The following is a 285,585-nucleotide window of genomic DNA, read 5'->3' as shown; positions in this document are numbered from 1 at the left end:
AACAGCTTTTAACATCTGGATCATTGCTTTTACCTGAGGAAACACTTGAGAGTTTTGCCCTGGTTGATGCGAGGACACTTGGTCGAGTTTTCTCCCAGGTAAAGCCCACAACCTGCCTTTTAGATCCCATTCCCACACCGTTTTTTAAAACACTCTATGGATTCTTTGAGGAACATCTGCTGTATTTGGTGAATTGCTCTCTTCAGACGGGTGTCTTCCCCACCTCCTTTAAAACGGCGGTGGTGAAGCCCCTTCTGAAGAACAGTGACTTAGACCCCAATGTTTTAAACAACTACCGGCCTGTATCCAACTTACCATTTTTAAGTAAAATTTTAGAAAAACTTGTTTCTAATCAAGTAAATGAATTTTTAAACTCAAAACATATTTTAGAGTCTCATCAGTCTGGTTTTAGGATGAACCACAGTACAGAGACAGCACTTTTAAAGATTTTAAATGACATCAGGTGTAATTTAGATAACAACAAACTCACAGTCTTGGTACTACTGGATCTAACAGCCGCCTTCGATACAGTAGACCATCACATTTTATTAAATAGACTGAGGAACCTGGTTGGCCTCTCTGGTACTGTTTTTAACTGGTTCACATCCTACCTCACTGATCGAAGTTTCTTTGTTAGTATGGATACATGTTCCTCAAGAACCCATAAGATAAAGTGTGGGGTTCCCCAAGGGTCAATTTTAGGTCCAACTCTTTTTAATCTTTACATGCTTCCCCTTGGGGACGTCATCAGGAGGCATGGCATCAATTTCCATAGTTATGCTGATGATACACAACTGTACATTGCCGCGTCTCCTGATGACACAGGGCCAATTGATGCCCTTTTTAACTGTATTTTAGACATTAGGTCATGGATGGCAGCAAACTTCCTACAGCTCAACCAGGACAAAACAGAGGTTTTAGTCATTGGTCCTGAAGGCCAGAGAGAGAAACTTTTACCAAAGCTACAGGATTTTAAACCCTCAAAATCAGTAAAAAATCTGGGCGTGATTTTTGACTCTGACCTCACTTTTATTCCACACATCAAAAACATAACAAAGATAGGTTTTTACCATCTTAAAAATATAGCCAGAGTCCGCCCGTTTCTCTCCCAGGCCAGCACGGAGGTGCTGATGCATGCTTTTATCTCTTGTCGTTTAGATTATTGTAATGCCCTGCTCTCTGGTCTTCCCAAAAAGAGTTTGCATAACTTACAATTATTACAAAACTCAGCTGCACGAGTGCTGACGAAGACCAGAGGGCGGGAGCATATTACGCCTGTTTTAAAATCGCTGCATTGGCTCCCTGTGCGCTTCAGGATTAATTTTAAGGTTCTTTTACTTGTTTTTAAGTGTCTTAACGGTCTTGGGTCTTCTTATCTATCTGCATTACTTTTACCCTATCAACCCTCGCGGACCCTGAGGTCCTCCGGTGCTGGCCTTTTAACGATACCACAAGTTAGAACTAGAACACACGGGGAGGCGGCATTCAGTTATTATGGCCCCCGATTGTGGAACAGCCTCCCGGAGAACCTCAGGGCCGCAGAGAATGTTGATGTTTTTAAAAAGAGGCTCAAGACCCATCTTTTTAATCAGGCATTTAATTGAGCTCATTTAACTCTTTCTAATTACCGGCATTTTTTATTATTTATTTATTTATTTATTTATTTATTTATTTATTATTATTATTCTATTTTATATTAATTCTTAGTTAAGCCAATCCTGTTTTATTACTTACTTGTTTTATCTCAATGTTTTATTTCAATGTTTTAGTCGTTATTTATGGTCTATTTTATACATTATATTGTTCTATTCCCTCAGTTTTAGCTTCTATACCTTTTATCTTATTTTACTGTTTTAGCCCCTCGATTCTCCAGTGTTTCCTCCTGGGGGCCTACCACACCGGGAGTTGCTTCTGGTCCACCGTTGGGGGTGCTGTCCCGAGGACGGCCCTGGCCGGAGTGGCGGGAGAGCTTTACGCCTTGGTGTGGAGCCTCCTGTCTACCTGGGCTGGGGCGGTCCTTTTGGTGGCGCCCCTGCAGTCATGGACCTTGATTCCTCTCGGTGTGCACGGCCCCCAAAGGTAGCTGTTCCTCACCTCTGATCTTTGTGCCGAGCCATGTCTCCTTAGCAATAACTAGTGTATGTCTGTGGGTGTGTGTATGTTTGTGTGTGTGGGGGTGTATGTATGTCAGTATGTCTATGTATGTACGTGAGTGTGTATGTAACTGTGTATTTGTGTGTATGTTTATGGGTGTGGGAGGCTTGGGGTTTTTATGATGTTGTCTTGCTCTGTTTGTTTGTTTTTATCCTCTGTGAGGCACTTTGTGCTGCAAAACTGCATGAAAAGTGCCATATAAATAAAGATTGATTTGATAATGATACACAGTAATTAAAGTAAAAAAGAGCACATACCTCCACCAAGGCCCATTCGTGCCTAATCTAATATCCTTTTTGTTATCATATAGCAGCTGACTACCCTCTATGGAAAAATTTCACAGTCTGCTAGTATCACATCAAATTGTAGTCATTAATAGATACCAGCCACGTAAATATACCTGTTTTTTTTTTTATTTGGGCTATGCATTATACATCGGGGGTAACTAGCTGGAGATCTTCAGTGGAGCCAAAACAATTAAATCTAAAAAGCAATCAAACACACTGCAGTATACTTTTGTTCAGCCAGGGAAGCAAAAAACCTCTTGACCTCTCCACTCTGGACTCAGACTAAATAGGTTTTTGAGTGCAATTGCTCATTAACTACCCTCGAGTGAAACTGTTGTAATGAAATAAAAGGAGTCAACATCTGCTCTGATTTCTCTACATCACTTCCTGCCCCTCCTCCTGATCCACAAAGCACAGCAGAGACTCTGACTGGTCCTCCACATTCAACATGAAGCCATCTCATCTCATCGTTTCCATCCTTACTTTGTTCTGGATTAAAGGTATTGAACATTAATGAAGACATTCGTTTTAGATTTAATTTGGAATCAACCCTAAAAAATCTTAAATGGAATATTTACATCCACTAATTAAAACACACAATAAGGTTTTATCATTACAGCCCTGCTTAACATTGTGTCTTCATCTCTTTACAGGAGTTTACCTCGATAAAGAAAAGCAAGTATCACAGACTCCATCTGACCTGTTCATCAATCCAGATGGTGAATCCAAGCTGAGCTGTTCACATAAAATCTCCAGCTATAACATGATTCTCTGGTACCAGCGCTCACCAGGAGACACTGCCCTAAAGCTGATTGGATATATGTATGTTACAAATCCTACTGTTGAGACAGCATTTCAGAGTCACTTTAATGTGAGTGGAAATGGACAGAACACAGCTTATCTTCACATCCTGAAAGCGAGACACCCTGAAGACAGCGGAGAATATTTTGCAGCTGCAAGTATGCACAGTGATAAAGTCAGTGACTGTCTCGTACAAAAACCTCCATAATAACCCAGCAGATAACAGCACACCTACAGGAAACCACTGAAACCATGTGACACAGCAGCACAACCAGTTATAACTGGTTCATTAGAGCAGCACTGCACTGCAATGAGGTAAAGTAGATAATAATAAAGAAAGATCGCTTTAGATCCCTTTAACTCAAGCCTAATCTAATATCCTATTTGTTATCATATAATGGCTGACTACCCTCTATGGAAACATATCACAGTCTGCTAGTATCACATCAAATTGTACTCACTCATTAGATACCAGCCATATAAATATACCCAGTTTTCTTTTTTATCTGAGTCTGAGCATTTTACACTGGAGGTAATTAGCTGGAGATCTTGACTGGAGCCAAAATAATTAAATCTAAAAGAAATCAAACACACTGCAGTATACTTTTGTTCAGCCAGGGAAGCAAAAAAACCTTTTGACCTCTCCACTCTGAACTCAGACTAAATTGGTTTATAGGTGCAATTGCTCATTAACTACCCTCGAGTGAAACTGTTGTAATGAAATAAAAGCAGTCAACATAGGCTCTGATTTCTCTACATCACTTCCTGCCCCTCCTCCTGATCCACAAAGCACAGCAGAGACTCTGACTGGTTCTCCACATTCAACATGAAGCCATCTCATCTCATCGTTTCCATCCTTACTTTGTTCTGGATTAAAGGTATTGTACATTCATGAAGCCACTTTTTTGGAACTGAGTTGACACTTTCTACTTTAGCACTTCTTAAAATTGTGTCTTCATCTCTTTACAGGAGTTTACCTCGATAAAGAAAAGCAAGTATCACAGATTCCATCTGAACTGTTCATGAATCAAGATGGTGAATCCAAGCTGAGCTGTTCACATAAAATCTCGAACTATGACACTATTCTCTGGTATCAGCGCTCACCAGGAGACACTGCCCTAAAGCTGATTGGATATATGAGTTATACAAATCCTACTGTTGAGACAGCATTTCAGAGTCACTTTAATGTGAGTGGAGATGGACGGAACACAGCTTATCTTCACATCCTGAAAGCGAGACACCCTGAAGACAGCGGAGAATATTTTGCAGCAGCAAGTATGCACAGTGATAAAGTCAGTGACTGTCTCATACAAAAACCTCCATAATAACCCAGCAGATAACAGCACACCTACAGGAAACCACTGAAACCATGTGACACAGCAGCACAACCAGTTATAACTGGTTAATTAGAGCAGCACTGCACTGCAATGAGGTAAAGTAGATAATAATAAAGAAAGAAAGTAGATTTAATTAATGTATAATTATGTAATGATACACAGTAATAAAGTAAAACAATAAGGATCATATTTCATCCATCACAGTCAAACACAAAGGTCGTCTTTACCTGCTCAGCTCTCCACCGTGTCTGTCAGTGACCTCCATTACTGATCAATCAGGTAATCATTTTCCCCATTAGTCTGATAAAACTGGCAAATATGAACCAAAACCCAAAGATATTCTATCTGCTATCACATATGATAAAGGAAAGCAGCATATCTACACAAATGAAAAGTTGGCAAAGGATTCATCAATTCTTAAAACTGTTGTTCACTAAACTTTAAGTTCTTCCAACTCATTTTGACTGACTGCAAATACTGATATATGCACATATTTTTCATAATTACATACAGACATACAATATTATACACTAGTCATAAATTTGCTGGATAAAATAAGAAAACTGCTCAACGGTTTGGGTTACATGTGCATAGTTAAATCGTCGTCTTTTCGGCCTGTCATATTGGCAGAAACGCTCATTTTTCGACATCTTCCTTAACCGACACCGACGACGTGATTATAATTTTGCATTTCTAGAAAATAATGACAGCTGTCAGAAGTAAAGTTGGAATAAACTTGATATTCCAACTAGGTCTTGGGCAATTTGGGACGATGACATGAGCATATAAAGTCTGCTGAATACAATACAGCATGTTTCCTGAAGAATAGATTCAACCAACAGATGGAGGCACAGCACATGCTTTGTTATCATGAGGATGTGGTGATGAGTTAACCCACACACACCACCCTCCCTCTTCCCCGTGAGCCTTATTCTTCTCAGCACATTACTTTACTCACATCATTCAGTGCCTGACGATGTTTTCATTGATGCGAGTCTTTGGTTTACTCTTAATCTACTTTTATAGTAAGATCTCAAATGTCATCCTGAATTACATTATTATCATTATCTATGTAACAATCATGCTGGAAATAAATACTTTCTCCTCATTTCTGTTCTGCATCAGTAACATTGTCTGCTTCTTCCACAGGTCAGGTGGGTGCTGTTACATTTAAAGAATTTCCTCCTCAGATAGTGAAGGAGAGCATTGAGGTCCAGATTCCCTGCAGCCATGATGATAATGCCAAACTACAAATGCTCTGGTACCAGCAAAAAAAAGACAGCCAGTCTATGACCCTCATTGGGTTTGTGTATGGACAAGGTTCCCCAACCTACGAGGGTCAGTTTGAACAACAATTCAAGCTGACAAAAGAAGAAACAACGAAGGGAAAGCTGATCATTCGCAGTGCAAACCCGTCAGACTCGGCTGTTTATTTCTGCGCTGCCAGTACACAGTGATGTGGTTGAACGACACTCCCTCACTAAAAACCCTCAGCGTCTTCCTGTAAACGAGATGTTTGCACTTTGCAGATGAGGAGTGTCTCTCCTTGTACATCACTGGAGGAGGCACAAATTTGAAAATGTCTCCGGCTGTGATCGGATTTCTTCTCATCTTACTTCCATGTAATACAATGAAATAAGCTGCAAAAATAACAATTTATTATGCTTTAATTTAATTTTAAAAATACATTTTCTGAATGTTTTTTCACCACGGCTTCTGCATCTACTAAAAATCTGTCTTTTTCCAACAGATCGAGCTACGAGTGTGACGTTTCAGCCGTCTTTTCCAAGAATAGTCAGCGACACTTCCAGGGTAGAAATTAAATGCAATCATGATGACGACAACCTCTATAACATGCTCTGGTACCAGCAAAAGCAGAGCGGTTTGATGGCTTTGATTGGATACAGCTACATGAGCAATGACCCCGAATATGAGACGCAGTTTGAACATCGGTTTGAGATTACAAAAGAAAACACCAAAGCAGGAGCTCTGATTATTCAGAGCGTGAATCTGTCAGACTCGGCTGTGTATTACTGTGCTGCCAGTACACAGTGATGTGGTTTAATGTCGCCTCATTACCAAAAACCCTCTTCTCTCTTTTCTCTCTGTTGTTTTCATGTTCAAGATCCAGAGTGTCAGGCTGGTGGAATTAACATCAAGACAGCTCAATTACTTTTCTGGCATTAAAAACACAGACTGTGGTTTTAAATAGATTGGAAAGGATGTGATTCCTCACAGTCACACAGTCTCAAAAAATCATTTAAATATTAAAGTGTTCAACTATTTTGACTGATAGATATTTTTTAAAGCGTAAAATGGAATGTGGTGGAATTGCAATACACAATATTATCCCAATAATCATCACAAATATGCTTAAAATTCTACTAAAACATACTGAAGTAACTTTACCTGATATTTTGTGAAGGAGGAAAGAAAATGTAATGCATGAAATATAGTGAAAAGGTCATGTTTCAATGTTTTTTCAGTCATTTCTTTCCATTTCCTGTTTTATTGTGGCGTCTAACTCCCCTCTCGTTTCAGATCCGCTTCCTGTCCTTGTGTGATTGTCTGCCCCGCCCTGATGTGTTTCACCTGCGTCCAATTATCCCCTCCTGCCTTGTGTATATAGTGTGTGTCCCGCTGCCTCTTTGCCAGTTCATCTTTGTCTCTCGTAGCAAGCTTTCCAGCATTTTTCACCCTGTTTTGGATCTCAGCCCTTGTGACTTGCTTGCCTGATCTTTCTGTGGATGTCACATTTTGGCAAGTAAACTTGATTTTTAAGAAGATGTCTGATGTCTCTGAATTCAGCTATGGTGACGGACTTAAGATTTTACATGACTGTACATTATCGAGCTAGATATTCAGATAATGGAAATATATTCTCCCATACAGTTTGTATGTAATACAGCTGCACAATATGGTAAAAAAAAAATTGACTATTTGGACACTTACAGCAAATAAATACCATCAGCTGCAGTGAGCAAGTGCTGTGATTTAAAGAAACCTCTGACCACTCTCCACAAGCAAACATCATGCTTGGCACAGACAGGTAAGTCATGACGAGAGTATGGCAAAGCAAAGCCTCAGGGCAAATGGTGCATAACCAATTCAGCCCAAAAACACTCAAAAGATACTCAACTCTACCATTTATATTCATCTGTCACCAAATCAGCTGCATGAAAACATCCTACCAGTACCAAACAGCCACCAACAGAAAAAGCTCAACCTCTCAAACAAATAATTCACAATGAACATTTGACAAAAGCATCAAAAAACGTCGTCCAAAAGCAGAAACATTAACTTATCATACGCATGTCAGCACTAATTCTTACCTTGGTGAGGTGAAGCTGTGATTCACTTCCAGGAAGAAAAAGACTGTTGGTGTGAGGAACAACTTTATATTTAACAAACAGCTGAAAAATGCAGCTTTAGCACAGCTACAACGTTTTAAATCCTCCGCACCAGCCTCCAGAAGTAACATTATTAAACTTTTAGCAAATTAGCTTTAGCTTTTAGTTTATTTGCCGCAGGTGCAGTGATTGTCAAAAGTCAGTGTAATGAGTGGGCGGAGCTTTGTCAGATTAGAGAGCAGTGACCAATCATGGTCCAACAGTGAGCTGGTTTTCAGCCAATCACCACAGCAGGTGATTAATGGCGCATATTTAGATGCAGCCAACAAAACACAAGATGTATTGGAGGCAGAACATGAAGATATTATGTTATACTAAGCGGAGACATGGAGGAGCGTATTATAAGATAATCTTTGGTTTCATATTTTATATTTTTCAGTGAGGAAATATGCATTTTAAAGACGGCTTTTGTTGCATATTTTCAAACGTGGCAACCAGGAGGGGACGATCATGAATCCCCCACACACCTTATTTTCTGCAATAATCCAGAATTCAATTGAAAATCCTATAGGAATCCTTCCAACACTATACAGGGCCAACGTTTCTCCATTTTTATACCTGGACTCATGATTACATTCATTATTTTATTCGTTCATTGGCATTAAACAGGATACATTGAATAAATTAAAGAAAGATATCTTTTCACAACATTGCTTCCATTTTAAGTCTCTAATGGACAAGTTTTGCTCGTCTTTGGTGGAAAGAAAAAAACCTGCAGATATCCTTGGTTTAATTGCAAAAGGGCACAGCATTGGAGTTGTCTGCTTGAACCTTTTTGAAAGAACTTTATTGACAAAACTCTTACAGGTAACAAGCAACAAAAAAAACAGTGAGGAGAGAATATAAAAGAGGCTTTATGCTGGAGAGAGTACACAAGAGAAATTGAATAAAACAATCTCAAATTCTGGTTAAATTCATCAGATACAGTTTTAGTTTTCACAGCTTTGGTTGTTGTTTCTCACGTTAAGTGCAAAGGAGCAGAATCAGTCAGATCAGCTGTGTGCAGAGGAAGAAGGTGGGGAAGAGGTTTGAGAGAGTTTGTCAGAGCAGAGGACCATGTGAATGCTCCACCTCTGATACCAGATTTCAGTATATGCTGGAACTGTAATTTCAGTGTATTTTGGTTATTTGTCGCTGTTGCACAGGTTTAACTTCAGTTTCCAGGATGTCTCCAGCTTTATACACATGTGGATTTTTACTGCTCGTGCTCACAAGTAAGCCTCACTCAATATTATGACATTTCTTTTAATATCAAGTACTGTAGTTTCTGTAACATCTGTACCACTTTGACTTTGTTCACAGGAAAAGTGGCTAGTGTTGAATTTAAACAGCCCTCTTCTAAAGTTGTGGAGGACGGGACGAAGGTGCTCACCATTACCTGCAGTCATGATGACAGCAACCTCCAAGTGATGCTGTGGTACCAGCACCAACAGAGCAGTCGGTCTATGAGCCTCATTGGGTACACATACGGCAAGAATGACCCGACCTACGAGGACCAGTTTAAAGACTCCAGATTCCAGATTAAAGGAGAAGACACACTGAAAGGATCTCTGCTCATTCATGAAGTGAACACATCAGACTCAGCTGTGTATTTCTGCGCTGCCAGCACACAGTGATGTGGTTTAATAGCACCGCTTGACTAAAACCTCCTACAACACAGAAACTAATGACAGCTGTTGCTCAGGGTTTCAAATACAGTTTTAGTTTTCACAGCTTTGGTTGTTTTTTCTCTTGTTAAGTGTAAAGGAGCAGAATCAGTCAGATCAGCTGTGTGCAGAGGAAGAAGGTGGGGAAGAGGAGGTGTGACGTAGAAGGGAAGGTAGTCATCGCCCATTTGTAATAAGTTTGTCAGAGCAGAGGACCATGTGAATGCTCCACCTCTATCAGATTTCAGTATATGCTGGAACTGTAAATTTGATATGAAAATAATCAGTGTATTTTGGTTATTTGTCACTGTTGCACAGGTTTAACTTCAGTTTCCAGGATGTCTCCAGCTTTATACACATGTGGATTTTTACTGCTCGTGCTTACAAGTAAGCCTCACTCAAGTCTCTGCTCAATATTATGACTTTTCTTTTAATATCAAGTACTGTTGTTTCTGTAACATCTGTACCACTTCGACTTTGTTTACAGGAAAAGTGGCGAGTGTTGAATTTAAACAGCCCTCTTCTAAAGTTGTGGAGGACGGGACGAAGGAGCTCACCATTACCTGCAGTCATGATGACAGCAACCTCCAAGTGATGCTGTGGTACCAACACCAACAGAGCAGTCAGTCTATGAGCCTCATTGGGTTCACAGTCCTCATGAGCGAGCCGACCTACGAGGTCCAGTTTAAAGACTCCAGATTCCAGATTAAAAGAGAAGACACACTGAAAGGATCTCTGCTCATTCACACAGTGAACACATCAGACTCAGCTGTGTATTTCTGCGCTGCCAGCACACAGTGATGTGGTTTAATAGCACCGCTTGACTAAAAACCTCCTACAACACAGAAACTAATGACAGCTGTTGCTCAGGGTTTTAGTTATTTGAGAAGTGAAATAATTATGCTGATTACTGGGGTCTGACTCTGCTAATTGATGAAGAAGTAAGTGAACATGCAGCTTGTGCTCATGTAAACTTATTTACTACATAATATGCAAATACTTTTATATTCAGCATTCTCCTGAACAACTGAAGTAGATGGGGACTTTTTTTAAAGAGAAGAAAACAACAGAAAGAAAACATAAATTGGCTCCATACAGCTTTTCCGGCGTAATCCAAGTCTCTGAAAGCCCCGAGATCCCAAATTGATTTGCTGATTACTGGTGAGTCTGATATATGCAGTACCTCCCCCTCCAGTCATGTGATCATGGGAGCATGTGACCTTGTGTTTCCTTTGTGTTGAACAGTTTGACTCCATCCTTCATCTGGACAGAGGCTCATCATGCTGATCTCAGTCATTTATCTGTCACTTCTTTTACACTCAGGTAGGTTTTGTGAATTAACTCATAGTGGATGTAATAACTGACCCGTACTTGAAAGGTCAAGTTCCTATTAAATGTACATATCTAAGTGCATTCACTCTTCTGTTTATTGAGATGAAAAACAAAGAAACATTATCCTTCATGTGCTGCAGGTCTCACAGTTGTAGTTCTTCAACCTGGAGATCAAATATCTGACAGTGGACGCACAGTGAAGTTGGAGTGCAGCATGGGTCCAGGGCTCAATATGAATAGCTACTCCATGCTCTGGTACCGACAAACCCACTACGGAGCTCCAGTGGAGTTTCTCATCGGAGAGTACGAGTTACCTGCTTACCAGCACATGCAGTCCTCTGTTGACAAATCCAAAAACAGCTTCACTCTTCAAATAACTGAGCTGCTTCTCAATGACAGCAGCACCTACTACTGTGCTGCCAGTCACAGTGATGCACACAGAGCAGACAGTCATACAAATAACAAGTGTGACTGTCACAGATGGCACACAGGCAGGAAGGAGCTGTGGCTCCACTGGTTTGGCTGTTAAAAAACAGTGAGGAGAGAATATAAAAGAGGCTTTATGCTGGAGAGAGTACACACAAGAAATGAAATAAAACAATCTCAAATTCTGGTTAAATTAATCAGATACAGTTTTAGTTTTCACAGCTTTGGTTGTTGTTTCTCACGTTAAGTGCAAAGAAGCAGAAACAGTCAGATCAGCTGTGTGCAGAGGAAGAAGGTGGGGAAGAGGAGGTGTGACGTAGAAGGGAAGGTAGTCATCGCTCATTTGTAATAAGTTTGTCAGAACAGAGGACCATGTGAATGCTCCACCTCTGATACCAGATTTCAGTATATGCTGGAACTGTTAATTTGATATGAAAATAATCAGTGTATTTTGGTTATTTGTCACTGTTGCACAGCTTTAACTTCACTTTCCAGGATGTCTCCAGCTTTATACACGTGGATTTTTACTGCTCGTGCTCACAAGTAAGCCTCACTCAATATTATGACATTTCTTTTATTATCAAATACTGTTGTTTCTGTAACATCTGTACCACTTTGACTTTGTTCACAGGAAAAGTGGTGAGTGTTGAATTTAAACAGCCCTCTTCTAAAGTTGTGGAGGAAGGGACGAAGGTGCTCACCATTACCTGCAGTCATGATGACAGCAGCCTCGAAGTGATGCTGTGGTACCAACACCAACAGAGCAGTCAGTCTATGAGTGTCATTGGGTTCACATACCTCTTGAATAAGCCGAGCTATAACCTTAAGTTTAAAGACTCCAGATTCCAGATTGAAAGAGAGGACAGACTGAAAGGATCTCTGCTCATTCATGAAGTGAACACATCAGACTCAGCTGTGTATTTCTGCGCTGCCAGCACACAGTGATGTGGTTTAATAGCAACGCTTGACTAAAAACCTCCTACAACACAGAAACTAATGACAGCTGTTGCTCAGGGTTTTAGTTATCTGAGAACTGAAGTGAAACAATTATGCTGATTACTGAGGTCTGATTCTGCTAATTGATGAAGAAGTAAGTGAACATACAGCTTGTGCTCATGTAAACTTATTTACCACATAATATGCAAATACTTTTATATTCAGCATTCTCCTGAACAACTGAAGTATATGGGGACTTGTTTTAAAGAGAAGAAAACAACAGAAAGAAAACATAAATTGGCAACATACAGCTTTTCCGGCGTAATCCAAGTCTCTGAAAGCCCTGAGATCCCAAACTGGTTTGAAAAGACTGTTTTTACACTCTTTTCAAGCTGAAATCTTCACTGTAGCTACGTGGTAAAAGCATCTTTTTAAATGATTTTGGGGTCTCTGCGCTCTGGAGACTTGGATTATGCCAGACAAGCTGATTTTTTGTTGTTGTTTTTTTTTTACATGTTAAAACAAGTCCTCATCTACTTCAGCCTTCTTTGAGCCTTCATGCACCTCAAATTATCAGCTGATTACGGGTGAGTATGATATATGCAGTACCTCCCCCTCCAGTCATGTGATCATGGGAGCATGTGACCTTGTGTTTCCTTTGTGTTGAACAGTTTGACTCCATCCTTCATCTGGACAGAGGCTCATCATGCTGATCTCAGTCATTTATCTGTCACTTCTTTTACACTCAGGTAGGTTTTGTGAATTAACTCATAATGGATGTAATAGCTGACCCGTACTTGAAAGGTCAAGTTCCTATCAAATGTACATATCTAAGTGCATTCACTCTTCTGTTTATTGAGATGAAACACAAAGAAACATTATCCTTCATGTGCTGCAGGTCTCACAGTTGTAGTTCTTCAACCTGGAGATCAAATATCTGACAGTGGACGCACAGTGAAGTTGGAGTGCAGCATGGGTCCAGGGTTCAACATGATGAGCTACACCATGCTGTGGTACCGACAAAACCACTACGGAGCTCCAGTGGAGTTTCTCATTGGAGAGTACGAGTTACCTGCTGACCAGCACATCCAGTCTTCTGTTGACAAATCCAGAAACAGCTTCACTCTTGAGATAACTAAGCTGCTTCTCAATGACAGCAGCACCTACTACTGTGCTGCCAGTCACAGTGATGCACACAGAGCAGACAGTCATACAAATAACAAGTGTGACTGTCACAGATGGCACACAGGCAGGAAGGAGCTGTGGCTCCACTGGTTTGGCTGTTAAAAAACAGTGAGGAGAGAAAAAAAAGAGCCTTAATGCTGGAGAGAGTACACACAAGAAATGAAATAAAACAATCTCAAGTTATGGTTGAACTCACCAGATACAGTTTTAGTTTTCACAGCTTTGGTTGTCGTTTCTCACGTTTGTTAAGTGCAAAGCAGCAGAATCAGTCAGATCAGCTGTGTGCAGAGGAAGAAGGTGGGGAAGAGGAGGTGTGACGTAGAAGGGAAGGTAGTCATCGCTCATTTGTAATAAGTTTGTCAGAGCAGAGGACCATGTGAATGCTCCACCTCTGATACCAGATTTCAGTATATGCTGTAACTGTTAATTGGATATGAAAATAATCAGTGTATTTTGGTTATTTGTCACTGTTGCACAGGTTTAACTTCAGTTTCCAGGATGTCTCCAGCTTTATACACATGTGGATTTTTACTGCTTGTGCTCACAAGTAAGCCAGACTCAAGTCTCTGCTCAATATAATATGACTTTTCTATGATATTATGTCACATCTGTTCCACTTTGCACTAAGAGAAGAAACATTTTTTTAATTGAACTGCTTGAATTCAACTTGACCATAACAATTACTTGAACTGTTTACAGGAAAAGTGGCGAGTGTTGAATTTAAACAGCCCTCTTCTAAAGTTGTGGAGGACGGGACGAAGGTGCTCACCATTACCTGCAGTCATGATGGCAGCAGCCTCACAGTGATGCTGTGGTACCAACACCAACAGAGCAGTCGGTCTATGAGCCTCATTGGGTTCACAGTCCTCATGAGCAACCCGACTTACGAGGACCAATTTAAAGACTCCAGATTCCAGATTAAAAGAGAGGACAGACTGAAAGGATCTCTGCTCATTCATGAAGTGAACACATCAGACTCAGCTGTGTATTTCTGCGCTGCCAGCACACAGTGATGTGGTTTAATAGCACCGCTTGACTAAAAACCTCCTACAACACAGAGACTAATGACAGCTGTTGCTCAGGGTTTCAGATACAGTTTTAATTTTCACATCTTGTCGTTTCTCATTTTCATTAAGTGCAAAGCAGCAGAATCAGTCAGATCAGCTGTGTGCAGAGGAAGAAGGTGGGGAAGAGGAGGTGTGACGTAGAAGGGAAGGTAGTCATCGCTCATTTATAATATGTTTGTCAGAGCAGAGGACCATGTGAATGCTCCACCTCTGATACCAGATTTCAGTATATGCTGTAACTGTGAATTTGATATGAAAATAATCAGTGTATTTTGGTTATTTGTCACTGTTGCACAGGTTTAACTTCAGTTTCCAGGATGTCTCCAGCTTTATACACAAGTGGATTTTTACTGCTCGTGCTCACAAGTAAGCCAGACTCAAGTCTCTGCTCAATATGACTTTTCTGTGATATTATGTCACATCTGTTCCACTTTGCACTAAGAGAAGAAACATTTTTTTAATTGAACTGCTTGAATTCAACTTGACCATAACAATTACTTGAACTGTTCACAGGAAAAGTTTCGAGTGTTGAATTTAAACAGCCCTCTTCTAAAGTTGTGGAGGAAGGGTCGAAGGAGCTCACCATTACCTGCAGTCATGATGACAGCAGCCTCCAAGTGATGCTGTGGTACCAACAGAGCAGTCGGTCTATGAGCCTCATTGGGTTCACACAGCTCATGAGCGACCCGACCTACGAGGACCAATTTAAAGACTCCAGATTCCAGATTGAAAGAGAGGACAGACTGAAAGGATCTCTGCTCATTCATGAAGTGAACACATCAGACTCAGCTGTGTATTTCTGCGCTGCCAGCACACAGTGATGTGGTTTAATAGCACCGCTTGACTAAAAACCTCCTACAACACAGAAACTAATGACAGCTGTTGCTCAGGGTTTCAGATACAGTTTTAATTTTCACATCTTGTCGTTTCTCATTTTCATTAAGTGCAAAGCAGCAGAATCAGTCAGATCAGCTGTGTGCAGAGGAAGAAGGTGGGGAAGAGGAGGTGTGACGTAGAAGGGAAGGTAGTCATCGCTCATTTATAATATGTTTGTCAGAGCAGAGGACCATGTGAATGCTCCACGTCTGATACCAGATTTCAGTATATGCTGTAACTGTGAATTTGATATGAAAATAATCAGTGTATTTTGGTTATTTGTCACTGTTGCACAGGTTTAACTTCAGTTTCCAGGATGTCTCCAGCTTTATACACAAGTGGATTTTTACTGCTCGTGCTCACAAGTAAGCCAGACTCAAGTCTCTGCTCAATATGACTTTTCTGTGATATTATGTCACATCTGTTCCACTTTGCACTAAGAGAAGAAACATTTTTTTAATTGAACTGCTTGAATTCAACTTGACCATAACAATTACTTGAACTGTTCACAGGAAAAGTTTCGAGTGTTGAATTTAAACAGCCCTCTTCTAAAGTTGTGGAGGAAGGGACGAAGGAGCTCACCATTACCTGCAGTCATGATGACAGCAGCCTCACAGTGATGCTGTGGTACCAACAGAGCAGTCGGTCTATGAGCCTCATTGGGTTCACACAGCTCATGAGCGACCCGACCTACGAGGACCAATTTAAAGACTCCAGATTCCAGATTGAAAGAGAGGACAGACTGAAAGGATCTCTGCTCATTCATGAAGTGAACACATCAGACTCAGCTGTGTATTTCTGCGCTGCCAGCACACAGTGATGTGGTTTAATAGCACCGCTTGACTAAAAACCTCCTACAACACAGAAACTAATGACAGCTGTTGCTCAGGGTTTCAGATACAGTTTTAATTTTCACATCTTGTCGTTTCTCATTTTCATTAAGTGCAAAGCAGCAGAATCAGTCAGATCAGCTGTGTGCAGAGGAAGAAGGTGGGGAAGAGGAGGTGTGACGTAGAAGGGAAGGTAGTCATCGCTCATTTATAATATGTTTGTCAGAGCAGAGGACCATGTGAATGCTCCACCTCTGATACCAGATTTCAGTATATGCTGTAACTGTGAATTTGATATGAAAATAATCAGTGTATTTTGGTTATTTGTCACCAAGGGCGTAGGTTTGGTCTCAGCTTTGGTAGTGACATTACCAGGGGTGGACTGGGACAAAAATTCAGCTCTGGCATTTTCTGTCCAGACCAGCCCACTATATTATCAGCGGACACCACGAAGAAGTCCACAAATCTCGTGGCGTCCTTTCTCACACATACTACAAAGGAGAGTCATATTCCTTGATAGCAGGTAACAAATAAAGCACGTAGCTATGAACTCAAGGACTAAAACTGACAGCTATAGCAATCAACCAATCAATCTTTGTTCATTATAGTGTCAAATCACAACAGAAGTTATGTTATGACCAGGGGTGGGACGAGACTAACGGGAAGAACCCAAAACCAGAGACGGGGAGTTTTTCTCACATCATTACTTACATTTGCACAACAGTTGGTGCATTTCTCAAAACAATTAGTACAAACTGCAAAACCTTGTTGATAACCTGCAAAAGCATGTCACATGCTCAAAATAGAGGTCATTCCTCAAAACCAAGTATTCCTATCAATGAAAGTGTGTGTGTCATAAAAAAAAGTCCTGACACCATCATTTATGAACAAGGTAGTCAAATGGCTTTGTCGTGTTTTCATTAGGACACTTTACTAGTGTTTCCCAATGCAAAAAAGCCAGATCTTTGTGACCTGAAAATGCTCAAGACTATACACTAACACTATACACAGCCATTTGAAAACTACAGTAAAAGTAACACATTTACACACAAATTATACCTATTAGATAGTTATCACCTCAGTAAACAATAAATGAATTGAAAGATTACAATAAATTCAATGGTAAATATTGCAAATTAAATTTATTATTTGCTATAGGTTTACTTGTGTTTTGTATCTCTGTTTACAGCTCATCAGGCCACGTGAATGTTTACTGTTGCTATGGCAACAAGAGACCGCTGACGTTAGCATCTGTTAGCTAGCTTAGCTAAATCATCTGAACAATAATAACCCATAATATCACAATTCGGCGTATTTGAACAAAATCAACCACAACTACCAACAGTCACAGCCCTTTAACTCTGGGCTGATGTGCTGCCACATGTTAGATTGTCAAAGTTAGAAAATAACGACTTCAGTCCCTGAGGAGCTACGTTAGCATTAGCAGCAGCTGCGTTAGCATTAGCGGCAGCTACGTTAGCATTAGCGGCAGCTGCGTTCATCAGTATGCAGTTAGTGAGGTCGCATCACATTCAATGTAAAAACGTTTTTTTACTTTGTTTTGGACATGTCTCAAACATTTAGCCGAGCCAGCCCCAGGCTGACGTTACTGACCCTGTCTGCCTCCACTCGCTCATCATCATCAGGTCCTCCTCCCTCGTCTCCCGGCGCAGCAGCACCTGTGGCTGCTGGCGGGTCGGTGTCACTGGTCCCGGCACCAAAAAGCTCCGTCAACTTCGCACATTTAGCAGCCTCCACCTCCAGAGACTTCAACTTTTTAATCGCTGTTTCTCAGCTGTTTCTTCCTCTTATCCATTTCAAGTAGCGGACACAGTTTGGAAGATGCTCACTACTACCACTCACTAACGTTACTACTGGCTCAGCAGCAGACAAATATTGGTAGTGACTATTTTGCAATCCTCGAACATTGGTTGTGACATGTCACGACCATCTATATAGAAACCTACGCCCATGTTTGTCACTGTTGCACAGGTTTAACTTCAGTTTCCAGGATGTCTCCAGCTTTATACACAAGTGGATTTTTACTGCTCGTGCTCACAAGTAAGCCTCACTCAAGTCTCTGCTCAATATGACTTTTCTGTGATATTATGTCACATCTGTTCCACTTTGCACTAAGAGAAGAAACATTTTTTTAATTGAACTGCTTGAATTCAACTTGACCGTAACAATTACTTGAACTGTTCACAGGAAAAGTTTCGAGTGTTGAATTTAAACAGCCCTCTTCTAAAGTTGTGGAGGACGGGACGAAGGAGCTCACCATTACCTGCAGTCATGATGACAGCAGCCTCACAGTGATGCTGTGGTACCAACAGAGCAGTTGGTCTATGAGCCTCATTGGGTTCACAGTCCTCATGAGCAACCCGACCTACAAGGACCAATTTAAAGACTCCAGATTCCAGATTAAAAGAGAGGACAGACTGAAAGGATCTCTGCTCATTCATGAAGTGAACACATCAGACTCAGCTGTGTATTTCTGCGCTGCCAGCACACAGTGATGTGGTTTAATAGCACCGCTTGACTAAAAACCTCCTGCAACACAGAAACTAATGACAGCTGTTGCTCAGGGTTTCAAATACAGTTTTAGTTTTCACAGCTTTGGTTGTTTTTCCTCTCGTTAAGTGCAAAGCAGCAGAATCAGTAAGATCAGCTGTGTGCAGAGGAAGAAGGTGGGGAAGAGGAGGTGTGACGTAGAAGGGAAGGTAGTCATCGCCCATTTGTAAAAAGTTTGTGCTTTGTCAGTATATGCTGTAACTGTAAATTTGATATGAAAATAATCAGTGTATTTTGGTTATTTGTCACTGTTGCACAGGTTTAACTTCAGTTTCCAGGATGTCTCCAGCTTTATACACATGTGGATTTTTACTGCTCGTGCTCACAAGTAAGCCAGACTCAAGTCTCTGCTCAATATTATGACTTTTCTTTGAATATTATGTAACATCTGTTCCGCTTTGCACTAAGAGAAGAAAAATTTAAGTTACACTGCTTGAATTCAACTTGAATGTGACAATAACTTGAACTGTTCACAGGAAAAGTTTCGAGTGTTGAATTTAAACAGCCCTCTTCTAAAGTTGTGGAGGACGGGACGAAGGAGCTCACCATTACCTGCAGTCATGATGACAGCAACCTCCAAGTGATGCTGTGGTACCAGCACCAACAGAGCAGTCGGTCTATGAGCCTCATTGGGTACACATACGGCAAGAATGACCCGACCTACGAGGACCAGTTTAAAGACTCCAGATTCCAGATTAAAGGAGAAGACACACTGAAAGGATCTCTGCTCATTCATGAAGTGAACACATCAGACTCAGCTGTGTATTTCTGCGCTGCCAGCACACAGTGATGTGGTTTAATAGCACCGCTTGACTAAAAACCTCCTACAACACAGAAACTAATGACAGCTGTTGCTCAGGGTTTTAGTTATTTGAGAAGTGAAATAATTATGCTGATTACTGGGGTCTGACTCTGCTAATTGATGAAGAAGTAAGTGAACATGCAGCTTGTGCTCATGTAAACTTATTTACTACATTATATGCAAATACTTTTATATTCAGCATTCTCCTGAACAGCTGAAGTAAATGGGGACTTGTTTAAGTGTAAGAAAACAACAGACATAATCAGATACAGTTTTAGTTTTCACAGCTTTGGTTGTCGTTTCTCACGTTCATTAAGTGCAAAGCAGCAGAATCAGTCAGATCAGCTGTGTGCAGAGGAAGAAGGTGGGGAAGAGGAGGTGTGACGTAGAAGGGAAGGTAGTCATCGCTCATTTATAATAAGTTTGTCAGAGCAGAGGACCATGTGAATGCTCCACCTCTGATACCAGATTTCAGTATATGCTGTAACTGTAAGTTTGATATGAAAATAATCAGTGTATTTGGGTTATTTGTCACTGTTGCACAGGTTTAACTTCAGTTTCCAGGATGTCTCCAGCTTTACACACATGTGGATTTTTACTGCTCGTGCTCACAAGTAAGCCAGACTCAATATTATATGATATTTCTTTTAATATCAAGTACTGTTGTTTCTGTAACATCTGTACCACTTTGACTTTGTTCACAGGAAAAGTGGCGAGTGTTGAATTTAAACAGCCCTCTTCTAAAGTTGTGGAGGACGGGACGAAGGAGCTCACCATTACCTGCAGTCATGATGACAGCAGCCTCGAAGTGATGCTGTGGTACCAACACCAACAGAGCAGTCGGTCTATGAGCCTCATTGGGTTCACAGTCCTCATGAGCGAGCCGACCTACGAGGGCCAGTTTAAAGACTCCAGATTCCAGATTGAAAGAGAGGACAGACTGAAAGGATCTCTGCTCATTCACACAGTGAACACATCAGACTCAGCTGTGTATTTCTGCGCTGCCAGCACACAGTGATGTGGTTTAATAGCACCGCTTGACTAAAAACCTCCTACAACACAGAGACTAATGACAGCTGTTGCTCAGGGTTTTAGTTATTTGAGAAGTGAAATCATTATGCTGATTACTGGGGTCTGACTCTGCTAATTGATGAAGTAAGTGAACTTACAGCTTGTGCTCATGTCAACTTATTTACTACATAATATGCAAATACTTTTATATTCAGCATTCTCCTGAACAACTGAAGTAGATGGGGACTTGTTTTAAAGAGAAGAAAACAACAGAAAGAAAACATAAATTGGCTCCATACAGCTTTTCCGGCGTAATCCAAGTCTCTGAAAGCCCCGAGATCCCAAATTGACTTGCTGATAACTGGTGAGTATGATATATGCAGTACCTCCCCCTCCAGTCATGTGATCATGGGAGCATGTGACCTTGTGTTTCCTTTGTGTTGAACAGTTTGACTCCATCCTTCATCTGGACGGAGGCTCATCATGCTGATCTCAGTCATTTATCTGTCACTTCTTTTACACTCAGGTAGGTTTTGTGAATTAACTCATAGTTGATGTAATAGCTGACCAGTACTTGAAAGGTCAAGTTCCCATCAAATGTACATATCTAAGTGCATTCACTCTTCTGTTTATTGAGATGAAACACAAAGAAACATTATCCTTCATGTGCTGCAGGTCTCACAGTTGTAGTTCTTCAATCTGGAGATCAAATATCTGACAGTGGACGCACAGTGAAGTTGGAGTGCAGCATGGGTCCAGGGTTCAACATGGTGAGCTACACCATGTTCTGGTACCGACAAAACCACTACGGAGCTCCAGTGGAGTATCTCATCAGAGAGTACGACTTACCTGCTGACCAGCACTTCCAGACCTCTGTCGACAAATCCAAAAACAGCTTCACTCTTGAGATAAGTGAGTTGCTTCTCAATGACAGCAGCACCTACTACTGCGCTGCCAGCACACAGTGATGTGGTTTAATAGCACCGCTTGACTAAAAACCTACAACACAGAAACCAATGACAGCTGTTGCTCAGGGTTTCAGATACAGTTTTAATTTTCACATCTTTGGTTGTTGTTTCTCATTTTCATTAAGTGCAAAGGAGCAGAATCAGTCAGATCAGCTGTGTGCAGAGGAAGAAGGTGGGGAAGAGGAGGTGTGACGTAGAAGGGAAGGTAGTCATCGCTCATTTGTGAAGACTTTGTCAGAGCAGAGGACCATGTGAATGCTCCACCTCTGATACCAGATTTCAGTATAAGCTGTAACTGTAAATTTGATATGAAAATAATCAATGTATTTTGGTTATTTGTCACTGTTGCACAGCTTTAACTTCAGTTTCCAGGATGTCTCCAGCTTTATACACATGTGGATTTTTACTGCTCATGCTCACAAGTAAGCCAGACTCAAGTCTCTGCTCAATATTATGACTTTTCTATGATATTATGACACATCTGTTCCACTTTGCACTAAGAGAAGGAACATTTTTTAATTGAACTGCTTGAATTCAACTGGACCGTAACAATAACTTGAACTGTTCACAGGAAAAGTGGCGAGTGTTGAATTTAAACAGCCCTCTTCTAAAGTTGTGGAGGACGGGACGAAGGTGCTCACCATTACCTGCAGTCATGATGACAGCAGCCTCACAGTGATGCTGTGGTACCAACACCAACAGAGCAGTCGGTCTATGAGCCTCATTGGGTTCACATACCTCAAGAATGCCCCGACCTACGAGGTCCAGTTTAAAGACTCCAGATTCCAGATTAAAAGAGAAGACACACTGAAAGGATCTCTGCTCATTCATGAAGTGAACACATCAGACTCAGCTGTGTATTTCTGCGCTGCCAGCACACAGTGATGTGGTTTAATAGCACCGCTTGACAAAAAACCTCCTGCAACACAGAAACTAATGACAGCTGTTGCTCAGGGTTTTAGTTATTTGAGAACTGAAATAATTATGCTGATTACTGGGGTCTGATTCTGCTAATTGTTGAAGAAGTAAGTGAACATGCAGTTTGTGCTCATGTAAACTTATTTACTACATAATATGCAAATACTTTTATATTCAGCATTCTCCTGAACAACTGAAGTAAATGGGGACTTGTTTAAGCGTAAAAAACAACAGAAAGAAAACATAAAATGGCTTCATACAGCTTGTCCTGCATAATCCAAGTCTCTGAAAGCCCCGAGATCCCAAATTATCAGCTGATTACTGGTGAGTATGATATATGCAGTACCTCCCCCTCCAGTCATGTGATCATGGGAGCATGTGACCTTGTGTTTCCTTTGTGTTGAACAGTTTGACTCCATCCTTCATCTGGACGGAGGCTCATCATGCTGATCTCAGTCATTTATCTGTCACTTCTTTTACACTCAGGTAGGTTTTGTGAATTAACTCATAATGGATGTAATAGCTGACCGGTACTTGAAAGGTCAAGTTCCCATCAAATGTACATATCTAAGTGCATTCACTCTTCTGTTTATTGAGATGAAACAAAAAGAAACATTATCCTTCATGTGCTGCAGGTCTCACAGTTGTAGTTCTTCAACCTGGAGATCAAATATCTGACCCTGGACTCCCATTAAAGTTGGAGTGCAGCATGGGTCCAGGGTTCGACATGATGAGCTTCACCATGCTCTGGTACCGACAAAACCACTACGGAGCTCCAGTGGAGTTTCTCATCAAAGAACATGAGAAGACTTCGGGGCACTTCCAGTCCTCTATCGAAGCATCCAAAAACAGCTTCACTCTTCAAATAACTGAGCTGCTTCTCAATGACAGCAGCACCTACTACTGTGCTGCCAGTCACAGTGATGCACACAGAGCAGACAGTCATACAAATAACAAGTGTGACTGTCACAGATGGCACACAGGCAGGAAGGAGCTGTGGCTCCACTGGTTTGATACTAAACTTACTATTAATCTAGGATAATAATGACTTCCAATGGCATTTACTCATTTACTTAAGTAGGCTACAACTTTGAGGTTCTTGGGCTTTAACTGAATATTTCCATTTCTGCTACTTTATACTTCCACTCCAAAGTTAAAGTATAAGTTGTACAATCATCTGATGTCACATGGTGAATATAGGTTATGTTTTTGATCAGGCCTCCTTCAGCTATGACTCAACATGATTTGGTCAGCCCAAAATCGTGTGATGACTTGATGTTTCAGATTTTACCATGTCATTTTGTAGGCGAGAAGCATCAGCTCCCCATGACTCTGTCAAAGGATACAGTGTGCAACAAGCACCACAGGAGGGAAACCTTCAAGTTTCTGCATGCGTAAGTTAACTTTTAAAAATATCCTCTACATTAAGCAGTTTAAAAAAAAACTGTAAATTGTATGCATATGACAGATACTTAATCTTATTGACATAATGGTTATTTACTGTGAGACACACTGTGCATACAAACAACTAGATCCTGACCGATATATTGGTTGGCCGATAATATCATCTGATATATCATTAATAAGCCGGTATCGTTGTTACCAAATATGCGTCAATATTAATAATCTTTTTTTAGGGAATGTTATGTAGAAAAAGATGCTCAGGAAAATGTATGACTATCAAATTCCCAGTGAAGTTTACTGTTTCAGTGCACGTTGTCATCTTAGACAATACTATTTATCATTAAACTGTAAAATATCCTGCCACATATATCCTATTTTAGCTGGAGACATCATCTCCTGGATTTTGCACTTTGTCACCAATTAATACTGGCAGCAACCTCAGGAAATTCCAGTTCTGGATGGCTTGATGCAGAAGACTGAGAAATAGTTTCTCTGTCGGCAGTAAATAATGATTTTTAACCAGTTACTGGACATGCTACAGGCCGCCCCTCCACTAAATGTTCTTTTAAGTAGGTTAAAGGTTATTTCACGGTCTGAAATTGGCACTCACACAGCGAAAGGGCGCATTTAAATTTGTTACAACGGCTGTCGCAGTAACAGACGGTGTGTGCACATCGTGAACGAGATAGAAATGAGCTTCACTGATAAACTGGGATGATAAAGAGGTGTGACCAGCAGTGATGTCACTTCCTCTGAGGAGTGACAAACAAACCCAAACAAAGACCAGTTTATCTTTACCTCCCCTCTGTTCTTGCTTCTTTTCTTAGCCGTCACAGAAATAGCAGCAGTCAGGTTGGAGCTCGTTCAGCCGTCACCCAGCCCGACCTGCACAGCTGCTCCCACAGACACACAGAGATGGAGGCTGAGATACGGAGGAGCTGGGTGGGGGAAGGAGAGGGGGGGAGAAATGAAGCGACATTAGGTTTTTGTTAGACGGTTTTTCATCGTGGGGACAGGGGGCCACGGTGATACATTCCCATAGAGCCGTCGTACAAAAACCTCCTCCCATTAACACCCATTGTTTAGACGGCTACATGCTGCCTGATAGCAGAAAAAACAATAATCTGAGGGTTTATAAGATGCAGGAACACTTTGACATTGAAAAGTCAATTAATATGAAGGTAACTGGATAGAAAAAAAAGTTTTTTAATAACTTTCAGGTCACATTTGGGGCATTTGGATTCCTCTTTTAGTCATCGTCACAACAAACAGAACAACTTTGGACATAATGAAGCTCATCCTGCATATTTGAAGCTTCTTCATCCTCTGGATTATTAGACTGTCTCAACATGCTGATTATGGAAAGTTTTGTGACTTTTTGTTGGAGGAGACATTCAGTGTGACACTGGAGCTGAAGCTTACTTTGGAAAGGGAACAAAACTCACTGTTCTGGGTAAGTTGAAGTTTTTGCAACTTCAGTTCACTGAAACAAACTTAGAATATTTGAAACATTGGTCTGAAAGTGAAGGAAAAAAACTGTTAGTATATAAAAGCTAAAGTATTGAGCTGAAGTGAGATCACTGTGACCTACAATGAGCCTGCTTACTTCGGCCAAGGAACCAAACTCACTGTTTTAGGTAAATATTTCGCTTCATTACATTTTAATAGCTGTCACATCACTTTAGAGTCTTTGTAAAAACAGAATTATTAGTAAAAGTGTTTCTAAAGATAAATCTAGTAGAGAAAGACACAAGAGTTTCATGCTCAGTATTTCTGCACTGTGACAATGCAAACGAAGCTTACTTTGGAAAAGGAACAAAACTCACTGTTTTAGGTAAGTCAGAGCTTTTGTATCTTCAGTTCACTGAAACAAAAATAGTCAAAGTGTTTGTATAAAAGTGAAGGAGAAACCAGTTTCTATAAAAAAGTTGAAGTATTGAGCTGAAGTGAAAACACTGTGAACCAAGGTCAGCCTGCTTACTTCGGCCAAGGAACCAAACTCACAGTTTTAGGTAAATATTTCACTTCATTACTGTATTTTAATAGATGTAACATCACTTTAGAGTCTTTGTAAAAACAGAATTATACGTAAAAGTGTTTCCAAAGATAAATCTAGTAGAGAAAGACACAAGAGTTTCATGCTCAGTATTTCTGCACTGTGACAACGTAAACGAAGCTTACTTTGGAAAAGGAACAAAACTCACTGTTTTGGGTAAGTTGGAGCTTTACCGACTTTAAATAAGTGCAAGAAACTTAAACTAGTTTAATTGTTTAGAAGTATGAAAGCGAAGGAAAAAAAACTGTTGTTATGAAAAAGCTGCAATATTGAGCTGGAGTGAAAACACTGTGACCTACACTGATCCTGCTTATTTCGGCCAAGGAACCAAACTCACTGTTTTAGGTAAATATTTCACTTCATTACTGTATTTTAATAGCCGTCACGTCACTTTAGAGTCTTTGTAAAAACAGAATTATTAGTAAAAGTGTTTCTAAAGATAAATCTAGTAGAGAAAGACACAAGAGTTTCATGCTCAGTATTTCTGCACTGTGACGATCGAAACGAAGCTTACTTTGGAAAAGGAACAAAACTCACTGTTTTGGGTAAGTCAAAGCTTTTGTAGCTTCAGTTCACAACAACAAAAATAGTCGAAGTGTTCGTGTAAAAGTGAAGGAGAAAACTTTCTGTAACAAAGTTGAAGTATTGAGCTGGAGTGAAAACACTGTGAACCAAGCTGATCCTGCTTACTTTGGCCAAGGAACCAAACTCACAGTTTTAGGTAAATATTTCACTTCATTACTGTATTTTAATAGCTGTCACGTCACTTTAGAGTCTTTGTAAAAACAGAATTATTAGTCAAAGTGTTTCCAAAGATGATTCTGGTAGAGAAAGACACAAGAGTTTCATGCTCAGTATTTCTGCACTGTGACAATCAAGGCGAAGCTTACTTTGGAAAAGGAACAAAACTCACTGTTTTGGGTAAGTTGGAGCTTTATCGACTTAAAATAAGTGCAAGAAACTCAAACTAGTTTAACTGTCTAAAAGTAAAATGTATGTAAGCAAAAAATGTATGTTGCGAAAAAGCTGCAATATTGAGCTGGAGTGAAAACACTGTGACCAATGCTCAGCCTGCTTACTTCGGCCAAGGAACCAAACTCACAGTTTTAGGTAAATATTTCAGTTCATTACTGTATTTAAATAGATGTCACATAACTTAAGAGTCTAGTTAACAAAAATAAAGACTTCCCAAAGTTAATTGTGCTCGAGAAAGACACCAGAGTTTCATGTTAAGCATGTCTGCACTGTGACAATGCTGAAGCATACTTCGGAAAAGGAACAAAACTGACTGTTTTGGGTAAGTCGATGAATAAATTGGACAAATTTAACTGGATTTATAATCAGGGTAGTGTATTAAGAATCATGATGTGTTTGGGTCTTCATAGTTTAAGCTCAGCTCAGTACTTTTTGTTGTTAAGCTCAAGCGCTGTGCCAATTACGAAGCCTATTTCGGCCAGGGAACAAAACTGACTGTTCTCGGTGAGTAAGACATTAAATATTCTTCTGATTAATTCACCTGTAAGAGACGTAAAACATATACAAGTTAAAGGAAAAGTTTTGTGTTACATTAAACTTGTGAAAAACAAACAAACTGCGGTGCAGCTGAATGTTGGTGTTGAATGCTGGATTCAAAAAGTAGCGCCATTTAATACAATAAATACTTAAAGCAACTAAATGTAAAGAAACAAAGTAAAAGCTGCATCTCAAGCTGTTTTGAGCACTGAACAAGTGCACTGTGACTCCAGTGGTTATGAAGCTCACTTCGGTGGAGGAACAAAACTAACTGTTTTAGGTAAGAAATCAAACAAATGACAACAAATATTTTAATCGTAGTGCTTCTGTCAGAAACTTACTGCACTCGAGTCCAGTTTAAGTTTGGCTCAGAGGTTTTTGCTCTTGAGATTAAACGCTGTGTCAGTACGAAGCTTATTTCGGCCCTGGCACAAAACTGACTGTTCTTGGTGAGTAAATAATGTCTAACAGGGTTGTGATTGTTGGTTTGTGTTGCTTAAAACTTGCAAAAACAGGCTGAAGTTGTTGGTTTTAAAGTGAAGTTACCTTTATTAGAAAACTAGAAACTAAAGAAACAAAGTAAAAGCAGCATCTGAGGCTGTTTTTAGCACTGATCGAGTGCACTGTGACAATGATAGAGAGGCTTACTTCGGTGGAGGAACAAAGTTAACTGTTTTAGGTAAGAAATCCAACTAAGTATTTTATTAATTTGTAATTTGAGTGTATCTGTAACTGCATTGAAGTCCATTTAAAGTTTAGCTCAGAGCTTTTAGTTCTTCGTAAGTTAATAAAGCCTGACAGGGTGATGACTGACAGGTTTGCATTGCTTACAACTTTCAAAAACTGCAGCTGCAGTTGTCGGTTTTAAAGGGAAGTTACATTTATTAGAAAACTACAAGATAAAGCAGCAAAGTCAAAGCAGCATCTGGGGCTGTTCTGAGCACTGATCAAGTGCACTGTGGCCTCTGGTGGCAATGAAGCTTACTTCGGTGGAGGAACAAAGTTAACAGTTTTAGGTAAGAAATCAAACACAGTGTTTTATTAATTTGTAGATTTGAGTCGACTCAACTCCAGTTTAAGTTTAGCTCAGAGGTTTTTGCTCTTCAGATTAAACTTGGTGTCAGTAAGAAGCTTTTTTCCGGCCAGGCACAAAACTGACTGTTCTTGGTAAGTAAATAAAATCTAACAGGATTGTAAGTGTTGGTTTGTGTTGCTTGCAACTTGAAAAAAAAAATAGGCTGTAGTTGTTGTTCTTAAAGGAAAATTACATTTATTAGAAAACTATAAGATAAAGCAGCAAAGTGGGGCATCTGGGGCTGTTTTGAGCACTGATCAAGTGCACTGTGACTCTGGTAGCTATGAAGCTTACTTCGGTGGAGGAACAAAGTTAACTGTTCTAGGTAAGAAATCAAACTAAGTATTTTTTTTTTTAAATCTGTAGTGTTAGTGTTTCTGCACTGCACTGAAGTCCATTTTAAGTTTGGCTCAGAGGTTTTTGTTCTTATTTTGGCCCAGGCACAAAACTGACTGTTCTTGGTAAGTTTGTAAAGTATAACAGGGTTGTAATTGTTGGTCTGCATTGCTTACAGCTTGCAAAAACAGGCTGCAGGTGTTGGTTTTAAAGGAAAGTTATTAGAAAACTAGAAAACTAAAGAAACAAAGTAAAGAGGCTGGGGCTGTTTTGAGCACTGATCAAGTGCACTGTGACTCCAATACTGGAGAAGCTTACTTCGGTGGAGGAACAAAGTTAACTGTTTTAGGTAAGAAATCAAATAAAGTGTTTTGTAAAATGTAATGTGAGAGTTCCTGTTAGTCCAGTTTAAGTTTAGCCCAGAGGTTTTTGATCTTCAGATTAAACTCGAAGCTTATTTTGGTCCAGGCACAAAACTGACTGATCTTGGTAAGTTTATAAAGTCTAACAGGGTGGTAATTGTTGTTCTGCGTTGCTTACAACTTTCAAAAACAGGCTGTAGTTATTGGTTTTAAAGGAGATTTTTATCTATTGGAAAACTAGAAACTAAAAAAGCAATGTTAAAGCAGCATCTGGGGCTGTTTTGAGCATTGATCAAGTGCACTGTGACTCTGGTACTGGAGAAGCTCATTTCGGTGGAGGAACAAAATTAACTGTTTTAGGTAAGAAATCAAACACATTATTATTATTTGCGTGTTTCTGTGAGAAACATACTGCACTCAAGTCCAGTCTAAGTTTAGCTCAGAGGTTTTTGCTCTTCAGATTAAACACTGTGTCAGAACGAAGTTTATTTCGGCCCAGGCACAAAACTGACTGTTCTTGGTAAGTTTGTAAAGTCTAACAGGGTTGTAATTGTTGGTCTGCATTGCTTACAACTTGCAAAAACAGGCTGTAGTCATTGGTTATTAAGTAAAGTTACATTTATTCGAAAATTAGAAAATAAAGAAGCAATGTTAAAGCAGCATCTGGGGCTGTTTTGAGCACTGATCAAGTGCACTGTGACACTAATGGTGGAGAGGCTCACTTCGGTGGAGGAACAAAATTAACTGTTTTAGGTAAGAAATCAAATAAAGTGTTTTGTAAAATATAATGTGTGTGTTCCTGTTAGTCCAGTTTAAGTTTAGCTGAGAGGTTTTTGCTCTTCAGAGTAAACTCTGTGTCAGAACGAAGCTTATTTTGGCCCAGGCACAAAACTGACTGTTCTTGGTGAGTTCATAAAGTCTAACAGGGTGGTAATTTTAGGTATGCGTTGCTTAGAACTTTCCAAAACAGACTGCAGGTGTTGGTTTTAAAGGGAAGTTTTATCTATTAGAAAACTAGAAACTAAAGAAGCAAAGTCAAAGCAGCATCTGGGGCTGTTTTGAGCACTGATCAAGTGCACTGTGACTCTGGTAACAGAGAGGCTTACTTCGGTGGAGGAACAAAATTAACTGTTTTAGGTAAGAAATCAAACAAAGTGTAATGTAAAATGTAATATGAGTGTTCCTGTTAGTCCAGTTTAGGTTTAGCTCAGAGGTTTTTGCTCTTTAGATTAAACTCTGTGTCAGTTCGAAGCTTTTTTCAACCCAGGCACAAAACTGACTGTTCTTGGTAAATTTATAAAATCTAACAGGGTGGTAATTGTTGGTTTGCATTGCTTACAACTTGCAAAAACAGGCTGCGGGTGTTGGTTTTAAAGGAGAGTTTTATTTATTAAAAAACTAGAAGGAAAAGAAGCAATGTTAAAGCAGCATCTGGGGCTGTTTTGAGCACTGATCAAGTGCACTGTGACACTGGTGGTGGAGAGGCTTACTTCGGTGGAGGAACAAAGTTAACTGTTTTAGGTAAGAAATCAAACAAATTATTATTATTTGAGTGTTTCTGTGAGAAACATACTGCACTCAAGTCCAGTCTAAGTTTAGCTGAGAGGTTTTTGCTCTACAGATTAAACACTGTCAGAACGAAGTTTATTTTGGCCCAGGCACAAAACTGACTGTTCTTGGTGAGTAAATAAAAACTAACAGGGTGGTAATTGTTGGTCTGCGTTGCTTACAAGTTGCAAAAACAGGCTGCAGGTGTTGGTTTTAAAGAAGAGTTTTATCTATTAGAAAACTAGAAACTAAAGAAACAAAGTCAAAGCAGCATCTGGGGCTGTTTTGAGCACTGATCAAGTGCACTGTGACTCTGGTGGTGTCTCAGAGGCTTACTTCGGTGGAGGAACAAAATTAACTGTTTTAGGTAAGAAATCAAACAAAGTGTTTTGTAAAATATAATGTGAGTGTACCTGTTAGTCCAGTTTAAGTTTAACTCAGAGGTTTTTGCTCTTCAGATTAAACTCTGTGTCAGAACGAAGCTTTTTTTGGCCCAGGCACAAAACTGACTGTTCTTGGTGAGTTTATTTAAAGTCTAACAGGATCTTAACTGATTGTTTGTATTGCTGAAAAATGGTGTGTAGTTGTTGGTTTTAAAGGGAAGTTACATTTATTAGAAAACTAGACTTTGAAGTAGCAATGTTAAAGCAGCATCTGGGGCTGTTTTGAGCGCTGATCAAGTGCACTGTGACTCTGGTAGTGGCTCAGAGGCTTACTTCGGTGGAGGAACAAAATTAACTGTTTTAGGTAAGAAATCAAACAAAGTGTTTTGTAAAACTCAATTTGAGTGTTTCTGTTCGTCCAGTTTAAGTTTAGCTCAGAGGTTTTTGCTCTTCAGAAAACTAAAAACTAAAGAAGCTAAGTCAAAGCAGCATCTGGGGCTGTTTTGAGCACTAATCGAGTGCACTGTGACTCTGAGAGAGAGGCTTACTTCGGTGGAGGAACAAAATTAACTGTTTTAGGTAAGAAATCAAATTTAATTGTAGTGTTTCTGAAAGAAACTTTCTGCAATCAAGTCTAGTTTAAATTTAGCTCAGAGGTTTTTGCTCTTCAGATTAAACAGTCACAAAACTGACTGTTCTTGGTGAGTTCATAAAATCTAAAAGGAATGTAATCATTGCGTTGCTTACAACTTGCAAAAACAGGCTGTAGTCATTGGTTTTAAAGGGAAATTTGATTTATTAGAAAACCATAAGATAAAGCAGCAATGTTAAAGCAGCATCTGGGGCTGTTTTGAGCACTGATCAAGTGCACTGTGACTCTGGTACTGGCTCAGAGGCTTACTTCGGTGGAGGAACAAAATTAACTGTTTTAGGTAAGAAATCAAACAAAGTGTTTTGTAAAACTTAATATGAGTGTTCCTGTTAGTCCAGTTTAAGTTTAGCTCAGAGGTCTTTGCTCTTCAGATTAAGCTCTGTGTCAGAACGAAGCTCATTTTGGCCCAGGCACAAAACTGACTGTTCTTGGTGAGTTTATTAAGTCTAACAGGATCTTAACTGATTGTTTGTATTGCTGAAAAATGGTGTGTAGTTGTTGGTTTTAAAGGGAAGTTACATTTATTAGAAAACTAGAATTTGATGTAGCAATGTTAAAGCAGCATCTGGGGCTGTTTTGAGCACTGATCAAGTGCACTGTGACTCTGGTGGTGGCGCAGAAGCTTTCTTCGGTGGAGGAACAAAATTGACTGTTTTAGGTAAGAAATCAAATTTAATTGTAGTGTTTCTGAAAGAAACTGTCTGCAATCAAGTCAAGTTTAAGTTTAGCTCAAAGATTTTTGTTCTTCAGATTAAACTCTGTGTCAGAATGAAGGTTATTTTGGCCCAGGCACAAAACTGACTGTTCTTGGTAAGTTTATAAAAATCTAACAGGGTGGTAATTGTTGGTTTGCATTGCTTACAACTTGCAAAATCAGGCTGTAGTCGTTCGTTTAAAATGGAAGTTACATTTATTAGAAAAGTATAAGATAAAGCAGCAAAGTCAAAGCAGCATCTGGGGCTGTTTTGAGCACTGATCAAGTGCACTGTGACACTGGTAGCAATGAAGCTCACTTCGGTGGAGGAACAAAGTTAACTGTTCTAGGTAAGAAATAAAACAAATTATTTCATTAATCTGTAGTCTTACTGCACTGAAGTCCATTTTAAGTTTAGCTCAGAGGTTTTTGTTCTTATTTTGGCCCAGGCACAAAACTGACTGCTCTTGGTAAGTTAATAAAAATCTAACAGGGTTGTAATTGTTGGTTTGCGTTGCTTACAACCTGCAAAAACAGTCTGAAGTTGTTGGTTTTAAAGGGAAGTTACAGTTATAAGAAAACTAGACACCAGAGAAGAAAAGTCAAAGCAGCATCTGGGGCTGTTTTGAGCACTGATCGAGTGCACTGTGAACCAGAATGCAGAAGCTTACTTTGGTGGAGGAACAAAGTTAACTGTTTTAGGTAAGAAATCGAACTTTAATTTGAGTGTTTCTGTGAGAAACTTACTGCACTCAAGGGCAGTTTAACTTTAGCTCAGAGGTTTTTGTTCTTAAGATTATACTCTGTGTCAGTATGAAGCTAATTGCGGCCGGGGCACAAAACTGACAGTTCTTGGTGAGTTAATTAAGTCTAACAGGGTGATGATTGTTAGTCTGTACTGCTTGCAACTTGCTGTTCATGCAGTTGTTACTTTTAAAGGAAAGTTCACATGTATTAAAAAAAGATGAGCAGCATCTGGGGCTGTTTTGAGCACTGATCGAGTGCACTGTGACAATGATGGTAGAGAGGCTTTCTTCGGTGGAGGAACAAAGTTAACTGTTTTAGGTAAGAAATCGTTTTAAATTGCGTTAAATATTGTTCAGGTATGATTTTGTTAAGATGTTTTTAGTACTATAAAGATACTCGCAGGCTCAAACAACTCCTGAACACCAACGTTTTTGCACATAACTAAATTAAACAAGCATAATATGAACACAAAAATGTTGAATAGATGTTAAAATGGTCCAAAAAAAAAAGTTAGAATAATTTCAGAGTGTCAGAGACAAAGAGAGGCTGTAGGAAGAGGTTTTGTCACAGTTGAAAGTCTCTGTGCTCCAACACCGAGGCTTACTTTGGAGCTGGAACTAAACTCACAGTTTTAGGTAAGAAAACCTGCAACAAAAACATCTCACAGAGCTTCAGTCACAACTTGTTTGCATAATGCACAGGTAGGAAATAATGTCCAGTGTTAAGATATATGTTCAGACCTTTAATTTAATGAAAGTAAACAAAGTGCAAAAAGGATTGTCTTTTTAAAAAGTGGAAGTTTGTGCTCAGAAAAACAATCTTTGTCTATGTTCTCTAGCAAAAGTGCTGCAGCGATTTAAAAAAACAACAACCTGGCTCTATGCCCAGATTATTACTCTCACATGGAGTTCTTATCATCTCTGTTAAATACTGTGAGTTCACAGTCAGAAGCTTATTTCGGAGCTGGAACTAAACTCACTGTTTTAGGTAAGATGCATGTTAACATAAACTAATCTAATATTCCTTAGGTTGTACTGGCAAGCTAGTTGGTAACTGAAATGTTAGATGTAAGGACTGTTTTTAATCTCATGCAGTTAAATGCATTTTTGAATCAGAAGCAACTAAACCAATTCAGTATGCAGGTGTATTGTTTCTACGTTTTAATGTGCACAAAGGTTTTTACTTTATCTGAAGCAAAAAAAAAAAAAAAAAGGCACAAACCCAGTTTTGCACCTGTGTCAGTGCTGAGAGGCTGCACAGTTTTTCTGTAGCCTTGTATCAGTGTGAACAACTACGACCCTGCTTACTTTGGCAGTGGAACCAAACTGACTGTGTTGGGTAAGAAAACTTTATATAAAAAAAATATCCTGACATTAATGTTTGTCTTGTGACTTTCTTTAAACTCAAATCTGAGAAAGATTAAGTTTGGTGCTGTAAAAAGCTGCTGTTTCGATGTCTTTGTTTAGTGATTTAGTGTGTGCAGGTTTACTGTCAAATATGCCAAACAAAGTGTAAAAGTTATGAATTAAGTTTTTTTCAAGCCATAAACGTCATTAAAGTATTTATAATGGCCAACATTTGATCAGCTGGTGGTAAGATTTCCTTCTTTAAATCAAGAAGTGAAGGAACAGGGTCTTTAAAATTTGATTAACGAGTCTTTAAGTGGGATCCTTGTTTGTGAAAAACTCCCAAATGCAGTAAAAGAATAAATAAGGTCGTGGCAGATCTTTGTCAGTTTTTTCCATGCGAGTCAGCGGTGTGCTCAAACACTTATCCTGCTGAATTTGGAGGGGGAACCAGGCTTACAGTTCTTGGTAAGATCACTGCATTAAAAACCACATTTTTAACTGAGGAAACTCAATTTAAATGACTCTCTGTGAGTGTTCAATGTTCAGTGTGAAAAAGTTCTCCTGTCTTTTTTGCACCCTGATGTGTACATCTAAATTCAGGTATTAAGATGTCACATTTACATTAGAGTTATTGCACACTGGTTTGATGTATGAATGCAGCATTGGTTAATTGACTTATGTCCTTCTCCTCGCAGAAAAAGACCATGCTACTAAGAAACCAACAGTGAAAGTGCTCCCACCTTCAACGAAGGAGTGCCGAAACAAAATAAACCCAGACAAAAGGAAGAAGACCTTGCTTTGTGTGGCCAGTGAATTCTACCCAGACCATGTCAAAGTATCCTGGGAGGTTAATGGGGCGAAACGAGTTGTTGGTGTGGCGACGGACAACCAAGCCAGTCGGCCAGGAAGTGGAGCGAATTACAAAATCACCAGCAGGCTGAGGGTCCCCGCTGAAGAATGGTTCAATCCCAACAATAAATTTGAGTGCATTGTCAACTTCTACGATGGGACTGCTACAGAGGACATTAAAAAAATCAAATATGGCGTAGAAGGTATGTTCATTCATAAAGGATAAGTTCACCGAAAAATTAATATTCTGTCATTATCTGCTCAACTCCGATGGAAGGTCAGGTGAAGTTTCTCAGTCCACAAAACATTTCTGGAGCTTCACAGCAGAACAGCATTGCAGCATTCTCCTAAACAGCTGAAGTAGATGGGGACTTGTTTTAAATGTTAAAAACAACCAAATAAATAATAAAGTCCCCATCTACTGCGACACTGTTTTGCTGTGAAGCTCCGAAAATAGTAGATAATGACTGAATTTTAATTTTTCTGTGAACTGTTCCTTTAAACAACATCTTCTTGCTGTTGGAAATACATGTAATTAATCTCTCCTTGTCTTGTCCATGTCATAGCTCCAGATACAGGAAATACCATGAACAAAGGTAAATACATTATTTTGTGCTTCTGTTTACCTCAATGCCTAAAATTATAATAATACAGTCTATAAAATACACTCATGGTGGTTTTTATAAGCATATATTAACTGCATATATAAACCGCTGCCACAAAGTACACTGGATGTTTCCTGTTTAAATCATGTTAATTTGTTGCACAATTAAAATTATGAACAAATAAGGAAGGAAATTAACTTAGAAATTGTGTGAGTAACAATATTAGTTCACAGAATAAAAAAGATAATGAAATAGAAAAATGAAACAAAATAACAGACACACATATATATATAACATATATCATGTATATAAATATACATAAAATGCAGTGTTGTGTTGTAAAAAGTACCCAGAAAGTCATATTTGACTAAAAGCAAAGATATGTTAAAATATTACTTTCGTAAGAGTGAAAGTCCCCCATGCGGATAGTACTTGAGTAAAAGTCTTAAGTGTACTTGATATATATATTTACATGTCTGTATATACAGTTATATATGATACTATTTAAAAAAATAAGCTTCTTTGGCTCTAATGTAACGTGTAATCTGCAAAGTAACTATTAACTAAAGAAAATGGAAATACTCAAGTTATGATTTTGCAGCCAACTCACCAAAATAAAATGTTGTCATTGTACGTTTCTGCAATTCACAGATATGTTAAATGTTCACTTTTCATACATATCACCTCAACACTTCTACAATATGTATCATATATAGCCTATTTCAGTATGTATGTATGAGTATGTATGTTTATGTCACTCATTGTAATGTTTGAACTTTCTGCAGAGACATATTTGAGGAAAAGCCAGATTGGCAAACTCGCCTACGGTGTTTTAATCACCAAGAGCTTTGTCTACGGGGCCTTCGTGATGTTGGTGGTGTGGAAGCTTCAGGTTCGTTCTGCACCGTCTCCACGTTGTCTGTCCCTTATGTAAAAACTACTTCTGCAAATGTTATATGTCAAGGAACAAGTGATAAAAAGAGCTCATGACGGTGTCTCCGTTCTGTCTGTTGCAGGGTTCGTCTGGAAAGCGGAACAACTGAGAGCTGAGCCTGAACGAACGAGTTCCCGGGGATGTTGTTGGTTTCTGTAAATACTGGCTGAAAACATTGAAGGCACATTTTTGCCAACTTTGTGTGTTCTTGTTACTCAATTCTGCTAAAATACAGCTCTCTATATATTGTTGTTACAATCTTAAAGGTGCAATATGAAGGAATTTAAGTTGTAAACATTCACAACTAAAATTGAATGTGGAGGAACGACAGTTTTGACCTCGTGACATCGATGTATTGTGCTGCAATTTTTAGCACGCTAACCCGTCCAGACTGCTAGCTGTACAGCTAACTGAGCTAACAGCAGTTAGCAGTTGCTCTGGCCAATTCTTACATCTTGCACCTTTAAGGCTGCTTTAGTGTGGCCTTTTTATGAATACATATAACAATGATAATAATATGTCCTCTTTGCATGTGTGTTCGTGGTTGTGAATCAATTGTTTGCTTCATTTTCTTCTCAATAAAAGTATTTTAGAGCATCTCATCGATCATGTGCCTTCTTTACCCTGTAAAAGTTTGTCCTCAGTGAGTTTGATGTCTCCAGACAGTCAAACTTTATTTAAATTCAGTGTATATAAACACCAGAAAAGGGCATGTGTTGATCTCCATATCAGGCACAGTTTATGACATAATGGTCGATTAAATTTAGAAAGAATTCGACAGATAGCTGTCACTCGTCAGTTGCTATAAATTGGTGCCAACAGAGCTGATAACATGCTGCAGTTACCCCACGTCTTATCTCAGGAGGTATTTTTAGCAGCTCACCTATCTGCCTGTTTTCTGAGAAAGGAACTATTTTTCACCCACATGCAGTTTGTTGATCAGATAAACTGGTTCATTTGAGTCTTAAGAATTTTTTCCACTGATCAAACTGAGCGATGACTAAAGTGACATTTCATTTAAATTAAATTCCGTCGACTAATCTGTATTTTAAAATTCCTTTTAATAACTCATTTGACCTTTCATGCGTTGTTTTTCATATCAAGTCATATCTAGTCTTTCCATTTTGCACAAATGAAAGAAGCTTATGACAGTTTATATTCCCTTCATGAATAAAGAAGTTATCTTTTGTGAGTAGGAAAGTAAATGTGAGAGTGTGAGTGAGTCTGCCGCACAACAACAGGAAATCAACCGTCTCATCTGTGCACAGAAGAAGGTCGAAGCTGTTGTTGGCGAGGGTTTGAAACCCTGCAGAGGAGCAGAGAGCGGCGGCGGAGGAGAGGATGTGGTCACACAGCAGCCTGCAGATCGCTCTCTGTGCTGAGAAATGATGAAGGTGCAACCTTCCTCTTCACCGCAGCCTCCGGCTCACACCTGCATCTCTGCACCCAACAACCCCGCACTGCACATCTCTGAGCAAACAGCTGCTAACACTTCAGTTTCTGTGTCAACTGAAGAACTCATTTGACCTTTTTGAAATGGGTCTATTGAAGTCACATCTAGTTTTTACATTTTGCACAGATGAATAAAAGCTTTTTACATTTCACAATGAACATGAATGTGTGTAATAGCTCACACAACGGCTGGTAAATTTGTAGTTATTAAACGTTAGTTAACAAACAATGAAATGCTTTATAAACCATTTATTAATCAATAGTTTTTGCAAAGTTGCAACTGATGTTTATAATTCTTTGTAAAGGGTTAATAAATACTAAATACTTGAATAAATGTACTTAGTTACTTTCCACCACTGCTACATCAAACTCATTTTTGAATTTTTAAATGTATTTTTGACTCCAGAGGGACTCAAACTGAAGAAAAACATGTTCTACTTTCTACATTTGTTTCCCTCAAAAAACATGTTTGTGCTCGCTGCAGCCACATAAACAGGAAACACAGTCGGTGAGACCGCAACAGAAACATGTAGTGTCAAGCATCTGCGAACATGGTAATAATATCTCCTCCTGCAAACCCTGATGGTAAATTTGTAAGCTGTTGTTTTCATCTCTGGTTGTTACGTAACACAAAACAGCATTTATCACTCTCTGCAGTTTCATGTGCCAAACTGCAAACTGGTTCTGAACTGAAATTAAAAACACCTCCACCACCTACAAAAATGATCTATAACATTATCAATCTACGTTTATTAACAGGACTGTGTGGAGTACGAAATAGTGCACATTATTTTTCTTAAACCATGTCACCTAACATAGAAACAAAGCATAATATGCAACCTGCAATACGTTAAACGCTGTCTTATAAATCTGAGATTTTCATATGGGAGTTTTGTATTGGAGCAGGATAAGAACATACAGACTCCAGGATGAATCAGAAATCCTCGACAGCTTTCATTGAATCTTTCTAAACATTTTAATGTGCTTTTGCTGGCTTTTGAATGTTATTTATTTATTTTTGTTTTATTACTTAAGTCGAATGTATTTCTTTATCATGAAAAAAGGTCTTATTTCACTGATATTAAACACTGGGACAAAAAGAGAAACATTTCTAAAGCATGCACAAGTGTCACTTATAGCATCAACGACGGCTCTGCTCTTTTTAGGTGTCCCCGTGATTCATGACAGTGTGACAGTGAGCAAAAGTTGATGTCCTTGATGAAAAAAACCTAATTACAGAAGTAACAGTCAGACTACAATGACCTGATGTCAGATCAGGGCTGTCAAATCATCAAAACTCAAACTTCCTCTGATATTTAACAACTAAGAATAAAGTTCATCTTCAAACCTTCATGATCACAGTTACTTTTACAAAAAAAACTAAATCAGTATATTCGACAACTATGTGTGGCCGACACATACAAGGAATCTGACTGGTTTTAAGTTGGAAAAGAGAAATAAACGCACAGCTACAGCAACCATGACTGTGGTTGTGGTTGTTCATTCAAACAGTAAAATGCCAGCCTGGTGTTGCTATAATAAAGTAGGAAACATGTAAGTCATGAAATCTAAGAGATATCATTGATTAATCTTCATCAGTCAACACATTTCAGGAACGATTTACAGAGAAGTTCAGTATGAAGCGGCTAAGCTGAGTCTTCATTCGTCATGTTGAGCGACCTCCTGTGGTTCAAACTGATAAAACAAGTCCTGCAGGAGCAACTTATTCAAAAACTAGAAGCTTTTTTTTAATCAAAATATGATTTTATTATCAAATAATTACATAAAAATAAACAATGCAAAGAGAAAAATACAAACTTTTATCCGTGAAATGCCAAAATATAGATTAAAAAAAAGAGCAGTGGTCACAACAAGTACAGCAGTGATGGAATCATTTCACGTGGAGGGGTTTACTGGATTTAATGGGCGGAAAGTAAAATCATCATAATCCTCTAGAAAACAGAGAACATGTGCAGGAGGTCCAGTGAGTAAATAACTTATTTCAAAGATGTGATTATTTAGCTTCGTAACATTCAACAGACTTTAACTTTAAGGCCTCTATTCAATGTTTCAGTGTTTTAATGCAGCAGTGTACAAACAGACTCCCTGAACAAAAAGTGTTCACAACCTGCAAACTCCTGGTTCACAGCATCTACATCTACAGTATCAGTCCCTTTTTATCGATGTGTTCTTGAACTGGTCAGATTTGTGCTTTTTTAACTCATTTTGGCAAAATGCAGTTCAGTGTTGGAAGGTTTTTTTCAAAATTCAGTCCTCCAAAACGGCTTCTCCCCCTCCCGTCCCCTCTCCCCCACCCATCCCAGAGTTTGTAACACCCCTCCTCGGCTTCAGCCTAGCCGACCGAACCTGTCGTTCTTCTGCGAATGCCTGGTACAGCTGGCACAGCAGAAACTGGAGTAGTACGAGTTGGAGCAGAGCCGGGCGTAAACTATCAGCTCGCAGTTGGCGAGCTCAGGCTGGTCGACGCATTCTGGCGGCACATCGACACCTGCAACAGCAGAAAGACACAGTGTTTTGCAGGAAATCAGTACAACACACAGAACTTTGTAAAGTCCTTCAGACAAAAGATGATAATGGTGAAACAAAGTAAACTTGTTATTTTCTCCTGGATTCCACCTGGTTAATCTGGGACAGACAGTTTGTCATGTCTTGTTCTCACCTTGTTGTGTGTCTTTAGTGACTCTGACTTCAGCTGTGGCGCTCACAGAGTAGATGCCGGTGTAAGCGTTACAGGTGTAAGTGCCCTCATCTGAAGGCTTCACGTTGTTCAGGATCAGGCTGCCGTCAGAAGACAGCAGGATTTTACGACCGTCTGGACGCACCGGGACACCGTTTCTGTCGTAAGAGAGGAGAAGAAAGTGGACATCCAGTTCAAGGCTGATGATCTCGGTGCACCTTGTTTTACTCCTGCTAGTTGATAGAGGCTTTAATTTCTTACAGATTTAACATTTAAGGGCCCCATTTACAAAAATCTGTCACCTCAACTGAAGAAAAAAAATTCTTCTACTGTATAAAAATCACATTTGTGTATGTAAAACCCCAGAGTGGTGTTTGATTTTATTTTATAATCTTCTTATAAGGCATTTTCTTTTTTTTAATTAGCTCACAGAAGACAAGATAGATTACTTCCTATCTACTTTGTTTTATTGTGGGTGACAAAAGGCCTGTTGATTATTGTAGGGCCCAAAATGAGGCATCACTTCATCATCAGGTCCAACAGGATACAGACACTTGAGCCTAATAACGAGAGCTCCTACCTGGACCAGCCTATATTGACGTTGTCTCCTGACACCACACAGGGGAGCTGAGCTGTGCTGCCCTCAGACACCTGGATGTTATTGGGAGCTGTGGTGATCTTCAGGTCCGCTGGACGATAAAAACAGAATGAGACGGTGATTCTTTTTAAACCTAGAGAAACAGCAGCTCTAACACAGTGTATTGTAATCACACTCAGATATGCTGACCTCTGCTGGTGCTTGAGTGAAATTACAACAACGATAGAAGTCTGTTGCATTCATATTGAATGGTGTTAAAGACATGAATAAAACTCACTCTGGACTCTGAGCTGCAGCTGTTTCTGCTCCAGCTGCTGCTGGTTGGAGGCCGTGCAGGTGTAAACGCCAGAGTCCTCAGACTTCAGAGGGCCGACGATCAGCGTGCCGTCTGTGTGCTGCGTGTACCTGCAACACAGCAGAGACTTGAGTCACATGTCTGATATAATTTCATGAATGAAAGAAACATTATTATATCATTGTTCAGTGTATTTTATATGTCTTAAACGTGTTTGTAGGGGATCTTCAAGGATTATAATTGTATTGAAAATCTGATTTGCAATTGTTGGAATTACTATATTATGTCATTTAATTGAAGCCCCACAAGAGTAAATTGCAGTTAGTGGGCATTTATTACAGCTTAATTGGTTTTTCAAGACTTTGACACTTCCTCCAAAATCAGATATACTGTGAGTGAATCAGTAGAGCAGTATGGTGATTACCTGGAGTCACTGACGGGCTGTCCATCTTTAGTCCACTGAATGTTGACAGACTGAAGAGCTGAGGGAGGGACGATCCTGCAGGGAAGTCTGGCTGTTTGTCCCGATCGCATTTCCACCGAAGATGAGCCTGACCGCTCGATACTGAACCTGAGAGAAGTTACAGGAATTTGATTTTGTCCATGGCTTTGGGTGTTTTGTATCCACAATCCTCAATTTCTGATCTTCATGGCAGAAAGCTTTATGTTTATGGAGAGTAAGGACTTGTTCTTACCGAGGGAAAGGTCCATCTCTGGGCAGTGAGGTAGGAGGCAGCGGAGACGATCCCTCTGTGAGACACACACACGATTGTACGAACGCTCCTGTCATTCACTCACATAACGTCACATTAACCTATCATGCGTAAAGACCAGCTGACTTCTCGAGGTCAGCGTGTTGTGACACAACCTCTGACATCATCTATGACATCAGGGCTTCAACTCGACCGAGACAGGCTAATTGGGGTTAAAGTCGGTCAAATTAAGGTTTTGACCGAATCTGGCCCCAATTAGCCGGATGCACAAGGGGTGAAAGGTTTTCTCAGAAGTGCTGATCTTGAAACATATATACAATGTGGAGTTAACCGGCAGATCTACACTCTGTTTATTGTACGTCGATGCATGATTTGGATTTGTAGATACAGTAGATGTCGAAAAAGTCTGTTTCTTTCAATAATGACAAAATATTCTTTGCTCATTAAAAAAACAAGCACGAATTTGGAAATAACAAGTAAAAGACACTACCGCACAGTGGTGCTTTGAGCTAAACGCTAACATCAGCATGCTAACATCCTGATGTTTAACAGGTATGTGATCACCATAGCGTGTTAGCATGCAAACATTTTCTAATCAGCACTAAACAAGTGCAGCTGAGGCTGATGGGGATGTTATTATGGTAGCAGACCGTTTCATGATCATGCAGATGCTGCTGCCTTACCTGTGACAGACAGGTAAATGTAGCGGTGGTCTCTCTCCCGTTCACGAGTAGCCACACACAAGAACCAACCGGAGTCCAGCTTAGTGAGAGGACCGACCAACAGGGAACCATTGGGCTGCTGGTGATGCCTGAAGAAAATAAAGAGGTAGAGAGTGATCACAAACACTGACAGAGATCAAAATTAAATGTATATGAAATCATCGAGTGTGTGTTTCTGCTGACCTGCGAGTAGACAGAGGGACGCCATCTCTTCTCCAATCGACGATGACGGTGGAGGACGGCGGCGGGCTGACTCTGCAGGGCAGCACGACCGTCTGTCCAACTAAAGCCTCCACTTGAGAGGGGTCACTCTTATCGATGGTCACTCCTCCCAGGGTCAAACTGAGGACACAGGAGGGGGAGACAAGGACAGAAGGAAGGAAAGGCAGAAAAGAGGGAAGGATGATCAGGAGAAAGTTGGAAAATCAAAAGAAAGAGAAGGGAGGAAGAGAGTGAAAGAGTCACTTTATGCTCTACTGTTGGTACTCTGATTAGTAGTCACCAAAGCAAGCATAAAGATTGCCCACAACCTGGCTTCAGAGAGAGCTCAGACAGAAGAGACAGAGGAGAAACCCAGCTTTGGCACACAAATGGCCCATGCAACATGAAGAGAGTGACGAGACGATGAACCCTTCACCCACAAAACAACAAATGATGTGCGTTAAAAATCAACAGTGATGTTAACACACAAACAGACAAAGGACGATTTTTAAAAACCCAAATTTCCCAGCATGAAGCAGTGTCCCCCTAAAACCTGTGACGTAGCTAACACACACAACTACACAAATATAAGGTGAGGAAGGAGGTTTAGTGACTAAACACACACACACAAAAGACAGATGAAGCATCACAGCAGAACCTTTATTAGTTTGATCTAGTGACATCACGGTGACAACACAAAGCCCCGAAGGTGGTGGCGACTAACACGGTGAGACAGCAGGCACAAAACAAAAGCACGAGACGACTAACGTTTAACTCTGACACAGACAGTGAAAAGTCCCAGAAGCATTAAACAGAAGAGCTGTCCATTTAGGGTCGCTGTGAGGTTGTAAACTTCTCCAGAGCCTCTTTTATTGAGGTTAAAGACAGAAAATGAGGTGCCGCTACTTGCTGCAAGCGTGAGAGTCTGTGGAGTTAGAAGTACAGTAGCGTAGCTGTGGTGTGTTTTACAAAGCAAGGGTTTGGATTATATTAGCACCACAACAATGAAAACAGCAGGTTTGCATAAAATAAAGCAAAACACGTGAAATACTTTGTTGTAAATAAAGACAATTAAAAGCAGAAATGTTTATTAATACGATGCCTTTAAAAGTAACTCAACACCAGCCTGTTTAACTGCCCTCTCTGGTTCTACACCACAGCTGCTACACCCAAAGCACTCTTCTACATCACTGCAGCAATGTGAGGAGATGAACCACCAGAGGTCAGCGAAAACAAGATTTTCAGGAGGTGTTGAGTTCCTTGTTAAGTAAGCTAATTTTGTCTGAAAAGCTTAGAAAAGAAGGCAAGGTTGACTCCAAGATAGCACACATACGTCTTGGAGACTTGGAGAATAAAAGCGACATTGGAAAGACGTAGCATGTGGAGCGTTTGCTAATAGGGAAGGCGTCGGTGAGGCGTCGGCATTTGGTCGACGTCTCGCCAACGTCTTCCCGATTAGCAAACGTTTATCCAGCGTCACTCGCGCGGATGTCTGCAAGACGTATGTGTGCTACTTTATTCAGTCTTCACTTCTGTTTCTCTTCCATTTTACATTTACAGATGCTTCATTAGTAACTGATACATTTCACTGAGGATATTAAAAATCAGAACTGGTATCCTTCATTTTTAAAATGTTTGGTGTGTTATTGAAAATTACTGTTCTTAACTCTGGATGTGGTTTATATAAACTCGTGACACCATGATAAAGAACTTTAACAACATCATCATCATATTTTTGGGTAAATGACTGATGCGCATGATTTGTCTGTGGACGGTGTTTCAATCTCCTTCAGCTCACTCTTTGCCCCTCCTCATTGGGGCTCCTTCAGCAGGGGTAGGAAGGCTGTTAACGGGGCAGGGACTGAGCTTTTCGTCGTGCTCCCTGGGTCTTCAGGGTCTTACCTCGCTGCTGGACCGGTGTGCTGGGCAGCAGTACCATGGGAAGGCCGTCGAGGGCGCTGCTGGATTCTAGCTCTGTGGGCATGTGTGGCGGCGCTTGAGGCCTGTCTGCCGGTGCTGCCGGTCGAGCCTCCCTGCACGGTGAAAATCCTCCCCATGTTGCGTGAGCCTCCACCTGTTGACCCTCCAGACGTGGATCCACCTGCTCCAGCTCCTCCTCCAGATGCGGTGCCTGCTCCAGATGGGGTCCTTGCAGGGGTAGGCTCTCTTCTAGGAGCGGGACCTCCAGCAGGAGCGACTGGCCCCGGGACCGGCTGGCTCGCCACAGGAGACGGACACGCCCTCTGGCACTCGGCGCGGGTCATGAAGTTGTTGCTGTTACCGTGGCAACCTCCGTACCAGAAGTGCATGCACTTGGAGGTGACGACGTCGAAGTGGTAGCGGGTTATCCAGTCGCTGCAGGAGCCGGCAGCGCGAGGCAGGGAGCAAATGGAGCGCTCAACTGCAGCAGAGAAACAGAAGGGGCGAGGTTACCAACATGAAGTCTACAAGCTAGGAAAATGTAGCTTTTCCTGTGCTTTTCAACTGTATTCTGTATGCAGAAATGTTACATATTGTATCTTTAAGGTCATTAATGAACTTGAATTCTTCTCTATCTCTATTGTATCTGAGCATCGAAACCTTTTCAGAGGAAAATTTTATTTATTTTGACTCATTGACAGTTCTCTCTAAGTGCCACATCTTTGACCAAGACTACAACCCCCGAAGACTTAAAGCGAAAAAACAGAAAACCGGATTCATACTGATCGCATCATTAAGTTCGAAGATTGGAGCAGGGCTGGATAAACTGGAGATATTTGGACAGGAAAAGTCAAAGCTGCATATTTTCCCATGCTTACAATAAATCCTGTGAGCAAACCCTTCAATCACTGGCAATGGAGCGTCTCAGATTGTGTTTGCACTGGACGGATCCACATGTGAATTTCGGAAAAAGCGGGAACACAAAACCAGACATCAACTTGTAATAATGTGTTGGTTGTTTACTGTGGTTGGGTGGGTTGGGGCAGCCTTCGCCGTTGGGTCCTCCTGCAACTGATGTGCGGTCGTAGCAGCACCCGTATGTGGTTCTACGGCACTGCACGGCATTCTCAGTGGGAAGAGAAGGAGCAGCCTGTGGAAACATGAGGTGAACAATGAGAAGAAACAGGCAAGAAGACTGAGAAGGCATCGATATCAAGAGATGCTACTGTTTTCTAACGTTTCATTCTTGACAGACGATACCTCACACTATCAAACATCTTTATTATGGTCGATCTCTTCTTCACTATGTATAGAATTTCATTATGTTTGCTTACGGTGGGTGCAGGGGCCACAAACTCCACGCAGCCCTCCTTGTTGGGGCCCTGAGCAGCCGTCAATCCGTCCCTGCAGCAGCCATAACTGACAGACAAGAACAAAAAGTGAGTAGATACAAACAATAAAACACTTTGTACAGAAAGTTTGAGCCAAAAATAACAAAAATGTGCAACTCTGTCATTTCTAAGAAACCCTTAACTACGCTGTGGTCACTTAATGGTAGTTATGGCGGTCATGCGTAATCCCAAACAATCTCTGGTTAGGGTGCAGTTATAAAAGTGACACCCAGACAAAAGCTCTTAAACAGACTCCATATGTAACCTCAACCACAGGGTAATGACAGGATGGAGCTGGATACCTGGTCTGAATGCAGGATGGCTGGACAGCAGTGGGAGCTGCGGCATACGGGCAGCCCAGACCCTGAGGGCCCCCAGCTGAAGTGCGTCCATCGGGGCAGCAGCCATAATAGGACTGGCTGCAGTGGAGGGCCGGGGCGGAGCCGTGAGGGTCGTGGACTGTGTTGGTCTGGGTCAGATCGGTCTCAGGCCTGCGGACTGAGATGAAGCCAAGTGGGGGGACAGTTCACACATGTAGGCTAGACCCCCACAGTTCATGGTGTTTAAATAGACAACACAAAGCAATAAAGGAGTTCACACGTTGCTTTAGAAATTTATAATAGAGCCTAAACTAGTGTGCTCGAGGCCACGCAGCCCTCACTGGAGGCTGAAGCAGGGAACAACGGAGAATGAATTGGGACAAGTGGTTCCTGTGATCAGACCTCAAACTTGACATTCCTGAACACTGTGTCGGTGCTGCAGAATGCCAGAACATGCCAAAAAAACACCACAGCCAGCACTTGCACACTTCAGTGCTTCGGAAATATTTTAATCAGGCTGACAGTGTCCATGGACCCCTGAAAACATGTCAATCAGGCCTGGATAATTAGTGCTGGGACAGGGGCTGGATGGGGAAAAAGGAGGGGCTGATGGGCACAAAGTGACAGGAGTTATATCAGCAGAGAGGAGGAGGTGCAGGGGAGCTGGAGGGGGCAATTATTAGGGTGCCATCACACCTACAGTCTGTTTTGTTAAGAAAAATATCAAGTTACTTATTTATTATTTACCAGTTAAGTTTAAGATGTTGGTCTAAACTGCTCAGTAGCTCTTTCCAGAGAGTGAGTTATATAAATTTTCAATGAAGGGCTTTTGTAATGACTTAAAGAATGAGCAAGGCGCTAACAAAAAAAGAGGTAGCAGAAAAAGACAGCAAGCCAAAGAGTAAGTGCCAGTCAAAAACACAATGAGCTAGCAAAAACAGCTGTTAAAAGTTGAGGTCAGGACAACGTTTAGAGCATCACACCCACCACACGGTGACAACTGTCAGTTGTGACTTGTGGTTTCATATTGCTGGCTTTTATTGAAAATGACTTGTGGCCCGTTGCTTTTTCTGACTGGTGCTCCGAACACATCAAAAGAGCTGGAAAAAAAAAATGAGCTAGCAGAAATGAGTCAGCAAAAAAGACAAAGAGCAAGAAAATACAAAGAAAAGGCAAGCTAGCAAAAAAAAGAGCTCACGGAAAGATAAGGTCAAGAAGAGTTAGCAAAAGTAAAAACAGCAAGGCAAAGACTATGTGCTAGCAAAGACACATAGAGGTACGAAAAAAGTCCCACTGACAAAGGACAGCTTCTTGTGGGTCGAAATGTGTGTTGTGTTATTGCTCTGTGATTCATTTCAGTATTCTTGACATTCTACTGGCTTAAACTGTGTGTCTATCACCTTACACACGCAACATCCTCAGTACCGTCTGTGTAATAAACTTCGAGATGGAGTCAAACCTGTTGCGTGGTCGGGCACGTAGGGCTGGAAACCAGTCTGTGTGTTGTCGTGTCCTCGTGGGTCCTGAATGCTGGGCACCACTGCACGAGACCAGCAACAACAAACCAATGAGCACAACTTGTTAATCCCAAGGCAATCGTCAATTTTAATCTAAATGGGACCATTAATTTACTAAATGAACATCATGCTGTGTTAAAGAAGACTTGAAACTAAAGATTGACACCATGAACTCATTAGGAAGCTGTTTAATGAGGCAGTTAATCAAAAGGGATGCAGGTTTAATTTACAAGGTGGTTTAGTTTATTCTCACCCTGTGGGCTGTAGCAGGGCTGGGTGTTGCAGCGCTCCACTGTGGAGGGTTTGGGGTTGGCGTTACAGTGCTCCACAGGGTACAGGTTCCTGTCCTGGTCCGAGCAGATCACCTGTCGGTCTCTTGAGCCGGATCCACAGCTCCTAGAGCACTGGAGGAAAACGCAGAGAGAGATTATAACCGTCAGGATGGCATGATTTCACATTCAGCCACACTAAGTGTCCCTGCATTGTTTGTGTCTTCGCTGTTCTCACCAGGCCCCACTCTCCAACGTGCCAGCTGATCGTCCTCGGGCAGGCCGCCATCTCACAGGGTCGAGCTGCGAGCGGGCGGAGCAGAGTGCTGCAGGATGTTTCCTCCAGCCTCATTCCTCCTGAACCAATGCAGGTGATTTCCCTGGTCTGTTGACCTGAACCGCAGGTCACTGAGCACTGCACACAGCACAGATTTTAAAACACAGATCGTGTACATGTATGTCTGTATAGAGAGTTCGATATTCAGCCTTTTTCTGATAATCACAAATTAGTGATTGTATACAATAAATTAGTTTAAAAACACACTACTTTGGCCACAGGATGCAATCTGCACAGTAACTAGTAAATAACAGTCCACTCACCGCGCTCCATCTGCTCGCACGATACTCGGCACACTTTTGCATGTTGCAGGTCTGCAGAGAAGGTGGTGCCTCGGCGTAGGCGGCACAAGTGGCATCCTCCACCACGCGGGGGCCTGCAGCATCATTGGAGATGCACTCCACTTTGCGTACCTGAGAGCCGCCACCGCAGGTAACTGAGCAGGCGTTCCACTCACCGGTTCTCCAGCTGGGAAACCCACCGGGAGGAAACACAAGTCAGGAGATGTTGTAACGTGGTAGAGAAAACATGAAGAGTTTCATTCCAAAAAAGTGCAGCTTTTATTCAGATTTTGTTTCTGAGAAGCAAATATGATATTTTTAAAATCTGGGACATTTAGAGCAAAGACAAGTCAGCATTTACCCGGGTAAATCTTATCTGGGCTGACTTCTGACCACAACCAGTCACACCCAGGAGTAAGAAATATTAATAAACAACATCCATCTCTAATTCCCAGATTGACAGATTGGTTGCTTTTGTCCAAAACTGAATGTTAAATTAATAAACAATAACTCCAAAACATAAAAAAGCAGCAAATCCTAACATATGAGAAGCTGTAACCAGATAATTTTTGAAAATTGAGTCGATTTATTTTACATCCATCAACAAATCGATAACTTGACTGATGGTTTCTGCAGAATTTAAACATCAATCTTCTATATTTCTCGAATAAACTTTAGTTCTGATCAGAATTGTGGAATGAAACCCCTCAAATAAAATGCACATGTAGAAAAGGATGCATTGCTTTAACAACACAGCTACTAAGACAAAAACTACTAAACTACTAGACGCATGATTCTTTTAAAAACAGCACTTCCTCTTTGGAGACTGCACTCTACAAACCAAAAAGTGACTTCCAGCTACAAGACAGTGAGTATATCTCACCTCCTGGTTATTGTGAACAGACACTGATTACTAGAAGAAAACAAACACTATAACTGGCAATCTTTATCCCCCAAATCTCTGAACTTTAGCACACATGTCTCCGGTCGTTCATGCAGTGTATCTTTCAATTGAGGGATAATGAGGGTGCACTAAGCGTCACCCGAGCTTCATAAACATCTCAGGTTTCTGAGCAGCAGCAGCATCAAAGAAAAGAAGCAGGAAATACCAGAGAGTCACTGACTGAAGCCCCGGCTCTTTACTACCACGCCGCTGCTGCTGTGTCCCATTCAGATGTACACAATCCCCAACACCCCCCCTGCATGACGACCTTTGACCTGCGAACACCTCACAACACTACGGCTACACTAACACACAGGGACAGAGAGTGTTTACAGTTTTGCTAAAGCTATCAGGCAGCAGCCCAGCTCAGGGATCGGGCACAGAGGCCACAGGTTGGGAGGTTAAAGATCTGGCACCAAATCACCACCTGGTCTCCCTGGAGAGAGACGTTAAGTGTGTCCAAGATGAATGGGGATCATTAAATGGTTGAAAGGGAGATCTCTGAGCTGGACAGTTGCCCCACGCCTTCGTTCTCACCTCACATGAGGGAACAGACTTTGGCGCTAAACACAGATGCTACAGTCAAACACATCTGAAGGGGGAGAGTTTGTGACGGACATCTATTACATGTCTTTGGCATTTTTAAGAGGCTAGTAGCTAAGAAAAGGAAAACAGCAAATAGAGAAAATCATGACTTGATGATTCAGATCTCCCCCTGTGTTTGCAGCTACCTAAGACTTCACTACGACCACAGATCCTGGGTTACCTGAACACATAGGCTCTGGGTCTTTCTGAGGATCTCCACAACTTGGGTGGATACAGGTACGCCATCCTTTCAGACAGTCATGATACACCAACAACAGTCAGAAAAAAGCCCCATTCACTTTCAGTGGAACAAAAATGAACTCTGGCTGCTTTTGTCCTCAGAAAGTTCTGAGAAAGTTTACTTCAATGTCACATTTTATCAGAATAACATGACTATGGCTTACCTGCGGGTCTGTGGGCATGGATGTGGGTTGCATGTACGGTTGGTCTGTGGCCTCGGCAGAGATGCACAGAGATAGTCGGGGTACGACTCGTTATCGATGGTGCAGAAGACCAAACGGGACTGGTAGCCTGAAGAGGGAACAGATTGACTTAATTTTGAAAAAAATCCTTAAACACCTACAGTTGTTTGAATGTTTAAGTGCAAGACTCCTGACCTGATCCACACTCCCTGCTGCAGGCAGACCACGATCCATAACTCCAGTAGTAGCCCTCTCTGGAGCGTCCATTAGGGAGATAATATTCATACTGCACTCCTTGGTTTGGCTCCTGGCTGATCAGCTGAGAGGAGAGGGGTGTACAGAAATGTTAAACTTCATTCACAAAGATTGAGATCAGTCGTTCCAGTGGTCCAAACCAACTGAAGGCCAGATTCCTGGTTTTCCTGACTCCTCAACCTTTCATCTAAAGCCATGAAAAATTCTCCTTGATCACAACTTTTGTCCATGATAACTTAACGTCATGTGCCCGAAACGATGAATCCTTTTGATTTTAATGACCCAATAACCTTTCAGTTGCCTGTTATGGGTGAAAACGATGGTATTTGAGTAGTGGGAGTGAACAAAACAGTGAGCGACAGACAGTATGTACAATTTTACCTCAACAACGAGGGGTTCAGTGGTGGGGCCGCGGCCGATGATGGTTTCAGGGACGTTGTCGCCCTCAGCGCCTCGCTGGTAGTACAGCATGGTTCCAGCAACGGGTGTCGCCCTGGAGAAATCAATTACCCAGTGGCCATTGAGGTAGTACTCACCACGCAGGTTCTTGATAGCTGGAAGAGAGGTTATAGTCATTGTATGCACAGAATACATGTGAACATACAAGAGAATTATAACTATTTCTGTGTTTTCTAAAAAGTCAAACACTCACCAATGTAGTTACGTGTGGCCACAGTCTCTCTGATGCTGATGGTGGTGGCTCCAACTGGGATGATGAACATCTGGTTGTAGCCTGAGATAAATAAAATGAGACATAACTACAGAATGCTGCAAACATCTTTCAAACGTTTCTTTATCTGTCTGGTCCCTCTGTGAAGGGAACTCTGCTGGTGTGACAAACGTGATGATTGGAAACACGCAGCGTACCAGTTGGCAGGTCGCGGACAGAGAAGCTGTTCTGGACTCGGTGGCAGGTCTGTCCATTACCCCCACACTGCAGGCAGGGGTCTTCCTGCTGTGGAGACTCCAACATGTTGTCACAGCCCAGACGCTGAAAAAGGAACAAGTGGGGAGGTAGATTTGAGCGGTATTGCTACTTTTACTGGCAACAGACAGCTTTTTTTGCTTTAACTTATCATTCTGAAATAAATACTGATTGCACATTGTAGATTGGTTCCACCAGGACTTGAGACGATTCAAAACCAGCATTTTTTCTGCTCGATCAGGAACTAAACCTGCCTACTTATCAATACAACCAAGTGTTTTACTTTCATAGCATTGAGATCAGGGTTTCTGGGATTCTTTCAGTAATAGATATGAGTAGGCTACTTCTTCCATCACTGCTTTCACGTCCCAATGTTATCCCATTGACAGAAATATAAACATTACAGCACAAAACCCTCAAAAAAGTCCAATCACAGAATAGCCGGTTCAGGGGCCAAACCAAAACGCCACTTCAGGGGGCCAAACCGATACAAGACCTGATTTAACATTTAACAAGGTGTAACGGACGGCTACATCTGCGGGGACACGACGTGTCTGTGAAAGTAGCAATCATAACACCAACAAAACTCTGCTGAAGCTGAAAATTAAATACATAAACAAACAATGAGGTTCAAAAATAAGACCCGAGAGCGGAGTGGACTCTGGACAGCTGCTCCCCACAGAGGAGGTGATAAAGACACAATGGCAGAGGTTAAATAGAGGGAGGTGTTTCATGAGGAGAAGGTTGCTGCGATAATTAGATGAGAAAAGAATGAAAGCAGAAGTGTTTGACATTACTACATAGTGAAACTAATCCTCTGACTGTGTCCACTCTGATTAATGAAGCGAAGCTCACAACCAGCATCTGCACCTCTGAGACGATCTACTTTATGGACACTAATGATGCTATTTCATCAAATCTGCAGCACGGACGAGGCGATTGGTTTTATTCTTTTTAAACAAAGTAATCAACTTCTTTGCTTCTCCTCAGTGTTTGGTAAAGTACACAGCACTCCTACTTGAGCAGCCACCTACAGGGCAGAGTTCAGGGTCAGACAGAGAGCAGAACAGTGCACATGCAATTACTAATTCCTAACAATTAATAATAGGAAATAGGGGTCATGATTCTCCCTCTTAAGTGATGATATGAGAAATGATTGCTTTGTGACAAATATTCCCCAGATTATCATTCTAATAGAGTAGATTTAGCTTCAGAAAGAACAGACGTAGTTCAGTTTTTCCCCTCTTATCGTATCTTATCTCATGTCTGTGTTCATTTTCTGCGCAGCGTACCTTACAGACTCCATCCACACATACATCCCTGCGCCCAGGATGGCAGGGTGTACCATCGACCACAGCCCTGCGGTGGCGGTAGTAAAAGTTTTCTCCTCTTGGCATGCAGTTCAGCTCACAGGGGTTCTCAGCTGTCAGAGGGAGAGCAGTTTCATTTTAGAAGAAAAGTACATTTTGGCAATTCATTATCCACATTTCATGTCCATTATGTGGCCTTGCAAATCCAGAAATACGACTACTGTTACTTCACTTCTGACCTCCGTAATAAGGGAGCCACTTGTAGAGTTTCCCCTGGAAGACGGTGCCGTCAAACTGGGAGCACTGCTCCTCACGGAAATCCTTGGATCCCTCCGGACAGTCCTGATGGAACGAAGGGAGGCAGCGGAGAGGTCAGACGACAACTCACAGTATTAACAGAATTTAATTTAATGTTAGATTAATGTCATGTGAAAGCGGTTATGGATTTATCAAAAGTGTAAGCACGTTCATAGGCCGTACACTGAAAATAAAAAATACGGAGCAGATGAGAAAAGATCTGAAGAAGTTTATTCAGCTGTGTTTGTTCACCTGGATGTTGCAGGAGCGGTAAGACTTCTCTGGTCCCACACAGTTGTGTCCTCCATCAGTCCTGTATGTAGAGAATAAAGCATCAATATGAGACACTATTGGCTCATTTTCTTATAGATAAACCCTGATGTTTGACATGATATGGAGATAGAATAATCTAGGTAGGAACCCAGGGATGAAGTAGTTTCTCAAAGCTGAACCAAGAAGAAAAGTCATCTGTAGCGTGTTATCAGCTACATCTTTCTGAGTCAAATAAGCCTCATACACAAACAGTCAGCTATGAACCTGGGCGTTGTTTTTTGTTCAGTAATTTAATCTAAACCCTCAGGACATTAGAGGGTTTTCAGACTTTGGAAAGCTATTGAAGAGCCACAGAGTTGTCATGTCTGTCTCTTCGGGCTTCCTTTCATGAGCTTATTTTAAAAGAAATATGGTTGATAGTTAGGGAAAACCTGACAAATGGCGTCATTTTTTCACATAATGTTCACTTTTTTTCCCTAGTGCATTGATTAACACTGTCTGCTAACAGCCTTTTTAGTTTCTGCCTTGCTACACACACTAGATATAGACATTGACATATTCTGTCATTGTACATTTTAATTACTGGATGATGTTTTCCAGGTCGTAAGCGTCATTACAGCATCATTACAGAAGTCCCGATCGCTTATTTGTCTCACAAGATTTGGCAACTCTGGCCACAGAAGACATTATTAACTGTATTCACATGTTTACTTGGCAAGCAAACTGACATTCATGTGTAAAATCATGGGTGTGCCCCTTTAAAACCACAAAAATGTGTTTTCATTAGCTTAATCTGTGCAGTAAAAATCCCCTTTTGAATCTTTTCTGACTTGGGTTTCGTTAAAAGTTTATGGGTCATTATTTTAATGCAGAAACAGTTAATGACTAGGTGAGGCTGCAGAGCACGTATGCAAATATACAGCTCAGACTGTCTGCAAGTGCAGAAATAACAAGTTTCGGCTCAGACGTTGAGTAACATTCCTCTTTAATCTGCGCCTTTTAAAAAAAAAAAGAAAAATCGAGCTCTCAGCAAGAGGAGAAGCCTCAACATCATCACTGTTGAGCCTTAAGCTCTCACAAACATCGACGTGCACCGTGAGACAGCAGATTGTTTTGCCTCCCTCCCTTCCAGCCATGCTGATAACTCATGATTAAGTCACCTCCAAAAGTACCTGCCCTTAAGCCTAAAAACAAGACGTACTCCTGTCAGAGCGCCAGAACTGAGGCTAAAACATGTCCGAACAGTCAGTGACAATATCCTGCCTTCAACTTTTCACCTGGGGGTGGAAAATAAACATCGCACAGTGCTTTCTGTTTAAAAATGATACATGACGGAAAGGAGACGGGTTTTCACGCAAAATTATTGATCACACAAAATGAAAACGGACCATTTAAACTGCGAGTTCTTTGGATGAAGGTCAGGAAATTTTTATAAATGGATGTCGGGTAACGTTGGGAGTTCCTGTAAAGCACACAATGAGTCAACAGCTGTCTAATCATAGTATTTAAAGGTGTGATCCTGGCAAACCTGGCAGGCAAGATATGACTAGAGTTCATCCTACTATGTAGTGGAGGGCAGGACTCTGTTATTCATCATTCAGGTAAAGAGGGGGAAACAGACTCACTGACAAACTGTCTGACTCACTGACTGCACGGACATGTTGGAAACCTGCATCAGTATGGAGCAACATCTAACATGAAATCTGCTAATGTTTAATGTGCAAAACTGCATTTTCCAACGGTTTGCCGTCACGTAAACGCAACAAAGATACCACACAAGGTAAAAACTGTTTGGACATGTTAAAGAAACAGCTCATTACAGACATGTTCTGCCTGGAAGGCATCTTTCTTGTGCTTTTTTATCAAAATTCCCCAGAATTGTTAGTCAATAACTGAGGCACACCTCCGTTCTTGCAAACACTTTATGGCCAGTAAACAAAGCAAACAGAGCTGATGAATGATGGATGACTTTTGAAATTTAATCATTATTGACTATTGACACTTCTACCTCACTACATTTCAAGGATAATGCAGGAGTCTTATATTACAGCTTTAAAAGTTGATTTTGAGTTGAGTCCCGCCAGCGCTGTCTTTGGCTGGTGGCTGCACACCCACTGCCCAAAGGTTGACGACCAGAAACTTCCCAAACTCAGCAAAATAAAAAAAAAATACAAGCAGAAGGAAGGGTCTCTGTCACACACTTCTAGCAGGTCATTAATTATTATTTTTGAGTCTATATTGACTCATTCTGCCTTTAAGTAAGGTTGTAATGGAGTATTTTGAAGTAAAGGATCTGAACATTTTGCAGTAAACCGAATTAAGACACACGTCACTTCCCACTTCACGAGTACAGATGACTTTATGTGTTACATGAGGCAACACGCCGGCTGGATTCCAGCAACACGAGCTATGAACAGAATATTTACAGTGAACGCTGGCAACAACAGCAAGCACGACTTCATGACTCCTCACTCTGCCATGTTAAGTCAAGATGTAAAGTGAAGCATAAAAAAATGGGAAGAAAACCATATCTTGATTAATTATACTTTAAAAACCAGAACACGTGAGCAGCTCAGGAGGATTTTTTTTTTTTAAAACCACTTCTGAAGTCCTCTCAGCCTAAAAAAAGGGCAGATAGAAATATTCGCTCCTCATCTGATCCTCTTCAGCAGCCAAAGGGCAACACCCAGCTAAGAGAGGTCCTTTTAACGTTAAAGGGCCCCTCCCTGCAAGTCTGCTTTGGATGTAAGACAAGCCCACGTCCTCGTGACTTCAAGGCATTCTTTTAAAATCAAGATACAGTCTGTGCCCATGAACCTCACAATTAGTTTTATTCACGGAGGGGGAAAAAAAAACAGTGTGTGTATTCAGGAGCTCACAATGAGCTGAGTCTATCAAAGAGAGGCTGACTGTGAGTCCATGTGCACAGGCATGTTTATGAGCATGTAGGTGCATTAAAAAATAGATGGATATCGGCAGGAAGAGACGTACCTGTGGGTGATGCAGCGCCTGGTTCTCATGGTCACGCCGCTGCCACAGCTGCGGCTGCATTCTCCATACGGACCCCACGTGTCCCAGTGATCCACACCGGGCACCTGGACACAAGACAGCAGTTTATATAAGACATCACAGTGTAAAAAACACAATATTAACTCGTGTTTTCTTTGCCAAATCTCACTGAGTTTCAAATTCATTCTTGGCCTCGGAAACAGCAGCTGTTCTAAAGGTCAAGAACGAACTTTGAGACTCATTTTTAAACTAAAATGGACGAGAAACCATGAAAGTAGTCCACATAATTAAAAAGCACACTCCATTCAAAGCTCCAGTGCAATTTTTTGGCATTTTTCCACGATTTTATCAGTTATCAAACAGTTAATCAGTTGTTCGGTCGTTTGAGTGGGAGTTTACCGTGAGCGCTGGTGCCAAGAGCAGCTGTAGGATTACCAGAGGCAGCAGCATCTTCATTGTTCCCTGGAAGAGAGAAAAAAAAACAAAAAACCAGACATCCATGGTTAGTCACTGTGACTAATAGAGGCTATTACACATTGAGCAAGTTTTCCGGAAATAAGCCAGAATAACAAGAGCGGAAACTGTAATTGATGAGAGACACGGGCCAAAATATACAGCAGGACTGAAGAGATTTCAGAGTAAAGACCTCTTCATATCTGATCCAACAACAGTAAACACCATAAAAAAAAAACAAAGCCTCGGTTCTGGCTGACAGTCTGTACACAACGGTTTCATTGCCCTGCAGCGTTTCTTACAAATGTTGCCAAGAATATAAATCAGTGATAAATCATGTGTATGTAGCAATGGTTTTCTTTTTAAATCTTTAAACAGCTCGTCAGACAAATGCAACAGCATGTTCTGTGGTTTGGTTTGTGGCCACAAACAGACGATCAACAGCTGGATCCGCATCTGTAATGTTTCTGGCTGATTAAACCTTGTATGTTGGAGATGTTCAGTCTGAGCTCTGGTTAGACTGAACAGCCACACACTGATGAGTTTACTAAAGCTACAACGGTTAGTCAATTAATCAGTTAGTCAATCAAAAGTGAGTTAATTGCCAATTTATTTGATAATTAATTAATCCTCTCAGAAAAAGTGAAACATTTGCTGGTTACAGCTTCTTAAATTTGTCGACTTGCTGCTTTTCTTCGTCATTTATGACAGTAAATGAAGAGTCTTTGGGTTTTGGGCTGCTGATTGGGCAAAAGGTGCAGCTTGAAGACGTCACTTTGGGCCACCTGTGGTTAATTATTCAATTAATCCTGAAAATAGTCAGCAGATTAATTGCCCTCAGGAGAGTAAATACCTCCACCGAGGCCCAACAGTTCCCTTTAATTCAATCAAAACTAACCCAGTATCAAAATTGATAGCCCTGTATCGCTCCAAATCTTCTAGGTTCTAGGATCTGCTTCAAATTGTAATCATTCATCGATACCAGACACCTAAATATGCCTGATTTTTACACCAAGATCCATGCATTATTGACAAAAATGTCAAATAACAACAAAAAGTGCCCTATCTCGCATTGTTAAAGACATTTTTCTTATTCTTATTCTACCAACCAACCAGGAATAACACAGAGTTGCAACCCTACAGTTAACAGAAGAGTAAATCATCTTTTTTTACTTCTCTCAGCTATTTTTTTCCAAATCCAAAACATTCCCTGGACATTTTAAAGGTCCAGTGTGTAGGATTTAGTGGCATCTAGCAGTGAGGCTGCGGACTGCAACCAACTGAATACCCCTCGCCTACCTCCCGCAAAAAAAAACATACAAAATGTCCTTTCTAGGCTACTGTAGAAACATGGCAGTGCAACATGGCGGAGAGGAGCTGTTCCCTCTGTAGATATTAAAGGCTCATTCTAAGGAAAGTATGTAAGTAATTGATTAATAGAGAAAACAACTGCCAGATTAAATGAAAAATATGATAACTGTTGCGTTACTACAAGTCTTTTAGCTGTTTACAGATCAAATTCTCAGGTCTGGTGTGTCTAAATCATACAATGACGCCATGCTACCCGTCCTTATTTAAAAAAATGAAAGAAAAAAGGAAAAAGAGAAGAATTGGTTAATTAGTTGCAGCCCTCAAACAGACAACGTGAAATTATGTGGATTTTACACTCCAAAAAAAGCAAACACAATCACATATATTACAGCCTGTAACATGCTAAAACAGTATCTTAAACAGTACTTTTTAAAAACCACACCTCTTGAGGGACCAACACTTATCATCTCCCTCTTCTACCCCATCGCTTAATTGCTTAACTGAGCTAAAAATGTAGCCTTTGTTGCACGAGGAGAGAGTGTTTGTTTGTTTTTTCCAGGGCAAATGGAGGGTTTCTTGCCCCCCTGAGAGAGAGAGAAGGGGGTCGTCTGGAGCTGCCAAACCACCTCTGACCCCCGTCTGCCATGACGACCAAACACCCCGGCAGTGAGGGAAGTTACCCTGCAGCCGCGAACACCCGACAGCGAAGAAGTCAGAGGGACGATTGTGTCACAGAGGAGAGGAGACAGGCCGTCAGCATGTCTGATCTGTGTCTTTAACACAAACACAAACACAAACACGCCAAAAGCCCCGAATTCAGCAGCTTCCCTGGGTGGTGACAATCTGGGACGGTTCGCTTCTGTCTGGGCCAGCGGCGCTCATTTACATCTCAATAACTCTGGACAGATAGACGAAGGAATCCCCCATGTAAGCCTCGGGCTGCCCCAATGATTATTTTCATTACCAATTAATCTGTTGGCTGTTTTTTCCATTAATCAATTAAAGAAATACCATCACAAGTTTCCAGAACCCAAAGTGACATCTTCAAACTCCTTGTTTTGACCAACCAATGGTCCAAAACCCCAAAGATATTCAACTTATAATGAGATGAAACAGAGAAAGGTAGCAAATCCTTACATTTGAGGAACTGGTCCTTGTGAATGTTTGACATTTCTGCTTGATAAATACTTTAAATGATAGATTGAGTGTCATTGTTGTCGTAAATCAATCTTATATCCATCAACAAATCCATAAATTGGCTGATTATTTCTGTTGAATTGTAGCCAGATTGTTTATTGACCTTAAATGTATGCTTAATAAACAAAAAGTAAGATTCAAATCAGTGTCTTTTACCAAGAAACAGTTCCTCAGCAACACAGCAGCCTGAAAACTTCTTGTTTAAGTCAACGCATACTTCGAGACTATGTGAAAGAAAGTCATGCTGAGCAATAAAACCCGATCAGCTGTAACCAGAAAACGTGGCTAGAAAATGACTTAAATATATAATCTGCTATGACATGCTGCTCATCCTGATGGAAAGTAGGAAGTTGTGAAGTTTCGTTTCTGGAGCTTCACAGCGTTGCAGCATTTTAGCTTTAGCGCACACGCCGTCTCCACCGTGCATCGAGGGTGTAAATAATGTCTTTTCAAATAAACGCGGCCTCTCTTGTCTTCCAGAGACTTGGATTACACTGAGCGAGCTGTATGGAGCCTTTTTTTTAAAACATTTTGAAACAAGTCCCCATCTAATTCAGTTGTTTAGGAGAATACTGCAACACTGTTTCGCTGTGAAGCTCCAGAAATGTTTTGTCGACTACAAAACTTCACCTGACTTTCTGTGGGCATGACGGTGAGTAGACAACGACAGAGTTTTCCTGTCAGGGTGAACTTTTCCTTTAAGATTAATCAGCTAATCTGATTGATTATCCTCTCAGTAAACATAATATTCCTTTAAACTCTGAGTACAATCTGAGTTATTGAAACTAACCTTTATAAGATTCCTGCGTCACTCACTTGTTATACCAGCTAATGAAGCCTTTAGCCTCAGGCTACACACTCTTTAATCCCAACAATTAACTATTATTCAACAGCCAGGAGGGCAAGCGGTGTCTTGTGCTCTGTGCACACTGTGTGTGTGAATCATGACATGTTGGCACCGGGCACCTGGTCAGTCTAGGAAAGCATCAATGGATCTTGAGGAACAAACTACAAATATTTCTATAAATATTAAGTCATAGTTGAATGTTTTATTTGTTTTTCTCCCCTTTAAGTGATTCTTTAGGCCTCACATGTGTTTTTTTATGACTTTATTAAACTTACAGGTCTATCTGAACTCCTTTACCTCCAGAATATTTCTAGAATATTCTATTACGCACAAATCAGGTTAGTCTAGCTCCTCTCTTTACAACATTGTTTTTCTTATTTCTCCTAAAAGAAACATGAATGTGAACTATGATTTATTCAATCTATAAAACAAACTAAAACTAAATATCACTTCTCCCAGACTTAAACCTTTTTTTTCCGTCTCTTCTTCTTAGCCAAAATGATTTCCTTTCTCTCTGAGCAGCCAATTCTTCCACACAAGTGCGACAACATATAATTTTCCTTATTGTCACAATCTTTCAAGAAACCTCCACTGTCCTTAAGGTGAGAAGATGAGGCTACTCACCCTGCTCAGTGGTTTGAAATGCGTTTTCTTGGAGTCCTTTCACCGCCGGTGGATCCTTGCGGAAGGACCGTTCAGGGCGCAGCGGGACTGACTGACTGACTGACGGACAGCTGGTGTCTCTCCGGAGCTTTGACTTGAAGATGCGTCTGAAAAGAGCTGCGGTGTCCTGGATATATGAGGAGGGCTATCAGGCTGGGAACCTTTGTCTCTCTCTCCCTCTCTTTCCCTCCCTCTCTGACAGGAAACCGAGCAGCAGCAGAGGAGAAAGTCCTGTTGGTTAAACCTCCTCCGCGGCGTCATCAGCGCGCTTTTTAACCAGCAGCTCATCCAGTCCAATTACAGCCCCTCCTGACGGACATGGAGGAGCTTTACGCGCACTCTGTAATTTCAGACTGTAAAAATAACAGTTAATCAACGTGCTCGTTTGTTGTAAGGCCCCCATAAGCACATCCTATATGTCGTTTTATTCCCACAACGCGCTCCCACTGTGCATACTGTACATGTAATGCCAGGGTAATCATCCAGAGTCATCCCCTGTGAGAGTTTTGGGTCTAATGGAAAGGCAGGGTTGTAATCTTTAGCTGGAAATGGCTCCCAAATGTTGCCTCACATTGTCCTAAGAGAAGAACATGGGATTGTATGTTTGGTTGGACTCTGTGAGATCATGTTACCCTTTTAATTGTTGACAGTGGCTGTACGTCCTCATTATAAGGATGTATAGATTCAAAATAGATTCTGCAGAAACATCATTTTTATTCCTGGCGTTCTTCGTCCTTGTCAATATCTGGTGCCTATGTTACCCACAATGCAACTAACATTCAGTCAGAGATTTGTGCTAATCCTCTAGTTAGGTTTCGGCACAAACCCCACCTGGTAAGGGTTAGGAAAACATCATGGTTTGGCTTAAAATACCTGTTTTGTCGACACAAACGCGGCTTGAAATTGTCCCAACGGCCCCCTAAAAAATATCCAGCTGTGTCACGCTTACAAATGTTGAAACCCTGTGGTAGAGCTTCTATTCAAACTGCCTGATAACAATCTTGAGGTCGCTGATAAGGTTTAATATCTTGGATATTTTATTAACAGATGATGACGATATTTATAGGCAATGCCAGAAGATGTATGCACAAGCAAACATGCTCTCATATGGAGAGAAAATGTCGCTGCACACTTGTGGTCAAACAACAGAAAATCAAGCGTACAGAGACTTCAAGTAGCTTATACTGATGTCATGTTTCAGTTTGGGTTTCTGTGTTTTCCTGTTTTATTTTGAAGCTTTGCCCTCATGTGTCGTGTGTTGCTTTTCATTTCCTCCCTTTGTGTGAATCTGCCGCCTTTCTTCTGTGTCCACCTGTGTCTTGTTAGTAATCAGCCCTTGTGTGTATATAGTTTGTGTGCTCCTGATGTCTTTGTCAGTTCACCCTGTGTTTCACCTGTTACTCACCTGTGTTACACACCTGTGTTATTTCCTGAGCTATTTCCTGAGCCTCCCAGTGTCTCCCTGTGGTGTGTTTAATGTTTTTTTGTTCCTGGCTTTGCATTTCTGTTTGCTCTCGTCTTTAATGATTTGTACTTTGCTCTTTGCTGGTACTTAGTTTTAGCTTGTGTGCTATTACTTTGTATTTTTGGCATTTTGCATTTGGTTTTTGATGATTTTTTTGGATTTCGGCTGCTTATTAAAGCTCCCTTTTTGTTCTTAGTCCTGCCTGCCTCCAGAGTGTCTTGCACTTGGGTCCTCACAAATGTCTGTTGCTGCAGGAGTCAGTACTTTCCGAGCTGTTTTAAGAAATCTTACGTATAAATTTATATGCCGCCTTAAAGTGTCTGAAAATAAAATCATCCTGGTTTTATCTAACATAAGTTTTAGCACTTCAAGAGTTTGTTTGTAATTTATCTGATGTAATGTCTTGTATTTTATCTGGACTCTGAGTCTGCAATGACGTTTTGAATTTGAATTTTGCTGCTATTTGCAGACTTGAACTACAGTCACCGGTTTCCACCACCTTCCCCTTCACCTGCCAGTATGAAGATCAGGTAATAAACATGTAATGTGAACATGTTATGACACATTTTGCACAAATATCCTAGATAAGCAATGCACATCAAGGGCTTTAATGAGGTGCTGATCACTAGAAAGTGACACTCTGGCTCCATATGCAGTTTTCTTTAATTCGATCCTGTGCAGCTCCCTCTGGTGCCACAACAGGATTCATACACCTTTTTCCACATGTGCAGTAGTACTACCCCTCTGAGCAGACTTTGATGTAGGTCACAGCAAAAGCTGACATCAGCATGCTAACATGCTCACAATGGCAATGCTAAAAAGCCACTAGTTTTGCTGAAAGGTCAGAGAATCATCAGGATACATCATCTGGGAACCATGACCAACCTGGTGTCTGTTTAATTTGGTGCCGTTCCATCATGTAGGCTAGATGTGTAGATATTTCACAGAATAAGTCAAAGCTTTGACCTGATGGTGGCGCCAGAAGACAAGTCAAAGAATCACTGGAGTCGGCAGGATTCAACCTCTGAGGACCATGAATGTTTGTACAAAGTGTCGTGACAATCCATCAGATAGTTGTTGAGATATGTCAGTCTAAAGCAAAGTTGTGGACCAACCTATAGACATCGCCATCCCTAGAGCCATGCTGCTAACGTGGCTGAAAATAACATCAGCAACATAAAATCAGTTGTTGTCAACAGTAAAATCAGGCATGTTTTCCCTTTTTAGATATTTGATTTGATTTAAACTAAAAGTAGACCGTTCCCTTTTACACAAAGTTGGCAGAGAGATTTTGCTTTTTCTTTATGTTGACCAAAAAGTTTAACACATGTAATTCTGCAAAGTGATGTTACTTATTTTTGGGAGGTCTGTTAAACCGCACATAAACAAATATAAAACTCCAGTACCATAAATTCAAAGACACTCATTTGGGTTTTTGTGAGCACAAAAAGTACTGTCGACACGTATAATTGTATTTCACAAGATGATGATGACAGCTAGAGTCTCCGAGGCAGTTTTAAAAACATGTCATCAATTCAAAATTGTGCTTCAGAGCAATTTTCATAAAATTAGAAAAAGTCATGAGGTATGAAGATAAAAAACAATGTCTTTATTTTGAGCTGCTGAAGAGGGGCGGTCTCCAGAACCCCAAATTACAGATTAGGTTTAAAGAAACAAACTTAATCAGCTGTGTTCTCAATAATTCAGGAGACTGATCTCAAATAAACAAAAACACAAAGGCTCTTTGACTCAAAAATGTGAATATTTTGGGTTTTAAGGAGGAAAACCACCTCAGCCACTACTATAGCTGTGTTTGAACAACTGCCAATATATGTTTCCCAAAAAAGATCGTACCCCTCCCCTCTCCTCTTGTCTCTTCAGGGGGTGAGGTTTTCTAAAACATCCCAACAACCCAAACTTCTGAAGTTATGCAGTTGTGGATTGTAAAAAATACTTCTTGGGTGTTATGTTTACCAGTCTTGTGCCGACTTCCTACTGTTTTCATCTTTGATGGGGTTTTTTTATTCTTCATTTTTTCATGAAAGAGTGTGAAACTGCTGCTGGAGAGCCATTTTTCTTTTTCACATGTGAGTAAAAACCAAAGAAAAACAATTTCAACGCCACCAGAACCCACTCAAGCCACATGTTTATTTATCTGGTTTCACTGAGGGATCATTTTTCCACGTTTAGGCCAGACTGGATGACTTTAGTCTAAATGTTTAAAATCAAAGCGTTTCACAGGTAACCATGAGCTTTCGAAAGGGGAAGGAAAACTCTAAACAAAATGCAAGCTGCGTGTCTGCCCTGCTTGATGTAAGTCGAAACACCACTTAAGTTCAATGGACCATCAACAGACGTCAGGTTACAGCAGCTCCTGTTGTCACATCTTAGTCTTCCTGTGGGAAAAATCAAGCTCTCCACCAACTTATAGCTCCCGAAAAAGCAGATCATGTCCATCCAGTTTCTCCAATTATGCTGCTTGTGCACCGTAGTCCAACACATGTATTATCATTCACCACAATATACTGTATTTTCTGTACAGTGCACATGGTTGATTTCATTACCGGTATAAAGCAGCAGTGGAGGAAGATATTATACAATAGTATTGTTAGTGAAATGTATTTAAAGTAACAAAAGTAAGTACTCAATGCAGTAAAATGGCCCTTTAGACTGTTTTACTGTCATACATTATTATAATATTACTGTTGATGCATGTCATGTGTATTTTTATATAGTGTTGGGTAGTTTAATCGATAACAACGCATCATATTTTATCAGCTGGATTACATGTCATAGTTGATAAATGTAGTGGAGTAACTGCAGTAGAGTGGCATTAAATGGAAATGCTTGAGCAAAGTTTAAGTACTTCAAATGTTACAGTACTTGTACAAAAGGAAAGTACTTGAGTAAATGCAGTTAGTTTCTTTCCACCACTGTTATTTGAAAAAGTCAGGAGATAGTTGGGTTGATATGGTGTGAGTCTGTTTGATGGACCTACAAACTCAACTTTCACTTCAGTTTCTGACTCTGGCCGGTGAGTGAGCAACTGCTGAACATGAGTTTTCTGAGGTCTCTAAAATAAACTCTCTCTTCAAATAAACGTTGAAGCCTGAAGCCAAAATTGGAGAAGAAGCTTTTCGAGAAAACAGGAATTTTAACATCTGCGGTTCCTCTCACACACTTCAACTCTCACTGTTAGAGACCAAATCTGCCCGAATATGGATCGACTTAACATTCGACACTTCCACCTGGAAGACACCTCTTGATTTTGCTTACCTAATTACCTTTCCTGTATCGCCATCATCAGACTTGGCCGACTTTCTGACGCGTCACTCTGATTTATAACACTCTTACACGATCCAAATCTTTGGTTGAGTTGCGTCTCCGTGTGTTTGTGCCCACTGGTGTAGGCAATAAGACATTTAACAGCAGTTTCAATAAAAACACATCAAACCTTCTTTAGGTGTTTTTTAGTTTTGACTTTGCCCACAAAAATCACAAAGTTGTACATGATGCAAAAAGTCTGAAACTCAAGTGATCGTCAGCTTCAGAAATCTGCGGAGGATTTAAACAAACTGAACATTTTCAACACTTTATTTGGGTACATGAATGAATGAAGGAATGAATGAATGAGTAACACATTTGCTTCTTTCTTGTCTGTGTCTCTACATCCTGTAACCCAGTGTGGCAGGAGGCACCTTCAAGTCTCACATCTCACAAGGTCGAGGGCGGGAAGAAAGAAAATCAGGTATTTTTAACACTTTCACTCAAACATACAGCCGGTGACCACCCACTTCTCCTGGTCACTGAACAAACCCAAAAATAACATCCAAATAAAACCTTTACAGGGGCGGTGCAGCCTCGCTTCCGGGCATGTTCTTGTTTTAATTATAGAAGCCTAATGAGCACAATGCCTTATGAACAAACTTTTGAAAACCCCCTTTTCAACCAGCCTCCACATTTTCCACATGAGACCTCCAGTTTTGATTCCTGGTCGTTAAGTCTAGCCGTGGCTTTAAAAGGAGCCCTAAGCCACAGGATTTAAGCTAACATTCAAATTACTAAGCCATGCATCCAATCCCCTCCATGCCTAAAATGTATATGCAGACAGAAAAAAACTTTCAATACGTTAAAGAAAACAGCTGTGCCCAGTTTAGCCTTCGTGCCCACCCAGTATTTAGAAATCTTCTGCAACAAGCTGTTCTTTCCATCTGCCTTTTCCTCCAGGACTCTGTTTTCACTGCACCCAGGTCACATCCAGCCATGTTTCCATCCTCCTCGTGGGCCTTCAGAGCTGCCGGCTGAGCTTCTGCGCCTGCCTCTCCTTTGCATTAAAGGCATATTTCGTGTCCTGTAGCTGTTCTATTATCTCCTTGGCCTCCTTCATCTCACCGGCTAGCTGGGTGTACTTCTCCACCAGCTCCTGGTTCTCTCTCCGGAGCTCCACCACCAGCTGGCTCAGCTCCTCGCTCTGCTTCCCGCAGTGCAGCTTCAGCTGCTCCATCTCCGAGAGGGTCTCCTCCATGTGCTTCACCAGGCTCTCCAGCTTGTCCTTAGACATCTCTTATATGCTTTTATTCACCTTCTCCGTGTAAAGGCTTTGTCTTCTTTCTCCTGTCTGGTCGAGTGTCTGTGCTTGCTGCTTGTCTAGAGTGATTATTCAAGTCTTACGTACCTCACATGGATCAGATATCCCTCCCTGTACAGTAATCCCCTTAGCAGAGCTATCCTGGGAAACCTCTAATGCACAATAGTGTGACACACAGCCACAGCGTCTGCTGCGGATAGAAGTGATTGACGGATTAGTTCAGTTCAGTGTAGTCTCATTTGTCAGTGAAACGAGCTCGAAGGCCTACAAAGAAATGTGACGCCTAATTTAACATCTGTGGGAAGAGAAACAAAACAGAAAGTATTTCTTTAAATGGGGACTCTTCATCATCATCAGGAGAAAATAGTCTTAATCTTTCCTGGGAAAGCAGCCCAACAGCTTCAAGTGCAGGCTGTAACCTAATCTGACCAGAACAGGTGTCTGGAATAGATGCACGAGAAGCCTTTTGGAATTAACTCTGTAGTCGTTCACCAGCCGAGGATTCACAAGCCAGAATGAGGCCTCGCTGAGGGCTTGTTAGGTAAGTCACAGTATGAGGCTAAACATTCTGGGTAAACTGCCATACTGTGCCACTGTCCCGGCCAGCCAGGCCAAACGGTCCCCATGGTGACAGTTAATGCGTCCAGCGCTCCAGGCAACGGGCCAATTGCGCCCGACGGCCAGTTGGCATCGGGGGACGCCGAGCGCGGGATGCCAGTGTATCAGCACGCCGAGGAATTTCCACAATGTTCCCACCGTCTGCAGAAAATGCTTTGCGTCAGTCGCACTGGAAATCAGTGCAGATGATGCAGGAGAGACAAAGGTGTTTTTGTAGCGGTGTTGAAGCAAAAGGCAGCTCCAGGGGTGTTGCTCCCCTGACCTTTGACCTCTGTGTGGAGGGTAACATCACACAGCTTGATCTGTTTTTGATGGCCAGACTCAACAAATTGGAAGTTTCTCTTAGCTGCTTTAAATATAGGATCTAAATGCTCCTGCCACCACAGGAGGATGTGCCTGACCAAGAACTTTCTTAAAGAGTACTGCCTCTGTATCATTGACGACTGGTGTGTGATGCCATGCAGGGAGCCTGATAATGAATGACAAGTAATCTGACTTTTACATGTAAATTCGGAGGAGAACCCGTTTAAATTCCCTACTGCAAAAACTGTCCTGTAGCTATTTATTATTATTATATTGATTTGTCTGTAAATAATGATAGAAACTGGAACTCCCTCTCTTCATTGGTGCAGATTTCCTGCAGCCTTGTACCTACACGTGATATTTGTACATGTGAACGAGGGTTAACTGTGCTCCTCTCTTACTGGACACACCCATATTTTGACACAAGTGCTATTCTGCGGTCCACACTGGCTCACACACCGACAACAAGTTTAAATCGGAGACTTGAGAATCTGCATGTCAAGACTCAATAGACAAAAGAACATTTTAATTTTCGTTATTTATTAAAAAACAAAATCTGAATTGAATAACCTTGCATAACACACATATGCATGTGAAGGACAGAAAAAAAGCCAGTCACCCAACATACTCCCTATAAACAAAAAGGGAAGAAGAAAAAAAAAAAAAAAGATTCAGAACACATATTACTACGTTGTTCCCTCTTGGTTTCGTCTCTGCAAGCATGAAACTCGAGTGCAACTACGACAGAGCAATCAGTGCAGCTCGTCCTCTACTATCAGCCAGCATCAGCTCAGAAGCTTGGGTTCATACACATCTCGATTGTTTATACATAATCGCCTTGATTTAAACTTTTTGGTTTGAGTTTAACCTGACTAAAAATAGCCAGTTTAGCAAATAATGCTTTATAACTTTTCCAAAAATCTCCACAAATTCAAGTATCAAATCAAACTAAATCTACAACTCCCTCATTCATCAGGATTTAGTGGTTTCCACAATACACACACAGAATTTCTGTCAAAAGTTTTGCTTGTTTTCAGTCTTCCCCAGATTTTTCTGATATGTGTAGGAACCCTGTTGACATGTACCCCCATGTTTCAAAAAGTACAAAGTTTCTCATCTGCATATCTTGAAAAAAAACACACACAACAGTTATCTGTGTATCATCGAAATCATTTGTTTTTTTTGATGTAGCATAGTTCCAGACAGCACCAGGCGAGCGTCATGAGGGCAGCTATAGCCTAAAGGTTCAGAGTTTGTGACCAGATGATCACAGGTTACAATCCCTGGACAGGTTGGAAAATAAACAAAAAAAAAAAAATCATATCTCAGTCAGGAAGGAGAATGAAAAGCACATTTCTGTCCCACAATAACAACAACATCAACTACTACTACTGAAATGCCCTTGAGCAAGGCACTGAACCTCCGACTGCTCCAGCAGAACTGCTCAGTGGCTGACAGTACGTGACTGACATGGCAGGCAAGTCTCAGGTGTGAGTGTGTCAGTGTATGTGTGTGTGTGTGTTTGTATGTGTGTATGTGAACTTTCCTCCCTCTGCATGCTCTGAATTCAAATGTGATTTAAGGGCAAATAATCACGGTGAAATATCTGATGAGTCAGTGTCACAATAATACTCATATTTCAAATCTAGAGACAATAAATCTTCCACTTTTTCCCCCCCGTGAGAATCAAGTGTGAATCTTTCGGGGTGTGACTCGCTGCAGCGTCAGAGATTTGGTTTCGTGTGTCTAAAGTGGGGAAAAAAAACACATTTTAACCATTCTTAACAGCGGTGAGGAAAGCACATCTGGTGACTGACAGCTCAAACACAATCAAACTACACATTTACCAATCTATTATCAATATCATCATAGAGTGTCCAGTTTGATGAAGGCTTTTTTAAATCTTGGGTCGAGTTTGGGTGGGCGGTGGCAGCTCACAAGTCGGAAAATGACGATCAAAGTCTTTGAAGGGAGATTTAATAAAAAACCGCCTCCCTTTGCTCGACAGCTACCGCCAAGGTGTCCCTGAGCAAGGCACCTACTGTAGAGCCCCGGTTGTAGAAGAGCGGTGGTTGCACTGGTGTGAATGTGTGTGGCTGTGAAGCAGGGCGCTGCTGAAAAGGAGCAGACGAGCTTTTAAAAAGCCTCCCTGGATAAATAACGGTAAAATATCCCCACTAATTTCTCTTTATGGAGCCTGAGACCAATGAAGATGAGGTCCCAAGTCGAGCGAGAAATGTCACTTCTTGGTTATAAACAGAATTAAAATATTTAAGAACAGCTGTCGTGGGGGATGCCCTCCCGTGGCGTCGGAAAAGAAAGGCAGAACAAAAACAACTTGTGTCCCGTCGTCATGAGTTCTTAGAAGGGGATGTTGGGGCAGGAGGGGCCCCTGCATCGCCCTTTGTTCCCCCGGCTGTAAAGGGACCGCTCTGGTGTTGTTGGCCGGAGGGCTATGTGGGTGAGGGTTATCAGGGCAGCGTCCTGCTAAATGTAGAACTGGTGTAGCGCCAGCTTGTCCATGAAGGGCTGTACCAAGTTATCTGTGGCGAAGTAGAAGACCAGGCCGAAGAAAATGGAGATGGGCAGAGCGGGGAGCGCTTTCTTGAAGATGGCGAGGAGGAGCAGGGTCAGACACAGGCCCTGCGGGGGTAGAGACAAACACAGAGGAAACAGCACATTAAAAAAATGTGTACCAAACATTTCAGCTCTGGAGGGGAAAAAACACAGGCTGTTATACAATCAAGTGGTTCACATAAAGTGGGGTTTGATGCTGTGCTGAGAGACAGGGATGAGGCTTGCGGTGACTCAAGTTTGACACCAAAATAAGCAGCTGTGGTCACTCACGATGAGGATGGCTACGAAGCAGGCGAGCGTGGTGTTCCAGTCGCCGCTGGCTGTGGCCGAGGCCTTTCCCACCAGCATGCTGTAGAAGATGAAGTCTCCGAGGCCGAGCTTGACGCCCCCTGAAAACACAGGAGGACACCACATTCAGGGTGGAGTCAATTCAAACACGAGATCGGCTTCAGCCCCACGCCCTCCAACCCCCATAGAAATCTTTTCTCAACTGTAATTACTGTACAAACAAGAACGCCGACCCCATATTTACTGAAGCCTTATGTTAAAAAGAGCGCAGGCCCCCAGAATGGTACGGACATGAAACCTAGCAATTGCCATGAATAATCGCTTCCTAATCTGCTCTGACTAAAAACAGTCTGGAGCCAAACATGTAGGTCGTGTTCACATACGCACTAATTTCACAGAAAAGGGAACACATAAAAACATTCCCAAAATGTTTTTATGTGTTCGGAGAAGAGGGAACTGAAAGATGATGATTACACACTGAGAGGAGGCAGTCAGACAATCTGGGGATTCACAAGGTTGAATTACAGAGCTCGGCTTCGTATTAGGCCTGGGAGGTAAATCTAAACCGATTATAATGAGGTCTATAAAGCAGTTTTCCCCCTCCCATTCAGAGAATAAAAACATTAAAGCTGCTGTAACACATACTTAGATATTAACAATGGATCAAATGATGAGCAGTGACAAACCCAGATAATTATCTCCCGTTTCCCTCAGCTCAGAGAGAATTTTAGCATCGTTTAGCTCATTGTTTTGGTTGTATGACTTGCACCAGAGCTGCAACTAGCGATTATTTTCATTATTGTGTAAAATACTCATCACAATTTCCCGGAGCTCAAAGTCACGTCTTCAGAAAGACTTAATTAGTCCGACCAACAGTCTAAAACCCAAAGACTATTATTGTACTATCATATATGAGGATGAAAGGCTGCAGAACTTACATTTAAGAAGCTGGCCCCAGCAAATGTTTCACATATTTGCTTTAAAAAATGACTGAAGCGATTGTCTATTTACTGTTTTGGTTCATCGTGACTGTGTTTATCAGCAGGCAGTTTTCTCCAGTGAAAAGGCTCCAAAAACCTCCATAAAAAAAGGAACCAAATAAAGACATTGCTAACAGTCAATAATTTCCCTTTTATTTGTTACAAATTTTTAAGCATGTTTTTATTAATCTGCTGTGGATAAAACTGTATTAAAATAACACCCATGTGGAACAAAATGGCTTCCATTGCCAAATAATAATCCAAACCCTTCTGACAGAAGGAGGCATGTGCCTTGTTCCTCGCCAAGCTTTTTAATAAGTCATGCGATGGATTAATTTTTCATTATTCATGTTCTTGTTGTCAAGAAGGATAGGATGTACTTTAAAGAGCTGCTGCTGTTGACTGTAATCTAGCTGAAAAGAAGGCCTGATCAACTGAGATGAGATCAACAGAGAGGATTCAATCAATCGATCAATCTTCATCTGCCATAATGTGAAACCTGACGCATATTTAAGCTGTAAACTGTATATTCTTCTGTCAGCACTTACTCTCCTCATCGTCGTCTTCAACGGGAGGCCGAGCGGACGGCATCTCCTGGATCTCCCTTCTGCTCTGCTCGGTGGACTGAATCGGCCCCAGCTGGTGCTGCTGCTGGTTGACCCAGTTGGGGGTGAAACCCCCGTCGTCATGCGGCAGACCGGAGGAAGCCGGGGACGACAAGGCTGCAGACGAGTGATAACAGTCAGACTAAACAACAAGCGCACTGTTTGAAAGGTAACTACCAGGATAAACCTCACTGAATCACTCTGCCCAGACATTTAAAACACCCCGCTCACCTTCTTGAGCCTGTTGTTGAGGTGGTGTTGCTTCTGTCGAGTTCCTTTTTGGCCTGTCGGTGTCGGCCATGTTGACGAGCCACACCATTGTAGCTGGGGAGAAAGTGAGGGAGTCAAGATTTGTTACAATTGAAACAAAAAACAGCTTAAATGTCTAAAATGTTGAATGTTTAAGGCCTATTTGTTTGACGGTATCAGCTGATGTTCATGCTTGCTGCTTGGTGGACCACAGAGCTACTGATGTCTAATAACTTTAAAGTGTAAGCACATTTTAACACTAAAAGAATTTGCAGGTTAATGGGAGAGAAATGTTAGCGTCTGTTTACAGATAAAATAATGCTAAGAGAGAATTCTTACAAGAGTAGATGAGAGCTGGGAAGATGGGTTCGTTCCTCTCCTGAGCCGTCTCCACCAGGATCCTCAGCGGCCCTTTGGGACAGAGCACCGCTAACAGATCTGAGAAGAGGAAAGAGTCCAGACAAGTGATGTTAGCCACCAAACAGAGGGCTCTGTGAGAGACCAAAAAACAGCAGCCTGGTGTGACATCTGTGATAACAAGAGGCAGCAACTGAAGTGAAAATACAGTTTCTGGCTCTGGCAGAGTGGAGTCAGTGGAAAGGTTTGATCACCCCTCAAAGAATACTGGGCCCAGCAACAAACCCAGATTTCTCTTTCTTCTTCTTCTCCATGTTCAATGAAATGAGTGCACTGATTCTGAGTACGCCAGAATAACTTTAGACTGTGATCTAATATCCATTTCCACTAAAAGGAAAAGGAACTTAATAAAAAACAAGAAATGTCACAGCCGCATGAACTCGAGACTCTGTCTCTTTGTCCTTGATGCCCAGTGTGCAGTCAAAACAGCTCAGAAGCTTTGGATAATACAAGCCCTCGATTGTGCTGGATTTACACAGCGTGGCAAGATCTGAATCTCTGGAAACTTAACGGTCATCATACTGACCAATAAATGTATTTTTTGGCAAATACAGCAATTATTTACTACTCCTTGACAGGAAAAATCCTGAATGCTTCTGTTACTAATACCTGATTTATCTAAACCCACAAAAACTATTAACTATAAATTGTAAATGATCTGTTTATGTATTTTGAATATCTAAGTATTTACCTCTACCATCTTACAATCACCAAGGAAGCAGCTAATAGGAACCAACCACTATTTTCACTGCTGTGGCTCAACTTTGTTTTTGACTTCCTTTTCTCACAGAAAACACACATTTCCTTTAACCGGACATTTGAGCATCTGTGCACAAAAAAACATCAGCTGTTGGGTAAAGCAAAAGAGAGAGTGGGAGGATTTACCGTAGACAGATATGACGGCTAATATGAGCCAGGCGGTCCACTCTGGCAGGTACTTGATGAAAACCAGGGCCATGAGGGCGCTGATCATGATGAGGTAGGCCTGCTGGAGCCGCAGCGGTCCTTTCCAGTGAATACACATCATGCCCACCACTCCGAAGTTCCAAATTATTATCGCCAGGGTGAAATAGTCCATGGCCACGTTGTAGGTCTTGAAAACCTCCCTGTTGGACGGAGCAGAGACATGACTGAATACATTCGCCACTGTAAAGAAAGTGCCAACTTGACATCCATGAGAATGTTTGGAAACGTCGTAAAATGAGATATGATGTTGGGGTGGGGCTCACTTGAGGTAGATGTAGGAGAAGAAGAAGAGCAGGAGGAGGGAGGAGAGGAAGAGCCATCCTTGGATCACCTGCGGAAGCACAGACCAGAGTCATGAGCTGTAACGTGCAACACTTTTCAACAAGTCAGTGATTGTTTCAAACCACTTAGACAACTAGCTTGGGTGGGGTTAAGACAGAGAGAGTTTGGACAAAGTAAAAAATCCATTGTACTGATGTGCTCAGCTCTAACTGTCTGCTTTAAATCACCAAATACACAGAGCCAACTTCCATTATTTAAAGCTCCTACAGTGTGTTTTCTCTTATTTATCCTGATTAACCTCCTCTCAGGTCAGTGTAGTTGTTGTTGAGCTGTTAACCTCCGTTTGTTACAGAACGACTTAGACGCCTAATACCACTACCAATGGCTCATGACAGTGTGCCAGCATGCTGAAAGAACAGGAGAGAACAGGGGGTTGGACCTGGCACACCTAAATGGAATGAAGCCATTCTAATAGCTGGTACACCTGTGCTCAGCAAGTCAAAACGTCCCCTGTGAAAATGGTTTATTAGTCATCCATAAGCCCATCCAAGAGCTCTAATGATTTGGCTATGTCTACAGCCACTCCCTATTTACTAGATAATACATTATTTAGCATGTGAGTGCACTTGAATAAAATGGATTCATCATCATTTTTAGTGACACCTGTGCTTTGCTTACTTTGATAAGTCAAATATCTGCTATTTAAACTCAGTTTAAACAAACACTATCGTGTTATTCAGATCTAGTCTGCAGTGAATGGGACTCCAGCATGTCTGATGTAAGAGTCGTAGCATGTACCTTGTAGCAGCGGTACTTGTATAACAGCACCAGCACCAGAGTCATGACGATGATCACAGTGATCATGATGGTGGCATTCAGGATGGAGTTGAGGGCTCTCTGTCCTACGGTCTCCGTGTCTTCAGGGAACGGTGTGTAGATCCTGGGGGGGTGACATTACAAAGACACATCTCAGTCAAACGGCAAAGATGAGAATATATACTACATACAATAAAGAAAATAGGAATCTTTTTTTTATATGCAATAGTATTTTTCATATATTTTGCATTTTCAAACCTTTCCAGCAACTTACATCTGTGGTTAATTAAATATGTATATACTATACTTAATCTCTGTGATTGTTTTTTTCCCGTTATGGTTAGACTCTCTCTCCACTTCATATTTCCACATTCATATTTTGAAGGTAATTTAATTGCCATAAAAAGACAAAATAAACAGAAAATAAAAGTTAAAGATAGATTTGATTGATAGCTCTTTTTAAACCAAATGTCTACAGACATCACAGTGATATCCTGATCGTTCTTTGGATACAACTGATGCAGTTACTGCAAAGCGCTTTAGAGTTGCATGCACTGCCACTTAACATAATAACATTTCGTCTAGTATCTAAATCAAATGTCATTGTGCTTTAAACAACGAAATATTTGTTTCCTGACAGCATTCTATAGAAGGATGACGAATTAAAGATAATCACAAAGAAAGTTTCCTGTTTCAAAATGTGTCCCCTGTCTCTAAGTGCACTTGGTGTCAAATATAACCTAGCTGGGTTAATATAAAACAATTTATCAGGAAAGTAATGCAGTTAGAATTTCAAGCAGTTTCAAGCACCGTATCTAAAGTCAAACCACTTTTCGAACCTTGAAACACTACATTAAAAATTAAGGCATTTTCAAGGATTTCCTGCATTCGTACAAACCCTGCATTACAGCTGGCTGCCCTCAGTGTGAGTGAGCTAATCTTACTGCTATTTCAGAAGGATTAAATTGCTCTGAATGAGAGCTTAAGGAGTAAATGTTAGGTTTATGTGCCCGGAGCCAGATTCAGACTCTGCCTTAATGATCTTATGCAATTACACTAATGTCTTGGTACTCAAAGTATGTAGGTGTGATATACAGTAAACAGTATATACTGCATTAACTCCACCTAGTGGCACTTTGGCCTTGTTGCATTTCATTCAAACACCTAACGAGCTTTGGATCTGGTCCCATCTTATTACCGCAATCTGTCCGATTTACAACACTCACAATCTCTGCCCGTCATTCTGGGTGTAGAAGCTGACGGACTTTATGGTCGCCACGACAACCACCATGCACAGTGTCACGGGAACAAACAGCATGATGACGTGCTTGGCCCCGTATTTCAAGGTCAGCTCTTCATCCTCGTCCTCCTCGGCCTCCACCACGCGTACGGGTCGATTGGCGGGGGGCTGCCCATTCTGCTCTGGTCCACTACCATTGCCACTTCCTCCACCATCTCCCCCACCTCCACCGTCACCTCCTCCTCCTCTGGACCGTGCTCTGGTCACTGCAGCCTCCTGGGGCTGCGGGGTGGGTTCAGGGGCGACATTGGTCTCCTGTTGGTCCTTTGGGTACGGAAAAATAATCACTTTACTTTTCAATTGTGCTCACTGTACAGGGACATGTACTTTACTTGTTTAGGGAAAGCTTAAATAGAATATTTCAAACACTGACAAACACATTATTTGTACGTACAGACATTAAAGATCAAAACTGTGCAAAACATGGAGAAAGTAGATCAAGCACAAAGGCAACAGCTCGGGGATTTCTCAGAATAAATAACGTCATGCCTGTTGATCAAATTTTCCATGTAGGCGTGGTCCAATACAGATTCATGAACGGATAAACTATGAAACGTTTTGGAATATCCTCTTGTACCGATGAACATAGACTTGCCGTAAGATAAGGTGAACAAAGTAACAGTGACAATACTAGTTCAATCTGTGTCATTTGTCTCCACCTTTGTCTCCCCTCCGTTTACGTCACTCCCTGCTGTAAACTATGTAATGAAAAGGAAAAATGCCAAAAAAATGACTATACAATTTTTTTTGCAAGCAACAGTCATTTTCCAAACATATGGCTACAACTACCCATTACATCAATTGCTGATTCTTTTCTCAATTAATGGATCAGTTGTTTGATCTATGAAGTGTCAGAAATGGTGAAAAATGTCCATGGGTGTTTCGCAAAGTCTATGATCATGTCCTCAAATGTCTCTTTTGTCCACATCCCAAAGATATTCCATGAATGAAAAAGTTAGGCGCACCAGTGCAACCAGTGTAAAAAGTTAGTCTGGAGCCCTGTGATTAAGTTAATAGCTACCATCTAATCAATCAATTCTTGCAGCTCAAGTGAAACATGATTTGTTATCTGTAATGTAAGCAGTATTTCCACTTCTTGCTTTTGTGAAACTGGCCCCTGACTCAAAAACAGACTTCTCCCCTATTTCAATCTTGTCTGAAAAGTCTATTTTTAAAAGTCATGTCAGCTTGAGAAACCAGAGATTTCTTGGAAAATCTGATCTCATATTTTTCCACATAAATATTGGCAAATCTATCTTTCTTCCCTCTCTCTGTAGCAGTACTGGATCAACAAGTATCTCAACCAGACCATAATATTATCAGAAAAACCCAGGGATTTACTTTGTTTTTATTGGCAAAAAATTCCTACAGATTGGACAAACACTGTAGCAAACTGTTATCAAGCCATCCGTGTTTGCATTACAGAGCATATCCGGCACATTTACACTCACTCAACCAGTTCCTCTAAGGATAATAACGCCGCGCTCCTTCCCACTCTGCCTGAGGATCTGTCCCATCAGGACAAAATAAAAAGGCATCTCAAGAAGACTGTGTGAACTTCAACTTCAGGGCTGCTAGGCGAGTCAAGACATGAAGCAATCCCAACAGGTACACAGAAATGAAGACAGGAGACGTCTCCAGAGACTGTTCCTAGGAGTGAAAGCAGCCACGGCTCTTAAACAGGCCGCTGTACAAAATGACCTCCCTGTGTGGCTGTACAGTACACCTCATTGTTTCTCAGGCGTGGGAATAAGGTCAATGTTGGTGCCAAGGACACAAGAGATACAGCAATAAAATATACTGAATTTGTGTTAAAATAACCAGTTACTTAGAGCTGTAACACTGTAGGATTATTTCAGAACCTCTTCCAGGCATCCTGGCCTGACTCAGCTGTCTGACCTCATTGGTGATCTGGCTGACTGACCATAATATGCCGTTTAAGACAGAAATTGCACGTTTTGTAGTTCCCAAGACTGAGAAAATATAGTTGTAATGTACATACACAGTTGTTATGGGGTAAACAAAATATTTGACATGGCTTAGCATTGTTAACTGGACTGTGACAGACGGTAAAGGGGGACTTTGACCGCTTGACTATGCCAGGAAAGCCACACCTTTATTTACAGTATAAGCCAAATTCAGACAGCAGAGTAGCACAGTGGCATTCACGTCCCTTTAAAGTCTAACATCTGTCCTTATCAGACCATCACCAACCATAATCATAACTTATTTCACGAAAAGCCAAGTACTCAGAGTCAAACTCCTCCACAGTGTGAGTGGCGCCTCAAACTGACTAAGAAATAGTTGTCTCTTTCATCACTGACTTGACACGGAAACAGTGGGTTGCACACAGCAAAAGACTGTTTGGTAATCATTACCCAATACATCAACACGGACGGACAGAGATAAAGTGTTAGAGCAACTGGGATGCATTCTTTCATACTGACCATATTGTTTTCAATATCCTCTGCATTGTTCGCCATGGTTGGCTCGGCAGACACTTGTCCTCACATGCAAACCAAATTCTTTTGCCCTGATGAAAGAGAATAGGAGACAATATTGTGTTAGTGACTCATTTGTATGACTTTTTTTATGACAACTGTTGAAATGCACTTTAATGTTAATGTTTCATGTCTGGTTTGACTGTGATGATACTGATGATAGCTGCAACAGATGAACTCATGCTGTTGTTATTTCTGTCTGTCTGATGTGTTTTTAATGTATCTGTATATAAGGATATTTAAGTTATTCTAAGTCCAAGTCTAGCAGCAGAAAATGGGTATATCCGCTACAACACTGACTCAAATCAAGGTTGTGAAGATAGAACGTGTGCATTTTATATTTGTAAAGACAAGTGAGACAAATTTGTGATCTGAAATCAGCTTCACATTGATTTTAAAAACCCAGAAAACGCAGAAAAAGAGCATCTCATTCTGGAGCTTTTCTATGGTAAAATGTGTGTTGCTGTTACAAGACATTACATTTATATTGAATGCAGAAAATGAGGAGAAGTCTGATAAGTAATAATCCATGTTAACCCGTCTATCACACTGTCCTCAATCATGATGAAGGATAGGTCCGTCTTAATTCCCAGAGATCCAGATATATTTAACCATATACGCTTTGAGTTACGTCCTAAATACAAACCTGCATACCTATATATACATTTAAAGGGTTACTAGTCAGCTCTTACATTGGAGTTGCACTAGGAGAAACTCACTGACATGTTAATATATATATTAATGAAGGTTTGAAAATATCTGAACCTATATTGTCCTTCTTAAAATATGCAGGCAACTGTGCCAATAACGACAAATATGAAGGAATCTGATGTGTAATCAATATCTCCTGTGTAACGTTCACGGTACTGATTAAACGCCGGTAAATAATAAATTATTGGCATTTGCTGAACAGCTGCTGGTTAAAAATGACTATCGCTATTGTTACTTGGTAATTAGGTTAAAGCTAACGTGTGGTAACGGTGATTATCTAATTATCTTCATTACACACGGAGGCGTTTTATCACAAGCGAGAGGCTAAAATGGCTAGTTAGCCAATAATGTCATAGCGGCAGAGCAGGCAGCGGCCGCGCTGGGCGGCTACCGCTGCTTAACTTACACGGCTCAGACAAAATATAGTTTCTGAAGAGCCGGCTAAAAAGACAGAAACTTACCTACTGGGAACGATAGTTAATTTCCTAGGGTTTTTGATTTGGTGTGCTCTCAAGTAGGTTTAAAACCCGGGCACTTTCTCTTCTTTGTTGTTCCTGTCTTTTCCCAGAACTTCCGGTCGCTGCCGTAAACTACTTCCGCTCTCACGCCTTCAGGGAGCGTTCACGATCAAAACATCGTTTGGGATTTGTTTAAGGTTTTTTTATATTAATTATGTCAACGCTAGAATAATATTAGTGTTTAAATAAACCATACTCGTTTGCGTATGATGTTATCCGCCAAATCCGAGCGTTTAAATCGACAGCAGGCGAAAAATAACAACGAAATTCAGAATCGTTAAAATCTAAACGAGCGCAGGCTTCGGTGAGTTCTTCTTCCGGTTCAAAGGTCATATCGTTCGAGAGGAGGCACGGATCCAAGAAAATCGACCGAAACCAGCAAAAAAAACAACTAAAACATGGTTAGTACGTCATGATACAATGTTTGCTCCATATATTTTTGTGTATCCATGAAGACACTGTCCAGACAAAGCAGTGTGTCGGGTATAACATCTTTTTTCAGCAGGAAAATTATCTAAATAGGGCTGCAAGCTCTTTGCTAACGTTAGCATGAATGTGGGGGACGATTGGCACTTGAGCAGCTGCAGTGAACCACACTGACAAGCACAGACAAAAAAGCACAGATATTCTGCTTATCAAACCTGTAGCAATTAGTTAAACTGTTAGTTAAGACTACTTTTTTCGTACCTAAAGTCAATGTTGGCTAACGCAGCTTTACATAAAGATACCGCACTAGACTGTGCGTCTGTTGTCTTACTCTTTAATGAATAAAAGCTTGTTTTTATCTTTAAGATATGACGAAGAAATACTATTTTTTTAAAACTTTTTTAATCAAATAGCTAGACTATTATCTTGCAAATGCAAATACATGTTATCAGAACGACATATCATAAAGAAATTAGGTTTATTATAATGTCTGTTACCTCTCAGCATTAACTGCTAATATTCCTTTATTAGACCTTAAACATAATAATAGTGAGCCAACACTGGTTAACTAACAACCAGAGCTCCATGCAGTGTCTTAGTCTGAGTGAGTTAGTCTGTACAAACAGCAAAAAACCCTGCAACATATTCACTTTCTATTGACTTAACTACAAGAACAAAAAGAAGAAAACAAACAAGTATGCACACTTTGCGAATATCTATCCGCCTGGAATAGACCTTTTTTAAGCTTTTTCATTGGTTCAGAAATAATGCACCTCAGTCTGACAGCATATTTCTTGTTTTTTCAGTCCCACACCATCCTGCTGGTGCAGCCCACCAAGAGGCCAGAGGGAAGGACATACGCTGATTATGAATCTGTCAACGAGTGTATGGAAGGTACGCTGATGGTCCTTTTTGTGCCCTTCTCTTACAGTGACATCTTTCCTCCTCTTCATGTTCACATGTAGATGCTTTCTCTGTCCTTTAGGACTTTTGATGCGAGGCCTTTCATTGCAGACATGCTTCCAATCTAGTTTGAGTCTTTATCTGTAAATAGTTGAGTTTTATCTGTTTATATTCACAGCTGACCTGTATGTAGCTTGTGTTTACGCACATGAGGGAATTATGGGTATTCTGGGTGAGACAGTATTAAAAAAATTCTGCCTATCAGCCATGTTTATTTACAGAATTGAAGTACGCAGAATGCATATATTGCAAATCAAGCAGTAATTGCAAGGTGTTAATGTGCAGCTGTAAAGCCAATGAAAGTGATCTAAAATGCAGTGTCTGGACAAAATTTAGCAAAAAATGATATGAAACACCAGGAGACATAATTATTATTTGTTATGCACATTATCACGCCATTGTCATCAGGCCTGATCATAGATCTTTAGGATGAGAATCCAAATATTGTTTATTTTAATATTATTTGACCGCAGTTTACAGTGTCACATCAATAGGGAGATAGTCATTCTTTGTTTTTCTTTTTTTCTTTAATTCATGTACATGATTGGTTTTACAGTGTAAAAATGTAATATATCATATTTTCTGTCTCCTGCACAGGTGTGTGTAAGATGTACGAGGAGCATTTAAAGAGGATGAACCCCAACAGCCCGTCGATAACATACGACATCAGCCAGCTGTTTGACTTCATCGACGACCTGGCTGACCTCAGCTGTTTGGTGTAAGTTTGGAGATTTCAAAATATCTGGATAAATACTTTGCTCACCATATAGCCTCAAAATATTGCAGTGTCATTTTAAAGACATACTGCCCAGCCCTATTTTGGGATTTGAACACAAAATATTCCCTTTAAGCAGTATAAGTTCACAAATAATACTCAAAAACCTATCCACCAGAATTTAAAGAATTTTGTGTAGAAGCACTTTTCTGTGAAATTTCCTCTTGTGATTTAATTTCTTCATTTAAAGACAACAAGGCAATGAGAAAATATTATTACTTGTCTAAAGTCTCTCTTCCTGTTTGCACCTCCATGTGGAGGGTTCACTGTTTTGTGTGCCGTCCCAAACCAGTTAGTGAGGATTGGAAATGCACTTTAAAATCCTCTGACAGCATTATGGTCCTGTAGTGCTTCTAAACAGAAGCACACGTACTGTAAAATGGCAGGAATATCATTGAAATTAAAGTCAGGTCTCGATATTTATTTATGACTGTATGTATTTTTGATAGCCTGAGATGAAATCATGATACGCAGAGTGAAATATAAGAACTACATGAAAATATTCTGTATGCATGGATCTGTTTTTAGAATGATCCAATCCGGCAAAATATTCATACATTTTTAGATGTTTGCAGGGAAATGGCACATAACACAACAGCGGAGTGAGCTCTATGTTTATCAGTATCCATGCTGTTTTCCTGCTCATGTCGAGGTTGGCACGTGTGTCCCACAGTTTACCTGTTGATTCACACCCTCCCTCTAGAAAGCTGTGAGTGTGACTTCATGTAGAGTTACTCCACAGTGAGCTGTGTGGACCAGTTTAGGAAACAGCTTAAATCCCTTCAAACTATAAACCCCAGGCAGAGAAACAGGGCGACTTGATTATTTAAACAACAGATGTTATTATTTAATACGTTTACAATATCAGTGCACACTTCTATTGTTCTGTCTTCTCGTGGTGAAACAGATTAACCACTCCTGGTCCAAAAGCTTTTATATAATTAATTAGAGCCTGATATCTTTTTATGATAAAACCGTCCAGAAGATGTACAACAAGTCAGGATTCTCACCCATATGACTGCAAATATCCAGTTAGAGCAGATGAAACTTGCTCTGCCTGAAGCCCTGTCAATTCAATGTAGCATGTTTGTTAGTTGGAGCGATTTTGAGTATGAGTTTCAGGTATCTGTGTTTACAGACAACCTCTCCTGAGCACTGCCGTGGTGCTTTTTCTCTCTCCCTGTAGCTGAACTTGACCTCAAGCAGAGGGCAAGCAAACAGAGAAGTTGAGAAAAACAGAAAAATTAAAACCGAGTATATTTTTCCGTGCTGCCTCAGGTATCGCGCAGACACACAGACGTACCAGCCGTACAACAAGGACTGGATCAAAGAGAAGATCTACGTGCTGCTCCGCCGTCAGGCCCAGCAGGCAGCGAAGTGAGGCCTCTGAGGAGGTGGAGGGTCGGGTGGGGATGGTGGTGGTGTGGGGGGATCAATATCATTTTTCTTATTAGTAACTTGTGTTCAGACCGCTTTAAGTTGTTTTGAGAAGTTTTTGACAAAGTTTTTAAAGTTTGTTTTTTTTTTTCTCACAAGGGTGGAGGAGTGTTTTGTATTGTAATGTTTGACTTATTAATAAAGATTTCCTTTCAAAACAAAAGCTTCTGGTTTGAGTTTGTTTTCTCTTGTTGTTGTGTCTCTTTTGTCTACTTGTGCGTTGGTTTTCCTTCCTTCCATCCGACATTTTATATTGTCCTTTTCTTTTCCCTGTCATCTTCCTCATTTCTCTCTGTTTCTCTGTGTTTCTATCTTTTCTGTTCTTCCTTTCTCTCTCTTGTTTGGTCTTGACGGTAAAAAGTGCTATTCAAATATAAAAATGTATCACTGATGGTAACTTCCCCTTTTCGAGAATGATGTTCAGTCTAATTTATTCAGTGGTTCCACTGGTTTCCTGTCTTTCTTTTCTGTATTTTCTCCTTTTGCTCTTTCTTTTTGTCCCTTTTATTTTGGCCTTTTTCTTTTCTGTTTATATCTTATTTCTCATTTTCTCTGTATGTTTTCTGTATCTTTTAATTTTCTCACACCGTCTGCTGTCCGCACAAAGTAATTTCCACAGTTTGGCAGATAAACGTGCCTGGATTATTTTTAAGTATTTTTAAGTATGTTTCCTTTCTGCCCTGTCTTTTCTTTTGTCTCAAGTTTTTTTTTCTGTCTTATTCCTTATTTCTCTGTCCTTTTTTCAAAGCCTTTTCCTTCTGTTACCCTTCCTCCATCTTGTACTGTGTACTGTTGCCTGTAAGTGATACTGAGGATGTCAATTTGCTCTGCTGTAATGCACATAGTAATTTCCTCCTTTTTCACTCAATACAGGGGCAAACACAGCGTCTCAAAGTATTGATTTTTTTTCTTACCCTGTTATCTCTGCTTTGGAAGATTATTAACAATTTCCTGGTCTTCAGAAATAGATACTTCAGGGGGAGTTTTATTAAAAAAAAGATTTTTTTTCTCCTCCTTTCTATTTTCGATGTTACTATGGATATCAATTTGCTCTCCAGTTTTTCCTCAATACAGCAACAAATAAATGTTTTATAACTTCCTGGGGGAAATATTTATTTTCCTGGGCTTTTTGGTGGACCAAATAATGAAATTTCATTCTTCTGCACTGACCCGACATTTCTCTTTTTCTTTCATTTTTCAATCCTTTGTATGTTTCACTTTTTCTCCCTCTTGGACGCAATCCATGTTGACAGTTTCCTCCATTTTCACTCAATACAGTGACGAATAAACAACGTTTTTATAGCTGCTCGGAAAAGATATTTATTTTTCTGGGGGTTTTTTTAAAGGTAAACTTAAAACTGACATTCTCTTTGACTTTTCTCTTTTTCCTTTCTTTTTGCATCCTTCAGTTTTCTCTCCCTTGGACAGGATAATGTTAATAAAATCCCTCCAATGGTGACAGTTTGCTTTACAGGAGTGCACAAGACAAATTCCCCTTTTTTGTGCAATACAGTGGCAAATCAACTATATAACTCATCAGATAACTACAGTAACTTCCTGGAATAAAAAATGTTCCCTGGGACTAAGATTTAAAATGTTTTTTCTTCTTCATTTGTTTCTTCTTTTTCCTTTTTGTTTGTCTTAATTGTTTTATCCCTAATTTCTTAGTGTCTCCTCTTGAACAGTTTGTTGCAGGTCGTAGTTGCAGCATTGATTTGCTTCTGTCTTGTTTTCCTTATTACCTTTAATTTTTTCCTGATTGCATTGTCTTGAACTCCTTCTTAAACCTTTTCTTTCTTATTAACAGTATGAAAGTGCCTCCAGAGATGTCAGTCTGCTTTTCATAAGTGTATATTGAACAAAATGTTGAATTTTCATCCGTTGTTTCTCCTCTCTCCTGTTTTCTTTTTGCACCTTTTCCATGATTTTATTTTGAAATTATTTTATTAATTTTTATTTCTTCTCCTTCTTTCACCCTCTCTCTCTTCTTAACAGTATAGAAAAGTACAACTAAGGATAATAAATTAGATTTTTTGCATATAGGATAAAATAAAAATTGTCCTTGTTTATTCTGTTTTTCTTTCTCCCTTTTCTTTTCTATGACTGTTTTCTTCTCTTACACATCCTCCTCTCTTTCCCTTCCCTTCCCTTCCTCTCCTCTTCACCAGTATATAAAAGTGCTTCTCCTGGTGTCAGTTTCCTTTACAGTCATGATAATTTCCTCCCTTTGGCACAAGTGTTGTGGCAAATTAGCGCATCTCTAAATATTGATTTTTAAAATCTCTCCCTGGGAAAGTATTTACAGTTGCGTGGACTGAAGGGGATGTCTAAAGAGGAAAATCAATAAAATGTAGGGAGGACATTAGTAGCGGGGATGTGTGCAGTGTCTGCCTCCTCTCCTCTCCTGGATCTGGATCCTCTCCTCCTCCTCCTCTTCCTCCACCTCCTCCTCCTCCTCCTGCTCGGTTGTATTTTTCTCCACCTTTGTGTTGTGATCGGCTCTCCCCAGTCTGTTTCTCACACCCACCCCGGTACCCCCTCCTCTCCTCTCCACACCCCACCACCACCACCACCACCTCCTCCTCCTCCTCCTCCTCCTCCATCCCACCCTACCCTACCCCATCCACTACCCCCCTCCACCACCACCACCACCACCACCCCCTCTCCTCCTTTTAGCATCTGAAAAGACCACTGAGTGAGAATCGATGGCGCAGAGGCCCGCTTGACAGGACAATAAACCACAAAGAAGGGGTGAGTTTTTTTTTTTCTCCTTCCCTCTCGGTTGTGTTTTTCTGAATTGCGGAATTACTCTAATGGCACAACGATAAGGGGAATCGCTCGGGGCTGGCAGCGTGGAAATGATATTTTAACACAAGGCATCTTTTGTTACCGCGATATGATTTACAGCAGCTGCCGTGGTGCCACTCTGGAGAGGGAAGGAGGGAGAGGAGGATGATAATAATCATTTTAAAATAAATAAATCCCCCCCCACCCCCCACTCCCCCTTTCGTCGTTTCGGGACATTCATTTAAAACATGAACACATTCACCTTACGTAACCTATAAATGCATCAGTGCAGCCTGGGTCCTGTTGTTGCCGGAGAATAGCGTGCACTTGCCGCTGCAGGTTTAGATGAAGGGGTCGTTCGCCTGGATTTCATTGGGCGCTGCGGTACCTTGAGGGGTGTTAATGCGGTTGTCGTGTTGTAAACAAAAATATGTCAGCGGGACCGGAGAGGAGAGGAGAGGTTTGTCTGGGTGCTGTTTTTTTTTTTTTTTCTTTTCTTTTCTATATAAACGCACCTCCCCTGGAAGCTGAGCACAAGGCGAGTGAGTAATGTTATAATTGGCGTGCGCTGCGCTGCGCTGCGCCGAGCTTTGCGTCTTCTTTGCAGCCATGAGGAGAAGAGAGGACAAGTCTCATCCGAGCCGTCTATTTACAGCTGAGGGCGTCCAGATCTGCCTCTCATGTCTGTGATAGCCACAACAATAGCTTCCATTTTTCCTTTAGCAAGCCCACCCCCCCCACAGGCATGATCAATACAGTCCAGAAGATATGATGATATTATTGGTGAGAGATCCAGTCTCTCCCCCCCTTTTCTGATGAATCAGATATTGATCTTGTGTCTCACAGCTGAGATGGGAATGTGTTTTGGCTGCTGGTAACCTCAAGTGACCTGACAGCACCCCCCCCCTCCTTCTCCTCCTCTTCACCTCCAGCCTCTCCACCGTGAGGACGCAGCGATGCCCCAGCAGAGGGAGGACCCGGCTCCGTCTCCGTCCCGCCGCCTCGGCCTGGCATCCCCCCGCCTCCAGACACTGAAGCCCGGCCACGACTTCCCATGAGGCCACCACCAGAACTCAGCTCGAACGCTCTGTATGGGGCCTCTCACATATGAAGTAGGTTCATGATGTGCTCTGTGTCCTTCTGGAGAGTGGACGCATGAGTGAGACTTCACGAGGAGGTCAGGTTGTGTAGTGGGCTTGGATGACAGCCAGGCAGGTGGAGTGATGACACATTGAGGGATTTAACAAAATAATACTGTGCATCATCTGGTCTGGTTTCTAAAAATCATTCAAATTCAATAATCTGAGGGGTTAACAACTTCACAATGAGACCAATAAGGAGTCGCACCGGTCTGGACGGTAATATTGAAGCAATTGGCTGATAAAAACACATATTTTGATAAATAATCGACTATCTAGGTCGATGGTCGCTGCTTCCAGCCTCTCAAATGTTTTAAACATTTTCTCAACTGTTGACCGGACACAAAAAGCAATTTTCCACCCATCCTGTGGTTCGGGACCCCCAAATCTGATGGTTTATACACCAAATAATACTGTTCCTATAATAATCCTTTTAAATGAAACAATTTTAGGGAGCAATAGCTGTAATACGACGTCACAACGGGTCCCAAAATTTTGGGAACCACTGGTCTGGACAACAGTTAATACATATCCACTTCTTTCAATCATCAGTCAATCGTCTTAGTTAGCAGTCGCTGCTTCCAGCTGCTCAAATTGTAATTGCAACCCAATCAACCGAGAAAATGTTGGCAATGTTTCTGCAAACTACGCATATGGTGACACTTCAATTTTCTATGTTATGTTGTGGCAAAGTTTAAGACACTGGTAAACACTGTTTATGGTCTGGTTAGGTTTAGGCACAAAAACCACTTGGTTAGGGTTAGAAAAAGATCATGTTTTGGCTTAAAATACCTGTTTTGCTCATCACAAAGACAGCTGGAGATGACCCAAGGTCTCATTAACAACACCCGGCTTTGTCGGGACAATCACAGCTGGAGATGTCAAATATATCTGGTTTTAGTCACCTCAAACATGACTGGAAATTCTCCTGAGGTCTCCTTAAAAATATCTCCTGGTTTCACACTTAGAAATGTTGAAAGACAGTCACAGACTGTCATCACTGGCTTCACAGCCTTCTCACTTCTAACTCCACCATCACCTCCATCTCCCGATATGACAGTCAGGTCATAAACATGTAATGTGAACGTGATAAGACACATGAACAAATGTGAGCATATCAGTGATTTGCAGAAATGTTAACAGCTAACATTATATCTTGACGGCTGGGCTGGTACTGTATTAAATTGAATTTGTTTTTAAAGTCCATTTAACAGATGTCAGCTTGGGCTTTGGACCTTTTGATGGACATTTTTCACAATTTTCTGACTTTTTATAGCCCAAAAAATGATTAATTGAAGAAATTCATGCACAATTTAAAAACAGAAAAGGAAAGTAATTACATATACTGTACATGTCCCTACTCCTACATTAATATATACAGATGGGTGACAAATTCAAGGAAAAACCATTCCTTCATAGCACGTTGGCACTGATTCTCCAAGTCTCTTGAGCTCTACTGGAGGATTGAACCATTCCTCCAACAGATATTCCCTCACTTGGTGTTTTGATGATGGTGGTGCAGAGCGCTGACTAACATGTCAGTCAGCATCTGATTCACGTCATTTTCATACTCATCAAACCGTTCAGTGAGCCCTGGTGTCCTGTGCATGGGAGCGTTTGTCATCCTGGAAGAGATCACCGCTATCATGTGTCAGCACAGGGATAAAGGTGATCACTCAGAACAACTTTGTATTGATTTGCAGTGCTTTTTTACCTCTAAGGGGACACGTGGACCCAGTCCATGCCATGAAAATGCCCAGAACCACTGTTTATTATGTTTCTCACCCTCATTGATTCAGTTTGCCACCAGTGACTTGGTTTAGGAGAATGCTAAACTAATAAAAAGGTCTTAAAGTTGCTTTTGAATGAAGTCAGTGTCAGTGTCGGTGCAAGTCTAAGTCCAAAAATCCTGTTAGATAATTAAGATTTGTTCCTTGTGATCTGAGAGATCTGCTGGGTTGGTAAACTGAGAGCACTGTGGAGGCCATTAGCAGCTTTGTACCCCGAGAGGAGGATCTTAAAAACACTGAAAGCAAGTTGTCAGAGGATATTTCTGAGAACAAGAGTGTTCATTTTTCTTGTCCTTGTTACAGCTGTGCAGCAGCTTTTCTGAATGAGCTACAGAGGAGAGCAATGCATATGTTTCTCTGAGTCAGACTGGGATAGAAGGCCTCTTATTCTTTGAGATATATCTCAGATAATGAATAGCGACCTTAGAGATACCGCTGGTATGACTTAAATCACCATCTGTATTAAATCCTATCATTTAAAGATGAATCCATAGTAAAAAATACCAGTAGCTGCAGCTGTATTAACAGTGAAATGTGTGCTGATTGATCCTTCATCTCAATAATTTCCCTCTTCCTCTTAGTTGACATGGAGGATGAAGATGGGACTTGTCTACTTGATGTTTTGTGGTGAGTCTGTCAGATTCTTGCTTCCATCCAACAGTCAGACAGGTTTTAGATGTGGTCCAATGTCTTCTTAAACTCGTACTTTGTCTTTATGTGCAAAAATCTTCTGAGATTGAAGTGATTTTGATTGTGTTTTTATTCTCTGCCTTCTCCTCGTCTTCGCAGTGACCCCCAAGCCCTGAACGACTTCCTTCATGGGACCAATGAGGTAACAAAAGAGTCTTAAATAGAGAGCGACTCAAATAAGAAAATCAATAGTGCAAATGATAAATGTGAGAAGTGAATATTTCTTGGCTCACGGTCGGGTGAGATGTGTGGAGGAGGGCTGAAAGTGTGATAGAGAGTCAGAATGTAACACTAAAGAGCATTTCTCGCCGTGACTTTGTGAGCCCAACCTAAAAATCGTCTGATTTTATCCCACCAGCTGCAGACTGAAGACCTGCTCATTAACTCCTCCTCTGGGGAGCCCTCCCTCTTCACAGATGCCCCGGTGAGTGTCTGGATCCACAGCCAGCAGCGTCACAACAACCAGCATTTTCCCCAGGAGGACGATTTTTTTCTCTCCTTCTGTGCCAGAAACTGCTTCCTGTTAAGTCTTGCTAATCACACAATTCTCCCGTCCTTTTCACTCTCTGTCCCTCTCTGTCTGGCTCCCACTGTTTCTTCCTCCAGAGCCCCGTCTCTCTGCTGGGAGATGGCAGGGATTCCCCAGACACGCCTCCACCCGGGTGTGTGGATCTGTCCTTCCTGGAGGAGGCCCTCCTGTCATCGCCGGAGGGTGGGGAAGACCCACAGGTGGTGCAAGGTGGGACGCCTGTGGAGGCTGGATTTGAGGCAAAGAAGGGAGAGGTGGAGGAAGCGGAGGAGGCAGAGGTGGCATGTGATATCCTCCAGCAGAGCCTGCAGGAGGCTGAGATCACAGAGCAGACCATGGCTCTGGAGGCAGGTCTGGCCCAGACTGGGGACAGCCTGTCCCTGTACTCACCTGCCCCCCTCCTCTCTCCACCCACCATACCATTCATACCCAAGTCTGTGACCTTGCCCGTCACGCCCGTTTTGCCCAGAGACACCCAGGCAGCAGTGGAGCCTCCCCAGCCGTCCCTCCTGGCTGTCGGCCCAGGCTGCCCCTCTCTAAAACCTGCTGCCCCGCCTCAGCTGATGGGGCTCCTCCCTGGAAATGTGTTCCCTGCTGCTTCTCCAGAGACCTCCTTCTCCCTGAGTCCTGCCCAGGGATCCAGTATGATCATCCACAAGGCTGTTCCCAGTATGACCAGTCGTCCTCTTATCACACCGACCCTGAGAGCGACAGCAGCAGCAGCTCCGGGCATCGTCCTGCAGCGTGCCCCTCTCCCCATCCAACCCAAGCTGCCCATCAGCATCCAGCCCAGGCTGGTTCAAATTAGCCCCAAGCCTTCTGGGCAAAAACACACACCAGGTCTCACGTTTGTCCCTGGGACCGGCTCACCAAATATTTTACTCTCCCAACCTCCAGGCCAGAAGCCTGCCGCTCCACCGCAGCAGCCCACCCAGCAGCTCCCCAAACCAGTCAGCCTGCAGCTGGTCAACCAGGGCGGCTCCTTCGTCCTCCAGCCTCAGGGACTCTTCCAAGGCCAAAACCAGTTCCTTCTTCCAGGCCAGTGCCCTGTCACGATCTCCCAGCCTGCCAGTGCAGCTCGACCACTGCTGACCACCAGTCACCAAGGCCCGTCTGTCCACAGCCTGACGTCCTCCACCGGGCAGCTCGTAGACGGCTCTCAGATTCTAACTGTGCCCCAAAGACAGCTGAACTTCAGCCCTGTCTTCACCACCCCTACAGGGCAGCTAGCACTCCGCCAGGCCACTGTGCTTTCAGGACCTTTGCATCTACAGTCAGCGCCCCCTACTGTCTTCCAGATGCCAGCACAGCTGGCTGGAACCTACACTCCTGGAGGACAGGGGCAGCGTGCCACCCTGGTCCACAGTCCCGCTCTTGGAAACCACATAACCTTGATCAACAGTTCAGGGGTGCTTCCCCCAGATCTCACTTCCATCTCGATCGTTAACGGCCCCTCAGTAGTTCAGGGGCTGCCTTTCGCTACCCCGGCCCCGGCTCCTCAGACAGCAATGACAGACGCACAGCTGAGCCTCCAGCAGGCCTCCGTGGTGCTGCTGCCAGAAAGAGCCATCCAAGAGGAGAGGACCAGCTCCGAGGAGACGTTCCACCAACTACCACAGGTGAGACATGGATCAAATCCTTTTATCATATGTGTTATTTAGCATTGTGGTAGCAAACCATGCTGCTGTCTTTGAGTGGTTTGAATATATTTTGCAGTCCAAAACCAGAGAACTCTTCATTTACTGTCAAGAATGACAAAAAAGAATAAAATTCTTATATCCACCAAGAAATAATTGACAATTTCGGTTGAAATACAACTTAAACGATTAACTGATTATCAGACGTAGTAGACTTGTAAGCACACTCTTGAAACTTGCTTGGATGGTGTAATCCATCTCAGCGCACAAGAGGGCTGCACTAATCTTCAATCGTCAATATTGCATAGTACTTTAAGTCATAGTGAGATAACACAGTGCAGACGGATGCTCCAATCTGCCACATCAGTTAACTCATCACGTTCAAGGAGTACTGCTCAGCCTGTGAAAACAGTGACATAGTGTCAACAATGACTCGAGATGAATAAGTAGAGATAAATAACCTGATGGTGCCAGCGGAGATATCTTTGCTTGGGCTTGGAGAAATATATCAAACGAAAAGCCCGGGGTATAAACTTCTAGTTTGTTTAACCCAGTCGCCAGAATAAATGTTGACGATGTACATTTTTGTAAAACGACACAGATATGCGGAAACTTTACGTGATGTGTTGCAACTGCTTTGTGTTTCCTTATGTTTAATTTTTACTTTTATGTTGTCAAAACTCTGTGCTTATGTTCAGGTTATGTTTAAAAAAACACTTGGTAAAGATTAGAAAAAGATCATGTTTTGACCTGGTTCTGTCGGCGTAAAGAAGGTTGGAAACTCTCCAGACATCTCGTTATAAAAACTCTATTTTTGGCTGCACATTGTCCCAACATCTCATTAGCAATTTCCAGTTATGCTGCCACCAACACAGTTGGAAAATGTCCTGACATGTCGTTAAAAATATCTGGTTTGGTAATTACAAATGTTGAAATGCAGTCTTGACAAGTGGACTTTCTAAAAAAAATCCTCCAAAAATCTACAACTATGTACCGTGTATTTGCAAATTTCAAACAGACTAATATACTGGATTTGTAGTTAAATAGCTAAAACGTGAGTATAAACTGGTACAGTTCACCTTAAATTAACTATAAACTAAATCATAAAACGTTTTCAACTCAGTTTTTAACTCTCTCCCTGTCATTTTTCTCCGTCTCTGCAGCCCTACGGACATGTCCTCCAGCATGTGTCGGTGCAGCCCCCCTCTGCAGGGCTGCAGTCCTCCTCTCCTCCTGTAGTCACAGTCCTGCAGCCTCCTCCTGAACCACCACCTGTGGAGATCCCTAAACTTTTGATGCCCCCAGCAGACTTGACCCAAGTAGTGGAGGAGGTGACCCACTCGATGAGTCAGAACGAGGCCTTTATGCACCATCTGCAGCAGGTCAGAGCCTCAACAAGTTCCTGCTGATTCACTAATGAAATGCTTGTGATGGTTTACATTTATATGTTGGTGTCGCAGTGCTCACTTTTCACTCGTCAAAGGAAGATTGTATTATTTTATGGTGACTTTGTCTTGTTTTGACACCAGAAAAATTCAAATTGTGATGTTTCAAGAAGGCTGTTTTTACGAAGTCTTCTTTTAGTAAATAATTGCTGAATTCATATGGGCTTATGTAATGTTTCCCTGCCACAAATGACAATTGCTACTGTTGATGTTGCTCAAGGCAAAGTGAGTTTATGTTGCACAGCAAGAGACGATGTAAAGGGCCGTACCGTCGGCAGTAGAACAACATGTTAAAATGCAATAAAGACGAAAATAAAATCAGTTAAAGTGGAATTAAGTTAAACAAATAACAGTACAATACCGCTGCAATAATGCTGTAAGTTTTCCCAAATTTAATAAAGGCAATAAAAGTGCAGTGAAGAAAATGAATCAATGTAAACGCTATTAGCTGACTGCTTCCAACAGGATGTATAAAATCAATCTAACAGCTGTTTTTCATCTTCTTTCCTCATCATGTCTACCACAGCAAGCACTTAGTTCTCCTATCACATCTGAGTTGTTGGTTGGAGCGCTGCCAGTGGTGCCGATGGAGTCGCTCGCCTCCCCGGTCCCCAGTGAGAGAGAGAGCCAACCACAGAGCCATGCCGTCACCGGTCAGGACACTGTGATGTCCGACCAGTGTGTCGAGGCTTCTCCGCTTCACTCGGACCCAGAGGACACGCCGCTGATCTGCCCCTCCCCTCCGATTCAGGACGCCGACAGATCAGCTCCAGCAAGTTTCTCCCCTCATACCGGGTCTCAGATCTCTCTACCTGAGAGTTCAGTCCCACAGATCACAGCACCTGATCCCCAGGTCCAGTACCAGGTCCCTCATCAGCTCCAGGTCTCACCGGCCTTATTTGCCCAGAGCCAGATCCAGTCATCAGTTTCCCAGCCTCTGCCCCAGCTCCAGGTCCAGCCGTCCGTCTCCCAGCCTCAGTCTTCAGTCAACACTTCGGTCCACAGCTCGCCTCTGCGTGTCTCGGTGCCTCAGCAGCAGCCTGATCCCACAGCTGCTGGTCTCTCCAAAGGAGGAGACGACTCTGCTGTCCAACAGCACACACAAAACAGTGAGTTTGAGTAACGACACAGAGCAAATGATTCTGTTATAATTATTATTATCTGCAATTCAATCATCATCATCATCATCTGTGTCATCATGATTTCAGAGCCAACAGCTGCCTTGGTCGTGGAGAGTAAAGCGTTTACTCTCGATGTCCATCCACCCTCTCCTGCAGCCCAGGGAGTCCTAGCTCACGGGCCCTCAGCTCCCGGAGAGAGTGCCCCGATCCAGACGAGCCAGCAGACCGGCACCAAGGTGAGAAACACATCCATTCACTTCAATGCGAGTGAATTTAAAAGGACAGTTTACCCTAAAATATACCCGTAGTGCTATTTATCGCTCTTGATTGAGTTGTTGAGTTTTGGAGATATGAGTCAGAGATGCCTGCCCTCTCTCAGCTTGTGGTGCTCAAAGCGTCCAAAAAAAAATCACATTTGTAAAACTCAACATTAATGTCTCTTTACAGAAATCATGTCCCGGTTACATAAGATAATCCACAGACCTTGTTGTTGTGAGCAGTTTCAGGAAGGAACTATTTTTATGCCTCTGCACCGGCGGTGTTTTCAGGTTGTTCATCCCTCTGTCCATCCCATTATTGTGAACGCGATACCTCAAGAATGCCTTGAGGGAATTTCTTAAAATTTGGCACAAATGTCCACTTGGACTCGAGGATGAACTGATTAGAATCTGGTAGTCGAATTCACCACAAGCTGAGAGCCGTCTAGTGCCAATATATCAGAGAGAAAACTCCAAAACTCAACAACTTAACCAAAGAATCTAGATGGACAAACACTACAGGTAAGAGGAAAAACATGTTTTTTTAATTCAGGGTGAAATCTCCCTATAAGTAATACAATATACTGACTGTATTATCTAAATACATGTGTAAAAAATTTAATCTAAAAGTTAATTTTTGCATGATATTACTTCCAGGGATACATCGAATGATTATTTTCTTTATTAAATAACTTGTCAGTTACTTTCTGATGAATCTTGTGGTCTATAAAATGGCAGTAAAAGTGTGAAAATTGCTCACAAGTTGACATATTTAAGTGTGTTACAGTTAAAAACCCAAAGATGTTAAATTTATTATCACACTCAACTCAGAAAACAAGCACATTTTAGAAGCTGAAAACTATTTTTTTGGCTATATTTATTTTAAAAATATGACTTTTATTAAAAAAGTTGCTGATAAATTTTTGTCGAACCAGTAACTGATTAATGTACTGATCGTTTCAGCTCTAATCATCTTCACCTGTGCCTTTTGTTTTACACCGAGAGTAACAGATATTATAATTTGTGTAACGAGTCGAAATAATTTCCTGTGTGGATTAAACTCAATTGGCTCCGGTCTCGAAACAGATTTCAGGCTTTTGAAATGATTATTTGTTAAATGCAGCAAACTTATTATTAATGATTTCAAAATGCACCCCTGTCTCCATCCTTTGATCTCATCCGTAACGTTGCCTGGCTGCCAGCTGGCAGGTCCTCTGGAGCAGCAGCGAGAGGAGAGGCTCACACCAGCAATGCGCCGGCACAGGTAAGAGAGCAGCAACTCAGGCTCCTGTGAATAAACCGTGAAATAGAAAACATCACTCAGGTTTAGACAGGAATACTTCTGCTCAGTCAATGAACAATGGAAATGCATGAAAATAGGTTGCAATGATCTGAAAACAAGTCTCAGAGGAAGTGTATTAAGCTTTTGTCTCTGTACAGCGCTGAAGTGCCCAAACAGGCTTTTTAATTAATTTGTTTTAAGACCTCTGATGCTTTGTGAGTCAAGATAAATATAATGAATAGTTTTGAGTCGGAGTAAAAGTGAAGGATTTTTACTTTTATCCTTCATTAAAGGCAAAAATTTCACCTTTAGAAAGCTGATTAATACGAGCTCATCGCTGACCTTTGTCTCTTCAACGACTCCTACGTTGGCTTATTCAGGATTGTGCTGGATATGATGAAGCTTTTAACTCAGTATTAATCAGCCAGTTAATTTATTAATTAATGAACAGTTGGCTGGTTTCACAGTTGTGGATTAACTCTGATCCTTCAGTAATCTTTTTTAATCTGAGTCCTCTAGGACTACTTTTACTGTCTCTACTGCTGCTCATACTATTCACTACCACTGTTGCTACTGTGGCCACTAATACCACTTGTACATTAAGAACAACTAGACCTCTACTGCGTCATCCGACAGTAGTAGGACAACTACAGAGGCCTGATCACCAACTAGGCAAAGAAGGGCAGCTGACCCAAAAGTTCACTGTGTGTCACTTGCTTTCTGGTAATGTGATTACTTAAAAAAATGTCAGGGATTTGTATTAGAGCTCTGCACCACTGTTTTCTTAATCCGGCTCCCGCCCACTCCTGCTGGGTTTCAGACCGTTACTTATCTTCGTGTTCTTCAGGTTTCAGCAGCGGATTTGTTTGGATCACGCAGCGGTTCAGAGCCCGTTCACCGGCCCGGCCTTCTCCACACTGAAGGACGCTGTCAGACGCCTGCTGCCGTACCACACCTGCGCTGGTCACCTGCCCACTCAGGATGACTTCAACTTAGGTGGGTGACCTCTGGCTCACGACTGTACTGATGATTCATGCCGGTGAAATGATTTGTAAAAGAAAATTGTTAAATTTAAAGATCAATGTAAAATACGGGGTCAAAATTCAAGGTCTGCAACTAACGACTCATTTATTTGAATTATTTGGTCTATAATTGGTCCCTTGTTTAGTTCTTATTATTACTTCTATTCTTATTTTAGTTCTGTACACCTCCTGTTATTTACAAATCTAGTCATCCTCTCTCTTCATTATATCAGATGTGAGAGAAAAGCTGCAGATCATTTTATTCAACAGTGAATGTGACCGTGAAGGTGTTTGTGTTCTCAGTGGACCAGGAGTTTGACACCGTGTCGGGCTTCCTGCTGAAACGCACCAAGGACATGGTCAACAAATACAGGCAGCTACTGGTTAGAGAAGCCCAGGTGAGACCCAGTTCTTTCTCTGCGCCTACATTTATAAACTCTGCAACGAGCTCCTCCTGAGACCAGGCATCTTTCATTTGTAATTTGGCAGTGAGAAAAATTAAACGAGCTTAAGCATCTTCTCAGCAGTGTTTGGAGCAGACGGATGAAGCTGTGTGTGTTTAATGGGGAATGTGAACTGGTTTCCACAGCAGGAGAGTCCGTCAGCAGAGATGGTGATGCTGGAGCGTCTCTTCCTCCAGGCTGAGCGATGCGCTTTAGCGGAGGACAGACGGAGAGTCCGCAGAGACCCAGGTGAGTGTCCCAGCAGGAAACGCAACCATCAGCATCGTCATCATCTTTATTACACACGTCTGTTTGTACACAAATGGTAGAAGTTTCAAATCCCAGGACTAAGGTATAAAATATGGATGGTAAAAGTGAATTAGTGACGCTCCTGTTTTTTTTTTTTCTTACACACTAATTTGGCGGTGCCTCAGAGCGCGGCACTTAACCTCCATATTTGCTCCGGAGCAGTTCCCAGGTGTGAATGTGTAATTAAGCTGTGTAAATGTGGAGCAGGGTCGTGCTGAGAGGGACTCTGCATGGCGACGAGAAAATTACATTTGAGAGGTTAAGAGCAAATTCAAACGGGGTTGTTATGTTAATTAAAAAGTTGGAAAAAGGGGGAAGGAAGCACTTGAAAACTGTGAAATGTCAGGACGGGACTAATATAGTATAAAATAATAATAATACACAAATAGAACAGAAGCTCTTACTGTGTACACTTAAAACAAACCCCTACATTCACTTACACTGGTGCAGATGTGTGTTTCATCCATAGTCCTTTAAGAAATATTACATAGTCACACTAATATAGTACATACAAGTAATGGATGTGGTAATTTGGGTGAACTGACCCTTTAAAACCATCTTTGTTTCTGCACTGCTGTAGGCCCAACATGGGTTTGTAATGATGTCAGTCCAAATGAGCTCTGTTGACCTTTATTTCCTCCAGAGTCATTCATGATGGCCTTGGCTACATCAGCGTCTTCCCCGCACGGCGCCCCCTCCTCCGGCCCCTCCCACCCGGTCTCCTCTGGCAGCCCGTCCTCTCCACCAGCCTGGACCACCAGACTGTCAGACCGGCCTCCGGGACTGAAGACGTACCGCTCCAGCTCCCGCGGGGCTCTCAGGCTCACCATCAAGCAGGAGTCCGGCTCCCGTAAGGTGGTTCACAACTCGGCCTGCGACCCGGGACTCAAGAGGGACCACATGGGGCAGCTGACCAACGGCGGCGGAGCTGTGAACGAACGCCACTCTCAGGCACCCAACGGAGCACCCCAGCATCCTCAGCACGACGAGGAGATCTCCAACGGAGCTCTGCCTTGTGACTCCGCAGAGGAAGTCCCACAGACAGCACCCGATTCCAAAATAAAAGCCCCAAACCCTCTTTCTATGCCAGAGCCACAGGCTGGTGGCTACGAGTTGCCTCCCAGAGATGTCAGCGCCCCAAAACTGAAATGCTACAGGTTGGATGCGTCGCCTCGGCCGGAGCAGCGGTTCAGCCCGCCGCCTCCCCCGCTCCAAGAGGACAACATGCTCAGTGAACATCTGCAGAGCGCCATCGACAGCATCCTGGAGCTTCAGCGCCTGCAGGGCCCCTCTGCAGCCCCGACCAGGGCCACGTCAGGCCCGTCGCTGGACCAGGCTGTCACCAGCATCCTGGAGGGACACCTGTGAGGTAACCTGCTCTGACAGGCGTCCACACAGATACAGAAACAGCTGTCTGAGGGGGGGAGGAAGGTGTACTTGACTTCTTATCTGTTCCCAGAGTTTTGTTTCTGGGTTTCAGAGATCACTTTTAATGAACTGATTGTTTGAAAGACGAGAGAGGAGGCGGAAAAAATAAAGAGGCACTATAAAGAGATGCATACCAGACAACAGCACTATCTATAGTCCGATAGATGTTAGATACTTCATTTTGATGTACGTTTGTGGAAAAAAATCTATTTGAATAGGAGCTATATTGTTTCAGTGGTAGTTAAGTCATTCAGAGGTTTACGACACTGGTGTAACCTTCATCAGCATATAGTATATAAGTAATAGTGAGGATAACGAAAACGTGGACTAGACTGAGATTATTCAATAGTTTTTTATAAGATTTCTTTCACAAATGTGAAGTTTCTTTTGCATAGTGCCAAGCTTCCAGGGTATTTATTTTGATAATCTGTGCCAATTGTGTTTTCACATGAGTTGCAGCGAGTGTGTGACCAGCGTGCGTGTGTGTGTCTTTATTTAAATTGGTTTGCGTGGATCTAAAGAGAGAGAGTGTGTGAAAACATCGCATCCTGCGACGGGGCCGTACATAAAAAAAAAACAAACCCCGCAGGCTCCATCATCTCGGCTTATCGAATGAAACTCCAAAGAAATTTGTGACTTGCTACATCCTGAATACACCAGCAAAACGTCCATGTTGTGTCTCTTCCCACAAACTGGAGTGTGTCTGTGTTAAAGCAGAAAAGAACCGAGGGGAACACAGAGAAAATGATTAGGCAGAGTCGTGCTTTTCTTTGTTTTTAAGTTCGGACCCTTGTCGTCGCTCATGCTGGAGTCTGACTGTGAAATAATTGTAGAGATTCTTCTCATACTTTATGTATTAACATGCAAGCAATAATGAGTTTTGAGGGTTGTTAGGAGCAGTGGTGGTGCAGCGAGGAGGGGGAGGGAGGTCTTCGCCCGTCATCGGATGAAAACCAAGATTGTTTTTCAGGAATGTGAGATGACTGTTTTTGTAAGGGTGTCACGATTTCAATTCTAAATCTGAATAATTTCAATTTCCAGCATCAAAAATCACGATCAGTATTTCTTCAAGTGTTTTTTTTTCTTTCCCCCCGCCTGCTTGAGCACGTCCAAAGGAAAAAAATCAACACGTAAAAGCTCACAGTTAGCCTGCAGCTGCACTTCCAGATACCTACCCTGTTTGCATACAGACGATCAACTGACAACACTGAAGATGTTGGTTTATTTTCTTTTTTCAGAGAAATCCAACTTTGTAACAAACAAAATTTCAAACCTTAACTTTACCTCCAGTCCCCAAAGCGTCACTTTGTGTCAAACTGGAATCTTTATTTTTGGCAAATATTATTTGCACTTTCATAACCCTAACCTTCAAAAAAACAGTTGTTGTTGTAAAATTCCCCCTATCCTTTTAAAGAAAAATTTTAAAAATGGAAATTAGTTGTCAGGGCATAAAACAAATGTGAGTGTCCAGCCTGGCTCGCTGCCTCTGGAAAGTAGCGAAAAACTATAAAAACTAAACGTTGTCAGGTTAAAATTTGGCTTATTTCTCACCTTTTTTTCGTAATTTAAGAGAAATCTCAAATTCACCATGTTGGTCCAGTTTAAAATCCCGGAGCAGACAAGTGACAAGTGGCGTTCGTCCAGTCAGGTGAAGCCAGTGCAAAAACGCACCCGTGGAAATTTACCATAACAATGTCTTCAATGCTCAAAAATTGAATCGAACTGTGACCTTAAAATCAAAAGTCAATTTGAATTGTGGATTTGGCGAATCGTGAAACCCTTATGAAGTCATCATCCAACTCCTGTGTAGTTTAGAAATTGTGTTTTGAGGGTTTGAGGGTCACTTAACGGCATCAACGATCCAGTTTGAAAAGGAAAAAAACACCAAAACCGCAGCTGTTTCTCACAACACACTGTACAGAACTTGAGCCTCTCTGCATCATCAAACAGCCTTTGACCAAAAAAAAAACTAAAGGAATCATCCGCTTCACATTTTAAATTCTCTTCTTTATTTATGAAACGATCAGTTTGGAGCCCGCCGTACTGAGCCGGAGATTTATTTTCGCGCAGCCATCGTGGAGCAATATGATTTTTTGCAGCATCTTACGTTAACGTGACAATCTTTATTGGTCTGTGTGGAAATGTGAATCCCGTTCATATGAGAATACGTGAGAGGTCATGTGTATCGGTCGTACGACTCTCCCTCATGAAACTTGTGCAAAATATTCTTTGTAGATTTTACATTGAAGGTCGAAATGTTAAAGCCGCAGAATGTCTCTAATTTTTTGTAAAAAAAAAATAAATTGAAAATGTGCTTCAGAAGTCACCGTCAGGGGTCAAGGTTTGACCTGTGAATTGGAAAACGTTTGCCTTATTGTTAATTCAACCTTTTGAGGAGATCTGCAAAGAAAAAGATCATCGATGTGAGGTTTTAAATGCTGGTGTTCTGAAATGTGAAAGTAACCCGTTCCTTCAAGAAGAAGAAGAAAAAAAGATAACTTCCAGAGATTTGGGGCTTAAAATCAAACAGGCCTTCTCATGTCTTGAATTGATTGTCATTTTTTTTATATGTGAAATCGTCTTTTGTTGGGATGAACAAAAGGAGTTATAATATGCAGTAATTTAGTGTTGAAATCCTCTGCAGTAGTTCGGGTGGACACACACTAGAGGATTCATGAATACACTTCAATACCACTCTCATGTTTGTATGCTTAATAAACAGAGCTTCAGAAAGCAGCCGGTTAGCTTAGCATAAGGACGATGAGCAGAGGGAAACAGCTAGCCCGCCTCTGTCTACCAGTACTTCTAAAGCTCACTAAAAACAAATCGTAAAAATGGCGTGACGATGTGTTACGGAGGAATTATGTGCCGAATTATTTCTTTTTAATGCATCAAATGACGACATAACAGAAGTTGCTTTTACCTCCAGAGAATCATCACCCGAACCTAAAATTTCTACCTTCTTCAAAACTGGAGTCAATATTGGACTAACAGTCACAAACATGACTATAAATGAACACTATAGTATATGAAAGAATATGAAAGAAAGGAGATTTTTTTTATTTTTTTTGCTTTTGATAGAAGCAGGCTAGCTCTTTCTCCATCTTTACGCTAAGCTAACCAGCTATACTAAACAGACAGACATGAGAGCAGTATCAACTTTTACCACAACTGTTAGCAAGAAAACTATAATTCCTAAATTGTGTTTCCTTTAACAGAATTTGTGCCAAAATTACGTCCTGTGAGTTTGAAGTGGTGAAATCTTCCGGTGTGTGTCCGTCCTCAGAGGTTTCACTGTAATGCAGTAAAGATGTCAGAGTGTCTTTCACAACACAGGATTGCACTCCCTGTCACCGCTACACTTCTCAAAAAGGGAAATTCCACCAAAATGTTTTTATTTTGAAGAAAGTATTTCCCCACGTCCGCCCTTTTTTCTCTCTCCTCTTTAACACTTTAAAGAGACTCAAGGTAAAAGGAAACTAAGTGAACTCTGGTGGATTCCCTTTGAGCGAAGCAGCCTCATGTGCCATTGTTACTGTTGCATTCAGTCTGCAGTGTCGAACACTGACCGTTAGAAATGTGCTTAGTTTTGTCAGCATTTTAGGACAAACTGATTACATCTGCATGTTGAGCCATTTTGGTATTTATTTGTAAATGTGTTTTTTTAATTTTATTATTATTATTATTATTTATTTATTTTCTGACTGAACTGTGAAACCAGGGGAGCTCATAACTCTACACTAATTCAACTTCAGATACAAAACATTTGACTGACAGATTGTTCTGATGCCAAAATCAAGAGGCCTTAATTCAGCAAAACTAGATTGTAAAAAAAGAAAATGTCATTCCTGACAAAAAAAATCCAACTGAAGACTCCTTTGACCTGAAAGTCACGAGTGATTCATATATGAAATGTTAAGAAAACCGCTTTTGTACTCATTTTTACAGACTATTTATTAAACTGTGATTTTGTAAGAAATAAAAAACAAACAGTGAATGTGGTCGTTTCTGTGTGTCAAGTGTTCACCGGAGCTGCAACGATTAATTGATTAGTATATCGAAAGAAATTTTGTTGTCAACTACTATGAAAATTCATTTTTCAAGCAGAAATGGTTCCGCTTCTTAAAGCAACAACATGTAATTTTCTGGATAAAGATAATTGATTGTTGCGTCTCATCCCAGATCGTCAAGCTGCCAACCCAAATACTCAGTATTTGACAACCTGGGCAGGAAAGTTACATGTATTTTGCTTTGAATTTAAGAACTTACTATCTTTCTTTGTCATTTATGATGGTAAATGAAGAGTGTTTCAGTTTTAGACTGTTGGTTCGACAAAACAAGCAATTTGTTGAAGTTACTTTTCGGCTCTGAGCAGTTTGTCGACACTTTAAAGGCCGCCAGACTAACTTTTTACACCGGTTGCACTGGTGCGCCTAACCTTTTCATTTGGGTGCACCAGCACATGATTTAGGTGCATCCAATAGCACGTTTTCATTGAATTTCCTAACATATCATGTAAATGATTAACAGAAAAAAAAAAAGGTGTAGATAAAGGCTTTTTCCTCACAGACGACAAGAAATTGAAATAACCGTCACGGTCGTAATTACCGTACAACATATTTGAATTTTCTTTGACATTATGAGCCAATCAACACGATCATTCTCTGAAAATTAAAAAAAAAAAAAAAAAAAGACCAATATACATTGTTTTAGTGGTAATTTCTTTTATTTCTAAAACATTTCCAGGAATCTTCCAGCTGATTTCTGCTTTACTTCTGCTGATCATGCCGTTCTATTTTCCAATTAGTTTCTGTCCAACTTCTGCAGGTCAGAAAAAGTCTTAACCATTTATGTTTTTACCAATTTCTATCACTTCAGCAGATCAGTCAGTTTTATTTTTTATAGTTAGCCACCAGAAATTGCAAATTAATGAAAAATGTTGAATATCCCCTAATTATTTCATCACTAAACAGTTAATTGTGGAAGAGATAAGCAGATTAATGGATAATGAATCACGTGTTGCAGCCTTTGTGTTCACCAACAAAGCGTCACAGAAGGTTAATACAAACATGACTTTTATTTTTGTATCATTCACAATTTAGGAAAACAGCTTCAGGGCTTACATTCAGGAAAATACAGATAAAGACAAAGCAGCTGTGTTGTAAATAAATTCGTCACACTCAAAAAGAGAAATCTGCCTTGCAAAGGAAGGGGTTTAGTTTTAAGGTAATATTCAAAATCACATTGGAGTTGGCACCTTTTTCTTCACTGTGCAGGTTGGATTCTGTGAATCGACGTCGTGGTGAAACTGAAATGCGGTCATCGTGTCCAGATGCTGCGCCTCCAGTTAGATTCAGGGATTAAGAGGCACATTAAAACATGAGCCATGGGAAGTGTCCCAAACATCTGGAGCATCAGCAGCAGGACACAAACATCAGGAGTTTAAATGATCAACTAAAGCAGCCAACTTTACTGCGGTTACGCTTCGACTCCCCCTGCAAACGGAACACATTCAGGCACCTCGAGACCAAAAATCTGATTTCAAGATGCTTCTGGGAAACGTATCCATCATCTACTGACTTAAAACAGACAATAGAGTGAAAACAAAAGCAGGGTGGAGCTCCAAATAATTTAAGGTCATAATAAAATGACCCTCTCTCTGCAAAGCAAGTCGTTCATTCTCAGACTGATGGAGGTAAAAGCTGCTAACCTGCAGGGGGGAGCGGGGGCGTTAGTTAAATTTATAAGGGGATATTAAGAGCAGGCTGGAGCTTTTACTAAAATATGTTCTTAAATTTCAATATTTTTACTGTTTTCATAAATAATTAGACTTCTTCATGATTTAAAAAAGTGGCCATATGCAATCTGATCCACCGTGGCGTTGTGGAGTTAGTGTTCTTCAGATTCAGTGCTGATATCTTCATCACAAGTAGAGTCTCTGCTCGAGTTCATTTAGTTCATTCAGGTCCAGGTGGCGATCCAGCAGCAGCGGCTCACTGGCACTCGGCATGTGAAACACCGTCCATCAGAGATCGAGTGTATTTGCTCACACACTCATCACGACCTCACCGAGTGCCGCAGCCGCCACATGCTGGTAACATTTCGGTGCCTTGCTGGTAGATAAGCTCGTTCATTTTCTCACTAAAAAAAAGCAATTTGGCTTGTAAAATTAACAGATTGGAGAAAACCGGTCCGTAGCTGCGTGTGGTCCTCAGTTGAGCTTGATGGGCAGGTCCTCTCCGTATTTGCGGAGGAACTTGCTGTGGTTGTGGTCGACGGACCAGAGAGGAGGGAGGTGACGAGGGTGCATGGTGGTGAGGAAGTGCTGTCTCCAGCGACGCTCCAGGTCCATCAGGCCCTGCAGGCCCTGCTCGGCGTGGGCTCGCACCACCTTCAGACCGTGAGGGATGTACGCCTCGTTAAAGATCCTGCAGAGGAGAGAGGACAGAGGAGCAGTCAGAGGGAGACGGCAGACTCTGTACAATGTAATCACTGCCTCTATAAACACTTCATGCAGTGCAGTAGATGAACACTGCAGTGATGATTACAGGTTGACTGATGAACTAGATGAGCCAGTATCAGATTATCAAAAGCAGTGTTATTTTTTCTATTCTGATTAGAGATTCTGACTTCACTGTTTACATGAATGCTAAATAAGGTAATAAATAAGATTCCCCAAAGAATTTCAAAGGCATTTTTGATGGACAAAGATGTTCAATCCACTGTGAAGTGTCTAATCTGCCCAACAGAAGAAGAAGAAAACACTTTTTTCCCTACTTTAAATTCACTTCAGTCATTCGCTCTGCCTGTTATGGAATTTTTAAGTGTGTCTTTTGAAGGATTTCTGTGTTTCTGGTTCAAGGGATTCAGACTTTGTTCATCTTTTCAAACACTTGTTTGAACAGCTCATGTTTGAGGTGGTTTAGAAGCGTCGCCATTAAATACTTTGTCCACCAGAGGTTTTTTTTTACTTTTTTCTTACTCTGTACATTTGTTGGTCTCTTTAATGTCTAAATGAAAGTAAATCCTAAGAGCTGTGTTTTGTGCATTTATGTAACAAAAATGTTTTATAGTATTGGCCAATATCCGTCAGTTTTTTTAATTCAACTCTCAAAATATTGCTATATTTTTTTCCGAATCAGTCAGACTTCACCACTTGCAGCCAACAGAAACTTGCAGTAAAGTTTTGGCTTCATTTAAAAAACATTTACGTTATGAAAAAGAAATTGCTCTGACCAGCTGAAAATGTCGCTCAAGACGACCCTTTTCAGCCACACGAGAGTTTTGGGCACAGTCACAGGTAAAATTGCTTTCCCAGTTTTATCTCCTCTAAACTGTTTGGTTGAACCGATATAAATTAAACTCAAATTCACAGATTTATTTGGTTTTGTAAACTCACCTCGTCTCCAAACTGGCAGCCTGCTGCAGCGCGTCCTCCGTCAGCTCCTGCTCCTCGTTCACGCTGAGGAAGCTCTTGATCAAAGTCTGCAGCTCCTCTCGTCGCTGCTCCGGCAGTCCTTCCCCGGCGGTGAGCAGGGCCCGAGCCGCCGAGCGTACCCGCCGTCGGTCCGAGTCCTCAAGCAGGCGGACTCCTTCCTCGCAGCCCTGAGGGGCGGAGAACTCTTCAGCCAGCTGTTGCTTCAGGAAGCTGTCGTGCACGTTAGAAGCGGCGTGGCAGCTGGTGCAGAGCAGCAGGATGTCGTGGGAGTTGTGGTCCTTCATCTCGGTGGGAAAATGCCGTCTGTACTCGTGTGGCACAATGTTTTTCCTGTGGGAAGGAGGAAAATATTAATTAATCTGTCACTCCTTAATTAAATATTCACCTTTCATAAAACATGACGCATAACATTTTGTGATGCATTCCTGAAACAATTTTTTTTATTGACTGATTTTCTGAGTCAATTATCAAGCACAAAAAAATAAAAGGTGAAAGCTTCTGAAGTGAGGATTTGCGGCTTTTCTCTGCCTTATATCCCTCGAAATCTTTGCATTTGGACAAAAAAATTAAAATACATACATTCTACAGACACCTTTTTAGAAAAGAACACACTAAATTACAGATGAATTTAAATGCAAACCTGATGTAGGAATCCGCTTTGCCACAGACCACACACAGATTCTCCTTCGCCGTGAGATAATAGTCCTGTTGGGAGTCGGGACGTCCCGACGGCTCAAACAGCAGCCTCACGACAAAAGGATCTTCACTCTGGAGAACTGGGGCAGAAACAGAGATAATGTTGATTATATATTGAGAGATAGAAATGCAGAAATCATGACATGTAAGCCAAAGTTGAGGGCAACACCCTGTCTCCACCAGACACGTTTGAGCTGCTTTTTTGAGTTTTAAATGTCATTAAAAACAGTGAAGCAGCTTGTGCTTCATGCAGCATCGACCCCCAAGTGTCCTAAGTCTATTTTCTTCCCACTTAATTGGGTAACTGCACTGACTGACACTTCAAAATGCCTTCAGAGCACAGCAGTACTAAAAATGTGACTCAGGATTGGGCTGCCAACGTGCTGCTTTCACTTTGAGGCTGTTGTAGACAAGGTGTTAACAGGAGCCTGCAGATAATAACAGTCTTATGTCCTCAGATCGTGCCAATGAATTGACAGTAAAGTTAAACCAACAACATGCAACTTTCTCATATTGTGTGTACTTGCTCAACCGCTGTTTGCCTGAGGCAGACATGTTGACGGTTTGAGAGAGACTTTGAGAGTCAAACCAGTTCTCAGTGGGTGAACTGAGCAGCCACAGAGATAAAATAAAAATAAAAACCTATAAAAGAAGGAAGGGTCACTACGTCACTGCATCTTGCTTTGGTGCCAGACTGAGGTGACAGCTGTATTGAAGTCAACAGGAGATGCATGGAGAAAAACTCTAAAAGCCAACATATCTACACATATGACTTCTGATGAAGAAATGCCTCCACAAAAAATGAAAGAACACACTTCAGGAAAAAGTTGCATGTTGTAGCTTAAACCTGCAGTACGGAACTTTTGTCTCCCCCTTCTGGCAATGCGAGCAATTAAACAAACACTGTCGACATGCTCCACATAGACTCCACCATACTCCTAGTTGCTGTAGCTTTAAAAACACATTGTTTCATTGCGCAGCGTGGGAAAGTTGCCAAAGATTGAAGATGTAAAAACTTTGATAGAGAGATCTGGGGGTGAGACTCAACAATCAGCTACTACTACCACAGTTTGACAAGGGCTTGAATGTAACGGATGTCGTTAATATGTAAAAGTACCGCACAGTAGGTTTAAAGTAGACACATGCAAGACATTTTGTTAGTAATGTTCACATGGAGTTATCCTGTGTACCTCCTATTCCTTTATCTAGGTACCATTTGGCTTTCTTCTTGTCGCAGGTACACAGAGGCTGGTTATCTGGAGCATGGAGGAAGCAGTTATCATAGAGAGGACTCTTCCTGTAAGAGACAAAGAGAGAACAAAACTTAACAATACATTCACTGAAACATTTATGAAACAATATCCGTAAACTGAAAAAAGACAAGAGTAAAATCGGCATCTAGCATTTTATTTTTGTCCATTCTGCAGCCTTCTGCGGAGTTGCAACTCTTAAGAAACAATAAATAAATGCCAGTTCATTTTAGCTGTTTTTTTTTGTGTAGCCCATCCTCACCTGGCAGAATAGCCCACACCAAGCGGTTTCCTCTTGTTATTCTTTCGAGGGTCTGGGACTTGCTGATCTCCAGACTCCGGGCTTTCATAAGTGGGCGGTTTCCGCGTCCTCCGCCTCCTCTCTCCATCAGCGGCTTTATCCTCTCCGTCTCCTCGGCCTCTGAAGGGCACGTCCACCAGGCCCTGGCAGCGGGAGGCCAACTCAGAGTAAGAGCTCCCGCTGGATAAAACGGGACCAGCTTCAGAGTTGAGGCTGAGGAGGTGGAGGAAGAGAGCGATAGACACTTGGGCATCTCTGGCAGCGTAAGTCATCTGGAGTGAAGAAACGACAAACATTTAGAGGAAAACAGTATCAAGTAGTGAGGTGGGTGGAGCCCCCGTTTCCAGGAAATATCCCCTATTCAGAATTTCCGATTAAAAGTCCACAACTCAACAAAATACATAATAGTTGTGTCGTTTTTGTCATTGCAAATTAGAAGAAAACGCAACATAATTAATTTTTTATAGTCAATTTAAAAAGACAGACCGTATTTTCGGTTTTCTCAGCACTGTAATTTTTAGTATCCACCCGTCGTTAGCAGCTTATGTAGCAGAATTTTAAGCTCTGTGATTGAATGATTCTTGCCAAAATGCATCTTCACTTCTCACCATACAGTGTTTATGCTCACAAGATAGTAACCTTTGTCTTCGCATGAAAGAACAAAATATTTTCTTATGCTGATGATTCAACCAGAAGCGTTTCATGCCAATTTAAACTGTGAAGTACTCCAACTGTCAGTCACCAAATGCTGTCAATTGGGTTAAAATGAAATTGATTTCTAGAACAGAGGACACCCAAAATAGCTCCTCACACTCCTCAACTCTATCATCTTAAAGTGCTGATTTATTCACGGAGGAGAGCTGAAAAATGTGAAATATGAAAAATGTGGAGAGCGCTGAAATACAATAAATCATCACCTGCTCCAGGGTCAGTTGATCTGCCTCCCAGTCACTGCAGCGCAGCTCCAGAGATTTATCTAGAGATACATTCAACAGATCTGCTGCCAGAGACTTCAGACTCAGGCCATTATTCACTGTAGTTAGCCTGAAAATGGAGACAGAATTCAAAAAGGATCATTTGCAATTTGCAAACAACATGGCCAGCATAAACAAACTGCCATTAAACAGCAAGAAACAGACTTTACCTTTGTCTTAAGGCAAGGTAGCGCAGGTCAACTGTACATGTCATCGACAGACCGTAGTCACGCGTCAGACGCTTTCCGTCTTCATAGCAACCGACGCCGACTTTCAAGACGTGAGGGTCTCGGAGGACTTCCATTAAGCTGAGAGGGAACGTCTGCAGGCCGCTGCGAAACGCCTGCAGCCTCACCAGGACACACAGACCTGAATATGTGGCCATCTGTAAAAGAGAGACCGCAGAGGCTCTGCCTTTCACAGAAACCTGCGACGGGAAACGGCAGCCAGGTCAGAAAAAAACAGGAGCAGTTTTGAAATGTTAGGGGAAATGTTATTTTTCCTCTTGGTATATAAAAACATGAGAAAGGTATTTCTTACGGCGGTGACCTTTACCCATTCACAGTCAAGCCCCAGCACAGGTAGGACAGACAGCTCCTTCTGCATCAGCGGCCACAGCTGCAGCCACTCCTCCTCAGAGCTCACCATCACTGGTTTCACCCCAAGCAGATGTTCAGAAGACAGTATCTGCAGGGGCGGCAGCTGTGAGGTCTGACACTCCACAGCCTTCAACTCTTTCTCCTGGAATGGCGTTTGGGTGAGCGGATACTGGGCGGCTGGAAACTCCTTTTCCACAGGACACGGAGCTTCCACAGGATCAGCCGCCTTCTGAATGGAAGGCAGCTTCCTCCTTTTCGTTCGGTAAACTCGCCATATGAGCAGCCCTCCTAAGGTGGCCCCTAATACTGTTGTTATGACAGCAGTTAAAGGCCCTCGATGAGACATGTTGGCTTGTAGTGATCTTCAGCTGGCTGAAAAGTGCAAACCTAGAGCGGAAAAAAACAAAAACAAACCACAAGCCCAGTTGGTCTACAGTGTTCTGATCTGCATGTCCTAAACAGAACTTTTGTTACGAAAAGGTGAGTGATGTTTCACCTTTCCTGTGTCAGTGGGGTCCCATGTAAACCTGGCTCTGTTTCTGTGATCTGTGCAGGCACTGCATCTCTCTGGAGCAAAAAAAGCAACACAACAGGCCCCCCATTAATAAACAAACAGTAAATGTAATGCTTTATCTGTGTTTGATATTATCCAATTGAGAAACTTGTTTACCGTTACCAAAAAATGTGCATGGACTGCATTTCGACAAATTTTGATGCAATGTCAATGTACCCAAAACTGTGACCTGTCAGATTCTGTGACCCTGATAAAGAGAGACAAGTGAGGTGTTCATACTGTGCAGATGGACATCCCTATACACAATAGTTCCTGCTATCACAACTATTAAAATATGTGATCCTGTCTGTGTCCTGTGATCAAATTAGTTTTTCTCTTTAACTTACAACTATCAAATTGTTTTACCCTTTCCACTGTAAATACTACAGAGGCACCATGTTTGGCAAAGGCTAACAAAGTATGTTATAGCGTATGACTAAAAAACAGCTTGCAGTGGCAAGACAGGCATTGATTAGAGAGGTCAAATCGTTTAATAGGTCACTGGATTTTGTGTAACACAGGTCAAGTTGTGTCACGTTAGCTACTCCTTTAGCTCGCTTGCTAATGGTTGTTTCACCAACGCTATTAAGCTCATTCCAAGAACAGGATGAACAGCAATGCTTTTTCAATTGAACACTTGTCTGTTACGTGACTAAGTTGTGGGGTTTACACGAGTTCATATGCGGCACCGAGCTCTGGTGTGTGCTGTCATTTGACAGCTGAAGTGAACGCAAGGCTATCAGTTAGCCAACAACTAGCGTTAGCAGTACAACTTATGCTAACCACCAGATGTGGCACAACAGCGTCAAAAACTACTCCTGCTCCTGAAATGAGATCCTATGTCACAGGTAACATTGGCGGGCATGAGTTTGTGTTTTATCCTAGTTAGATTTGCTCATTAAAGCGAAGTTTAACCAGCGTTTGCCTGGCTAGCCGCTACAGCTAGCCGGTGTACTTGCTAACTTGTCACCTCTGCGGCTTCTACAGACCCGCTACCCGCCGCTAAATGTAACACATTAACGCGTAACAACAGAGTACAACTTCTATGTACTAATACGTGAAGTTTGAGTCTTACCTTTACGTTTTAACACAACCCAACGCCAGTTTAACACACATGTACACTTGCTTTACTTTGCTGAACTGAGCCATGTCTTCCGGCCTGTATTTATAATGGCGCTGCTGCACCGAGGCGCAGATCTCCAGGCAGCGCCCCCTGCCGGTGGGAGGGAGTAACAACAGGATCACTGCTGCGTCCACACAGGAAACTATCTGGTCAACAACATTGTTTATATAATCTAATCTGTCTGAATATAGTCTGATATAAGTATAATTATATTATATTATATATAATTGCACCCTACATGCTTTGGTGATGTTTATTGGTTAAGTGCAAAGACATGAATTGCCAGTGTCGTCAAAAGAAAATGATCTACTCAGCTGCAACATTTCCTGTACCCTGCAATTATTTCCCTTGAAATCCGCTGACCACTTTAAATATTATGTATGCTTCTACAAGGTCTGCAACTAATCATTATTTTTATTAGATATTGTATACCCCTTTCATATGATATGCAAAAATATAATGGATAAAATGTTCAAGGTGACATCTTCACTTTTTTTTTTACATTTCAGCAACTGGAATCACTGAATTTTTGTTGTTTTTGATGTACATATAAAAATAATTGTTCCAGCTCTAGCTTCTACCCCAAGTTATAATACCTGTTTCATTATCAGTGTGAAACAGATTCTGCTTTAAACTGTATGCATTCAAAACACGAAGGCATTCACTCAAGAACACAGACCACTTTTTCCTCTACCACCATCAATTTATTCAATCTTTTAGCTTCAACCGAAGAAGTGGAATAAAGTAATGAAATAATTACAAAATGGAAAAATAGATCAGATAACAGATCATATTCACAGGTTTGATTTAAAAAAATAAAAACATGACAGAGAGAAATCAGACAGTGAGAGATGAAACCGTTTTTTTTTTTTAATCTCCCTGTAGTTTTCTGCTGACCGTCAGAACCACAGCAGGCTAACGGAGGTCAGGGCAGCTCAGCAGGCAGCAACGCAACTGACTAACCCATGTTGATCAAGGTCACCTGTGAGGTCAAATCATCTACTTTAGTGCTTGTGCAAAATAAAAGTTAAGAAATCAACTACTTAAAAAAAAAAAAAAGATGTGGAGAAACAGGAGACGACTCATCCTACTCTGTTAAATAAAAAAACAAAAAAAAATTATCATTACCACACAAAAAAGAATGACAATGAAGACAGAAAAAGTAAAATGTGAAGTTCTGATGTTTACTAAACTACTGAAAACTGAGCACAGGTAAGAGAGGCAACCAGCTGGGCACCACCACCATTGCTAGGTCCATATTGATTGTTGCTGCAATGATACCCTATTTACAGTGAGATGCTTCGCATCCAATCACAGGATGCAACAGACGGAAATCAAGAGATTTTTCTTCAAAAATAAAACAATAAAACACAAAAGTAAAGCAGCTGTCCCTTCACAAAATCTCTTTACATCACATTAAAAATTAGCACTGCTGTGAGCTGTGTGTACAGTATAGATTCTTTATAGATATATATATATATATTTATGTATAATATATACGGTCATTTCTTGTATACACGAACATGTAACTCATTGTAGCTAGCCTGTGCCTTTGGCACGATTACTTACAACTCTTCTGTTAGATTCCAAAGCTATTTAAAATATACTTAATGCATAAAAATAAAGATTTTGGCATTGTCTCACTCTATTCTTCTGATTGGGAAGTTATTAATGAGAACTTCTCATCTGGAAGCCGCGTTCTCTCAGTGCTGCAGTTCTTCTGCCAGGTGAGGGAGGTCTCATCCTGTCAACAGGGGGCGCTGGCAGCTGGGCTGAGTGAAGGTGGGCAGGGGAGGGGAGCCACCACACCTGGGTGGGTGGTAGGGGGCTGACAGGGGGGCTGGGTGTGGCTCAGCACAGATATTCCACAGGGTAATGACGACCTTGCGCGCCACAGCACAAACAAAACAATACAGACGATGCTAATGAAATGCCTGGGGAGCTGCACCCTCGTTAACAGCAACCTGTTTTGTTTTTTCTCCCCTCGCTGCTGTGCACAGTTCTGCTCCCTGCTGATTCACCCGCTGCTCTCCACCGTCTCTCCCCTGCTGAGCTTGCCCACTGAAACCGAGATGAAGAGAGACAGGAGGACATTCCCCTCTTTTCTTTAGTCAATAACCTGTCTGCTCCCTCATCTAAAATGGCCTCCTTATCGCCAGTTCTTTCTAACTTCAAACACAGTCTTCAGAGCTGGATCTCAAAGGTCTTGTGCAGCTCAGTGGAGAAGGGATTTGTCGGGGAGGGTGTGGTGCGCTGGCGTGAACGGCCCTCCAAGGCTGCCCACTGGGCCTCAAAGGCATCTTCCTGCGGCGGTGGGGGCGGCTGAGTGGCTGGGGATGATGGAGCGAGTTGGGACGGAGCAGCCCAGCTGTCTGCCCCGTTGAAGGTCACACTTCCATTAGATGGCTGGAGGGGAGCAGGGTTCATTGCTGTGGCCTGTGGGGGTTTGATGAACGGGCTGACGTGGGCGACAACCTGGGCATCATGCTGGGGTGTGGTGGAGGCTGGGACGGGGAATGGCTGGGGTTGCGTGGCTGAGCCGAACACATGAGCCACCATCTGTGAAGGAGTGATGCCGACCACAGGCACGCTGGGCTGAGGGAACGGCAGCCCGTTCGGCATCGGGTAGGAGGCCGGAGCCTGAGCGTGGAAGGCGGGCTGGCGAGGGGGCAACATGGGCACGGCGGAGGGCAGAGAGGACATGAAGGCCACCGGGGGAACAGAGGGAGCAGACGCCACAGGCATGGGGGCAGTGAACGGCTGGTTGGGAGGTGTCGCTGCTGCCATGTTTGGACTAGGCTGCGGGGCACGGACCGACTTGGTAACTTCTTCTAACCAGCGATCTGCTTCTGATGGTGTGCGTTTGTGGGAGGGCATGACTGGGGAGGATGTGGGGGGGACCACTATCACTGGAGTAGGGGATGACCAGTTACTTCCTGTTGGCAGAAAGTGAACAGAAATAAATATGAATTAATACACCTCACAAAAACTTTTAATTAGGAGTACAACGGACACAGTATATCAGTGAGACACAAAGCATTAACTTTAACACTGAAAGTTGCAAATAACAGTAACGATTCATCATCCAAGTTCAAAAATATTACTGGACTAAAGGACTAGATTGAAATTTGGGGAAATACTGTATGTTTATTAGCTCTCTGTTGGAGAAATAAAAAAGAAGAGCGATAGCCAGCAGCTGGCCAGCTTAGCTTTTCTTAGCTTAAAAGGGAATTTATGTGTTCTTAAACCCGGGCCGTGTATCTACATGTTTTGAGAGGCTAAATTGAAAAGTTTGCTATCACAGAGTGCACTGCGATAGCAAACTTTTCAATTTAGCCTCTCTGAAGTGCTGCTTACCTGGTTGTGCTGAGGCCGGGGCCCCTGCTGGGGTCTTAGCCCAGGGGTTAGTGTCTCGAGCAGGCAGAGCGGGGGGCAGAACTGGGGGGTTAGCAGTAGCAGCAGCAGGAACAGAGAAGGCGGGAGCTGTGCCGTTCACTACAGCAGATAAGAGACAGAAGCTAGTACGAGCAAGCTTGTGTGTCGGGCGACGTGGAGCGATCTTTTGTTAGACATGCACAATATTACCGTGCAAGTGTTAATCACACACGTAAAGTACACGTTACAAATGTGAGCAGGCACACATTCTCTAACTGCAAGCAACACAATCATCACTGGAAGTCTAGTCACTTCCTATAGAGCTGAATGACAAGGAAATTCAGCCAGAATGTGGGCAATGAATGAGACTGTTGGCCACAGAGAACATTTGGCGGTCATCTGCAGCAAACAACCAATCTATTAGTGTTTACTTCCCTTCTCCCCTACGGAGAGAGGAAGTTTTGCCTGGCAAGTGCAAAAAAAACCCTTCATTACAGCCATTCTCAGTCTCTGAACTTCTTATAACCACAAGAAGCTAAAAACTGTTGCTCTACAGTAGGATTCTGTTAGTTTTCAATCAATGCTTCATGATTAGCCATTTCTTGCCAAATGGAACTCATTCATTGAAATGGTTAACAGAGCAGCAACAATATCTAATTAGTCCCATCCATGGACTGAGCTACACATGTTAGATATTAAAGATTTAAGAAGAGGTTTCGTCGGTGTTACCTGGTGCTACAGGAGACTGCGGGGATGAAGCTGGTTTGGGCATTGGTGCTGAGGAGAAGGGGTCCTCCGGGGGTCCGCTGAAAGCCGAGGTGATCTGAGTGCACAGCGAGCTGATGCTGTCACTTTCTCCTTCTACCTCAGGGACTGGAGGGGACGCACGAGAGAAAAGTTAATAATAGAAGCAAATTACAGACTAGGGAGCAGCTTCTTTACTCGGGCTGTCCCCTGCTCCTCCTGCTAACGCACAGCCTGACAGTTGGTCTCACCTGTGTTCTTCATGGGGAAGTCAGACTTGCGCTGCATGGTGGAAGGCAGCTCGTTCATTCGCAGTGACAGCTGTCGTTTGAAGGGAGAAGTCTTCTGACTGAGGGCCGGGAAGCCTCTGAAGGAGCCCTGTCTGGCGATAACATCGGCCGGTGCGTGTCTGCGTGGTATCGCCTGGGGTCCCAGGGCGGCCAGAGAGGGAGGCGGGGAAGACGAGGGGGATGGTGATCCTCCCGTCTGGTGTGCTATAGAGTTCGTCACACCGATGGTCGAGTTTCCAGCAACATTAACATCTGTCTCTGCTGTTAGAGAAGGGCAAAATTCAAGCAAATAATAAAAAACACTATTTTTGACTTGTGTTGACGTTACACTGACTACATGTACAGACCATTTTTAGCATCCTGTAGCTGCCTCATGACTTCCTCCCGTTCTGCCGCCTCTGTTGCCGTAGTAACACGAAATGAGCCTTCACGAGTGAAAGTGGTTCTGTTGGCGTCAAAGGTTGCCGTGACCCCACACTCCTTCTCCCGTTTCTGTTTTCGCTCCAGACAGGCAGCAAATGCACAACCCACAGCGTGACTGAGACGCTCTCCCTGAAAAAGACAATGCAAAAAATTAAGGTCACCTCGACCAAAGCAGCAAGTTAACATAATGGTCTTATTCATACTCGGCCCGTAGTTTAGTACTGATGTAGAAAAATTCATGTTTTTCCTATTGTGACCAAGGCTTAAAACCCATTCTAAACATGATATGAAACCCATTATAAAGATGGTATTACCACATTATAAAGAAAGTATGAAACACATTATATTCATAAATATTTAATCGGAAGTGTGAGCAGTCTTCAAACGTGTACTGAACATCAATTATAATTACATAGTATTGTAGGATTAGAGTGGGTGCTTACTGAGTCTTTAATGGCCATAAAACAATGGCAGATCCAGCGTCGCGTGGTACCGTCCCTGCAGATGTAAGAGAACGCCCTCTCAAAGTTACGATCCGGAGCGCAGAACGACACCTTCTCTATTGTCTGGTCCAGAATCAGGTCCTGCAAAAAGCATTTTTTCTCTCTCACTCTCTGTGAAATAATGTTGGTAGTTCCTTGACAATAAAACTCATCATCATCATCATCAAAGTTCATCACTACAGTTGTGTAAAAGGGTAAAAATAAAAAAAAAAAGCACGACAAATTAAATTCTCTCTTTTTTTCATAACCTCCATCTGTCATAAAATGTTAGTGCACTGGTATAAATAACAGCACAGAAATCATGAAACACTGATCATCACACCAGGTGCCCTGTACAAATGGTTTGATGTAGTACCCGTTTCTTCCAGCAGGGGTCAATGTAACCTTTACGGTTAACTTGTATCTGCTCCTGCAGGTGCACTGAGTACACATTTCCAAGGAGGGCCCTTTGCAGGTCACTAGACCAGAAGTAAGGCAGCCTCACTATCATTACCTACTGGAGCTCAGCAGCTTCCGCCTTCACTAAAGCCACGTCTACTTCCTCTGGCTGCTCTTTCTTTTCGATCAAAGTGTTTCTGAGCCTGTGATGAACGACTGAAGGGACTCATTACCTTCGTTTTGTCGTCTACAACGCGAAGACCATCTGCCGACACCCACAACACGGCTCGCACTGGCTTCTTCCCAGCCTGTGAATAAAACACAACAAGAACAGGTAGGGGTAAGAAACAAGTAAACTTTTTGTAGTGTCTTCATGCCCCAATAAATTCCTTTCCCTTTGTACCATTCCTTGGTACCTAGTCATAAAAAAAGACAGTCGACACACACACAAAGCACACCTGTAAACAAAGAGAAACCACCAGGTAAGAGACAAAAGAGAAGTAGATTTTCTGAGTGCTGTGTCATTCAGTAGGACCCAAATTTAATAAAAGAAACAAGATGTTTGGTTTGAGAAACGGTGCACTGATGCAGTCGACAGTGGTGGCCCCGTTTTTTTAGAATAACAACAATAAAATATTTGTGTGTGCACAAGAAGGTTCATTCACACAAACTGTTCATTGTTCCATTCTTGGTTCATGGAAGAAGAGCTGAAGGGAGAGAAGGCACGCCTGTTAATACAAAAAACACACACACACACACACGGAAACACAAAAAAAAGTGCCCCGCCCCAGCCTAAACCACCCCACCTGCTCAAAGACACATGCATCATTGTGTTTGTCTCTCTCCAAACAGACTCCCCCCACCCTTTGTGTATGAGTGTGTGTTTCTTCCAGCCTTCAGATGTGATCAAAGGAAGTGAGGTGTTACGTGAGAGGAGGAAAAATAATAATAATGCTCATAATAAAAGAGATACACTCAGACACACAAAGCAATAACTTACTTTTGCAAAGAATCCTTTGAAGAATTTCCTGTCCTGGAAGTGGATGTGGTAAGAAGGGAGGGTGGGTGAGAGGGGTGGAGGAGACGGGGGAGGAACAAGGCATGAAAATGTTACCTAAGAAGTCTAAAAATTGTCTGGAGCCCAGGGGAAGGGGTTTGATTTGGGTTTTTTTTTTGTAGGTGGAGGTGAAGCTGGGTTATGAGTGAGTGAGTGAAGCAATGGATCAGGTAGCTCCACATGATTCCATACTGATGGAGGTTTCGATGGGTGATGTTGTGGTTGTTATTGTCTGTATGATGATTAGTACTATCACACAGGAAGCCTATAAACCATATTATTGTTCCCAGCAGAGCCCTCGCGACAGCAGGAAGTGACACCCCGAGGTTATTCTGTGATTTAAATAAACAACAACAACAACAACCCCACAAGGATACAACAGTCCCACAGCTAAGACAGCACACCAAGCTGCCTGGACAGAGGAGATAAAGATGGCGGACCCTGAGGTGTGTGTCTATGTGAGTATCTGGAGGAGATAATCCCAAATCCCATTTTCATTCTTTCTCTTCTGATTCCTAGACTGAGACGTGGTCATTCCATGGTTGTTCAGCAGACAGAAACAGATTCCCACAGACGGCGGTTTGACCTCTGAGTCAAACCTGTGACTATTCACCACTCGGGCCAGAGTCGGGGGTCAAGTTTAGGCCGCCGTGACCACATAAAGAAAACCAGAACCAGACCCCGACCTAGTCTTAATCCTCCCTTCTTCCCCAGAGAGTTCCTCTCCTCCCCATAAGCTGCGAAAAGGAGTGCCACTCTGCTCCTGTTACACAGCCGTGGTGGAGACGGCACTCTGAGCACCATGTTAATGCATGATTTAACGTGTTAACCAGCACCAGAGATTCATTTGGAATGAGCTAAGCGCTTGTTAGTGCGTGTATGTGTGTTTGTGAGAGCAAAACAGACATGCAGATGATGGTAGAGTCTGCACAGCGAGTATTAGTAAGCTATGGTTAGAGGAAACAAATCGCTACAGGGTTGAGTTAGCTAGAATGGGAAGGCAAGTGTTGGGGGAGGGGATTTGAAGGTATTTTCTCTGCAACACCACAATAAAAACCTGCTTAAAAAGACAAAAAAAATGTATAACACGAAACAAAAAGGTAACACAACATTCAGGCATTCAATGTGTGAACTGGGATGAAGCTACAGAAGGGGAGAAAGCTTTCTGGGCAGAAAGAACAGCTGAGTTTTGAAAGATCAAGGTGAAGCCAACATGGCAAAAATTTAACAACTGAAGCAGGAAAACTACTTTGCAGCCAACATGCCTCACAAATAATAATGTGCAAACTTTGCCTCTTTTAAAAAGCCAACGCTACAAACCTTTCAGTGGTACTACCAGCAAGAGGTTTGCATCAAAACAACGCTAACCACTAGCAGGATGTGCAACAACGAATCACACATCTTGTGCAACATCTGCCACGTGCCTACTCTGTGCAACAAGTCACACCCAACAACATTTGCTATCAACATGAAACAGCTATATCTACTGAGAGAGACCCAGAGTACTTCATCAGAAGAGACAGAAGAGATGCTTCTTCGCCTGACAGGTTGTCAAAGATCTAAAACCACCACCCTGCAGAGTAGCTAGAGGAAGGTTGCCTTTAAATCACGTTTCCCGGTGAGAGTAATAATTGTTCTTTGTGACAGTTTTTTGATGAGTTGAGGTAAGGACATGTAACTCTGGGTAAAATATACATATTTGGGGTTAACTCAGAAATCATCTCCAAGGAAGGTGGACAGGTTTTCAAGAACAGACTGTATAAAATACAGGTCGAGCTTCCTGGTCTGAAAAGTGAAACCTTAGGCCCCAATTCTTTCCAACAGCCAGCAGGGGGCCGATACCGATATATCTGTGAAAGGCCGATACATAATCGATATATCAGTTGGACTACCAAATACGGTCACTTCCGGCTCCAAAAGACCAAGATGGCGACAGCTATAATGTCAAACTCAAGGCTTCAAAATGGAAGTCCACATAGCAATGGGTGATGGCGGAGTTGCACTTGGATCCAAGCTTTTCATACCATGACACAATGAAAGATTTAATTGAAAGCATCAGCTTATACACTGTCTGATGGACTTGATGATTTGTCAATGGTGTGCCCCGAGACTACTGGGCGTTTATGTACAAAATACAATTGAAATTCTTTCAGCATCTCCTGCTGGTTGTGCTCCACCCTGTCTACACAGAGGAAACGCTCCAGGTCACTATGAGCTCCTGAGTTACATCAAAAACACTCCCACTGCCAGAACACAGAATACACCTCCAACCCCGGGCCAACAGCCAACAGCAGCAGGAAGTGACATCATGATGACAACGCAAAGAGGGCAGCTTGGAGGTTGATGGTGCCGCAGTGCAGCCTCCTCCTCCTCCTCCACCCGCCTCCATCCTCCCCTCTGAGTCACGGGTGGCGGAGCTGTGAGAAAACTCTCATTACCGTCCCAAAGGCTGCTGGGAATACAATAGAGTTGGCTCTGAGCTGTAGCTGTCACACACACACACACACACACACATTGACAGCTAGACCACCAACACACACCCTCCAGCACAGGATGGAAACCTACACACACTCACGTACACTTTCATGTTCTTCCTTCTTATTCATGCATTAGCTCACTGCTGTTCTTCATCTATCTGCGCGCTCTCAGCTTGTGTTGGGGTCGTTTGTGCTGTCGGTCTGCTCTTAGCTCATTTTCAGGAAACAGCCCTCATCAGCCCTCACCAGATATTAAGTGCCTACAGGTGTGGGGCCTGGTTCCTGAGCAAATTTAGTTATTAGTTCCTGGAAGTAGAGTTTACGGCTGAGCAATATTAATTCACATCCTCTCCATTGGTAGGGGCTGTATTCGTTGCATGGCAACAGATAGCTTATTAGAGAGTCAGTGAGGATGAACTGGGATCTATCAATGCCTCGCTAATTGTATATCTGCTTAAAGGGTGGCTCTTCTACGGTCTGAACAATTTAGATTTAACACAGATAAGTGGCATCAGGGGCGGTGACACTGTATACCACCATTTTGCTCTGTTCCAGGCAGCAGAATCAGCCTTGCCCCCATCATAACAAAGATTATAAAACTTTTCACAGAGACCTCAAACGGCATTAGAAGTGACCATCTATGATTCAAATCACGAGCTGAGAACCCTCAAGTCAAACCTCATTTTGTCAGTCAAATTACTTCATGTTTCTTTTTTAGTTGCGTCATTGCAGACAGAGTAACACAGGATAACAGCATGGCAGGCTACACACTGTACAACCTGACTCTTGTCTGAAAATGACCCGACAAAGAGCTCCAGAAGTCCTCCACTGCACTGAGCACTGGTGCTGAATGTTAACAAATACTAACAGTCCTAAAATATGAGATTTTGTGTTCCCAAGTACTCACGCAAAGACAACCAGATTGTTTTCCCTTTTTCTCAAAGAAGCAACTCCCAATAACACTGGAAAAAAACGTATTAATTCATTTTGTCTAAAAACTGAGACAGAAAAGCAAATACAAATGGTGCCGAGCTGCCAGCCTGACTGGATCGCTCGTCATTCTTCATTTGCCTGGCAGACTCCATGTCCTGTGGCAGACAAATTTGCATGGTGAAAGCGAGGTTTATAGGAACCGGTCTGAATGCCGATTAAGGGACATGATTTGAATTTTTCTAAATTGACTATTTGTTCGAAATTAGTAACTTTTGTTGTTTATTGTTGAATCACTGAGGGTGATTTTTTTAATGTGAATCTTTATTTTTGGTTAATATTTGAACTTTCCTAACCCTTTCCTGCACAAAGTCACAACTCCTGTCTTAATAAAGTTGCAATATGTAAGAATTGTGCACCTACATGAAATTCATACTCCCGGTCTTTATACCACTAGCACTGGAGCTTTGGACCACTAAAGGAGGAGGTTTTCAGGAGAAGAGCTGGTTGGCATGCTAACGTCTTCACGTCAAACGTCACATTCTGTTGTTCATTTTTTAATGTTTTGAACTAAAATTCCTACATTTTGCACCTTTAAAGAAGAATTTGAAAATGTAAATGGAAGTTGTCAAGGCATAAAACCAATTATCTGTTGATCTTTACAACTCTAGATGCCATAGTCTAAAAATGGGGTCATTATTCTATAGCCAGTACACTGTGCAATCAACATTTACCTCACAATGTTTTGTTAAAGCAAAAAACTTGTGTATTGCCAGTTTATATTGTGAAGATTTAGTATCTGTAAAGTGTTCCCAAAGCCTCGAAATGCTATTTTTCCTGTGCGATGGCATTTCAATTTAAAGTCTAGTAAGCTTCTTTCATCAGAATGAATAAGCACCGAGACCACCAGTGATTGTTTTGTGGTGTTTGCTGTAATGTGAGCCTCTCGGGCACACAGGTAAACTGCCATGTCCAGGCCAGGGCTCAACTGGATGAAGTCCTCTTAGCAGGAATGTAACAGCGGCAGTTACATCACAAAGATCAACAGCAAATGTCACGATTTGTTTCCAGAAGAACAGAACGCAAAAGAGGACCTTGAAATGCCTGCCTCGCTTTATGAACGTGGCAAATGTTAATTTCCCACCCTACTTATAATTGTAGGTCAATAAAGCCGTGCCTGTGCTGGCTTACAAATAAGGGCCTCTGGTTGGTGAGGAGGCGAGGGAGTGGAGAAGCAGAGGAGCCAGAAGAGGAAATGTCATTGGGTTGAGGAGGGTCAGAGAGTCGCGGCCTGCAGGAGGACATGAGGCACAAGCAGCCGCCTCTCCTTTTGAGTTGGCTCCATTTTGTCCGCCTTGCTAAAATGACTGTAACTCAATAAGACCTCACAGCCTCCAGGCTCCATGTGCACCATGTGACCTCATCAAGCACCAGTGTGTGCGTGTGCTACTGTGTGTGTTTATGTGCATTCAAGCTTTGTGTATTCACTATAAGTATATGCATGTTTGTATGTGTGTGTATACAGTGTGTCTATATACTGAGCCTCTGGGTGCACTTCTTCCTGTGTGTGCAAATGATTTGCCTGTGAGCTCTATCCGAGTGTTGTATTTGTGTGTATATGTTCTACAAATGTGCGTTTGTGCCGCTGTGTGAGGCTGTGAAATTGTGTGTAAATTTGCGCACGTGCTGCTATGGGTTTCAAGACGTGTGTGAGTAAATATAAGTGCTGTATGAAAACGTAGTGATGTGTGTGCATGCGTGTGATTTGTGGCACTCGTTTTCACACATTTGATGTATGTGTTAGCACTTTTGTGTTTAATATAAATGTGTTTATGTGCATGTTTTATAAACACGATGTGTCAAAACTAGTGTTGAAGTGTGAAGCGTGTGTGTGTTTTCTCATTTGCGTTATATATCCTCTGTTTTATTAAACTAACTGGTATACAAATGTAAGTATTTTACTCTCCGTTAAATTGCACTCGTAAAATATTGAATTATTCTCGAGTACGCTCTACAGGATAATCAGACTAACAAATGGCTCTCAATAGCTTGAGTAGTTTTCAACAGCTCATTGAGTCGTACATGCGAAATGACTAAAAAGGCCCTCGTCACCATTTTATGAAGCAGGAAGAACGGGCACTGATAAAAGAAACAGGGTAGGAATTCTCGATTAGTCTGAGTCATTTAAACTGAAACTGAAAGCAGACACTTCCAGCAGGAGTTTTGTAACCATTGTTGGCACTGAATTTAAATGTACCTTTGTCCTGAGACTCCAGAATCAGACCTGCCGACTCAGGTTTGGCCCTGACTACAGAGAATCAGGAGTTTATAACTTGGGTGGGGCCTTGGCAAACAACTGACAGCATGGAAAAGCAATTGCTCCACGGTTTCCCCCTTCCCCTCCCCTGCTCCCCAAACTGGAATTTGTTCTTTTTACGCAACTCCGCCGGAATCTACTGCAGCAGGAAGTACATGCCGGCCTATCTCCTCTGGCTGAGCCAGTGTACGAGGGAGAGAGAGGAAGAGACACTCAGAACAGACCCCGACACCAACTGGAGGTTGTCTGAGGGTCAAGATGGGTGGAGACCCTCACTGACAAATGGCAACAATCAGCCTCGACGTACAGGGTAAAATAAGCAGGAATAAATAAGGATGAAAAAGAACAATACTGCTTGGTGACAGATGAAGGAGAGCTGCCACTAAATTAAGGAAATGTTAGAAGGAGTCAGTAGATCAGTGAGGGAAACTAAGGGAGGAAAAGATAAAGAGATAAAAAGGGAAGTGTGGTATTTAGCTGCCTCGTTCCTGGAAGCACGGAGGGGTTTCCTAGTGAGACCTACCGTTTTCAGCCGCTTCACTGCATCCTCGCAGATGTGCATGCCTCGGGACTCCTCCACCTCCACATGTCCCAGGTACTGCAGGGGAGAGATAGGGAAAAGAGAGTGAGCGATGCTGTGACCAAATGTTTCCTGTGGCTATCTCTGCTGAAGTTTAAGTAGGGTTACAATAATATACTCTGGAATGAGATTGGGTATTTAAATGAGTGCAGCCTGGCTCTTATCCCCTAGTAGGCTGGCGTCGGTGATTTATACACCCAATTAATTACCATTTTGAGGTCAATCGCAGTTCAATTACTCCCAAGTTGATGCCTAATTCTGTCTATGGAGAAAATGATAAACACTGTGTGATTCCATGAGGAGGGGATAACAAAAACACAGAATAGGAGAAAACAAAGCTGCACTTTCCTCGTACACACAGCATCCTAGGTTGGATATTTCAGCTCATCACAACACAATTGAGGCCGGGTAACGTTGTCAGCCACTGACTTTAAAGAATGTTCTTGTGCAATTTTCTTTTATTATGAATTGTAAATTATTGTGCAACAGGGAAAGTCCAAACAATATAGTACTCCATTGCCTCCTGACCTGCAGTGTATTATGGCTGGAGCAGGCTAAAAGCTGCCCCACCAATACTTGTGGATGAAGGAAACAAGCCAAAACCCACAGGCCTCACAAAAAGTTTTCTCTTCGTCATGCAGTTTGGAGGCTGGTAAAGTTGTACCAGAATGAATTGTATTGCCTTCATGAAGTATCTTCCCCAATGTAGGTATTATTTACTATCATATATTATATATATTATTTTTGTATTGTGCAGCCCTCGTCCATCTGAGTAACCTATTTAAGTTGCCCTCTCCTTTTGTCTTGTAAAATAACTTGATTGAATGTCTGTATACCGAAATGTTATTACATTTTTCCTGCTTGCAAGTGAAGTAGACAGTGTTTTTGTTCTGACTGCCTCCAACGCAAGCAGTAATCAATATAGTACAGACTGAGATAATTGTTTAGACTAGGGCTGCATGATATGGTTAAAAAAAATAATAATCATACTGCGACAGATATTACAATTTGCTTATGATTCATGATTAGTGGGAATGATCAATAGATTATGTGACATCTGTTGGGATCTGTACCAAAAAAAACAAGATTTGCGGGCCAGGATATCTCCGCAGCACTGCAGTACTTCATTATAATGCTATTTTATTGCACATTTTACCTTTATCAAATTGGTGGATACTGCACCTTGCCATGCAGCAATGTAAACGGTATTTCAATTAATTGCGCAGCCCTACTTTTGACGGGCATCTAGTGACTAATTAATCGAGAGGCGATATGGATCAGCATCTGTCAAACTCAGGAAATTGCAGTGAATTATCGATCACCACATACGTTGTCTCCAATTACCAATTTCCTGAGGGAAACCCTGAGCTCCAGCCATGCAGCAGCCCACATCAGGAATTACTTTGAAATCCTACGTGAGGGGGTTTAACTGCAGCTGAATGAACGGAAAAGGCTGCCTCCTCCGGCTCGAGACTCCCTCCATTCCCTCCCGTCCTCCTGGAACCTGAAGCAGCATCACACCCTGCTGCGGGTCGCTCCGCAGTCACAACCCTGACCTCCGCAGCAGCCATTGTGCGCGAGGGGCCGGAGAGGAAGTCCTTACCCTTTCCTTATAGATACACACACACCGAGTGACGCTGACCCACGCCTGACTCCCCCCGTCCTCTGGCCCTGCTATTTTGAGAATGTGACGCCACAGATGTGAGTCACACTGTCTGCGTTTTAGAATACACATGTGTGCAATTGCACGCACGTAAACAGACAGAGACGCGCACAAAGCCGCTTGTGTGCCGAGGACAATACTGATGCAAGCAGGCAGCAATGTGTAGTGAGGAGAATGAAAGCAGCAGCATCATTAATGGGGGATCAGCCTGGAGACGTGGCTGAGGTGAGATGAGTAAACGCTGTGGAGGCTTGACGTGTCACTCACAACAAATGCTTTGTTGGAGCATCTCACTCCATCCCGTTAGCTGACACATTCACAAACATTAGTGCGCTCAACCTAAGCGACTTAAAGGGACAGTTCACACCAAAAGCAATAATACATATTTTTCCTCTTACCTGGAGTGCTATTTATCGATCTACATTCTTTTAGTGCGAGAGCCTACTCATGGAGAGGCTCGTGCTTGTGACAGCGTGGGATGTTAACAATAATGGCATCCTCCTCGACTGAGCTGTGATGTTAGCTAGCTTAGTTAGCTAGCCACCCGTGCCCTCCGGTTACGTGATAAAACTCGACAATTCACACCAAAACAGTCTAGATGGTTAAATAGCACCCAAAGGTAAGAGGAAAACATGCACTTACAGGGTGAACAGTCCCTTCATAGTGATACTAATATCTCCTGAACGGTGTGTTTTACACGTGTAGGCTAATTTGATTCTGAAATCCAGGTTTGTTTACGGGCCCACTCCAGGATTAGTTCCACTTGCCACTAATCCCACAGTGGGTTTCGGATTAGATGCAGTTTGCATGTCATGATATTTGTATCATTGTGCTGTTACTGCCACTGCACTGCTTGTGTTTGATAAGGAAAAACATAAAATGAAATATTGTATTTATATTTCCCTGGCCTTGTGTTGATTTTGCAGCTGTAGAAGACCAGCAGAGTTAACACGAAGGAAACATCTGCTTAAATTCACATTGTACAAACATTTGAAGCAGCCAATGATAAGGAGGACGGGGGTAAAGACAGCAACCAGACAGTAAAGAAGAGCAGTTCTGTATTGTTTGAATATTCAAGTTTTATCTTGAAGAATTACTGAACATTTTGTGAAATACAGCTATTCACTTTCTTGCCCTGAGTGTATGATAAGAAGATTGATCCTGGTCATAGGTCTGTTCAGTGAATATGTAGCAGCCAGTTTGCCTCGCAGCACATCTGGTTCAGAAGCTCTAAAAGGTGGCATGGACACAAGGTGGCATTTCCCAAGCATCACATCAATATCAATTAACTGAAATTGGCTTTGTTGGTGTAATCTCTGGATGTCCTCCAAATGGATTCCAGGAATTAATTCAGGGTATTGGCCATAAATCAGTTTCTGTGAAAAATCCTGTCAAATTCAATATAAAGTCCCTGCTTTACACAGCTTTTGCAAACTCCTTCTTTCCAATGTGTGAATAACTGCAGAAAACAAGCCGCACGCATTCATTTCCATACAAATAAGCCTGTGCAGTTTAAACCGAGGACGTACAAATACTTCTCATCTGCTTCACTGGTTAAACACACACACAAGCAATTCAAGCTAATCTCACATCCATCTCCAGGCTTCAGGTATTTCCATACAGAAAGCCAGTCTTCATTTTTATGCCTTTGACAATCACCTTGAATCACGAATAACTGTCGGTTCTGCAATTTCTGCTCAAAAACAACATACATAAGCATAAACATACACACAAACACAAATGCTGCTTAATATGACACATTGATAACAGGCTGAGCACAGTCAGAGGTAGTCAGTGAAGAGCAGGGCTTCTGCTATGATTGTCAGTCCCAAGCCACAACATTAAAGGCTCATTTCACTCCATTTTGACACCTCCACCTGCCCAGATCTGTCTTTTCCCCTCCACACCAATTTGAAATACTTCTTCTTCTCCTTCTTCTTCTCCTTCACTTCATCTCCTCTCCTACCCTCTATCGGTTTCTCTTCAGTGCGGCTGTCACTGATAATTCAACACAACTATTCCAACCCACAGCTCCTCTGAGACACCTAGAGCGGGAGACAGGGAGCAGGAGGGGGAGGAGGGATACACAGGAGTAGCATGGTAGGTTGCACCGGCACGATGAAAGCCAGTGCAGAGAGAAAAAAAAAATGCTGGTGGAGAAGTGTGTGTGGCTGCAGAAGTACAAGAAGGAAAGCATGACAATGAGAGATAAGGTAATTGTTATTTTGCCCGGAGTGGCTGATGTGTAATTCACTGAGTGCTTTCACTGCTTTAACAGTTTGCCTGGAGATTTTGTGAGCAGAGCAACAATGGTCAGTTACCTGAGTTTAAAACTGTGCCCGCTGCAGGGTTTGTGTGGTAAAATTTAAGCACTTTTCCAGCACTTTCAAGGTACCTAAACCAAATATTTTCGAACTTTTTAGTTGGCTCTGCATCAAATTGTACTCAATCAATTGTATAGATACCAGCCCATTAAATACATTTGATTTCTTCATCAGGATCCATGTATTATTTCCTGAGAAATGTATGAAAATGTCGGAATGCCCAGTCCAGTTTGGATGGAGGATGGTCTTGGATGGCAAAGACCCATCCTCCATCCAAGTTTCTCTGTAATACTACTGACAAACTAACCAACAAACATCAAACAAACAAGGGCAAAAAACATAACGGCCTTGGCGGAGGTAATTAAGCATTTTCAAAACCTTTCAAAGACTTTTAAGGCAATCCCTGCAACTGGCAAATTTACAGCTACACAGCCTGGTGTTGCTGTGTTACTTTGATACTGAAACATTTAAATAAAAAATCTAAGAGTACTTGAATGAAAACTCTTCACCTTGAATAGACAATTTGTAAAAACATATTCAAGACAAAGATCAAAGACAATACTCTACATGAAGAAAGTGATAAAGAGGAACAAAATGTGAGAAGATGTAGCTCATCTACACCTTTAAAGAAGTGTGAAGAAAGAGCAGAGAAAGAGACAATTTATGGGGAGCAGGTGGGGGAGGAAAGGTGAGTGTGTGTGTGTGTGTGTGTGTGTGTGTGTGTGTGTGTGTGTGTGTGTGTGTGTGTGTGTGTGTCATTTGGAAGACAGATTAGAGGAGATCTTGAAGCTTGTACGTTTCACACACTGGCTGAAACGTGCTCGCGAACGACTTGAAGCCATGAGGCGACACACATGCACACCTGTTCCACATCAAGTCTGAAAATCCAACGTAAAGGAACAGTTGACCCAAAAATGAAAACGCTGTGCTCCAGAAATGTTCTTTGGACTGCAAAACTTCACCTGGTGAGTAGATAATGACTGAATTTTCATTTCTGGGTGAACTTTTCCTTTAAGATCAGAAATCTCAAGGTAGCCCGTCCACTGCCTGTCTTTCCCATCTCACCACTGTCACTTCCACCTCCCTCCACTATTTCTGCTCCAGTTTCTTGCTCAGAAGAATAGTAAAACACACAAGTAGCATGAAACCATCACTTTTAAACTAGGTGATGAACAATCCACATTCATTGACCACAGTTCATATATTCAGAGGGATAACTTTCCCTTTCTTGACTCTGCGGTTTTCAATTCCCCTTTATTCTGAGTGAAGAGGGACTATAGACCCATGAGTGAGAGGAAGTGTACCGTTGCACTTCTGTTTGCAAAAGTGGAAGGTTTTGTTGCCATAATACAGCAAACTCTCCACTCAAATCAACTGCTGCACTGCAGGTCCAGTTTGGCCATTTATGAAACACTGAAGACACGTTCTGCATGTACACAGAAACTGCATCGCCTCCCGAGTCACGTGTCTTCACTGCCCCCCTTCAATTGTTACTTGCCAGCTATAATGAAACATATTCTTCAATTGTGCATATTTTAATGATGATTAAAGTAGTTTTCAATACTCTTGGAGGCCAGAAATCAATTGTGCACACACTTCCCACAGGTTTTCGAAGGCTCCAGCACAGAATCTTGCAACCTAGATAAAAGCTGTGCTCACAGTCTCTGAATGCTTATAATTAATCACAAGCAGCGTCCTTGGGGAGCCAGGCAGAGTGCAGGTTTCTCAGAGGTATGAATGTGCAGCAGTAAGGTCAGCACTGCATTTTGTAAGATTGTGCGTCTGTGAGGTTTTTGTTTTCAGGTGTGTTTATGTGTAAAGGAGAGTCACCTTGACTGCAAAGCTACATTTGCCGCTGCGGACCGCCTCCTCGTCTGTCTGCCACTGGTGCGGCCGACTGGACTCTGGGACGTAGACGTCTTTCTTCCGGCGAAAGCTCTGCCGTAGCTTATTCATCGCTGAGCTCCCTGTGAGTGGAGAGAGACATTTTATTAATCCAAGGGTGAAGACTGAGCTTTCAGCAGCAGCTACATAAAAAGGTGCCAATTTACACAAAAAGGCAACGGTTAAAAAGGTGACAGCAGAACATATTAAGTAATAATAAAAGTTTATGTGTCTGGGAAATGAACCAAACCCATGCAGTCAAGAGTGAATGTCAACATAGAAATTAGTCAACTTCCTGTGTTCGATACCAGATTAGAAGCTGAACCACAGAGCCAAAGTACCACTTTCATGTGTCCTGTCTCGTGTCTGTAAATAGAAAAGCTTTAAATACTGACTCCAGTGAACAACACAGCAAACTAGTGTCATTCTGACTCACAAGTGGGAACAAAAGACCTCAAGTCTCGGAAGTGTTAGGAGTCAAGGCGGCCCAAATAAAAGGGAACAGAGGACACTGAGTGCAGTCTGCTGTTCTTACTGAGGGAAGTGTTCACCTGAGGATTAAAACAGCGCTACAAGGTTACAGTTAGGGCTGCAATATTAATAATTTAATAGCTGACAACTAATCTATCGGCAACTATTTTCATAATCAGTTAATCTGGGTGTGTAATTTCTTAAGAAAACATGTCTAAATTCTCCAATCCAGCTTCTGACACGTGAATATTTTCTGCTTTTTGACAGTAAACTGAATATCTTTAGGGTGTGGACAAAACAAGACATCTGAGAATGCCATTTTGGGATTTCACAACACTGACTGACATTTTTCACCATTTCATAGACCAAACAACTAATCAATAAATTGAGAAAATTATCATCAAGTTAATGATGTCTGCTTGACCAAAGAAATCAGGCTTCTGTGAGGAACAAAAATGATACTTGCCAGCTTGTCCTGTGCAGTGAGGGACTATTAACAATAATAAGGGTTTGCTTACTTTTGGTTTAACCTCCAATAAAGTGGCAGTTTATCTAGCAAAACCTGAACACTCATTTAGCGATCTCGCTGCGTTCCAACACAATTATCATGGCTGCAACTATGAAAATAAAACCCAAGTTATAATGAGCCATAATTTTCCTTATGTTTTTCCCTTTATGTTTAGGCTTTAGGCTGTGAGTCAGAGTCAGACTTTTGAGTCAGAGTCGAACTCTAAAGTTCCCTGACAACCCTTAAAAAGCACAATTAATTAGGCTAAAAGCACTTCTTTAAACAGTGCACATATGACTTCTTGGCTCTGGGAGCAGATTAGGAGGCACAAAAAAGCAGAGACCCAATTAAAAGTTGCTGATCCAAACTAGAGCTGAGAGGTGCATCCATCATGGAAAGCCTGGCTAACGTCTCCCTCAGCAGCTCATAACTGAGGACCAGAAGTCATTCGGCCGTGCAATTCTAACTTTTAACACGTGAGCAGAGCAGATTCCTTGACTAACAAGTCGTACCCATTAACTTCTGAGCTGATGAGGATCGGACAGGATTAAAGGTCTTAAAACCAGGAGAACTGACTGTCCACACACACATACATGAATAAGCAGCAACATAGCAGCGTTCACACACAAACACACACACACATGCTCACAGTGACCACACACATATGCACCTACTTAACTACACACACACTGACAGGACTGAGCTGTCTGTTTGCATAGTGAAACCTGTCCTGTGAGCCAGTATTGGCTTGGGGTGAGGATCTCTTATCTGTCTGTGTCAGGCTCCAGCTCTGTGAGCAGCACACAATGAAGCTTTCAGGTCTGACCACGCCACCAAACACACACACACACACACACACACACACACACACACACACACACACACACACACACACACACACACACACACACACACACATCTCAAACTTCCTACTGTCTCTAAAGGGCTGGGACCTGGAGGGGACCATAGACTCAGGAAACTAGAGCCTGACTGATATTTGATTTTCAGGGCCGATGCAGATACTCATATTAGGAAATAAAATGTTTTTCTATCAATATATCAGCTGAAATACACAAGCGTTGCAATGTTATGAGATTCTCACGGTATGGTAACCATCTCAGAAAAGATCACAGTATCACAGTTATATATTATTAGTTTATATAATAAAAGTTTTATTACAATTTAATGAACAGAAATAGTGCTGGACAAGGGAAATGTCTGGCTACAATCACAGGTGATTGATTTGTTGAGAGCCAATAACAGCTCGTTCTACCGTGGCATGAAAGTGCAATGAAATTGGCCTGGGAAGCACTTGCAGTACTCTGCGGTGAAAACTGAACCGAAAAAGGTGGGGACACTTTCGTGTTATGTGACATGTAAAAACAAGAAGTTATGTTTTTGTTTGATGAAGAATTTTATGAGCACAACTTCTAATTATAGACACTCTGCCAATTGAGTGGAGGTGTGGCCAAGTTGCAAGCCACTAGTCACATTCAAGATTCTGTCTGTAGTTGGTAGTTTTTTTTCTCCCTTTTTTCCAAAATGTTCTGTAATGGAAACTCTGGCTTTTGTGTGGTACTGCTAACACCTCTCTTTTCCATTATCTGTAGACTGAGGCATAACTCACAGAAAGACAATCATGACTCCTGAGCCATACTGTGGGTAGAGAGCGAATTCAAAAGGTGAGCTTTCTGAAAAAAGGGGGTGAAAGGACAACTAACTGGGTGTAAAACAGGTGCTTAATAGTGTAAAAGCACCTGCTTTGTTCTAAGAGCCAAATACCTCTGCAGGTGTAACCCAATAAAAGCACTCAGTTTGACTCTAGTGTGTATAGAAATGTGTGTGTTTGCATTTTGACTGTGCACAAGTTGTAGCCTGCAGTCGAGTGAAGTGTTTGAAAACAAGACGACTGAGTGAGAGGCAAAAAAAATATTGCTTCATCCCTCACTCCCGCTCTCTCTGGTTTATTTAGGTCATATCATGTTTGGGCTCACTGCAGTGCCAGTGACAGGCTGCATGCTTCCAGCCTGCAGAGCGACGGAGGAGGAGCAGCAGGAAAACAGATTTGTCTGCTCTTGAGCACCTCGTCTTCCTTCGGTGTCACAAATTAAAGCATTTGTCTCGAATATACGGTGCACGCATTGTGAGTGAACATCTTCACATTAAATTCACTCGTCATATTGTCATCAAACACAACCACACACCACTAAGTGCCAGTGTTTTTATACACATCTTCTAAATATGTGAACACAGGCAGTGTTTTTTTTAACACATCTTTAAGAAAACAAGTTTGTTTGTGACACTGTAGAATGATGTACTTTTACAAAAACAGACATTCCTATTTATTACAGCCAGGCAGAATTTGAAACAGCTGGCACTGGCAAACAAGCCAACTTAACAACCACACATTTTCTCCAAATACCTGCCAGATGGAGGCTAGTTTGCGTGCTGCAAAGACTGGTTATTTATCTATTAGATCGGTCGCCTATTTCTCCAGTTTGTATTCGTATTAAGTCGAAAAATGCTAGAAAACTGTGAAAGGAAACGTCTCCAGATTAGTGTTTATATTCAGATATTCAGTTTATGATATAAAAAGAGAATCACAGCAAATCCTCACATTTGGAGCACATCTGGAAAAGCTACGACCGTAAAACGTGTGGCATTTTTGCTTGCTGGATTATGTAAAACCACACAAATCATTATCTCTATATGAACAATGGATCAAATGTCATCTAAAGGCGGTTGCTCATAGTGACAAACCCAGAGGGAATTATTGACTGTAGTCCTCTAGAACCCTAGAGAGGGTTTTAGCAGGTGTATCTGATATCTACATGTTTGTATTGCTCCTAGAATATCATAATTAATGTGGCTCGAGGATCATTATTTCAACTACGGAAGAGGGGTCAAGCCGTCGTGGCTGAGTGGGTTGCAAACGGGACTCTGTCTCAGTACACCGAGGTTCATATCCCTTTTGGAACATATAATAGTTCACTTATTTTCCGTTTCTTTTCAGTTTTCTGTCACTGTTTGGTTCGGTTTAGGGAACACACATACTTGGTAAGGTTAAGGAAAACATTGTTACACCTGTTTGAAAGGATATCTTCAATATATCATTCATCAGTTTAAATGATGGCCCTCGACCAACATAGTAATTGTCCCGAAACAACAACACAGCAATATCAGATTGATCGGCCAGTTTCTTTGGTTTTCTGACCCAAACTCTGCACTAATCAGCCTCGATTCCAGCAGCAAAACAAGCTTGGATAAAACAACTGTATGCTACCTACACATCACTTAAAAGGTAACTAACAAACAAACTAAGCAACTAGCTGGGGAATTCAGCGGAGTGCTTCGCAGCTAAATATACTAGATATTTCCCTTAGGAGCTGGTGGAGACCAAAACAGAGATAAACGTGTTAATATTAGACTAACATTCATTAGACAGCCACAAACATGACTCAAAATTAATGCAAATCTTACTCTGTCTCTCCTGGATGTGTAAATAAGCGTGAGTAAAGTAAAGTTGATACTATGTCTATGTTTCACAGCTTGTTCCACTATTCTTTTAACTTTTTTTTTCAAAAGAGATTTCTGGCATGAATTCTTGATTAAAGTAGCCATCTGCTCAATGGCATAGCTTTATGTTGGTCCACTGATGCCCTTTAGTTTTCATGCCTCTTCCCACAGCACCTTAACAAACTCACCTTCTAAATCACTTAACACTTATGCTACTGCCAGCTTACAACCCACACACCTTCTCTCCAGCGTACTGCAGTGTCTTGGAGAGATAAAAAAGTACAGAGCAGGAATCTAAGTGAAACCACATATACTCATGTGCGTGGGAAAGCAAGCGTATGTTTGAAAGATGAGTGTATATATGGTGAATGCTTGCACTTGCTGGGTGAGTGTACAACAAGTGCAAGCATTTGTAGGAACGTGATATGAGTATTATAAGAAAATTAGAAGACTACCATGTCTTTCGGCATCGTACTGAAGTTCTTTGTACTTTTTTTTTTTTTTTTTTATCCCTGTTCAGACTGACACAATGACCTGGCATAGATCTACATTTGCCATGGATTTGCACTACGCATATAATCCAAACCTGAATCCTTAACCCTAATCTGGACCTCAATTTAAACCTTGTCTATTGATATCCTGGCTTGGCTTTGGTGTAAGAGTGTTCATGATAAATATGGAATACTTTACCAATTCAACCCTCCTACAGTATGCAGGCATTTACACTATACTTATGTGCAGTATGGATCAGTAAGGTGTGCCTGTGTCAACAACAGCATCAGCCTGGGATTAACTTGTAACAGCAGACTGGTAGGTCAAACACAGGTTGAACACATGTTCATTATCCCAGGTCAAACATGGCATTTATGTATGAAATCTGCATTAGCAGCAGTACTACCAGCATTAGGTAACTCTATTGTGTGTGTGTGTGTGTGTGTGTGTGTGTGTGTGTGTGTGTGTGTGTGTGTGTGTGTGTGTGTGTGTGTGTGTGTTGGCAGGAAGGTGAGCAGTGACCGGGATGGAGGCCAAGCAGAGTGGGCCAGAGGGACAGAATGAGCAGTGAGGGGGAAAATCTGGATGTGTTCGTCTGGTGCAGAGGGAGTGCTGGGGTGGATGGTGGGACGGTTGGGGGTCATGTGAGGTGTGTTCAGCCCTTAAATTGGCCATGCGCCAGAAAGAAAGAAGAAGGAAAGGTGAGAGACAAAGATGGAGTAGCAACTACTGACAGGGAGAGGTGAAAAGGAGGTTAACAAAGGGAAAAGTCAAGATAAGTGGCAGGAGGGACGGGGGGTTAAAAAAAGAAATTAGGATTGGAAAAGTTAGAGAACAGCAGAGAAGAGGTAGCACTAAAAATTAATTTGCACAGGTGCCTTAGGTTTGTTTTTATTCCAGGCTCATTAAAAATAAGTATAATGTTCCCCACAGCAATAGTACGTCTCCAAAAGTAGTTTTAACTGGATTAAAAAACAAATCAAATCAGTGCAACCTCACGACCTCAAGGAGCTAAAGAAAACCTGGTAACAGACTGGCAAACACTTCAGAGTTTCTGATCTTCGTAGGCATTAATGGCAGTAGTACAAAGAATTACACTGGTGTTATCCTTTCAAGTGAAGCAGACGAATACAGGTACATTTAAATGGAGTGACTTTCTACATTTTGCCGTTTGTAGAGCTACTTCTGGGACACCTCTTAAACATGTTGTGGCGTGCCTTATGGAAGTATTGTCCAGAATGGCAACGATCAGCTCAGGCGACCATGTTATAGCCAAATCCCGACGAAAACGTGCCCTGTGGAATCTAAGGGTTAGCTGAACAGCCGATCAGACTGATTGAACATGCTCAGTCGGCCGAAAAGCTGCAGAAAAGGGCCAAGTAGTGCCAGTAGGTTGCATGACAGGTGTAAACATCACAGGTTGCAAACACAATTCCACTGACGGACAGCGTTGAAACATGTTTGACTACATCGTGTCAGGGGGCAGCGACATGTCCTAGGGCCAGCTTTTAGAGCATCAAAAATAAAACACTACTTGGGCAGTTTAATTTACCTTTTGTCAACTACAAAGGGGCTGAATGGAGGATAGGGAGGCAGGAGAGGGAGGAGGGATAAGGCGGGTGGGGAGGTGAAGGCTTTGGTGCAGGAAAGCAGGATCTGATCTCTGCTGGAGCTGTCACAGCTCCTATAGTCTGGTGCCGTGAGGATCTCTGGCTGTTCTCCTAGCTGCTCTAATGAGGACAATTACACAAGGACCATTTATACTCTCTGTGTTCATATACACAGAAACAAGCAAGAGTGAATTACAAAAAGCAAAGCACTCCTGAAAGACTCTCACATGCAACATCCTCAATGTAGTCAGCGGATAATTACGGACATTGGCAGTGAACAATGTCGGTGAAGCGTTAAGACAGAAATATACAGAAGAGGAGAGAGAGCGAGACATACAGGACAAACAAAACTAAAAGGGATAGAAGAGTAAGAACGGGACTTTTCCCTTCGTCAGTGCTTCGCTGCTGCTTCTGCTGCTGCTTGGGAAGGAGGGAGGGAGTTCTGCTGCTGGCTGTAGATGTAACAGTATTTGAATAATCTCTCCAGGAATGGAAAACTGATTAATCCTTGCAGAAGGATCCTAGGGATGAGTACAGCGGTTGGGTTTCAAAGAAGAGATAGGGAGGGGGGGAGAGGCTAGGACAGTGAGTGAGTATGAGAGCAAGAGACAGAGACAGAGAAAGAATGGGCAGCAATTCAAGACAAAAAAATCCCCACTGTCTCCTTTCATGACTTGCCCCGTCACTGTGCCAGCCGTTACTCTTCATCCTATTTTATACCGCTCCGTTCCGGGAAATCCGTGTTATCTGTGTTCAGGCTGAGTTTATAGTTTTGGAGAGCAACAATGAGACAGGATAGACTGGATCAATAAGGCCTGCCAGCCATCCGTAATGCAAAGCACGCCTGGCCACCGTATCTGCTGAGCCCCGTTATCGGGGAGCCGGCCGTCTTGAGGTGATAGCGCCTCTGGTCTGCTCCAAAACGGCCATATGAAGGGAGAATTTGAAAAATGCTGTAACCGTGGTAATCCAATTTTCCGGGCCCCAGTTTGTAGCTTGGCATGCTTATGTAAAAAGAAGGGGTAGAGAAAAAAAACAAGGAGAAAATCTGGATGAAAGTGTGCAGTGCATCAAGAGGAAGCCAAGCCAGGCACACAAGGGAAAGGCTGAGAGAGCTCCCGGTGCCCAGGATCAAACTGTGGGACCAGGATCAAGGTCAGAGGCCTCCTGGTTGGAGAGTTTATGATGACGACATGCAACTCTCTGTGTTTTTATTACCAATAACTCAACAACAAATACAATAAAACTGTCAACAACTGGAGTTGAAACACTTACAACACATGTTGCGTTATTGCTCGAGGCTGTAGCTGATTTAATGAGTGTGTGATATTGACATTCAACGTTCAAGTACAAGAGAACAATGCGAGATGGGGCGTCCATCTGATTCCCTTCATTAACGCTAATCATTAATGCTAACCCCTTAATGTGATATTCTGGGTCACATGCATCAGTAATGAATTAATTACTGTAGCCCAGTTTACCACTCGAGGGTAGTCTGACCTAAATTGAGACAATTCAATGTCATTATATACATTCAGTAGTGGCATGCTGTCTATACTAAACAACTGGGATCAATGCTGAAAATGTGCAGACTTTTTCCCTCTACCAGAGAGCATTTTTCTATCTGAGCTGACATTTATTCTGTTCAAAAAGACAGCTTTCCCCAGAGAGCGCAACTTTTGGAATAACCAAAAATAGAGGTGGTTTATAACGAGGTTTGTCTTTCTCAAGAGAGCCACATAAGGTCCAGATGCCTCAAATGTTCTGCGCATGCATGGCACACTTAACAGTGCTGATGTTAGAGATCACTTTAGAGCTAAAAAAAACATCAAAACAATACAAAAACTGACAAATAATCTTTCTGCCAATGTAATGACCCTGATTGTGTTGGCCCATTAAAATGATCTGCTTCTGTTACCTCGCAAGGCAGCTGGTTTCGCAAGATCATGTGATTATGTAATCTTGCAAATTCATCTTGCCGGGTTTCAAACTATGAGGAACTTCTGTCAGCTACGGACGATGTATGTGATGACCAACATGAGAAGTGGCTATTCCTTTGAAATCAGCAACGGTGACTCCTCGGGAGATAAGCATAAATGCTACCATAACATCAGCATCAACATCAACAGGGAAAGTGTTTGCCCTTTTCCCTACAGTTTCTAAGGGCAACTTTCCAGTTGGTTATTTGTAGAGATCAACCAATTCATCTTTTTTTTCCCCGATTGAACGGGGCAAATAGCTAGATAAACTTCATTATGATGTTACTTAATTAAAATACTTTGGTTATCAGCCAATTACTCAGCTATTGACGTTTTTCTGCTCCAAACTGTTTTCTCCTATCGGCCTTTAGAAATCCATTATCGGTCGACCTCTAGTTCCATGTAAGAAATAATTTGGTGCGTCAGGTCACGGCTTCTGCATTAAAATGTGTAATGAACTGCCAACACACAACAAGTAAGAGAGATTGTAATTGTTATAGGCTAGGTGTTATGCTAAATTAATTTTCTTAATAGGTGAATTTAGTTTTAAGATTATGCATAACACCATAGGCTGCACTTGCACGTTTAATAAATGCAGTGGTATTTAAAGGGTTTCACACATTGCAAGTATTGTGCAATTTTGAGGTACAATTCTTCTTTTGTTGCCTAATCAGATTCTTAACTGTTACTCCAAATTAGTATCACTCCTGCCTTCATCACAGCCAGTTACTATAAGTGACGTCAAAGGGCTGAACATGAAATAACAGCAGTGCTAACAGTGTGTTCAAGCTGGTGTAAAAGGAGACTGTAACAAGTAAACAAGTTTAACTCATCGCCAGCTGCTCCAGCTTAGCACACCGCTCTCTGCTTCAATGATCTGTACACTGTGAACCATCAGTGTCCCTACAATAACCAAAATCACTGTACAGCATGTGTCCGCACAGTGACCCAGAGACACAACTTGATACCCATGATGAAAAGATTGATGCAGATCCATGAAAAGTGCAACACAAAGTTGACACTATAAAGTCTTGACCTGAAATTTAACCTGCTCTTTGCTGCAGTGCCACGGATGTAGAGAGCATTACTAGCTTGACAGCAAACTGAACTATTAAAAATACTGAAACAAGTCAGCAGGAAAATGAGTCAGTATTTATTTTTATTCCTGAAAAGCATTTATTTTAGGAAGTTCAAGATTTAATGGACAGAACGAGAGCCAGAGAGAGAGCAAGGATACGAACGGGTGGTACAGGGGAAGGAAATGGTGCAAATAGGGAGTGCTGGCTACTGTTTGCATGGCTCACTCGCTCCCTGAATCATTGCAGAGTCCTTCAATCTGTTCCCTGCCCCCAGCAAGACACCATGACCTCCGTTTCCTGAATACACATGACTGACCGGGGTTAGGGTTGAGACAGGGAAAGAAAATAGGGCCCAGACTGCCGCTGCACAGGGGATATTGAGTTGCTTTTCTCTCCAGCCAATCAAACTGTGTGCGTGTGTACATCAGTATCTGTGTATCTGGCTTTTTGTGTGGTCATATGTGTGTGTGTGTGGGTAGGAATCGGTCAGGCGAGGTATTAAGGGGCCCAGCCCAACAGTAAGTCAACCAGCCAGCCGTCCATTCAACATGGGGAGTCACACATCACTTTGGGCAACAGCTGAGGCCACTTTTAAACGAGCAGGGCAGTACCCTGGCACCAGGGAGTGGCAAATCACTGTCACTGTATCGTCTCCCCTCAGGCATGCCCCAGCGATGATTCACAGACTGAATCAATAGGGAGGGTCTGGCCTGGTTTCCACCAAAAGGCAACACAGGGAATCGAGGAGGCATCCTTAAGATTTATGACCTGTGCATTTGCCCCAAAACAGCGGTTTTGTGATTGTTTCAAAAATTCTTGCCAGAGGAGATGGTATGCCAAATGGAGTGGAGTTTCAATTATATGAATAGAGCTGTAAACATGCTGTGGAGAGGGGCTGCTCACTGAAAGCATTGGCCTGCTTGGAGGGGTTTGATGTCCTGCTCTGAGTGCCCAACGCCATCAATCCTGGACCCTCTTTATGATAGACTGCTGCTGAGAACACAATACATACCCACTTATGTGGCAGCCATGGGAAGATGTCTTTAAAAAGTGGCTGTTGTAGTTCGTACCACAGCTTGACCTAAAACAGCCATCTTAGGGTTTTCCCTACCATTTCAAGGCTTTGGCGCAACACCTAAGCCATTTTTCGGCACCACCTAAGCCAAATGAATGCAAGATTCAGATCTGATGGTTGTTGGTAGATCCCAGTGGACTTCTTTGGGCCCAGAAACACCAAACTGACATCAGAGAACTAATGGTAAGCTGAATGTTGTGTCAGCCTCACACTGCCTGTGTTTTGCCCAAAAAGCTGCACTTGAACACACCACAAAGACTACAGTTGACAACGTGAGGTGAAATACCTCTCCATACCACCAAGTAGCGGTAGTCCATTTCTGCATTCAAAAGGGTAAACTTAAAAGACTTAGGACTGCAGATAAACAAGCCACTGTAATAAAGCAACATTTGCTTATCATTTTCACACCACTCTCCCTCACATACCCATTTCTAATCAAGAATATGTCTGATAAAAAGTTGTAAATGGCACTGGCAAAGAAGTAGAGGCCAAAATAACACACAACACAATAACAGAAACAATGACACACTCAGGTAACACAGAGAGATCACAGAGAAAATGAAAGCACATTCATTAATAGAAGTGTTTATATGACCTCCGGGGTTGTAACAACAGCATCAGGCTCAAGGAGCTTTCCCTTTCTTTTTCTGTTTCTGCTTTCGTGCACTGATTTGCTTAGCTGAACAGCTAATCTGTGATTTCTCTCACCGACGGGCTCAGCCGCCGATTCCACATGCTCGAAACGGCCAAAAAGCTGATTGGTCTAAAGATCTAAATCTAAATAATGATCTAAAATTATTTATCGAAAATAAAACATGCGCCACCAAATTCGTGCACTTAAGCCTTCCACAAAAAATGCACGTTTTCCTTTCTTTTAAGTTAAGAAGAATCCCTATCTTCCTTCTTCATTGGAAGGACATCAGTGTTGTGCAAACTGTGGGACAGAAGCTTAACCTCCTCAGAGGCGATCACTCAGAGTGAACCGTAACACATTGTCCCTGACTCTAGAAGTGACCTCTGCTGGGAAACTTTGAGTAAACCTCGGAGCGAAAAAGCTACTCATGGAAACCATGTTTACTTTTTCCCCTTGACATCATTGCATTACACACACACACACACACACACACACACACACACACACACACAGCGGGAGCAGGGAGAACACACAAGGAGAAGTGGATACACACTTGCATAACCCCAAACCTGCCACACACCCACAAATGTAAAACATGATCCACTCTCAAAAGCACACTCTCACACATGTGCACAAGTGAGACAGACGACTCCAGCATCTCCGGGCCTAAAAGTCCGGCTCCATTATGGAGTTCTGTTGTTACTGAGGGAAGCAAAAGTGCCATTAGAAGAGTTGCAGTAAGGTGGAGAATCAGGCCAAAATACTACACACTGTGTGTTTCACCAATGCACTGCACTGACCTGCGGAAACACACACAATGTTACATATTCACCCAGGCCTCGGCAAAGTGCTGTTAATACATGATCTATTAATCCGACTTATGGCTTACTCACAACAAAAAAGCGAGCATTAGCACATTTATAGAGTCTCAGAAGAAGAATGCTGATCTAAGATTGCAGTTTATATCCCCGGGCTGTGCCTTTACGCACATATAACAACCAACGAATCCAGGAGAACCTCGGCTGACCAAAACCTGATAGTTGCCCATTCTTGGATCCTACTGTGAGTTTGTGAACTTGCTGCAACCTGACCCCAGCGGACCGCATGGATATGTGAGGAGACTGAGCCTGTCACAATCCGAGAACTTTGGTTAAAGTCCCATGTGATAAACATTCACTTTACAGCCAACCACAGAAAACGTCAAGAAAAGCTGAGGCTTTAGCCACAAACTGACAGGCCATTTCCCCAAGAGGAATAGCTCAGACTGCGTCACATCATATCCAACACAGACACACTGTTTCTGTCAAGTTAAACAGGTCTGGATGTCCCCAGCTTGAGCCTGTTAGCATTCAGGACAGAGATGTGCAAACAGACAGGCACTTCCTGCAGAGCTGCTGACTCAAAAGAGAAAAATAAAACATCAAAGAGGAAGTTATCAATAGTTGAGTGACGTGTTCGAGGCAGTCTTATGCACAATTGGTGGTTTGGGCCTCAGTCATCACCAGAGATCACACAGTTAACACTCCACTCGTCAGTGCACCAGCAGCACTGTCATTTCTGATTCAACCACATCAGGGTTAGTGACAGTCTGTGGCCGCGTTTTTGAAACGCAGTCATTACTGCTGACATAGTCAGCTTTGAGCTGTAAAAATGCTTTCAATTTAACCACCAATCCAAAGTACAGTTTAATGCCAAAGGAAGTGATCAGGACCGCAAATAGCACAGAAAAAAAACAATCACTGTCAGCAAAGATCTCATAAAGTATCTGAACAGTACTGAGTGAAACCTTATGCCAGATGACTCTGTTTATGTATGTAAACAGAGCAGCTCAATAAAATGAACTGACCTGAAAAAAAATTAAACAGTATTGTTCAAATCCCTTTTTATTTTACCTGTGACGATGTCTGTACAAAAGCACAAGTTTGAAACATTATTCACTGCTTTGAGTGAAACTGGATGATATTTTACGAGGGAAATATTTTCTGATGTCCTGCGACTGAACTGCCTAATCTCTGGTAAGATAAAATGACTGCTTACTGCTGCTAAACGTAACTTCCTTTAACTGGTTAGCAGTCCTATTTGCCGACTCAGTCCTGGGATGCCAGGAGCCAGAAAAAACGGCAAGAAAACCACCTCGGTATTCCCCTTTGTCAAACTGGCCTCCGGCTGTTCCATCCCAGTCCAGCTGTGTTCACAGGGAGCTAGAGCTAACGGACCGCTAGCTTCATGGCTGTTGGTGTAATGCACACTTAGCGCTATTGGCTACTGCAAACGCCAATCAATAACCATGACAAGTCTTTCTTTAGCTGCCTGTTATTACAAGAAATACATAACTATGCTGAAGCAAATAGCGATCCACTAGCCATTTAAGGGGAACGTTAATATTATTACAAATGTGCTGAGGTAATTTTTTCGTCTGCAGATTATTCTTTAAAAAAAAAACACACAATTTGTGTGTCTTTATTTCTTTATACTGTGGTACTGAAAGGGGTATTGAGCATCACTTTTTACTGTCATAGTATTGTGACAACCTTTCTTTAATGGTGGGAAGTGAGAGGCCCGTGTTTGCCACACTCTGCTCATCCTCCTCCCTGTAGTCCTCTCATCCTTCTCCCTTTCCTTCAGCTAAAGCAACCCAGAGGAGATATCTGCCCTGCAGCTGCCAAATGACTTTGCCTCTTTAAAGAACCTATGATTATAGGGCACCGACTCGCGGCAATGTAACTGTCCTGACAGCCGCAGGCAAATGCTTCGTTAATATCAACATTTTATCGATTTAACAAGTTCACAAAGAAAGTGAATCAATTTAGGCATCAAAGAAAACCTACAAAGAAGGGAAATTTATGCAGTGATCAGAGCCAATTAACTCGCTCCCCAAATGAGCTTCTGAGCCAATCCTGGAGGAATTTAACTGCATAGGGAGGGATCATTTTTTAAATGCATGGTGCTTTGCATAAAGGGAAAGTTAAATCCGGCTGTCAGTGGCAGTTTTGCAGACTGTTTATATTATGCTTTAATGTCATTGCTATCCTGAGAACTGTTTATCATTATCATAATTACCTTCCCTCTTCTTGGTAAACAGAGATTGTGGAGCAAACAGATACATTTTACAGTAGCAGTGGGTAAGCCACAGTGTCACTACATATGATGCAAATGAGGCTGTATGCTAATATGAAAACTGAGCTAGGATAAGATGAGGCTGCAAAAGAAAGTCAAAAAATATATTCAACCCTCAAGATTAATAATCATGTCTGCAGTCTCATGCTGCTGAACAACCACGACTGTCTGCTGTGGTTCAGAAATGGTCAAGCAAAGTGAAACGTGTCACTCAAATCATCAATAAAGCCTTGCAACTAGCAGTTATTCCTTTAAAAACAGCAAAAAAAAACGGCCATAACGGTTTGTTTTATGTTCATTTATGGGGCCAGAAAGACCTTTCAGCCTGGCTATACAAGTGTACAAGAGGTGAGGAAAGCCCTGCAGTGAGGAATGGTGTCAGTATGTGTGTTCACTGAGTGATGAAGGCCTGTCACTCTTCACTGCTCTCCCAATCATCATCTGGGGTAGCTGCAGGGAAAATTCTGCCGGGGCTTTAAACGCTGTACTGCTGGCTTCAGACATTCACACACACTTTTTGACACTTTGTGATACATCACGTATACACTTGAGAAACATAGAGAACACAGGACAGCAACGAACACAAGTGACAGATAGAGTTAAAGGCAGGGAAGCAGAAACATACAAAGAGGTGACAGTGTGAAACAGATTTTTTAAAAGGGGTGACGGAAATAGTGAAAAAGTTACAGATGGAGATGAATGAAAAGGACCGGAGGGATAGAAAGAATTTAGATTATATGGAAAAATACTCCAGAAGAAGAATCGATATCACACAGAGAAGCCACTGCATGGTTCCAACTGCTGATTCAATGTGTTGTGTCAATAATACAGCATTTTTAAACAACACTATTGGAAAACGCCAACACATTACCATTGGTCGGTGTGTGTATGTGTCTGCGTATGTGTGTCTCAGTAGCAGTGTTTGTCCAGCAGCAGGCGTGATGAGAGGACGGAGTGGAACAGGAACTTCCTGCTGAGTGAGCAGACATGGAATGACTACACTGGCCCTCTGACCGGGCCAAAACTCACAGAAACACATGATACAGTACGAAGACACACAGACACACACAGACACACACACACACACACACACACACACACTCTCTCAAATAATTTCCTGCTCACCTCACTCCAGGTCAGGTTAACCGATCTTAAAGTAACAACATGTAACTTTCTGGACATAGACAGAGAAAGATTGACGACCCGAGTCACTGACCCAAAGCGTCAGTATTTGCTGACATGGGGATAAGACTCAGTCGACCATCTTTAGCCAGAAATACATAAGAGCAAAAACAGACTGCTTTGACCACACAGTGATTTGAGTCTACAAACTACCCGTCATCCACCATCAAGGGGGAAAAGGAAACTGACAGAAGCAGTAATAGGAGTCCACACGATGCAAGGCGTTGTATTGACGTCAGGAATCAGCCAACCAAACTGGTCTTGTGAGCATGAATGTAAATGGAGCCGTCGTGTTCAGTGCAGCTGTGGAGCTGATCACCCATTTCAGGAATTCTCTCCACGTACCTGAGCTCGACTCTTTGTATCCTGGTCGGGCTATTTGTCAAGACGAAGGATGACTGTAGAATACCAAGTTGCGCAACAGATTTAGCCGAACTGCAAGTACTACCTGAATGTTTCCCCCGGCAGATTAATGGTGAAGGGCTGGAACAGGACCAGAAAATGACACGGAGGAGGTCCATGGCTACTTTAAACCTATGGGTATATACGTATGTGTATTTTACCTTCGGAGACTATGCCACATTGCCAGGCAATAGTGGCTGAAGTCTTAATGGCTCTAATTGTGTTAGCTGTGCAGTTAAATTAGATTAGCGAACACAGCAGTGCCTTTGGAAGAACAGGGAACATTTCAGTCTTTGCCAGTTTCCAAGGTATAGGAAAATATATTCTCCAACAATAATTCTGTGATGTGTAAAACTAGCCTGGACAGCGCCTGTAAATGTGTGAGGCTAGACTATGAACACTACGACTGCCAGAAAGAATGAGATTATATTATGTTTATATCAAGTCTCACTCCAAAACACCATGTTTATAACTAATGTTTATGTAAGCAACAGTCTCTAAATAGCAAGCGACATATTCCATGGTGCAGTTTTATTTTAAGTGCCAGGAATGATTCAGCAGTCATGGTAGATGCTTACTTTTTCCAGAAATGCTGGACAGCTCTTCTATAAAAGAGTCCAAAGTAGAAGGCTGTAAAATGAACACAAGAAGTAATTTCACCATGTCCATTCAGACGGCCAACGAGCCAGGCAATCAGGCTCTTTCTCTGCAGCCAAAATTGGAACAATAAAATCATTTCACATTTTAGGGCAGCCTTTAATGAGCACAAATCCATGACAGTATTGTTAAAGTATGCTTGATGGGTTTCTGTGAGGGTTTTAAGTATGCAGACTAAAGCAGATGAAGTCACTCACCACCACACCTTCAAGAACCATATCAGCAAAATCAGCGAGTACAGAGTGCAGATTAACTATAAAACCTGTACAGCATGACTGAAGTGTAGGTGTCTCGTTCAAGGAAGCTTTCCAAGTCACATGACTGCTGGATGAACTATGGCTCCAGGGTTTGAACTTGTTACCTTAACATATATTGACTTTGAGAATCTGATTTTGAGTTCTGTCCATATTTTCTACAGTCACAAACTTAATCTAACAAAGAAGGAGGATGTTTTTTTTAAAGGGCAAAGAAAGGACAGCCCTGTCCTGTCATCTCTTATGAGGAAAGCAGGTATAATAAGGACGACAGATGTCAAGCCTTGGCCAAAGACGACGTCTGGGCAGGCAGTCAGGCAGGAAGACAGACGAACCGGCAAGGACTGCAGAGCATCAGAGAATGGAAAATTACCAGGGCTCTACAATCAGCTGGGCACCTTTGATCAGCCAGAGCCCAGGCACCAATTACTGTGGGATAATCGGCAGCCCTCAGAGGGCTGACGAGCAGCAGGCACCGTGGGCACAACGGGTCAGTGACCAGCAGGCAAAGGCCTGGTCAACAAGGCTCACAGAGCCAAAAGCCGACGGTGCCCCTCGATGAAATGCTGCATGAAGGCGGCCAAACGGACAAGCAGCACAGTGAAGCAATTGTTCCCCTCCTGTCGACTCAGCACAGTGGCACTCTCACAAGCCAGACATCCCTCTCCGCAGACCGCTCGGTGGTGGAGGAATGGTGCAATGGTGGGGAGTGTGTGAACCTGCTACTGAACATGCCTTGGGTTTTTCACACACTTTCCCCTGCAATGAAACATACTCAACATACGTAGAGCAAATGTGCACACACATGCTGCTCACACACCTGTCCCTGTAATTCTGTGGTAAACAAAAAGCTGCAGTGGTCAGGGCAGCACTTGCTGCACAGTGATGCAACACACAGGAAACACGTTCCCCACCGCCCCTCTACACCGATAACCCCTTCCTACCCAGGAAAAAGGCTTAACTACCTGTTCCTGACTTACTTCACATGATCTGAGAGGAATGTGGACTGACAAAGCAAAGTAAATGTAACTGCGAGACCCTCCCAACACAAGTGCTACATTTTTCCATCTCACTTTTCCCTCACGTACAGTCTGATGTGTGGCAAACCAGCAGCAATGATTTATAAACAAAAAGCTTCTCTACTTGAGGCAGAACATGATATTCAGCTCATTAATAATTGACACTGTTCTTGTGCTGGGGAACGTTCAACATCGATTAGGCTAGGCAACAGTGTTGACTGCTGTGCTGCTCCTCCTTCCACTGTCAACAACACAGTGAAACCGTTCACAGGCTGCTACAACAACTTCTTTTAGTCACTGCTGCAATGAAATAACTCAATTACACCAGCACACTTGAGTGTCTCATCACTGAATCTTTTTCTCACTCATATCGCACAGTTATTTAACAGAAGCACAGTAGCCAGTAGACTTTGGATCAGACACAATACAGTTACACAACAGCCAGTGCCGGTCCAAGTAGACCCATATGGGCCAGAAGGAGCTTCCCTGCAAACCACAAGTCAGCACAGTCTGATCTCAAAGGAGTGAGGCCTGGAGTAACAACAGATGTTACAGGAGAGAGCTTCTTTATGAGGCCAATATTATTAAATTTTATTTTTAGAGTTTTGCCCACTGAAAACCTGTGTTTTTGTCATGATACCAAAGCTGTATTTCCTTGTATGTCTTCTTTTGCAACTTAAAAACATATTTCTCTATAAAAACCTTTTTAGCATTAAAGAAATTAAGCCCAACATCTCACATGCACCAGTGTAAAACACTGCCTTGACACTATCAACTGCATAAGAACTTTGCCTGAATGAAACACAGTTAAAAGACGTAGTTGATTTTAGTAAAAATGGCAAAAAAAAATTCATATAACCAACACCAAAAATCAGGGACCAGAGATTCAACACCAGGCTGAACTTGTAATTGCCAGAGACTGGGTTGTTAAATATTCTAATCTTTATCATTTTGATGCCATTGCACAAAAACCTGTTCAGCAGAAGGGAAAACAACTGGTGGACTTCATGGTGAGTTCATGTCAAATACAGCGAGACAAATACGGGTGTCCAATGTATATTGAAAGCAACATGCAGCCTGTGTGCTCAGTCAAGGTAATGGAAACTGTGCGCAATGTGTGAGGGAATAGTATTGGTGTCATCCACGCTATGGCCAGGGAGTCATTAGACATAAACACAGACACACACACATCACTTAGTTTTGAGACAGGGAGTCATTACACCAACCACACACTGTCATGTTTACATCAGTTCAAATAGAAGAACTGAGAACTGAGTTTTACCAACATGGCTTTATAAAGCCAATAAAAATAAAAAAAAAAACTGATTTTGTGTCAACATCAGGCAAAGTTTTCATTCATACTTATATGTGTAGTTGTAGTATGCAGCTGCAGGTTAAGCCTCGGCTTCCTCACGTATAGGTTATATCCTCTAGAAAAGAGCACAAATATAGCAATTCTGATTATGTCAAAAAATGGTGGTAAAAATAGTATCGGAAGACCTGAGAAGACAGACAGAAGGAAAAGGAGGCCAGAGAAAAAGGAGGGGTGGGAAACTTTTACTCAGAAGCCAAACTTCACAAATCCAAAATAGCAACCACTGCTACTGGCAGATAATACGATGAAATGGCGAGCAGACAAGAGAGTAGAATGACTTGATTTCTTTATTTTTTGCAGCCAAAGCCCTATTCACACACTACTACTGTAACCTGGGGACCTCCAGTAATTCTTAATAATGGCAGAGGTCGTCGGTGATCTTAATTCTGTGCAAATCCGCCATGTCCGTAATTCTCAGAGTAAAAGTTCCACCACATAAGCAGCCGTTACTTGATCTGAATGAGCTGAAAATGCCTACTTGTGCTTGGAACACATGCAGAAAGTGGGCAAATCAACTCTAAACTATATTATTAATGTGGCTACTGAAGAACAGATGCTCCACTGCTGAAATGTTAATGTTACATGGAGCCTTGACATCATAATCGGGGGAATAATGTCAGTAAATTCAAGTAAAATACAGAGTTGGTTTATCCCGTGTGAATGCACTGCAAGAAACACAGACGTGCAGAGGTAACGTTTTAAATTGGAATACTTGTCCTGTGTCAGTAGGGCTCAAGTTAATGTATTTGTAACATTTTGGTGACTTTTTGGGTCAATCTTATTGTTCTGTTTTATACATAAATGCACATCTCAGTCAAAAGGTTTTCACGTCTAGCACTCTTGCGGGCACTGGTAGCCAGGACAAAGTTCCCACCCTGTGAGATACACCACCGATCACTCCATCCTGGGTCACTCGTAATTAAACCAGAGATCAGAGGGCTGAATAAAGCATGAGCTGTTCCAGCCCAGGAGGCTCGGGTATCACTCTATATAGGGGCCAAGAGAGACAAAGGGAGTCCCTTAGCCCCATACCATACGCAGGGAGGAGTGATACCGACGCAAACCTGAAAGGTAACTCCTTGCATACAGTGACGCACCCCCAACCCTCCGAGCCCTAATACACAGTCTAAACAGCCAGGGCAAAATGAGGAGATGCAAACCCCCTTGGACCTAATTAAGCTAAAGATATTGTCCCAAATGGGGACACTCAAAGAGCTGCGTTCAAAGCAGTAAAACACCGTGCAACACCTACCCTTACACTGTTGTTATTCATTTTTTAATGAAAGTGCTGATACAGCCAAATACTGGAACTACGAAACAGCCGACAGACACAAGCACTGCATGGTTTGTATAAAACAGCGAGACTAAATGCACTGTAGTAATGTAGCCACTCTTCACTGACAGTGGAAAACATGATTTCAAAAATGTTCATGAACATGACTAAACTAAACTGACAAAGAATGTTAAGTTATGCTAAAAAGTAATGTGAGTGGAGGAAAAAATGTAACAAGGCTGCTGAGGTTGTGACTGCTAATGGCTTATATTGTAAGTTGCAAGAGACGGGATTTCGATTCCCTCTTCTCAAAGTCAATGGGTTTTTGGTTAGATGCTTCAAATAAGGTCTTATGGTTCACACGAGCCACCAAAAAAATTTTCTCCACCATTTACCTGTCAGTAAATACCTCACATTTGAATTAAAAGGCATTTTTAATTGCAAGAGAAGGGAAACAAACTTTTCCGTTTCTTCTAATTGACTTTTTACATGTGTCTTTTAATGGACTGTCATCTCATGTAGTCTGTTTTAGGAGTTAATTAGGAGTGATTTGTCATGCTAACCGCACGCTCTGGAGACTGGGATTTAAAAGCGGTCAGAATAGTGCAACAAATATAAACATGTCCTGCTTCCTAACTTGACCTGATTGGTGTGTGTGTGCATCTAAACATAGTCAAAGATGCTCTGTGCTCTTCCTCTTGTGTACGTCTTGTTTTGTGTACAATCCGTTCTCGAAACAGTGAATGTTTTATATGAAAAGGTCACGACCGACAACGAGCATTTCCCTCTGCGCTAGAGGATGACACTGTTTACCGACAAACATATCAAAGATACAAGTTCAAATCAACTCTGCGGTTGCACAGAACCTATTTTAGGCTACTTATGTTGAAATGGGGTCAGCTGCACATTTGAGATCCTGATTCTAAAACCTCCCCTCTGGTTGGATCTTCTCAGAGCGTCTCTGTTGGATCCAGTCCCAATCAGCTCAGAATATGGAGCTCTGTGTGTGGATCTAACAAGTGCAGACAGTATACCTTCTTGTAATTATGCAAAAGGTACCAATGCAACATGGGAGTGGATGCAAATGTTGCTCACATGAACATATGTCCTCTGGACGTGCTATTAGAATAATTTTACAGGTAATTTCAATTCTACACGCCATTTTGAGCAGACAAATTTTAATTTGATGATGAATTTGATTTATAAGTGCACTCGGCCTTGTAAATAAAAATCTCCAGACTGCAAGCAGCTCTTTTACTGAGCAGTGTTTTGCTAACTTACCATCCGAAAAGGTTCATAGTTTTGGCAGAGGAGGGTGTCAAGATAAATCTGTGTGACTTGTCTGCATTCTTCTTTGTCATAATCTCTGACACCATGCCATCGAAAACACAAAGAGATGGATTACTTTCTCCCTTCTAATCAATGATAGCGCGCCGAACTTGGACGGGAACCGGATTTTCAGGCACCTCAGTTCACCTGAGTGTACATGTCCTTATTCTCACCTTCCCACACAAATCAAACTGAATAAGCAAATATTTGAGCGTTTTATTATATCACTCCAAATATGCCTGGCGTGCCCACACTTCTAGCGAGCTGTGATGGTGACAAGAAGCACACGTTATGGATGACATCAACAGCCAGCACATTCAATGGCCCATATCAAAACTGCAGCCAAAAGGATTAACATGAACAATCAACAAGGAATAAGGTGAGCAGTCAAGAGACGGTCACAGACAATTCGCTGTGATCCGGACCATTGGATGTTAGAAGAGGAGATCAGAAACGCGGACACATATCTCCAGTTCTTGTCACCTCATATCACTTCAGTTACCACTGGACTCACAGCTAAGCTGACGTTGACGCTCACCCTGCTTTCACCACTGTCGGCAAGACTATCTCGGCGCTATCAGGGGACTAAAGTGAAGCCCTTTGATTGCGTCGTCATCGCACAGCAAGTTTATCTACCCATGTTGCATCACTACTCAGCATTCACATGTACAGCTCACTGCCAAGAAATGGGCCTCTCCTTTGAGAACAGAACTGCTGAGAGTAACGCGAGTTTCTCCCACAGAGTGAATCACAAAGCTCTGGACAGAGACCTGCATTATCTTCCTCTCTCAAACAGCTGACAGACTTGAACAGTGGGTTTCGTGGCAAAAAGCCAATCTTACCTCCCTTATTCTGTGAGATGAGCTAAACCATGAGTAACTGTCAGAATGTGAGGGGGGGGGGGGTAACTCCCAAATCATCCGTCCGTCTCTGTATGGAGAGACATGAAATCCTCTTCCAAAAGACATACATCACTTTACAGCGGCAACGATTAGATGATAAATCGATTAGTTGTCATCTACTAAATTAATACGCAATTATTTTCACACTGGCTTATCGGTATTAGTAATTTTATATGAAGTCCAGATTCTCTGATTCCAGCTTCTTAAATGTGAATACTTTTGGGTTCCTTACTCCTTTATGACAGTAAACTAAATATCTTTGGGCTGTGGACAAAACAAGACATTTGAGGACGTCATTATTGGGCACCGATCGACAGTTCTCCCCATTTTCTGACATTTTATAGACCAAACAGCTAATTGATCAATCGAGAAAATAATCGACACATTAATCGACAATGAAAATAATTCTATATAAGAGCTGAAGCAACTAGAAAATATTTTACCATTTTGATAACTATTTCATAATTTCTGTTATTTTTCCAGCAAAAATGCCCCAAATTTGCTAGGTTCAGGCTCTTAAATGCATGGTTTTGATGCTTTTCTTTATCAAATATGTTAGAGAATTGAATATATTTGGGTTTAGGACTGCACGTGGCTCTAGGACAATATAATGGGAATGTTTTAGGCCTGCATCTGAATATTTGAATCTATGGTTGTTGGGTACATATTGGTTTTTCAATTTTGGGATCCCAATATTTGTTGTTTTTCTTTATTTCAGCCAAATGTAGAATAAATAATAAAGGCCAACTGTAAAAACAGCTGTTATTATAGCAGTCGCTAAAGCATTTAGGAGAATGCGGCAATGCTGTTTTGCTGTGAAGCTCCAGAAATCTTTATCGGACTAAGAAACCCGACTTTCCATCAGCATGGGGGTGAGTAAATAATGCATGAACTTATACTTTAAACTGTCACTTTTTACCTTGGATTCAGACACCATCAGCTCTTCACGATGAAAAACACAGTGGCACATACCCAAGTTTTCCACACTTTATGCTGACGATCCAGACACACCAAAAAATGAATAACTCAGCTTGCGTTATTCAAGTCACATACCCCATTAACAAAACAATAATGACTCAACAATTCTGGATAATGAGAAAACGAGATGTGGCAGAATAGACAGGATGTCTCAGCCTGACGGGTGTGCTGCTGTGGCTTTCACACAATCTTTCAATGGAGCCATCTTTTGTAAAGTCTGCATGTGGAAGGTAATCTGACCACTGATGTTTATCTGATCCCCGATCAGACAGTCGAGAATGGAAATCTTTTGCTCTGTGGTTCAACCAAGCAGTCAACAAACACACGAGATTCGCATCTAGCAATGAAATCATTACCAAATGAGAGACTCTAACCAGGGCAGATTATCACACTTCACAAAAATGTGAGTGTTGAGACTATGAGTCATAGTTTATTTCTTCAAGGCGATCAACCTGTCTGTGACTGAGTCTTGAACATCTGTCTGTAAAAATCATATGTTCAGATTTTTATCTAGCTTGAGACACATTGAGACAAACTTGCTAAGTCACTAAACTTCAATACAAATGAATACACCCCCTTAAAGCCAGCCTACATTAGTAACGATGATATAACACAAGTGATGCGTGTGACAATTTGAAAATGACATGTCAAATTATGAGCTAGCTGATCAGCTATTCCGACATCTGAACCCGAGTTGGGTTCATTATTTTGCTGGGTAACCTTCATCTGTTAAAGTTAATCAGGTGAGTTAGCTACTTAATTAAAGCTAGCTCGCTAACTAACGTTTACGTCTGTATTTTGCTCACTCGGGAGGGCAGAGACAAACCTTTTCCAACAAGCGTGATGGGTGGCAGACAGCCTCACAGCTCACATTTTTCCTCAGTCTGTTTTCTAGTCAGGTTAGCTAACCAATTTTGGGTCTGCAGGGAGCTAAGAGCTAACATAGCTGCGTGTGCCGCATCCGAAAACACAGGCTAGGTGCTGCTTAGCTCGGCGAGCTAACAAGCATTACCGGGCATGTTGGTTTGGAAAAAAAAAACACGCTGCTCATTATTCAACCTACCTGTGATCACCGCTGCGACCCAGAAGATGCCCTGTTAAAGCCGTCACCTATGTATCACGGAACCGTGCAGTGCCAAAATAATTCAAATTCCAGAGAAAGAGTTGGGGGAGACGCTCACAGTCCAATCGCTTCAGCCACTGCTGCTGAATGGCTGCTGCTCCGGGACTCAACCAAACTTCCTCCTTAGCAACGGACCGCCTTCGTGCGCTCTGATTGGCTGAACGGAGGTGATCGATAGGTGATGGTGCGACCTAGAAAACTTGACTTTTACTGCATTTTTTTGAGAGTAGGAATCTTTACATCTGTAGTGTAAGTACTTTCACTCAAGTACTGCACTACCTACTGTACAATTTTCATGTACTTGTGGGTACATGTTATGCTACTTTATACTTCTACTTTACTACATTTGTCAGATAGATTTACCTACTAATTATTCATATTGTTAATAAAATGTGCATAAAACTAATAAAATATGAAATAATATTACAGATGAAGCCATGCTAATTCTCTCCAAGCACCTGTTGTATTGTATTGTAATATATTGTTGTTGTTATATGTGTACATTATTTGTATTGTTATATTGTTATTGTAGCTTACTGTTAAGATGCAAAATGTCAATAGGATCCCAAGTTCCCTCGACTGACTTCCTGCATGCAGATTATGAAAAATAGTCAGTAATCTAGGGATCTAAACATATCTAAAGAGCATTTTACCTCACAAAAAAATCAACCTGCATAAACATTATTATATACCTTTAATTATTTTTAACTGTAGAAACATTTGGTGGGCCACCACTGGCACTTTGGGACGCCCTGGTATGAAGTAATTAAAATGAGCTAACATTAAAGCGATTAATACATTAATTCATCAATCCTATTCTAAAACTGGCCATTCTGCACATTGAGTTAATTTGCCTTTGTCACTTTAAGTACATTTTGATGCTAACACTTTTGTAATTTTAGATGCAAGATATTTACTTGTTATTGAGCAGTTCTACACAGTAGTGTTGCATTTTTTCCTCAAGGAAAGTATCAGGATAGTTCTTCAGGTTGATTTCTCTTGTTGATAAATAATCAAATTAAATTGTACAGTGACCTATTGATAGAGTCCAGATTAAAACACCATTTGAGAATTTATTGAGTTATATATAACCAGGTTATCCTATTTTGAAATGTCACTGTAGTTCTTTGAATGAAGTCTTGTTCTCGCTCTTTACTCATTGGAAAAAACACATGTGTAATATGCAGTTAGTGTAGTCTCCAGTAGTGCTAGAAGAAATATTTAGATCTAGTATTAGATTAAGTAAGTAAGTATTAGATTAATTAACACAATGTAAAAATACTTAGATACAACTTAAAGTCCTTCCTTTGATGAAGTATCATCATTTTATGTATGTCATTATTAGAGGATCATTACTTCTTTTGTACTGCATGTAGCATTTAGTTTAGGTTGATCTTGAGTTAATCTTTTTATGTAAAACTGAATGTATGTAGTGGAGTACAGGTATAATGTCATGCATAATGATAAAGCTCAAGTTAAGTTCAAGTATCTATAAATTATACTTCAGTACAGTGTGTAAGTGAGTGTACTTTGTTGCACTTCACCACCACCTCTGTCACCTGACTGATTCTTCATTGTATATTCACTGTCTGACTGATATGCAAATACGTTCTGTCAGTGAAACCACATAGTTTAAAGGCTCGATTTAGCAAACGACTGACACTTTGCTGTATTTAACAACTGATCTCAGTTTTTTATAATCATAATAATATATTAGTATTTATAATTATTGTCCTATTTTCTTCTTTTACAGCTCCTTCCATGCGCTCCTCCCCCCCTGAAGATGAAACCTTGGCCCCTTTCAAAGGCCACAAGTTTATCAGCATTAAGTCGCATTCCTTGCATAGCTATGGAGCCTACTAAGCTGCAGTGTGGCATGTCTTGTGGCCTGGAAGGTTGCAAAATCAACAGAGAAAAAAACCCTTGGTTAACAAAGTTGTCAAGCCTGTTATGCTTATTATTGTCATACCAATGTGTTTCTTTGCACCGTGCAGCAGCTGTGAATATGACGTGAATCTCTCTCTAAAAACACACACATTGTCATTATTCTTTTCACCCTCTCTCTAATTTTATTCTTAATTATCTTTTACCCAGTCTTCTTTATGACTCCTTTTTCCACAACAAGCACTCATCCATCAATCTGTCAACGTGAGAGAGTTATAAAATGTAGCTGATGAGCCTCTCACACATCTGTGAGGATATTCTGCCCCCTTGAGGTCACTATATGTAACCTCAGTAATATGGGAGTCATAACCAGCGTTGTAAGAAAGTACTCAGTAGTCACTCTTGAGTACAAGTAAATATATTGTGTTAAAAAATGACCTTGGTAAAAATGAAAGTCACACATATGAATAGTATTTGTGTAAAAGTATCTAGTATTAAGAGTACTTAAGTATCAAAAGTAATTTTCTGGCAAAATGTACTCAAGTACAAGATTAATTAAATTATATATCTGATGCAGCATGCATTCTGCAAAGTGACTAAAGTTATCAAAAAAATATATCAGTGCAAAAACTACAACATCCAAAATGTAGTGAAGTGTAAGTAAGTCAGGTAGCTGAAAATTCACCTAAATAAAGCACAAATACCTCAAAATTGTACTTACTTGAGTATATGTACTTAAATACATTCAGTCACAGCTCACAACCAGGTGTTTTCACTTACTGTGCTTAATTAAACCTTACTTGTTAACTCCGTCTGCATTGATCTCGTCACTTCATCATCTGTTCCTCATTTTAAATCTGGTTTCATAACATGACTGAACTTCTTAGTGGCGGGAGAAGAAGTAGACTACTCAGATCTTTTAAGTAGGCTACCAACACACCAGTGTAGAAATAGACTACTACTGTTAGAGAGTAAAAGTCCTGTATTTAAATTTTTGCTTGACTAGAATAACAAAATATACTCAGTTCTTTGTAAAAGTATTCATTATGCAGAATAACCTATTTCAGATATATATAAGCTGCTATTGCTCTTACTACAGTTAGCACAGATAGCACGCTTTTAGCTAAGATGTAACATCGTGCATTATACAACAATGTTATATTAATTATGTAGCCTAATGTTTAAACATATTGTAACATCTACTTAACATGTTGACATACACTTAGCATGTTGTGTAGCATGCTAACCCAATATAGGCCTAGCTGATATGTAAAGATTCAAGGTTTTAGAACGAAATAAGAAGCAGGGCTCAGACCGTGGTTTGGAGACAGACACAGGTAAGTCGGGCAAACTGTTACACTTAGGGGTCAGGAAAAGGGGAAGATGCTCAAACGGCAGAAGGTGAGGGCTGGTAAATCATAAGCACATAAGACAATCTGGCAAAGAATGAAAGGGAGAGGCTGTTACAGGCTGATGGGGAAGTGGGAACAGGTGTAGGACTACAGGTGGACAGAGAGGTCAGGTGAGGGCAATGTCGGGAACTAAGGAGTAGACTGCAGGAGGGAGAGTCTAGCAGAAAATAACTAGAGCGATATTTCCTTTGTTAACACATTTTATTTTTCAAACAACATATAGAGTACTTTACACCAAAACCAAGCCATTATCTGCTCCAAATATTTACATAAAACTTTGTAGAGAGACAGAAAAAAAAAAACATTCTTTGGGTCTGACCATGCAAAACAATAAATAATGTTCCTGACAGTGCTTTGCATGGTGCTTTCAAGACTGCTTCTCAGCAATAAAAAAAGCTCAGATTTTAGTTGGCTATACATAAAGCTGCCCTGGTCCACACCGTCATCAGACATGCCTCAACCTAAGACTAGGCCACACGACAAGCAGTGACTTTGACTCAGAGTAGGTCAGGTGCACCTCAACACATTTGCTACAGTACAGTATGCACTCTTTTGTTTTGAGGCTCACTACTCCGGTTTTAAGCAGATCGTTGACCAGGATAGATACAGAAAATAAAAAGTGAGATGTGCAACAGTTTTCAGTGAAAAGCTTAGATTACGTAGAAGAACTGCAGCATCCTCGAGGGATGAAGCACTGTACACGAAAAGCCCTCAATGAGGCCTTATAATGTTTTCAGCGACGCTCTTGTCACCAAGACACAATGAGCAGGAGCGTGAAGTTGACATCACAAAAGTACAGTTCTCACTCCTTTCATCCCTCAGTGAGGCGACAGACAGTGTGCAGATGTGATCCCTCCCAGAGTCTTTCTGCAGGCCGGGTCCAGATTCTGCTCCTCTCCTCCCTCTCCCTCGTCCCCGTCCCCATCTGCTGTGGCTCAGGTGATGATTTGTGGCTCCCAGGACTGGCTGGCCATCTGGGGGCGACACTGCGTGATGACCAGAGGGCCCGTCGGGGTCTGACTGTCCAGGCAGAGGCCGCTGACCATGTGCTGCAGAGCCGTGCCTTTAGGCTTCCACTTCTGCAAAGAAAGAGAACAAGAGGGAAAAGGAATAAATTCATCTCTGTCATTTTAGTTTTATAGAAAGCACAGATGTCCTTGAACAGTCTCTGGGTTGTATTATTGCCTGCTCATAAATGATGTGTATCAGCACAGGAGGTTCATGTTAGTGGTGAGTAATGGACTGAGTCAGACCTGGATAACAGTAATCACATGAATGATTGACTTGCTGAACTCACAGTGGAAAAATCGTAGTACAGCCAGCTGCAGAGCACGGCAGCCTGCCATCCCACATCACAAGAAACAATTTGTTTCAACTGATAAAATAAAAGTGCTTTACACCATTTGTTACGGAGTATTAGTCATGTGCAGTTAAATACACAGATAAGTACAAATTGACCTTTACCCACGACATTTCAGAGAGAAATATTGTACTTCTTTACAACACCGGGGTTGTGGTCCCTTTATCCTATATCCTCACAGCCTGAGGAAAAAAGCTGCTCCATATTTTGGTGGTATGGCAGCGATACCTCTATATCTTTTGCCAGATACATTACCACGACAGTACTGATCACTCAAGGGTGGGACCACACCCATTTTCACACTCGGCCTTCATTTTGATCTCAACTAGGCACCTGCGTCGACTGCTTTTCAGCAGCGTAGGATGTTCTGATGAAGGAGATTTAAATGTAAAGTTCATCAGGGGAGCCAGATTGACTCCAGCTCAAACAAATCATGTTATGATTTTGTTTTTGTAGTCCACTAGATTTATTTTATTCTCCTTAAATCTAATATTCCCTCCTAGGTCACTGAGTGGAAAAGTTCCAGGACAAGTCTGACAAGAAACTTGAGACCGAAGTGAACAGCAGGAGAGAGTGTGTCCGTGAACAGGCTGCCTATAAATCTCCAGGTATAAATGGATCGTTTATTAGCTCAGTGATTAAATAGTTAGAGCTGAACCTAAGAGAATGAGTACAGATCTCTGAAGCCACATGGAGGCTTATCAGAGTCTAAAGGTGAAGGGGGGGTTAATCTTAAAATCCCAGAGGAGGGAGAGTGTGTCTGTGTGCACGTGGGTGTGTCACCTACTGTAAACATGAACTGTTACGTGTGCACGGTGGTGCGTGTGATTTCGAGAGTGCGCAACAGAAACAAGGAGGACGTTAAATGTCAGAGTCAAAACTGTTTAGGAACACTGATTAGTGATTTGCGGCAGTTTTTGAAGGCATCAATACTTTTTGTGATAAAGTTGCTGATTTGAACTTTTTGAGCCAAGTTTCTAAGTCATCATATTTGGATAATTCATGCCAAAGAACCCCCAAATATTTCATTAAATTTATTTTTATTGGACGAGCTTCTAAAAGCAGCATTCAGAGCAGCATCGGGCATAATCTCTCCAGTGAAACCCAAACTAATGAAATTCTTGCAGGATTACATTTCAAATTTATCTGTCTGAAAAATGAAATTTCTCATAAATCATTAATGCTGCAAAAATAAAAATGCTGCAAAACGGTTCCAGGCTGCTTTCATGCAGGGCTGATCAGGGGAAAGCCTCTGTCATCACACTGATGGATGACACGACTGAAAAATATCCAACAGCCCGTCGTTTGTTTCTCCAAGAGTTAATCTTTGCAGAACTCTTACGTTTAGAGAGTGAAATCAAAAACACAAGGACTTTTTTTTTTTCCTTTCAAGGGGATTAAACACAAGAGGCCAAAAGTCTCCCACTGCAAAAAAAAAAACGGTTGCTTGTTGATGGGCAACCTCCCAAAAAAAATCTCAACGGAGCGATGAGAGGACGACCTGGCAGGAGTCCCTCACACTCACACACATGGTTTGAGTGAATGACTCCCTTTTCCGATGTCATTAATCAACCTTGGAGCCAGCGCGGGTCCACATGGGATTCGAGTGTTCGACATTCACGGAGGGGAGATCGAGGAAGGAACAGGGTGGGGTCCGAAGTTATGCGAGCGCTTGTTCATCTGCAGCTATAAAGTCAGCTGCTCGTCCTTTGGCGTGAGCAGTGAGGACGCTCAGATCGCTCGAGCCTCCTGGCATCATCAGCAGGAGGGCTGCTGAGCATCTGTCCTTGAACCATCTCTTATCTCCACAATCTTTCATGTCTGAGTTCAACGTTGTGAGTGACACATCAAGGACGAACGGGAAAAACCGTTTGGAAAAACTAAGACCTGCTCTTAAAATGAGTGAGGGTGCGGGATTAAAGCAAATTCCACTTTCTTTTGTTAACCCTTAGTTAACTCACAGAATGGCTTGTTTTTCAGGCTCACTCTACACGTATTACAGGACTTTAAAATGTTCAAAATGTAAATGAAATGAGCTGTAAGGCTGGGATTCGAAAGGCTAACTGTGTTTCTTCTTACCTGTCTGGGCTCTTTTGTATTACAGGGCTCCATCTTTATCTTTGACCCCGCTGTGAAGGCTGAAATGGCCAGGCAGAGGTCCTGCTGCCGGATCAATGGCTCAATAAGTTCCCATCTCTGAAAAATACAGAAAAACTCAAAGTTTGAAGAGTAGAAAGTACAAATACGTATTATCTGCAAAATGTACTTTAGAGAAAGTATTGATGTTACAGTAAAATGTTCTCTGCCAGTGTCACTATTATATCAGATGTTTGTGGCTTAATATTACTGCTGCATACATTTCTATATGTCATTCTACTGCTGTAAGGTTGAGCCCATTTTAACAACTTTATACACTCTTGTAGTTTAATCTACAGCAATGAATCCCGACCATCATATGTTTGTAGTGTCTCTGTCCTGTGAGAACCTCGACGACGGTGTCAGAAAAACAGCCTGTTTTCAGCTGTGTGACGATGCATTTTCCAGCTAATCATAAGCATGAAGCTCATTTCCGCGTCAGCATCGTACTCTCATCCTAAATCTTTTTGCGTGACTCGCCTGCCTCGCTCTGACCCACAGGCTTCAGTCTACAAACATCACACATTATAATAGCTGTGATGTCCAGCAGAGTTAGTAGGCTGCATGATTAATGTGATGGTCAAATCCCAACAGTGACTAATGTTGACTAATGCGTGTAAACTTTAATTAGGCTGTGGCATGTCGTCCCTGATGTGATGTGTTTATCAGCTCTGCAACCTGGCAACAGTGAGACACGTTTATCATTCAGGCACCAGAATGTCTGTTTTTACCTCGTCTTCTCCTGCTGTTTCAAATGTTTTAATGCTATTTTTTGATTCAATCTTATTTTTCATCCCTTTCTTTGTTTTTATCTTAAATGGTATAACTATTAAATTTAGTAAACGTCCAATATATTTTGGGGCTCCTTGTACAGAATCTGAGGTTTTTCTGTCGTTCCTGTGCCTTCTATATACTCTAATCAATGCAATAAATTATTCATCTGCCCTGACATCTGAATCATCCGGTCATACTCCTGAACATTTTCAAATTTTCTCAGACTTTATTTGTCAGACCCACAGTCTCCCCCCAGTGGCACAGTCCTGACCTGCGACTGCGGCCTGTTGGCGCCGATGCCCCTGCACTCTGCCAGGCCGAGGCCGTCTGTCCCACGGGCCTCCAAACACAACCCGCCTTGTCTCAGCACACTGGACACCGCTTCCTGCTCCGGGACCCTGAGGGAGCCATTGACAGAGAGGAGGAGAGCAGCCAATGAGAGGTCTTATTACAACAATGAAGAACAGATGGATCGAATTGACTCGTTGCCCCGTTCAGTAAATGAATCGCACCACAAGTAATGAGCCCTGTGACAACACGTACTTATAAAATAAACAATTATAATTTGAGAGACCGCAGTTATTTGGAAGTGTGACATGGAGCAGATAGAGGCAGCGAGGAGGCAGCTGAGCACTGATAGCCCACTCAGAGTTCCCATAAAAATCAGATATATTTAGACCCCCGGTTCTGAACTTTGGGGTCATTACACCCCAAGGAGTTGCAAGATGATTTCTGATTTAAGTGCTTGGGGAAAATATATTTGTGCAATTATTATTGTGTCATCTTGTGCTTTTTTTGTTTTGAAATGAAATGAAGGGTGAAAATCATTTCTGCCTCATTCCTTAACCTCCTCAAATCATCAGACTTTTCAAAAGTTTTTCCATTTGTTGGTTTTTCATGGTGTTTGGAAGGAAACTTTCACATCAGACATAATTTATTATTGAAAGTATTTTTTATATATCCTAAAATATGTCTGCAGGGGATCTTCTCGCCACCACACAACAAGCCCTGTCAGATGGAATGAATCGACACTGAGCGACAGTGATTGAGTGTCGCACCTCAGCTCAGGATAGACGTTCTCCATGTACCAGCGGAAAGGTTTGCAGTTCAGCTTACGCCGCAGTGTGACACGGTCCGAAATGCTACAAGAAGAAAAAGACAAGAGTGTGTAGAGACAAGCAGAGAGAAGAAAATGGAAAGAGAGGAGAGGAGAATGTGAGACACAGTGAGAGAGAAATATATCAAAAAGTGAGCATCCTGCTGATGACTCAGCCCTGAACTGATGAGGGTTTTATTAAAAGTGTTGAAGCAGCAATAACTCTTTTCCGTTAATACCAGAGAGGTACGAGCATAATCTGATGGTAGAATTATATTTTATCTGAGAACAGACACAATCAAGCATAACCGAAGCTGCTGTCTGTACGTATGATAAAAGAAGAAGGCGACAGTTTAATGGACAAACCTGCCAAAGGCCTTGCCCTGGGCCGACGGCCTCGCGGAGTAGTAGTACTGTTTATACTCGTCCATCCACACCTCAGCAGCCCGTCGAGTGTTCCTGCACGGAGACACACACACACACAACACCTGCTCAGACACAGTAATGACAGTGCTGCTGGCATTCCTGCAGGCAGCTCTAATGACAGTGTGACACACTGGAGGCTTCAGACATCAACAAAAACATCTCCATCAGGAATGTCATCCCTCTTAAATTCAAGGTGTAGCTGCAAGTGAGGATGTTTCGACACAGGAGGCAGTTTGGCTCGTTTAATGCAAAGATATTTATGTCTATGTTCAGGTGGTGATGAAACAAAACATAAAGACAACATTAAGCTGGTAATTCAAAGAATTTCCAATCTGTTTTTCACCATTTTAATTATAACTATATTACCTGCAGAATACTGAAACTTAAATTTATTCACTCTGAATGTTATTCTGGTTACTGTTCTGCAGCTCCAGAAACAACTTGAAACAAATTACAGCACAAATAATCTATAAAGTTATAAAATTCAATTTAGTTTTTGGTGCTGAACCAGGCTTTGTCCACACATATGCAGATATTTTGTAAAATGAACATTTTCCTCTGCTTTTTGGCCTCTCGTTCACACTGAAACAGAATAGTTTTTTTCAATGAGGTGAAAAATACCTGTTTAGAAAATATCCATGTGGACAGAGGCTTCATATTGTGTCATGCAGCGTGGTAGAAAAAGTCCAGGCTCAAGAGTTGGAAGTCTTTAGTCCACCCAGAGAAAGGCTGCATCTTTGTCAATATTTACAATATTTTCTCATCTTGAACATGAAAAACCCCTGTTTAAAGCCGTGGACTGAGTAGTTTGAAAGGATTACATTACATGATGTCTGGGTGAAGATGTTTCTGCAAACGTTTTCAAGATTCAGATCCTTTCTTAGTCATCCGTCACTGCCCCCTGAGTCAAACCATGTGAGAAGTGTGAAGTTTTCCTGTTAAGCCCTTAACTTCACACTGACCTGTGCAGCTGAATCAGGTGACACTTAAGATTTTAAAGCTGACTAAAAGATTAACCTTCTTGGCAGTCGGTAAATTGTTTTTGCAGTGTAATAACGCGGTGCAGCAGACAGGATGTCAGCTTTTTCTAGCAGATCGACACACTCACTTGATGTAGGTGAGAGCGTTGCCTTCTGGGAAGTCGTACGGGTGCCGTTTCCTGAACACGTGACCCACGCGGCTGCAGGGAAGAATCTCCAGGCTTCCTCCGCACATCCACACCCTGAAGGAGAGCTCTGCAGGAGGACAAGAGAGACACAGAGGAGGAGGTCAAGTCAAGTGTGTCTGTGTGACTGTCTATGAATGATTCAGTCTGATCTCCATCATCTCAATATGAGTCTGCCTGTTCACCTGCTACATTTGTTCTGCAGCAGATGGCCGCAAGCTGTAAATCAGCGGTATGAAGCTGTTGTAGCCGATAATTTAATGCTCTGCTGCCTTGCAGATTCCAAGGACACAATCGGCACAACAGACTGCCGAGCCTCTGCAGCATCCAAAAGCATCTGCAGTTACCCAGTGCCAGGAACGCCACAACAAGGCTGAATACATGAGATTAAGCCATTAAAATGTCCAGTTTCATATCATTAATTCATCCTTATTCATGTGTTTAGTTTCATGGCAGTCACATCACCGACAACAACAGTTATTATCCAACAAAACAGAGCAGTCAGATTGATACTGAGAAGTAGCTGACGGCTCAATAGGGCTTCAGCTGATTGACCAAATGGTGTGAAAAGTGTGAGAGGTCAGAGAGAGTATAAATCCAGTGTCCCTCATTGATTTCCCTTCCCTAAATTTAGAGGAGGCTGCATGTAGGGATTTGGTGTAATATTCAGGATTGTGTATAATCTCCTGCTCATCTAGTTCTGGGAAAGTCTACATAGATAAATGTAAACATCATTTAGAAAAGCAACATTAAAGAAAAGGAAATGAAAGTAGAAAAATGTGCATTCGTTGATACAACTACAAACATGCACAGTTTTACAGTGTATGTTTGAGCTTTTCAAGCAGTGCAGGGTGAAGCTTAGCGTACTTACGTATCTAAAGACATTCTGATGCCTGCAGAGGATGATTCATAAAAAAAAAAACATTATTCTGATTGGAGTACAAGTTCAAAATCATCAATGAGCTCACCAAAGTTCTCCCCTCCCCAGATGTCCATGTGGGTGTCGTACTGGCCTAGGTGGTTGAACCAGCTCTTGTCCATGACGAAAATCCCTCCAGCGATGACGGGAGTCCTGCAGAACGAGGAGGAAAGGAGCCATTTAACTACATTTCCTACACTTAGACTTAATAATGGGGTCTCAAACTCTTGTCAGATTAGCTACACACATTTTTAAATGCAGCTGAAGCAGTTTGGAGCGTTTGAAAGATGGCGTGATGATGATTATTTCTACTTCTGCAGATAAGATTGTCCTCCTTCAATGTAGCTTATATTTTAAATTAATTAATCATAATGGTTTTGATAGAGAGAGCAAATCAAGAAGGTGACTTGCACCTTGGATTCCTACATTACCATTGTTTGCAATAGAATAGAATAAAATATCTACAACAGATAAAATAGCAATAGGGTAATACGAGTACAGTATGGGAATGTATGGGAAGTTATTAACATAATATCCAGACAGTAACACAGAATAAAAGCATGTATTCCCTTTTGTAACTACATAATTATTTACATAGTTTAGTGAGATATGCAAGGGTGCTACTCCACAGGGATCAGAGCTCCGGGCAAAGTATGTGTTAACTGTTTTGCGCTATTTTAATAACCACTAAAGTGAATTATCGGCAGATAAAATAAAGGCCTCGAGGTGGTGATTTGGTTTATTACCAAATCTAAAGGTTTTATAGAGGCTCATTGTGGCTAAATCTAGTTTTTATCACCTTAATATTTCAGTTTTGTGCTGAGGTTATAAACTAATTTGTATTTAATCACTTAACCGCTCTGCAAACTGGGAACCAAGTAGTGTTTTAGTACTGAGGAACAGACAAAGGGCACAAAGAGCAACAAGAACAGTGGGTTAACACTAACAGGGGCACAGCAGCTGAGGAGAAAGTTGTGGTAAAAGTTTTGTATTGTTTAACAAGAAGTAATCCTGTAACTAACTTTGGTGCAGGTGTAAAAATAATAATATTTTTGTAGTCTAGGATCTCTGTGGCGAAGAATATCTAGCAAGACTAATTTCCTCTTTGTCACCACAGCATGTTTTTGATGACATCCTTTTTGATTTGGTATACTGAAGTGTATCTATAATATTTCATACATAAACATAATCTAAGCAGCACTATGGCCCGAAGGATCCCTACACTGTACAGGAAGAGGGAGTTTGTACTGTCGACTCACCTGATTGGCTGCGTGGGGTCGCTCCTCGCCATTTTCTGCTCGATAGGAATCTGTTCCCATTTGAAGTGCAGACTCCAGTCAAATCCTGAGGAAGAAGTAGAGCAAAAAAAAGACACAACATGTTAAATCCAGCAGGTTAATCTACAACCGCTTTGTCTAGACATCAGTTCTTAAGCAGCCAAGGAGACAGATAATAGAAATCCTGCTGAGTTTGGCTTGCACCATGTCAGGTCCTTGCAAAAGAATTCAAAGCTGTTGAATAAAAAAACATCTTCAAATCTTCACACGCTCCACTCCCAGATTGACTTTAATCCATTTAGGAATCATGGGGTTTGACTTGATCTGGCAGGGATGGTGATGTAATATAACAAGGGCTTTATGAAACAGGGGTTTTCCAGCTGTGTGTTGTCAGCTGTTACTGAGCGTGATGTGTGTGTTGCGTCCTGACCTCCTCTCAAGTCAGCAGAGGCGGCCAAGTAAGCAAAGTTATCCAGGCTGATGACGTCAATGATGGGGCTGACCACTCGCGTATGGTCCTGTACGGGGAGGAGAAGGACAGACGAACACGTTAGACATGATTGAACATTTTATATTTAAACTCTTGAAGAATATTTGCTGTTTTTTGACTGCATTGCTCTGGTGGGAGTCACAACATGTTTGATATGTTTTAATCCATTACATTTAAGCCACAGAGGTGACGTGGTGGAACGATTACTAACATCGGTCACGTTTATCCACGACAGCAGATCCAGCTACAATAATTATCTTTATATTAAGCAGATTATCAGTGAAATAGCTCGACAGCTGAAATGTATCTGGATAATTAGGATGGGGTTTTAATAACAGATTGCAGATTAGGGATTTCTGGCACAACTTTAATTAATAAAGGTGCATGCAGAGGTCAAAACTCTTCCATCAAGAGGAATGATGAAACTAATCCTGCCGCAAGACGTTTCAATGAAATGAAATATCACAGTTCATCTTAGTTTCTTAGAGGCATGTACGTGATTAAGTCCAGTAAAAGAGGTGTCATGTCGACTGCATTTTTGGTTTTTATTATAAAAGTGTCTGATAAGGTCTTAAAAATCAATCAGTAACACTTTCATTCAGCCCTCAAATTTATCCTTGATAAACAGACGTTGCTTTTGAGCTTTTCAAATGTATTTTCTAGATCTCTGCCCTCTTTCTAGTTTTGAAAGAGGGCAAAGATCTCTACGGCCGATATTTCCAAAACTCATGAACTCACACCGAAACAATCTAGATGGATAAATAGTACTACAGGTGAGAGGTAAAATATGTATTTTTGATTTGGGAGTGAACTGTCACTTCAATGGTAACAGCTAACCTCCCTTTTTTCTAATGGACTGGAACACTGTGCAGAAAAGTCTGATCACAGCCGACTTACCGAATACTTTCCATTTTTGAGTTGTTATGCTTTGCAGTGCTCATTCTTCCTGAGTTCATTACGAATTCATGACAAATAAACTCTGAACTCCCTCCTGCTGCAGAAGTGACATGAACCAGAAAGTAAACACAGCAGAGAACTGTTGATTGCTGATGGTGTGTGTGTGTTTGTCTCTGCATCTGTCTGTGAATGTGTGTGTGCCAACACTGCTGTCTGCCCATAAGGCATCCTCATATGTGTGTGTGTGTGTGTGTTAGTGTACTGTCGAGCAGCTTAACATGGGGACGATCCGAATGACTGTTTCCAATTAGAGCCATCCCTCACTTTGCACAGAGATTGAACCCCTCGTGAACTTTGTATTCATTGCATTAAAGCGTGCGGGGGAAGAGCGAGTGTGAACTGCCACTCTGCCAGAGAGCAATTTGGAAAGTGATGCTCTCAACAGCTTTAAGCAATAGACATTTATTGGGCTTTTAATGAGCCTCTGTGATTCTGTAATGCATGAAGAGGCTGCACTTCCAAAATGGATGTCCTCGATGATCTCTCTGTCTCTACCCTCTCGTGTTCTCTCGATCTCTGATTGAATTTATTAGAGTGTCACGGTGCTGCGATCGCGTCACTTACATCTGGGCTGCTTTGAGTGGAGCCGATAAAGGAATCAACACTTGTTCTTTTTGCATTTCAACTGTCGATTTGTGGAAAAGTGAAATGATTTACGTGATGAAGTGAAAAGAGTGGAGAACAGAATAAAAAGCTTTACACTCCACAAACAGAAAATGTGTTCTGTGCACACTGAATCTCATAGTTTCCGAATGCCACTCGACGTGTGGAGATCTCTATTCTTTTGCTTCAACGCGCAGTAATGTCACATTAGTGTCTGAGTACGAGAGCAACAGAGCGTATTTCATATCCACTGGTATTATTACAGCTTTGACATATGTTCATTGTTCTATACTTGGGTTTTTTTGATTTTCTGCTACCTGGTGAAGTACTGCACTTTAATATTGTACTTCACTCCTGACATTACAGATTTTACTGCATTTATGCAATATAAGAATGTCTAATAAATACAATGTTTTGCTGTAATTAAAACTACCAAACTGTATATAAAGTACTTACATTTACCTCCACACACTGGCTATCTGACTACTGCAAAATTTGCTTCTCGTTTCTTCTGCTTTTTTCGCTGGATTTCAAACTAATGCCATCCTAAAAAACATTTTTTGAACCACCGGAGACGCTTTCTTCATTTCTTAGAGACGCCTCCAGGCTAAAATGCTAATTGTGTCTGATCTATTAGACAAATGGTTCCCAGTCGGCTCCCAGGATAATTATGAGGGGGCAGTAGGATTGATTAACAGGACAGGAAAGAGGGAAAAAAAAGAGCAGAAACATCTCTGCATTTTCCTTTGAATTACTAGATAAGAGCACTTTACTGGTACTTCATTACAAATTAAATTCAAGCACCTTCCATTAATGTTCTTAGTAAATGAAAAACTGTCGTTTTGTTGCATTAAAGAACAGACTGAGCAGCGATCCTCTATCAATATTCCTGCTCTCAGAGGCCTCTATGAACCCAGGGCCGCAGTCTCAGGAAGACTCATGAATCTGGACTGAGGAGCTGGTGAATTATCACTGAGCCCGGCGCTCTCATGAATGCCAGACTAAAAGATTGTAATGCAAGCTGGATGAGTCACAGCTGCCCAGAGCCGAGGATGAGTGTACGGAAACACAAACACGATGTGCACACACTCACAATGTGTAGAGTCTGCTGAATAAAACATCGAGGGGTTTTGTACGGCGCAGACATCTGAATATGTGGTTTGAAGATGAGTTTTCGTTGCATGCAGAGTTCTTGAATTTAGTTTTGGGTCGATGTCTGGCATACTTTCTGAACAAACTGCAAACGTCTGGCCTTCAGCAAAAAAAGCTCATTTTTCATACAGTGAGAAATACTTCAACATATTTTTTTTAGTTGTAGTGGCTTTCTTGCAGAGATTGTTACCAAGAAAGTTGAGTTTCAGTCAGGAATCAGTTATTTTAGCCCAGCATAAAGACTTTAAACTGGGGGAAACAGCTAGTCTGACTCTGTCCTGAAGCTCACCAGTGAGCACACAGCTATTCTGGTGATATGCTGCCGCCTATTTGTTTGGCGTATGAGTTCAACAGGTGGCCAATTCTTAGGTATTTACAGGCTAGCTGTTTCCCTCTATTTCCAGTCTTTACGCTAAGCTAACATAGCTACATATTTACAGTACAGTGGAGTGGGATCAGACATCTCATTTAAGTCTCTGCAGGAAAGACAATAAAATGTTCCTTTATTTAAGAGGCAGTATATTCAAGTGCATTGGCAGCGCTGGAGAAGCACTGGAGCTGTTCAAAGCAGAGAAGGAAGTAGCGAAAGAGTCGATAAAATAGCTGAATGTCTGTGAATTGAGTGCCATTATAGTAGAGTCTAGAATAAATAGCTCAGTGAATTGAGACGGCGGAGACAAGAAATGGATGAAGACACAAGGCGCACTGGAAGCAGCTCAGTGTCAGATTTTAGCGGGAGCACACATGAGAGCAGAAGTAATTACTGTGGAAAAATGTGAAGTGAAACAGCTCCTGCTGCAGAGTCAGTGGGACTGTTTGTCTGTGATGGGGGATGGCAGCGGATTTCGGGGGGGAGCAGCTGTGCTGGTTAGAGCCCAGTCGCAGGTTAGTGATGTCAGGGGGAGAGAGGAGACAGCCAGCAAACAGACTATTGCTCAAAATCCCAGACACTCATGTCTCCGTAAGCCGGTTCATCCCTTTTCTAAAAGATGTGTTTACATGCTGTGCACGCTTTTGCTTGCATGAATTGTGAAACTGATGCAGAAGCAGCGAGGGGCTCACAGCCAAAAATGCCCTTGAAGGTTCACATGAAAATACCAGCGAAATTAAAAATGAGCAAGCGGAGAGTGGCTGGTTCTGCATTTCATCCCGTTCCCATTTTGAATAGCGAAACATTCATGTGTAGATGCAGTGGCAGTGTCCCTGGTGGGCTGAATAATTCAATTTGGAGGATGCTGTGAATAGGGAGAATCTTCCCACTGCATTTAGAAAAGACTGTTTTTGATCAGAGAACAACCCGGCGTGCAGCCTGAAGCGAGAACAAACACTGTGACCATGCAAAACACAAACCGCCGCAGCAACACAAAACAGACCGACTAATAGTGAAACACTTGAGAGGCAAGTGGAAAATGGATTGGTTGGGAAAAATGGCTCCATAATCTTTCCAGCGGTGGTAAAGTGGAGTGTGACATCTGGTATAGAATGACTTAAAACTGAGCTGAACAAATTGAGTGTTTATTTAACTGCAGGCGATGCCAACCTATGACATCACAGCCAATAAAATCTCCCCTGAAAAAGGAGCAAAATCCCCTGAAGAAGAAAAGCAAAATGAATGTGTGTGTGTGTGTGTGTGTGTGTGTGTGTGTGTGCGTGTGTGTGTGTGTGAGCTGTGTGTATCAAGTGTCTAATTGCAGAGTGTGAATGACGGCAGACCACGAGCCGGTGGGTCCGTACCTCCTTGACTCTCTGGATCATCGGCTGCAGCCAATCAGTGTTGACCTCGCAGTGGCTGTCCAAGAAGGTCAAGATGGAGGCCGAGGCCGTGTTGGCTCCGCGCACACGTGATCGGATCAGACCTGAGGGGAGCACAGGGAAGAGACGGCACTGAAGTCAGTCAAACCGGTCAAGTATTTCCAGTTTGATTACAGTCGATGCTGCTTCACTGCATGTAGGGATGTTTCTGATGCTGAGTGTCGGAAAGTGACAGCTGGTATGAAACTAGAGCACATTGTGGGTCACTTTTGAAGATGCACTCCACTGATTTACCGTGTCGCAGTCGATTTATTTGTCACACACCGTCTTCTCGGCCTGTCAACAGAAGTATAACATCTTCAGTGGCTCTGTAGGAGCTTTGTCAAGTTTGAGAAAATGAATGACTGTGAAAGTTTTCGCCCACTGGGTCTTAAAGTGAGATGGAGATAATTGTTCACTCTTTTATTTAATCTGGTTTCCACTTTTGCAACTCCATCGTCGCCTGCATCCCTGAACTGTTGACAAATGCTTCCAAAAGGTCTCATGTGACACCCGTGTAGATTTCTTTACTGGCTCCTTGTTAAATTCACAGTTCAATTCTCAAAATACTTGTTAAGTTTCTAGATAATGTCTGCTGTCTTGTTTTTTATTGTGAAGTACTTGGCGGCGAGGGATTTGTTCCAATAACTGGCTCCATTTTGGATCTGGTTTCCAAGATGGTAAAATGCCCAGATTTGTTAAGCCCTGCAGCAAATTAGTATTTATCAGATCTTTCATTCACACTTGAGCAATCCCTTTTGCTTCTTTCTGACACTACAGGCATCTGCAAAGAAAATAAAGACGTGCTCCGTGTTTCAACATGGCAGACTGCCTTAAAAGTTGTGGACGTGCTTCAACAAAGTCATTAAAACTATCTGCCAGATGCAACATTAGTGGAGGGGTTGAGGAGGATGAGGCTCTGGTGTTAGATCATATCATGTGACCTGTACGTTCGGTGCTTTATCTAGATAATAGTTGCTGAATCATGAAGTAGAATTATTTCCATTATGTCGTGCTAACTTTAGCAAAAAAAACTATCTAACAAGAATCATAAGGGATTCGAAAGTATTCCAATTATATTAAATGCTATCAAACCCCATCTCTGTTTATGATGATCTGCTCATAAAAGGTGATATATAAATAAACACATTGCTCATTTGACATTATCTTTGGCATGGAGGCTACATGTTTATCACAAACTTTGAGGAAAGTCCTCATCGGTACAAACATATCACATGTCTTTTGTCTCGTTAGACGAGTGATTGATTTAGTTTACTACTACTTTGTTGCAACTTATCCATTCCAGCCAAAGCTGAAGACATATTCTCAATATTTAAACTTTTGCGCATTAACGACACATAAAATATGTGGATGGAAACGCACTTACAGAGACTTATTTTCTATCCATTATTTTCTCATTCAAAAGACGTATACAGGCACATATGAATGTACAGTTTGAATCTGCAGCTAACAAGGAGAGTCGAAGAGAAGACGCTGAATAGTTAATGTTGATGTAGGATGTGTTTCTTAGTATTTGACGCATATAAGAAACAACATTTCTGCATGTTTGGACTTTTTACCTTTCTTTTCATAAACCGTCATTTGCAAGTCCCCCATTTTAATTACTGCACAGAATCCCTCTAATTTATAGTTATTTCCTTTGCTCGACAGATGTGAACTTGTTGCCTCATGTATGGACTTGTTGCATTATGGGTGGAGAGGAAAATTCCAGAGAGGAAGTAAGTTTTTTTTCCAGATGGCTGCTTGAGACACAAGTCTCTCTGCCTCTACAGTGGATTTCTCCCTGTTTTATTGCTGAACATGATACAACAGACAGAGGCTGTTGATCTTCGATTACAGCACTTCTCTGCCTCAAACTCTATTCAAACTGCTTTCAGAAGGTCTTCACGGGTCCGATATTCTCTGTGTTTATACACAGCACTCAGCGCAGTGGGCGTAAAACGCATCATACATCTCTTCAGTGTTTTCCTTTTGAGCCCTTTGCTCATGAAATAATTGTGTCTTCTTTGTTTCTGAGATAATTCCATCGGAAACGTTTGAAAAGCTTTTCCAGAACAAACACGCTTTTAAAATGAAACCAGTTGATTGGATTAGTCTGAAGTAGATACCAGAGTGTGTCACGCTTTTTTGCCCTAACAACCACTTTAAATAGCTTGTTTTAGGAAAAAAGCGTCAATTGGGAGCCGGGAGTAAAAGCTATTTTTGAGGACACAGAATCGCTGCAGGCAGCGGAGGAATGGCAATAAAGGTGTCTCTCTTCATCAGATGTGCAATCACAGTGATTTGCATTTAACACAGAACTGTGGGGGAGGTTAATTGTCTTTTTTTCCTGCAGCATCTACAGTTAATTAAAAGGATGCATCTCATCAGCTGGAGAGTTTTGTTCCAAAGTCAGAGATCATTAAAATAACAGAAGCTTGTGAAGTGTTTGTTAGCTAATGGTGTTTTTTTTTTAATGAGAACAAAAGCTGGAGATACCTTTCAGATGATTATTTTTCTCTGATCTATGTTTTTTAACTTGGTGCTTGATGAGAAGGTCGAGTTCCTCTGATACATTTAATGATTGAATTACAGCTTCTTCTTCTGTTGCTCAACTTGAACATCATGCAGCATCACAAGGGGTGAAAATGTGTTTGTGCTACATAGAAATATGAGTCATTATTGTCCACTTCTCTTTTTAAATGTGCAGAGAGATTCAGTTATTAGGTAAGGAAGCCTTTTTCTAAATCTTTACTAAAAAGATGAGATGAAATGTCCAAATGTGTTGTTATCATCAACAAAATCCCATGAAAAGACCATGACCAACAATGTGTTAGTCGGTTACACAATAGCTTCTCACTTCCCTGCTCTATCTGTATGTCTCAGCTCCAAGTCCCCTCGGTTCCTGAGGACATTAATCTTTAAAAGCAGGTCAAGTACACATAGTTTTATTTTTAGAAAAGGCTCAGTAATTTCCCTAAACCAAAGGGTACTTTTTAGCACGTTACTCAACCCAGACAAAAATAGTGCATCTGCAGAGCGGGTTGTGCACTAATCAGGAGGTCTGTGGTTCGGTCCCCCGGCTCCGGCTGCTTGTTCGACCCCAACAAATAAACAACTACTGTTGCAGATGAAAATATATCTCGGGGGCAGTGGTGAAGGTTAGAGAAGCGAGCTTGTGACCAGGGGGTCGCCGTTTCAAATCCCCGGACCAGCAGGATAAATCTGGTTGGGGAAAGTGAAAGGCAGCGCTTGCTCCACCCTCATCAGCACCACTGAGGTGCCCTTGAGCAAGGCCCTTAACCCCTGACCGCTCCAACAGAGCTGCTCAGTGTCCAATAGATCAGACTGCGGTTGTACTTGGCAGTACTTGGAGTGAATGTGTGGCTGTGAATGTGATCAGGGCCGCACTGAAAAAGAGAGCATTGCTCTCAGTGAACAAACCCTGAATACTAACCTAATAGTTTTATTCACCTTGAATTTAGTCTTTCTAGCTGACTTCCCTGACCTGGAAGTGGTGATAGTGACCTAACGCACTGTTATTTTGGGTAAATTGTGGATATTATGCACAATTCAACAAAAAATATAGCAAAGGTCTGGTTGTTTTAGACATTATAATGCAGAATTATAACATATCATGTCTTTAAAAATTAATATTTTACGTACCAGAGTACTCCAAAGCAAGGCTAATGAGTTGAGTGAGTTAAGAGCTGTTTCTTAAAGGAGTTTACAGATGTTGCATGTGAGATATTCATTGTTGGTCTATTCCTCAGTTCTTATCTATAACAACAAAAGCCACCTCGTGCTTGTTTGTTGTAACTGTGTGCACATTTAATGCTCGATGACCTCAGGCAGCACACTAACACGTGAACTGAGAGAAAGTCAACGACGCCTGAAGGTGTGAAACCATTAAGAGCTGCGAGAATAAAATCTAAGATCAATCCTCAGTATCACACAGGCAGGGCTCCCTGTTATGTGTCTTGATGGTGATTATTGTACCTTTTCAAAATGTTTTTTAGCTTTACACAAGCGAACAAAAAGGATTTTGATTTAACTCGATGGTTTATTCTGTGTCAAGGATTTGGAGACTGTTTCAAAGTAAACTTGAGCCGACGCCGGCTCCGGCTGTAGCTCAGATGCCAGTCGGGAACTGCTGGCCTAAATCCAATACGCTTGTGTTTTGTCAGCATGTGGTTCATAAGCCCAAACAAAGTCTTCGGTGTGCAGTGAGAGCAGCAACACGAGCAGCAACCTGAGTCAGAGGGATTACTGTGAGGCATCCAAATAATTCAGCATCAACACAGATTCCTTTTGGCTTTTTGTTTGGACGAAGTTTGTTGTTTTGTAGGTCGAGGATTTCATCTAATTCAGGGATTCATTTAATCCAATTCAGATTCCTCAGACACAACGCTTTCTTCTTTACATTTCGTGGTTTTTAATACAAGGATGAAAAAGGTACATACTTTTTACTCTGAAGTGATGAAGCCAAGTGTACGATGCGGTTGCTTTTTGGATGGGTCTCAAACCACACAACTGACCCCATTAGCTTTTGGTGCAGATCTGATTAAACGTTTGGATCCAGGACATTTTTTCTCACTTTCTTTATCAATGTGCGATTTCTCAGGGAATAAAGCATGATCGTGATGAGAAAAATCAGGCATATTTAGGTAGCTGGTACCTATGAGTGAGTACAATTGTGTGTGCATCCACATAAAATCCTGATATAGTGGATTTAAATATGTTTTATTTTAATATTGGACTATGCTTGATTGAATTTAAGGGGACTGTTGGGCCTTGGCGGAGGTATGCGCTCTACTGAGTGCCTCCTAGTTTCAATTTTTTTAATTTTCCTTCTTGTTATGTTTTTAAATGTAATTCTAATGCATTTCCTTGTCTTATGTAAATGTTTGAGCTGCCTCTGTGCTGTAATATTAAACATTTTCCTTTATATAAGATAACATGTGACAGTTACTCTTTCATGCTGGATTGCTTAAAAAATGCATACAGCACCTTTAAAGTATAATATGTACCATTTCTGCATTAAAATGTGAGTCAGTGAGTTGTGTACGTTCATTATCACAAATGTTTGCACCAATTTTCAAACCCAGAGAAATCTGTAATTAAGTCCTAGGTAACGATGTATTTCATTTGGTCGCCTGTCGCTAGAGAGTCTGTGAATGTGACAAAACATTATGTGAATAAAACTTCACAACACAACCTCATCCTTGAACATTTCTGCATGACTCATATAGATTTTCATCAGCAGCGGTGCTTGTTTAACAACGCAGACAACATCTCCCATGACCCAACGCTACTTATGTCCTTTTGTTTCTGTTTTGATTGAGAAACCCTAGCAACAGAAATTACATACTGTGCGTCGAAGGCCAGTTTATCTCCCCCTGTTGCCCCACACTCACCCTCTCTCCTGCCGTTCCTCAGGCAGCGCACTTTGGGGATCTGAGCGAGCAGCTGGCAGTCCTCAGCTGGAGGAGGAGAGCAGAGGAGATGGGATGTTATGGTGGAAGCAGAACACACACTGAGAAACACACTCCTCCCCATCCCGGCCTCGTCTCACGCTCTGCCACTCACAAACCCCCGAAACACACCACACAAGGAGACAGTGACACACCCTCAGTGAAGGCCACTTACGCCTCAGCATGATATGACTCTAAACACATCACATTCAAACATCCATGAGAGAGTCCTGCAAATAATCAGAAACACATAAACACAAAAAGTATAAAGTTTCTGAGTTTCATTTCGCAGGATCATTTATTTCAAAATCCTTTTCCCATAAACAAATCAAGCGAGCAGCCCGTTCTCATCTTCCTCTCCCTTTTTCTACATGAGCAGTCCTTGGCGCTGACATTGTGTTGACACATACAGACGGACATCATTACAAACAACATGCAAACACAGGTACACACACACACACACACACACACACACACATGGTGAACGGATTAGCATTAGCAGCAGAGAGTGAGTGTGATCTGGCTGAGGGGATTGTGGGTGGATCAGGCGGACCCCCTCCTCAGCCTGGCGCTGACAGAAACAAGCATGACAAGTTGTAATCCTGCTTGATTAAATTTGCTGTGTGTACAAACCTGTTTGTTTGCATTTAAGCTGTCGATTCACAGGGGACGTGTGTGTGTGAGAGCAAGAGTGCATTAATGCTTCACTGTTGCTCATAAGGAGGGGACAGCTGGTGTGTGTGTGTGTGTGTGTGTGTGTGTGTGTGTGTGTGTGTGTGTGTGTGTGTGTGTGTGTGTGTGTGTGTGTGTGTGTGTGTGTGTGTGTGTGTGTGTGGAGTGAAGAGGAGGGGGGCTTTAACCGCTCAGGGAAGATGAGCAGAAAGTCACAGATCACACCCACTGAGCAGATGTTGTGTACTTTTAGCCAGATTGTGTCCACGTGTGCGTGTGTGTGCGCTTGCATGCATTATACAGTCACATGCACACAGCTGCTTTTACCCATGTTTTGAATATGAAGTATGTTCACTCAAGAAGAACGACTAAATGAAGAGTGTTTGTAATGCCAGACTACATTCAAAAAATTACAAATTTAAGTCAGATTACACAGCAAACTAGTGTTACTGCATTCTCGTAAACAACTGAAGTAGGTGAGGTTTGTTTCAAAACATAAACAAACAACCACAGAGAACCATAAAACGTCTCCACAAGCCCGTCCAGCGTTGTCCAAGTCTACAATGGAGATTTTCCGCTAGAAAAAGGGTGTTCAGTTTTTGGGTGATAAAAACACATAAAGCAGTGCACAATTGAAATAAAAGAGCTTCTCCCAGCAGATGAAATCTAAAACAAACAACAAATAAAAGTAACAAATTTAAATTAATTAAAAAAAATAACTTGTATATTTGCAAAATTTAAGATAATCATTAGTGATCGTAAGTTGTAATTCCACATTAAAAAATCCATCAGCTTCTTCCACATTGACTGCCAAAAGACAGCGAACAACAGCTTATGGTATTTACAGAGGTTTATTTTTGTCTCGACACTAGTGGAGTCACATGCTGTCGTCTGGACTCCCACTAAAGATCACTGTCCTTGATTGAGGACGGTGTCCTCATGATTTAGGAAAGCCTTAATAGGATTACACCCAGGGAGGATGACCGACTTCCCACCACGACCACCACCTCCTCCTCCTCCACCCGTCTGCCTGCCACATCTATTGACCAATCAGCTCACACTCTCACTGCCCCACCTGACTGATTATCTGAATTGTTGGGTGAAGCCTTTGTCTGATAAATATTTTTAAAATGTGTGCACAGATAACAGAACATGAGCAAATCACAAAGTTCAGTGACAAGATGTTTTTTTGTAATTTAGGTGAACTGAGTTCCTCAACACTTAGATGTAATTCTTCCTGAAACAGAGGAAGAGTCATGCTGTCAATGTATGTGTCTGCTCTGACAGTTGTATTGCATCCAGATGGTAAAATCTGTGATTTACTGTAAAAACATGTCATTAAATGTCGCCTGGCATCAAACACTGTCAGAGCAAATAAAAAACATGAGCTCTTAGATTCTGGTTCTCACACCAGATTTAGTCAATTTAATTTAAAATGAGACTTTGAAAATGATTTATAAAGCGTTTCATCTTGTAAAATAACATTTGTTAACAGTTGACAGTTGTGGGAATCTGTTCTCATACACGTGATCATACAATGCTTTATTTCTGCAGGGTGTATCTCAGTTTGTCTCCTTCGTTAGCCCCCTTCCCAGTGATCTTTCCAGCCTATCAGCTCCTTCCCTGTTACTAGTGTTTTTCCACTCATTACTCTCACCTGTATTTCTCCGACTCACTCCACCGGCACCTCATCCCCTTGTTAGTTTAGTTTGTATGAAAGTCCAGTCTTTAATTCAGTCTTTGTGGAGTCATCTGTTGTGTGTTTCCCTGTTCCTGCCGCTGTGTTTCCCTGTTCCTGCTGTTCTGTTTCCTTGTTCCTGCTGTTGTGTTTCCCTGTTCCTGTTGTTGTGTTTCCCTGCTCCTGTCGTGTTTCCCTGCTTCTGTCGTTGTGTTTCCTTGCTCCTGTTGTTGTGTTTCCCTGTTCCTGTTGTTGTGTTTCCCTGTTCATGCCGTTGTGTTTCCCTGTTCCTGTCGTGTTTCCCTGCTTCTGTCGTTGTGTTTCCTTGCTCCTGTCGTTGTGTTTCCCTGTTCCTGCTGTTGTGTTTCCCTGTTCCTGTCATGTTTGCCTGTTCTTGCCGTTGATCCTGAATAAACTTCATTCACTGATATTCCTGTCTGCTATCTCGTGCATTTGGGTCCACCTTATGTTCTCCAGTGTGACACCATGTTTGTTCTTTTATCTTCATTAATATAATGAGAGAGAGAGACATGAGGAACGAAAACAATGCATTGCGCTCCTCTTTGCCGAGTGGCTTTGGAGGGCCTGAATCTCCAACGTTATCAACTCCAGCTTTAAAAATCACAATAAAAACATTTGGTTTTAGAGGATATTTGTAAGTTGTATGACTAATTAATTGATTGTATAAAGAAACCATAAAAAACTAAGTGATTTGGGCTTTTAGAGGAATATGCTCCACCTCCTGCCTTTAAACCGCAGATGAAACAGCAGTTTTATTTGACTGTTCTTGGTTGGGATCACGTCTAATAAAACACAGAGTAAGGAAGGAGCAACACAGAGACCACAGTGAGAGCTGGAGGAAACAGAGTAGTCAGTTAATGGGAGGCTTAATGTTTCACAGGCAAAACTAAAAGCCACAAACTGGAACTGAGTTCGGAGTGTTCGTCACAGTTTCACACGATAATTGATGCTGAAATCCAAAACAGGGACGAGAAACAAACAGCACTTGTTTGTGAGATCAAGGTGGCTGCAGGTAAACTGGCTGCAGCAAAACAAGGCATTAGGAAGCTAATAGAGCTCCTGCTGCTACCGCTGCAGAGACACTACTGTTTGGATGTCTGGCCAGCTCTGACACCTCTAAGTGTGTGTTCGTGTGTGTGTGTGTGTCTGAGTACACGGTGAATGTAGGTCACTGTGCTGTTCCCACAGACAGAAGATGCATGTGGTGGTAATTACAGAAAGCGCTGTGGACAGTGTAAAGCATGAGCTCATGTAAGTCTTCTGCCTAATGCTGACAAAGGGGAATAATTACAACAGTGTGGTGATCCTTTAATTCCACAGCTACATTAAAACATAACCCGCACTTTACGCCGCTATTAACTGATTTGTTTTTCAAATCTCAAGGTCAATTAGTCTACTAACTCTCGGTTTAGCGTGTTGAAAGCAGCTCCGGCTCATTTCTGCTGTTGTTTTTGTTGTTAAAGCCGCAGCATCATTGATCAGTTACATAAAAGCTGCGCAGATCCTCAGGATGCTCTCAGCTCCCATTCTTAATTCAGACATTTCAGACGTCAGTGTGACACATCTTCAAAGCCGCTCCTGTCTCTTGGCATTATACTTCGTCTACATTTTTTGTTATTATTTGGCTTTCTCATTCATGGCTGGAACATCTCATTTGACATTTGCATCACACATATTCACAGCAGATGACAGAATGAAAAGAGCTTAGCACCTGGCAGGCAGGGCCGCAGCCAGGATTTTAGAAATATACAAGTTACGGGTTCAAATTGTTTGACAAGCTACCATTTTTTTCTGGTGTACAAGCTGCAGGACTGCCGAACCAGAATCCAAAACAAAAGCCCTTCGGTTAAGGTCAGGAATATATATTTTAAGTTTGTCAAACTGTGGCATTTATAGGTTAGGGAAAGATGATTCAGTTATATGCTAACAAAAGCCAGGTAATGTTCAAGGACAATGTTATCAGATTCCACTGAGATTTTTCGGCTGAAGTCTACAAACAACAAAGGGGCTTTGATGGCGTTCGGCAAAAAAACTGCGAGAGAAAAGCATTGCCAAGCATCGGATCCTGTTTCCAGACAGACTTTTCTTGACTCATGGAAGAGGCCACCCAGCAGCGGTCAACAACCACATCGCTGGGAATGGGAGACTAGAGACAGGAGAAGGGAGGGTTTTTCTCGATAAACAGAACAAATTAGGCAGGTTTGTACTGTAAATATTGAGATGTCAGAACTTGTCTTTTTTATTTTACCTTCTATGGCAGCTGGATTCACGTGATCGAGGCAATGAACCAGTTGGTGTCCTCTGAGTTAACCACTGGCAGCTGAAGACAGCTGTTCAGTGGCTAAATGCTCCTCTATGTTCACCAGATACACGCTAACTCTGTCTGTCTGCAGCTTGGTGTTAGGCTGTGTGTGAATCCTTGAAAATGTTCGCACTGCTTCTCCAGAGAGACTGAAAATCAGGTCACCCTCAAGTGAACCTGGTCAGGAGCCTATTCTAAATCCGCCAGCTACACCAGCCTTTTATAAAGCAGCCGAAAATGAAGCTTCACCGTCTCAGTTCATTTTTTCTTTGCTTCTTCCATTCACCCATCTACTCTTGCCTGATTTTATGAGTGGTTTGCCTGCTGCAGCTTCAAATGACACTAACCAAAATAGCCCAAAAATGAGCTGAAAGATGCTAAAAACGCTCCACAAAGCCAGAGGAACTACAGTCATGAAAACGCCATAAAAAAACCCAAACTCAAAATCTTAACCGCAGCTCTCACCAACATTAACAAAGCTCACAAACTCACGGTCAGAGCTGAAGTCGTCTATCAAGATGATCTCTTGAATCAGAGACGGAGGACTTCGCATCAGGACGCTGAGGGTAAAAGAAAAAGAGAGATGGAGATCAGAAAACAAAAGTCAGTGTTCCCATCTAATCAGGCCACCTGTGACCGAACTCATTACCTTTTGATGGTGCGGAGGAGAGTGGAGCGAGCCTCATTGTGGAAAGTGATGATGATACTCGTGGAGGGAAGGTCTGTGTCATAATTCAGAGAAGCACATCTACGGAGAGAAGAAGCAGGTTAAACTTCTGTTTCTTCAGAAATCATGCTTGAGTGTTAAACTACCTCAGACATCTGGCATACGTGTCCAGCCTTTGAACGCAAACATACCAGGCTATTAGGGTTTTTTTTTTTTTGGGCAGAAGTAATTTGCAGCGGTGCCCCGCGGAGTCGCCTCTGTATTGTTGCCGTAGTGACATGAAAATATCCGGTTGCCAGGCAACAATTGCACAGGTTTCTGACCCTCTGCTTTAATCTGGTACCTGTTGCTGGGAGCTTTAAGAACAAGTCCGAAGACATGCAGATGAAATATGACACACCATTGATTCTGTTATTGTAAACCAATTCAATCAGTTTGTTTACAGCAACAAAAATAACACAATAAGGATTCAGCAGTATGAAAATTGATGGTATGACATATTGATACGTATTGAATTCTACCGTATTAGAGTATTAACATTTTTTAACATTTTTCCTTTCTGTTTTCATTCCTTTAAGGGCCGTTGTAACTGATGTAACTGAAGAAAAGTTGAACGCACAATATGTAATTTCTGCCACTTGTGTTCCCTTTTTTAAAAAAACAAAACAAAAGACATTTGCCAGGTGTGGAGAGCCGGCTGAATCTGGAGGAGAGAGCCCAGTGCAGAGCCAGACCTTCTGGGGGAATAAACAGCACACTGGTTTCCACTCTGAGTCCTTTTAAAGGAGGATCATGTGTGATTTTCTGAGTTACTGTAAGTGGCCACTGGGTGCTTTAGTTAAAGTAATAAAATCCATGAGTCCTAGTCATATGTAATGCATTGAAAAGCTTGTTATGAGCCACTATAATTGGTCATTGTTTGCTTTAAGTAAGGTAAAAAAAAAACAAGATTAAGTCAGAGGAAGATCATAAAATCACGTTTGTTTGTTTTGTTTGCTTATTTTTAAGAGGAAATAAAACACCTAAACACCTAAAAAATAAAATGAATGGATGACTCAGATTTGACAATCCATTATGCAAATGTTTCTAATACATTACAGACATTGGTGTAATAATGAGTTATAATTCTTCATGAGCGGTCAAAACTATGATTACAGCAGCACTGTAGGTGCATTAAAATACATTGTAAGTATGTTCACCATGCATTATAGACATGGGCTTCATCAAAAGTATTAACTGACAAGAACTTGATAGAAACACTGTAAACAGTCGAAAAATGGGTTCTGAAAGCTTCAAATGTCAACACAAACTAATATGACCCCCACCCACACAAGGTCACCCCAAACCAAACTTAGCAATAAAATGGAGTTTGAACGTTATTGTTGAACTTGGACACAAAACAAAATCATCACAAGGTCGAGTTTATTCAGAGAAACCGATCTGCTGAGGAGGGAAGGAATGTTAATATTAGGATGTATAAATGCCCAAATCCTTATAATTTTTGTTTAAAAATGTTTCTTATTTTTACCAAAGATATTTCAATTTGTAATTTCTTCTTTTTTGTGTGGTGAGGAGGTCAGAAGCCTCTTGGTATCTGTATCTAGAAAGGAAGCGATTATATTATTTTGTCTACCCCCTGTGTTGGATTTTTTATGCCCCTGTAAAGCACTTTGAGTTGCCTTGTGTCTGAATTGTACTATACAAATAAACTTGCCTTGCCTTGAGTTTAAATACCTAGAAGTATACAGTGATCCACGTGCAGCTCTATCCAGATTAGTCCACGATCTGCTTGTGCAGATCAAGCAGACTGACCGCCCCTTGACTGAGGTTTAACCCCGCTCACCTGTAGTGTCGGGTGTCTCTGATGGCTCGCTCGCTGCCCAGCCGGTCGCTCTCCTGCAGGTTGAAGGCGTGGTCTCTGTACGGGTCATCTCCCGGCTTCAGCTGCTTCCCGGCCAGGTAGGCCTTCTCATCGAGGCTGCCCAGGAGCTGGCTCTGCTGCTCCGCCCGCGGGGGCTGGGTCACCTGCAGAGGACACGACAAGCTGTCTTTACATGCTCACAACAGCTGAGAAGAAATAAATGGTTACAATTCAAGTCAAAGACAGAATAAACGATTAAAACCTGGAGAACGTTGAGGGATTTAAACGACAAACACAAATGCATCCTCTGTCACTCACGTTAATCCACAGAGAGGTTGTTTTGTTGTCGACAAACACTCCACTGTTACGCTGCCATCGCTTCTGTCAAACCGTTTTACCGCCACATTTGTTATTATAGAAATGGCTGCGTGCCAAATCCACCTGTCATCCTCATGAAGAGAATGCCGGTTTGCAACTGTCTGTTTTAATGTGTTTCTCAGAAAAACATTTAGGTTTTGAATATAATTCATAAACCCTCAAGTCAAAAATCTTTCAAAAAGACTTAAAAGACGTGACTGAGGAAGGAACAGAAGCATTATCGACATTGACATAATAATTTGTTATCATTAATGTTGTAAAGAATTATACAGTGATATAGGTGCGTTTTAATGCATTATAAGTATGTTTATATGCGTTATGAAGCATTATAGACGTCGACTTCATAGAAAATGTTACCAGCAGAGAGTCGAGAGTTGTCGCTGATTAAATTTATGTTCCTCAACTTATTGATTGATTGTAAATGGATTTACATGCGCCGCTTTTCTGCCTTAGTGCACAAAGCTGTTTAATATTCACACACACACACGCCTGGAGCCATTGTTAACAATCTGGGGTTCAACGTCTTGCTCAAGGACACCTTGACATGTGGACAGGAGGAGCTGGGGAATCACAAAACCAGCCTTGACATCAATGGACAACTCTTTCTATACCTCCTGAGCCTCAGCAGCCAGGATTTAGAAATGCCAGTTCTCCCCTTATATTCAGGCAATGTCTGAAAAAAGTCTAAAAAATCAAGTGCAACAACTGCTGCAACCCTGCTGCAACCCTGCTCATCTGAGGATTAAAGTCAGTCTGAAAGGACTGTCAGAAAAAATAATTAAAATGTAAATGCTACTTTCTTATTCAGGTCACCGTGTCAGTGTTAACACTGCAAAATGGGATGGGCACTCATCAAATCAAAATACACAGCGAATAAAGCCTTGGTAATTAATGGGTTTCCCCCGCAAGCAGCTTTAACACTCCTGAGTGGGAGGTTTAGACAGCCAATGAATACATAAAAGCAGATGAGAGAAGCCTTCATCAAAGAGAGTCAACAGGATGGATGATGATGGGAGGACGGACGGAGAAAAGGGAAAATGAAAAGAGAGGATGACGCTTTGTTCTGAGCGGCTTTATTAAAGGGAGGTGTAGCTGGTGGATTTAGAAAAGCTCCTGACCAGGTTCAGGTGTGAGAGTGACCTCATTTTCAGTCTCTCAGGAGAAGGAGCCTGAGAGTTTCAAGGATCCGCACACACAAACATGTCCGCCATGCACAGACACACACAGACAGAGCTGGAAATGAACTTAATATCACTGTGTTACATTCACAGACTAAAGCTGTTAAAGCTCTTAGCGGGAAGCTGGTGAACACAGTGGAGCATTTAGCAGCTAAAGATAGTAAGATATTTCCCTCAGGAGTTGGTGCAGACCGAAAAACAGAGATAAACGAGAGTGAATATTGAACATCAGGTAGCCAGAAATATATCTCCAAATGAATGCTAATGAGTCGGCAAATAGCTGAGTATGTGATGAGGAAGTTAAGAAACACATTCATTCATGAAAGATCATTTTATCTCTGAATTTCAGCTACATGCTGTATCAACAAGGCGACTGCACTCTTTAGACTGAGCTTATATGCCCCTCCTGAAGCCTACAACAGACAACGAGCATCTGCATAGAAAGGAGAACCCAAAACTCCATCTCGTTAGTTACTGTTTCTCTCTGTCAATGGAGTGGAGGGAGGCACTCGAGAACGCACGTAAAGTCACGAAAATGCGACGTCCTTTACTAAGAAATCTCCAGCAGCATTAAACAACATCAACAAATCGTCCACAGGTTTGTTTAGGCTACCTAAAGAGATAGGGAAGGTCTCGTTTTTCACATCACGTTACAATCTGCTCACACGTGGCCAATAGAAAAGTAAGTAATACATGTGCTTTACCACAAATTGTTACAAAGAGCCCCACTTACAGAGATTCTGACTGCTGGAGAGGAAACTTCAAGTTGTTGCCTTTCAAAAGAGACCAAAACCACGACTGCACTCCTGATATTTCAATAGCAGCTTTCAATTTGCTTTGGGTATTGCAGTGATAGGCGTTCTAGGATAGTTTTACATAAATTTTCCCACGCAGAACCACTCCGCTAGTTACATGGAAAGACTGAGATAAAGCTCCACCATATGTTACCTGTATGGTGGGATAAGCAGAAAAAATATGCAAGGATTCAGAGGAGATTTTCAGGAAACTTTACAGGCGCAGGGAGGAAACACAACAGAGTAAATACAAATAAACAAGTAATTTCTTCCACCATCTTCAAGCTAAAGTGCATCTGAGCCACTCACACCACCAATATCAGATGACTGTTATACAAAGTTATGACGTCTTTTCCAAAAGTATCATCATGACCAAATACAAAAAGCTACAAAAAAATGGTACTCTGGGGATAATAAGACAAAAATAACAGAAGGCACTCTGAGGCCCGGTCCACTGAATTAAATATGAAGCTCGTCTGGAAGACGAACACGTCTGCCTGCTCCGTCAGGCCCGAGACATAAGACGAACAAATCACATACAAGTCAAATCTGTCTGATTGGCTGCAGATGAAGCCCTGCTGGGGTTTGAGGCTGACAGATGATGGGACACGGAGATTACTGTGTCATGTAGTGATGATGTGATGTGTCTGAGGCCTGTCTGCGAACATGTCATCCAGGCAAGAAACCACTTTGTTCTTCTGTCACTCCTACTAGGGAGCGACTGATACCAATTATTAGTAATCTAGGAGCCTGATAACCTTTATTTGATTGATACACATTTGCAGTAAAAATAAAAATCTTAGTGTACAATTTTGAGATACTTTTCTGTTACTTTATACCTCCTCTCCGTTTCTTTGCAAGCTATCCTTGGTGACGGGACCCAGCTCAACTGGACACCAAACTGGGACTGAACACAGACTTCAAGACCGACTGAGGTCAGATTGACAACAGGGGATACAGTACAGAGGTGATTTACAGCAGCTCTGACCAAGACAACGAATTCAGGGACAACAAGATGGCAGACGTGGGAGGGAGAGAGAGAGGAGAGAGACATCAGCAGCGGGTTAAAACAGCGTGTTGAGGAGGAATATTTTAATATCTTACAAAGTGAATTGAGGATTTATTCTGACAAACCGAGACTGTTTTGATGTATTTTATTTCGTCTATGTCAAGTTTGAATGAAGTGTGTATGACGATAAGTTAACAAGACTTGTTTTAGTTCGGTAAAAGAGGAAAATATATGTAAGAGTGTTTCATTTCTAGACATTTTGTGAGTTTATTTTGTTCGTTTATATCTTTCAGCAGATACTACGGCGGCTATCAGACATCTCTTCTTGTGGTACAAATTGCTGCAAGAGGAGATGGTCTGAAAGTCCCCGTAGTATCCGACAGCCGGGCTAGCTGGATAGCATGCTCACTTCAGTGATATCTCTGCAACACAGCACATAGACGTCTGTGACATGATGTCGTTGACACTTCACACTCTGGTGATGATATTTGTTCATTTTTTGAATGTTTTACACTAAAATACAAATTGCCATACGAATGAAAGACTTATATCTCTCATCCAATGTGGACGTCTATGGTCTATCTATGTAAAGCACTTTTACTTTCTGGAGTATGTTTACATTCTTTGACTTATGTTCAAAGATCTGAACAAACTCTTTCATGAGTGTTTCTACTTTTTAAACTAATGGACAAAAACACCTAATGCCAAATGAACTGTCTTTAAACGGAGCTCACTAAAAGACTAAAAAAGGGATGATGTGTCTGAAAGTTACTGAATTGTTCCACACTGGTGGAGGTTTACTGTAATAACTTCACGTTTTGTGTGTATATTACTGCAATGGAAAATGTAGCTAATCCTCATTCAGACAAGATTGTTAACGCCACACTGAACTCATTTCTGTTGTGAAATGTTTATATGATCACGTGTCAAATAAAAAAAAAATTGTTGCTGGATTAGTCAGAAAAAAGTACCAAAGAGTCTAAAGACTGAGGAGTTAATCCAGCAGTCAGCGCCTGATCTGAGGACACGTACTGAAAAACTACTGAACATCAAACAGAGAAGATGTTTAGTTGTTTCTGTCCATGAAGAACCGGACCGTGCACGTGAAAAACATGCAATGACAAACTGACAAACTGTGTTCAGATGTTTACAGCATGTCCACTGCTGATGTTGCGGCCACGACAACAGATGTGCAGGATAGAAAGTAACTAATGATAACACACACACACACACACACACACACACACACACACACACACACACACACACACACGCTGTAGTAAGAGACTGAAAAGTGGTGCTGGGAAATTGGACCACTCAATAGAGGAAATGAAGGGAAAAAAAAAAGTGGAGCCAGTGCAAACAGATTTCACAGATGATGTCATTAGTGAATCAAATGCTGCTAATGAATGGGCTCAGGGGGAAAGAAAGAGGGAGAGAGGAGAGACAAGAGGGGTGGGAGACAAGGGGGAGGGAGGGAGAGAGAGAGGTAAGGACTTGGGGAAAGCAGGGAAGGAAAAAAGAAAGAGAGAAGGGAGGGAGGGAGGGACAACACGGTGAAAGAAAGAAAGTTAGTAATGATGTGCGAAAGAAGGAAAATAATGAACTAATAATGAAATAAGAGGGCAGGACGGATGAAAAATTAGCAAACAATGATGAAAAGAAAGGACGATAGTGTGAATGAGAGAAAGACAATTAAATAGTAGAAAGGACAGACTGACAGAGGATAGAGGAGAAAATAAAGTCATAAAGTATGGAAGAACAGATGGAGAGAGCAAAAGAGGGATGGAGGGAGGAAAGACAAGAGAGAAATGACAGACAGAAGGAAAAAAGGAATAAAAAGGAAAAATTATAGAAGAAGAGGGAAGGGTGGAAAGAAAAGAACAAAAGTAAGATGGAAAGACAGCAGAAAAAGGAAAGAAACAACCACAATGATAGAAAGAACACACAGAAAAGAAAAATGAATGAGGGAAGAAGGACTGAAGGTTTAAGAAAGACAGAAAGAAAAGAGAAATGAGGGGAAGGAATATGAAAAAAAGAAAGAAACACAAAGGCATGACAGAGAAAAGAAGAAAATGAAGGATGGATGGGAAGAGGGATTAAAGAAAGACGGAAGGAAGAAAAAATGAAAGGGAGAGAGAGATGGACAGAAGAAAAAAAAGGAATTGATAGAAAGATAAGGAAGTACAGAAGAAAGGTAGGAAGATGGAAGACAAGAAAGAAACAGAGGGTCGGATAGAAAAGAAAAAAGGACAGGGATTCAAGAAAAGGAGGAAAGAATGAAAGGGAATGGGGAGGAAGTCAAGAAAGAAAGAAAGAAAGAAAGAAAGAAAGAAAGAAAGAAAGCCTGCTGTTGTTGGACTGGTGGACTGTTGGCAGCCTGCGAGCAGCGGGTCAGATTACCAGAACAAACGAGAGAGGAAATCTCAGTTTGGTGACGAAGGTGAACGACCTGCTGAACAAACTAAAGATTACAAAACAGAAAAAACTCCTCTAGGAAACATCCCAACATCTACTTTACTGTTCAAAGAGCGACTTGATTAGATTAGTCCATTTGTGGCTCGCCAACAGTTCACCACATCAGCCCCAAAACTGTCCTGGAGACACGATCCATCAGCCAATCAAACACGCAGACTATTCAAAGTGCTTCCATGTTTGTTTCTTCTGATCATCAACATATTCTTGGGCTGCGTTCACACGCTGATGCAGACCAGGGTTTCCTCTTTTCTTATTCACCATGAGGAGGAGGAGGAGGAGGAGGAGGAGGAGGCCTGCAAGCATGAATGCCACAACAGCTCCACCGGTTGGCATCTGCCCTTGAATTATTAAATCTTGTGAACAGCGTTTTAATGAATCTGCCGCCGCCGGATTGAGACATCTTGACATGTTGGCACACATCCTCGACCACAGCTGAGACGATTTTATTGCTCTAGTAAATAGTGAAGGAGGCTCCTGTGTGCTGTATTTCCTCAACAACAGCCGCTGTCTCCACCGGAGATACTGATTCAGTTGATTTGTCTGTGAGCTCGGTGGTGGAGCGGCAGAAGCAGTTTCAGGAAAGGACTGATTTATCTTTTCGGCCTAAAAATCTCATATTCTCGTAGATCTTTAATTGGAGTTCGACTCACTTTTACATTCAATGAATTTTTCTGTGGCACTGATTTTTTACTCAGGCGGAAAAGTTCGGCAGATGGTTGTTAAAAATAAAATGAGTTGGGTTTATTCTGGAGCTGAAATGGAGCAGGCAGACTGGCTGGTTCGTTGGTTTGTCTGCTGGATTGCACAAAAACTACTAAACATATCTCTACAAAACTTGGATGGAGGATGTGTCTCCACCCAGAAAAGACCACATTAACTTTTGCGAGAGTGCATTTTTCAACATTTTTATTAATTTCTCCTGGAATAAAGCGCGGATATTGATTCTGATGGCGTATTAAGTGGCAAAACATGGAAATGCCAAATATATGCTTGTTCCAGCTTCCCAAATACGAGGATTTGATATTTTTGTCTGTCAAAAATTACAGTAATGTAACTTTTTGTACTGATTTTTCAACCAGTGTTGGGATGTAACTAAGTACATTTACTCGTGCTTAAGTACAATCTTGAGATACTTTACTTAATTTGAGTATTTCCATTTTTTTCTCTTCCACTACACTCTGGAGACATATATTGGTCTTTTTACTCCACTACATTTATTAGTTAACTTTAGTTACTAGTTACTTTGCAGATAACATGATGTCTCAGAGCAAAGCAGCACATTTTAAAATGTATTTATTTTATCAGCATTTGGATAAAACAAAATAGATTTTGAGATTTAAAAAAATGTTAAATATTGATCCAATAATCAGTATACGTATAGTTACTTTTACTTGTAGTTCATACTTTCATACTGAAGTAAATTCAATAACATAAACTTCATACTTTTACTCAAGAATCCATATCGGTGCTTTTACTTTAACATGATATTTACTTTAACTCAATAGTTTCAACAGTAAGTATATTAATTAATCAATAAATAACAGAAAATTAATAATTTTGACGAATTCAAGAGAAAAGATTTGCTGCTTTTGTTATTTTATATCTTAATAAACTGACAAAGAAGACATCTGAAGGCATCACCTCAGACTCTGGTGACATTTTCATGAATAAAATATTCAGATGAAACGATACAAAAATAAGATTTTTATCACTTTCTGTCAAAACTGCTCAAAATGAACCTGAACAACACTGATTCAAACACGTCACTTTGACTTGTTTTGACTGTTTTCTGACATTTCATAGACAAAACTATAAATGGATTCATCAAGAATATAATCAGCTGATTGATCGATGATAGGATAATCATTAGTTACAGCCTCAAGGCTCCAACTGGCTGATGGTTATTCTGTTAACGCAGTCAATTTGATCATTTAGTCAAGAAAAAAATCAACATCTTCATATTGTTTTGTCTGACCAGAAAACTCAAACATACTCAATTTACAATGACACAACCGGGCAGAAAACCAGCAAATCTGCACATTTGAGAAGCTGGAACCAAAAAAAATGTAGATTTTTGCCTGACAAATGACTTAAACCACTGTTGATTAAACATCTGCAGCACAATGATCCCACACTTTTTCCCTACAAGCTACAGGTCTTGTATTTCTTTACACTCAGTGCATCAGAAATGCAGCAGCCAAGTCGACCAGCTCTCCTCATATGAGCTGGCATGGACCCAGTCCCAGTCCCAGTCCCAGCATGTTCTGTTCTGTTCTGTTCAGACTGTGTCTATAGGCTGTGGCACCACCACACCTACAGGAGCAGTGTTTACCAAAGGTTATTCTCATGACTGCTCCTCCTGCGACAACAGGCGGACCTGACCTGACTGAAACAGGCGGATAATGACACACTCTTGTGTCCTGTCCGTGTTTGTGAAATCCTTGACAGGTCTCAGCAATAACGTGGTTTACGAGGCGTTTGCGCACGGCGCACAGGACTTATGGAAAGCCTCTTACGTGTGCCTGAGGTACTCTCGGGCTCGGGGAAGGCACGGAAAGGCAGGAAAACACCGACAAACATAAGCAGCAGGCTGCTGATCCTGCAGCCTGGAGAATGATTATGGCACAGCTGCACGGGAGGAGAGTGGAGGTGGATGCGATGAAGCCAATGCAACATATTCCTGCAGTGAAACCCAGCTGTGCATCATCACCAACACCTTCACCACCATCCTCATCACCTCAGGTTTATCACACACACACATGCACATCAACATGCAGCACACACTCTCCTGCAGCTCGGCGCCTCCAGCGACAGCGCCGTGCGCAGCGCCGCGCCGCTCTCCTCTCCTCTCCTCTCCTCTCCCCTTTCTCTTTCTCCCCCCTCAGCCACGCTCACTCACTATCAGCGGGATGGTCCTGTCGTCCCGGTGGATCTCCAGCCGACCGGACACCACCTTCTGCCCATGGCCCCTGCCGCGGGTCTGCGACGCCGACGATGAAGGCGACGACTGGGGCTTGTTGTCCTGCCACAGGTAATAAAACGTCCCCAGGATCCACGCAACGGTGAGAATCGCGATGGCGTTGGCCCGTATCCTGCGCATGGTGAGCCCATAAGGAGGGCTCCGGAGGCGAGCCCGGCTGGTTCAGGTCCGTCCTCGGCAGAAGGTGCAGCCTCCCCCGCCGGTGATGGGTTGAGTCGCAGGCAGGCAGGCAGGCAGGCAGGCAGGCAGGCAGACAGCCTCTATCTCTCCTCGAACTGGCTCCTCTCTCTGCCGGAGCGCTGCCTCTCTGCTGGGATTTGCGCACTGGCAGAGCCACGGTCCTAGCGCCGCGTCATATCATTCCCCTGCACACAAACACACACACAAGTACACACACACACACACACTCACACACACATCATCCATCCACACTGGCTACAATGAGGAGAGGATGTCCAATCTGCATCCAGCAGCTGAGGTCCTGGTTTGGGTGCAGATCAGGAGGAGGAGGTGACTTTTAACCTCTGATGCACATTAATGGATAGATAGATAGATAGATAGATAGATAGATAGATAGATAGATAGATAGATAGATAGATAGATAGATAGATAGATACAACACTTATGACACGTTTATAATGTACAGTGATGGAATGTAACTAAGTATATTTACTCAAGTACTATGTATATTTGAGGTACTTTATACTGAGGATATTTACTGCGTTAAAGAGGGGAATACTGTTCCTTACACCATACACTTACTTACAAACGACACATATGAGCCATGTGTAATGGAAAGTAATAAGTAACTAAGTACATTTCATTTAATTCAAGTATGCATTATTTGTACTTGACTAGAGTATTTCTTTTTTATTTTCTGCTACTTTATACTTCTACTTCACCACATTTTGAAGGTAAATATTGTACATTTTACTCCACTACATTTATCTGATAACTTTAGTTACTATATACTTTGCAGATTACGTGCTGCATTTAAGCAGAAGTACTGCATTTTGAATTTATGTATTTATTTTATAGGTAATTGGATTGTAGTAAAAGTAAAATTACACATATATTTACGTGTATGTAGTATTTACTGTACTGCGTGTTGATCGATTACCTGTCTGGACGATTATCAGATCCAATATTCAGCATTTGCATGCATATAATGAAAGAATACAGATACATTTAGGGGAGTAAAAGTACAATATTTGCCTCCAACATGAATATTCTGTAGTATTCATGCAGATAGTTTTCATTTTATTTAGTTTCTGAGGTTTTTACTTTCAGCTTATTACAGCTGAAGTGAAGAAAATTTAATTTGTGGAGCTCAAAGTTTTCAAAGATTCGGCTACATTATTACATTTCAACAATCTGAAGGCCTCAGAGACTTTTCCCTCCGTATGAATTAGTTTCAAGGAAAACAGAAATTAAAACCAGAACAAATTAACCTAAAACAACCTGCACGGCTCCATACGACAATGAGATTTGTTCATTTCAGTGAACTGATCCTTTAATTGCTGCCACATTCTTCTCCCTCCAGCCAGAATCTAAATAAAATCTGCACCTTTACTGCAGCGTATTTATCCTCCCTGCATAAGAAGACTCATTATTCTGCCCATGCATTCTAAATTATACATTTAAATTAAGAGCCTGCAGCTCGCAAAGAGCAAATTAAGCAATGCAGCTGAATTGATCACAAGAAAAAAAAGAGAGATGAGGAGCCTTTGCAGTCTTTGAACAGCAGCATCATAAATATTCAAGTCCTCCTGAGTTAAATCTGGATTTGCACAGATGACCCTCTGCTACTATGACTTATTCAGAGAAGGAATAAATCAGAGGCGTAAGAAAAAATGTCAGAATACATTAGACCGAGAGGACCCCTCTCCCGAAATCCATAACGGCCTTTAAACGGCTGCACAGACCAGCAGAGAAATCAGAGCAGAGCAATAACACCCCAAAGGCATAACAGAGCTGAGGAGGCTGCATTTTTTCATCTTATTCCTTCTCTGCTAGAAGAAACATAAAAACAGCCCACAGTATGAGCTCATCCAACCCCACCTAACAGCAGCATACTGTGTGTGTGTGTGTGTGTGTGTGTGTGTGTGTGTGTGTGTGTGTGTGTGTGTGTGTGTGTGTGTGTGTGTGTGTGTGTGTGTGAGGCATCCACACAGCTGGGCAAACCACCACAAACATCAGGAATTGAGAATGCCAAGTTTTTCCCAAACATAAGCATCGAGAAATCTGATCCAGAGTCAGCGGGGGGAGAAACAAAATCAATAAATGAGGAGGAAAATCCATCTGCAGCTGCAAATTGTTGTGTCTGATGCGTTCAGGCAATCATTTTGTCATGAAATACGGCCACTTTAATACATTTTGATAGTATTTTTTTGGTTTAATTCGCCTCATGTGCTTTTATTTTCTGGTGCATTTTACTTTTTTAAACAGAAAGCCTGAGAAAGAAGAATGCATTATGGGAATTGTAGGATCTAGTGCTTTGACATACCATGACCACCACGACTGTAAACGCTCTGTAGAAATCAAAGAGTGTACCACGCTGCAGGCTGAGGTCTATCCACTGTGTCTGCTGTCTCTCTGAAGCCGTGCACTTGGAGGTTAATCTCATTATACATGTAAGCTGCTATTCCCTCTCTTCCATCCCGTCATGGAGAGACCCATCGGCCTGCGAGATCTGGCCCGCATCCAGCTCGTGTATAGAAAGGGAAGGTCACGGGGGTCAGAGCCACATCTGGCTCAAGGCGGGGAGATATTTGTCTTCATTCGTATGGACAGGGACGCGCCGCGGCTGTCACTGTTATCTCTGGGAAAGACAGTGACGCCCCAAAGCAGGGAGGAAAAGTCTCTGCATATTCAGACAAGGAGAGGATAAAAGCACACAGCCGTCATAGCGAGGTGTTGGTACTGGCAGCTCTGTGGGGAATACTGCACACTCACAGCCTCTGGACCTGGCAAGCCGGCCATTAACTGGGCTCGGTTATGTCAAGATTACTGGGAGCAGAGAGGAAACGAGGGCTGTGTTTCCAGCAGGGTCAGTCGACCACTCGTGTCAACAATCCCTCTCCTGAGACTCATTGGAAAGACAAAGCTCCACATTCCCATGTCGGCAGTGAAAAAAAAGGGAAAAGATGGGAGACTTTCCACAGTTGAATCTACTGGGTGGGAACTGGGACTAAAATGTTAACTCATGTTTAATAAAAAAAAAAACATAATAAAAAGGATCAGCACACTAATCAGAGCAAGCTGGAAAAACAGAGTGAAAAGATGATTTTTTTTTCCTCAAAGAAATTAAACATATTTAGCAGAAATGTACTAACAAAAGGGTCCCAGTTTATGACAAGTCGCCTTTATAAAGTGATATAACTGGTGCTTTTGTTAATGTTAAAGCTCGGGGTGGTAAGTTCTTTAAGCATGTTCGTTGTTTATGTTCATTATGATGTGTTTCATGTGAGTGAGACATGAGGCAGTTGGACACTGTTAGCTTGTTAACTCAATAGCACAAAGCACACAGCCCCTGAGCCAAGCTAGTCCGGTCAGCACAAAGCAAACACCCACAGCTATAAGGAGTAGCTGTCGCACTGGGTAGTCTTCCTGGACCGATGCACATTCATGACTGCTATTTTGCTTGTGTTTATATGACTGTGACATTTAACATACTTTATTTATGCATACATTAGACTGAAAAAGCCACGAGAGCTTGTTGAGTGTAGCAAACTAGTCGCTAACACATCGCCCAGCTCTTGCTCTTTCCGGTTTCTACAATCTTACCAACTCCAGCTTCAGTAAATCATTTTCTGCTGCTTTATAGATTGATTACAAGTTATAAGATAAGATCAAGAATAACGGGACGGTCTCATTTAACGGCAATCCATGCCACATGTAGCGAGACATTTTGCCTTAAACCTCAAACTGATGGTGGTGCTAGATGAAAAGTGAGAGGGTCACCAACGTCAGAGGGATTCATTCTCTGGGAACCATGAATGTCTGATTATCTTTTCTGATTTTTAAATTGCACTTATTATCTCAGAGGAGGTCTTGGAAGAGAGAATTCAGAGAAGTAAGACGGTAGATTACTGTTTTCTTGTGTGCGAGTGTGTTTTCTGCCGACTCTCCCACAGACCATCACCGGCCCTTTTAGTTCCGCCGAGAATCACTTCTGGCATTTCAGACAACTATGCCAAAATGGTGATTCAGAAAAAGCTGAACAAAGACACACAGAAATCCCAGTATCCACACAACACACACACACACACACACACATAGACACAAACTGTATGCAAACACACAAGAATGAGCTTTCTAGCCTCCAAAAGTAACGACACACAGAGGTCTCAGTTTGCATGTTTGCACACACATCTTCAGAAAGATGAGAAGAAAAACACACAGGGATCTTAGTGTAGATGCACACACACACACACACACACACACACACACACACACAATCCCGTAAGCCTCTATGGAATTCCACAATGATAATAGTGGAAACTCAGCCAATCGCCTCTCGGCTGTAACCAGCGATCATCGAGATCTGTACGACATACAAGTTCATTCCTGTGTGTGTTGCGTGTGTGTGCGTGCTGTGCAAACATGGAGTGTCAGAGAGAGCCGACACACACACGGCGAGCAGGAATTCATCTGAGCTTCTGTCCTGATGTGGAGGGAAAGGAGCGCAGGTTTTTCCCATGCGGCTCCGCTGCAGACCAGAGGGAGACTGTTAACAATAAGCAGCTTTAGTGAGTCAACTCTGGATCACTTAAGTCTTTTTACATCAGACCATGTTCCACATTTAATGTCACACTCCAGCCTTTGAGCATGAAAGCACTCCCTGTAGACTTGAGAGAGGGCTGTAAAACTTTGTAGTCCCTTCACTCACAGAGGCTGTAGACTTACAGTGGATTCAACGAGGACAAGGAAAAAAAAACCTCCACAGAAACTCAAAACTCTTGTAGTGAAACCAACTTTTCAGCTGTCAGTCTGCAGCTCAGTTTGTTGCAAACACTCATCTTTGCTTTGTTTAGTGTTAAATAGCAACTATTGATAATTAAAAACTGGCATCTTTGTCTCAGCTGTGATAGATTTGATCTCTGTGTGACTGTTGAATGTTGCAGTAAGTTTTTGGTCATTGATTTTCAGGAACTCTATGTTGTAGATCTTTGTCACCAAATGCCAGTGCAGCTATGCTTGAAATGACTTAATAAAGCCTTATATCTTCTATTCTGTCCAGTTACCAGCATAAAAAAGTAAAATAACATAAAATGCATGCAGGAAAACTTAACTCACATCACTCACAGCTCTTTTTTCTCAGACTGGCCTCTCTCTTGAAGCTACTGTACCAGCCATCCTTAAATAAATACAACTGTTTTCTTAATCAGTCAAGTTGTATGAGCAGCTTACAGCTTTTTTCCAAGTGATGTCTGGTGGAACAAAGCATCATTTGTGGCTTGATTTAATAAAAGTCATACCAGGAGGGTGGAGCAGCAGGATACAGAACTTAGTGAGCAGGAAAGTACACTAACCTGACCCATGTACGTACACTCATATCCTGTGTCCTGTTATTAATCACTCACACACAAAACCATGAACAAATATAGACAAATAAAAAAGGATCCTGCTGCCCTGTGCATGTGTTTATTTCAGCATATAATATCTGAATGGGTTAGGGTTAGGCCAAAGCATGAAGAGCAAAGTTAACAGCCCACGTTATCAGGTAGGTTATGGCTGTCAGAGGTGACGCATTCACTGCCAGACTGCCGGAGGCGAGCCGACAGGGCCGACTGGGAGCCACCGAAGACCGTGTTGTCACAAGGCACATGGGGGGATTAGGAGGAAATAAAAGAGGCAGCCGCAGTGTTTACACACACACACACCTACCAAACGCACATCTCTGACATAACAAAACACAGGGAAGCCGATCGTGTCTTGGTGAGATAAGATCAAAAACAGATGCTCGTGAAGACATTTCTCATAATCGGATGACAAATAGAGAAATAGATTCCAGGGGGAAAATCTATTTCACTCCGATCCAGAGCTCTTACTTTATATGAAATGGGTATTAATACCCAACTTCAAGCCCTGCTGTGGCTTAGCAGGCAGCCAGCTGTCAGTGTGTGTTTGTATGTTATAGTAAGTCTGGGATTTTATAAACCACAGTCAGCAAAGTGTAAGTTCAGCAAAAAAAAGGTTTTCTACAATCCTCAAACTGTGAAAATTAGTGTTCAGGCTGCAGACCAGCAGGGTGCAGGATCCTCGGAAAACAGAAAAAATAAGACAAAGAGTCTTCAGTCATGTTAGCAGTTATCTAAAGGCTGTGTTTAAGCTGCTGCAGGCACAGTCATGGACATACGTAGGCCTGTACATGTCGTACACGTGTTCACTGCAGAGAACGGAGGGGTCACTGGTGAAAAAACCCTTCCTTACAGCTGCTTCCCACTGCCTCCTCGACCCTTTCTCTTGAGGAAACCTTCAGAGTATGAGAAAAGTTAACGTTATGCATGTTAGTGTGCTCATATCTGGATATCAGGAGCAGATTTTGTGCCAATCCATCTAGTAGGACCATATGTTGAGATGTTTTACTGGGATAGTGAAAACTTTTACGTCATCGTGTGATAGAAGAAAAGTCAAAATTCAGTGGCATAGTTGTGTACCGGTCGAGGCAGTTGGCTGCCCACCGCTGAGTCCGGTTCTGCTCCGAGGTTTCTGCCCTTGCATGTCGACAAGTGTTTGCTCATGGAGGAAGTATTGGGTCACTGTAAATGAGTTAATCAAGGAGTATGGTCTACACCTGCTCAATTTGGAAAGTGTCATGAGATGACTTTTGTTGTGAATTGGCGCCATACAAATAAAGATTGATTGGCTGTTGAGGTGTTTCAGTCAGAACCACAGTGCTGAACTGAAAAGAAACTGACATTAGCATGCATGGAGCCAAATAAACAAACAAACAAAAAAATAGATGGAAGTTTCGGCGCCTGAAATCACTTATCGCAACGTCGCCGTCGTCATAATTTGCTCATGAAGTCCTCGTTAAACCCTGAGGAGGTACAGTATTTTCTCCCTGCCAGCTCTGCAGAGCATAAAGCCAAGGTGGGCCGGGTTAAACTGGGCAAACTCCTGCCGGCCTCACAGCTTCCAACTGGAACATCTTTTCCATTCACACACTGGTGAACCATTCCAAGACATTACAGCATGGCAGTAAAACACACTCACACACACACACACACACACACACACACACACACACACACACACACACACACACACACACACACACACACACACACACACTTTGAGAAAGAGAGCTACAATGATTTGGAGCGGGATGAATTATTCAGTGTTTCTCTCAGCCTCATGGACACTGCTTTTTCAAAGTCACAGGGGACGTTGGTACGATCATGTCGGAGCTCTCCATATGCTCCAGCGATGCGCGTATCAGCCGAACATATTCTGCCGGTCTGAGCCGAGTTCTCAGATCCCTGTCTTCCTGCCCAGACGAAGAGTCAGCAGGATCCATCCGAGGCCCTGATGTAGAAAGCGGTTGGCAGACTCCACTGTGAGGTTGGGTGACTAAATGCGTTGCTGAGCACTCGGGCTGTTGTGATTCTGTTACTCCAGCTGGCTCGACTCAGTGTAGGAAGTCCATTAGCAGGACGAGTAACAGTGTGGGTATTCTCCAGCGTCTCGGATCCGAGGATAATGGGCCTATCTGGGAAAGGACGTCCAGATGAGAGATGAATGATGCTGACTGTCCACAAATAGATATGGCCGCCCTTCTTCATTTATGGGAACAGGAAGAGGAAGGGCTTTAATTTGTGATATCACGTACATCTGAGAAAACTTTAAAAAATGCTTCAGTATCTTTAATCATGATTCAGTCTGCACATGTGCACAGACTCTAAAGATGCCTGTCAAAGTTATTGCTTTAAAAAAACAATTTATTTTATCAATTCTTTATTGTAGTTGTAACTGCTGTTTATAATATTTTCATAAATGGTTATTAAATACTGTGTAGTTCAGTTTTTTTGGCCATTATAAAGTTGGGAATGATATTTATAAATATTTACAATTTCTTAATGAATGGTTCAAAAAGCATTTGTCTGTTTAACAGTGAAATAACTATTAACTAAAGTCAAATAACAATAAATGTATCATTTATACATAAATAGTGTTACAAAAACAGACATAGTAAGTATTACATGTCAGTTTTGACTTACAGATTATAGTTAAAATGATGATACTCTTAAAAACTGCACTTTCATCATTTTAAATTAATACAAGTTTGACTTTTATACCAATTATAATGTTCATACTCATGACTATACTGAGTTAAAACTAAGATATTAGGTTAAAATGTTTTAAATCAAATGGATTAAGTAAACTTAAGATGCCCTAAATCCAATTTATGACAATAAATTGATTTTCAGTCGTTAGTATTTAAAAAAAACTAAGTAATTTAAATATTTTTTGTCAATAAATCATAATTTTGCATTCCATATTTTGTCTTAATATGTCATAATTTGTACTTTTTATATGTTAGGGTTAAGACGTAAACAATTTTTACACTTTTTACTGATTAATTTACTTCGCCGTTATTGGCATTAACACGCATTTAGACCAAAATCTTATACAGGAATCAGCCTTTCATCAACTTAATCTAAACGTCAGCAGAAATAAGATGTAAACACCTTCACAGTAAATACCAACAGCAGCAGCGTGAACAGCTGGCAGACACAAACATGAGTGGAAATGCTTGTTTATTACTGATTAAAGCCAGACAGACAGATGCTTCGCGCCTCAGAATCAAATAACTTCAACACTCGCAGTCTTTATACAGAATACACACAGCAGGACAAATGTTCCCACTAAAAAAAAAAATATTGAGAAACAGTCTTGGCAGAGAATGTGTGCAAAACTTTAAAATTAGACGAGTATGGGGGGGTTTTAAAGGAGGAGGAGATGCAGATAATGCTACAACTTGTGGGACAGTTAACTTGAAAATGTGGCAAGAATTCTCCAAAATGTTCACACTTAGTGGTTAAAAGACAACTGTGAGTCATGTTAAGTCAACTGTCATGTATCAACAAACATACATTCATTGCCTGTGAATCATTTTCTAATAAACTGGCGAGTCCTTCTTCTTAAATTACCTCCCAGGTGGACGGTAAACAGACACATCTTATAACAATATTGCTATCAAAATGCACAGATTAATCAAGTCACTCACGTTACTTCCAGTTCTTAACACAGACATGTGATCCGACAATAAATAAACAGGACACACATCCACTTTTAAAGTGCGGTATTTCTGTGATCTGTCCGAGATCGAGGCTACGTAACCTTTGAGAGAAGAAATATCACAATTTTTATTTTAAACAAAAAAAGTTTAATTCACAACACAGCGCTGCTTTAGCCTCTCTTTGACTGATATGACCAGTAGCTTACGTTAGCTTATGCTAGCAGACAACGTTAACAGTGATGTAAGGCTTCGTCAAACGATTATTTTCATTAGTTTATTTTCTCAGGTCATCATTTAGTCAATTAAATGTTTTTAAAAAAGGTGAATATAGTCATTTACAATTTCTTCAAGCCCACATTAATATTTATATAATTTGCTTGTTTTATCTGATTAACAGACAAAAATTGAAGGTATAGCTTATACGAGATGGCCAGAATTAGATAGCTCCAAAACTATTGTGCACTCTTTGCAGAAGGGACTAGCTGCTTTTAGCAAGTAGCTCAGTTAGCTGTGGAGCAATTGGGCCCTATTAGCTCACTGGAGACTGCCTGGACCGCAGCCTCGGATGATGGGGTGGGTAACCTGCCTCCTCCCAGTGAAGACGGCTCGAGCAAGACTGGGACTGAACACAGCCTTTGAAATCTGAGTAGCTGGAACCAGTCAATGTTATCAACTTTGGTTTAGTTTGATCAACTCATTGATTAATCAACTACCCATTGCAGCTCTACAATGATGTCTTTAAAGCACCTTGGGAAATTAAGGGGTAATTCTGTTTTATTATTCTGTTATTGCCACGTGTGGCCACCTTGTCTGCTGTTAAAAAGTTACATAGTCTCACTCGCAATGAGCTCTACTTCATGTCAAATTAATACAAAGACAGACGAGAACTGCAAAAAATGCATTATGTCATGTGGTCGCAGTCATTCATACAGACAGTGAATGAAAAGAAGAACATAACAATGAATTATGTCAGTATGAGAAGCCATGAAGTCCATGTTTAAATCAAATACAAAAACATCTAATGCACTGTAGGACGAACACTTAGTTTTGCTTAGTCTGTACCAGCACATGCTAACAAAAACATCATGAGACATCAGACCTCACTGTAAGTACAATCTTCAGAGTCACAAAAGGCATTTAACAGTACTCCTGCAGAGTGTATATGGCAAATAAAGCAGTGTTTGAGGCCTACACAGTATTACAGGAGGGCTGGGAGACAGTGCAGAGGCAGGAAGAGAGAGAAAAAATAAAATTAAACTGCCCTCCTGGTGAGAACGAGCGCTAACTTCTGCTGTTACAGCTCCTCTTCCTCTGGGCGTCTGTCAATAGCGCCCATTTTCTTCTGAGTCGGCGTGCAGGGCAATGAATCCCTTCTAGCGTTACAGTGACACATGCTTTTCAAATGTCAGAGTCCCTCTTTCTCTTTATTTCTCCCCTCGTGTTGAGCGACCCCGGACATTCCTCCTGTTACTTCATGCACAGAGAAAGAAAGTCGCAGCCTTTGCTTTCAGCAGGAGGCGGACCTGTTCTGCTCAGCTGTTAAGAGCATGACGACGACTTTACTCAAGGTTAACTCAGGTTAGAAAAAAGTCTGCACTTCTGTAAGGTGCTTTGGATACAAGCATCTGATTCCACAGCCTGGCAACTAACTCGAGCATTTCCATCTTTTCAAAAGTTCAAAGATGTCTGAGAATTAAGCTCCACAGAACAGAGAGGGAGAGGGGATTATTTATTAGTAAACAGTCTTTTGTCAGGTGGAGCTGTTACTGCTCCGTGGGACACACATTGCGGTCTTTGCAGCAGAAGTAATGCACCACCACGCCGTTGGGATACCTGGCAAACGCGCTGAAAGAGAGAGATAAACAAATATGAGAATGCTTTCCTGTTGGGAGGATTATTAGTCACTGCATCAGTGCAGATAAACAAAAGTTTAATTAAAAGAGAGAAAACAGTGAAATTAAAATGAACAGGGTATGAAATTAATGTCGGCTCAGGGCGTAAAAAGGGTGTTCATAAAACTGTGACTGCAGACACAAAAAACATCTCATAAAAAGAGATAAAACATGTTGTTATTAAACACCGACAGTGTCATAATACTGAATTAATGAGGGTTTTGATGATACTCCTCAATAACTCAGAGAGGCACTTAAATATTTGTCCGCTTTTTTAATATTCAGGATTCACAGATTTGTCCCAAAATAAAAATATAAAGAAAAAAAATGTAAATATTGGTAAGGAAAGCATTAAAAAGTTAATACAAATTCAGTTTCTTTACTGCGACAGTGTTACCTGTTTCCTATTTTCTTCTTGCAGACTCTGCATGTCTTCTCCTCTGTAATGACACATTTGACCTGCTGGTGGAAGATTCGCTCCTCCTGCACCTGAAAACGCAGAACATGTTCTCGGTGAGCAGAGACAGACGGTACAGTAAATTAGATTTAACACGTTTCTGCAGCAGAGTTACCTGTGTGCTCATTTTTTATATTTTTTTTCAGTGAAAATGAAATGCAAAAATAACCAGTTGCCTTGAAAAAAGGAAAAGGAGTCATTCAAGTGTGGTGACGCAAAGAGGAGGGAGGGGATTGCGAACTGCAAAACGTTAGCTAAAACGACGACAACGCTTGCAGCAGCTTTAAGTAAAATAAGAAGAAACTCCCTGCACCACAAACATTTTGTTTAGTTTCGGGACTTTCCTCCAATTTTTTCTTGTGTAAACCCTGTAAACTCCAACTGAAAATGTGTTTCTTGTTAAGAGTTGTTCATTGTTTCAAAGAAAGGACAACAAGTATTTGGGGGAAATGTCAGAAATATTCTTTGAGAAAAAGTTAAACGGGCACTTCTCTCTGCTGAATGTTCGATCGGTCACTCGTTCATTAAGCTAAAGTGCAGGACAAGACGTGTGTTTGTAAGTTTAATAAGAAGGAGAGTTTAGCAGGAAAGCTAATGTGGGTTGTTGCTCAAAGTCAGTGGCTCCTGGGTGGTGCAGCTTGCTGCTCTCTGGCTGTTAGTCATTGTGACTGCCTTTGATAGATGACTGCAAATTACTGCTGCAAAGGTTTGAGTGGTTGTCTGAAAAAAAGTCAGAGAACTGACAGTTTCTGATTTCTCAAAGAGGAACAGAGTACTTGTAATTCACAGAGCACATGTGTTTGCTGTGGCAGACAATTTCATTTCAGTTGGGCCTTAATCGAGTGAAACAATCTGACAAGGAAAAATCAATGTTCAATTGAACTGCTCTCAACTAACAGACATGCAACCTGTGACCACGGGGAGTGAACAGACAGTACTTTGTATTCAGAGGTCACATAAGGCTGTGATCCACCGTGTAAGCAAACTCTGCAGGACTCACCCTGAGGAACTCAGCCTGCAGCAGACTCTTCAGCACCTGGTTGCAGCGTTTCCTCTGGGCCTTCTCCTCCAGGACGCTCTCCAGGAAGACCCGGATCTCTCGGATCTGAGTGTTTGCTGGGAGCAGATTGATGGCCTAAAAACAACAACAACATAAACGCTTGCTTGTTAAGTAGTGTTGACCTGACATTATTAGTTTTTGAAAACAGATCACGACTCTTTCATTATCAGAGGGACCTTTGTGTATTGGACAGAGGAAATGTCTCCTCTCAGAGGCAAATTACACTAATTTTGAAAGTGTAATTTATGAAAATAAGCATCCTCTCTGACAGTGGTGCTAATTTTCATGTTGCGGTTAAACATAATCACTGAACTGGATTCAGAAGGAACACTAATACTTCAAATAGAGTCATTTCCACGTTTATTATAATAATTAAAAACTCAAAATACTAACATAGCTCATTAATCATTTCAAGGTAATAATATTAAATGTAATTACTCTCTCCTCGGAACGGTATCTTGCTGCGCCTCATTTATGTTGTCTGCGACCCACGACCAGGATATTAGCAACCGTATCTTCTCCTTACAGACTTTTAGAAACCACAATAACTTGTCTGTGTGCTGCTGTGTGAAGTCTCAGGGAGACTAAACACAATCAAGGACCAGCAGTCCCGTTGTCCTTTTGCGAGACTTAATTAAACAAATTTGTGTAAATTGCAGCATTACACTGAGACTCAGAACTTCTCCTGATGAGAACCTAACAGAGCTGGGACTGCAGACAGTGGAGTTAATAAACCACTCTTTAAAAAACAAAATGGTATTGAGTTACTGAAGAGAGTAGGCTTTAACAGTAGGCAGTTAGGGTAATACATCAATTGGTAAACATTAAGTAAATGCACCAACAATGTCTACGCAACGTCGAGACAGAAAATCTATAATCGATCATTCACGTTTTATTTGTCGACTCAAGTCACTGTTTTGAACTTGACTCGAGAGAAAATAAATGACTTGAGACTCAACTTGAGAAGAAATTAAGAAAGCTTTTATAGAGTTTCTTGCATGACTACATTTACTAAATCCCAACTACATGTTGGTCGTCCTGATGCTCTCTTGGCGAGGCAGAAGCTGTGACAGAGGCCAGGAGAAATGAAAGTCAATGACGGAGCGCAGGGAGGCAGAATGGCACAGAAAGACAAGATGGAGAGCTCCTGGCTGTTGCATCTTAACCTCAACATCCAAATAAACCGGCAGCGTTCCCCTCCAGAGACTCTTAATTTGACATGTCTGCAGCTGAACACAGATCAGCGGGGCCTTTCACACACAATCACATCCACTTTAAATCGCAGACACAACACAGTCTGTTATGGTGCACTTTACAATGAGACTATAACCGATAAACTTGCTCGTTTTTTGTATTTAAATATTTGCAGAGGCAGAGTGGAGGCGTGTCAAAGACTGGGCCTCTGCTCCTTTGAGATAAGATAAGGGAAGAAAGAATACACAATCTGCTGAGTGACTGTTTTCTCCTCGACATGGAGTGTGTGGAAAGATTTTTTGCAGCTGGGTCGTACTAAAACACAGCGAACCAAATATCTTTATGAAGTGTTCTTGCCGGAGTATCTTCTTTACTAGACAGCAGTCGGTACATTTCGACATGTAGGTTTGACGAGCAAAATAGGTCATGAGCCGGCTTTGAACACAACAGCTTTTATTCAATTAACTCTTTGCTATTTTGGTTCAGGTAGTCAAAACATCAAAGATTTTCACATCGTAATCGCAGATGCCTCTCAAGGGAGATCAGTTCCCCGTGGAAATCTTTTTTTGGTTCTCTGGATGTTTTCTATCACAAAGGCAGCAGCTTGATTACCCCCGACAGCGCGAACCCCTCTCATCTCCCTCTAAAAACAAACTAAATCAAATCTTTAAACGAGTTGCGTTTAGTTCAGTCGCTGCTTTAATTTCACACCAAATGCCAAATTCTATGCAAGCGTGTGTCATCGTTAATCACGTTACTCCATCTCAGTTTTATCCTGCGTAAACAAGCCGACTCCTATCAGTTTCACTTTCAGTGCCACAGTTTGTCTGAATTAGCAACGATTACTAAATCAGAGCGATGGCACAGAGTCAACTTATAATAATAAATAAAGAGCTGGGTTCAATGAGGAGCTTATTCTTGCGCTCTGATATGATGATTAACTCATGACAGAAACATTTTCTAAGTTCTTTACTAAACTTTTACAGAGGAGCAATAGCAAAAAAGGGCAGGAAGGCTCTGTAGTGGTTGATTAAAACTGCCTAGAAGATCATTGGTGACAAAATCTGTTTTTTGGGACCGTAATAAATAAATAAAGCCTTCCACACGGTCAGGATGGTGAGTGTTTTGGACTGTTGGTTGAACAAAAGAAGCAATATGAAAATGAACTTTGCATTCTGGGAAATTGTGATGAGCAAGTTTCACATTTTATAAACTGTTATTTGTTAAAAATGTGAAATAATCGGCAGATTTACCGCTAATAAAAATAATCATTAGCTGTAGCACTAACATTTTTGTTTTGTGAATAGTATAAGGGGACTACAATGAACATTTCATTACACAGCCCTGTGTTGTACAAAGAAATGCTAGTTTTAGTATAAATGATAAATAAATTAACCTTGTATTTAAAGAGCAATTTGAAGTACCAGATGGGAGTTTGCTGTGTAGGAAAGAGGAATTTAAGTGGAAGACTTTAATGCACTTGTCAAAAGTAATCCTCTGTCAAAGTACGGATATTTCTATCTGCTCTCGAGTCTCCCTGGTAAAGAAATGAAGAGCTGCTCTGTTGTTGCTTACCTTGGTGGTGTTGAGTTTGCTGTGGTGCAGCTCCAGGACATGAAGGGCCGCCTGGAGGTTGGCCTGAGGCTCCGACAGCTCCATCTTGATGGGCCCCAGACAGTGGACGTCAGGAGGTGAAAGATACATTCGCAGCAAAGACAGATAAACCTGAAGGGAAGAAAATACAGCAGTTTATACTTCACTTGGTCTGAATCAGAATCTTTTTTATCACTTGAGCAGAGATTCGTCATGGATAGAGAGGTCCGCAGACAATTATGAACGGTAAAGAACAACTATAATACAGAATCAAAACAAGCAGGGATCTTTCTTCTTTCTGACTTTTTCAGAATAATAATAATAAATGATTCATTGATTTTCCCTTTCAATCATATGCCTATTTACTGATTTCAGTACTGAAATTTCAGTATTGTTTGGTCATACAGTCTAACAACATTTTATACACATAACAGATAATATCAGCCGTCTGAGATTATGTTTTTTGTTGAATTGGAAATGTGTCACTGGGTGCTTCGGGCATAAATAATCCATTATATTTGTAGAGCAATTTCTGCAGGCACAAAGGCACTTAGTGGGAGGCAGCAGAGCGTACAAAACGAAAAAAGTGGTCATAAAAAAACAAACACGACACAGCTTTAATAACATCCAAGTGGACCCGAATAAAAAGAAATCCAAGAGGACAAGGCAAATAAAACATAAACATAAATAAACAAATCAGGAAGAAAACACATCAAAAAGCTACTTACATCTTTATTCCCTTCCAGTGAACTGTTGTAATGCCGGTGACAGTATCTGCAGAGCACACAGAGAAAATCATGAGCAAAGATAAAACATTAAATTCTGCTCGTTTCCGTGACTAAATGATTTGCTGCTGCACAAAATAAGCTCGCAATTAAATATGATTTCAGGGCAGAGACCAACTTTTTTCTCATTATAAGTGAAATTAGCTGCTGGAGTTACAGTAACAAACATTTGTCTGTTGGTTGGGGGATAATTTCCCACCCAGTAGCGCAGGTTTCCGTGCTGTTTGTTTGAGTACTCACTCTTCAGCCATGCGGGTGTCGTTCAGGATGTGCACATAGATGAACAGCGCCTGCTCGTGTTTACCCATCCGACCCAGAAGCAGAGCTCGTTCCTCCAGCAATCCTTGAGGATGGAAAACAAGGTCAAAGGTGCAGGTTACACCCTTCAGCTTAAATATATACGAGTTCGCTATAACTTTCCTCTGTGACTGAGAACATATTTGGATGAGGTAACAGGAAACATATATGACATACTTTGTTTTCTTGGGCACACGTGACAGATATCCTGATATCATTCAAATCTGAATTTCCTTCCATACCCGAGGTGTGAATGCTTAAGACGTAATTTTCACATCACCACAAAGGATTAGAAGGGAAATGTCATCTTGTCAGCTCACAACCTTGTTTGTATCTATTAAGCAAACAGAAGAAATGTCTTGTTTGTCCACTGTGTGAACCCAGCTCTTACCATCAAAGGGGAAGTCACTGATGAGTCTGGCTGGTTCATAGCTGGTAGAAATGTCCAGGAAAGACAGCAGCTTGTTCCTGTACTCTCCCAGATCACCGTCCTCCTTCCCCGCAGCAACAGCTGGAACTCCTGCAACAGCACGGAGGGTTTAATTATAGAGTCTAGAGCCGTAGGGAAATTGGTTGATTAATCAATTAATTGGTTGACAGAACATTAATCTGCAACAACTTTTATAATTAACTAATGTTTTTAGTCATTTTTAAAGCGCCAGTGTGTAGGATGTATTGGCATCAACAAATAACAAATATTTGTATCCTGTTTGATTTGTATTGTGAGCATGCAGAAGGTGTGGTTCACATCCTGCCAATGGCTTCATACTATTCAGCGTAATGACACTTAGTGGTGGTGACCTTCCCAAAAATGATGACTGTAAGCAGTTAATCACAGCTGAAAACAATGCAGGTTTTCCTCAAGGATACACACGATGCTTTCTGGTAAGAAACACTGAACGTAAACATAATTATTTTGCTTTTTTCTTGAAGAAAGCAGCTAGAAGCACATTTAATTTGAACCTGAAAATAGTTTACATTTTTACTGAAACAGCAATTATTAACAATGCATATAAGACTGTAAACTTGCTGCTTCAACAGACTTCAATATTCACATAGGCAGTAATGAAATGCGACCCTGTTCAACATCCTGAGAATCCAAATAATCTCAGAGAAACAGTATCTTAATATCACAGGATGCGTACTGCAATATGCTTCATAACGATGTGGAGTTATTAGTTTATTTTTCCGACAGAGAGCACTTTAATGAGCTGCGAGCGTAGTCGTGTTGGCAGTGAGGTTCATTTCAATACACAGTCCCTGGGTGATCATTAAAAGACACAAACAGAGAGAGACGGAAGGACTTCATAATAAGTCCTGACACAAAGCAATGACGGACAACTATGAGTGGATGAGTAAGCAACAGCAAACTGAACCCACATGGAATGATGTAATCACACTTCCATCTGAAGCACCCCATTTACTTTCTAGGCTTGCTTCATGTGCAGAAGATATGATTGAATGTTTTAGTATCTGACAGGAACTTCTCATCACATCTGTGTATCAGGATTAAAATTAAAAATTAATTTCCTGTGGAAACATCTAAAAACTTTTATCATTTTCAAAGTTTTTTCAATTTATTTTTTGGCCATTTCTGCTTTATCTGAGAGTGACAGCTGAACAGAGTTTTCTCTTGCTCGTTGTTACACGCTCCAGCTGCTGTTATTCTTTACTTTGGTTGTTCTCTGCTTTCTGATCGGCCCGATAGTCACAGCTTTAATTCTATTAGGCTTAATGTTGGCTTAGAGCCCAGACCAACAACAACCTTTGTGGGTTGGTCTGATTAGCTTCTCTCCCTTTTGACAATTTGGTTCAGCCTTCCTTTATTGTCACATTTATTGTTTATCTAATAAATGAATAATGTGATTTTTCTGCAGCCTCTGGACTCTTTTTGGTTATTTTAGACCTCTCTCTGGGGGTGGTAACACTCGTACCTTCTGGCAGCGAGTTGAGGTACTGCTTCATGAGGCCTTGAACCCTCTCCAGGTAGAGTTGGATCAGCACGTTGTGAAACTCCGGGCCCTTATCGTCCCACACGTAAATGATGTGCTCCAAATATGGGATGGTTAGTTCCTTAAAGCCCTCCTTCAGGAAGTTCAGCACCTTGTGTCTGGGCAAAGTCTCCACCTCTGTCAGGTCCTCTGTGAAGATCTGGACAGGAAGAGAAATTAACATAACTGGACATACAATTGAGCTGGACTTCATAAAGTAATATACGCTGACTCTCATTGTGATAACTGGAGGTTAAGTTAATTCAAAAGGTACGTATACAGAATAAAAAGACTTTGTGTCGCACCTTCAGGCCGTCCTCAGGACAGATCTTCAACACCCAGGGAGAAAACTCAAAGATGATTCCCAAATTCTCCACTCCTGTGTGTGTGAGGGATTACAACAGATATGTAAGTTTAACTGCATCAAGGAAGTAAAGACGGAGATGACGATGATCATGATGAAGTCTACAAACAGTTTCAGAAAACGTCCTTTAAAAGCAATGCAGCACTTTATCATCATAAACTATTTACAACAAGTTATTGGCACAAATTAATTTGGCATTATGGCTGAAAATCAATATGTTATTATTACAATATTTTTCAGAATATGAGAGTATACGCTTAGTTAATAGTTAATCCACAAAATGTGCATTGACACATTTTTTTTAATCATATTAAAATATAGTGGCAGTAGTATTCTGACATATATAAAGTGAGAATGTGTTGTTGTCCTTGGCTTGAAAAAGTTTGAGAGCCATTATTCAGGTATAATGCCTGCCATGGTGTTATTTGTTTGCAGTTGGCAGAAAGCAGGAAAAATAACCCTCCACACAGCTTTTGAGATTTGTTTCAACTACGCCTTATTTTCAATTTCCTGGATTGTTCTCAAGATGCTTTTGTCTACAGCTAAGAGAAAACATTCACCTCAAAGAAACAGCATCCTCTTTGTGACTAAATGCATCTAAATGTATCTGACTGACTGACATTTGCTTCTCATCATCCCCATCATCGGCCACAAGAGACAATGCAATTACCCAATCATTACACCACAGCGTCAGAATTTATCTGAAACTTATACATTTAACAAAAACACTGGCAGCAGCTATTTTAACTGTCAAGAACCCAGTAAGTACAGCAATTTATCTTGACATCTTTGGTGCACAGACACAGTAAATATTGACACATATGCCTGACATATGAAAGACTGCAGACCATGATACGGGACGGAATGCTGACTATACTGAACATTTCATCCAACGTCCGTAATCAATCAGAGTGAAAGCTTTCTCAGAGGCTTTCCCAAAATCATTGCAACAAATAAAACATAACAGGGATGACAACTCTGACACACCGAGCTAAAACAGACTTGAGTTGACTCATCCTTACCCAATCTCTGGAGGTACTGCACTGTTCGCTCGTGGCCCTTCAGAGGAGAGTTGGCCTTGGTGGACTGGTCCAGCAGCACCTGCAGAGCTGTGAGAGGGTAAACCGGGTGACGGGAGGCGAGTGAGAGGGGAGTGACAGCAAATGTGAGATTAGTCTGACTGATGAAAAGTAGTAGAATGTCATCATCTCTGGTCCGTACTGCATTACATAATCCCTCTGTCGACAGAAATTGGACGAAGCACACGCGGTATTAATTGGTGGAGGGTAACAGCTGGTTTGAATTGGCAGAGGGGACGAGAGGCAGTCTCGAACAGTATGATATCACAAGCACAAATTGCAGCAGGCTGATTAAAACCAGCCGTGCTCACAGCGAGAGCAGCCCAGAATCTACAGCTGAACACCGCCAGAAACTAAATGACATTAAGAGAGCTCTGATCTACGAGGATGACGAGTCGACCGCAAGCGGGAAACCTCCTCGGAGATAAACTGTAGCTGATCCACCCCGTGCTGAGAATGCAGCTTTGTTACAAACACAAAACCAGTACCTAAAATGAATGCAACAATCGGTAACCAGTGGCTCTTGTATTTAAACTGGGAGATGAAGAGGAGAGCGCTGATAACGGCTGACGTAAGGCACCAAGTGATCTGTCATTCAAACTCTAAACTCCAAATTCACAGTGAAATTGGGAGCAGATGTTTCATTTTGTTTTATTGCTATGTGTTCAGTTGTCATGCTGAGGTCTGCAACATATTAACCACACTCTGTAAAAATAAAACTGAACTCTGATATCAGTCGAGATCCAACTGATTGACTTATCTGTTGTCTGTCCATTGTAAAGTGATTGTCCAAATTGAATTTTCCTTTGAAAAGCTGAATAAAATCCAGCTCTAACTGCGGCAATACAACTCTATAAAAATACTCCTTATTTCAGAATTTTACTGAAGAATAAAAACACAAATATTAGCAACAAAATTTACTTAAAATCATTAAAGTAAATATTATTATATATCATATTAACACAGTGTAATCACTTTTCCATCTGACTAATTTACATTCTTGTTTATCAGTGTTTTTTAATATATGTTGTGCCTTCTTATTGCTTATACAGATAAAAATGGCTTTTAAAAAGGGATATTTGAACTTGATCTCAACACAGTGAAATATCTGCCAGTTTTTCCAGGGGAGCCATCAACAGCTCAAGGAAGTGTATAAATCCCCACCATTTCAAATGAATTATTGAGCTCCAAATCACACACAATCAAATGGATTTCAAACGTTTTTGCAGAGAAGCACAGTTCAGTACAAATCCACAAATAAGGACTTGGAATCAGTCACAGTTCTTTGAGACAGAGATGGGTGAAAAGTTAAAACTACTTTGTAAATATTTTTTTCCTTTTGAAGTAGGCAGATCGTTTAAATGAAATATAGTGTGATCTTAAACTGCTGGCAACAAAAAATATTTTTTTTAATAGAAGAGCATTTTTTTAGAGCAGAGAAAAGAGGAGAGTTCTGAGAATGAAAAATTAATAAATAAATAAATAAAAGTCTGGTGAAGATCTGACTAGGATGGAAACAGTCCATGTAAATAAATTAGTGGCTTGAAGTCGACTTCACGTACATTCAATTCAACCTATAATTCTCATAATTATTCTCAGCTCCTTCCTGCAGATGAGACTTTAAGATTTGTAACATACATAAAGCATGATATGACCCGATAAGATCATCAGGTTTGTTGGGGCAGGTGTTTGACGGGCGAGCAGACCCTTACCTTTCTGGTGCAGACCCTTCTTCTCATAGAGAATAATGAGCTCGCTGTACTTGTGGGCCTTCTTCAGGACACACTCGCTCTCCTCGATGTGGCAGTGATTGTTTTCCAGTCGCAGGAGGGGGGACACCAGGGCCACGTTGGTCTGATAAGAGCAGAAAAACATGAACACCAGATTTCCAAAGTTAAATCTAGTCAGATGTGTGATTACGGATTAGTTCATCCTCTTTGCTTCACCGTGTGTTTATCATTTAAATAATGTGGTGCAGATGCTTGGCACTCTAAAGCACTCACACGGTCTTTGAGGATCTCCAGTCACTGTGAGGTTATCCCTCCAGTGTAATCTGCATGCCTGGGAGTTCCTCTAATTAAATAGAGCTTATTATACCTCCAAAGGGAAGGGAAGCACCTGGTGGCACCGTTCCTGGATGCCCAAATCAAAAGAACTGGCTAAATGTGCAGGAATGGAAAAAGACTCTGGAGTCCAATTAGACTGTTTTGTTACTTTAACTGTAGATGAGGTTTGACACAGATTGCCTGGTGGAGTTTTGCTTTTTTTTTTGCCCCGGCATCTATTTCCCGAAATCAACACCAGACCCATTTTACTGCAGCTACTACATCTAGAACTCCGGCCACTTTTAATGTGACTCAGTTTTTGTTACTCAAAGTAACTCTATTAATGAGCTGCCAAATGTGAAAGTGATTTGGCTATGTGTGAGGTAAAGTTTACTGCCTAGTCTTGCTGCCAAATTGTTTGGAATCACTTTCTTGTGATATCATGCCATTTTGCTCAAAGTGGATGGTGGTAAGTGCCAGATTCCTGAGAGCCGACATAACTTTCATCATGAAATATAAACATTTGGATTGGCTTCACTGACAACTGCAGGTTGGCTGTTAATCCAAAAGTATAATGAGTCATGAGAGGTATTAAAGAAAAGAGAAAGAAATGGCTTAAGATAAAAAATATACTCTGTGTTTCTAATTAAAATTTGTTTCATTCCAAATTAAAAATCAACTGTATGAAAAACATGTGACATAAAAGAACAAAATGTTTTTGAAGACACTCGATCACCTTGGTTCACAACAAAAGAACAACAACATCACAACACACATGAAGAAAGAAAAAGAAATAGTCTGGAGCCTTACATGCAAGTAACATTTCAGCAGGGTGGTGTCGATGATCTGCAGGAGTTTTTTGCGGCTTCTAATAGTAGGCGTTCCCTCCATGAGCGGAGATGTTGTGGAAGGGTCGGAGTCATTCAGCTGTTTCACAAGGTGGCTGCGTTTCTGTGTGGAAAAATAAAAAAGATGCAGAAGTATTAAACTGTACCTCCTCATTTGAAACAACCTTTGGGTTTTTGTTCTCCTCTGAGTACAGCCTCATTTAAGATAAAAAAAAGTATCTGACAACCAGGGATTTTTCCAACTTTCTCAGTGTTGTAAAGGACATTTTAGGCATATACACACACCTGGGTGAGGTAATCAATTAGAGCCAGATGAGCCTTCTCCAGCTCCGCCCCGGACAGGGTGGGCAGAGGGTTGGGATAGTGCAGCTGTTTGCGGTAGTCTGCCGGGAGCAGGTCTGGGTACAGCCCAATCACATGGGTGGGATCTGCAGAGCACAGGAGAGGAAATGTGTCATAATTTGTTCCACACATGATATTAGAGTTTGTTTATCAGCCATTGATTGAAGGGGAAAATGATTTAATGGCAGAGTTTATAATATAAATACAAAACATTAGAAAACATTAGTTACAAAAATCTTTTATTAACCAGACCTGAAATCAAGAGCTCATTAAGGGAAGGAAATGTTTGTCATCACTGTGGAATAAATCCCCACAGACACGCAATGTGTCATCATTAAATGTGAAAGTCATATGTGAATAAAAGTATTTCCACCAATAGACACAATAAGAAACAGATGTCTAATGATACAGTGAGCAGAATAAATGTGATAACATTGTGACCAGATTCACCTTAATTAGGCTGCAATACATAAACACACATCATTAAAATAAAACAGGTGCTGTCCACCCAGCGAGACAAATCCAAACACCTCATCAAAGATAACGACTGTACAAAATATTAACTTTCAAGTCACATTGTCTGAGCCACGGGCATTTATTGTCAGTAAGCGATTTGTAGCAGAGAGAGTGCAGAAGTTTTCTATTGTTAAAACGACGGGTTGCTTTGAAAAATAAGCATTATTTAGATGCTTAATGTAGACATCTAGTAAAATAATAGGCCCAGACAAAGTGTGTATTTAGCCTAATAGCAATTCTATAAAATTTTAATACCAATTATACTATCATCTTATAATTATGCAAGGCCTTCATGATGATCCTGCAGTCCTGATATAAAGTGTGCTTCCATTTGGACATCCTCCTGATAAAAATGGAAATTGTGGACTCCTATGTAGTGAAAGATTAACCATGTGTTCCACTTTGAAATTAATATCACAACACATACAATTTGATTCAAGTGTGACTGTCTTACAAATCTGGCCTGAACAGACAGAAAACAGGTGTCCACTGTGAGGGATGAAAGCCTTACCTGTGCCCAGTTTGGCAAACACCTGCATGGAGTCATCAAATCTCTTCTGGCAAAACAGATTGAAGGCGAAGAGATTCTGGATGTGATGTATCTGCTGCTTCTTATCACCGTCTGAATCATCCTTCATCTTCTGGCAGAAAAAAAAAGGAAGAAAGGCAAAAAAAAAAATTCATCACACTACAGCAAAAATATCTAAAGATTATTTTCACAAAGCTTCCAAGAATGTGAAGTTCTTGAAAATGCCCCTGGAAAGCTAGATTTCTAGATAGACTGACAATAATTTACAAAGCCATGAGCATTTCACGGTTTCAACGTGCACCTCTTAATCAAGATAAGTGAGTTCAATGTTCCATCCTTTGAGCTAAAACGCTTATTGAATCTTGAGGAATTTAATAACAGGACTTTACGGTGAATTGAATCTCACCGCCAGCTGAAGAGCCAGCTCAAACTGCTTGTCCTGAAGAAGCTGCCGGATCTGGCTGGATATTGACACGGGCACCAGGCGCCACACAAAGTGGTTGCTGGCAACATACACAATATTTGGCCTGAGAAAGACAGGAGGAGAAAACAAGATTAGATTGATTAAATTCGGAACTAAAGTGCGTTCTCTGTACCGACATTATCACTGTCACCATCATCATCATCATCATCATCATCATCATGAGAAAAAAAGACTAGAGACGTGATTAAAGCACCAAATCACACATGATGTTATTTTAGGGATGTTATACAGTGCAAGCCTTAAAAAAAGAGCTAACATTCATTACAGAATCTGTAATCTGATTAAAACAAGAAATGTTTTCATCCAGCATGAGTAAAAGGTTCAACTAGTGCACAAGTCCCTTTGCAAGAATAGGTTGCTGGAAACTCCTATTCAGCTCGACAGAGGACTACTCACCCAGCTGAGGTGATGAAGCGAGGCCTCTGCAGCTCCACGCTCTGCACCAGCAGCCTCGGCTCGAAGGTCCGGATCTCCACGTACCGAGGGAGAACAGCAATGATGTACGGAGGCTGATGCTCTGAAAACATTTGGACAAAGGCAAGAGGGTTACAATCGCTGTGCAGGTCAACTGAGTCCAAACTGTTACGAGTATGAATATCTATGAACTAAATAAATAAAACGTGAATAAAATAAAACCACAAAACCAAGACAATACACAAAATGGACTCTTGGGCTCTGTTATCAAAAACTTGTTAAATGGTTGATGTAATGCACATACATTGGAAAGTCAATAAGATATGACATGTATGACGCAAGACAACAACGTAATTATCATGACGGGACTATTGTGCTCTAACTTTTACCTTATCATACCTGATCTATTGTGTAGTTTCTCGATTAATTGTTCAGTCTATAACAAGTCAGAATATATTGAAAAATGCACACGATATTTCACAAGAGCCAGAGAGAAGAGAGAGAGAGAGAGAAGCTGCAAATCCACAAATTGGAGAAGCAGGAACCAGTTACTGGATTCAATGTGAGACTTCTGATGTCAATCCAACTTAAAGTCTCTGTCTTGAGAACAGGTGCCTCAGTTGTGATCATAAAGATAAGACCTTGAGGCTAATAGAGCAGGAAATCCAGCCAGAGAGAGCCATCTAGACGGGCCTGAGGTTGGACTCATATGGCCCTCTCTTCCAGCCATGAACGGTCAGGATGGTCAGTTAGATGCATTTTGAACTGACCAGCACTCATCCTCTGCGGATGCATGCCAAAGCCTCAATGTTGGCTTTATCAAAACAAGGAAATTGCAAACTGTATGAAACCACCGCTTGGAGGCTTCATTTCCCCTTCACATTGTTCCTTTATGCATTCCAATGACCCCAGAGAGAGAGAGAGAGAGGGGCCTTTAAAACAACGTGAGAGCTCATCTGCATCCCTCTGTCACAAAGCTCATCAGTAACCCAGACCTGTGGTGTGTTAGTCACGGGATAAAAAAGCTGACATAAGATTATGTTTCCTCTTCTGACATGTGGAAAGCAGCAGCACAGCTCAGACAGGGTGGAAAGACTTTGCTTTGAGGAAGGAAAGATTGAGGAAGAGAAGACGGACAGCGGCTCGATGATGACCGATAAAATGATGAGTATTTATGCTAAATGCTTCATCAGGAACTCAAATAAAAAACCTTCAGGAAGTTTAGTTTTTTTTCCATTAAAAAGATGATCTTGGATGTTTTAGACTAACATATATAAGCATAAGCAACATATAAGCAAGTTATAGCCATTTATTATAATATTATCTGAGGCGTTCTTCAGTGAAAAACGTTTAATCAGTGAAAGTACATTTCACTGATAATAATTGTGTACTTTTACCCTAGTAACATTTTGAATTCAGGACTTTTACTTGTAATAGAGTATTTTTAGAGCATTGTAATTCTATTTTTTACTCACTACCACTTACTACCACTGCTTTTAACAGACAGGAACTGAAACTTCTATCAAATTACAGAAAAAGGAAGGAGTAAAATCTCAGATTACGCTCACACCAAGTAGTTTGAATAATGATATTTTAGATGCAGACCGATTTCTAATCAGGGTGAAGCAGAAAAACCTGCACGTAACATAAGAAAAGTGTAATTGCAGTCTCCACAGCTGCTTGTCCTGCAAAATTCTGAAAACCTGTTTCTCCTTGTGCTGCTTCCGTGCTTTGTCCTCTGAGGCCGGTGCAGAAGGGTATTATTATCGGCAAACTCATTAAAATTAAGTACTCTGATAATTTATAGCAAGCAATGTCCTTGGAAAAAAAATCAATAGATGCTTACATCTAAATTGCCATAAATTCAGTATGTGTGTTTATTAAATTGTGACTAAGACAGCTAAGTTCACTTTGTGGTGAATTTCTTGGAGGTTTTACAGTTTAGACAGAGTGCAAAGAAAGCACAACAAAAAATTTGGCTGATTTTGTTTCTACCCCCGAGTGGAAGGGACTGCCAGGGGTGACACATTTTGGCAAAACACCTTCTGTGTTATCTGGAAGACTAATCAACATACTGACTGCTGGGGGAGGATTTTTGGGTCTTCTTACTCAGCATGTGACCTTTTGTATTCGCTGTCAGTTCTTATTGATATCAAATACAAGTTAACTCTTAGCAAAGACATCAGGAGTCATAGAAGGACAGAAAAGCAAATTGCAAAGGGTATGCAGTAGCTTTTTTTTGCATAGAAACAAATATAACAACATCATGGTCAAACCTCAAACATAACTAAATGCAGAATCACAGAAATACTGAACATAAAAACGTCTTCGTAGTATGAGTTGCTGTGTTTCTTCCTTACCCATTGCTATAGGGATGTCGGTCCAGTTCAGGGCACACTTCTGGGTGCAAACACCCTCCTCATTGAGCACCACAGTTAAATCATCCTGACCGACAGCAACCTTCCCATCAGCCAGTGGGGCGACCAGAGGCTCCAACTGTTTCCCAGTGGGGAAGAGCTCCTTGATGGAGCCACGGCCATCCATCTAGTAGAAGTGAGCCAGAAGATACAGAACCTATTAAAAACATCCTACAAGCTTCATCTGTAAGGTCAATTACAAAGTGCTCGAGACAAACAATAAAAGATCAAAGAAAAGCTGATTAGATGAGCGATAACACTACAAAACATTAGTCGAAAATAAGAATAACAGAAGGAAGAGATACAAAGGAAGAAGCCCAAAATAAACACTACATTTCAAGGACAACACAACAGACAGGAACTAATTATATAACAGTCTACTTCTCATCTTTTCAGAAGTGGTATAAAAAGATCATTTTAAAGTGATACTCCTTCCAAAACCTCTATAAAACACTCTCTGGAGACTTGAAAAGGCACTTGCATAATTGCCCCTCCACAGAGAATGAAAGATTCAAGCCAGATCATTCATAAGTCCAGACAACAGTCCAACCCAGACTCCAATTTTGCACATGAAATATCGAATACTAAGACAAAGGTTGTGTTTAAAACTATATTTTATGTACCAATATTTTCATAAATATTTTGAGTGCTCCTTGGCTGTTAAACGACCAGCCTGATTAACTCTGGCTGGCTACATAAATATCTTCTTTTAAATCACTTTTGAGGCCAACTGTATTTTATTCTTTTTTGGTGAACAAATCTTTATTTTCAAACAGCGCAAATCATTAGTCCAGCTCCCTCGTCATCCCACCCCATGGCAGCATCCCTCTCAACAGCCTGATTAACAATCCAACTCAGGGGTCGTCCATGGCCTGCTTAAGCATGCGGATCACTGGGAAAGTCAGCACAGGCGTCGGGGCTCAGCTGAACTGATTTAGCCACCTGACATAGAACTGAACATGGCTCTGCACCAAAGTCGGACTGAATACAGCTTCAAAGACCGACGGAGGTCAGTTTGACAACAGAGGGTACAGTACAGAGGTGATTTACAGCAGCTCTGAGCAGGACTATAACTTCAGGGACGGAAGAGGCGTGCAGCAGTAATATTTTCACATCTTAAACTGTGAGGCCACACCAGAGGTGATTGTGGAGAGACAAACTGTTTCGGTGAGTTTAATTTTGTTTACATAGAATTTGCTTTAAGTGTGTTTTACGATGAGTTAACGAGGCAACTAAGGTCGTCTTAGTTCACTAAAAGAGAGAAACTTGACTTCAGAAGGTCTACGCTTGTATTTTTCTGTTTTTTTAGGAAAATAAGAGTATTTCATTTCTTGACATTTCATTTTGTTCATTTATTACGCTACCAGCAGGCATACTTTTTTCTGCAATCTGAAACTACGGGGGCTCTCAGACTATTGCTTCTTTGAGGTACAAATTGGTATTATGAGACAGGTTTGGCAGGGGCTAGCTGGTTAGCATGCTAACTTCAGTGGACATCTCTGCAACACAGGACACAGACGTCTTTGACATAACGTCAACACTGTTGTTTCTTCACACAAAATATGAAGAGAGATGGAGATGGACAGTGGTTAAAAGGGCATCCATGGATGTCTCGATGTGTCACTGTTAGAATCCATTTTAAAAGCCAAAGTGACTAAAGCCTCTCTTCTCCATTAAACACGCCACAAACCTTTTACAGCCTCTTTGCAGGTCTAAAAAGAAATGAGGCTTTCATATACAAAAGTCAGATTATGGGTGGAGTATCACTTTAAATTGTAGGTTGCTGCAGATAAGTACAGCTGTGTGTAAAAAGCTTAGTGTTATTCTTTCCTGTAGCACATACCCGAATGAGGTAATAGTCTCGTTTGAAACCAACACATATGGAGTTTTCACACCAAGCCATGGACTTTGGAATATCTGGAGCACCAAAGTCCCCCTGTCAGACACAAAGAAAACATGAGGATGTCTAAATGTGTCACATGGTTGGAAAAAAAAACACCCATCTAAATCTGGATCATACTGCAGTGAGTCACATCTCAAACATATTTTATTTTACCTGCAGCTCGTGGAACTCTCGGTCCTTCCAGTAATACAGCTGGAGTTTCTTTTTCACTGCGACACACATTCTCAACCTTTCCTCTCCTGAGCTGGTTTGCTGCAGACAAAAAACAAAATATACAATTCAAGACTTCAAATTGGGGAAAATGTGAGTGCAACACAGAAATGTGGAAAGAAGAGCGGGAACAAATCATTGTTATGACTGTCTTTGACTGTGCCATAAAATGTAATGGGAGTCATACCAGTTTTGTTTTTTTTGCATGTTTTAATCCAGTAACTGCAAATTGAGTGTATCATACTAAAACATACTGTTGTAAAAATGTCTAAATGTGTTTCCTTTCTTTAACGCAGCCCCTGTTTCCATTCATTTCAATTAAGAGTAAAAACACAGCTAACAGAAAGTTGACAAATTGAGCATGGTAATCCATAACAAGGACCATTATGTTGCTTTTTATTCTTGTCAAAGACATGATAGCAAACTCTGAAACACAGGCATGATTTATAAGTATGAATCGCCGTGGTTTGTTTATGTGCTGGTGTGAGGCAGCAGCATGTGAGATGTGCTGATTTGGCCTCAGGAAAAGCAATGAACTTGACATGCAATGCAAATCTGTAAAAAGGATTGTATCTATTCTTATGTCGCCTGCTCTTTTTTCACTTTTGTGCATGGAAGTGCTAATAAAGCATTACCAAAAATGGTCAATATGATGGATCTTGATCCTTTAAGTCTCTTTTTTTTAAACCACATTGAAATATATATAGCTAAAAAGAACAAAAAAAAATCATACATTCAAACAGCTGAAAAGACGATGGTGAGCTAAAGGGAACAGTCTGCGGTGATTGTAAATTAACCTGTACATGTGTTGCGATAAATTGGTTGAGGCATGCAAAGACACTTGAAGCCTAACTTGAGAAAACCGAATAAACCACGTCACTCAAAGCTCCCTGGTCAGAAGCTTCCAAGTAGACAGTGACTCATCTGCAGTTTCTCCTAACCACACTTATAACTGACAGCTGTGTGAGTGAAGGCGGAAGTGAAAAATGATTCAGAATGGGAGGAAATACACATACATGAATATGATAGCAGTACTGCACATAAACTATACTGCAGGGATAGTGCCTGAAAATCCTAAGCTTTAACCACAAGTGGATCGTAACTGACCTGCAGGTCACAGGCAAAGAGCGTGGCTCCTTTGGCTTTGGACAGCACCGTGATCTGCTGGAAGGTCAGTAGGTCATGGACGTGGATGTTGTTCTCTGCAGGAGAAACACATTAGATATTGGACGATGAACGCTATGCCTTGTGTCAACACAAAAATATAAAAGATCTCAAGGCTAAAAATGTTAAACAATAAACTGATGAAGACTAAGCAACATTATCTTTTAAACTTAAAGTATGTACTGGATAGATTTGGGAAATAAACATACCCAGAAGACTGACAAGAATTTTGTACTGTGAGACGACATACAGCTGTAGAAAGAGTAAGAAACACAACACAAGTCCATGATTAAACAGCAAGTCATGTTGACGTTACCACTACAACACACCTCAGTTGTTTAACCCACTTTATCAGCAAACATGAAGGTTGATCACATTAGATATCTCTGGAATTTTAAGTTGGCATATGAATGCGTCTGATTCCCAGAATCATTCCAAGAGAGGGAGTTGGCTACTGAGACTAATTCAGACTGACGTAACGTATGTTTACGCCCACAGTCCTTTTGCTATTAATAACATGGCGATAGAGTAAGTAGTATTCACCAGAATGCACATTTTTGATTTATGCATCAATTAGTTAGTCTGTGGTTGGTCGCATCTACCTGCTGAATCTTCTTCGAAAAGTTCTTATTGGATTTTTCCAGCGTCACCTCAAAGCGGTTGGTGCCTAATGGGGAAAAGAGACACAATTAAGTGGCTGAACAAGGTCTGCAAATACACAAAGAATCAAATGCATCACACACACAAACCCTCGTCCCCCCTTCCTACCTGCATCCTTCTTTATTCGGTAGAGAAGAAGATGCCCTGGCTTCGTTCCCACAAGCAGCCAGTCCTCTGAGAGGAGGAAAAAATGTCAGAAATATTATGCTATCAAATCTAAACATTTGTGCTGTGACATGCTTGCAGGAAGATCATTCCTGTCATTGGTTGTGTAATGCATCACTTGTAAACAAGAAGGGACACCTGAGACTGCAGGTCAACAACACCCAGAGGGAACCACTTCAATGTCAAAGCATCAACTGTGGGGATACGTGAACTGTCAACAACTCACCCCAGGCCGCAAGACAGTCGATCTGAAGAGGAAGCTTCTCCAAAATAGGCACTGGTTCATACGCGTCATGCATCTTGAAGCTATATCGGTGATTCAATTACACACCGCTCTGATGGATCAATCCCACACGGGGAGTCGACGCCTGTCGGGGACAACAGCTGACTGACCGACCGCTGATGAAGTCTGTCAGGGTGGACCGCCTTTATGTGTCGCCATTAAATGTCTGAGCAGTGCAGTGTGTCGACAGGCAATGAGGAAATCTAACCCCGGTATTGCAGACTTCTGTAAAAGCTATGCAGTTTGCCTGGTTTGCCAGCTACCTCTCCGACCAAAACAACAGCTGATCGTTAGCCTGCTAGCTTAGAAGTTAGCAAGCTACGGCTCCAAAACATTGCTCCGCGTCACTCCATGCTACCAGAAACCCGAACAAAGGCGGTCGGTTTCTTCACCGACGAGGACAAACTCAACCTTTAGGCAGCTTAAAACAAAAAAAAATAAACCACCGTGTCGGCCGTGGTGGTTTAGTTTCTCGTTAGCCTGGTTAGCTTCTTGCCACTTCCTCACTTGTGTTGACGGCTGCGCGAGAGAATGGGGTTTGACAGGCACGTGACTCAAGTCCGTATGGCTCCGCTCACGAGGAACGCATTAAAGGCGCAGTGACTACATTTGTGCAAGTCTCGCGAGACTTTATTAATAAAGCTTTAGAAAAAACTGCCAAAATATGAATAGAGTGGGAAATAAGTGAGAAATAAAGATTAAAGACGTATGTGCTCTGTCACAGGTTACATTAAAATAGTAGTACAGAGATTTCTTTACCTGTTTGTACTGAGCTCATCTAAATGGTGCTGTGTAATTCTCGCGAGATTTTATTCATGGGGCTTCAAAATCCTGTCAAAATAAGAATTGTGTGTTTTTTTAAGGGAAAAAGTGGATAAAAAGGATAAAAATGACTGTACAGTCTATTATGTGACATTTATATTGATATACCAAGATATTCTTTACAGTTATATACTCAAAAATGTAACAAGAATGATTGGATTTCTGTAAGGATAATCTCATTTACTTTTAAATTACTATCATGTAAAAATATAGAAAAACAAGTGGAACATTTCATTATTAATGGTCAAAGAATACATCTACAGATGTCAATTTATTAACAGTTTATTACACTTTTGCTTTCAGTTTTTTTAAAAAAATTTAATCTAATGTAAAATCAATGAGGTGTATAAAAGCAGCTCATAGCATTTGTATTTCACTGTAAAATATGATAAAGAAAAATGGTTGTTTCAAATGCAACCTTCAATACTATTATTTTAGTAGTTTCGTTATTGAGTACATGTCGTGTTTATCTACTTTTTGGAAATGGTTATGTTGTTTCAGTAGCATCTCTCACTCAAAAAGCATACTGAAAGTAATGCAACGTAGCAAAAGCCACCTACATAAAACATTTGTCATAAATGCACACAGAAACGGACTTTGTAATCATGTTTAATATAAATTTTATTTGCAGGACATACGCAAAAAGCCATACAATATCATCAGCTTCACATTACAATGCAGACTCACATCCAGAAATTGGGCTTCAGTGTCTCTCTAAAATAAAAAAATCCTCGACAAGACTTGGATAAATACTTAAAAAAACATAAATTAAGGAATTTAGAATATCCACACATACTGCAGTAGATCGCACAAGGACGGGGATATAATTCTGCCAGATCAGGCGAGATTATTTTGGAGGTTGAATAAGATAGGCTCAAAGTAATCTGTAATTGTGGTAAAATGAAAAAAACTACCTGGTGCTACTGAATTTCAAAACTCTGGCCCAGTTAGCAGACGGTGTGAGATAAGATTACATACATAGAGTTAACCACACCACATCTGTGAGGCTTATCAATAGATTTTGTGATTAAGTAGCAAAAAAAAAACGTTTTCACTTCGGTGAGAATAACATGAAGTGGACCTAAATCACAGCTGTTATTTGAAAAGCTATAAAATGTTAATTTTTATAGAGATGGAAATAAACATCATTCTATTGAGACTTTTGCTTGAAAACGGGTCAGGAACATGTTTTGAGTCGCACTTTTCCGATGGTTGAACTGTTCTGTGAAAGGATGACACCTCAGAGAAGTGTAACGTTCATGCGCACAACATGGACACTTCTAATGAGACTGCATTTACGATTGCGTTTACTTGGCTTTGAAAGGAAATTCATGACCGAGAGGGTCATTACATTCTCCCAGCCCAGAGAACAGTGTGTTCTGGTCAACATAAGGATCCCCCAAAAACACAGATTTGACACGTTTTACCCTGACAAATGTGATATGCTTCAAGTATCGATTCAAGCAGTGTTCACATAGAGTCACAGTAGCTTATTTATTTCTATATTCGGGATTACTCAGTTAGCCAGACAACATAGTGTTAATTATGTGTTAAGAATAACACATATGTACATAAATAATCTGTTGGTGCAGCTACAAGAAATGAGCTCAAGAAATCCACACTGGTGACATAAAAGCATTAAAACATTGATTTTTAGTTATCTGGCTAAATGGTTAATCATACCATACAGCTGCTTGCACATTTCAATATTAAATATATTTCATTATGTGAACTATAAAATATGTAATTCAATAAAACACATGATAAAAACAGCATCAGCACACCTCTGAAGGAAGGTGTCTGTCACTGTGTTGGCTTAAATATAATCTTATTATGCAGCGTTTTCGACATGTGTTTCCCCCTTCATTCATACCATCGTCATGATTTCTTGGCTGAGACAACCGCCAAGCATCATGATTTGTAGTTGAACAGATTCGAAAGTAGTCGTCACAGTCCTGCAAGTCTGGCCAATCAGGCGCTGGGGTCACTTCTGCAATTTGAAGCAGGTGGTTAAAAGTTAAACTTCTCTAAAATGTTCTCTATCTTCTGCCCCAGTGCTCCTGAAACCACACGCCGTATTAAATATGGTATTAGTCTAAAACCACAAGACAGGATTTTAATAAATATTATATTTTCCACGAGGGCATTGTATTAAAATACCCAGTTTCTACTTGATTTTGGTCATGTTTGTGACAATGAAGAAACATCTTTGACACAAATAAAATATTTATCAAAGTGCTCTGCTGTGCAATCCCTTCAGTTTCACACAGAATTTCCCAGAATCTTGACATCAACCCATCCACATATGGGTCACACAGTACTGCCTTCATAGAAACACACTATTCACGTGTCTTTGAACTTATTGGAGTGTTACACATCACCTGTGGAATAAAACTAAAAAAATGTAAAGTGTCCGGAGAGAACAGTTGGCTTTGCCCACATTTTTTGGTAATAAGATCACTCAGAACGCATTCATCGCTGCCTCAGTGAAATCACCTTCTTTTCATTCTCACATTTACTTCTACTCCATCTTGGATCGCTCCATCTTGGTTTTCAGGATTTCCTGGAAAAGGAGAACACAGAATAATGCATGTGCAGTAATGTGACCGTGGGATGATAGCACAGTGAATGCCATAATCAGGAGCATTGTAAACAGAAATCATGGGACTAGCAGGGGGAAAGTAAAAGGACCCTTTACCTCTTCCTCATCGAGCATTACAGGGAGAGCGCTGTAGAGAGAGAAAAAGCAGAGAGGGAGGCGGTGAGTGCATCCAAGCCAGGGTCAAACAATATTTAAAGATAATCCCTAGAGCTTGTTTGTGCTTCCAAAGTGTTTCTATTTGAGTATTAACAGTATATCTTTCTGGTCTGATCTGCCCTTGATTAGATACCGTAAGCTACATTAATACGCTTACATAAATATGACAATATGACAGATTTAGAAGGATTATTGTTGTTTTAAAAAACGTATTCTCACAAAGTCCAGATAGAGCGTAATATTTAACTCACAGAACTTTTGATACTGATTGTAACACTTGTGTACTTTTACTGTACTTTATAGATTCTAAGTGACTATTACTTGCAATGGAGTACTTAAACATAGTTGTATTGGTACTTTTCAGAGCCAAACATTGTACTTTTTACAACCTGCAGTTACTTATACTTTTAAAATTGACATTTTACATTAAAAGACCATATGATCAGCTCATGAAATACAACTATTTGAATCCCAAGGAGATCAAATGATCTAATATTTTACGAAAAGATGACAAAAAAGTCTAAAATACTAAATAAAATCTACGTATCAAAACATTTTTTTTTTCTTCTTTCTTCTCCCCTCAGATTTATCTTGTGACCCTTTGGAGGGGCCCGACACCTAGGATGGGAACCACTGGACTAAACTACCAAACTTCACTATAAAGGTTAGTTTAAACTAACTCCACAGACTGCTACTGTTCTACTACTACTGCTACTTCTAGTACTTTTCAGTCAGCTCAATGTCTAAAATTTAAATCAACTTTACTTACACATCAGCTACAGTTGTAGGAATGTTCTCCTCAACCCATTTTAGGTCTTCATCCTGGAAAAATCAGATTACCAATTACCAATTACCTGTGCATAAAACCATTAAATAATATAAGTAGAGACGCTGACAGAAGACAGTTAACCCACCTCTTTACTCAACAGTTTCTGGGAGCCATTAGAATCGGGCTTTGAGCCTCTCATCTTCATTCCCTCTGAAATAAAATAAGCCAGTTTAAATCACATAGAAGTCTCTTGTGCAATAATATGATTTACACAACTAGGTTATTACATTTTCCATTTATACTCTTATGTGATTAGAAGATGAACATTTCTAAATGAATCATATCTGCGTGAACAGATTTAGATCGTGGCCTCAGTGGCACGGGTTATACAACACAACACCGCGGATGACAAGGCCGTCTCTATCAGATCTGAGGCCAAATTGTGAGTTATTTGCAGCTGCAACACAAATCTAATTGAAAACATCGTTGGCTCCATCATCATCCATCAGGACAGAACAGAAAATAATGATTAAATATGGATTGATTAAGACGTATGAAAAGATGGATGTTTCCAGATCTTTTGTGTGGATGTGACAAACAAAGAAAACGGACTAATTTTTATCCCTGCAGCCTTTCTTGGCGCTGAGATCTGAGCTAAACTATCTAAGCACTGTGTTGTAGAGATCAATAAGCATTCAGTCCGCTCCATGTAACAAAACCTGGCTCTTGGCCTTCAGTCGAATTTAGAAAAACAGCTGCTATCTAAGGTAAAACTAAAATGCCAAGACTTTAAGTCAGGGCATCTGAGCCATATTAAACTCTACCCCATCTATTTATATATTGTAAACACTGTCGCATACTGTGTTCTCATTTTTTGGACAACCTTTAGTCAAGTCTTACCGAAAGCTTCATTCAGCATGGGCTCCTTGGCCTCTTCCTCTTCATCATCTTCATCAATCAAAGGAGAATGAGAGAACCTGAGAGAAAACAGAACCAGAAATTAAATGCTGCTGCCAAGTTAATATGACAGCAATAGTTTGGTGCTGCAGGATCAGGCCCCGCTCCAGACAGACTCCGACCTTTGGCTGTTGGCAGAGGGCCGCAGCAGCACCATGATCACCAGCAGGATGGTGGAGAACAGGAGACGCCAGAAGGCATCATCTACCCACAAGTCCCTCCAACCCTGTGGAAAAGATACAAACAGAAACACAGAGATGGATGTTATCAGGTTGGAAGGAACGTTTCGCCTTTCATCTCTGTATACACAAGAAACCCACAGAGATGACAAGACCAAGGAACCGCAACACAATGCAATAATCAATCAATAACAGAAAACAAACTGACCGTCTGGCAGTCCACCAGCTTGAAGACTTTGGTGGTCCAGATGATGAATATGATGGAAGCTGCGGACGCAAAGTAAACAACGGTGTTACTCTGATGTCTGTAAGAGGCGATCCATTTTGCAGCAGTTGGTACTCACCGACAACAGAGAAGATGAGAGTGTTGGTGAAGTGCTGATACAAAGAGAGCTTCACTATATTTCTCCGAAGCTTCAGGAGGCGAGTGGTTTGAGACAGACTGATGAAAATGTAGATGTAAATTAAGGAGAACATACTGTATATACATTGGGACAAACCATAATCAAAAGCTTATATATGCAACGCTTCTGAAAATGCAAATCCTGTCTGAATCAGTCCTGAGTGGCTGTTTTGATAAAAGGATATCCACCACATGACACAGGAGTCAATAAGGGAGAGGCTGAGATTAGCCACCAGGGCCACCGTCTCATAGAAACCCTGGAAAAAGAAGACAAGAGTCGGGTTTGAAAAACAGAAGATAGCAGAGGGCAAAGTGTGTGTGTGTGTGTGTGTGTGTGTAAACAGGACTGAGAGAGCAGAATAAATTAATCATAAGGGAAGTCACAGTCCTTTTTATAAACATGAGATGAGCTTGTGTTGAGATCTGCCTCCTGACAAAACACATCTGCTCACCAAACTACACAACCTGTCTTCAGTCTTCTTCCTGCCTTCTTTTCTAATGTTTGTTTGTGTATCTCTGTGTTTTCATGACTTTCTGAACTTGCTGCAGCGTCTTTGGCTGCATTTGAATATCACTCTCAGATCAAATTTGTCATTCTTTATTATCATCACTTGTCCGCCTACCAGAGACTAAATCCCGGCGTAACCTCCTCTCTCTCTGTCGTCTCCTCTACTCGAATCAAGTTTATTTACGCAGAGTGCCGTGCCAGGCAAGAGTTTTATGTAAAAATACACCAACACTATCAGCATCAATCAGATTGTGGAGGCTAGAACAGATAATGTCCTATCTGCACTAGTGCAGTGGGTTCATTTTATTTGCAGCCACAGAAAATGATGAACTACGGCTTAGAAGGGGAATAGAAATGGTCTCCTGAACAGCTGCGAGAGTGAAGAGAAATCTTTTTTTCTTTCTCATCCGTTTGGTTTATTTGAGGATACAGTAAATCTTCAGTGGGTGGTTTAGCTGATATAGATTAGTGTATCCAGTACAGTCCATTGAGTCCACTTAACAGGACCGCTGCTTCAAAACAGTTTACTTTCAAGGTCATCTGAGTGTTGCCTTCAAGTTATAATCCTTAGGATTTTCATAAGATCTGACTTTTGATACTAATTATGAGTAGGGTTGCAGTGGTATAACTGTATATGGTTATCTTCTCATGTACATGTGTCTACCGTACATCTACTGTATTACATTCTACCATATAAGGGTTATTAAAATGTATATATTTTAAGTTTTTAATCAAGTTTCATGTATCACTGTCACTTGCAGGCAGGGTCTGATTTTCTTCTACACACTCGAGGGATTCACAAGAAACAATGCAGCATGAAAAATCCAACATTACTGTGTTTGAATTGATCGCATTGATAAAAGACAAACCGAAACACCACAACCAAACATTTCCCTTCTGCTGCTTCACAATAAAATCAATCAACTGGAAAAATGCAGGCTGGCTTGAGCGTGAGTTTGTGTGGCTGCACTGTAAATACACAAGTAGCCTCTCTATTAAATTTCACAAGAAGCAGCTGCTCGAGGAGTGTTTGCTGTAGTGTGACACTGCAATTGCTGTTACCACTGCAACCACAGGTGTTAAAAAGGATGAAATGAAAAGACAACAACTTCAAAAACAGGTCTGTCACATCATGTTTTAGTGAGCAACTAAGGAAATAAATAGATTGCATAGGCTTTAATTCAACTGCATGTCGTTGTTGGTGTTTAGGCTGCTTAAAGTCACCTTTTACCAAATGTGCTGTATTTATCTGACACTGTCACTGTTCTCAAAATAGGCTAAAAATAAATACTGAGAATGTTTGCTGTTGGGTGGTGACAAAGCAAGAGGCTGGTGGAGTTTATTAATAGCTGATACTTACACCCGTCACTCTGAGCACACCCTCCACAGAGGAGAAGAGCAGGTAGAGAAGCCCAACAGCTACAAGGCGATGGACTGTGGTACCCAGTCTGGGTCTACACAAGTGAGGGAGGTCGAAATGGGAGTATTAGCAGTGAGCCCCCCACTGATTGTTATTGAGACATAACCTGAGGCAAAAGGTAAATTTCAAAAGAGTAAACTTACCGGACTATGCCGTATCCGAGACTGACAATGAGGACCAGGATTCGGGCTAAAGATCTTTTGAGTGCAGAAAGCAGCTCTGCAAAAATAACAGCACCTTGAACTGTGAAGACACACAAACAGAATTATGATTATGAACAGACTGCAGTGAAGAGAAAAGAGAAAAAGATCCACAGACAAGCAAATATATTAAATCAACCGACCGTAGTCTCCCTTGTAACGGATGCTCTGGTACTCTGAGTAAAACACAGCTTTCTCCAACATGCCGAGGATGATGACAGCGCCGATCCAGAACTGGATCCGCAGCAGATCCCTCCAATAGCAAGCACACCAAAAGAGCCAGAGAGCCCCGAACAGCACATACACGATGCACATGACCATGAAGAACTGTGAGGGACAGGAGGGAGAGAAAAGTGTTCAGCCTTGTTTCAAATCACATTTTACAGACAGTCTTATTCAGGCTGGAGACTTTGAAACTTTATGCACAACTCAAGATTACATTTTTGTGTTTTGTTGGTATAGCATCCTCCAATAAAAATGACAAAAATGTAAAAGGTTCTCTTGTTTATTGTAGGCTAGTTCTATAATTTCATAAATGCAACAAAACATGGTAAAACTGTAATGGAAATGCAAAGATCAGGCACTGAATATGCATAAATAGCCCACCACAGAGTAGCCATATGTGAAAATATTAATGTAAGCTGTGTTACCCTCATTGTGAGGCTCGAATATGTTTTGCAGCACCGGACAGATTTTGACAAAATGGTTTTCTTTTGATATTAAAAGGTTGTTGACCCCTAATTTAAACCCTTCCTTTATTTAATTCAGTACATACCATCATCAGGGGCCAGTCTGCTGGAGAAGAGTAGTCATGTGGTCCCTTCATCTCAACTTTCACTGAGGAAAGAAAAAAAAAAAAGTCACATCTCCTGACACAGAGTGAATATGAGAGATCCTAAAGCTTTTGAAGTAAAATTGTATTTCTCACTTGTGAAAGTGAAGCTGAACTGCTCTGCTCCGATGTCATCATCCTCTATCCCGCGGAGCAAAGGCTGCACCTTGACTATGAACAGATATGGACTGTCCTGCCACGCTTTGGCCACTGCACTGATATCCTGCAAAAAGACGTTTGTGAGCAAACATACATAATTTCATGGGCTCCACAGGACGTGACCTTTAAAAAACACGTATTTACATTAAAAAGTAGTAACAACATGTCTTACCGGCTTGTCGGGCCAAATCAGACTTTGATTGGATGGGTCACTCTGAACAGAAAACACAAACAAATTCATAAAACAAGTCTCTTTATAGCTTTTAAATAGTATTATCAATATGGTCAATCCAATCCATGCATGATCAGTAACTCACCTTCGGGCTGGTGAGAGGCTGATACGGGTTGAAGTCTGGATAATACACCTAGGTGAGCAGATAGAGCAAAGAAACCTGGATGAAGTTACCTGAAACACTCAGATGTTAGATAACTGCTGCAGTAAACTTGTGTTCAAAGTGGTGATTCACTGTGTGTGTTACTGTTTACCCTCGGTAAGAAGAGGGACGAGCAGTTGTCGAAGTACATGTAGCCTTGACTGTAGAAGCCACTCCAGCCGTCCTTCAACATGTGGTCCATACCGAACATGTTCATGGCTTTGTTGTCCTATAAATGACAGTGAGGGGAAAATCAGTGACACTATAAAACTACTCATGTTGCAACATTACACCAAATGAATGGAGGACAGTGACTGCAGACTAAACAGAATATTACATTTATGATCCAACAGGACTTAGAAGGTAAAAAACAAAGAAGAAAACTGTGTCAGCTGCTCTCATCTCGCTTGAAGTCAGTGTTTGGCAGAAGAAGACATTTCAAAACACATCTGAACAAAAAATGTCCTGATCAGGCTACTGGTGACCTCGATACGTCCTCTCTTTTTGACCCTCTTCTCCAGCGACAAGTTGAAGTACATCAAAGCCAAAGCAGCAGCTGAGTTTGAGATGCTTTGAGACAAAGAGACAGCGCTGGCACAAAGATGGAAGCTGAGCCTCAAGGCCATGAAAACACTTTCAGGCAGAGCTCACCAGCTGCTCTGACTGACAGATAGCTGATGCTGAATGTGAATCAAAACCCTGAACTGGTGAAAAGTCCAAGAAGTAAACTTTTAGATTAAAAAAAGCTTGACCATGTAGATAAACTTGTCTTTCTTGCACAAAATCCACAAAAAGGATTTGATTTTTAGTGATTTCTATCTACCATTTCTACAGTTACATGGAAGTGAGTCATGGCAAAACAAACAAATGAGACTCGCACATCAGCAGACAAAAGTCAATACTCACTGGTGTGTTAAAGACCTCATTGTAGCACACAGAAGAGCGCAGGTACCAGCTGATGTTGAAGGCCAGGTTCCTATCACATGACACGATGTCACCCTGGACTGCAGAGGGATACAAGTGAATTGTTACTCAACGGGTGGAGCACTGGATTGTTAGACGGTAATAAGGTCTTATGTCCCGCTAGAAGATCCAAATCATCATGTTACAGGAGTTAATCTTTCTTTTTTGTTATAACAAGACAGAACTTAATACATTGGGACACCTATTTCTTTGGCCTGATGAAGGTTTAGCACCGAACATTGCAATTTAGACAGACTGCAGGAGTTTGCCTGCAACTTTAGCCCCACGCCTGCCAACATTAGACTGTGACAAAGAGGGAGATTTTCTACAAAGATGTGAAAAATGACTTTTAATAAGCTCACAGTAAAATAAAAAAAGATGCAAAAGGTGATCAAAAGTTAACACAATTTGTCTGTACAGCACAGCAGACAAGATGCTGTCGATTTATCATTTCAAACAATGACATTTTGCTCGCAGTGTGAAGAGGTTCCCCGTGCAGATTTTCCAGAAAAACAAGCCCTGCAGGTTGTAGGACATCCGGCCCATGCAAAGTGTTTGCAGTTCAGCCAGTGAAGGCCATAAACACATGATGGGACATGAATATCAGCACAACAACGTCATTGCTGATATTTAAATGTTAAACCCAACAGTCCTAACGCTTGTTGAACAATAATCACCACAACGTATAATCTCTAATTAAAAGCAGCATAGTTTTGAGTTCTTGTGCAAGTAGAATTACAGTTGTTTATTTGGTTTTGCTTTTTTAAATAAAACCAGCTTGAGGTATATTGTAACAGGGTCTAAACTAAGAGATGTGAATCCAAATCATCCCCCAGGAACTGCATAAAAATTCAGAGGACAGAGCAGAGGACACAAAGGGCCTTTTTATACTTAACTATTCATGTTGTGTTTGTGTGTTTCTGTGTCACAACCTGGACAGGTGCCAGATTAAACACCGACGCCAAAACCAAGGATGTACTGTACCCGAGCGTTTCGTTCCTGTGGCCTTCCTGGCAGTACGTTAATGAATGTCTTGTTATAGGAAATATTCCACCTATCAAACATAACCATCTTTGTACTTTGTATCATGATATTTATATAAAGATGGTAGGTAGGTGCAGTAAGGAGCTCGGGGGGGAATGGCACCATCACTGCTGACATTAATAATGAAATGCCCCAATCATCTTTTAAGAAAGTCAGAGTACTTACACTTCATGAAGATGGTGGTGTTGGCATACAGCGTCTTTCGAAACACGGCATCCTGCGTCTGAAAACACGACAGACACAGATTGTTTTGAATCTAACAACTCTAGTTCAGTCCTGTCTATTAACCTGACTGCATCCACAACGGATCGATTCGCCGTTTAGTCGCTAAAATGTCGACATCACCATTTCTTACAGCCCAAAGTGACGTCTTAAAATTGCTTCTTTACTTCAACAAACAGTCCAAAACCCCAAATACTCTTTATTTAATATCATAAGTGACAAAGAAAAGCAGCAAATACTCATATTTAAGAAGCTGGTACCAACAAATGTTTTGACAGATTTGCTTGAAAATGACTGAAACAATCAATAATCAATTATCAAACTAGTTGCCAATGAAGTTGAAGACACAATAAAATGTTTTTATTTCTTTAATAGATGATCAAACTATTTATCTACACCTTCTATTTACTATAGATTAATTTATCCCACTGAGCTCCTTGGCATATTTTATTTCATTTTCATTATATTTCCTTGTTTTGTGTGTCTGCATGTTACTTTATGTTTTAGCATGTGTGCAAGACAAGTACATGAATTCAAGTATGCATGCATCAATGTGTAAATAATCTGAAGCTGGTAACTTTGGGGCTAATTTTAACTACTCTATATACTTTATTAGCTTGTGTAACCATAGGTTTTGGTTAAAACATGCGAGGTAAGTACAGTATTTGCCTATGAAACTATGTGCTATGTACTTAAGTAGGGTATTTGCCTGAAAGATAAACGTTTCTCGTCCTGTCAACACTTTTAATGACCGGTTTATCTCATCCACAACATAACTCCCTTTGTTTTCATGATCTGATAGTAGAGGCACATTAAACACACCTGTGAATACCATTATACCCCAACACACTTCTTGCTTTGGTGACATATTAAATGTGCACTGTTGCTATCTAGCAGGAGATAAAACCACAGCTGACAGGCAGAGTTATGACTTTAAATAGCAAGTAATTTAAGCTAGCTCATTCCGAGTGATAAGCTCGTTGTGTCCGACAACCCAAACTAACACTGTCAAAGCCTTGTGTGTCTAAAAAAAGGTGGAAGATACAGCGACATGAAGAGCTGCTAGGAGCTAGTTAGCTACCAGGCTAACAGCTGCTGCTATGCAAGATTTAGCACGACATGCTAAAGCAATAACCTTAAAAAATGCCTTTGTCGAAGGCGTAACACTGACCGAGTTGATGTCCACCTTCCATACGGACACCTCTGCCGCTGTCCCGACGCGGAAAAGTAACGCTAAAAGCAGCAAACATGACCAATGTACATCTGGCATCTTCATTTGTGCATCTACTACAAGTCAGAGTCGTATCCGCCTCCAGGTCCGGCGCCTTCTCTTGCAGTTCACGCCGCCGCCACAAGATGGCGACAGAACGCACCACAGGCCGCCGGCAGTGTGTTGTAGTTCACGCTGCTGCCACAAGATGGCGACAGAGGGAGATTTGTGATTTCTGTTTTTATTTACTCTTGACTACTTCATTGTGGTGTGGAGTAAACAAACAAAACAAAACCACAGTACAATAGTAAACAACCAGAAAAGATTCCCAGCACAAGCAGAGTTATTTATAGAAAGGCAAAACATTAAGGACGGATGGTTAATATAAAGTATTTTGGCAAATATTTATTTCTATTATCAACGATACCCCAGGTAATTATCATCACATAAAGTACAACATCTTTTATTCCTTTTCAGACCTTTTGTATCTTCCTGTTATTTTAGGAATTCTGCTATTAGAAACTCAAATAGCCTGGGCCATTTAATATTATCCCATCTCTGAGCCAACCAAATATATGAAAAGCCCACATTTATCTAATGTTTGCTGGACAGATCTAATCCATGGTGACACATACAGTTATGAAATAAAACTTGCCTGGCTGAGTTTTGTTTCTTTCCCCTTCATCAGACTTCCCCAGTAACAAATAATTATCTTTTTAATACTAATACATAATGGATACCTTCCTAACTCGCCATAAATCACATCTAATCCAATGTGACAAAGAAATAAAACAAAGCAGATGCTACAGGGGAGCAAACCTTTCATCCAGAAGACCCAGCTCTTCCACAGGTCTAACAAATAAGTCATATAATGTCCATGGTCCATGGTCTGAAAGGATTCAGAAGCACTCTGATAATAAAAATGAACAAAATACGCACTTAAAATATGCATAGAATAAATATAAAGGTAAAGAAAATTAAATATTTAAGCTTTATAGTAAACAATGAAGACAATATAAATATAATATATGTTTAGTAGATGGAAAATAACATTTTTTGTGTATTTTTCAGTGGCATCATGTAAAAAAAACCCTGGTATTTAAAGGGTAAAAATCCTGAGAATGAATGAATATTTTGTATTTATTATCAGGACTGATGTTGGTTGATGTAACCCAGTGAAAGTTAAAAAATAATATTAATATATATATATTATTATAACAGTTTGGTCTGAATGGGTCCTAATGCGCATGCTCTAAGGGTTTATTCACATCAGGGATTAAGTGGAGACATGCAATTAGAAAGTACAAAGTGTTTAACAAAAACGAAACTGAAGGTGATGAGAAACCTCAGTAGGTTGAGGTTTACTGTGAAAATCCGCACCGGAAGTGCGGGTGGTGTGGCAGGTCTGCTCGGTCCTTCAGCGCTGCAGAGAGCTGACAAGTCAACACAGAAAATAAGAGTTTAATTCTCATTCCTGAAGACCACAAGCGACTTTTACCTGCTCATATCTTCTGTCTGTGTTTCTGCTCGAGATGGCGGAAGTGAGCCAACCCACTGTCAGGTAACAACCAGCTGTTTCCAGACTTCTCATGTGTCACGTGTGTGCAGAAAGACACTGTGAGTAGTCAGGTCTCCATATAGTGTGTTTACAATGTGTATGTAATTGTAGTCTATGTTTACATTACTGCATTACGTGTGTTTTGTGCTAATTTGTGTGCAGATTTTAAGTTCCTCTGCTGTGTTAGGTGACCCATTAATTTTGCAATAAAGTGTATCTGTAAAAATGTAAATCTGTGCTTTGTATATGTGTTTCTTTAGTTTTCTCTCTGCTTGCTCCTCAGTGCTGCAGTCCCTGCAGAGCAATCAAAGTTCAAGACAAGTGATGATGTTGCTTTCTACAAGTAGGTTTTATTTTCACTAATAATGTGTGTATTTATGTAAGCATGCACCATTAACTGACCTTTGTGTGTGATCAGTTTCTTGTCATCACTGGTCGTGTCGTTGTCACTTTTCAGGCGACAGATCCGAGGCCCCAACCTGCAGTATCGCACCCTTTTGGACACCATGGTGCTCACAGAGAAGGGGGCACGTTTTGAACTGTTGCAGCCTGACTCACAGGTCTGAACACTTGTATTTACTGGAAAACGAAAGCGAAGGATGGTCTGTTTCCTGTTTTTTATTTTTATACAGTTGCTGGTATTTTTCAACTGTGTTATGCATATCTGAAGGGCAATACAGTTACATTAAACCCAGCCCCCCCTTTAGGTGAATAATGCCTGATAAGCTTCACTGGCATTGTTAAAAATGCAAATAAAATCTCCCCACAGTGTGAATAATCAAAAAAAACCTCTCTTTTCACAGACGTCACTGCTCCTTTCTGTGTCACCTTGCAAAAACGACAGCGTGAGGATATTAATCGACGAGCTCCGGCCCATTAAAGCTCGCTACCGAGTTCCAGATGTGATTGTGCAGGAACCACAGGGTGACCAGTAAGAGCTGCATCTGCATCATTCCTCACTCCTCAGATTCACTCCGAGCTTTTTGCCTGTGTTTTGTTGCACAGCCGTGACTCCCATGTTTGTTGGAGAAATCATTTATTGTTGTGGTGACATCTTGATGTGTGTAATTCCTCCAGCACTTTGACAATGGTTGACCTTTTCTTCTATCTGGCAGGATGAGAGTGGAGAGACAGTCAAAGGACTCTGTCACCCTTTCTTGGTCTTCAGGGCGTCACCAGGTTCGTGTGTGGCATTTCCCTTTCCGTCTGGAGATCCTGTGTGAAGACGAAGTGATGGTTACGTTCAACTCTAAAGGCAAACTGTTGTTCGAGACTCTGCAGGATCCACCCAGGTGAGGCTGTCGGGGAATGGATGATTAACCGGAAAAAAAAAACAATAACACATGAAGAGGGGAATTAAATGACATTATCTTGTGTTTCTCCCCTTGTTGTTTGTCCTTAGGGCCACCTCTGATGGCAGTGAGGTACGAGAATACAAATGTAATATTACTCCTACTTGAAGCCTAATCTGGTCTATAAATACATTTATTCTTTTCTATCCTTGTTCCTCTGGCAGCTTGAAGAGGACCACACAAGTTCGTTATGGAAAGAGACTTTCAGGGACTTCGTGGATATCAAAGCCAACGGTTTGTGTCTGCTATTTTACAGTTTCAAAAGACAGACTAAGTCTGCTCGGTTAGTCTTGTCTGAACTTCATCCAACACTGTAACACAGTTAAAGGTGCACTATGTAGTTTTAGAGCTCTTCTTTGACTGATTTATTTTTTTAATGTCTAAACAAACTAAATAAACAAACTGACCTTAAAGGACATTTCATTCTGTTTTACTTTGTTTATGTGTGGCGGACCCTGCCACCTTTGTGGCTTCAAACAGTGTTCTGGGACCTTATTTTCCATTTGAGAACAGCTTGTTTATTCAGTTGTGGACAATATAAATATTTATATATATTTTTTGTATTATTACCTCATTAATATTGTAAATATTAATATTCTGATTTTGTATTTGCACCTTTACCTAACCCTAACCCTTTAAGTATTATTTATGATTCTACTTATAATACATATTATAATTACATAATAATAATATTGACATAGCACCTTTCCTGACAAATGTATAAAGAGGAATTTGACAAAATGAAACAAGGTCTTTGCAGGTACTTAAAAAGTCTTAAAACCTTAATAAAAGTAGTGACAGATCTTACAAATGAATTGGATTATAAAGTCAAAGATGCATTAACTTCAGTTCAAATTTGGGTACGAAGGTATTAGATTTGCATGGAAAGTCAGAAATACATAAAGTACATTGTAGTTTATTCAGAAAACCACAAAGACACATCAGTACAAAGATAATTACATGAATGAAAGTTAAAATATTCATGTTGTTTATCTCCAGGTCCCAGCAGCATTGGGTCGGACCTTTGTTTACACGGGTTCAGTCATGTGTACGGTCTTCCAGAACACGCTGATGACCTTCAGCTCAGAGACACCAGGTACACACAGGGTCTTTTTTAACCGAATGCATGTAGCAAAGAATGAAGGTACAGACATCTATTTTCATTTATTTGCACGTCACCATCACGTATCATCATCATGTAATTGATTGTTCATTTCACAGAGGTGGTGAACCGTATCGGCTGTATAACTTGGATGTCTTTGCCTATGACGTGTACAGCCGCTTTGGCCTGTACGGGTCTGTGCCGCTGTTGGTTGCCCACAAGCCCGACAGGACTTTGGGTTTATTCTGGCTGAATGCATCCGAAACATATGTGAACGTTCATTACAGCCCATCTGAGCATCAGGTAACCCTTGTTCCAGTGTTGCTCTTATACCATATCTGCCTCTCAGGAGCAGGTGAAATTCTTGTATCAAATCCCAGGCTGGGTACAAGATGTTGGCGGGCAAGCTAAAGTCCAGTCCTTTGGTGTTGCTTTTGCAGGTTCTTTTGGTTGAAAACAGATGACAGAAAAGTTTATTTAACTTTAATTAAACCAGAGAAACCATTTCCAAGTTAAAGCCTTTTAGAAGACGTGTCAAACTACACATTCATAACCACTTAAAAACCCCTTACCTCACCCAGGATGACCAAACACCCCCAGCGAAGGGCGTCCAGAAGCAGACTGACGTACACTGGCTGTCAGAAAGTGGTGTGATTGACTGCGTGGTTCTGCTCGGGCCCAGTCCACAGCAGCTCTTCTCCCAGTTTGCTCAGCTGACAGGTGTGTATGCAGCCTGAATGTATTTATTTGGTCTTGAAATTAAAAAAGTCAATCTCCTCCACATGTTACCTCCATGTGATGCTGACATTATGCCCATACATCATCCATCAGCTTGACTCAGACTCATATTTCTCTTCCCTCCCTCTGTCAGGGTATCAAGCCCTACCCCCTTTGTTTGCACTCGGGTACCACCAGTGCCGCTGGAACTACAACGACGAAGCCGACGTGAAGGCAGTAGATGCTGGATTTGATCAGCACGATATTCCGTATGACGTCATCTGGCTGGATATCGAGCACACGGATGGGAAGCGTTACTTCACCTGGGACCCTGAACTTTTCCCTGAACCAGCTGATCTGCAGCACCACCTACAGAAGAAGAACAGAAAGGTCACTTTCAGAATGCATCGTATATATACAGCCTCATTTGGTTGTCACTTGTTACAAATGTAGTTTATTTATTCTGCTTATTTTTGTTGTTTGTGTTTTTACTTTTCAGTTGGTGGTTATCAGTGATCCCCACTTCAAGTTTGATCCTGGTTGGTTGCTGTACAATGAGGCCCGAGAGGGAGGGCACTTTGTGCGGGACAGAGAGGGGCAGATCTATCTGGGCTCATGCTGGCCTGGTAATGTTTTTATTTAATTCTGAACTAACATAATGAAATCTCGCTTAATATCATGACGCCTATCAAGGAGTAAAAATACCCAAATCAAAAATAAATCAAGAAATAAATTGATATGCCATTAAATGCACCAAAATTAATATTTAAAATAAATGTAGGCTTTAGTTAATACTTATAAACTATAAATGGGGGTTTGGGAATACAAGGCACAAGGTAAGTTACAGAAAAAATACAGAAATAAGCATATAAATATAATAAATGTAAGAATGAATTAATAAAATTGAAAATGTAAATAAAATGATAACCTCATTTTATAACCTCTCTCACAGGTGCGTGCTCTTACATTGACTTCAGCAATCCAGACACTCGAGCGTGGTACTCCGGATGTTTCAGCCTGGAAGAGTACAAGGTAAGAAAGAAATTCACTTATGTATACTGTATATGCAACCCCAGGATATGATCTTAAACCAGAGGAATGATACGCCGTGGTTGAATTGTTTATGTCTGATGCAGGGATCAACGCCATCGTTATTTTTGTGGAATGATATGAATGAACCGTCTGTGTTCGGTGGGCCCGAGCAGACGATGCCAAAGGACGCAGTGCATTATGGGGGCTGGGAACACCGGGAATTACACAACCTGTACGGCTTCTACCAGGTGATTTAACTTGATGCAACAGAGATATATTTTCCATGTATGTAATCTAATATGTTAACATTCAATGCAAAGTTTTTTCCGTTGTTGCCTCACAGCACATGGCCACAGCGGAGGGTCTGATAGCTCGCTCAGGTGGCTCAGAGAGACCTTTCGTCCTTACACGCTCCTTCTTCGCTGGGTCACAGAGATATGGTACATTTTAAAAAACTGAAAAATAAACTGCGATGTATTTATATCCTTAACTGCTATAACTGTTTTCTGTGACTGAACTTGTTGGGGCTGCAGGAGCAGTATGGACAGGTGACAACGTCGCCACTTGGGAGTATCTGAAGATCTCCATTCCAATGCTTTTATCTTTAAGCATCACAGGGATAGCATTTTGTGGAGGTGAGCTTAGTATTGTTCATTGTGAATTTCAAGACTTGCAGCACTGTGATGTGCTCAACACCTTTGAGTTGCAGTCTCTCATTTTCCTCCTTGTTTCAGCCGATGTCGGTGGGTTTTTCCGGGACCCTGAACCGGAGCTGCTGGTGCGCTGGTACCAGGCAGCAGCTCTGCAGCCATTTTTCCGAGGTCACTGCGCAATTTGGTCGAAGCGTCGGGAGCCCTGGCTGTTTGGAGAGGAGGTCACCGCTGCAATCCGCACTGTGATCAAACAGAGGTATGTTAAAGGTGTTTTCAGACATGCATTACAAATCTGTAATGTGTTTCTCAGTTTTCTTTTCTGATGCATCCAATAAGACACAGTTATGTGTAAATGATCCCAGGATAGAGGCAGGTTTTTAACTCTCTTGTCTCTTCTGTACTTAGGTACTGTTTGCTGCCCTACTGGTACACTCTCTTCTACCAGGCTCACACCTCAGGTCTGCCTCCACTCAGGTAAGTGCTGCTGCCCTCTGCTGCTCAGGGGAAGTACTGTAAGCCCCAGCAACCCTCTGTAGCTTCAGGCGTAAGAGATCAACGACTTTTATAGATATATTAAATGTGTACAAAACATATAGAAATGCTCATTTTATTTAAATTTGTACAGACCTCTGTGGGTGGAGTTCCAGAGAGAAGAGAGCATCTTCAGCATGGACAACCAGTATATGATTGGTGATGAATACCTTTTTAATTTTGCATCTTCACTCAGTGTACCTTCCTGTACTTTCTCTTAGTTTAACTGTCTACATCATGCAGGTGGAGCTCTGCTGGCCTGTCCTGTAATCAAACCGGGTGTTGAAGAAATCAAAGTCTTACTTCCAGGATCTGAAGAGGTAAATCAACCACCAGGTGACACATTTATATGTTTTAATATATGATACACCTCAATGAGGATGTTGTATGTTTCGGTTGTAGGTGTGGTATGATGTCCACTCTGCAGAGGTGTATAAAGGAGGCAGGACTCTGACTCTTCCAGTCACCCTGGACACAGTGAGTGTTTGTCAGTAGTAATAGCCAGATGTTATATTCTGGAAGCTGAGATTAATTTCCTGGTGTTTCCTCTGTGCAGGTTCCTGTGTTCCAGCGAGGCGGCTCGGTGGTCTGCAGGTCAGTGGGAAGCGGCTCCTGTTCAGCCGAATTCAAGGAGCTCCCCCTCAACATCACTGTGGCTCTCAACTCTCAGGTGAGCATCAACAGATGTGTGAACCTGGCTCGTGTTGATATACCTCAGACAAACTCTGTTGACATAATGAGTGATGGCTAAAATATTAGAAACATTTTGAGAAAACATTTATTGCTGAATAGAAGAGATGTAGCTACAAATGTTTTCTTTGTCGCAGCGTGTAACACAGTATGGATCCTTCCAGATCATGTTTACATTATTTCTGAGTCGTTACACAGTAATACACAAAACATTTAGAAATGAAACTTTTTATAAGTTTAGACCTGTGTCATTTGTATCATTTAATTAGTAAAATCCTGACCGCGGCCCCTTCTCTCTGCAGGGTCTCGCTGATGGTGAGTTGTACCTGGACGACGGCCACTCCTTCAGCTACCGGGACAGAAAGGCCTTCTGCCTGCGCAAGTTCAACATGCTGTCAGGCCGTCTGCTCTGCCGGTGAGTCATCACTCACACCTCTGAAAGAAGGATCCAGTTTTAGACCACATGTGAAAGGAGCTGGAAAAAAACCGAACACTTACGGTCATGAAAGCTGAGGGCTCAAACAATTTGAATTTTTGATCTGAAAACTCTTCACACGTGATCATTTGATATCTGTCGTTGCGTCTCGCAGTCCTGCCAGTGAAGAAGGAACGTTCGACTGTGATACGGTGATACAGTCAGTCACCGTCCTCGGGGTGAAGAACAAACCGTCCACAGTGGTTGTGCATCTGTCAGGTGAGGAACTCTGCCATTGTAGTAGTAATAATAACTATAATAGCACCTTTTATAAACAGAGTTTACAAAGTGCTTTGACAAACAAAGCAAAAACAGGATACTCAGGGTCCTAAAACAACAGAATGACAAACACTAAGCAGACAGTACAACAATACATAATAGAAATAATAAGAATACGAGCAATAAAAACAATAAAAAGCAGTATAAAACAACAACCATTGCATTAAAGAAAGTCTATGAAAATAGGTTTTAAGAAGTGATTTAAAAGAGGAGGCAAGGAAATATATTTCTACAGCAGCAAAATGAAGCAATGACACATACATCTTTAGATATACATCTTTTATTTTTGTCACCAGGTGCTAAAGACTCCTCTGCTGCTTTTCAATACACGGAGACCAGCCGCATGCTGACAGTGAGCAACCTGAACCTCAGCGTGACGAAGGACTGGGAGATACAGATACTGTAGGTTTACTGTCAACGTGTCAGTCACTGATTATCCTCTGGATTTCTTATTCATGTGAGAATCATGTAAAGGACTAAAGTCAAGTTCGGACAAATTGGCACATGTGTAGCTAACAAAAAAGGTCTCAGCACAAGTGCAAAAGGGAAAATATGAACCACAATTATGTTTTTATTAATTTATTTTTATTTCACTTCAGATTTACCTCTTGAGCCCATTGAATTCTGTAATTCTTTTACATCCAGACGCACCTTAATCTGTGAAAGATGAAATTGTAATTAATAATAATCAAAGAGAAATGATATGTTTTTTAAAGTTATTGAGTGAAAGTTTACTAAATAAATGTCAAACTGATTTGCAACTCGTCACTCGTAGCAGACCCTCATTTATGTTCAGCATCTCACCACTGCGTTGTGTTGGTGTGATGTGCGACCTGACTTCCTCCTGACCCCAGATGTTTGCTTACTCAAGACTGACACATAGTAGTACAATAATCTATCAAGCCACCAAGGTTTTTAATGATGTAGCACATTATTTAACAAATGCTACTTACTAAACATCAAATGAGAACTCCAAGGCGCTTTATCGTCATGTCATGGTCGTCAGACGTACTCAGCCGAAACGCTCCCAAATTACTAACCAGTTGCATGACTTTAAAGACATTTTAATTGTTTAAAAAGAGAGTGTCTAGGAGTTTTCTTGTGGTTTTTATGTCTGCATGTATTTCTATCCAAAGAGCACCTCTAGCAATCTTAATTTGAGTCCAGGAAGCGCTCATATCCTTACATTTTTTAAAAGCTACAAACCGCTTTATAGAAGGAAGAAAAGAGAAAAGAGGGACGGAGACACAAGAGGCCGAGGCCGACTTTTTTTGTCAGATTGTCGATAAAAAAGAGTTAAAAATGTGCTTTTTGCAACACACAACCTCTCACACAATATCCGGCCCATAACATTATCTGTCACAATTAATAGCCTATAAACGATCAAATAATCTGAATCTGCAGAGCAACTAGTAACTAAATTTATCAAATACATGTCTTGAAGAGGAGATATAATGAATATACTCAATTAAAGTACCTCAAAATGAATTGTACTTATACATTTTGATACTAATATTTTCATTTTTACTGCAGATGAGTTACAAATATTGGTCATCGGCCTCCTTGATATCTAATAATCAGTATTGCCCTGAAAAAGCCATATCGGTCGACCCCTAGTTATTTTTTATGGTGGTTCTCAAATTGTTAGGTATTCTGCATTTTTTCCACCTGAATGTGGGTCATACCTGAAAGGAAGAACCACCTCTGAATCATCATGTCAGACTGATTGTTGTAAGTCTTTTGCTCTCATCTGCTCTTGAAGACAGTGATGATCCACTGTACACACATTCAGTACACTGTGGCTGGTGATCATCTACTGTACGCTGGGAGTGAATTTGTACTTTTCCGAGCAGAGCTAAAAATGGATGATACTCCTCTTGATAGCATTAGCCTGCTCTGGTTATGCTGAGACTGCTCAACGCTGAGCTCCATTGAGAAGAGGTTTAAAGGGGTTGAATGCCTTCTGCTGAGGCAGGGCATCTACCGACCACTCTTTACATGCCCTCTGGCGCGGCCCGCTGGCCTTTGTGTCACCCAACAATGATGGCAACGTATCACTACAGCCGGAGAGAGATCATTGTCCGCTTCGACCAATGGGAGAGCAACAAATAGACGTTTATGTGAAATGTGAGTTTTTGTGCATATGTGTGTGTGTGTGTGTGTGTGTGTATGGTAATGCAAAGGTGAATGCACGTGGAGTGAATGTCTCTTTCACAGCGAGCTTTTGCATCTGCTCTGTGACGAAGGGGAGGGGGACGTCACACAAAGAAGGAGCCAATCAGACATTAGCTGTTTGGATTTATGCCAGGGTTTTTAGGCTTGTAAGACTTTAGTACAAGTGGCAAAAGCCAGTTTTTTTTTTAAAAAAAGAAAAAAGCCAGCTGAGACAGGATGCCCTATACGCCGTCTGGCTTTTTCTGCGACCGGTTGATCCGGGAACGAGAGAGGAGAGACGGGGAAGGGTCTCTGAACAAGCCCCTCCGCTTCAACAGCCAGGACTTCAGCGTCCTGAGACAGGAGTGCCTTGGGAGCAAGGGCCTGTTTGAGGATGAGTCTTTCCCAGCCACTGTGGAGTCTTTGGGCTTCAAGGAGCTCGGACACAAGTCCAACAAGGTCAAGAACATCGTCTGGAAGAGGCCCAAGGTAGGAGGGGGGGTTACACCGGGTTGGCACACGGAGCTACACGCAAAGTTTAATAAAGAGGGGATGGATCACACATGTGGGAGGTGGGACGTTATTTTTTGATATGCAGCGACATCAAACCTGCATGGGAAGCTGCTGCTGCTGTGGGATCTGACCTGGAGATGCTGATGGGATTAAAACACTCGCCACCTGTCCTACACGGATGGACTGGAACTAAGTTTCTGTGTGGCAGCACAACTTTAATCTGCCATCATGATTCCTGGCTTAATGGCTCTAATATAAAGGATGTTTTTATTACTTATCCTTTTAAAGATGCTTAAATTGTCAGCGTTTGTCAAGTTTGTCCCAGAGAGTTTAACGATCTGTACAGCAGACGATACAAAAGCCTCAAACTAGCTAAATCAGATTCCTAGCAGCTCTTAGATGGATTATTTCTCCTTCTTTCGCTGAAGTTAACTCTTTTTGTTTATCGTTGTCTACAGGAAATCTGTGAGAACCCTCAGTTCATTGTTGGAGGAGCCAGTAGGACAGACATCTGCCAGGGAGATCTTGGTAAAATTATGCCTCTTTTTAACACTTTGGGCACAGCAATTACATCATAGCAACACAGTGTTGGCTGACATTGACATTTTGTGCAGCAAAAGTTTTATTACTTTGATTTTTTTGCACCAAACTACAGTGAAGCAGATGAAAGGGAAAGTTTTCAATGATGACTGACTTCATAATCAACTTCAACATATTGTTAATATGTTAAAATAACAAGAAGAGAACATCTGTAGAACGACTAAAAGTAGGAAATCCAGTTTAAAAACACTTGAATGCTGCTCTGTCATTGTTTTCTGGTGCTTTGATTGTTTCTAGGTATTGTTAAAACTTACTGACAGAAGCAAAATTACACGAGGAATTTTGGGGAAAAAGTGGTTACAACAAAAAGAGTGTGACAGGACTGTGTGAGGTTAAACATACTGTATTCAACAGGCAAACACAGTCTGTATTCAGGCAGCTTTGGAGGGTGACAGGGGAGCAAAATATCCCATCGATCCCCCGCACACGGCCTCCCTGCCTGCAGCGGCCTCCCCATATTGTGCTTATTCTTTTGGAAGGGAATCCAACCAGCAGCACTTCTCATTGTTGTTCAGTTCGGACTGCAAATAAAGGGGACCAAAGGGACAAAGGTCCTGGCAGGCACTGTTAACCTGTTGAAAAACTTACATTGTTTCCAGCCACGCAGCTGTCACACACACACACACACACGAACACCTGGACAATCACGAAACACAAACGTCAGCACTCGGCAGCGATCTTTTCCTCCAGCAAAAACAAAATATGTAGTGTTGAGAGTGAAATCACAGTGCTCGAATGAAGGAAATCCACACTGGAGGAATTTGGCAAAGACAGAATGTTAATCAGATTGTGGTAAAAAAGTTTCGACATTTCCAGTCCTGATCTGCTGAGCACATTCACCTCAAACCATATTCGTATATATTTTAAAATCATGCATTAGCCCAAGAGTTACGTATGAATTTCTCTCCTGTATCACGAGACATTAAAGTTGTGTTTCCGTGAAGTAAAATGAGCTGATTCTCTGTGTCCAGGTGACTGCTGGTTGCTGGCTGCCATCGCCTGTCTCACCTTGAATGAGAAGCTTCTGTACCGCGTTGTTCCCCAGGAGCAAAGCTTCTCAGAGGGATATGGCGGCATCTTCCACTTCCAGGTCAGAAACATCCCAGTTCTCCGTACACACTCAGTCTACAGGCTAATACTCAGTCCTTCTTTTAGCATTTTATCCTCTTCAAAGCAGCTACATGCCGGATGAGGATAGACACAATCTGGACATATAACATGAGATAATATAATAAGAGATAATCCCGAAGACAGTCCTTCCATCCTCAGTACTGTTTCTACTCCCTCCTGCCCTTCAGTTCTGGCGTTATGGCGACTGGGTTGATGTCGTCATTGACGACCGCATCCCGACCTTCAACAACCAGCTGGTCTTCACTAAGTCCGCCGAGAGGAACGAGTTCTGGAGTGCCCTGCTGGAGAAGGCCTATGCCAAGTGAGAACTACACTGTTTCATCCTGTGTTGGAGGGTAGAAGAGCTTTTTTACTGAGCGTTTTCTGGTGCGGTTTCCTCTTTAAACAGGGTCCAGCTACAGTCAGGAACTACACAGAGCACCTTTGTTGTTTTACCGGACTGCAGATTTGTGATTTAGACGTATAGTCTAAGACGATAGCAGCACAAGAGTCAGAGTGAAGTAACACAGACTGAAATAAAACTGATTTTGACAAAGTTTTCTCTCCTAAATGTGACATTTGTGCTCCACTCCATCCAGGCTGCACGGCTCCTACGAGGCCCTGAAGGGTGGAAACACCACCGAGGCCATGGAGGATTTCACCGGTGGAGTCACTGAGTTCTACGAGATGAAGGAGGCTCCCAAAGAGCTCTACAAGATCATGAAGAAAGCTCTGGAGAGAGGCTCCCTCATGGGCTGCTCCATCGATGTGAGTCAGACATTGTTAGGAGTAAAGACCAAACTGAAAAGCTTTGTCTCACTGACCTCTTCTGGTTGAAACAAGTCTGTCGTATCTGTAAGCACACTGGTCCAACATGTGTTCTGTGTGTCTGCAGTCACTGGTTCCTGCTCGTTTTGAGACTCGTACTGTGACAGGACTTGTGAAGGGTCACGCCTACTCTGTGACAGCAGTGGAGGAGGTAAAGCTCGTGATCCACAACAAAGCAATATTGTGTGTAATGTACTGCAAATGGCTTCAGCAGGACAAGACTGTCTTCATCTTTGTGTTTTCTTGCAGTGCAAACCGTCTCAGCACAAGGACACTAAAGTCCGTCTGGTGCGTCTCAGGAACCCGTGGGGTCAAGTGGAATGGAACGGTCCCTGGAGTGACAAGTGAGGAGATTTTAAATGTCTTTCCTCGCCCTATTTTTCTGTTTTTTTGCTCTGAGTGAGAGTTTGATGATTGTACATGTGTGTCTGCCTTCTCTCCAACAGCTCTAAGGAGTGGGCCACGCTCTCCAAGTCTGAAAAAGAGAAGCTGCAGCACCAGAGTGCCGAGGATGGAGAGTTCTGGTAAGTCGCATGTTTAACGGTTTAACTACAGCTGTGAAAAATGGACGAGGCTCTGAGTTTTGCTAAACTGTCAAACTGTGATGCTACATTTAGAGATGTCCCGATCTCTTCTTTGTCCATCTAGGATGTCATTTGAGGACTTCAAGAAGAACTACACTAAGATCGAGATCTGTAACCTCACCCCTGACGCCCTGGAGGACGATAAGATTCACAAGTGGACGGTTTCTGTGAACGAAGGTCGCTGGGTGAGAGGCTGCTCCGCTGGAGGCTGCAGGAACTATCCAGGTACCTCAGTCACACCTTTTTCACCAACTGAAGAGCTCGATCACTGAGGGGGTCTCAGTTGTTGCTTTATTCACTGATGAAACAACTTTATTTCAAAAAGTAGAACTGTCAAAATAAAATGGCTAACACTACACCTGTGAAATCTGCAGACACTTTCTGGACCAACCCTCAGTACCGCCTGCGTCTGCTGGAGGAGGACGACGATCCCGAGGACAACGAAGTTGGCTGCACCTTCGTGGTGGCTCTGATGCAGAAGAACAGGCGGAAAGAGCGCAAGATGGGAGCCAACCTGTTCACCATCGGATTCGCCATTTATGAGGTGTCCTGCTCTTGATCACCCGATTTTATAGCAATATCCAAGTTTTCTTTTTTTCTGAACATTTGTGACTTTAAAGGTACTTTATTTGTAAGAAAAGATGATTTTTGAGTCTGATTCCTAACTTATAATGATAATGACGCTCTCAGTTTCTTAACTCCTCAAAAACCGGTAATTTTCTTTTCTTTTTACCATACAATGATCCTAATGCAGTGTACATATGTAATCAAAGATCTTGAACGTTTCCCTCTCTTTTTTATAGCATTAATAACTTTGAAACCATGAGAAAAAAAGCTTCTTTTGCATCCTTTAATGGCACAAACACTGATGTTGCCTCTGTCTCTCTCCAGGTGCCAAAGGAGGTAAGGACGATGTAAATGAAACTCTCACAGTGAAGCTGCAGTTCGCAAGTTAATTACACAGTTTGTTTTTATTATATCCATTTTTTCATCCACATACATCTTTACCAGTTTCTATGCAACAGTCCTGAAGTTGACTAACCTATGAGAGTGTGAATACTACTATTTCTTCTCCAGATGCACGGGAACAAGCAGCACATGCAGAAAGACTTCTTCTTGTTCAGCTCCTCCAAAGCTCGCTGCAAGTCCTACATCAACCTGCGCGAGGTGACCCAGCGTTTCCGCCTGACCCCCGGGGAGTACGTCATCGTGCCCTCCACGTACGAGCCGCACCAGGAGGGAGAGTTCATCCTGCGAGTCTTCTCTGAAAAGAGAAACACCTCAGAGTGAGTGGGTGAGGGTGATCAGGGTGGCCTGCAGGGGGCGAGCTGGGTAAGAGGAGGGCATGGGCACGTTACCTTCCCCCAGCAGCAATAATGTAGCTAGAGTTAGATATGATTGTTAGTGGATTCTTATTACAGTCTATTGATGTTGTTTCTATGTTTATTAGTAGGGCTGGGTATTAAAATACAACGTATGTCAGAACTATGTCAATTCATGGCACTTTTAGGTAGTATTAAAATAGAAAATTGGGATTCACATCAAGATCAAGAGGCTGTTTTGATAAATTATGTTGAGATCCTTCTAATAAGCGTTAGTTTAAAGGTAATAAGCCCCTTATAGGTCCTTTTGTTAGATATTAATGAGCACTTTTAAGAATTTTGTTCACATACTGCATACTAAAGCCGTATAAGTTTCTTTTAATTATTTCTAACAGCATTACAAACACATTTATTGAGTTTGTTACGTAGAAATGTCAAAATAGAAAAATATTTAAAACTGGGCCTATTATTATAAGGGCCTTACTATAAAGTGTTTTCCTTCAGGACATAAATTGAACATTACTATGTGTGAAAAAACATTTTCACCTCACAAAGAGATGCAACACTACTCAGGGCTGCAAACTATTGATTATTTGCATTATTGATGAATCCATCAGCTATTTTCTCAAATAATCCAGAATCCAACTGTTAATTTCAGAAGTTAATGACACAGTTTCCCGATCGAGGGAGTCTTTAGATGTCTCATTTTGTTTTGTCTCAACTGTTCAAAACTTTAAAATATGAATTTTACTGCCATGTAAGACAAAGAAAACCACTTAATACCCACAAATGAGATGGTGGGACTGTCTTTGCTTACAAAATTACTTGATTAATTATCAACAAATTGATTTATTGACGATTTGTTTCAACCCAATAAACTACTATTTTATTACCTGTGCACTCAAACCCACACTGGGTCTTAATTAAGTAGAGGAATCAAATGAAAAATGGTTTGAGCTGCACTGTTTTGACGCTTCAAATCATCAAAACTGTATTTCTTCTAAGAGTCAGTTTGTTCTCAAAATGTTACTATTTCTAAGGAGTGTTCAACATGGTTGCAAGTCTTTTGAAGCAGAAATCATGACGAGAGTTTTTTGGCACAATTTTCTGCACAAGAACAAAAGAAGATCTGTGTTTTAAACACGAATAAACCAAGTCATGAATGTTATCTTATAAGATAGTGGAATGTATATAACAAAAAGTTCAAATAAGCCACTGTAGATACATCTCCAACAATACCCAGCCCTACTTTTCATATTTAAAGTAGCAGCAGCAGCAGCAGGATTGAATTAGCCTAGAAAATACAGAGTTTAACGGTGATTGTGGGGGTTTTGTGTGTTTGTTACTGAGGGTGGGGGGCTTTGGTGGGTGGGACACAAACCACCAAGAACAAACAATTTTAACGGCAATTTGATTTGTAGAACTGGAAGAAATCGGCCCCAGTTCGAAGCTGTTATGGAATCTTTTTTAGGACAAGCGACTTCAGATTTGGGCATGCACCGGTAAACTTTCAAAATATTCAATACTGCATGCTCAAACCTCAACAAACATCCACCCACCGTCCCTCCGCCTGCTGCCCTGGAGGACCAGACAGCATGCAGAGCCCGCCTGCACTCTGATGGACCGGGACCTGGCTGTGAATCAGGGCTGTGGGACGGATGTGAACAGCAAACAGCTCACCATTTTCTTTGCAAATTATATAATATCAATACCTATAGTTCAAATCTACTTGAGCACCAGAAGGGTGTGGGTTAGCACATAGTCATTCATTAATTGACAAACTTACTTTAATGCTAATTTAAAATGTAAAATCAAGAGGACGACAGCTTCTACAACCAAGATGGCCCAAAATAAGAAAAATCAAGAGACAGTACTCTTGGTGGAAGAAGCAACAGGTGGTACTAAACTAACATATTTTAATTGCAGCTTTAATTGTGGAATCATTTTGCCCTTTTTAGTCCAGCGTGAGTATGAAATAAATGCCTGTTTAAGTCTCAGGAGATCAGACTTATTTAACTGTTTGTTGAATACCTGCTGAGAATAACATGATTGGCTGTAGTAAACAGATGAGTGCACAGGCTTGTGCTCCAGATGAGATGTTGTTGTCACCATCGTGACTGCTGTTTGTTCGTCTTCATCCAGGGAGATAGAGAACAGGATCGAGGCCGATCATCCAGTGGTAAGTGTGTTTTTTTGCTTTTTCTTTTTTGCAAGGACGATTATTTGACGATTTATGTATTTAAACAACAAGCATACAAATCCCCATTTGCAATTAAAGCTTTTCTTGCATAAAAAACACAGAAATTAAAGTGAATCCTTCCATTTTAGTTCCTTCATTAATCCTAAAAAGATATTTCTTACACATAGGAGGATTTATGTGCTGAATGCCAGGTCAAAAATAAAGTTTTTCACAAATTTTTCCTTTCACATCTTCTCCCTCTCGTCTCTTTCTCTCTTTCTACTTCGTGGCTCCATGACGCCTCAGCCGGCGCCGGCCTCAGCGGGGGAAGAGAGCGAGGAGGACCAGCAGTTCAGGACTATTTTTCAGGAGATAGCTGGCGAGGTGAGTACAAAAAAACCCATAGTGTGTTTTTAAAAACGATCAAAATGAACAGTGTAGCCCTCATGTACTTCTGTGTGAAAATGTGTATCAGTGAGTGAGATTTTAATTGTTGTCTCGTCTCTTCTTCTACTGTTTCCTCCTCCGCTCTGGTCTCTCTCGCAGGACATGGAAATCACAGCCAACGAGCTGAAAAACGTTCTCAACAGAGTGATCACCAAACGTGAGTCAAAAAAATACGCATTTTCCCTCTCATCTGTAGTGCTGTTTATCCATCTAGAGTGTTTTGATTGGAGATGTATCCTAAATGTTCAAACCCAGAGAAATCTGTATCTTTATTTGAGGGAACGGTGCATTTGGTCGCCCGTTGCCATAACTTCTGTGGAAATCATCGACAAATACATTACCTCATCTGTGGACATTTCTGCCTGAGTCATGTCAGCTAGATTATCATCGGCAGTGGTGAACAACTCCCATGATCCCACACTCATCGAACAACATCAAAGACAAAATGTGTCCTGCTGGCCGACTCTTAGACTTATTCTGAAAGAGAGTTTTGGAAGAATCACCTCCCTACAGTTGCAATAAATTCAATCTGTGTCTCCCTCCAGATAAGGACCTGAACACAGAGGGCTTCAGCCTGGAGAGCTGCAGGAGCATGATTGCTCTGATGGACGTATCCTTTGTATCGAGTGCTTCGGGCTGGCTGTGTTGTCTGTAGGAGGCACAACCTGCCGAGACCCAATGGCGGGGTCTGTGATGGACGCTCACAGGGCCTAGGCCTGATTTCACCACACGAACACAGTGACGAATCACCTAATAGATCAAACATTTGTCTTTATCTGCTTGATAGAGTCTCTTACTGACATAAAACACAACTCACTTTGTGGGAAAGCTGATGTTGTTTTCACAGACCAACACTGGAATACGAAGCAGGTTGTTTTCTGAGTGGACACTGACTGATGCGTTAGACGATTTTGGTCTTAACTGCTTGTGTTTAGATGGACGGGACAGGTAGACTCAATCTTCAGGAGTTCAGACATCTGTGGAATAAGATCAAACAGTGGCAGGTGGGAATTCAGTTTTCCTTCTCTCTCATTTTATATAAGAGCAGTTACACTTTAACACTTTACAACATTATTCACAGTTGAACTAAGGCCTTTATTGTACAGGACAAGTATCACCTCTTATATATGTGTACTTTTCACTCAAATTTACTGGCATTATCACCTGGATATGATGTCAAGGCTCTGTGTAGCATCAGTGTTTCAGGATTGGAGCATCTCTTCTTCATCAGCAGCTACGTTAATAATATAGTTTAGAGTTGTTTTGCCCACTTTCTGCATGTGTTGCAAGCATAAATACATATTTGCAGCTCATTTAGATCAATAACAGATGCTCTGTGGCTTGATTGCTAAATTATTTTAGAAAAATATGACAAATTTCGAGCATGGCAGATTGCATGTGATTGAAATCACAGCGGACCTCTGCAGTGATTACAAATTACTTGTCTACTACTCGTCCTGGGCTTTAATCTGTAAAGATTAATTTACTCCCAGCAGGGTGATAGGCATTCACACACTTTCTCTTTTTCAGGGAATCTTTAAGCACTATAACGCCGACCAGTCTGGTAGCATCAACAGTTACGAGATGAGGAATGCTGTCAATGATGCAGGTAACTCGACAGATTTTTTTTTTTTTTGCACCTGCATATAGATTTTTGCAGTTATTTAGTTTGTTTCTGCACAGGTTTTGAGATATTTGTTAGATTTATGTTGTTATAATACAATGTAAGTGGAATTAAGGTGTCTGTGCTCAATATTACAATATTCGTATATCAAACACTTAAAAAAAAGATCCAGACTTCACAAGTTTGATTAAAGGCAGTAGGATTTAATTCAGTGTGTGCTGCAGATGAACCTACAGCTTGAACTCATCCTCTAAATGTTCTTGTCACTGTACAGTCATGTGTCTTGTGTCCCGCTCAGGCTTCCGTCTCAACAACCAGCTGTACGACATCATCACCATGCGCTACGCAAACGAGAACATGAACATCGACTTCGACAGCTTCATCAGCTGTCTGGTCCGGCTCGAAGCCATGTTCAGTAAGTCAGTGCCTCACCTGCACCGTTACTAACATAAGTTAACGATACGCTGCAGTGTCCTTCCAGCCTTGCATCAGTATTTTACTTTGTGTGTCTTTTACAAACTTAATATTTTTCTTTTTTAACCCCCTGTTAATGTTTTGAATAAAGCACCATCCGGCTTGGTTAATATGAGTTTGGTATACTCTACGGGCTCTTGTATGAAGTGTGTGTCACCCCTGTGTTGAATCAGAGATGCAGCGTGATGTCTTTTTCTCTTCAGGGGCGTTCCAGGCCTTTGATCAGGATGGAGACGGTACAATCAGACTCAGTGTCCTGGAGGTAAGAGCTACGACAACATGCTAACTGTGAAGTCACTCCACAAAACTTGAATACAATTTAGTGGAGTTGAAAGTACAATATTTGCCTCTAAGATGTCATGCAGTTGAAGTACAAAGTTGAAGTACAAGTACCTTGAATTTGTACTCTACTAAGGTACATATAGATACATTCCACCACTGCTTATCAGACACAGACGGGCTTTCTATATGTTAAAATGCTGTACAGCTTTACTTCGGTCAGAGCAGAGAAAAGTACCTGACAAGAATAAGTCCTTGGAAAGAAATGTTGGAAACCACTGCTCTCATATAGTACTTTTACTGAAGTATATAAATCATTACACACCCAGGAAGAATAGCCATTGTATAAAACTGCTGGTACTAAACATAACATAAATGTATTATTTTATCTGTTGTTATGTCGGCTTATTAGGGCTGCTGTAGTTTAAATAGGAGAAGAAGAAGAACTGGAGAGGGAGTATTATTCAGAGAGAAAACTTTAATTAAAAAGTGTATGCTTTGTTATTCAAGGAACCTGTTTTGTGAGTTTTTTTTCCTCCCATGAATTCACGACTATAATTGGAAAATCTAAGAAAATCTCAGAGAATTTCTGTTTTTTCTTGCAGATTTATGACTTTGTAATCACAGTGAATATTTGAGTTGTATCACCTATAATACAACACTGTACATCACTCCCAAGGAATCCGTTTTAGTCTTACTCTAACTGGCAGTGTATAATATTATAATTGTGCGGTTTAGTAAACAAAAGTCAAATTTATATGAGCTTATTTTCCTTTCTCAACTGTAATGTGAGTGAAATCCAGCCACAGTCAGAAGGACCAAACACCACTTATTGAATCTTTCCCTCCTTTTCATCCCCAGTGGCTCCAGTTGACCATGTACGCCTAGACAGGCCATCTTCTCCCAGGTGAGCTCCACTCCACACGAGGACCAGACCTGCCAGCCGTTACCTCAACATTCAGTGTGCCCGATCGTCGTTAGCTCTCATCCACTTCACCTCCCTCAGTCCCAACATCCTCCAACATGTTCAACACGCTTCTTCCATTTTCATCTCTTCAGTTTTACTTGCCTCTATCTCGGTCTCAGGCATTTCCTTTCTCTGCTCTTGTCCTCCCATTACCATCGAAATATCAGTCTTGAAAACACTTGGACGGTACTTTTCTCAGGCATCAAACACACACAACCTCTTTTTTTTCTGTCACAATACCTCACAAACCTCCATCTAACAACCACCTTATGTTCTTCTTCTGTTATCAAACTGAGCAGCAAGGTCATTTTTCCTGTGTTCATTCCAGTGAACTGGGCTCTCTGGTGGACAGTGAATAAACTTGTGAAACACTCCTACAACCTGTTACATTTCTGATAAAACAACCAACACTTTCTGCAGGGTTTCCAGGCCTCCTGAACAGATCTCTCTGCCCCGCATCTTGTTTTTAATCACTTATTTTTGTGAATTAAACGATCCTGCTTGGATTTTTGTGGGCCTCAAGAATCAGTCACGTGACCAGTCGGCAATCTCAGGCTTCTTTTGTTCATCTCAAAGCCCCCCACCCCCCACCCCTCGACAACATGTCCCAAGTCTGCCTGTGTTTCAGCTCTTCATGTGGATGGATGAGATTTAAGAACAAAACTGTGGAGCTGACAAGTTTTTACGAAGAAACATCGACGTTCGAGGTTCAGATATGGATTTGAAAGAATATGGCTAATGGGTTGGACTGCAGCTTTTTTGTGATTTTTTTTTTTCCTATTAAGGCTTTGGTCAAATGAGTGTACTGCATTTTTAACCATTTTAACCTAATAAATAAATTTGTAGTTATTGGTTTGACTGCGTTACCAGTAGATTTGATGTGATATTGTGGTGTTTTTGACCTGAAATGTTCACATGACACATGAGATTCATTTAAATGAAGACATTTTAAAGAAGACACACAGAAAATAGTTTTTAATATTGTTGCAACATTTTTATTATTTTTATAATTAACAATGTTTTGCACTTTCTTAAAAAATATCTCTTCACAACTTTGATTACAACTGAAAAACTTGAAGAAACTCAGGAATGCCAGGTAAGAGGTCGACTGCACGCTTTCCTCGGTCATAAATAACGAGCGGACGAGGCGAGTTTGGAAGACGGCGGCTGTGAGAACGTCACGGTAACTCTGCTGAGAACAAAATCCTCAAAGGAGGACACAACCAAGAGAGCTGTCACCACACCAAAGTGTGTAAAAGAGAGCATCGGCTGGGCTGTCAAAACTGGTTAAAAACGGTTGCCGTTAAAAAAAAGTGGCTTTGTGTAACCGACTTGTTTGTTTTGAGAGGGTGAGGTATGGCATGGGAGATGAATTCCTAATTCTTCCCTTCAAGCTCTTCCATCGAACACCTCCTCGAAACCTTCACCTCCATCCACACTTCATTAGAAAACTATCTTCACTGTGGAAAATACAGCAGCTCGATGCTCCAAACATAAAATTAATTCCAAAAAACAACATCTCCGAGGAGGAAATTGTGTCATAAAAACAGTACGTCACACTCACTCATGGAAAACAGGGTTAAGGAAGAATAAACCCACACATAAACACATGTAGGAACACACACACACACACACACACACACAGTCACGCCACCACATCTTGGTTCAGTCATCACTGCAAATGTAAATTCTCAAAATGGCAACCTGAGGCCAAGTCACACGACACTGCACCAAAGTCCCTCAACACCTTAATATCACTGAGCAACAAAAAAATAAATAAAAGTAATCCGCTAACAAAACAAAAAGTGTTTTAGTTTTAAGTTTGCTTTCTGAAAATAAATAAAATAAAAACCAAACCAAAAATGAATAAACTGTCACTTCAATTAAACTCCTTCAAAACAACTGAAACACGGCTCGGTAGACGACGACGCCACCAATTTCTAAAAAAACTTTGAATCACTCCTTTATTCTTATAAAGTCACTTTGAGTGAATAATTCTCAATGAAAGAAAATAAAACTAGAAGTTGCTCAACATGACACATCACAACTGCACAACAACGATAAAAACATCTCTCAGCCCATGCCATATTAAAGTCAACCAATCTGGAAGATGACTGTTGGTTTCCACTGCAGCTTCAACAGAAAAGCGTGACAAGTCCCTCTGATTCTGGCAACGCTCAAGTTTCTTCAATTAACACAAAGTCACATGTTTTTTTGTCTTAGTTTGGTCAGTGAAAATAGTAACTGCAGTGGTCAGACAGAGAGAAAGAAGAGAGGAAGGCGTGTGTTTGTAGAACGTAAAAAAAACAACAACAACAGCACATCCAACCCTCCGTTTATGATTGTATTATGGTTGGATTCCAACACCGAACATAAAGGATGGAGTCGTCGGACGCCACTCGACAGGAAGTGGGTCCCAAGAACATCCCCCCCAATATGGGAGGTTAACAGTAGGGGGGAAAGATGGGGGGAAAGGGAAGAGGGCTCAAGAAGCCCTTAAGGCTCCAGTTCAGTCTCCTCCTCAGCGTGTTTCTTCATGTGCATCAGCATCCCCTGCAACAAAGACATATCCTTAAAATCAAGGTCAACAACCTAATAATAACTTTATTTATATAGTACTTTTCAAAAACAAGTTACAAAGTGCTTTATAAAGACAGAAATAATGTTAAGCAAGGTATGAATAACTTAATCACAGTGAAAAAGGGATGAAAGACCAATTCAAGAGAAAGCAAAATATTGGAAAATGATTTAATAAGAAACGGAGCTAGCCTGGAATGTGCACAGAAATCATATTTTTATACCTGTTTGGAGCTGTTGCGTGCACAGAAAAACTCCTCACAGGCTTTCCAGCGGCACTTGAGCGTCTGGACGTTGGCACTGGTGTGGTCGTTGATCAGGTGCTGCTGCAGATGCTCCATCATCCCGAACACCAGCGAACAGCCGTGCCACTGTCAACACAAGACAACTTTAATCACTCATCATCAGGGACCCATTGTATTTGTAAGAATAGCTGTGCATCACTGGACAAACAGGTGACATTACTTCATGTAAACATTTTTCCTGGCAACATTACTGGAGTTCTGTAGCAGGAAAAGATGTTTAACAATCTTAAACATCAACGTGAACACGAGTATTCAATTCTAAATACATCAAAATGAAGTCCAGCCTCATGATATGTAGCATAAGCAACTCGTATCATCTCAATAAGTCTCTTCTTACCCGGCAGCGGAAGTTCTGCATCAGGTTCAGTTTGACGGCCTGCACGCTGCCATCGTAACAGCCCGTGTAGATCTGAAACACAAAAAATAATGATTTAAGATCTAATCTTTAAGCTTTTGAGCCAGTCAGATTACCTTATTCGTTGACATGTGACAGTTTGGATCAAAGATGTCTGGTGCTGATTGTTTCACAATTTTAGAGCGTATACTACTGAAACAAGTAGGTCTCACCATGCTCTTGTGGATGGCCATACACATCACCATGTCCTTGTGTCCACCATAAATCTGCAGCTGCTCATGAGACTGTGGGGAGAAAAACAGGTGGAAATCATTTCAGATTTTCTTGTATGAATACGTAAAAATACACAAACCAGCTTCCACATTCCAAAATGTATGAGCAAACGGGCTAAAAGACATTTATAATATTATATAAAGACAGCGGTTTTAAGGACGCAGACCTGCAGATCGTAGACGCGGACCAGTTTGTCGAGACAAGCGGTCACCATCACCTTCCCCAGGACGGACACGACAGTAACAGCATGACTGTGACCCTTATAGACCCGCACCAGCTCTCCTGTCTGTAAGAGGCACATTTTAATTTTTTTTTATTTTCAAGAAAACAACTAGAATTACAATAAACATGTATAACTGTAACACCAAATCCTTATTTTCTATAAAGAGATGAACAGGTTGACTCACATGGATGTTGTGTGCATAGACACACTGATCACTGGATCCACTGAACACCAGGTCATTAACCACCTGAAAGAGAGAAACAAAGAGAAATTAACTTCTCAGAACAAAGATCTGGTTGTAAAATGTGAAATTTGCTCCAGCAACATGAAACAAGTGTCAGTGTTGAAGCTCAAATGTCAGACTCGACAGACCTTCATGCAGAGCACAGTCTTCGCGTGTCCCTCCAGCGTGCGCAGCAGCAGTCCGTTCTTGGCGTCTCTCACACTGATGGTGCTGTCGTAGGAGCCGACCAGCAGGATTCTCCGGGCTCCCTCCTGAGACGAGGCCAGACAGCTGACAGCTCGCGGCCCGTGGCACTCGAACACGTCCATCTGCTTGTTTGTCTACACAAATAATTGAAATAAATAAATAAAAGCCACTTGTTTCCACCTTTTTCTCCACACAACTAGCCAACAGAGTTAATATGTTTTATGACATAATGCATTTAAATGAAATTGACCTAATTTCTAATTTATCAGTTTTTGTGTTCAGAACTTCCAACAGAATAAAATCTACAGCATGTCTGTTAGTGTGTGTCGATGTTACTACTTAATAAAACACACTGCATGTCTCACCTTGAGGTTAAAGGTCACCACTGTGCCGTTTGCAAGACCAGCGTACAAAAACTTCCAGCGACTGTGGAGGCAGAGGACTCGGTCCGACAGAGAGAACTGCTGCTCCAGTTCTCGTGTCTGTGAACATACAAGAATGGTCAATAGACGAGCCCAAATCAACCAAGACAATAAAAACAAACATGGGTAACAATTCAAGAAATGTTAAAAACGATTGAAATCATGTGTTTGAGCGGATCAAATGACTGATGAATGAGTACTGCAAAGATCAATAAAAGAAGATGTGTGTTTTCACCTTGAGACTGTAGCAGCGGATGGTCTGGTCACTGGACCCAGAGTAAAGGCGATGATGCAGGCAGGGAGCCGCGGATACCAACAGGCAGCTCACTTTGGAGCTGTGACCCTCAAACACACCGACACATTTATGAGTCTGCAACAACAAACGACAAAAAAGTTTGTTCGGTTGTTCCATTCACAGAAAAATGAAAACCAGAAGCAGAAGTTCTTCATCGACACCCACCACCAGGTCGAAGGCTTTGACAGTCCGGTCTCCTGAGCATGTGTACAGCAGCCCATTGTGGATCTGCATGGCGTTGACTGCCTCCTGGTGGCCCTCGAACACACCCTCAGTGGGCAGATCGTCGTCACCGTGGTCAGATGATGCATCTGTGAAACGAAATACACAAAAATACAAACATGGGCATACAAATAAAGAGCATTTTGTTGGTAGAAACCAAAATTTACAGTATCTAATTCTTTCATTTTGGTCATCAAAGTACATGAAATTTAACAAAATCTCCTACTGATAATTTTTTAGCTGTATGCTTTGTATATTTTCTTTAGATGGTCAGGAAATAGTTAAATGAGGGGTCACTAGCGATCAGGTTAAATATACATATTCTCAGAAAGTTGAGTCCATTCATCACTGAACTCATCATGCTGCAAGTTAACTAACAGCTCTATGAATGTCTTGCCCATAAAAAGTAATTTGGGCCTTCCAGAGTCTATTTTAACCAGGTCAAAGAGTACAACATGTCTAATTCTGGCTGCTGTCAGGATCGGCTTTGTATTCAAACATCAAGACTACCAGAAGGGTCCTGTTTCTCTGTATTGATGTCGTGCAGTCACCAAAAATTAAAGTCAGATTGACACTGTTCTAACTGATAAACTAAATGAAGCACAGTCTCCCAACTGTTTTCAAATCAGGGTTGTAACATGAGCAACTTTCCACAGGTGAACATACCTGATGAGTTCTTCGCACTCTTGGGATATGTGATGAGAAACGGAACGTCGCTGTGGAGAGAAAAGGTGGAGATGATGACTCAGTACTGACATTATAACTGAGATTATAACAAGAGAAATGAAAGCAGTATGAAAATGTGGGTAAAGTCTCACCTCTCAGAGGATTTACATATATCCATGTCACTGGTGGAGGTGACCTCGTTGCAAGCCAGGCTCTGTGGTTCAGGCCTGGAGGAGTCTGGGACCAGGACATCCATGTGGGGCTGCGGACAGGCTGTGCTGACCTCCATGTTTTCTTCTGAATCTAAGTTCAATGTTAATTCAGCGGGGGGCACCTGGGGAAGCTCCACCATGTGTTTGGGGGACTTAGGGTCTGATTTCTCATGTCTGATGGTTGGAAATAGCTGCCTTGGGGGTTCCTCACCCCCCTCCATGTTCACGTCAGCGTCTCTATCCTCTGAAGGCTGCGTGGAGGTGCTGACCTGAGAGCTTCCACTGGGTCTCCTGCGAGGTCGAAGCCACCTCGGCCTCAAGGCCTCTCCATCTAACTCTGTGTCGCTGCTCTCAGGCTGCTCCGTCCCTTGAGCCTTCTTCAGCACCTTCCTCTTCTTCAGCTTCCTCACACGCTTTCCACTCCTCAGTTCAGACGGAGAGGCGGGCAGATTCAGGACTGAGGGGGGCTCAAAGGACTGTGTGGCTGCACAGTCACCAACACTCCCCACCTCAGAGCTCCTCCTGCTGGCTGACAGAAGCTTTAAGGGAGGTTTGAAGTCCGGGGTGAGACAGTTTCTTGTTGCCTGTATGCTCTTTTCTGCTGTCTCAACCAGTCCTGACAGGCTCTCTTTGCTGTCTGCAGGCACGCTAAAGTTCTCCCAGTTATGTTCTGTTTTAGTTTGGTACAGCTCAGGCCTTTTTTCAGGAGATGGCTGGAAGTTAAGGGCAGGATCTGCAGAGATTCAGATGAGCATTGATCAGAACACTTCACTTAAGTCTAAATTTGACATGAACACAGAAATGGAGACATTTTTGAGCATTTTTCTTTTTTTCCCCTTGAGTTGTTGCACATATATAATGTAAAAAATCTGTTACATGCACATTGCTATTTTTATTTGCAGACAACAGTGGCACTGTAAACACTGATACCTCCTATACTGCACTGAATAAAGATGAAGTTACCTGGTGGAGAGGCTGCAGCAGTAGCGACAGGCAGCTCTGGAGTGGTGCTGTGAGCGAGGTGGGTTGTATCGTCCACAGGGTCCAACTCTGAGCTGACGTGAACAGGAGACTGAGGCTCCTGTTTGACAACTACAGGCATGAAGGGGAGGCTGGAGGAGGGAGGGGAGGCACGCTCGGCAGGAGGACTGGGACTGGGGACAGCAGCAGCTGCAGAGTCCGTAACAGAGGAAAGAGTAACGGAGGAGGGAACCTGTGGCTCAGCTTGCACTGAATCTGTCTTCTCTTCTTTCAGTTTGACCGGAGGTTCTTCCACCCTGCTACCTGTAAAACATCACAATAAAAGCTTGGTTCAACAGTTTATTTCAGTTTCAGTCATGTGACAGTTGAGTGGCATGGATTTAATGCATTTAATGAAATATGATTTAATGTATTTTATACTAAGACATGTCCTTACCTTGCATCCCTTTTAGTAACTCAATGCGCTTGTTTCTCAGGGTGCTCATCTCTCCAGTAATCTGAGTAAGACAAAATCATACAGAAGCCATTAGAAAGTTAAATATTTCTACTTGTAAGAGGGTAATGCTAGGGTGGATACATGACATCTAACACTTGGTCTTGCACTCAGAAACTCATACACAAGCTGTTTTTACCTGTTCTTTAACCACCATGAGCCGCTGCACCTCCATGTAAGCGGCCTGCAGTGCAGCCCGGGCCTGGATCAGGCTGGTGTCCACGGTCTGAAGGGAGCAACTCAACTCTTCCTCCCGCAGAGACACAGACAGCAGCTGGTCGATCTGTAAACGTTCTGCAGAGACCAAAAGATACAAAAGGATTATTTCAAGATTATTTTCATTGTCGATTAATCTGTCAATTATTTTCTTGATAAATCGATTCGTTGTTTTGTCTATAAAATGTCAGAAAATAGTAAATACTGCAGCCGAACACACAAACACTGACCTTTTTTGGATTTAACCTTCCTTCTTTTGTTATTGTGCTCCAAGCAGGAAGTCTCTGCACTATGAACGTCCTGCAAGGGAGAAAGAAAAGAGTCACATTCTACTTACAGTAGTTTGTTTTATTTGTGTCCACTACTTAGTAGACACAAACAACATATAACATTTTTTCACATATGCAGTAGTAGTACTCTTCAAGACCTATAAACACACTTAAATGTGTAAATCAGTGGAGTTTTCCTTAACACTGTTTCCGTTACTCACCCCAGCTGCTCTTCGCCTCTTTCCCGTCCCCTGGCCGTCGTACAGCTCCGTCCCTGAACTGCTGTCCCCAAGCACTGAATCAGACCTCTGGAGGGCCTTCACTGACGCTGATGTCAGTTTATCTGGCTGCTTCTGTGCTTTGGCCTCAAACTGGCCGAGCATCTGCTCTACCTCTTGCTGATGCTGATTGTCTTTGTTCCCTTGAGCGTATATGGGAGTGGAAGAAACAGAGGATTCCTTCTTCTCCTGTGGTGACTCATTTGACATCAGGGAGGTAAACAGGGAATGAGAGGACGCAGGGGCGACGCTGCTCTCCGATAAGGAGCGTTTTCTGGAGGCTCCTGAGGCGGAGCCGTCCAACAATGAGTCCCACTGGAAGCCCTCTAGGAGGGGAACGTCATCCTCCTCCTGGCTCTGGTCCTCCTGGTCTAATGGCACCATCTCTATCCCAAACCTGGAGGACAGAAGAGGGGTAAGACATAACACGAGTGTGAAGTAAGTGAAATCAAAAACACAATGAGCCATGATTCCATTTAATTCCCCAATGAGTTTGAAGGGAACTCCACACAATATGGATTTAAAATATTAGATCAAAAGTTTACCTTGGCATGCCTTTTCCTTTGTCCTGCTTCTTCCTGACCTCCTGATACACCTGCTCCCAGTTCACATTGCGTCGAGATCCGGAGGCGCTGATGAGCTGCCGTACAGTCGGTTTGAGCCCCGAGTCTTTTTCTGTGTCGCTTCTCTTCGACTCGCTCAGGTTTCTCACCCGTCTGGCGATGTTCAGGTTGGGCTCAAGGCTTAATGTTTTACTCTTGGAGCTGATGTGTTTGGTCAGGTCTCGTTTTAAAACAGGAGGCAGGTCGAGCTTGGACAGACTTGATGAGTTTGACCCCGAGGCCGGCTGTGCTTCACCACTTCTGGAGGTGTCACTCTCTGAGCTCTGTCCTGCTTCAACGGCCTGCATGGTTTCATCTGCGGCCACTGAGCATGTTTCCTTCTCTTTCTTCCTGTTCTCCTCATCTTCTCTGCTTGAGGCTGCAGGCTCAGAGCTCTCCATGGTAGAGGTGCTAACCTGCAATGACTGGAGGAACTGGCTGCTGTCTGAAGACTGCACCGAAGGCTTTTCTGGCCTAACTAAGTCTGGTAGATTTGGTTTAGTAGCATTCTGGCTACAGCTGTTTTCTTTGTTGACTCCAATCTGACTCTGTACATGATCTCTCTGCTGCTCCTCCACAATGTGCAGTGATGTTTCCATCCTGTTGCTTCTAGAGCTATCCAAAGAGCTCCTCTTTTCTAACACAGGCTGTCTGGCTTTCCTGAACGTTTCTGGGAGCTGCCGTTCTTGCCGTGATTGAAGAGGCCCAACAGCCAGAGGACTGACTCCACACAGCTTTGCGGTGGATTTTGATTGTGCGTGTGCTTGATTGGAGGCCTTGCTGAGTTTAGGTCCAATGTTGAGACCAAAAATTGTCTGATCTTTCTGCAGCACCGGCTTACTTGCATTCTGATTGGAAGAACTAGATGCGGAGTTCTGGTATTCATCTCTCTGAGTGCTGCTGCTTCTACTGCCGCTGCTACTCCGATCTCTGGGTTTGACTTGAGGGGTTGTTTTATGCCTCCCTTTGTCTTCCACACTTTGCCCACTTGAGTTAAACTGCCCGGGCCTCTGCTCAGGTCGGGACTGCCTCTTAAAGGCACTGGTTTCTGGTGCTTTGTCCTGCCACTGAGGTTTGGGGACACTGGGGTAGTTCTCTGGTGAGTTTGGGTGAGTATCCTTATGGGGTGCAGATTCGAAACCCTTTGTGACTGGATATGGTGACCAGCGACAGGCTTTGTCCAGCTTCGGATTGCTACCAAAAGTCTTCGAGCTCTTACTGCAGTTGTGATCGGGCTCTGCTGTCTGCCCCTCCCCATTCTGAAGCCCATCATTTTGCTGAACTTCCTGATCATTGCCTGGATTTTGAAACTGGTTAAGAGCCTGGGCAAAGAAAGTGGGTGCAGGTGGATACATCAGAGGAGGCCCCAGAAAGCTCAGAGGCCGGCTTCTTTGTTGGCACTGTGAAATATTGTTTCGGCCATAGACTCCGTTACTGCTGCCTCCATTGCTGAGCCAAGGCAGTCGACTTCGTTGACCCTGATCCCACTGTTTGTTGCCCCAACCTTCCTGGCTGTGCAAACTCCCACCTGCAAGCTCTCCAGACGCCCATTTCTGAAAGTTGGGAGGCTCCTGTGCATGCCAGGTGGCGCTCTTCCCCTGTTTGTTGTACCAGGGTCGTTCCTCCCCAGGTCTGGTATTATATCGGTTGCCTCTGTACCAAGAACTTTGTTGAGTGGATCCATTGAACCCCTGCGTCGGCTGCTGCCAGCTACAGTTCCGCTGGTAATGCTCCTTAGCTTCCTTTAACCTCCGCTGAAAGTCCTCCTTCCGCTTTCGCTCCTCTTCTTCTTGTGCCAGCTTTGCAGCAGCAGCCTCTTTGTCTTTTCTACAAACAAAAGACAGACACGAATTAACTTCCTTTCATAGTGTCATGTTGTTTTGTACTGTTGCAACCCTAATCAACTTAACAGATGTAATCAAAAGATTAAAAAAATTACAAAATTGTGTCCAGGGCTTGTCTCTGCTGCTCCCCAAGAGGGAAAAATTAGTTAATGCAGGTATAAGACTCCTTGGCTGCAACTGGAAACTGCATAAAAATCATTATTTCACATGCAGAATCTGTTTTACAAGACTTAAAAAGTCTGCCTGGCAACTGTATCTCCTGGCTCACTGTTGTCAGGTGTCATGGTTTGATTCACAGTGTGACTTTACAGCAGCTGCAGAGGGAAACGATCTGGCATGTGACAAGCTGACAGCTGAACAGCATCTTCAGCCTTCAACAGTCTTAACACATGTTTGTGTTTTTACAATACCAAAAGCACAACTACAGATCAAACAAAATCTACTAAATAATTCAACAATCGGGGACGTCACAGGGTGGAGTGAAGGTTTGTGGGTGGTATTTTTTTTCAGTTTCTAAAGGGCAGTAAACTCGAGGCGGTGTCTGAACTTTGTGAGTGCAGTCAAGCCTTTTTTTAGGCTGCAGTCCTGATATTCGACTCCAGCCGCAGCTCAACATGAAGGAGCAGCTAAAACAGGCCTGTGAGCACCACAGAGCAAAATGTGACTATACATGGCTCATGTACACACAAACGAGCACTCGTGAGCTTTGACTTACCTTTACATCTGCGGTTAAATCATAAAATGATTATAGACTTAGCCAGTTAATCAAAGAAGCATTGTGATGGACGTCAAAATTGAGTCTTATAAACAGCAACATTTCTATGGGCCCTGGTTCAGTGATCGAATGCAATTTTGACAAATTTTAAGGATGTTTTACTTATAAAACATCCAAAAATTTCACATTTTCACACAAATAATTTAATAAACAGTTTATTATAAGCACGGAAAAGAAAATCACTTTGACAAAAAGTATGTTTTCACAGAAAATCAACTACAAAGAAAACTATTTTAATGTTTTTTTGGAAATACTACCACAACAGACGATCATTCCCTCAGCTCAAATGTTAATAACATAAAAAACATGTTCAATAGCATGACTTTCTTACCTTATCTGTTCTTTTCTCTTCTCAATCAGATCCACCAAAACCTGATCGAAGTAGTCCTCGTCACGGTCGTTCCCAGCATGCTTTTGTTCCGCAGCCTCCACGTTCTGCTTGTGCGAGGGACTGGAGATGTGGCTGGCGTAATCGGTCAGGCTCACCACCGTCACCTTGCATACTCTGCACTCGTGTCCGCAGTCCCTGGGGAGGGAAGGCGAGAGCGGGCGTTCAATCGTTCCTTCAGGCATCGTTCTGATCTTGTCTGGTTTGGTTCTCTTGCCTGCAGAGCCTGCGACAACGTAACTCTGGCTCTACTTTCTGTTACTTCAAAGTCAAAATAAAAATTAAGGAGAGGAGAATACTCAACAATCCTTAGAATATAACCAAATTCTCTATATGTCACAGATCAGGAGGTAGCTAACTTATTAATTTCTCTTGTTAAAAAATAAAGTTAAAATCTTTATCTTCCTGATCTTGTTCTTTCTTTCTTCAGCAGGCCATGGGCGGCAGAGCGAGGGCAGGCGGAGCAGCCAGGCTGGACCCAGACAGCATGTTAATCTCACTGTTTATGTCCAGCCACCAACAAGCCACGCAGCACAGCGCTGTGGAGGGGAGAGAGGCACGGCGCCCTCAGCCTAGTGCGCTTTCATGATGGTGTCCGCTGCGCTCTGAGACTCTACAGAAGGCAATGTCTGTATTTGACCTCACACTCCTCTGTGAGAGCCAGGATCCAGCCCCCCTCCACACCAGCATGTGTTATTAGAACAGGCCCGAGCATCCTGCTGACCAATCCCGTGCAAAGCCTGTGTAACTGGAGCCCTGTGCAGCTGCTGCCCACAGCCTCCGCTTCAAAGCCTCTCCCAAGTATGTCATCCTGTAATTCTGATAGGGGCAGTGACTCCGCTGGCTCCCTCTCATTTTCTTTTTCAAATCTGTGTCAAGGCATGCTGCCATTTTCTGACCTCTCGTGCAGTTGGCAAACACCTTATCAATGAGATCAGGTTACTTTTTCTTTTTGACAAGATTTTCTCAGCCGCAGTGGTGGTGGGGCGAAATGAAACCTGACTGAGCAAAGATGAATTCCTCTGCTGAGATTTAAATTTGTAAGTCAGCATGAAGCTCGCGTAGAGCTCTATCAAGCTGTAATTAAAGTTAAGCTTCAGCCATCACACATCTCGGGCAGGCAGTTTTCTAAAGTGCTCATGTGATTATTTTTACATATTTATCTGACCATCACATTTAAAACGTTGCCATCTTGGTGTATGGAGCAGTGACTTTGCTGCCTCATCAGCTAGGCCATTGACACTTTTTCCCTCCTTACAGACACCACACGTTGCAAGTAATCGAATAATAAATTAGTTGTCGACTAGTTTGTTAGCTAGCTAGCTGTGTTCACAACTATATGCAACAGCTCACCAAATCAAGATCACCACGAGCGTGCAAAATCATACAATATCTATAAAACCTGACACCAAGGAGAACATTTTTCGATGTTTTGCAGACGTAAAACGTGTGTGCAGGAATCAGTAAACCTGATTCTGATCTCAATGTTTATATGAAATGCCTGTATCTTAGCAACAACTTCAGCCCTTCATCAGTATTTGCTCCACTCCAGATTCCTCCATCTCAGCGACAGGCCCGCATACTTTTAGTAATCTACAGGGGAGTCACAAGATAGCCAGTTGCCTTCTATCGGTCATGCCTGTTGTTCCGGAGAGATTGTGTCTAAATATATGTGCCACGGCTGAGACAGCTGCCCATATATCCAGTCGCCTGATAACTGTGAGGAACACGTGCCCAGCGTGCACACGTGCCTCGTGACCCAAATAGATTTGGAGAAAAGTCTCGAAACAAAGTCAAAGTTTCTGTATTAACATTACTAATTCATTTTAAAATAGTGTATTGAATAAGATGTAGTTAAAGTCTAAAGTATGATACTAAATATTCTGCTAAACGTTGTGACCCAGATTGCTGAGATTAACAGGGCTCCTACACCTTTTCCATAATCAAATTCAAGCACTTTTCAAGCATTTTCAAGCTTAGCAAAATTATGTTTTTCATTCCACACTACGGTGATTAATTAAAGAAAGACAGGAAAAAGTTTCATGTTTCAAAATGTGTCACCTGTCTGTAAGTACACTTAGTATCCTGAATAACCAGGCTGGCCAAATATAAAACAATTTATTCTGAAAGTAAAAGCTGTTTCATGTACTTTCTCCAAAATTCAAGCATTTTCAAGGATTTCCAACCCCCTTATGAATCCTGGATTAACAACAACTCACCGGCCTTTGAGCTTCTCCAGCTCTCGGTGGTGCAGCATACTTCTCATGTGCTCATCCATCTCCTGCAGACACACAATAAAAAAACAAAGCTTTTCTTTTAGGCATCCAATAACTTGTCAATTCCTGCAGGTTTTATCACAATGAGGAAAAAAGTAGTTTTTTTAAAAAGCTAAACACAGGGCAAATCTCAACAGAATGTAAATATCATATTGCTGTATTGATTATTTGTCAGACCCTTAATATCAGGGGTTTCCGATACCGATACAAGTTATATAATGCCTCAGATACTGCCCAAAATGCTGGAATCTGACGTCATGAATGTATAAGTATATGTATATGAATGTATAAGATAAAATCAAACAGTATTTACACATCTATGGTGTGAAAAATCATGTTCAAGGGTGAATTACCTGCTTGGAGTTGTGGACTGTTTCACAGAGGATGCACGTTCTGTCTTTCGCCATCTTGAATACAAGTCGTAGTCAGCCCATTACTGTTAATAAAGAGGATTTAATTCAGTTAAAGGACTCATCAGTCACAGTTTACAAAGGACAGGGCGACAAAGGTCTGTAAAACCATCTGGAATATTAAACATTTATGTGTGTTTTATTATTAAAAAACAATTCTGTGCACCAAATTTTTGTAGCTGAGCTCTCAGCAATAACTCACACTCGTCAAACCGACACAGTAGAGAGAACTCAAGGCTCATTTTCTCTCAAAGACGACACCTACCTATCCAACAACATGCCTCTGTACCACAACCCAAATACCAGCACAGAGTTCAGCCTGGACCCTGGTCTAATTGCAGTCTGCTGATGGAGCAGCTCTGAGGCCAGCAGCCAGCAGCATCAGAGCTATGTCTAGACTTGTTTAACGTTCACAAACAGGGTGGGAAACTAACGCCGGCCACGAGTCAGAGGCCGGTGAAGTTACGTCTGTGGCTGTATCACCTTCTCAGGATGCCACTGATCACACGAGGGCCTGTTCTCAACTGAAATGTTACTGGTTTTTACTTTTTGAGATGGAGAAAAGTAGGAGAAACAAACAAAAGCAAACAAGTTGAAGTTTTGGGAATTGAACTGTAAAATCTGAAGTTTAAAGAAGAAGAAACCAGCATGAACATCCAGGAAGTTTTCGTCCAGGTGCAGGATGAAGTAAAATCAATTAGGGATGCAGTGATCGGGAAATTCTGAGCAAAGCTTAAAATAACAAGTTGGCAGATAGTCGCTGGATTTTTGTTTTTGTTGTTATTTAATTCCCCTTTTGGCAGAGAAGCAAAGAAATAACTGAACTGTCTGAAAGTCATTCAGTCTCATTCGCTTTGCACAAATCATATCGGACGAATTTATGACACAGCCTTTTATATAACTTCCTTTCAAATAAAGATTGTGATTTAAAATAACTGATTGGAAAGCTTTTATAGCCTCTTGTGCAACTACCTACTCAATGAGAGGAGTTTTACAGTTCTTACATAGCCTTACAAGCTGATGGCAGAGATGTCAACAGCTCATGAATGTGCCATCGGTCAATACTGATGTTTCGCCAAAAAAACCTGTGCATCCCTAAAATCAATTCATGAAAGGTAAAGATATCTGCAGACTGAGATGGACTCACAATATCTTGGCCCTCTTCAAGTAAAAGTCGAATTGGCAGTTGAAGAACATAATTGAAGTGCTTTTTCTAACTCAAATCTGTCTGCTACCAAAGACAAATGTTTGCACAAAATGGAAAATTGGCAGTCTAATCATCCCTCGGCCAACAGCCAACAAGGCTCTGATGGGGATATCGGATAAGAACATGGAAGAAAGTGCAACACTTGGCCTGATAGAAAATAATAACTCTTGGATGCTATTTCAAGATACAACTCTGGATTGTTGTGGATACTTGTGTAAAAAGATTTATAGGTATTGTGTCTTCTTGACCAGATACAAGCTAATCTGGCCAAAACATTATGCTTTTGACAGAAAGTACAGAAAAAACTCAGGCTGAACAATAAATCAAAATATTATCAGAATCACATGATGGCCAAGAGCAGTAACCAAAACACAGAAGCTGCCATTTCTGATCAAGGTCAAGGGACTATAATGAAGTACTGCAGTTCTGCAGAGACACCCTGGTCTACAAATCCTGGTCTCCAGCTGCAAGAAAAAAATCTATAAATGTGTCTTTATTCTTATAATCTAAGGTAGTGTCTTATTTACATCTACATAACTTGCTTACCTTTAGCATATCAAGTGAGAAATCAGTCAAATTGCAAAGTTTAATTCAGAATAAGTCCAATAATGACTATGGGTAAGGTCTGGAGACCTCGTAGTCTTCAGTAGGTTTATTTTCTGTTTATGACGTGCCTCACAATAACCTCCATCACTCCCAGAGCACCAGAGGGCAGCTATTTATAATATCAGTATGATCCATGGGTCATATTCTCTCTCAGGCACTGAATCTCTAGGGGGCAGCATGCAGAACATTGCACGGTACCAAATCTAATCTCTCTACAGTGATATCAGCCACCAACAGACCCATGGTGCAAATGCTTATGAACAGACAGGGGACAGAGAAAGATGGTTAATATAGGATTAATTAATAAAGTTTTCCTCTGCAAAGCTCGTACAAACATTCAAAAATGGCAGCTGACTTTAACGTTAAAAAGAATTGAGAGATAGCAACATGTAACTTAAGGGTATAAGCCAATTTGCATACAATGGTGCAGAAACAGAAAATCGCAGCAAGCTCAAGTCTGCACAAAGCAAAGTGATTTGTTCTGTTGAGTTAGCTTGCTAACAGTTGTGTGCAGCACAAGGAGTTGCATAACATGTGTGCAGTTTGGATGACAACTACATGCGACGTTAGAAAGCATGCAAAGTTAGTCAAACACTACAAAAACTCGTACTTTGGAGCTGAATAACACTTCAAAATCTGCATTGTATCAACTTGGCCAGCTAGCAAAGGGCTGGGTCCTTGTTTGTTGTTAGCATAGCTGTAGCTAACTGCTCGACAGTATTATCGCAACCGATATCCTGTCTCTATAAAAACTGGACCGAAAAGCAACAATGAAAATCAGCAGACATGTGAACTATGACTCCTGGCAGACTTACAGTCAAAAACAACTACTAAGTAAGAGCTATTACATAGTTAGCTAGTAGGCTAGCAAGCTAGCAACAACATGCTAGCCAGCGACACAACCATAACACAACTAATGCAGCTTAATGATTTACTAATTATAAACGCCGTCGGGAGTGCAGCTGAGGCATAATGTTTTTATACTTTATAAATATCGACTTTTTGGATACCTTTTTTACATCCAAATGTGTGTGGGACTACAGCATCCTCCATCCACCGCTGAGGCTAACAACAACATCGCCCCCCAAACTGGAGCTTCTTCTTCGTTGTGTTTATTGTGGGATCGCAAACAGACTTTAAAATGCACAGCGCCCCCTGCTGGAGCGGAGTGTGTGGCTCTACGGCGATGCGTTCAAGAACATCGCTGTTCGGGGGAAAAAAGCACACCGAGCTCAGTGTTTACTTAAAAGCTTAATCTAACTAAGCAGTTTGGGTTTGTTTGGAGGGCTGAACTTAAATAAAAAATAAAAACATTTAATTTAGTTCATTTAATTTGCTATTAAATGCATCAACATAACGTCATAATAAATGTAGGTATTCATTAATGTATGTTATTAGACATTTATGTGACATAATAGATATTTCTGTTTTGATTTAACGATAATAATAATGATATATTTTTTTAGTTATATTTGACTTTTCATGATAGTCAAAGACATTTATTTACATCTGTATTTATTAACTTTCCCTTATAATTTTCAATTTATTACCTTTTTTCTGGATAATATCCCCTTTTCCCCCCAATTCCCCATTTATCTCCATAGAAAACATATTTCTTTATTTTCTTTTTACATTTCTTATATGTGTTTTTCTTTTTGTCGTTGTCGTTTGCCCTTCAGGGCCACCGTAGTATTCAGCTAATTCATATTATTCAAAATTTGTACACAATTGCAGTTTTTAGTATCATGAAATTTTAAGCCCTCATCGGACAGAGTGTGCTAAGGAATAAATATTATATCTTAAGGCATAAAAATACATCTTTATTATCCAAAATTTCGAAGAACATAGTCCATAGAACGATTAAGACATGAATTCAAGTAAATTTTGATGAGCACACTGATACATTTCTACATTATGTGAAAATCAAACAAAAAGGACAGCAGTAAGACGAAGCTCAGCCAGGACAGATTTGACCTAAACCCTGCAGAAATGAACAGTAGATCACGCTGACGGAAGAAAAGTAGCTCATGGTAAATTCCCTTTGAGTTATGAATATATTTAAAATGGATATATATCTAAAAATCCAGCAACATTTTGACCAAAGTTCACATTTTCTCAGTTTTACACCTGAAACAGCCTTTTAAAAAGTTCTGAACCCAGAACAAACATTCTCAGCGTTTCAGCTTCAGCAACATTTTCTTCGACATGTGTACAAAAACATAATTGACAGGAATGTTTATGAATAAGCTCTTCTTTTGAAATGCAACAGCAACTAAAAAAATTCACTGAATTCTTGTCAAAGGTGATGATAAATCTAGCAGTAATATTCAGCTACACATCACCGTGTGCTGAATAATCATTCTGTAGTGCCGACAATCCTTAACAGTGATTACAAAATGTGCAAGCAGTGACCTCTTAAAACACAATCATTTAAAAATACAACGCAGATCAATCACCTGGATAAACTGTGTCATCACTTCAGCTATCAGTAATTAGATTCAGTTCCCGTTGTTTGTTCCTCAGATGCCTCTTACGCATCTTGATGATCCACTGAATAGTGAGTTTGGCAAAATTAGCAGCCTTGAAGAGAGCCATGACGACCCCACAGAGAATCGCGACAGAGCTCCAGGGATTCGCAGTCACAATCTGTTTGGAAGTAAGAAAAATGTGTTACAGACTGATACACTGATGAGGACCTGAGGCATTTTGACGAGGATAAAATGTCTCTGGGAACGTACCAGCCTGATTTCTTGAATAAAAGGATCACGCCATTCAAAGGCAGCAAAGAAGAGCTGATTGGTTTTCTCTTCAACCGGCCTTTTGTCGTTGAACGTCACCACGGTGGACTAGAAGGTGCAACAAAAATAATTGAATTAATGCTTCTGCATCATGTATGCCATTATGTGCACACTGGGTCGGATAATATCTACCTCTTGCCGAAACTCGACAGATTCGCTGCTTTTCCCCGACGTCTTCACCAAAGACATCTTGACCCAGGTTCTGAATCCTCCGGAGAAGGTCCGCATGGAGTAATTCCTCTCACAATCCCTCATAAACCTGGATCTATTTGCACTGGAGAGGCAGAAAGCACAAGTAAATACTGAAGTTAAAAAGCAAATAAACGTGTTACCATCAGACAGGTTCAATAGCCTTTTACAAATCACTCTGTTCCATGAGTCATTAAGTAGCTCAATGATGATGGTATTTAATCTAAGTTGTAGGTCACATAATGGTTTTACTTAAACTGGCAATAGAAAACTTTTTGCTCTAACTTATCAAAGTGTTCACAGTACCAGTAAAACCAGTAAAACAAGATTGAGAGCGCCCAGATAACTACTCTTTTGTGGCAACTGTCAAGATGCCAGTGTCTGGTATCACCAGGGTCAGTGTCTGAGCTCAACTACCACACTAGTCAGACATCACAGGAGGAATAATTGTTGTTTTGCATTTACCTTTGAACCAAGTCATTAAACTTGGCAAAAAGCATGTAAGTGATGCCGCTGAAGTCCTCTTCCGTTTGGTTTTGACTGAACTGCATGAAGATCAGCTCTTTGTTTCTGACATCAGACGGACCGCGGACCACCAGAGCTTTTTTCTGTGAAAACAAAGACGAGAATAACTTTAATCTAGGATGCAATATCTATCTTGACAAACAACACCAGCTGGATGTTTTAATGGCTGACCTCAGTTTCATTGGCAAATGGTCCAAAGTAAGTCACTTCTTTAATGAAACAGTCTCCGATCTGAGGTTTGCCTGGGTTCACTAAAGGCGGGATGTAGTCGTGGTAGTGATGTCTGCAGCTCAACAGCTGAGCATTGCCAGGGAACAGAGCGATACCTGCTCAATAAAACACACACACAGAAACATTGTTAGCTATTTTACAAACAACTACCATCAAGCCGATTACCCGCCCTATGTTTTTAATCATACAGACCTGGGGGGGAGAACTTGTCGACCTCTTGGTAGGTGACAGACATCACAGGGTTGTTGTGTTTCTCCACAAACTCAGAGATGGTCTGGTAGGCCAGGAAGATCGCCCCGGCAGTCAGCAGCAGGTAGATGAAGATGAGGACGACAGTGAAGACGTTCTTCAGACAGGCTTTGCTGAATCTCATCGATGGACTGCTTCCTCTGATGTCGTCCTCTGTAATGAAAGACGAGGGGGAAGCGTGCAGGGAGGTTGCTTTTATGGTTGCATTAAGGAGAGGAACTACTTCAATAAAATATATGTAGAGTGACCAGTTAGAGATCTGTCTGATAATAGTGTCTGTCCACCGTATTGGCACGGAGGCTCTTCACGGGTCATCACCTTGCGAGGTGCTGCAGTCCGGCTCCTCGTCCTCCAGGTGTTCAGTGACATCGTCTTCATAATAGTCTGGAGGCCGTGCGTCCCCTTCGTCATCGTCATCACTGAACTGTGAGGTTGAGAAAAGGGACATTAAATTAGAGAGTAGATTAGAAAAATGCAATTTCATGCATTATCCAGTATCAATGTGTTAATATATGAGAGAGCTGCAGCTTCAGTGATTTTAAATTTAAAATGAGATTATGGCAAAAAACAAACTGATCACCACACATCGTTTTAAATAGTCAAGGTCTTTCCTGGTTCAATGAAAATATATGAAATATGTTGGACATTTTTCCTTCAGCAAACTGTTTTAACCACTGACATGATCTGTGCTTGATGTAAAATCAGAGCCGGCTACATTAGGAGATAAAAGAACAGATTAACATAAAGTTACTTGAATTTTAAATGAAATAACACAAAATAATGACTTCATTTTAATTACGAGGCTCCCAGCTGTCGCTTTCCAACAACTGGCAACAAAATCCAGCCCATACTGAGGCGACTAAATGGTTCAAATGTCATAAGTTACTTCTCATACCAGTATTTTGTGTTTTATTTGGATATATTTGAAGAACAAGTATCTGTAATCTGTTACTGTAAGATACTCTTTGAAGTTTTATCTCTTATTGTCGATTAAGACATTTTTAATCGGTTAAATTCTTAACGGGGATTAACCGATTAATGATTAACATCCCTGATGTGGGCTGTTAATATATCACTAACTTGCCTGGACTATCATTTGAACTCAATGACCAATTATTCATTTAAACTTTCATATTATTAGAAAACATTTAATTTAATATTTTATAATATTTTCTTGCATCACAAGGTGAACACTGTTACACAAACACAACAAGACAACAAAACAATATTACAAACAACCATTCCTACATTTCTTTCGTACTGTAATGCAATTAAAATATCACACACATGTGACTGTAGCACAGTAAAATGCATCACTACTGTGCTCTGACACTTAATTGGGCTTATAATGTGTCAGTTACAGTGTTTTAACATTTATTAAATGAGTCAATTAACCTCTGAAATACTCCTTTCTCTTTCAGAGCAGACATGAGCAGGATGAAACTACAACACAATCACCAGACAGACAGAAAACATGCAGTCAGCTCATTCCATGTTACTGGAAGCTGCCTCCAGCTGCAGCAGTCACATGATATCACAGGGACAGTTTGAGGACCCTCCGTGTCGTCAGGAAGTTACAGTTACCAAACTGCTGCCTTCAGATCAATGAGACAAACATTTAGATAAACTGCTGACAAACACTGAGTGTCCAAACGCAGCCATTGGAGGAAGTTGTAACGATGTCTCACCTCTTGGTATGACCGGGAGTTTTCTTTCCTGAGCATTCCTCTGGCGCTTCCTCCAATGACCCGAAACTACCTCTGCTCCTCGTGAGGAAACTTTGGTTATGTGTGCGAAGTTTGAAACCTATTTTTTATAAATGACAGGTGCATTTTTTTTAAGGGGATTTAATTCCCTCTGGTCCGTGTTTAGGTCCCAGTTGTCCGCTCCAGAGGGAGACTCACCACAAACACCAACGACGATAAAGGCCCATCCCATGATAATAATGAGGCACCTACCGCCCGCGTACCGATACTACAACTTGTGTCCTTGTTTCCTTGCTTCCTTACTCCTTGCCTGCATAGTGCTGCCTTAAGGTGCTGCTCGTAAAGGTCACAAACAGCTCAAAACTGAACTGGACCACATTCATTTTCTCTTTAACCCTCGTGCAACTGATAAGAAATACAGAAATACACAAAAAGTGTTATTATGAGGCAAAGATTAGACATGTTATGTCTATATATTATTAAAAAACACCTTTACCTAAATTTACTGCAGCCAAAATGATCCAACAATGAAAGTTAAAAATGCATAAAATGTATCAACAGTTGCATGAAAGTTAAGTTTTATTATGAGGGAAAAATTTTAGCTGTCTGTCTCT

The 285,585-nt window shown here is 41.5% G+C and overlaps 14 protein-coding genes and 1 long non-coding RNA gene across 23 annotated transcripts; 6 read left to right on the top strand and 9 right to left on the bottom strand.

Annotated features, from left to right (window-relative positions):
- The first annotated feature begins 5,555 nt into the window (after positions 1–5,555).
- Positions 5,556–37,665, top strand: LOC141010066 (T cell receptor beta chain MC.7.G5-like). The gene is made up of 8 exons (XM_073482865.1): positions 5,556–5,604; positions 5,729–6,025; positions 18,174–18,180; positions 27,078–27,127; positions 35,371–35,727; positions 36,091–36,120; positions 36,915–37,021; positions 37,146–37,665. Exons 1-8 carry the CDS (start codon positions 5,556–5,558, stop codon positions 37,170–37,172), a joined length of 924 nt encoding a protein of 307 aa, XP_073338966.1. The 3' UTR covers positions 37,173–37,665.
- LOC141010067 (uncharacterized) lies at positions 7,265–9,548 on the top strand. The gene is made up of 4 exons (XR_012180173.1): positions 7,265–7,339; positions 7,534–7,628; positions 9,135–9,203; positions 9,292–9,548. It is a non-coding gene; the product is annotated as an uncharacterized lncRNA (long non-coding RNA).
- A 2,633-nt stretch (positions 37,666–40,298) lies between the features above and the next one.
- Positions 40,299–62,310, bottom strand: paplna (papilin a, proteoglycan-like sulfated glycoprotein). The gene is made up of 27 exons (XM_073483979.1): positions 62,229–62,310; positions 58,196–58,258; positions 57,779–57,882; positions 54,767–54,827; positions 54,457–54,559; positions 54,200–54,330; positions 52,850–52,973; positions 52,635–52,715; positions 52,364–52,536; positions 51,923–52,046; positions 51,710–51,836; positions 49,760–49,964; positions 49,398–49,574; positions 49,144–49,294; positions 48,833–48,913; positions 47,356–47,551; positions 46,997–47,081; positions 46,686–46,812; positions 45,645–46,143; positions 43,725–43,883; positions 43,503–43,630; positions 42,802–42,856; positions 42,531–42,677; positions 42,089–42,216; positions 41,794–41,902; positions 41,196–41,371; positions 40,299–41,024 (listed from the first exon to the last, which is right to left on the bottom strand). The coding sequence occupies exons 2-27, from the start codon at positions 58,250–58,252 to the stop codon at positions 40,864–40,866; spliced, it is 3,669 nt and encodes a 1,222-aa protein (XP_073340080.1). The 5' UTR covers positions 58,253–58,258; positions 62,229–62,310; the 3' UTR covers positions 40,299–40,863.
- Positions 62,311–69,760: 7,450 nt separating this feature from the next.
- On the bottom strand, positions 69,761–81,537 carry psen1 (presenilin 1). Of its 2 annotated transcripts, none has more exons than XM_073483506.1 (11): positions 81,395–81,537; positions 80,169–80,254; positions 77,648–77,985; positions 76,404–76,545; positions 75,587–75,654; positions 75,243–75,463; positions 74,280–74,378; positions 73,923–74,015; positions 73,635–73,808; positions 72,089–72,207; positions 69,761–71,884 (listed from the first exon to the last, which is right to left on the bottom strand). In XM_073483506.1, exons 2-11 carry the CDS (start codon positions 80,202–80,204, stop codon positions 71,729–71,731), a joined length of 1,446 nt encoding a protein of 481 aa, XP_073339607.1. In that variant the 5' UTR covers positions 80,205–80,254; positions 81,395–81,537; the 3' UTR covers positions 69,761–71,728. The 2 variants fall into 2 exon arrangements, with proteins under 2 accessions (XP_073339607.1, XP_073339608.1); XM_073483507.1 differs by having other exon boundaries at positions 81,399–81,463.
- A 231-nt stretch (positions 81,538–81,768) lies between these two features.
- On the top strand, positions 81,769–85,096 carry LOC141010518 (enhancer of rudimentary homolog). Its single transcript, XM_073483508.1, has 4 exons — positions 81,769–81,852; positions 82,684–82,771; positions 83,438–83,558; positions 84,894–85,096. The coding sequence occupies exons 1-4, from the start codon at positions 81,850–81,852 to the stop codon at positions 84,994–84,996; spliced, it is 315 nt and encodes a 104-aa protein (XP_073339609.1). The 5' UTR covers positions 81,769–81,849; the 3' UTR covers positions 84,997–85,096.
- Positions 85,097–91,354: 6,258 nt separating this feature from the next.
- Positions 91,355–100,871, top strand: LOC141010004 (BRD4-interacting chromatin-remodeling complex-associated protein). Its single transcript, XM_073482762.1, has 12 exons — positions 91,355–91,395; positions 91,558–91,600; positions 91,817–91,882; positions 92,065–93,606; positions 94,788–95,006; positions 95,596–96,178; positions 96,278–96,426; positions 97,650–97,711; positions 98,577–98,725; positions 99,055–99,149; positions 99,341–99,443; positions 100,147–100,871. Exons 1-12 carry the CDS (start codon positions 91,355–91,357, stop codon positions 100,869–100,871), a joined length of 3,777 nt encoding a protein of 1,258 aa, XP_073338863.1.
- A 5,118-nt stretch (positions 100,872–105,989) lies between these two features.
- Positions 105,990–113,903, bottom strand: exd2 (exonuclease 3'-5' domain containing 2). Of its 2 annotated transcripts, none has more exons than XM_073484237.1 (10): positions 113,818–113,903; positions 112,686–112,756; positions 112,146–112,576; positions 111,761–112,017; positions 111,534–111,660; positions 110,578–110,888; positions 110,256–110,362; positions 109,010–109,145; positions 108,331–108,699; positions 105,990–107,359 (listed from the first exon to the last, which is right to left on the bottom strand). In XM_073484237.1, exons 3-10 carry the CDS (start codon positions 112,533–112,535, stop codon positions 107,143–107,145), a joined length of 1,914 nt encoding a protein of 637 aa, XP_073340338.1. In that variant the 5' UTR covers positions 112,536–112,576; positions 112,686–112,756; positions 113,818–113,903; the 3' UTR covers positions 105,990–107,142. The 2 variants fall into 2 exon arrangements, with proteins under 2 accessions (XP_073340338.1, XP_073340337.1); XM_073484236.1 differs by having other exon boundaries at positions 107,047–107,359; positions 112,131–112,576; positions 113,818–113,886.
- Positions 113,904–114,547: 644 nt separating this feature from the next.
- numb (NUMB endocytic adaptor protein) lies at positions 114,548–157,874 on the bottom strand. 4 transcript variants are annotated; one of them, XM_073483222.1, is made up of 11 exons: positions 157,726–157,867; positions 132,757–132,893; positions 126,883–126,957; positions 120,579–120,611; positions 119,812–119,886; positions 119,141–119,281; positions 118,622–118,826; positions 118,236–118,535; positions 117,970–118,113; positions 117,223–117,360; positions 114,548–116,801 (listed from the first exon to the last, which is right to left on the bottom strand). In XM_073483222.1, exons 2-11 carry the CDS (start codon positions 132,880–132,882, stop codon positions 116,050–116,052), a joined length of 1,989 nt encoding a protein of 662 aa, XP_073339323.1. In that variant the 5' UTR covers positions 132,883–132,893; positions 157,726–157,867; the 3' UTR covers positions 114,548–116,049. The 4 variants fall into 4 exon arrangements, with proteins under 4 accessions (XP_073339323.1, XP_073339326.1, XP_073339325.1 ...); XM_073483225.1 differs by lacking the exon at positions 117,223–117,360 and having other exon boundaries at positions 157,726–157,874; XM_073483224.1 differs by lacking the exon at positions 120,579–120,611.
- A 3,389-nt stretch (positions 157,875–161,263) lies between these two features.
- galnt16 (UDP-N-acetyl-alpha-D-galactosamine:polypeptide N-acetylgalactosaminyltransferase 16) lies at positions 161,264–196,996 on the bottom strand. Its single transcript, XM_073483316.1, has 15 exons — positions 196,639–196,996; positions 187,885–188,066; positions 186,024–186,122; positions 185,867–185,934; positions 180,645–180,710; positions 175,171–175,292; positions 170,665–170,752; positions 170,217–170,301; positions 169,007–169,110; positions 167,982–168,108; positions 166,814–166,906; positions 166,410–166,493; positions 165,623–165,749; positions 164,521–164,637; positions 161,264–162,160 (listed from the first exon to the last, which is right to left on the bottom strand). Exons 1-15 carry the CDS (start codon positions 196,837–196,839, stop codon positions 162,017–162,019), a joined length of 1,707 nt encoding a protein of 568 aa, XP_073339417.1. The 5' UTR covers positions 196,840–196,996; the 3' UTR covers positions 161,264–162,016.
- An 8,471-nt stretch (positions 196,997–205,467) lies between these two features.
- Positions 205,468–229,195, bottom strand: vps39 (VPS39 subunit of HOPS complex). 2 transcript variants are annotated; one of them, XM_073483732.1, is made up of 24 exons: positions 228,602–229,195; positions 228,319–228,384; positions 228,153–228,217; positions 227,760–227,802; positions 227,494–227,588; positions 226,330–226,428; positions 226,117–226,209; positions 224,217–224,400; positions 221,839–221,959; positions 221,365–221,485; positions 220,941–221,070; positions 219,857–219,999; positions 219,534–219,674; positions 218,391–218,532; positions 216,622–216,708; positions 215,541–215,614; positions 215,179–215,395; positions 213,636–213,764; positions 213,188–213,290; positions 212,891–212,936; positions 212,145–212,294; positions 209,316–209,450; positions 208,256–208,347; positions 205,468–207,811 (listed from the first exon to the last, which is right to left on the bottom strand). In XM_073483732.1, the coding sequence occupies exons 1-24, from the start codon at positions 228,672–228,674 to the stop codon at positions 207,730–207,732; spliced, it is 2,631 nt and encodes an 876-aa protein (XP_073339833.1). In that variant the 5' UTR covers positions 228,675–229,195; the 3' UTR covers positions 205,468–207,729. The 2 variants fall into 2 exon arrangements, with proteins under 2 accessions (XP_073339833.1, XP_073339834.1); XM_073483733.1 differs by having other exon boundaries at positions 220,941–221,067.
- Positions 229,196–230,073: 878 nt separating this feature from the next.
- Positions 230,074–241,676, bottom strand: LOC141010616 (transmembrane protein 87A-like). Its single transcript, XM_073483667.1, has 21 exons — positions 241,440–241,676; positions 240,212–240,269; positions 238,946–239,043; positions 238,152–238,268; positions 237,983–238,030; positions 237,838–237,879; positions 237,603–237,729; positions 237,450–237,511; positions 236,818–237,001; positions 236,618–236,717; positions 236,415–236,508; positions 234,732–234,803; positions 234,488–234,596; positions 234,352–234,410; positions 234,087–234,190; positions 233,908–233,984; positions 233,153–233,217; positions 233,008–233,060; positions 232,179–232,209; positions 231,977–232,043; positions 230,074–231,470 (listed from the first exon to the last, which is right to left on the bottom strand). Exons 1-20 carry the CDS (start codon positions 241,542–241,544, stop codon positions 232,002–232,004), a joined length of 1,647 nt encoding a protein of 548 aa, XP_073339768.1. The 5' UTR covers positions 241,545–241,676; the 3' UTR covers positions 230,074–231,470; positions 231,977–232,001.
- Positions 241,677–242,802: 1,126 nt separating this feature from the next.
- Positions 242,803–250,635, top strand: ganc (glucosidase, alpha; neutral C). The gene is made up of 25 exons (XM_073483666.1): positions 242,803–243,039; positions 243,320–243,379; positions 243,494–243,596; positions 243,840–243,967; positions 244,152–244,328; positions 244,439–244,460; positions 244,553–244,622; positions 245,388–245,484; positions 245,610–245,793; positions 246,072–246,210; positions 246,362–246,597; positions 246,707–246,833; positions 247,160–247,239; positions 247,344–247,487; positions 247,583–247,679; positions 247,773–247,874; positions 247,974–248,148; positions 248,298–248,366; positions 248,518–248,582; positions 248,667–248,743; positions 248,826–248,900; positions 248,980–249,093; positions 249,416–249,528; positions 249,704–249,807; positions 250,164–250,635. Exons 1-25 carry the CDS (start codon positions 243,011–243,013, stop codon positions 250,271–250,273), a joined length of 2,697 nt encoding a protein of 898 aa, XP_073339767.1. The 5' UTR covers positions 242,803–243,010; the 3' UTR covers positions 250,274–250,635.
- Positions 250,636–252,258: 1,623 nt separating this feature from the next.
- capn3a (calpain 3a, (p94)) lies at positions 252,259–263,730 on the top strand. 3 transcript variants are annotated; one of them, XM_073483664.1, is made up of 22 exons: positions 252,259–252,510; positions 252,993–253,062; positions 254,106–254,224; positions 254,433–254,566; positions 254,844–255,012; positions 255,140–255,223; positions 255,322–255,416; positions 255,519–255,596; positions 255,721–255,881; positions 256,031–256,200; positions 256,548–256,559; positions 256,734–256,942; positions 259,121–259,157; positions 259,464–259,562; positions 259,599–259,613; positions 259,704–259,761; positions 260,150–260,214; positions 260,540–260,608; positions 261,135–261,213; positions 261,527–261,643; positions 261,906–261,964; positions 262,843–263,730. In XM_073483664.1, the coding sequence occupies exons 1-22, from the start codon at positions 252,259–252,261 to the stop codon at positions 262,867–262,869; spliced, it is 2,178 nt and encodes a 725-aa protein (XP_073339765.1). In that variant the 3' UTR covers positions 262,870–263,730. The 3 variants fall into 3 exon arrangements, with proteins under 3 accessions (XP_073339765.1, XP_073339764.1, XP_073339763.1); XM_073483663.1 differs by lacking the exon at positions 259,599–259,613 and having other exon boundaries at positions 259,464–259,541; XM_073483662.1 differs by lacking the exon at positions 259,599–259,613 and having other exon boundaries at positions 259,121–259,165; positions 259,370–259,541.
- A 178-nt stretch (positions 263,731–263,908) lies between these two features.
- znf106a (zinc finger protein 106a) lies at positions 263,909–280,349 on the bottom strand. The gene is made up of 22 exons (XM_073483661.1): positions 280,284–280,349; positions 277,404–277,486; positions 276,994–277,055; positions 274,718–274,912; positions 271,711–273,594; positions 271,109–271,562; positions 270,849–270,918; positions 270,542–270,696; positions 270,346–270,406; positions 269,892–270,212; positions 268,869–269,661; positions 268,717–268,766; positions 267,994–268,139; positions 267,769–267,903; positions 267,477–267,593; positions 267,054–267,245; positions 266,866–266,928; positions 266,625–266,744; positions 266,398–266,469; positions 266,168–266,239; positions 265,750–265,896; positions 263,909–265,501 (listed from the first exon to the last, which is right to left on the bottom strand). The coding sequence occupies exons 2-22, from the start codon at positions 277,455–277,457 to the stop codon at positions 265,445–265,447; spliced, it is 5,220 nt and encodes a 1,739-aa protein (XP_073339762.1). The 5' UTR covers positions 277,458–277,486; positions 280,284–280,349; the 3' UTR covers positions 263,909–265,444.
- A 723-nt stretch (positions 280,350–281,072) lies between these two features.
- pacc1 (proton activated chloride channel 1) lies at positions 281,073–285,182 on the bottom strand. The gene is made up of 8 exons (XM_073484117.1): positions 284,954–285,182; positions 283,584–283,689; positions 283,209–283,418; positions 282,957–283,111; positions 282,726–282,868; positions 282,204–282,345; positions 282,012–282,119; positions 281,073–281,919 (listed from the first exon to the last, which is right to left on the bottom strand). Exons 1-8 carry the CDS (start codon positions 284,987–284,989, stop codon positions 281,752–281,754), a joined length of 1,068 nt encoding a protein of 355 aa, XP_073340218.1. The 5' UTR covers positions 284,990–285,182; the 3' UTR covers positions 281,073–281,751.
- Positions 285,183–285,585: the final 403 nt, after the last annotated feature.

This window comes from Pagrus major, chromosome 16 (assembly GCF_040436345.1).
Source record: "Pagrus major chromosome 16, Pma_NU_1.0".
NCBI lineage: Eukaryota > Metazoa > Chordata > Actinopteri > Spariformes > Sparidae > Pagrus > Pagrus major.
The sequence above is the reverse complement of the archived record's forward strand: the minus strand, read 5'-3'. Positions and strand labels throughout refer to the sequence as shown.

What these genes read in the sequence shown, in the direction of transcription:
- LOC141010066 (XM_073482865.1), top strand. Translation starts at nt 5,556, where the DNA reads ATGTTTTCATTGATGCGAGTCTTTGGTTTACTCTTAATCTACTTTTAT. An exon ending in ACTCTTAATCTACTTTTATA is followed by an intron (nt 5,605 to 5,728) that starts GTAAGATCTCAA and finishes CTTCTTCCACAG; the next exon opens with GTCAGGTGGGTGCTGTTACA. An exon ending in AATCAAATATGGCGTAGAAG is followed by an intron (nt 35,728 to 36,090) that starts GTATGTTCATTC and finishes TCCATGTCATAG; the next exon opens with CTCCAGATACAGGAAATACC.
- paplna (XM_073483979.1), bottom strand. Translation starts at nt 58,252, where the DNA reads ATGAAGATGCTGCTGCCTCTGGTAATCCTACAGCTGCTCTTGGCACCA. An exon ending in AGGCGCTGCATCACCCACAG is followed by an intron (nt 54,828 to 57,778) that starts GTACGTCTCTTC and finishes CTCTACATACAG; the next exon opens with GACTGATGGAGGACACAACT. An exon ending in TGTCCGCGACCTGCCAACTG is followed by an intron (nt 52,716 to 52,849) that starts GTACGCTGCGTG and finishes TATTTATCTCAG; the next exon opens with GCTACAACCAGATGTTCATC.
- psen1 (XM_073483506.1), bottom strand. Translation starts at nt 80,204, where the DNA reads ATGGCGAACAATGCAGAGGATATTGAAAACAATATG. An exon ending in AGGATATTGAAAACAATATG is followed by an intron (nt 77,986 to 80,168) that starts GTCAGTATGAAA and finishes CCGTACCCAAAG; the next exon opens with GACCAACAGGAGACCAATGT. An exon ending in GCTTCGTAGCCATCCTCATC is followed by an intron (nt 71,885 to 72,088) that starts GTGAGTGACCAC and finishes CTACCCCCGCAG; the next exon opens with GGCCTGTGTCTGACCCTGCT.
- LOC141010518 (XM_073483508.1), top strand. An exon ending in TGTCAACGAGTGTATGGAAG is followed by an intron (nt 82,772 to 83,437) that starts GTACGCTGATGG and finishes TCTCCTGCACAG; the next exon opens with GTGTGTGTAAGATGTACGAG. An exon ending in GCTGACCTCAGCTGTTTGGT is followed by an intron (nt 83,559 to 84,893) that starts GTAAGTTTGGAG and finishes GTGCTGCCTCAG; the next exon opens with GTATCGCGCAGACACACAGA.
- LOC141010004 (XM_073482762.1), top strand. Translation starts at nt 91,355, where the DNA reads ATGGAGGATGAAGATGGGACTTGTCTACTTGATGTTTTGTG. An exon ending in TCCTTCATGGGACCAATGAG is followed by an intron (nt 91,601 to 91,816) that starts GTAACAAAAGAG and finishes TTATCCCACCAG; the next exon opens with CTGCAGACTGAAGACCTGCT. An exon ending in TTATGCACCATCTGCAGCAG is followed by an intron (nt 95,007 to 95,595) that starts GTCAGAGCCTCA and finishes TGTCTACCACAG; the next exon opens with CAAGCACTTAGTTCTCCTAT.
- exd2 (XM_073484236.1), bottom strand. Translation starts at nt 112,535, where the DNA reads ATGTCTCATCGAGGGCCTTTAACTGCTGTCATAACAACAGTATTAGGG. An exon ending in TACCTTGCCTTAAGACAAAG is followed by an intron (nt 111,661 to 111,760) that starts GTAAAGTCTGTT and finishes CTCCATTTTCAG; the next exon opens with GCTAACTACAGTGAATAATG. An exon ending in GCTGCCAGTTTGGAGACGAG is followed by an intron (nt 107,360 to 108,330) that starts GTGAGTTTACAA and finishes TCTCCTCTGCAG; the next exon opens with GATCTTTAACGAGGCGTACA.
- numb (XM_073483222.1), bottom strand. Translation starts at nt 132,882, where the DNA reads ATGAATAAGCTACGGCAGAGCTTTCGCCGGAAGAAAGACGTCTACGTC. An exon ending in TCAAAGGATTCTTTGCAAAA is followed by an intron (nt 119,887 to 120,578) that starts GTAAGTTATTGC and finishes TTTTATTCACAG; the next exon opens with GCTGGGAAGAAGCCAGTGCG. An exon ending in TTATGGCCATTAAAGACTCA is followed by an intron (nt 118,827 to 119,140) that starts GTAAGCACCCAC and finishes TGTCTTTTTCAG; the next exon opens with GGAGAGCGTCTCAGTCACGC.
- galnt16 (XM_073483316.1), bottom strand. Translation starts at nt 196,839, where the DNA reads ATGCGCAGGATACGGGCCAACGCCATCGCGATTCTCACCGTTGCGTGG. An exon ending in CTCCTCCGCACCATCAAAAG is followed by an intron (nt 185,935 to 186,023) that starts GTAATGAGTTCG and finishes TTTTACCCTCAG; the next exon opens with CGTCCTGATGCGAAGTCCTC. An exon ending in ATACAAAAGAGCCCAGACAG is followed by an intron (nt 162,161 to 164,520) that starts GTAAGAAGAAAC and finishes CTTTCTTTGCAG; the next exon opens with AAGTGGAAGCCTAAAGGCAC.
- vps39 (XM_073483732.1), bottom strand. Translation starts at nt 228,674, where the DNA reads ATGCATGACGCGTATGAACCAGTGCCTATTTTGGAGAAGCTTCCTCTT. An exon ending in GTTTGCCAAACTGGGCACAG is followed by an intron (nt 220,000 to 220,940) that starts GTAAGGCTTTCA and finishes TGTGCTCTGCAG; the next exon opens with ATCCCACCCATGTGATTGGG. An exon ending in GACACCCGCATGGCTGAAGA is followed by an intron (nt 212,937 to 213,187) that starts GTGAGTACTCAA and finishes TGTGCTCTGCAG; the next exon opens with ATACTGTCACCGGCATTACA.
- LOC141010616 (XM_073483667.1), bottom strand. Translation starts at nt 241,544, where the DNA reads ATGAAGATGCCAGATGTACATTGGTCATGTTTGCTGCTTTTAGCGTTA. An exon ending in CCGTTACAAGGGAGACTACG is followed by an intron (nt 236,718 to 236,817) that starts GTCGGTTGATTT and finishes GTGTCTTCACAG; the next exon opens with TTCAAGGTGCTGTTATTTTT. An exon ending in CCCTCTGCCAACAGCCAAAG is followed by an intron (nt 233,985 to 234,086) that starts GTCGGAGTCTGT and finishes GTTTTCTCTCAG; the next exon opens with GTTCTCTCATTCTCCTTTGA.
- ganc (XM_073483666.1), top strand. Translation starts at nt 243,011, where the DNA reads ATGGCGGAAGTGAGCCAACCCACTGTCAG. An exon ending in TACTTCCAGGATCTGAAGAG is followed by an intron (nt 248,744 to 248,825) that starts GTAAATCAACCA and finishes TTTCGGTTGTAG; the next exon opens with GTGTGGTATGATGTCCACTC. An exon ending in TTCCAGTCACCCTGGACACA is followed by an intron (nt 248,901 to 248,979) that starts GTGAGTGTTTGT and finishes TCCTCTGTGCAG; the next exon opens with GTTCCTGTGTTCCAGCGAGG.
- capn3a (XM_073483662.1), top strand. Translation starts at nt 252,259, where the DNA reads ATGCCCTATACGCCGTCTGGCTTTTTCTGCGACCGGTTGATCCGGGAA. An exon ending in GCGGCATCTTCCACTTCCAG is followed by an intron (nt 254,225 to 254,432) that starts GTCAGAAACATC and finishes CCTGCCCTTCAG; the next exon opens with TTCTGGCGTTATGGCGACTG. An exon ending in CTGTGACAGCAGTGGAGGAG is followed by an intron (nt 255,224 to 255,321) that starts GTAAAGCTCGTG and finishes GTTTTCTTGCAG; the next exon opens with TGCAAACCGTCTCAGCACAA.
- znf106a (XM_073483661.1), bottom strand. Translation starts at nt 277,457, where the DNA reads ATGGCGAAAGACAGAACGTGCATCCTCTGTGAAACAGTCCACAACTCC. An exon ending in CAGTCCACAACTCCAAGCAG is followed by an intron (nt 277,056 to 277,403) that starts GTAATTCACCCT and finishes GTGTGTCTGCAG; the next exon opens with GAGATGGATGAGCACATGAG. An exon ending in GTTACTAAAAGGGATGCAAG is followed by an intron (nt 270,213 to 270,345) that starts GTAAGGACATGT and finishes GATGTTTTACAG; the next exon opens with GTAGCAGGGTGGAAGAACCT.
- pacc1 (XM_073484117.1), bottom strand. Translation starts at nt 284,989, where the DNA reads ATGCTCAGGAAAGAAAACTCCCGGTCATACCAAGAG. An exon ending in ACTCCCGGTCATACCAAGAG is followed by an intron (nt 283,690 to 284,953) that starts GTGAGACATCGT and finishes TCAACCTCACAG; the next exon opens with TTCAGTGATGACGATGACGA. An exon ending in TTATTCAAGAAATCAGGCTG is followed by an intron (nt 281,920 to 282,011) that starts GTACGTTCCCAG and finishes ACTTCCAAACAG; the next exon opens with ATTGTGACTGCGAATCCCTG.